Consider the following 288,358-nt stretch of genomic DNA (forward strand, 5'->3'; position numbering starts at 1 on the left):
ACTGCTGCTGCTGCGGTAGCTACAGAGCACACTGCTATTCTGCTGCAGGTAGCTACAGAGCACACTGCTATTCTGCTGCAGGTAGCTACAGAGCCCACTGCTATTCTGCTGCAGGTAGCTACAGAGCACACTGCTATTCTGCTGCAGGTAGCTACAGAGCACACTGCTATTCTGCTGCGGGTAGCTACAGAGCACACTGCTATTCTGCTGCAGGTGCTACAGAGCCCACTGCTATTCTGCTGCAGGTAGCTACAGAGCACACTGCTATTCTGCTGCAGGTAGCTACAGAGCCCACTGCTATTCTGCTGGTGCTACAGAGCACACTGCTATTCTGCTGCAGGTAGCTACAGAGCACACTGCTATTCTGCTACAGAGCCCACTGCTATTCTGCTGCAGGTAGCTACAGAGCACACTGCTATTCTGCTGCAGGTAGCTACAGAGCACACTGCTATTCTGCTGCAGGGCCCACTGCTATTCTGCTGCGGGTGGCTACAGAGCACACTGCTATTCTGCTGCGGGTAGCTACAGAGCACACTGCTATTCTGCTGCGGGTAGCTACAGAGCCCACTGCTATTCTGCTGCAGGTAGCTACAGAGCCCACTGCTATTCTGCTGCAGGGCCCACTGCTATTCTGCTGCAGGTAGCTACAGAGCACACTGCTATTCTGCTGCAGGTAGCTACAGAGCCCACTGCTATTCTGCTACAGAGCCCACTGCTATTCTGCTGCGGGTAGCTAGAGCACCACTGCTATTCTGCTGCAGGTAGCTACAGAGCACACTGCTATTCTGCTGCGGTAGCTACAGAGCACACTGCTATTCTGCTGCAGGTGGCTACAGAGCACACTGCTATTCTGCTGCGGGTGCTACAGAGCACACTGCTATTCTGCTGCGGGTAGCTAACAGAGCCCACTGCTATTCTGCTGCAGGTAGCTACAGAGCACACTGCTATTCTGCTGCGGTAGCTACAGAGCACACTGCTATTCTGCTGCAGGTAGCTACAGAGCACACTGCTATTCTGCTGCAGGTAGCTACAGAGCACACTGCTATTCTGCTACAGAGCCCACTGCTATTCTGCTGCGGGTAGCTACAGAGCACACTGCTATTCTGCTGCAGGTAGCTACAGAGCACACTGCTATTCTGCTGCGGGTGGCTACAGAGCACACTGCTATTCTGCTGCAGGTAGCTACAGAGCACACTGCTATTCTGCTGCAGGTAGCTACAGAGCACACTGCTATTCTTCTGCAGGTAGCTACAGAGCACACTGCTATTCTGCTGCAGGTAGCTACAGAGCCCACTGCTATTCTGCTGCAGGTAGCTACAGAGCACACTGCTATTCTGCTGCAGGTAGCTACAGAGCACACTGCTATTCTGCTGCAGGTAGCTACAGAGCACACTGCTATTCTGCTGCGGGTAGCTACAGAGCCCACTGCTATTCTGCTACAGAGCCCACTGATATTCTGCTGCAGGTAGCTACAGAGCACACTGCTATTCTGCTGCAGGTAGCTACAGAGCACACTGCTATTCTGCTGCAGGTAGCTACAGAGCACACTGCTATTCTGCTGCAGGTAGCTACAGAGCCCACTGCTATTCTGCTGCGGTGGCTACAGAGCCCACTGCTATTCTGCTGCGGGTAGCTACAGAGCACACTGCTATTCTGCTGCAGGTAGCTACAGAGCCCACTGCTATTCTGCTGCGGTAGCACAGAGCCCACTGCTATTCTGCTGCAGGTAGCTACAGAGCACACTGCTATTCTGCTGCAGGTAGCTACAGAGCACACTGCTATTCTGCTACAGAGCACACTGCTATTCTGCTGCAGGTAGCTACAGAGCACACTGCTATTCTGCTACAGAGCCCACTGATATTCTGCTGCAGGTAGCTACAGAGCACACTGCTATTCTGCTGCAGGTAGCTACAGAGCCCACTGCTATTCTGCTGAGGTGCTACAGAGCCCACTGCTATTCTGCTGCAGGTAGCTACAGAGCACACTGCTATTCTGCTGCAGGTAGCTACAGAGCCGCTCGCCGCCACTGCTATTCTGCTGCAGGTAGCTACAGAGCACACTGCTATTCTGCTGCGGTAGGCTACAGAGCCCACTGCTATTCTGCTGCGGTAGCTACAGAGCACACTGCTATTCTGCTGCGGGTAGCTACAGAGCCCACTGCTATTCTGCTGCGGGTAGCTACAGAGCCCACTGCTATTCTGCTACAGAGCCCACTGCTATTCTGCTGCAGGTAGCTACAGAGCACACTGCTATTCTGCTGCAGGTAGCTACAGAGCCCACTGCTATTCTGCGGCTACAGAGCCCACTGCTATTCTGCTGCAGGTAGCTACAGAGCACACTGCTATTCTGCTGCAGGTAGCTACAGAGCACACTGCTATTCTGCTGCAGGTAGCTACAGAGCACACTGCTATTCTGCTGCAGAGCCCACTGCTATTCTGCTGCAGGTAGCTACAGAGCACACTGCTATTCTGCTGCAGGTAGCTACAGAGCACACTGCTATTCTGCTGCAGGTAGCTACAGAGCACACTGCTATTCTGCTGCAGGTAGCTACAGAGCACACTGCTATTCTGCTGCAGGTGCTACAGAGCCCACTGCTATTCTGCTGCGGGTAGCTACAGAGCACCACTGCTATTCTGCTGCAGGTAGCTACAGAGCACACTGCTATTCTGCTGCAGGTAGCTACAGAGCCCACTGCTATTCTGCTGCGGTAGCTACAGAGCACACTGCTATTCTGCTGCAGGTAGCTACAGAGCACACTGCTATTCTGCTGCAGGTAGCTACAGAGCCCACTGCTATTCTGCTGCGGGTAGCTACAGAGCCCACTGCTATTCTGCTGCAGGTAGCTACAGAGCACACTGCTATTCTGCTACAGAGCCCACTGCTATTCTGCTGCAGGTAGCTACAGAGCACACTGCTATTCTGCTGCAGGTAGCTACAGAGCACACTGCTATTCTGCTGCGGGTAGCTACAGAGCACACTGCTATTCTGCTGCGGGTAGCTACAGAGCCCACTGCTATTCTGCTGCGGGTAGCTACAGAGCCCACTGCTATTCTGCTGCGGGTAGCTACAGAGCACACTGCTATTCTGCTGCGGGTAGCTACAGAGCCCACTGCTATTCTGCTGCGGGTGGCTACAGAGCACACTGCTATTCTGCTGCAGGTAGCTACAGAGCCCACTGCTATTCTGCTGCAGGTAGCTACAGAGCACACTGCTATTCTGCTACAGAGCCCACTGCTATTCTGCTGCAGGTAGCTACAGAGCACACTGCTATTCTGCTGCAGGTAGCTACAGAGCCCACTGCTATTCTGCTGCAGGTAGCTACAGAGCGCACTGCTATTCTGCTGCAGGTAGCTACAGAGCCCACTGCTATTCTGCTGCAGGTAGCTACAGAGCCCACTGCTATTCTGCTGCAGGTAGCTACAGAGCACACTGCTATTCTGCTGCGGGTAGCTACAGAGCACACTGCTATTCTGCTGCGGGTAGCTACAGAGCCCACTGCTATTCTGCTGCAGGGTAGCTACAGAGCCCACTGCTATTCTGCTGCAGGTAGCTACAGAGCACACTGCTATTCTGCTGCGTAGCGCGGGCCACTGCTATTCTGCTGCGGGTAGCTACAGAGCACACTGCTATTCTGCTGCAGGTAGCTACAGAGCACACTGCTATTCTGCTGCGGGTAGCTACAGAGCACACTGCTATTCTGCTGCAGGTAGCTACAGAGCCCACTGCTATTCTGCTGCAGGTAGCTACAGAGCCCACTGCTATTCTGCTGCGGGTAGCTACAGAGCCCACTGCTATTCTGCTGCAGAGCCCCTGCTATTCTGCTGCAGGTAGCTGCCCAGCCCACTGCTATTCTGCTGCAGGTAGCTACAGAGCACACTGCTATTCTGCTGCAGGTAGCTACAGAGCACACTGCTATTCTGCTGCGGAGCCCACTGCTATTCTGCTGCAGGTAGCTACAGAGCACACTGCTATTCTGCTGCAGGTAGCTACAGAGCACACTGCTATTCTGCTGCAGGTGGCTACAGAGCACTGCTATTCTGCTGCAGGTAGCTACAGAGCACACTGCTATTCTGCTGCAGGTAGCTACAGAGCCCACTGCTATTCTGCTGCGGGTAGCTACAGAGCACACTGCTATTCTGCTGCAGGTAGCTACAGAGCACACTGCTATTCTGCTGCGGGTGGCTACAGAGCACACTGCTATTCTGCTGCGGGTAGCTACAGAGCACACTGCTATTCTGCTGCAGGTAGCTACAGAGCCCACTGCTATTCTGCTGCGGGTAGCTACAGAGCACACTGCTATTCTGCTGCAGAGCCCACTGCTATTCTGCTGCGGGTAGCTACAGAGCACACTGCTATTCTGCTGCGGGTAGCTACAGAGCCCACTGCTATTCTGCTGCGGTGCTGCAGAGCCCACTGCTATTCTGCTGCGGGTAGCTACAGAGCCCACTGCTATTCTGCTGCGGGTAGCTACAGAGCACACTGCTATTCTGCTGCGGGTAGCTACAGAGCCCACTGCTATTCTGCTGCAGGTAGCTACAGAGCACACTGCTATTCTGCTGCGGGTAGCTACAGAGCCCACTGCTATTCTGCTGCGGGTAGCTACAGAGCCCACTGCTATTCTGCTGCAGGTAGCTACAGAGCACACTGCTATTCTGCTGCAGGTAGCTACAGAGCCCACTGCTATTCTGCTGCAGGGCGCCACTGCTATTCTGCTGCGGGTAGCTACAGAGCACACTGCTATTCTGCTGCGGGTGGCTACAGAGCCCACTGCTATTCTGCTGCGGGTGCTACAGAGCACACTGCTATTCTGCTGCGGTAGCTACAGAGCACACTGCTATTCTGCTGCGGGTAGCTACAGAGCACACTGCTATTCTGCTGCAGGTAGCTACAGAGCACACTGCTATTCTGCTGCAGGTAGCTACAGAGCCCACTGCTATTCTGCTGCGGGTGGCTGCAGAGCCCACTGCTATTCTGCTACAGAGCCCACTGCTATTCTGCTGCAGGTAGCTACAGAGCACACTGCTATTCTGCTGCAGGTAGCTACAGAGCCCACTGCTATTCTGCTGCAGGTAGCTACAGAGCACACTGCTATTCTGCTGCAGGCCCACTGCTATTCTGCTGCAGGTAGCTACAGAGCACACTGCTATTCTGCTGCAGGTAGCTACAGAGCACACTGCTATTCTGCTGCAGGTAGCTACAGAGCACACTGCTATTCTGCTGCAGGTAGCTACAGAGCACACTGCTATTCTGCTGCGGGTAGCTACAGAGCACACTGCTATTCTGCTGCGGCCCACTGCTATTCTGCTGCGGGTAGCTACAGAGCACACTGCTATTCTGCTGCAGGTAGCTACAGAGCCCACTGCTATTCTGCTTAGCCAGAGCACACTGCTATTCTGCTGCGGGTGGCTACAGAGCCCACTGCTATTCTGCTGCGGGTGGCTACAGAGCACACTGCTATTCTGCTGCAGGTAGCTACAGAGCACACTGCTATTCTGCTGCGGGGCCCTGCTATTCTGCTGCGGTAGCTACAGAGCACACTGCTATTCTGCTGCAGGTAGCTACAGAGCCCACTGCTATTCTGCTGCGGGAGCCCACTGCTATTCTGCTGCGGGTAGCTACAGAGCACACTGCTATTCTGCTGCAGGTAGCTACAGAGCACACTGCTATTCTGCTGCGGGGCCCACTGCTATTCTGCTGCGGGTAGCTACAGAGCCCACTGCTATTCTGCTGCAGGCCCACTGCTATTCTGCTGCGGGTAGCTACAGAGCACACTGCTATTCTGCTGCGGGTGGCTACAGAGCACACTGCTATTCTGCTGCGGGTAGCTACAGAGCACACTGCTATTCTGCTGCAGGTAGCTACAGAGCCCACTGCTATTCTGCTGCGGGTAGCTACAGAGCACACTGCTATTCTGCTGCGGGTAGCTACAGAGCACACTGCTATTCTGCTGCAGGTAGCTACAGAGCCCACTGCTATTCTGCTACAGAGCCCACTGCTATTCTGCTGCAGGTAGCTACAGAGCACACTGCTATTCTGCTGCAGGTAGCTACAGAGCCCACTGCTATTCTGCTGCGGAGCCCACTGCTATTCTGCTGCGGGTAGCTACAGAGCCCACTGCTATTCTGCTACGGCCCACGTATTCTGCTGCAGGTAGCTACAGAGCACACTGCTATTCTGCTGCAGGTAGCTACAGAGCACACTGCTATTCTGCTGCAGGTAGCTACAGAGCACACTGCTATTCTGCTGCAGGTGCTACAGAGCACACTGCTATTCTGCTGCAGGTAGCTACAGAGCACACTGCTATTCTGCTGCGGGTAGCACAGAGCACACTGCTATTCTGCTGCAGGTAGCTACAGAGCCCACTGCTATTCTGCTGCGGGTGCTACAGAGCCCACTGCTATTCTGCTGCAGGTAGCTACAGAGCACACTGCTATTCTGCTGCAGGTGGCTACAGAGCACACTGCTATTCTGCTGCGGGTGGCTACGGAGCACACTGCTATTCTGCTGCAGGTAGCTACAGAGCACACTGCTATTCTGCTACAGAGCCCACTGCTATTCTGCTGCGGGTAGCTACAGAGCACACTGCTATTCTGCTGCAGGTAGCTACAGAGCACACTGCTATTCTGCTGCGGGTGGCTACAGAGCACACTGCTATTCTGCTGCGGGTAGCTACAGAGCCCACTGCTATTCTGCTGCGGGTAGCTACAGAGCACACTGCTATTCTGCTGCAGGTAGCTACGGCCCTGCTATTCGCTGCAGAGCCCACTGCTATTCTGCTGCGGGTAGCTACAGAGCACACTGCTATTCTGCTGCGGGTAGCTACAGAGCCCACTGCTATTCTGCTGCAGGTAGCTACAGAGCCCACTGCTATTCTGCTGCGGGTAGCTACAGAGCCCACTGCTATTCTGCTGCGGTAGCTACAGAGCACACTGCTATTCTGCTGCAGGTAGCTACAGAGCACACTGCTATTCTGCTGCAGGTAGCTACAGAGCCCACTGCTATTCTGCTGCAGGTAGCTACAGAGCCCACTGCTATTCTGCTGCAGGCCCCGCTTTCTGCTGCAGTAGCTACAGAGCACACTGCTATTCTGCTGCGGGTAGCTACAGAGCCCACTGCTATTCTGCTGCGGGTAGCTACAGAGCACACTGCTATTCTGCTGCAGGTAGCTACAGGGCCCACTGCTATTCTGCTGCGGGTAGCTACAGAGCACACTGCTATTCTGCTGCAGGTAGCTACAGAGCACACTGCTATTCTGCTGCGGGTAGCTACAGAGCCCACTGCTATTCTGCTGCAGGGCCCACTGCTATTCTGCTGCAGGTAGCTGCAGAGCACACTGCTATTCTGCTACGGAGCCCACTGCTATTCTGCTGCAGGTAGCTACAGAGCACACTGCTATTCTGCTGCGGGTAGCTACAGAGCCCACTGCTATTCTGCTGCGGGGCCCACTGATATTCTGCTGCGGGTAGCTACAGAGCACACTGCTATTCTGCTGCGGGTAGCTACAGAGCACACTGCTATTCTGCTGCGGGTAGCTACAGAGCACACTGCTATTCTGCTGCGAGCCCACTGCTATTCTGCTGCGGGTAGCTACAGAGCACACTGCTATTCTGCTGCAGGTAGCTACAGAGCCCACTGCTATTCTGCTGCAGGTAGCACAGAGCACACTGCTATTCTGCTGCGGGTGGCTACAGAGCCCACTGCTATTCTGCTGCAGAGCCCACTGCTATTCTGCTGCAGGTAGCTACAGAGCACACTGCTATTCTGCTGCAGGTAGCTACAGAGCACACTGCTATTCTGCTGCAGGTAGCTACAGAGCACACTGCTATTCTGCTGCAGGTAGCTACAGAGCACACTGCTATTCTGCTGCGGGTGGCTACGGAGCCCACTGCTATTCTGCTGCGGTAGCTACAGAGCACACTGCTATTCTGCTGCGGGTAGCTACAGAGCACACTGCTATTCTGCTGCAGAGCCACTGATATTCTGCTGCAGGTAGCTACAGAGCACACTGCTATTCTGCTGCGGGTAGCTACAGAGCCCACTGCTATTCTGCTGCGGGTGGCTGCAGAGCCCACTGCTATTCTGCTGCGGGTAGCTACAGAGCACACTGCTATTCTGCTGCGGGTGGCTACAGAGCACACTGATATTCTGCTGCGGGTAGCTACAGAGCACACTGCTATTCTGCTGCGGGTAGCTACAGAGCCCACTGCTATTCTGCTGCGGGTAGCTACAGAGCACACTGCTATTCTGCTGCAGGTAGCTACAGAGCACACTGCTATTCTGCTGCAGGTAGCTACAGGGCCCACTGCTATTCTGCTACAGAGCACACTGCTATTCTGCTGCGGGTAGCTACAGAGCACACTGCTATTCTGCTGCGGGTAGCTACAGAGCACACTGCTATTCTGCTGCGGGCCCACTGCTATTCTGCTGCAGGTAGCTACAGAGCACACTGCTATTCTGCTGCAGGGCCCACTGCTATTCTGCTGCGGGTAGCTACAGAGCCCACTGCTATTCTGCTGCGGGTAGCTACAGAGCACACTGCTATTCTGCTGCAGGTAGCTACAGAGCACACTGCTATTCTGCTGCGGGTAGCTACAGAGCACACTGCTATTCTGCTGCAGAGCCCACTGCTATTCTGCTGCAGGTAGCTACAGAGCACACTGCTATTCTGCTGCAGGTAGCTACAGAGCACACTGCTATTCTGCTGCGGGTAGCTACAGAGCACACTGCTATTCTGCTGCAGGTGGCTACAGAGCACACTGCTATTCTGCTGCGAGCCCACTGCTATTCTGCTGCGGGTAGCTACAGAGCACACTGCTATTCTGCTGCGGGTGGCTACAGAGCACACTGCTATTCTGCTGCGGGTAGCTACAGAGCACACTGCTATTCTGCTGCAGGTAGCTACAGAGCACACTGCTATTCTGCTGCAGGTAGCTACAGAAGCACACTGCTATTCTGCTGCAGAGCCCACTGCTATTCTGCTGCGGGTGGCTACAGAGCCCACTGCTATTCTGCTGCGGGTAGCTACAGAGCACACTGCTATTCTGCTGCGGGTGGCTACAGAGCCCACTGCTATTCTGCTGCGGGTAGCTACAGAGCCCACTGCTATTCTGCTGCAGGTAGCTACAGAGCCCACTGCTATTCTGCTGCGAGCCCACTGCTATTCTGCTGCGGGTAGCTACAGAGCACACTGCTATTCTGCTGCGGGTAGCTACAGAGCACACTGCTATTCTGCTGCGGCCCACTGCTATTCTGCTGCAGGTAGCTACAGAGCACACTGCTATTCTGCTGCGGCCCCTGCTATTCTGCGGGTAGCTACAGAGCACACTGCTATTCTGCTGCGGGTAGCTACAGAGCACACTGCTATTCTGCTGCAGGTAGCTACAGAGCCCACTGCTATTCTGCTGCGGTGGCTACAGAGCACACTGCTATTCTGCTGCGGGTAGCTACAGAGCCCACTGCTATTCTGCTGCGGGTAGCTACAGAGCACACTGCTATTCTGCTGCGGGTGCTACAGAGCACACTGCTATTCTGCTGCGGGTAGCTACAGAGCCCACTGCTATTCTGCTGCGGGTAGCTACAGAGCACACTGCTATTCTGCTGCAGGTAGCTACAGAGCACACTGCTATTCTGCTGCAGGTAGCTACAGAGCACACTGCTATTCTGCTGCGGGGCTACAGAGCCCACTGCTATTCTGCTGCGGGTAGCTACAGAGCCCACTGCTATTCTGCTGCGGGTAGCTACAGAGCACACTGCTATTCTGCTGCGGTGGCTACAGAGCCCACTGCTATTCTGCTGCGGGTAGCTACAGAGCACACTGCTATTCTGCTGCAGGTAGCTACAGAGCACACTGCTATTCTGCTCAGAGCCCACTGCTATTCTGCTGCGGGTGGCTACAGAGCACACTGCTATTCTGCTGCGGGTAGCTACAGAGCACACTGCTATTCTGCTGCAGGTAGCTACAGAGCCCACTGCTATTCTGCTGCGGGTGGCTACAGAGCCCACTGCTATTCTGCTGCGGGTGGCTACAGAGCCCACTGCTATTCTGCTGCAGGTAGCTACAGAGCACACTGCTATTCTGCTGCGGGTAGCTACAGAGCACACTGCTATTCTGCTGCGGGTGGCTACGGAGCACACTGCTATTCTGCTGCAGGTAGCTACGGAGCCCACTGCTATTCTGCTGCAGGTAGCTACAGAGCCCACTGCTATTCTGCTACAGAGCCCACTGCTATTCTGCTGCGGGTAGCTACAGAGCACACTGCTATTCTGCTGCGGGTAGCTACAGAGCACACTGCTATTCTGCTGCGGGTGGCTACAGAGCCCACTGCTATTCTGCTGCGGGTAGCTACAGAGCCCACTGCTATTCTGCTGCGGGGCCCACTGCTATTCTGCTGCGGGTAGCTACAGAGCACACTGCTATTCTGCTGCGGGTAGCTACAGAGCACACTGCTGTTCTGCTGCGGGTGGCTACAGAGCCCACTGCTATTCTGCTGCGGGTAGCTACAGAGCACACTGCTGTTCTGCTGCAGGTAGCTACAGAGCACACTGCTATTCTGCTGCAGGTAGCTACAGAGCCCACTGCTATTCTGCTACAGAGCCCACTGCTATTCTGCTGCGGGTAGCTACAGAGCACACTGCTATTCTGCTGCGGGTAGCTACAGAGCACACTGCTATTCTGCTGCGGGTGGCTACAGAGCACACTGCTATTCTGCTGCGGAGCCCACTGCTATTCTGCTGCGGGTGGCTACAGAGCACACTGCTATTCTTCTGCGGGTAGCTACAGAGCACACTGCTATTCTGCTGCGGGTAGCTACAGGGCCCACTGCTATTCTGCTGCGGTAGCTACAGAGCACACTGCTATTCTGCTGCGGGTAGCTACAGAGCCACTGCTATTCTGCTGCGGGTAGCTACAGAGCACACTGCTATTCTGCTGCGGGTAGCTACAGAGCACACTGCTATTCTGCTGCAGAGCCCACTGCTATTCTGCTGCGGGTGGCTACAGAGCACACTGCTATTCTGCTGCGGGTAGCTACAGAGCACACTGCTATTCTGCTGCGGGTAGCTACAGAGCACACTGCTATTCTGCTGCGGGTAGCTACAGAGCCCACTGCTATTCTGCTACGAGCCCACTGCTATTCTGCTGCGGGTAGCTACAGAGCACACTGCTATTCTGCTGCGGGTGGCTACAGAGCACACTGCTATTCTGCTGCGGCACACTGCTATTCTGCTGCGGGTAGCTACAGAGCACACTGCTATTCTGCTGCAGAGCACACTGCTATTCTGCTGCGGGTAGCTACAGAGCACACTGCTATTCTGCTGCAGGTAGCTACAGAGCCCACTGCTATTCTGCTGCGGGTAGCTGCAGAGCACACTGCTATTCTGCTGCGGGTAGCTACAGAGCCCACTGCTATTCTGCTACAGAGCCCACTGCTATTCTGCTGCAGGTAGCTACAGAGCACACTGCTATTCTGCTGCAGGTAGCTACAGAGCCCACTGCTATTCTGCTGCAGAGCCCACTGCTATTCTGCTGCAGGTAGCTACAGAGCACACTGCTATTCTGCTGCGGGTGGCTACAGAGCACACTGCTATTCTGCTGCGGGTGGCTACAGAGCCCACTGCTATTCTGCTGCAGGTGGCTACAGAGCACACTGCTATTCTGCTGCGGGCCCACTGCATTCTGCTGCAGAGCCCACTGCTATTCTGCTGCGGGTAGCTACAGAGCACACTGCTATTCTGCTGCAGGTAGCTACAGGGCACACTGCTATTCTGCTCGGGTAGCTACAGAGCCCACTGCTATTCTGCTACAGAGCCCACTGATATTCTGCTGCGGGTAGCTACAGAGCACACTGCTATTCTGCTGCAGGTAGCTACAGAGCACACTGCTATTCTGCTGCAGGTAGCTACAGAGCCCACTGCTATTCTGCTGCAGAGCCCACTGCTATTCTGCTGCGGGTAGCTACAGAGCACACTGCTATTCTGCTGCGGGTAGCTACAGAGCACACTGCTATTCTTCTGCGGGTGGCTACAGAGCACACTGCTATTCTGCTGCCGGTGGCTACAGAGCACACTGCTATTCTGCTGCGGGTAGCTACAGAGCCCACTGCTATTCTGCTGCGGGTAGCTACAGAGCCCACTGCTATTCTGCTGCGGTAGCTACAGAGCACACTGCTATTCTGCTGCGGGTAGCTACAGAGCACACTGCTATTCTGCTGCAGGTAGCTACAGAGCACACTGCTATTCTGCTGCGGGTAGCTACAGAGCACACTGCTGTTCTTCTGCGGGTAGCTACAGAGCCCACTGCTATTCTGCTGCGGGTGGCTACGGAGCCCACTGCTATTCTGCTGCGGCGACACTGCTGTTCTGCTGCGGGTGGCTACAGAGCACACTGCTATTCTGCTGCGGGTGGCTACAGAGCACACTGCTATTCTGCTGCGGGTGGCTACAGAGCACACTGCTGTTCTGCTGCAGGTAGCTACGGAGCCCACTGCTATTCTTCTGCGGGTAGCTACAGAGCCCACCGCTGTTCTGCTACAGAGCACACTGCTATTCTGCTGCGGGTAGCTACAGAGCACACTGCTATTCTGCGGCGAGCCCACTGCTATTCTGCTGCGGGTGGCTACAGAGCACACTGCTATTCTGCTGCGGGTAGCTACAGGGCACACTGCTATTCTGCTACAGAGCCCACTGATATTCTTCTGCGGGTGGCTACAGAGCACACTGCTATTCTGCTGCAGGTAGCTACAGAGCACACTGCTATTCTGCTGCGCCCGTATTCTGCCGGGTAGCTACAGAGCACACTGCTATTCTGCTGCGGCCCACTGCTATTCTGCTGCGGGTAGCTACAGAGCACACTGCTATTCTGCTGCGGGTAGCTACAGAGCCCACTGCTATTCTGCTGCAGGTAGCTACAGAGCACACTGCTATTCTGCTGCGGGTGCTACAGAGCACACTGCTATTCTGCTGCAGGTGGCTACAGAGCCCACTGCTATTCTGCTGCAGGTAGCTACAGAGCCCACTGCTATTCTGCTGCAGGTAGCTACAGAGCACACTGCTATTCTGCTACAGAGCCCACTGATATTCTGCTGCAGGTAGCTACAGAGCACACTGCTATTCTGCTGCAGGTAGCTACAGAGCACACTGCTATTCTGCTACAGAGCACACTGCTATTCTGCTGCGGGTAGCTACAGAGCACACTGCTATTCTGCTACGAGCCCACTGCTATTCTGCTGCGGGTAGCTACAGAGCACACTGCTGTTCTGCTGCGGGTGGCTACGGAGCCCACTGCTATTCTGCTGCAGGTAGCTACAGAGCCCACTGCTATTCTGCTGCAGAGCCCACTGCTATTCTGCTGCAGGTAGCTACAGAGCACACTGCTATTCTGCTGCGGAGCCCACTGCTATTCTGCTGCAGGTAGCTACAGAGCACACTGCTATTCTGCTGCGGGTAGCTACAGAGCCCACTGCTATTCTGCTGCGGGTAGCTACAGAGCCCACTGCTATTCTGCTGCGGGTGGCTACAGAGCACACTGCTATTCTGCTGCAGGTAGCTACAGAGCACACTGCTATTCTGCTGCGGGTGGCTACAGAGCCCACTGCTATTCTGCTGCGGGTGGCTACAGAGCACACTGCTATTCTGCTGCGGGTAGCTACAGAGCACACTGCTATTCTGCTACAGGGCCCACTGCTATTCTGCTGCGGGTAGCTACAGAGCACACTGCTATTCTGCTGCGGGTGGCTACAGAGCCCACTGATATTCTGCTGCAGGTAGCTACAGAGCACACTGCTATTCTGCTGCAGGTAGCTACAGAGCACACTGCTATTCTGCTGCGGGTGGCTACAGAGCACACTGCTATTCTGCTGCAGGTAGCTACAGAGCGCACTGCTATTCTGCTGCGGGTAGCTACAGGGCCCACTGCTATTCTGCTGCGGGTAGCTACAGGGCCCACTGCTATTCTGCTACAGAGCCCACTGATATTCTGCTGCAGGTAGCTACAGAGCACACTGCTATTCTGCTGCGGTGGCTACAGAGCACACTGCTATTCTGCTGCGGGTAGCTACAGAGCCCACTGCTATTCTGCTGCGGGTGGCTACAGAGCACACTGCTATTCTGCTGCAGGTAGCTACAGAGCCCACTGCTATTCTGCTGCGGGTGCTACAGAGCACACTGCTATTCTGCTGCGGGTAGCTACAGAGCACACTGCTATTCTGCTGCAGGTAGCTACGGAGCACACTGCTATTCTGCTGCAGGTAGCTACAGAGCCCACTGCTATTCTGCTGCAGGTGGCTGCGGAGCACACTGCTATTCTGCTACAGAGCCCACTGCTATTCTGCTGCGGGTGGCTACAGAGCACACTGCTATTCTGCTGCAGGTAGCTACAGAGCACACTGCTATTCTGCTGCGGGTGGCTACAGAGCACACTGCTATTCTGCTGCGGGTGGCTACAGAGCGCACTGCTATTCTGCTGCGGGTAGCTACAGAGCACACTGCTATTCTGCTGCAGGTAGCTACAGAGCACACTGCTATTCTGCTGCGGGTAGCTACAGAGCCCCTGCATTCTGCTGCGAGCCCACTGCTATTCTGCTGCGGGTAGCTACAGAGCACACTGCTATTCTGCTGCGGGGCCCACTGCTATTCTGCTGCGGGTAGCTACAGAGCACACTGCTATTCTGCTGCGGGTAGCTACAGAGCACACTGCTATTCTGCTGCAGGGCCCACTGCTATTCTGCTGCGCGGTAGCTACAGAGCACACTGCTATTCTGCTGCAGGTAGCTACAGAGCACACTGCTATTCTGCTACAGAGCACACTGCTATTCTGCTGCAGGTAGCTACAGAGCACACTGCTATTCTGCTACAGAGCCCACTGCTATTCTGCTGCAGGTAGCTACAGAGCACACTGCTATTCTGCTGCAGGTAGCTACAGAGCACACTGCTCTTCTGCTGCAGGTAGCTACAGAGCACACTGCTATTCTGCTGCAGGTAGCTACGGACCCCTGCTACGCTGCAGAGCCCACTGCTATTCTGCTGCAGGTAGCTACAGAGCACACTGCTATTCTGCTGCAGGTAGCTACAGAGCACACTGCTATTCTGCTGCAGGTAGCTACAGAGCCCACTGATATTCTGCTGCAGGTAGCTACAGAGCACACTGCTATTCTGCTGCAGGTAGCTACAGAGCACACTGCTATTCTGCTACAGAGCCCACTGCTATTCTGCTGCAGGTAGCTACAGAGCACACTGCTATTCTGCTGCAGGTAGCTACAGAGCACACTGCTATTCTGCTGCGGTAGCTACAGAGCCCACTGCTATTCTGCTGCAGGTAGCTACAGAGCACACTGCTATTCTGCTGCAGGTAGCTACAGAGCACACTGCTATTCTGCTGCAGGTAGCTACAGAGCACACTGCTATTCTGCTGCGGGTAGCTACAGAGCACACTGCTATTCTGCTGCAGGTAGCTACAGAGCACACTGCTATTCTGCTGCAGGTAGCTACAGAGCACACTGCTATTCTGCTGCAGGTAGCTACAGAGCCCACTGCTATTCTGCTACAGAGCCCACTGATATTCTGCTGCAGGTAGCTACAGAGCACACTGCTATTCTGCTGCAGGTAGCTACAGAGCACACTGCTATTCTGCTGCAGAGCCCACTGCTATTCTGCTGCAGGTAGCTACAGAGCACACTGCTATTCTGCTACAGAGCCCACTGATATTCTGCTGCAGGTAGCTACAGAGCACACTGCTATTCTGCTGCAGGTAGCTACAGAGCACACTGCTATTCTGCTGCAGGTAGCTACAGAGCCCACTGCTATTCTGCTGCAGGTAGCTACGGAGCCCACTGCTATTCTGCTGGGCACAGAGCACACTGCTATTCTGCTGCGGGTAGCTACAGAGCACACTGCTATTCTGCTGCAGGTAGCTACAGAGCACACTGCTATTCTGCTGCAGGTAGCTACAGAGCACACTGCTATTCTGCTGCAGGTAGCTACAGAGCACACTGCTATTCTGCTGCAGGTAGCTACAGAGCACACTGCTATTCTGCTACAGAGCCCACTGATATTCTGCTGCAGGTAGCTACAGAGCACACTGCTATTCTGCTGCAGGTAGCTACAGAGCACACTGCTATTCTGCTACAGAGCACACTGCTATTCTGCTGCAGGTAGCTACAGAGCACACTGCTATTCTGCTACAGAGCCCACTGATATTCTGCTGCAGGTAGCTACAGAGCACACTGATATTCTGCTGCAGGTAGCTACAGAGCACACTGCTATTCTGCTGCAGGTAGCTACAGAGCCCACTGCTATTCTGCTGCAGGTAGCTACAGAGCACACTGCTATTCTGCTGCAGGTAGCTACAGAGCCCACTGCTATTCTGCTGCAGGTAGCTACAGAGCACACTGCTATTCTGCTACAGAGCCCACTGCTATTCTGCTGCAGGTAGCTACAGAGCACACTGCTATTCTGCTGCAGGTAGCTACAGAGCACACTGCTATTCTGCTACAGAGCACACTGCTATTCTGCTGCAGGTAGCTACAGAGCACACTGCTATTCTGCTACAGAGCCCACTGATATTCTGCTGCAGGTAGCTACAGAGCACACTGCTATTCTGCTGCAGGTAGCTACAGAGCACACTGCTATTCTGCTGCAGGTAGCTACAGAGCCCACTGCTATTCTGCTGCAGGTAGCTACAGAGCACACTGCTATTCTGCTGCAGGTAGCTACAGAGCACACTGCTATTCTGCTGCAGGTAGCTACAGAGCCCACTGCTATTCTGCTGCAGGTAGCTACAGAGCACACTGCTATTCTGCTACAGAGCCCACTGATATTCTGCTGCAGGTAGCTACAGAGCACACTGCTATTCTGCTGCAGGTAGCTACAGAGCACACTGCTATTCTGCTCGACAGAGCACACTGCTATTCTGCTGCAGGTAGCTACAGAGCACACTGCTATTCTGCTACAGAGCCCACTGCTATTCTGCTGCAGGTAGCTACAGAGCACACTGCTATTCTGCTGCAGGTAGCTACAGAGCCCACTGCTATTCTGCTGCAGGTAGCTACAGAGCCCACTGCTATTCTGCTACAGAGCCCACTGATATTCTGCTGCAGGTAGCTACAGAGCACACTGCTATTCTGCTGCAGGTAGCTACAGAGCACACTGCTATTCTGCTGCAGGTAGCTACAGAGCACACTGCTATTCTGCTGCAGGTAGCTACAGAGCACACTGCTATTCTGCTGCAGGTAGCTACAGAGCCCACTGCTATTCTGCTGCAGGTAGCTACAGAGCCCACTGCTATTCTGCTACAGAGCCCACTGATATTCTGCTGCAGGTAGCTACAGAGCACACTGCTATTCTGCTGCAGGTAGCTACAGAGCACACTGCTATTCTGCTGCAGGTAGCTACAGAGCCCACTGCTATTCTGCTGCAGGTAGCTACAGAGCACACTGCTATTCTGCTGCAGGTAGCTACAGAGCCCACTGCTATTCTGCTGCAGGTAGCTACAGAGCACACTGCTATTCTGCTGCAGGTAGCTACAGAGCACACTGCTATTCTGCTGCAGGTAGCTACAGAGCACACTGCTATTCTGCTGCAGGTAGCTACAGAGCACACTGCTATTCTGCTGCAGGTAGCTACAGAGCACACTGCTATTCTGCTGCAGGTAGCTACAGAGCACACTGCTATTCTGCTGCAGGTAGCTACAGAGCCCACTGCTATTCTGCTACAGAGCCCACTGATATTCTGCTGCAGGTAGCTACAGAGCACACTGCTATTCTGCTGCAGGTAGCTACAGAGCACACTGCTATTCTGCTGCAGGTAGCTACAGAGCCCACTGCTATTCTTCTGCAGGTAGCTACAGAGCACACTGCTATTCTGCTGCAGGTAGCTACAGAGCCCACTGATATTCTGCTGCAGGTAGCTACAGAGCACACTGCTATTCTGCTGCAGGTAGCTACAGAGCACACTGCTATTCTGCTGCAGGTAGCTACGGAGCACACTGCTCTTCTGCTGCAGGTAGCTACGGAGCCCACTGCTATTCTGCTGCAGGTAGCTACGGAGCCCACTGCTATTCTGCTACAGAGCACACTGCTATTCTGCTGCAGGTTTCTACAGAGCACACTGCTATTCTGCTGCAGGTAGCTACAGAGCACACTGCTATTCTGCTGCAGGTAGCTACAGAGCACACTGCTATTCTGCTGCAGGTAGCTACAGAGCGCACTGCTATTCTGCTGCAGGTAGCTACAGAGCACACTGCTATTCCGCTGCAGGTAGCTACAGAGCACACTGCTATTCTGCTGCAGGTAGCTACAGAGCACACTGCTTTTCTGCTGCAGGTAGCTACAGAGCCCACTGCTATTCTGCTACAGAGCACACTGCTATTCTGCTGCAGGTAGCTACAGAGACACTGCTATTCTGCTACAGAGCCCACTGCTATTCTGCTGCAGGTAGCTACAGAGCACACTGCTATTCTGCTGCAGGTAGCTACAGAGCACTCTGCTATTCTGCTACAGAGCCCACTGATATTCTGCTGCAGGTAGCTACAGAGCACACTGCTATTCTGCTGCAGGTAGCTACAGAGCACACTGCTATTCTGCTGCAGAGCACACTGCTATTCTGCTGCAGGTAGCTACAGAGCACACTGCTATTCTGCTGGGTAGCTACAGAGCACACTGCTATTCTTCTGCAGGTAGCTACAGAGCACACTGCTATTCTGCTGCAGGTAGCTACAGAGCCCACTGATATTCTGCTGCAGGTAGCTACAGAGCACACTGCTATTCTGCTGCAGGTAGCTACAGAGCACACTGCTATTCTGCTGCAGGTAGCTACAGAGCACACTGCTATTCTGCTGCAGGTAGCTACGGAGCCCACTGCTATTCTGCTGCAGGTAGCTACGGAGCCCACTGCTATTCTGCTCACAGAGCACACTGCTATTCTGCTGCAGGTAGCTACAGAGCACACTGCTATTCTGCTGCAGGTAGCTACAGAGCACACTGCTATTCTGCTGCAGGTAGCTACAGAGCACACTGCTATTCTGCTGCAGGTAGCTACAGAGCACACTGCTATTCTGCTACAGAGCCCACTGATATTCTTCTGCAGGTAGCTACAGAGCACACTGCTATTCTGCTGCAGGTAGCTACAGAGCCCACTGCTATTCTGCTCACAGAGCCCACTGCTATTCTGCTGCAGGTAGCTACAGAGCACACTGCTATTCTGCTCGCAGGTAGCTACAGAGCACACTGCTATTCTGCTGCAGGTAGCTACAGAGCACACTGCTATTCTGCTACAGAGCACACTGCTATTCTGCTGCAGGTAGCTACAGAGCACACTGCTATTCTGCTGCAGGTAGCTACAGAGCACACTGCTATTCTGCTGCAGGTAGCTACAGAGCCCACTGATATTCTGCTGCAGGTAGCTACAGAGCACACTGCTATTCTGCTGCAGGTAGCTACAGAGCCCACTGCTATTCTGCTGCAGGTAGCTACAGAGCACACTGCTATTCTGCTGCAGGTAGCTACAGAGCACACTGCTATTCTGCTGCAGAGCACACTGCTATTCTGCTGCAGGTAGCTACAGAGCACACTGCTATTCTGCTGCAGGTAGCTACAGAGCCCACTGCTATTCTGCTGCAGGTAGCTACAGAGCACACTGCTATTCTGCTGCAGGTAGCTACAGAGCACACTGCTATTCTGCTTACAGAGCCCACTGCTATTCTGCTGCAGGTAGCTACAGAGCACACTGCTATTCTGCTGCAGGTAGCTACAGAGCACACTGCTATTCTTCTGCAGGTAGCTACAGAGCACACTGCTATTCTGCTGCAGGTAGCTACAGAGCCCACTGCTATTCTGCTGCAGGTAGCTACAGAGCACACTGCTATTCTGCTGCAGGTAGCTACAGAGCACACTGCTATTCTGCTGCAGGTAGCTACAGAGCACACTGCTCTTCTGCTGCAGGTAGCTACAGAGCACACTGCTATTCTGCTGCAGGTAGCTACGGAGCCCACTGCTATTCTGCTACAGAGCACACTGCTATTCTGCTGCAGGTAGCTACAGAGCACACTGCTATTCTGCTGCAGGTAGCTACAGAGCACACTGCTATCCTGCTGCAGGTAGCTACAGAGCACACTGCTATTCTGCTGCAGGTAGCTACAGAGCACACTGCTATTCTGCAACAGAGCCCACTGATATTCTTCTGCAGGTAGCTACAGAGCACACTGCTATTCTGCTGCAGGTAGCTACAGAGCCCACTGCTATTCTGCTACAGAGCCCACTGATATTCTGCTGCAGGTAGCTACAGAGCACACTGATATTCTGCTGCAGGTAGCTACAGAGCACACTGCTATTCTTCTGCAGGTAGCTACAGAGCACACTGCTATTCTGCTACAGAGCACACTGCTATTCTGCTGCAGGTAGCTACAGAGCACACTGCTATTCTTCTGCAGGTAGCTACAGAGCACACTGCTATTCTGCTGCAGGTAGCTACAGAGCCCACTGATATTCTGCTGCACGTAGCTACAGAGCACACTGCTATTCTGCTGCAGGTAGCTACAGAGCCATCTGATATTCTGCTGCAGGTAGCTACAGAGCACACTGCTATTCTGCTGCAGGTAGCTACAGAGCACACTGCTATTCTGCTGCAGAGCACACTGCTATTCTGCTGCAGGTAGCTACAGAGCACAGTGCTATTCTGCTACAGGTAGCTACAGAGCACACTGCTTTTCTGCTGCAGGTAGCTGCAGAGCACACTGCTATTCTGCTGCAGGTAGCTACAGAGCCCACTGATATTCTGCTACAGAGCACACTGCTATTCTGCTGCAAGTAGCTACAGAGCACACTGCTATTCTGCTGCAGTTAGCTACAGAGCACACTGCTATTCTGCTACAGAGCACACTGCTATTCTGCTGCAGGTAGCTACAGAGCACACTGCTATTCTGCTACAGAGCACACTGCTATTCTGCTGCAGGTAGCTACAGAGCACAGTGCTATTCTGCTACAGGTAGCTACAGAGCACACTGCTTTTCTGCTGCAGGTAGCTGCAGAGCACACTGCTATTCTGCTGCAGGTAGCTACAGAGCCCACTGCTATTCTGCTACAGAGCACACTGCTATTCTGCTGCAGGTAGCTACAGAGCACAGTGCTATTCTGCTACAGGTAGCTACAGAGCACACTGCTATTCTGCTGCAGGTAGCTACAGAGCACAGTGCTATTCTGCTGCAGGTAGCTACAGAGCACAATGCTATTCTGCTGCAGGTAGCTACAGAGCCCACTGCTATTCTGCTGCAGGTAGCTACAGAGCACACTGCTATTCTGCTGCAGAGCCCACTGAGATTCTGCTGCAGGTAGCTACAGAGCACACTGATATTCTGCTGCAGGTAGCTACAGAGCACACTGCAATTCTTCTGCAGGTAGCTACAGAGCACACTGCTATTCTGAAACAGGTAGCTACAGAGCCCACTGCTATACTGCTACAGAGCCCAATGATATTCTGCTGCAGGTTGCTACAGAGCACACTGCTCTTCTGCTGCAGGTAGCAACAGAGCACACTGCTATTCTGCTGCAGGTAGCTACAGAGCCCACTGCTATTCTGCTACAGAGCCCACTGATATTCTTCTGCACGTAGCTACAGAGCACACTGCTATTCTGCTGCAGGGAGCTACAGAGCACACTGCTATTCTTCTGCAGGTAGTTACAGAGCACACTGCTATTCTGCTGCAGGTAGCTACAGAGCACACTGCTATTCTGCTGCAGGTAGCTACAGAGCCCACTGCTATTCTGCTGCAGGTAGCTACAGAGCCCACTGCTAATCTGCTGCAGGTAGCTACAGAGCACACTGCTATTCTGCTGCAGGTAGCTACAGAGCACACTGCTATTCTGCTGCAGGTAGCTACAGAGCACACTGCTATTCTGCTGCAGGTAGCTACAGAGCACACTGCTCTTCTTCTGCAGGTAGCTACAGAGCCCACTGCTATTCTGCTGCAGGTAGCTACGGAGCCCAATGCTATTCTGCTACAGAGCACATTGCTATTCTGCTGCAGGTAGCTACAGAGCACACTGCTATTCTGCTGCAGCTAGCTACAGAACACACTGCTATTCTGCTGCAGGTAGCTACAGAGCACACTGCTCTTCTGCTGCAGGTAGCTACGGAGCCCACTGCTATTCTGCTGCAGGTAGCTACAGAGCCCACCGCTATTCTGCTACAGAGCACACTGCTATTCTGCTGCAGGTAGCTACATAGACACTGCTATTCTGCGACAGAGCCCACTGCTATTCTGCTGCAGGTAGCTACAGAGCACACTGCTATTCTGCTGCAGGTAGCTACAGAGCACACTGCTATTCTGCTACAGAGCCCACTGATATTCTGCTGCAGGTAGCTACAGAGCACACTGCTATTCTGCTGCAGGTAGCTACAGAGCCCACTGCTATTCTGCTACAGAGCACACTGCTATTCTGCTGCAGGTAGCTACAGAGCACACTGCTATTCTGCTACAGAGCCCACTGATATTCTGCTGCAGGTAGCTACAGAGCACACTGCTATTCTGCTGCAGGTAGCTACAGAGCCCACTGATATTCTGCTGCAGGTAGCTATAGAGCACTGCTATTCTGCTGCAGGTAGCTACAGAGCACACTGCTATTCTGCTGCAGGTAGCTACAGAGCACACTGCTATTCTGCTGCAGGTAGCTACAGAGCCCACTGCTATTCTGCTGCAGGTAGCTACAGAGCACACTGCTATTCTGCTACAGAGCCCACTGATATTCTGCTGCAGGTAGCTACAGAGCACACTGCTATTCTGCTGCAGTTAGCTACAGAGCACACTGCTATTCTGCTACAGAGCACACTGCTATTCTGCTGCAGGTAGCTACAGTGCACACTGCTATTCTGCTACAGAGCCCACTGATATTCTGCTGCAGGTAGCTACAAAGCACACTGCTCTTCTGCTGCAGGTAGCTACGGAGCCCACTGCTATTCTGCTGCAGGTAGCTACAGAGCCCACTGCTATTCTGCTACAGAGCACACTGCTATTCTGCTGCAGGTAGCTACAGAGCACACTGCTATTTTGCTACAGAGCCCACTGATATTCTGCTGCAGGTAGCTACAGAGCACACTGCTATTCTGCTGCAGTTAGCTACAGAGCCCACTGATATTCTGCTGCAGGTAGCTATAGAGCACTGCTATTCTGCTGCAGGTAGCTACAGAGCACACTGCTATTCTGCTGCAGGTAGCTACAGAGCCCACTGCTATTCTGCTGCAGGTAGCTACAGAGCACGCTGCTATTCTGCTACAGAGCCCACTGATATTCTGCTACAGGTAGCTACAGAGCACACTGCTATTCTGCTGCAGTTAGCTACAGAGCACACTGCTATTCTGCTACAGAGCACACTGCTATTCTGCTGCAGGTAGCTACAGTGCACACTGCTATTCTGCTACAGAGCCCACTGATATTCTGCTGCAGGTAGCTACAAAGCACACTGCTCTTCTGCTGCAGGTAGCTACGGAGCCCACTGCTATTCTGCTGCAGGTAGCTACAGAGCACACTGCTATTCTGCTGCAGGTAGCTACAGAGCACACTGCTATTCTGCTGCAGGTAGCTACAGAGCACACTGCTATTCTGCTGCAGGTAGCTACAGAGCACACTGCTATTCTGCTGCAGGTAGCTACAGAGCCCACTGCTATTCTGTGACAGAGCACACTGATATTCTTCTGCAGGTAGCTACAGAGCACACTGCTATTCTGCTGCAGGTAGCTACAGAGCCCACTGCTATTCTGCTACAGAGCCCACTGATATTCTGCTGCAGGTAGCTACAGAGCACACTGCTATTCTGCTGCAGGTAGCTACAGAGCACACTGCTATTCTGCTGCAGGTAGCTACAGAGCACACTGCTATTCTGCTGCAGGTAGCTACAGAGCCCACTGCTATTCTGTGACAGAGCACACTGATATTCTTCTGCAGGTAGCTACAGAGCACACTGCTATTCTGCTGCAGGTAGCTACAGAGCACACTGCTATTCTGCTGCAGGTAGCTACAGAGCCCACTGCTATTCTGCTACAGAGCCCACTGATATTCTGCTGCAGGTAGCTACAGAGCACACTGCTATTCTGCTGCAGGTAGCTACAGAGCCCACTGATATTCTGCTGCAGGTAGCTACAGAGCACACTGCTATTCTGCTGCAGGTAGCTACAGAGCACACTGCTATTCTGCTGCGGGTGGCTACAGAGCACACTGCTATTCTGCTGCAGGTAGCTACAGAGCACACTGCTATTCTGCTGCGGGTAGCTACAGAGCACACTGCTATTCTGCTGCAGGTAGCTACAGAGCCCACTGCTATTCTGCTGCAGGTAGCTACAGAGCACACTGCTATTCTGCTGCAGGTAGCTACAGAGCACACTGCTATTCTGCTGCAGGTAGCTACAGAGCCCACTGCTATTCTGCTACAGAGCACACTGCTATTCTGCTGCAGGTAGCTACAGAGCACACTGCTATTCTGCTGCAGGTAGCTACAGAGCACACTGCTATTCTGCTGCAGGTAGCTACAGAGCACACTGCTATTCTGCTGCAGGTAGCTACAGAGCACACTGCTATTCTGCTGCAGGTAGCTACAGAGCACACTGCTATTCTGCTGCAGGTAGCTACAGAGCACACTGCTATTCCGCTGCAGGTAGCTACAGAGCACACTGCTATTCTGCTGCAGGTAGCTACAGAGCACACTGCTATTCTTCTGCAGGTAGCTACAGAGCCCACTGCTATTCTGCTACAGAGCACACTGCTATTCTGCTGCAGGTAGCTACAGAGCACACTGCTATTCTGCTACAGAGCCCACTGCTATTCTGCTGCAGGTAGCTACAGAGCACACTGCTATTCTGCTGCAGGTAGCTACAGAGCACACTGCTATTCTGCTACAGAGCCCACTGATATTCTGCTGCAGGTAGCTACAGAGCACACTGCTATTCTGCTGCAGGTAGCTACAGAGCCCACTGCTATTCTGCTACAGAGCACACTGCTATTCTGCTGCAGGTAGCTACAGAGCACACTGCTATTCTGCTACAGAGCCCACTGATATTCTGCTGCAGGTAGCTACAGAGCACACTGCTATTCTGCTGCAGTTAGCTACAGAGCCCACTGATATTCTGCTGCAGGAAGCTATAGAGCACTGCTATTCTGCTGCAGGTAGCTACAGAGCACACTGCTATTCTGCTGCAGGTAGCTACAGAGCACACTGCTATTCTGCTGCAGGTAGCTACAGAGCCCACTGCTATTCTGCTGCAGGTAGCTACAGAGCACACTGCTATTCTGCTACAGAGCCCACTGATATTCTGCTGCAGGTAGCTACAGAGCACACTGCTATTCTGCTGCAGTTAGCTACAGAGCACACTGCTATTCTGCTGCAGTTAGCTACAGAGCACACTGCTATTCTGCTACAGAGCACACTGCTATTCTGCTGCAGGTAGCTACAGAGCACACTGCTATTCTGCTACAGAGCCCACTGATATTCTGCTGCAGGTAGCTACAAAGCACACTGCTCTTCTGCTGCAGGTAGCTACGGAGCCCACTGCTATTCTGCTGCAGGTAGCTACAGAGCCCACTGCTATTCTGCTACAGAGCCCACTGATATTCTGCTGCAGGTAGCTACAGAGCACACTGATATTCTGCTGCAGGTAGCTACAGAGCACACTGCTATTCTTCTGCAGGTAGCTACAGAGCACACTGCTATTCTGCTACAGAGCACACTGCTATTCTGCTGCAGGTAGCTACAGAGCACACTGCTATTCTGCTGCAGGTAGCTACGGAGCCCACTGCTATTCTGCTGCAGGTAGCTACGGAGCCCACTGCTATTCTGCTACAGAGCACACTGCTATTCTGCTGCAGGTAGCTACAGAGCACATTGCTATTCTGCTGCAGGTAGCTACAGAGCACACTGCTATTCTGCTGCAGGTAGCTACAGAGCACACTGCTATTCTGCTGCAGGTAGCTACAGAGCCCACTGCTATTCTGCTACAGAGCACACTGATATTCTTCTGCAGGTAGCTACAGAGCACACTGCTATTCTGCTGCAGGTAGCTACAGAGCACACTGCTATTCTGCTACAGAGCCCACTGATATTCTGCTGCAGGTAGCTACAGAGCACACTGCTATTTTGCTGCAGGTAGCTACAGAGCACACTGCTCTTCTGCTGCAGAGCCCACTGATATTCTGCTGCAGGTAGCTACAGAGCACACTGATATTCTGCTGCAGGTAGCTACAGAGCCCACTGATATTCTGCTGCAGGTAGCTACAGAGCACACTGCTATTCTGCTGCAGGTAGCTACAGAGCACACTGCTATTCTGCTACAGAGCACACTGCTATTCTGCTGCAGAGCACACTGCTATTCTGCTGCAGGTAGCTACAGAGTACACTGCTATTCTGCTGCAGGTAGCTACAGAGCCCACTGCTATTCTGCTACAGAGCCCACTGATATTCTGCTGCAGGTAGCTACAGAGCACACTGCTATTCTGCTGCAGGTAGCTACAGAGCACACTGCTATTCTGCTGCAGGTAGCTACAGAGCACACTGCTATTCTTCTGCAGGTAGCTACAGAGCACACTGCTATTCTGCTGCAGGTAGCTACAGAGCCCACTGATATTCTGCTGCAGGTAGCTACAGAGCACACTGCTATTCTGCTGCAGGTAGCTACAGAGCACACTGCTATTCTGCTGCAGGTAGCTACAGAGCACACTGCTCTTCTGCTGCAGGTGGCTACAGAGCCCACTGCTATTCTGCTGCAGGTAGCTACAGAGCCCACTGCTATTCTGCTTCAGAGCACACTGATATTCTGCTGCAGGTAGCTACAGAGCACACTGCTATTCTGCTGCAGGTAGCTACAGAGCACACTGCTATTCTGCTGCAGGTAGCTACAGAGCACACTGCTATTCTGCTGCAGGTAGCTACAGAGCACACTGCTATTCTGCAACAGAGCCCACTGATATTCTTCTGCAGGTAGCTACAGAGCACACTGCTATTCTGCTGCAGGTAGCTACAGAGCCCACTGCTATTCTGCTACAGAGCCCACTGATATTCTGCTGCAGGTAGCTACAGAGCACACTGATATTCTGCTGCAGGTAGCTACAGAGCACACTGCTATTCTTCTGCAGGTAGCTACAGAGCACACTGCTATTCTGCTACAGAGCACACTGCTATTCTGCTGCAGGTAGCTACAGAGCACACTGCTATTCTTCTGCAGGTAGCTACAGAGCACACTGCTATTCTGCCGCAGGTAGCTACAGAGCCCACTGATATTCTGCTGCAGGTAGCTACAGAGCACACTGCTATTCTGCTGCAGGTAGCTACAGAGCACATCTGATATTCTGCTGCAGGTAGCTACAGAGCACACTGCTATTCTGCTGCAGGTAGCTACAGAGCACACTGCTATTCTGCTGCAGAGCACACTGCTATTCTGCTGCAGGTAGCTACAGAGCACACTGCTATTCTGCTGCAGGTAGCTACAGAGCACACTGCTATTCTGCTGCAGGTAGCTACAGAGCACACTGCTATTCTGCTGCAGGTAGCTACAGAGCCCACTGATATTCTGCTGCCAGAGCACACTGCTATTCTGCTGCAGGTAGCTACAGAGCACACTGCTATTCTGCTGCAGGTAGCTACAGAGCACACTGCTATTCTGCTACAGAGCACACTGCTATTCTGCTGCAGGTAGCTACAGAGCACACTGCTATTCTGCTGCAGGTAGCTACAGAGCACACTGCTATTCTGCTGCAGGTAGCTACAGAGCCCACTGCTATTCTGCTGCGGGTAGCTACAGAGCACACTGCTATTCTGCTACAGGAGCACACTGCTATTCTGCTGCAGAGCCCACTGAGATTCTGCTGCAGGTAGCTACAGAGCACACTGCTATTCTGCTACAGAGCCCACTGATATTCTGCTGCAGGTAGCTACAGAGCACACTGCTATTCTGCTGCAGGTAGCTACAGAGCCCACTGATATTCTGCTGCAGGTAGCTACAGAGCACACTGCTATTCTGCTGCAGGTAGCTACAGAGCACACTGCTATTCTGCTGCAGAGCACACTGCTATTCTGCTGCAGAGCACACTGCTATTCTGCTGCAGGTAGCTACAGAGCACACTGCTATTCTTCTGCAGGTAGCTACAGAGCACAATGCTATTCTGCTGCAGGTAGCTACAGAGCCCACTGATATTCTGCTGCAGGTAGCTACAGAGCACACTGCTATTCTGCTGCAGGTAGCTACAGAGCACACTGCTATTCTGCTGCAGGTAGCTACAGAGCACACTGCTCTTCTGCTGCAGGTAGCTACGGAGCCCACTGCGATTCTGCTGCAGGTAGCTACGGAGCCCACTGCTATTCTGCTACAGAGCACACTGCTATTCTGCTGCAGGTAGCTACAGAGCACATTGCTATTCTGCTGCAGGTAGCTACAGAGCACACTGCTATTCTGCTGCAGGTAGCTACAGAGCACACTGCTATTCTGCTGCAGGTAGCTACAGAGCACACTGCTATTCTGCTGCAGGTAGCTACAGAGCACACTGCTATTCTGCTGCAGGTAGCTACAGAGCACACTGCTATTCCGCTGCAGGTAGCTACAGAGCACACTGCTATTCTGCTGCAGGTAGCTACAGAGCACACTGCTATTCTTCTGCAGGTAGCTACAGAGCCCACTGCTATTCTGCTACAGAGCACACTGCTATTCTGCTGCAGGTAGCTACAGAGCACACTGCTATTCTGCGACAGAGCCCACTGCTATTCTGCTGCGGGTAGCTACAGAGCACACTGCTATTCTGCTGCAGGTAGCTACAGAGCACACTGCTATTCTGCTACAGAGCCCACTGATATTCTGCTGCAGGTAGCTACAGAGCACACTGCTATTCTGCTGCAGGTAGCTACAGAGCCCACTGCTATTCTGCTGCAGGCACAGAGCCCACTGCTATTCTGCTGCAGGTAGCTACAGAGCACACTGCTATTCTTCTGCAGGTAGCTACAGAGCCCACTGCTATTCTGCTGCGACAGAGCACACTGCTATTCTGCTGCAGGTAGCTACAGAGCACACTGCTATTCTGCGGCACAGAGCCCACTGCTATTCTGCTGCAGGTAGCTACAGAGCACACTGCTATTCTGCTGCAGGTAGCTACAGAGCACACTGCTATTCTGCTACAGAGCCCACTGATATTCTGCTGCAGGTAGCTACAAAGCACACTGCTCTTCTGCTGCAGGTAGCTACGGAGCCCACTGCTATTCTGCTGCAGGTAGCTACAGAGCCACTGCTATTCTGCTACAGGAGCTCCACTGATATTCTGCTGCAGGTAGCTACAGAGCACACTGATATTCTGCTGCAGGTAGCTACAGAGCACACTGCTATTCTTCTGCAGGTAGCTACAGAGCACACTGCTATTCTGCTACAGAGCACACTGCTATTCTGCTGCAGGTAGCTACAAAGCACACTGCTCTTCTGCTGCAGGTAGCTACGGAGCCCACTGCTATTCTGCTGCAGGTAGCTACAGAGCCCACTGCTATTCTGCTACAGAGCACACTGATATTCTGCTGCGGGTAGCTACAGAGCACACTGCTATTCTGCTGCGGTAGCTACAGAGCACACTGCTATTCTGCTGCAGGTATACGGCCCACTGCTATTCTGCTGCAGGTAGCTACGGAGCCCACTGTATTCTGTCAGAGCCCACTGTTTCTTCTGCAGGTAGCTACAGGCACACTGCTATTCTGCTGCAGGTAGCTACAGAGCACACTGCTATTTGCTCGCCACTGTATTCTCTACACCTTCTATTCTGCTGGGTGCTCGTCCATCTCTCTGTGTTCCTGCTCCTTTCTGCTGCGCTGCTAGCAGGGCCCCTGCTATTCTGCTCTACTACAGCACACTGTCTTCTGCTGCTACTACAGACACACTGCTATTCTTCTGCAGTAGCTAGTCACTGCTATTCTGCTGCGGATACTACTGGGCTTGCATACTGGACCCTATTCCAACTAAACTACTGAAAGAGCCCATTCCTGTGCTTGGCCCTCCTATGTTGAACACAATAAACGGCTCCCTATCCACCGGATGTGTACCAAACTCACTAGAAGTGGCAGTAATAAAGCCTCAATTGAAAAAGCCAACCTTGAGACAGAAAATATAAAAACTATCGGCTATATCGAATCTCCCATTCCTCTCAAAAACTTTTGAAAAAGCTGTTGTGCAGAAACTCACTGCCTCTCTGAAGACAAACAATCTATACGAAACGCTTCAGTCTGGTTTTAGACCCCACTGAGACTGCACTTGTGAAAGTGGTAAATTACCTTTTAATGGCGTCAGATCGAGGCTCTGCATCTGTCCTCGTGCCCCTAGACCTTAGTGCTGCTTTTGGTACCATCAATCGCCACATTCTTTTGGAGAGATTGGAAGCCCAAATTGGTCTACATGGACACGTTCTGGCCTGGTTTAGATCTTATCTGTCGGAAAGATATCGGTTTGTCTCTGTAGATGGTTTGTCCTCTGACAAATCAACTGTAAATTTCAGTGTTCCTCAAGGCTCTGTTTTAGGACTACTATTGTTTTCACTATATATTTTACCTCTTGGTGATGTCATTCGGAAACATAACATTGGGCATATACCACACCCCCTCGTGCCTAATTGCTTAAATATACCACACCTCCTCGGGCCTTATTGCTTAATTAAGTGCGTGTAACATAGTGTACCCTAGATGGTCTTGTCAGGGGGTGCGAGCATCTAGACTGGTCTCATAGACTAGACGTAACATAGTAAATGTAAATCCGGGGACTCTCAAATTAGTATGATATATTACTTTTGGTACGATTACATAAGTTAGAAGGTTACTAAGTCATAAATGAAAGGAGAGTGGATGGGTGAATGTATAACACAAATGTCTAGCAACCCAAACGTTTCGTGTTCAAATCTGGGTTAGGGTTAGGGTTAACTTAAGGGTTAGGGTTAACTTAAGCATTTTAGCAACTTTGCAACAACTTACTACTTTTTAGCTTCTTTGCAACTATACTGAACACAAATATAAACACAACATGTAAAGTGTTGGTCCCATGTTTCATGAGCTTAAATAAAAGATCCCAGAAATGTTCCTTACGCTCCAAAACCTTATTTCTCTCAAATTTTGGCCACAAATTTGTTTACATCCCTGTTAGTGAGCATTTCTCTTTTGCCATGACAATAAAAGGCCACACAACACAATGTCACAGATGTCTAAAGTTTTGAGGGATCGTGCAATTGGCATGTTGACTGCAGGAATGTCCACCAGAGCTGTTGCCAGAGAATTTAATGTTAATTTCTCTACCATAAACCAACATCGTTTTAGAGAATTTGGCAGTATGTCCAACCTGTCTCACAACCGCAGACCACGAGCCAGCCTGACTGAAGTTCGGCGTCGTAACCGACTTCAGTGGGCAAATGCTCACCTTCAATGGCCACTAGCATGCTGGAGAAGTGTGCTCTTCATGGATGAATCCCGGCAGATGGCAGACCGCGTGTATGGCGTCATGTGGGTGAGTGGTTTGCTGATGTCAACGTTGTGAACAGAGTGCCCCATGGTGGTAGTGGGGTTATGGTATGGGTAGGTTTAAACCACGGACAACAAACACAATTGTATTTTATTGATGGCAATTTGAATGCACAGAGATATCGCGAAGAGATCCTGAGGCCCATTGTCGTGCCATTCATCACCTCATGTTTCAGCATGATAATGCACGGCCCCATGTCGCAAGGATCTGTACACAATTCCTGGAAGCTGAATGTCCCAGTTCTTCCAAGGTCTGCATACTCACCAGACATGTCACCCATTGAGCATGTACTACAGTGTGTTTCAGTTCCCACCAATATCCAGCAACTTCACACAGCCATTGAAGAGGTGTGGGACAGCATTTCACAGGCCACAATCAACAGTCTGATCAACTCTATGCGAAGGAGCTGTGCCGCACTACATGAGGCAAATGGTGGTAACACCAGATACTGACTGGTTTTCTGATCCACACTCCTGCATTTTCTTAGACCAACAGACGCATATCTCTATTCCCAGTCATGTGAAATCCATTGATTAAGGCCTTATTTATTTAAATTGACTGATTTACTTATTTGAAATTGTTGCATGTTGTTTATATTTTGGTTCAGAGTACTTAGTGTGTTAGCTAACCCTATCCCTAATCTTAACCCTTTTAGCTAACCCTAACCTTTACCCTTTTAGCTAACTCCTAACCTTAACCCTAACCATAACCCCTAACCCCTAGAGCTAGCGCTATCCACCTAGCCACCTAGCTAGCGTTGCTAGCGTTGAAATTCTTAACATATAAGTTTAGCAAATTCGTAACACATCATACAAATTGTAATTCGTAATATATCATACGAAATGGACATCCACAAATGAACACACACCATACGAAATGTAACATATCACACTAAACGGAGTGTCTTGGATTTACGTACATAATAATATGAAATGCTCTGAGACCTCATTGGAGCATCAGGAGTCAGATGGAATCATGCTGCTATTTATTTACAGGAGCAGAAGGTCAGCTGGATCCATGGATACTGACAAGATGTTGACGAACACTGGCATACAAACACAGAATTTAAAAAGTACAAACAAAATGGCCAATTCACTGAAGCTACAACTGGCTTCTAAGGCAGAGCGCCTATATCTTTGACAGAGTATCCCTAATTCCTCACACAGTTGAGTTTTAGAGAGAGCCCTGGGACATGTCACTCCAGTCTAAGCTCACATGAAATGAGCAACCTGAACAGGGGTGTACTCATTAGTCGGATTCCGTTGCAAAACGTGTTGTCTGTTGCAAAACGTTTCGCAACACACCCTATGTAAAAAGCCCAACCCCTACCACTGAACTTTAACAGGTAGGCTATTTCTCCAATTGCATTATCTTCTTCTATAATCAGTACTCTCAATACATTATACATTTCAACATGTCAAGACATCATATCACAAACATTTAATGAATAAAAATATTAGGAAAACCCTCAGCGGCTGTGAGAATAGAACATTGAAATTACTGAGCACTTGCACAGTGCTGGATAGAAAGGTGACGTGACCGGAGCCCACTCTCCTCCTCATCAGTCCACAAACAATCTGTGGTGGAGAGTAAGCCGACACAGGATGGCTATACAATGTAACGCAACATGAACAAACATAGGAAACATTAGCTCTGTGTTTGGAGCCAAATGAGGGAAATGTGCATTCCACAATCTAAGTGATATATGTCATTCATTTCCTTGATAAACATTTACATTTACATTTACATTTAAACAACTGTTATGTGAATAACACATCGGCCTACCTGTTCTGTGCGGTTCAGGGGTAGCCATTCAAGAATCATGAGAGTTGATGGCAGAGTAAATCCAGAGATAATCAACCGAATACGATAAACACCATTCTTGTAGACTAAGTGCACAGTTAGGATAAAAGACCTGTCGGGAAATGTGTTGAGTGATACACAGCTAAAATCACTCAGCTGAATAAGACAGAAGTTACAGGACGTGCAGGCATGAACAAGGAAATGCCTTCAGGTACAAGTAAAGTCATTTTCTGGTGAATATGTTATAAAACAGTAGCATTAGCAGGAAATGACAAATAAGAGGGTTTCTATTATCAGATTTGTGATCAGGCTTGTAATTATCAGTCACTAGAGGGCAGCAGTAGCTAAACTTCTTTGCCCTAGTCTAGTGAGTATCCTTTACCCACTATTCTATTTTGGTATAGGTAAGTAGGCCTACAGTAAATTGCAATTGCTTACATTTTCTTTCAACTATTTGAAGGGTTTTGTATATTTACATTTTTATTTGGACCATTTGGAAAGTAGCCAACCAATGCCATTCTGATTGTATATAGTCCAATTATTAAACTATATAGACTGCATAAAAACGCATCCATTAACTAAAATTAAAACATGTAAATGTTGATTACTGTACGTATATTAAACTGCAGTCTAGCCCTACTACTCCTATCTAGAGAATATGCCCTTACTCATCAAAGCCAGGTGGGAATGTGTTATAGGAATGTGTTGGAAAATCCCCTAGCCATAACCCTAAAGGATCTGTGTACATTCTCAACCTCATTCAAAGGCTCAGACTGATCCATCAACAAGTTGCACAGGCTTATGACCAATGTTCCGTCAAACTTTTGGGGCACTGAGGAAATTTGAGGTCCTGTGAGCGTAAACTTGAACTTGTGCAACTTCCAGCACGCGTTTACAGTTAACGCTGAGGCTGTACCCTGACGCTGTAGCCAAAAGGCTACTGTGGCTATTTGAGCATAATATAGGCCTACCAACAAAACCATTGGAGCAAATCCCACAGCATTTTTACATGGAAATAGCTTTTGATTTCTATGAATTAGCCTATATGCAGGCCTACATTGCATGAGACTTTTAAAAACGTTTTTACCTTATGAAGGGCTTGATATTCATTAATTGTTTTTTACTTGGTCTGTAACACCATGGGCCAAATAGGTGACTGTAAATAGCATTGTATTGTGTATGATGCAAGAAACCACTTAACAAAATAAAAAGGGTTATTACCATACAGAGAATTAGACAATGGATTATGTGCATATTCATATCTCAAAATACAAAAATTAAGATGTAAACTTTTTACCGGTCTGGCTTTTCAAAGACAGCTTGAAATGCAGCCTACACTTTTATACACGAACATCAACAAATGTGCACAAGCGTGGCTCGGTGCTCAAGAAGCCCCTGACTGCAGTGTGCAGTTTGGGGCCGGGCTCAATGTGTGGCGGAGTCAAGCGCGTTTAACCCGAACCCTTCAAGGTCAGCCGAGTTGACGTAAACATCGAAGGTATCAACGTCAACGAAAGTGAATCTTCATCGAACCTAACCTACATGGATAAAAAATATAAACCATGGAAGTAAGTGAGACTGTCATTATGCATAATGTACTTTGTAATACTGGCTACGTCCCTTCCGTCTTCAAGAGAGCGAGAGTTGCACCCCTTCTGAAAAAACCTACACTCGATCCCTCCGATGTCAACAACTACAGACCAGTATCCCTTCTTTCTTTTCTCTCCAAAACTCTTGAACGTGCCGTCCTTGGCCAGCTCTCCTGCTATCTCTCTCAGAATGACCTTCTTGATCCTAATCAGTCAGGTTTCAAGACTGGGCATTCAACTGAGACTGCTCTTCTTTGTGTCACGGAGGCTCTCCGCACTGCTAAAGCTAACTCTCTCTCCTCTGCTCTCATCCTTCTAGACCTATCTGCTGCCTTTGATACTGTGAACCATCAGATCCTCCTCTCCACCCTCTCCGAGTTGGGCATCTCCGGCGCGGCCCACGCTTGGATTGCGTCCTACCTGACAGGTCGCTCCTACCAGGTGGCGTGGCGAGAATCTGTCTCCGCACCATGCGCTCTCACCACTGGTGTCCCCCAGGGCTCTGTTCTAGGCCCTCTCCTATTCTCGCTATACACCAAGTCACTTGGCTCTGTCATATCCTCACATGGTCTCTCCTATCATTGCTATGCAGACGACACACAATTCATCTTCTCCTTTCCCCCTTCTGATAACCAGGCGGCGAATCGCATCTCTGCATGTCTGTCAGACATATCAGTGTGGATGACGGATCACCAGCTCAAGCTGAACCTCGGCAAGACGGAGCTGCTCTTCCTCCCGGGGAAGGACTGCCCGTTCCATGATCTCGCCATCACGGTTGACAACTCCCTTGTGTCCTCCTCCCAGAGTGCTAAGAACCTTGGCGTGATCCTGGACAACACCCTGTCGTTCTCCACTAACATCAAGGCGGTGACCCGATCCTGTAGGTTCATGCTCTACAACATTCGCAGAGTACGACCCTGCCTCACACAGGAAGCGGCGCAGGTCCTAATCCAGGCACTTGTCATCTCCCGTCTGGATTACTGCAACTCGCTGTTGGCTGGGCTCCCTGCCTGTGCCATTAAACCCCTACAACTCATCCAGAACGCCGCAGCCCGTCTGGTGTTCAACCTTCCCAAGTTCTCTCACGTCACCCCGCTCCTCCGCTCTCTCCACTGGCTTCCAGTTGAAGCTCGCATCCGCTACAAGACCATGGTGATTGCCTACGGAGCTGTGAAGGGAACGGCACCTCCATACCTTCAGGCTCTGATCAGGCCCTACACCCAAACAAGGGCACTGCGTTCATCCACCTCCGGCCTGCTGGCCCCCCTACCTCTGAGGAAGCACAGTTCCCGCTCAGCCCAGTCAAAACTGTTCGCTGCTCTGGCACCCCAATGGTGGAACAAGCTCCCTCACGACGCCAGGACAGCGGAGTCAATCACCACCTTCCGGAGACACCTGAAACCCCACCTCTTTAAGGAATACCTAGGATAGGATAAAGTAATCCTTCTAACCCCCCCCCCTTAAAAGATTTAGATGCACTATTGTAAAGTGGTTGTTCCACTGGATATCATAAGGTGAATGCACCAATTTGTAAGTCGCTCTGGATAAGAGCGTCTGCTAAATGACTTAAATGTAAATGTAATGTAATGTAATATTCATGTTATTCCAGTGCAGTGGTATATTTTTATATGACCAACTACCTCGCCGATGTTAGCATAGCGTTAATTAGCACACATTTGCACGTGAGCTAGCTAATTGCTCACAATGAGGGAATCTTATTTGGACAAATTTGCCTACTTGAGCAGTAAGCCTAGGTTTACATGTACTGTTATGTAATTTGATTGTTGATTTTCTGTATTTCTTCAATGTATGCCTTGTTGTGTTTTGACTGGCTCTAAATGTGTATTGTTGATGCCATTCCCTTAGTTACACATAGCAAGTCTACACAGTAACGTATACAATAATGAAATCACCTGGTCCCATCATACATGGCAAGTCAAGAAAAGTAATTGTAACTTGCCCACACTGCAAACTGAAGTTAAATAAGAAGAACTTCAACACACATTTACGGAGAAAGCATACACATTGCTTTGAAACAGTGTCCAAGGAAAGATTGGACACTGATGTTCTTCTAAGAGACACCCTAGAGGCAGCAAGGTGGTGCGAACGTCAAACATTTAAAGGCCCCGTTTCCCTCCCTAGTGTAATTGGGATGGACGGGGAAGACCGCATTACAACCCTTAAAGAACTATGGTGGCCTGGATGAAGAGGAAAATATTATCCTCAAGGAACCATTCATGTTCCTGTTACAGAGAGATTATGAGATGTTCTATGTGGAGCCAGTTGACAACAAGAAAATTACTGTCTTTGCCTTTTCTGAGGAGCAGGAGTGAAGCCATTTTTTGAGGAGTGGTCAAACCTTGTTTTTGTCTGTCTTGTTAATTGTTTCAATTATTAATTGTGTTATGTTGTTTAGTAAAGATGACATAGAAGTCACCCGAGTCTGATCTCTTTACTGGAGCTGGTATAATTGAATGTACAAAGCACATTCAGCTTGTCAGTATGTCTTTATGGTATAGTATATGTCTCCATTCTCATGAGGAAAGTAAATAGCATTATAAATCAGAATAGGTAGTGTGTGTGTGTGTGTGTGTGTGTATATATATATATGCTCAATGAAATCATATAATTACAAAGTTATAACATTTGTCAACACAATTTTAACAGTACATGACATACATAGCAAGTTGGTTGTTCACTGCAACAATATCAGTAGCTTGTCTCAAATATAGCATGAAGCAAAAAGTGTTACAACACATCCGCTGGTACTTTATATCATATTTTTTTCTTGCGATCTTCAAAAATGAAATACGTTTGTATTCAACGTGTGCCTTGAGCAAACGTGTGCGTTTGTGTTCAGTGTGTGACTGTCAAACCTTGGGCCCAAAAAAGGTGGGCGGGGTCAAACATGGGTGGAGTCAAACGTTTGACTCCGCCCACATTGACCCCGGGCTGAATTACACACTGCAGTCAGGGGTACTTGCAGCGCTCTGAACTGATCTGAAAACCTCATTCACTCTGCAGGGCTACCCCCAACACAATCTTGCAAAGTTAGATTTGGTTTGGTTTGTTGCATGGAAAAGAGTCTGATATAATGTTGATTCGATCACAGAAAAACGTTGATCTATATAGTGCTAATGGGGCGAACTCATTGAAGTTCCATCCTTTGCATCTCTGCGCTGCATGGAATTTCTTCTGCGCGGCAGTCCTGGAGGAGGCTCACGCGTGCAGTTTACAGGGAACATTGCTTCTGCGTTTTTCAGCATCGTTATCGGAGCTTAAGTCTTAAAGATGAATCTGTGACCAGGGATTGTGTGTTAATTCTTATGTCTTGTGGGTTTCATAACCACTTCTGTATAACAATTCAATAGAGGGCTTGCGGTTTAGGCACAAATCACCTACCAACCACATCAGGGGCCATGTTGGAAGACCAGTTGAAGTCCTCCATTTGTCCACATGGTTGGCTGTGTTTTGCTACCACCAGAAACTTTGAAGATAACCTATCTTTAAGTTTTTCTAAGGACCCAGAAAACGAAGGCAGTGGGAGAACCTATTCAATGAAGTAAATATGATTTGAAAAATTATCATTATAGATAACTATAGGAACTTATAATGTTCAGGCTAACTCAAATGAGCTGCTAATGTAATGTTCGCTAGCTAGCTAACTTAGCGTTATATACTGTATAGCTAGCTTAGTGAATTAAATATCACCAGCTAGGTAACTTCAAATAGATATTTAGCTAGCAATCTCGATGTATCGTTGTAGCTCGAAAATGCATGTGTAGCTAGGTAGTTAGCTAATAGCCATGGAAGAGGGTGGATTAGCTAGCAGTTCCAGCTGTCAAAGAAGGCAGAGAGCTATGAAACTCTGTCTGCAGATTAATATGTCCCAATGAATGTCGCAAGAGAATAAGGGTACGTCCTTGTATACCATGGGTTCTACATAGTGTATACAAAACACATTTTGCTACACTCACATTAACATCTGCTAACCATGTGTATGTGACAAATACATTTGATTTGAAAACATTAAGGACACCTGCTCTTTCCATGACGTAGACTGACCTGGTGAATCCAGGTGATTGCTATGATCCCTTATTGATGTCACTTGTTAAATCCACTTCAATCTGTGTAGATAAAGGGGAGGAAACAGGTTAAAGAAGGATTTGGTAGTAGGTACCAGGCGCACTGGTTTGTGTCAAGCACTGCAGTGCTGCTGTGTTTTTCACGCTCAACAGTTTTCTGTGTTAATCAAGAATGGTCCACAACCCTAGGAACATCCAGCCAACTTGACACAGCTGTGGGAAGCATTGGAGGGGGGTGCAACTCAATATTAGGAAGTTGTACATAATGTTTGGTATACTCAGTGTATGTGTACTTATGTTAGCAAATTGTGTAAGCAAAGCTACAGTAACACGCAATGTGTAAACCTATTATGACTGGAGCAGACCAGCCCTGCTGGCTTCGTGTGCAGGCTTCGGTTCCAGCCCAGCACTAACACACCTTATTCAATTTATCAAACCTAATTAGTTGATCATTTAAGTGTGCTATTGCTGGGCTGGAATATAAGTCTGCTCACCCAGTAGATCAGTGGAGCAAGGTTGGCCACCGTTGGTATGGACTTTTTTTTTCTTCACCTGAAATGATGCTTTAGTAATAATAGCTAACTTGTTACAAAGATTTCTAACCTTTACATATGAGTTAGCTTACTTGTACACTTTGAAATGATATGAAATGGTGTTGATTCTTTGAAGTGAAGGGTTTAAACTTGTTTTAATTTGTTAACTTAACTATCATGAATCAACATTGACACTAGTTCATCTCCCCATTCAACCTGACAGAGCTTGAGAGGATCTGCGGAAAAGAGTGGGAGAAACACAGATGTACCAAGCTTGTAGCATCATACCCAAGAAGACTCGATGTTGTAATCGCTGCCAAAGGTGCTTTAACAAAGTACTGAGGAAAAGGTCTAAATACTTATTTAAACTTGATATTTCAGTTTTACATTTAATAAATTTGCAAAAAAATCTAAACCTGTTTTGCTCTGTCATTATTGGGCATTGTGTGTAGATTGAGGAGGTGAAAAAAACGATTTAATACTTTTTAGAATCAGGCTGTAACGTCACAATGTTTCCGAAGGCACTGTAAAATGCATTTTTTTGTTTGTTGATAAAACCATCAATAGAGTTGAAATTGCAATGGCGCTTGCATTTTTATTTGGTACATGGGAATTTAACTGCAAAACACATTTTTATGTGCACTACATCATCACTCACAGACTTTTATCCACACAATTTGATGGAAAAGCATCTGGTGCGTATATATTGTTTTTATGCAGCAGGTGCCTCAGATTTCAGTAGTGTTTCCTTGGTTTTCATGAATGCTTCCTCACATTGTTCTGTCCATTTCCGTGTTTGGTCCTGACAAAGCAACTGATGCAGCAGCTTCGGGATAAAGCATCCTTAGTAATTCTTGGCTCACGTTCTGAGGTGATGGGGTGTCCTAGATAGCTTTGACCTTGGACGGAGCCTTGTGACGGTCCATATCGTTGATGACGTGTCCACGGTTTTCAACCGATGATGGGAAGAATGCATATTTGTCCTTACAAACTCGCAGTCCATAGTACTTCAATCTCTGTAAGGTTGCATCCATGTTCCCGGAGACGGTCCTCTTTACCAGTAACGAGAATGTCATCCAGGCAGCATTGTACTCCTGGCAATCCACTTAAGATCTGGTCTATCGCCCTCTGGAACAGAGCTGGCGTGCTTGTAATTCGAAACAGTAGACGACAGTACCTGAAGGTCCCCTTATGTGTCACGACCAGCAGCAGCTCCTCTGACATTTCATCCACCCCCAGCTAAGCCCGCAAAAAGTTTGTCGATCTGTGGTACCAGATACTGGTTAGCGGACAACACAGGGTTAACTGTGACTTTAAAGTCTCCACATATTGTGATTCAACCATCCTTAAGGACTAGTACGATAGGTGTTTGCCCATTCACTCACCCTGACCGACTCCAGTACTTTGTTCTTGACTAAAGTGTCCAAGTCAGCCTCAACTTTTAGACTGATAGCATAAGCTACGAGTCATGCTTTCAGAATCTTTGGTTTCTGGCTTAATGCCAAGCTTCAATGTAATGCCTTTCATGCTACCCAGCTCTCTAATAAAGACTTCTCCATGTTTCTTGAAGATGGCGGATAGGCCTGTGTTTCCATGTGTCATTGTACAAACTGATAGCCAGTCCAGTGTGATTTTCTCCAGACACGAACTTTACAGTAGTGATGGATAGACTCCTTTCCTGAAGTAGAGTGGTAGCTTTTTAGTTGTCTGTTTAACTGAACTGTGACATCAGTGATGCCTCTCACGGCGAAATATTCACCTTTAAGTCTTTAACATGTGTGCTGACAAGTGGAAAGTGTTTCTGTCTTTTTTTTCTTTTTTTTCGGGGTGGATCAGCATAATATTGCGGAAAGATTCTTGCTTTCATCAATGTAATTGTCCGCATCATTTCCAATCCCCTATATCTTTTTTTGGTAAATATATATATCCATATACATACACGTACATACCCATACATATACATATGCATACATAAACATTCATACATATACACATATATACATACACATACCTATATACATAAACATACTTTTTTAAGAATATACCTTTATTATTCCCTGCAAACCCTACCACCCTTCCCCCAATTGGAGTAAACTAATAAACAATAACCCTTAGCCTTCTACCTTCAGTTTATACATCTTATACACATTTTACAGACACAATCTATTTTACAATAGTTATATTTTGTTTGTTTTTAGTCCTTCCTCTATTTCTGATGTCCATCCGGTTTGATTTCTATTTGTAACTGTGCTATTTCACAACATTTCTGAACCTACAGTACTTAAGTATCAAATGTAAAAGTAAAAACCATTTCAAATTCCTTATATGAAGCAAACCAGAAATCATAATTTTTTAGTTTTTTTTTATTGATAGCCAGAGGCATGCTCCAACACTCACATAATTTATAAACAAAGCATTTGTGTTTAGTGAGTCCGCTAGATCAGAGGCCGTAGGGATGACCAGGGATTTTCTATGGAGTAAAAAGTACATTATTTTCTTTAGGAATGTAATTAAGTAAAAGTTGGCAAAACTATAAATAGTAAAGTAAAATACAGATACCGCAAAAAACTACTTAAGTACTTTTGCTCTTTTGTATAGCTTCATTCTGTAGCCCACTAGTCTGTCTCTAATGGAGTCATTTAGAACATTGTTAAACTCACAGTGCACTGGTAGTTTGTTTAATGCAGCAGCAAACATTGTCACTGATGTCACTGAACTTTTTAGCAATAACTAGTGTCCATTCAGTATTTCCACAATATCCCCATACATTTTATTACCTGGCCTGTCTGTCTTTAGCATGCTGTGTAGTAAATGAAATGTATTTGGCCATATATACAAAAAAATTTAGCCACAATTTTATCCTCGTCAATGTCATTTGCAAGAACAAAATATTCCAACCATTCTGTATATGAGCTCCGCTGCTCAACACTTTCATCAAACTATCCATTGCTTCCAACAATTTTTCATTTCTCAATAGGCTCCTGATTGTCACTAACTTCAATATTGTCCTCAACCCAGGCAATATTTTCCTCAGTGATGTGATCTTCTTTCACTTCACTCACTGACGTTTCATCCTCAAGTTCGCTCATTTAGCAGTTTTGAATTCCAAAGTTCGTCTTCACAGTTGAATAAATGTCCTTTCCTTTACTCACTCCTCCCTTTTCAATCACGTTGTTTTCCCACTCCGACATCCGTCTCGAATCCTTTTCTGCCATCCATGACAATTCTAACTTTCTCTCTTAGCTAGCTCTACTATGCACTTGCTCCTTCTAGCAATACACTGTGCTAACATTAGCCCAGACCAGGGGTCCCCAATTACATTCAGCCGAGGGCCGATTATTTTTCTTTGACGGATGGTCAGGACTATGGAAAAAAGTTATAAATAATTAGTACACTGTAAATTGACCACAAGAATCCCAAACAGATACTTAGTATTTGACAAAAACAGAAACATTTCAAACCTTGATTATATTGGGAGACGATCACATATGGCTCTCTATTTATGTGCGGGAATACTTGGGAACAGATATCCTAAATTAAAATCACTTTGAGAGGATTTCCTGTAGATTTGTGTAACGCCCTGGCCATAGAGGGGTTTTTGTTCTTTATTTTGGTTAGGCCAGGGTGTTACATTGGGTGGGTGTTCTATGTTAATTTTTCTATGTTTTTGTATTTCTTTGTTTTGGGCCGTGTGTGGCTCCCAATCAGGCACAGCTGTAGTTCGTTGTTGCTGATTGGGAGTCACACATAAGTAGCCTGGTTTTCCTTTGGGTTTTTGTGGGTGATTGTTTTCTGTTTAGTGTGTAACCGGACAGAACTGTTGCTGGTCGTTTTGTTTATTTTGTAGTGTTCATGCGTTCCATTAAATATCTTGAAAGATGAACACATCCTCCACTGCACCTTGGTCTCATTTTAACGACGGCCGTTACAATTTGACAGTATTTTATGTCCAACAACTAAAATGTATCACACATGGGATGAATTTTCAGGAACCCTGGCTTAGACTGTACTACGGAAAATAACAGCTTTAAACATGTAAAAACTGACTTATTCCAGACAGCATAGATACTCTAGGTTCAGACTTACTCGTCGACACACTTTTGTTATGTCTCGTGGGTTTCATAACCACGTCTGTATAACAATTAAATACTGATGAGACGAGAATCAGTTCTACCATTTGTATGTGTTGTAGATGAGCACGTTCATATAAATGGTTGAACTGTTCCCCGTCTCATCAGTATTTAGGCGGCACAACCCCAATACACAGCATTATTTCCTGGCTCTTACAGGTGTTTCTGTACTGTTCACTGACAGTGAGCTAAGGAGTATGTCCCACATGGCACCCTATTCCCTACACAGTACACTATTTTTGACCGGGACCCATAGTGACCTATGTAGGGAAGAGAGTTCTACTTGGGACACAGCAAGAGTTGCCAGACTAGTTTGCATAACAATATGCCAGATTGACTAGTCTGGTCCCAGATCTGTTTGTGCAGTCTTGTTACAGTGTGCGTGGCAATGACCATGCGAGTTGACAAGGCATCACATAAAGATCTGGGACCAGGCTACATATTGACTCCTTCCACCTGGCTGCTATTTGAAACCATGACATAGATGAAAGTGTATTTGGTCTCAGTGCCAACAATGTACCAGTGCGTGAGCACGGAGCATTGTGTCAAATCAAATGCACGCTCCAATCCGGTTCAGACAGACAGACACCTTCATGGGGCTTGTTGTTTTTGATCCAAAATCGTTCATGTAAAAAATACACGTTACAGATGTGTTTTGTTACAGCTAGGAACAGTGATGGGGGCGATCTTCATAGCAGAGTGTTTGGACATGAAATACTGTAAAATCACCAGGAAATAAGCTCAAAGTGATTTCAATTTAGGTCATCTGTTCCCAAGTATTCCCACGCATAATAGAGAGTGATATGTGATCATATCTCAAATCGAATCATTATTTGAAATGATTCTGTTTTTGTCAAATAACACATCTGTTGGGGATTCTTGTGATCAATTTGTGGTCTACAAATTATTAATAACTGTGTTCCGGCCCCCCGACCATCTGCTCAAGGAAAAATCGTCCCACAGCTGAATATAATTGGGGACCTCTGCTCTATGTACTGGTATTTGACAGAACGATTACCTGTGCTGAAAGACATTGCCGTTTGTATATTATTATATTACATTGCATCTCGATTTAACAGTATGATCCAAGCAGTGATTCCTCACCATGTGCCTTAAAATCTATTTTGCTAGAGAAACTGGTATCAAATGATGGTTCCTTGTTTATGGTCTTAGATCAGGTGTTCTTAGATATCAGACCGTTCTGCCAGTTTGTCCAAAGTCAATAAAAAAAAAAAAAGAATCAAAGTATTTTTCAGAAGTAGTTTCATAGCACGGGTGTGTGTGTTTATGCATACGTACTGTGAGTGATTGCGTAACTGTATGCAACGTGCGTAAGTGTGTTGGTAGGTGTGTATGCTAACGCGTGACCTGTGTACACCTTTACCATCTGCATAATCTGGGAATGGGATCCATATAAAATGGATGTGTCACACTGTGGGCTGAGAACAAAGAATGTTGGGATGCATTCTATGAACTGTCAGAAGTAGGAGAGGTGTTGCAGGGGTCTATTCTAGTGAGCCATTTACATGTTTTCAAGACATAAATCTTTCCTTGAAAAATCATTAAATGCTTTTTCCTCTCCCTCTTCGGACACTCCTCTCACTCTCTCTGATTGTCATCACCTTGAAGGTACGTTTGAAACATGAATCAAGTTGTAATGAAGTTATGCAAACATCACTATACTGAGGAATTATCAATTGGAATGAATCAGAAGTTACATTGAGCTGGGTGAATGGAATATGGAATGACAGTCATCCAATATGCTGTAATAGAAATAAGGCCATGCTCATGAAAAAAAAAAGAATGGTCCTCCCACATCTTAAACGGCACCAACCGCCACTGCTCTCTACCTCTGTTAGCCTTCGGCAGGTGGACTGACAGCCTGTGTTTTGATGCAGGGATTAGTGAAGATTGCATATCAGTGCCATTTAATGAGGAAGGATTATTCTTTTTTTTTTTATGAGCATGGCCTTATTTCTATTACAACATATTGGATGACTGTCATTCATATTCCATTCACCCAGTTCAATGTAACATCAATAGGTTTAGGCTACTACATGATACAACAATTTCCCCTGTACCCATCATGAGGTTGCTACAATCTAGTCTATGAATGAAAGTTTACAACGTAGGTGCAATGATCAAGAGAATTGAGTAATCAAGGTGACAGACAGTGACACATTCAATATCGCCTTGCACACTCTTGCCTGCATTTAGTTGATCTAGGGTGCAATAATTAGTCCAACAGTTACAAATGTGAGTTTCTATTGGACAAATTCAGGTATGTTTATCTCTGTTTCGTTGTGTTTGCTTCCGTTTAAGAAACGTTTTTCAACAGAATATTCGGAATGAATACATCCCTGATCACACGCAAACACAATTCACTTTCATAGCAGCCACATAGAAACAGCATGATCACTTTTCTCGTTGTATATAATTCCTTCTCGCAACTATCTATGCGCTCTCCTCCTCTCACCTTTTCCCTTCGCTTGTGGACTTCAGTGCACAACAAATCAGCTGTCTGTGACTTGGCGAAAAAAAAAACGTTCCAAGCCAAACCTTTCCTATCATGACCGCTAATCGCTAACGCACAGCCTACATCGTTGTCATGTCATACCCCCTGTATATAGCCCCACTATTGTTATTTTACTGCTGCTCTTTAATAATTTGTTATTCTTATCTCTTACTTTTTTAACTCCATTGTTGGTTAAGGGCTTGTAAGTAAGCATTTCACTGTAAGGTCTACACCTGTTGTATTCGGCACATGTGACAAATACAATTTGATTTGATAGTCAGCATAGCTACTATAACTAATGCTTTAGTAATCCCCCTACAATCATGCAGTACAGTGAACAATCAGAAAGCAGTTGATCAGAACCCTGGTGGGCCCGGTGGCAGTAAACTAATAAAACCAAAAGCCTTACCTTGACTTGGAAGAGCTCCAGTTTTGGATAGCCATAGCCAGCTAACTAACATAGCATCCCTCTCTGTTTGAGTCAGGCGTTTGAGTAGGCTAAACTAGCTAGCTGCATTCGCTAGCTAAGTGAAAGTCTCTCTCTCGCTCTTGCTTCTCCTTAATTTTGGAAGAAATTAATTTGTTCAAAACTGTTCAACTATTGTCTCTCTCTCTCTTTGAGTCAACTACTCACCCAATTCTGTGCACTGCAATGCTATCTAGCTGTAGCTTATGCTTTCAGTACTAGATTAATTCTCTGATTTTTTTGATTGGGTGGACAACATGTCAGTTCATGCTGCAAGAGCTCTGATAGGTTAGAGGACGTCCTACAGAAGTTGTCATAATTACTGTGTAAGTCTATGGAAGGGGGTGAAAACCATTAGCCTCCTAGGTTTTGTATTGAAGTCAATGTACCCAGAAGAGGATAGAAGCTAGCTGTCCTCCGGCTACACCATGGTGCTACCCTACAGCATGCTGCTGAGACTACTAAAGACCATCATTGCAAAACAGTATGTTTTAATCAATTATTTGGGATGTGAATATATTTCGTTTGGATTTATCTATGCATATTAATGTGAAGGACTGTGACATGGATACCACTGCGGCTGCTCTTATTTACATCAGGGAATCTGTGTTACGCAATTGCTTTTGCTGTGTGCGTGTGTGTGTTTCTTAGTCAGAGCAACTGTCCGAATGTGGTCAACAATGCTGTGACTTATTCTGACCCCTCTGGGCCACACAACCTGATCTCATGACTCCAGAACATGGCACTTCAGAAAGGGCAAAATGTAATCTGAAGCTTTTTACACCCACCGTCTGCCAAACATCCAATGGCAGGTAACAACTTGAAAGTAAAGGAGAGCCGCACACTCTAGGAGCTCAGATGCAATAATTTAATAAACTAATAACCAACGTTTCGACAGTCAAGCTGTCTTCATCAGGGTTTCTTTCGCCTCCAGGTAACAACTTGACATATGACCACTTGACCCCTCTTTAGTGGCCAAGAACCTGGGCTCAAACAGGTTGAAGAGTGAGGGGTGAGGAGTGTAAACTAGCAGCCATATGAAGAGAATGGCATCTCTACTACAGGCCATTCCTCATCTGGAATCCTCTTCTTTTACTAGTTCACTAGCTTACACTGTCATTGACAGGTTAAGCTTGAGCTGGACATGTCACATTAAGACAATGCCGTAGGCTGCATTTTGTGCATTCATGTTTCATTAAACATTCATGCTAAGTTACACTTCTTCGGTTGTCTGTCCCCATAGAAAAGTTATCCTATGAGGACAGCCGAAGAACCTTTAAGGTTCTAGATAGCACCTTTTTTCTAAGAGTGTATGGTGCAGAACTTGTGAATCTCATGTGACATTTTAAGATAAGGAAAAATATCAGATGTATGTATATTTCCATCCAAAGCAATGATATTTCGACAACCCCATTTGTCACTGCATCAGCCATGCACTGAAAGGTTCACCTTGCGATATTACAAACACATGCTGCTTAGTGTTGCAGGAAGGCAAATAAAATAGCGTCATAAAATCTATTTCCTATCAGAGGGAAAAGGTTTTGGCAGAACATACACTTTAGAGAGAGAAAGAGAGAGAGATGGATAGATCATCCTGAGTGTTCTGCCAAAACCTTTTTCCTGCCCAGCCTTCTATTCATGGGCCTTTGACTCTTATCATCAAGGCCACAGCTGCTATCTGGCTTCTATCTGGGCCATAGGAAAGCATGGGAGCAATGTTGCCAGACAGGAGCTCCCACACAATCAAAGCCCTTCATAACAAAGGGAATTATTATCCCATGGTGTAAGTAGGACTATTGCGGCAGTCAAATTCCACGTGACCGTTTAGTCACAGTAACTAGGCTTCTTCAAGCTCTGATGCTGCTGATAATAATTAGAAGCCCACCAAACTTGTTAACTGCCTATACTCAGCACTCTATTGTCACTCTAATCACTCTGACATCAATGAAAATGTAATTGAACAATGTAATCAAACACTTCATGAGAGCCCATGAGCTCATGTTGTGCAACATTTCTGTAGGCTATGCAATTAAGCGAGAAAACAGAGTGATGACCTCGACTAAAAAGAGGAGGATCCCATCAGCTTTCTATAGACTAGGGCTACTATATTTATTTCTCACTTTCCTGGCTAACATGAAAATGAACCACAGGAAAAGAGTCCTCCATTCGCTATTTAAGTGCATAGATTACATTTTTTCCTGCTGCCCCTGTTTCGAGACAGGTGCATGATAATGGTCCATTCTAAATCAAAACAAATTTCACACATATTTAGTATATGTAAAGACAAGCTTAAATCAATAATAGTTTGATGGGTGACAATATTAGATTTATATATTATCATAATAAAGCAATAGGGCCCAAGTGGGTGTGATATATGGCCAAATAAAATTTGATTGGTCACATACACATATTTAGCAGATGTTATTGCGGGTGTAGCGAAATGCTTGTGTTCCTAGCTCCAACAGTGCGGTAATATCTAATAATTCACAACAATACACATAAATCTAAAAGTTAAATATTTCCTTGGTATATTGCCTTGGTATATTGGCCATATACCACAAACCCCTGAGGTGCCTTATTACTATTATAAACTGTTAACCAACCTAATTAGAGCAGTAAAAATACATGTTTTGTCATAGCCATGACATATGGTCTGATATACTACTGTACCATAGCTGTCAGCATTCAGGCTCAAACCACCCTGAATGCTGATTGGCTGACAGCCGTGGTATATCAGACCATATACCACAGGTATGACAAAAAATGTACTTTTACTGCTCTAATTATGTTGGTAACCAGTTTATAATAGCAACAAGGCACCTCAGGGGTTTGTCGTATATTGCCAATACACGGCAAACGGCTGTATCCACTCCGCATTGCGTCTTGCCTAAGAACAGCCTTTAGCCGTGGTATATTGGCCATATACCACACCCCCTTGGGCCTTATTGCTTAAATATATCATCCATATTATGAGTTGGTCATAGAGGCAGAGAATCATCTATAAATATATATTATTTAACAAATTGGCCAATATAGAATTTATAGAATTCTCTATACTTCCTGTTGAACACGGAACGAGCAAGAGCTCGGTTTTATTGTTTTGTTCTTAGTAGCTAGCTAACTTTTAGTTTGGATTCTGTGACGCAGTTGGCATCAGTTACTGAGATTGCTAGTCTCTGTCCAGTGATCCTGCCTACAAAGGACGGGTCTGAGGAGCTATTTGGCATTGCAGCTATTTACGTATCAAGCTAGTGGGGTTTTCTTGAGGGCTTGAATGCAGCCCGCGACGCGGTTACCATTTGTGGCTGTGACCGCAGATTGTCCCGGGTTTGTGGCTGTCCAGATCCCTGCTGTTTGTTGTTGTCAATCTCCCTGTGACCTGCCCTGTCTGGAACTGCGAGGAGTAACCTACTTTGCTTGCTATCATGACAAAGACCAAAGCCGGGGGGAGTACCGTTGAGGACAGTGCTGGTGTCTCTCTATTACACGTGAAGAATCTTTTAAACAAACAAAAACAGTTCTACAAGCAGTTGTTACAACAACAAGAAAATAGATTAAAGTTTTTTGTCCAAATACTGGTGGATTCAACTAATAAAATAATGGACAACCTGGCCAGAGAGGTACAGGACCTGAAGAACAGTTTGCAGTTCTCCCAGGGTCAACTCGATGAGTTGAAACAGGAGAACAGCAAGATGACAGTAATCTGTAAGTCATTGAGAGAGCACATCAGTGCTGTGTGTGAATCCATGAGGGACAATCAAGGTGGAACAACATGGTTGTAGATGGAATTGCACATGAGACCTGTACGGAGTCTGAGGACAAAGTGAGGGAATGATCTCTGAGAAATTGTAGATGGACCACAGGAAGATTGAGGTGGAGCACGCCCACAGGACTAGAAAACACACCGCAGGCCCAGGTGACACGTCCAGGCCGATAGTGGTCAAGTTCCTGAGATTCAAGGACAAGATAGCTGTTCTGGAAAGAGCCCGGATCTTGAGAGGAACGTATATCTTCCTCAATGAGGACTATCCAGAAGCTGTGTGCCAGAAGAGGAAAGATACTGATCCCAGCCATGAAAGCTGTCCTTGTTTGCTCTTTTCAGTATTGTGTCTATATCTGCAGCTACCCAGGAAAGGGCTGAAAATAGCCCATATTAATGTATGTTGCCTTAGAAATAAGGTTCATAAAATCAATAACTTGCTAACATCAGATAACATTATTATATTAGCCATTTCTGAGACTAACTTAAATAATTCATTTGATGATACAGCAGTATCAATACTAGGATATAAAATCTATAGAAGAGATCGAAATGCTTATGGGGGGTGTTGTTTTATATATTCAGAGCCATATCCCTGTAATGCTTAGAGAAGATCGTATGCCAAGTGTTATTGAAGTGTTGTGGTTGCAGGTTCACTTGGCACATCTAAAGCCTTTTCTTTTGGGGTGTTGCTATAGGCCACAAAGTCAGTATTTAAATAAAATGCTTGATAGTGTATGTGATGTAAACAGAGAGGTTTACATTCTTGGGGACCTGAATATTGACTGGTTTTCAACAAGCTGTCCTCTCAAGAGAAAACATCTTACTGTAACCAGTGCCTGTAATCTGGTTCAGGTTATTAATCAACCTACCAGGCTGTTTACAAACACTACAGGAGCAATAACATCCACATGCATCGATCACATTTTTACTAATACTGTAGAACTTTGTTCTAAAACTGTATCAATACCCATTGGATGCAGTGATCACAATATAGTGGCTGTATCCAGGAAAGTCAAAGTTCCAACAGCTGGGCCTAAAATAGTATATAAGAGATCATACTAAAGATTTTGCTGTGACTCTTATGTGGATGATGTAAAAAAAAATTGGTCTGATGTGATTAATGAGGAGGATCCAGATGCTGCACTGATGAATTTATGAAATTGCTTATTCCAGGTATTGATAAACAAGGCTCCATGGATTGATGAGGAACTGAAAAACTGTATGGTTAAAAGAGATGGGTTAAAAGGAGTGGCTAATAAATCTGGCTGCACATCTAACTGTCTGACTTACTGCAAATTGAGAAATTATGTGACTAAACTCAACAAAAATAAGAAACTATATTATGAAGCCAAGATCAATGATATAAAGAATGATGTCCTTTCAATGAAATTATGGGCAGAAAGACAAATTCAACTCCATATTTCATCGAATCAGATGGCTTATTCATCACAAAAGCATTTGATATTGCCAATTATTTTTATGATTACTTCATTGGCAAAGTGGGCAAACTTAGGCAGGAAATGCCAACAACGAACAGTGAGCCATCGTATTCATGCATACAAAATGAATAATAAAAGAAAAGCATTCCAAGTTAGAATTTTGTAAAGTTAGTGTTGGAGAGGTGGATAATGTATTGTTATCGATCAATAATGACAAACCTCCTGGCATTGACAACTTAGATGGAAAGCTACTGAGGATGGTGGCTGACTCTATAGCCACTCCTATCTGTCATATCTGAGCCTAGAGGAAAGTCTTTGTCCTCGGGCCTGGAGGGAAGCCAAAGTAATTCCGCTACCCAAGAGTGGTAAAGCAGTCTTTACTGGTTCTAAAAGCAGACATATAAGCTTACTGCCAGCTCTTAGCAAACGGTTGGAAAAAATTGTGTTTGACTAAATACAATGCTATTTCTCTGTAAACAAATTAACAACAGACTTTCAGCATGCTTATATAAAAGGGCACTCAACATGTACTGCACTGACACAAATGACTGATGATTGGTTGAAAGAGATTGATGATAAAAGATTGTGGGAGCTGTACTGTTAGATTTCAGTGCAGCCTTTGATATTATTGACCATAACCTGTTGTTGAAAAAACATACAGTATACAACCTCTGCCATATCGTGGATTCAGAGTTATCTATCTAATAGATCTCAAAGCGTTTTCTTTAATGGAAGTTTCTCTAATGTCAAACATATAAAGTGTGGTGTACCACAGGGAAGCTCTCTAGGCCCTCTACTCTTTTATATTTTTACCAATGACCTGTCACTGGCATTAAACAAAGCATACAGTGGGGGAAAAAAGTATTTGATCCCCTGCTGATTTTGTACGTTTGCCCACTGATAAAGAAAGGATCAGTCTATAATTTTAATGGTAGGTTTATTTGAACAGTAAGAGACAGAATAACAACAAAAATATTTTAAAAAACGCATGTCAAAAATGTTATCAATTGATTTGCATTTTAATGAGGGAAATAAGTATTTGACCCCCTCTCAATCAGAAAGATTTCTGGCTCCCAGGTGTCTTTTATACAGGTAACGAGCTGAGATTAGGAGCACACTGTTAAAGGGAGTGCTCCTAACCACAGCTTGTTACCTGTAAAAAAGGCACCTGTCCACAGAAGCAATCAATCAATCAGATTCCAAACTCTCCACCATGGCCAAGACCAAAGAGCCCTCCAAGGATGTCAGGGACAAGATTGTAGACCTACACAAGGCTGGAATGGGCTACAAGACCATCGCCAAGCAGCTTGGTGAGAAGGTGACAACATTTGGTGCGATTATTCACAAATGGAAGCAACACAAAAGACCTGTCAATATCCCTCGGCCTGGGGCTCCATGCAAGATCTCACCTCGTGGGGTTGCAATGATCATGAGAATGGTAAGGAATCAGCCCAGAACTACACGGGAGGATCTTGTCAATGATCTCAAGGCAGCTGGGACCATAGTCACCAAGAAAACAATTGGTAACACACTACGCCGTGAAGGACTGAAATCCTGTAGTGCCCGCAAGGCCCCCCTGCTCAAGAATACATATACATGCCCGTCTGAAGTTTGCCAATGAACATCTGAATGATTCAGAGGACAACTGGTGAAAGTGTTGTGGTCAGATGAGACCAAAATGGAGCTCTTTGGCATCAACTCAACTCGCGCTGTTTGGTGGAGGAGGAATGCTGCCTATGACCCCAAGAACACCATCTCCACCGTCAAACATGGAGGTGGAAACATTATGCTTTGGGGGTGTTTTTCTGCTAAGGGGACAGGACAACTTCACCGCATCAAAGGGACGATGGACGGGGCCATGTACCATCAAATCTTGGGTGAGAACATCCTTCCCTCAGCCAGGGCATTGAAAATGGGTCTTGGATGGGTATTCCATCATGACAATGACCCAAAACACACGGCCAAGGCAACAAAGGAGTGGCTCAAGAAGAAGCACATTATGGTCCTGGAGTGGCCTAGCCAGTCTCCAGACCTTAATCACATAGAAAATCTGTGGAGGGAGCTGAAGGTTCGAGTTGCCAAACGTCAGCCTCGAAACCTTAATGACTTGGAGAAGATCTGCAAAGAGGAGTGGGACAAAATCCCTCCTGAGATGTGTGCAAACCTGGTGGCTAACTACAAGAAACATCTGAACTCTGTGATTGCCAACAAGGGTTTTGCCACCAAGTACTAAGTCATGTTTTGCAGAGGGGTCAAATACTTATTTCCCTCATTAAAATGCAAATCATTTTATAACATTTTTGACATGCGTTTTTCTGGATTTTTTTGTTGTTATTCTGTCTCTCACTGTTCAAGTAAACCTACTATTAAAATTATAGACTGATCATTTCTTGTAAGTGGGCAAACGTACAAAATCAGCAGGGGATCAAATACTTTTTTCCCCCACAGTATGTGTCCATGTATGCTGATGATTTAACTATATATGCATCAGCAACCACAGCTAATGAAGTCACTGAAACCCTTAACAAAGAGTTGCAGTCTGTTTTGGAATGGGTGGCCTTTCCAAAACATTCTGAACATCTCTAAAACTAAGGGCATTGTATTTGGTGCAAATCATTCCCTAAGTTCTAGACCTCAGCTGAATTTGGTAATGAATGGTGTGGCTGTTGAACAAGTTGAGGCGTTACCTTATATTGTAAACTGTCATGGTCAAAACATATAGATTCAATGGTTGTAAAGATAGGGAGAGGTCTGTCTGTAATAAATAGATGCTCTGCTTTTTTGACACCACACTCCAAAAAGAAAGTTCTGCAGTCTCTAGTTTTGTCCAATCTTGATTATTGTCCAGTCGTGTGGTCCAGTGCTGCAAGGAAAGACCTAGTTAAGCTGCAGCTGGCCCAGAACAGAGTGTCACGTCTTGCTCTTCATTGAGAATCAGAGAGCTGATATAAATACTATGCATGCCAGTCTCTCTTGGCTAAGAGTTGAGGAGAGACTGACTGCATCACTTCTTCTTTTTATAAGAAACATTAATGTGTTGAAAATCCCAAATTGTTTGCATAGTCAACTTACACACAGCTCTGACACACACACACACACTTAGACAACCAGACATGCCACTAGGGGTCTTTTCACAGTCCCCAAATCCCCAAATCCAGAACAAATTCAAGAAAGTGTACAGTATTTTATAAAGCCATTATTACATGGAACTTCCATCTCATATTGCTCAAATAAACAGCAAGCCTGGTTTCAAAAAACAGATAAAGCAACACCTCACAGCACAACTCTCCCCTATTTGACCTAGACAGTTTGTGTGTATGCATTGATATGTAGGCTACGTGTGCCTTTAAAACACTTTTTGTATGTAGTTCTGTCCTTGAGCTGTTCTTGTCTATTAATGTTCTGTATTATGTCATGTTTCAGGTTTTGTGTGGACCCCAGGAAGAGTAGCTGCTGCTTTTGCAACAGCTAATGGGGATCCTAATAAAATACCAAATACTCTAGAGAAGTCATTATTTTTGCAATATATAAATGTTTTTAAATAATCGGCTATTTCAACAATACCGTTATCTGTAATTAATGTGTTGTTGGTTCTCCATGTAAAAAAAAGTATGATTGTCTTTTCTACATGATATCATATTCTTGCAGGACCCTTGCAAAGACCAACACCAAAAGATTGGTATTGTAGATGATGAACGATACAACATTGAAATCAAAGTGGGGAAAAACAATATAGAGGTATGCTATGTTATAGTATTCCTTATGTTCACATCACCCAACCACAAACCTGTCCACAATCCTGACAAACCCTACATCATCTATTTTACAGTCATTTTTTATGGTAACATTCCTAGCTCCAGGGCTTTCAGGAAATATTCAGACCCCTTGACTTTTTCCACATTTTGTTATGCTACAGCCTTATTCTAAAATGGATTAAAAAAATATATATATATATACTCAGCAATCAACACACAAATATCCCATAGTGACAAAGCGAAAAAAGAGTTTTAGACATTTTTGCAAATGTCTTCTCCATTTTAGGACATCCCTATGACAAAACTCCATACTCTGTACAAAGTTCTAAAGGTTTAGGTATGATACTGGTCCAGAGAAAGGGTTTAGAGGTGATTGTAGCAATAAATGCTACATGTCAACTTGCCACCAACGGGTGGAGTCAGAACCATGAGACAGACTGACAGTGTACCGCCCCAAACGTCCAAGTCCATAAAAGTATTTTATTACAGCACTTACCTGCCTGAATAACATTTAGATGCTATGTGCAACAGTAAACGTCAATGTCAGTGGAAGAGTGACTCGGACAGAGAGCAGTCTATTTTAGTGAGCCATTCACACAGGGGTTATAAACTATAAATCTGAATGATTTTTCCCCTGTCCGCTCTCAGCTACTCTCCCATCCTAAACTCCCTCACTCTCTCCCTCAGCCTTTTCTACACCTTAAAGGTAGGGTATGTCTCAATGGCTACTTTGGCTTAATATTAATAAACGTACGTTTTTAAAATGTAATCTTCTGTGTGGATGAAATGTATTACATTTTAGTTTTGAAATGAATGCAGTGTGAGTTTTGCTGGTTGAGGAGAGCGGTGGAAAACAGTTTGGGAATGTGTAACTTTTCAGCATAGGTCAATTGTATTTATTTCTGGAGGGCTGCTTGAATTCAGAATGGAAATGTATGGTATAAGACGAAGACACATTGGATTAACATTTTGCTGAAGACTGACAGTGAATAGTTAGCGTTAATTAGTTCACATGCCTTCGAATAAGTGGGTTATGGAGTCTTATTGACACCTATGCAGAGACTCTGGTCAGTTATAGAGATGAATGTTAACACCACACATTGTAAAGCTTAGATATTCAACAAGTGTTCCAATGTTTAAATTTCACAATAATTATTTAAATATAACATTTTGGCAAACCTTTGTTTGTTCTCAAATAAACCAGAGCTGCATTTGAAATTGTTAATAACATGTAAATGTGTTGTTTATTTTGTGTGTTAAAAAAACCTCTTAATAAGGATCTGACCTTTTTTTCAATTTTCGTCTAAAATGGCATACCCAAATATAACTGCCTGTAGCTCAGGACCTGAAGCAAGGATATGCATATTCTCGAGACCATTTTTATTTATTATTATTTATTTTTTTAACCTTTATTTAACCATGTAGGCTAGTTGAGAACAAGTTCTCATTTACAACTGCGACCTGGCCAAGATAAAGCAAAGCAGTTCGACGCATACAACAACACAGAGTTACACATGGAATAAACAAACATACAGTCAATAATACAGTAGAAAATGTACAGTGTGTGCAAATGAGGTAGGATAAGGGAGGTAAGGCAATAAATAGGCCAGAGTGACAAAGTAATTACAATATAGCAATTAAACACTGGAATGGTAGATGTGCAGAAGATGACTGTGCAAGTAGAGATACTGGAGTGCAAAGGAGCAAGATAAATAAATAAATACACTATGGGGATGGGGTAATTGGATGGGCTATTTACAGATGGGCTATGTACAGGTGCAGTGATCTGTGAGCTGCTCTGACAGCTGGTGCTTAAAGCTAGTGAGGGAGATATGAGTCTCCCGCTTCAGTGATTTTTGCAGTTCGTTCTAGTCATTGGCAGCAGAGAACTGGAAGGAAAGGCGGCCAAAGGAAGAATTGGCTTTGGGGGTGACCAGTGAGATATACCTGCTGGAGCGCGTTCTACGGGTGGGTGCTGCTATGGTGACCAGTGAGCTGAGATAAGGCGGGGCTTTACCTAGCAGAGACTTGTAGATGGAGCCCGTGGGTTTGGCGACAAGTATGAAGCAAGGGCCAGCCAACGAGAGCATACAGGTCGCAGTGGTGGGTAGTATATGGGGCTTTGGTGACAAAACGGATGGCACTGTGATAGACTGCATTCAATTTGTTGAGTAGCGTGTTGGAGGCTATTTTGTAAATTACATCGCCGAAGTCGAGGATGGGTAGGATGGTCAGTTTTACGAGGGTATGTTTGGCAGCATGAGTGAAGGATGTTTTGTTGCGAAATAGGAAGCCAATTCTAGATTTAATTTTGGATTGGAGATGCTTAATGTGAGTCTGGAAGGAGAGTTTACAGTCTAACCAGACACCTAGGTATTTGTAGTTGTCCACATATTCTAAGTCAGAACCGTCCAGAGTAGTGATGCTGGACGGGCGGGCAGGTGCGGGCAGCAATCGGTTGAAGAGCATGCATTTAGTTTTTCTTGCATTTAAGAGCAGTTGGAGGCCACGGAAGGAGAGTTGCATGGCATTGAAGCTCGTCTGGAGGTTAGTTAACACAGTGTCCAAAGAAGGGCCAGAGGTATACAGAATGGTGTCGTCTGCGTAGAGGTGGATCAGAGAATCACCAGCAGCAAGAGCAACATCATTGATGTATACAGAGAAGAGATTCGGGCCGAGAATTGTAACCCTGTGGCACCCCCATAGAGACTGCCAGAGGTCCGGACAACAGGCCTTCCGATTTGACACACTGAACTCTATTAGAGAAGTAGTTGTTGAACCAGGCGAGGCAATAATTTGAGAAACCAAGGCTGTTGACTCTGCCAATAAGAATGTGGTGATTGACAGAGTCAAAAGCCTTGGCCAGGTCAATGAATACGGCTGCACAGTAATGTCTCTTATCGATGGCGGTTATGATATTGTTTAGGACCTTGAGCGTGGCTGAGGTGCACCCATGACCAGCTTCTTTTTTTTGTTGTTGAAAGGAAACACTTTGACATTTGTGGAATTGTGAAATTAATGTAGAAGAATATAAAACATTAGATCTGGTAAAAGATAATATAAAGAAAAAACGTGTTTAAATAAAATAAAATAAAAATCCATCTTTGAAATGCAAGAGAAAGACCATTATCTGACTTTGGACACTAGGCGCAATTTAGATTTTGGTCAGATGGCTGCAGTGTATGTGCAAAGTTTTAGACTGATCCGTTGAACTATTATATTTCTGTTCAAAATGTTGCATCAAGTCTGCCCAAATGTGCTTAATTGGTCAATATATACATTTTCAAGTACATAACTGTGCACTCTCCTCAAACAATAGCATGGTATGTTTTTACTGTAATAGCTACTGTAAATTGGGCAGTGCAGTTAGATTAACAATAATTTCTAAGCTTTCTGCCCATATAAGATATGTCTATCTCCTGGGAAATGTTCTTGTTACTTACAACATCATGCTAATCACATTATCGCACATTAGCTCAACTGTCCCGAGGGTGGGACATCAATCTGTAGAGATTAAAGTGCATACCCTCACATTTTCCCCAAAATATGTGTATGTGACACAGTTTAATCGGAAAGTATTCAGACCCCTTGACTTTTTCCACATTGTTTGCGTTACAGCCTTAATCTAAAATGGTTAAATAAAAAAAGGCCTCATCAATCAACACACAATACCCCATAATGAAAGCGAAAACAGGTTTAGATATTTTTGCAAATGTATACATAAAAGAAATGAAATACCTCGAAATTGAGCTCAGATGTACCCTGTTTCCATTGATCATTCTTGAGATGGGCCTTGGTCAGGCAGGTGACCAAGAACCTGTTGGTCACATTGAGAGAGCTGGGAGAACCTTCCAGAAGGACAACCATCTCTGTAGCACTCCACTAATCAGGCCTTTATGGCAGAGTGGCCAGACGGAAGCCACAACTCAGTAAAAGGCACATGATAGCCCGCTTGGAGTTTGTCAAAAGGCACCTAAAGGACTCTCAGACCATGAGAAACAAGATTCTCTGGTCTGATGAATCCAAGATTGAACTCTTTGGCCTGAAAACCAAGCATCACATGTAGAGGAAACCTGGCACCATCCCTACGGTGAAGCATGGTGGTGGCAGCATCATGCTGTGGGGATGTTTTTCAGCGCCAGGGACTAGGAGACTAGTCAGGATCAAGGGAAAGATGAACGGAGCAAAGAGATGCAGGACAACAGGACAATGACCCTAAGTACACAGCCAAGGCAACGCAGGAGTGGCTTCTGGATAAGTCTCTGAATGTCCTTGAGTGGCCACGCTAGAGCCCAGACTTGAACCCAATCGAACATCTCTGGAGAGACCTGAAAATAGCTATACAGCGACGCTCCCCACCAACCTAACAGAGCTTGAGAGGATCTGCAGAGAAGAATGGGAGAAACTCCCCAAGTACAGGAGGTGTGCCAGAGGTGCATCAACAAAGTACTGAGTAAAGTGTCTGGATACTTATGTAAATGTGATATTTTATTTTGTTATTTTTAATACATTTAGTATTTTTTTAAATAAACTGTTTTTGCTTTGTCATTATGGGGTATTGTGTATACATTGATGAGGGGAAAAACAATTGAATCAATTTTAGAATAAGTCTGTAACGTAACAAAATTTGGAAAAAGTCAAGGGGTCTGAATACTTTCCGAATGCTCTGTAAATACAGTGCATTTGGCAGGGGTTTGGTCGGGGTAGGCCGTCAATGTAAATAAGAATTTGTTCTTAACTGACTTGCCTAGTTGAATAAAGGTTAAATATACAGTATATATAGGAATGACTTCCTAATATTGAGTCCCCCCCCCTTTTGCCCTCAGAACAGCCTCAATTCTCAGAACAGCACCAATCACCTGCCACATATGTTTGTTGTTGAACGCTGTCGAACGCCAAAATTGAAAGCTGTTGAATGCTGAAACCTGAACTAAAGACCTAGTTTTTAAAGCTGACATTGTTTTTATATACTTTTATTTTATTTTGAATCCTGCCGCTCTGTTGGGCTAAATTGCTGTGAGAGCTGCTATCTGTCCCGGGATCCTGCCAGATTCCGTAGGGGGAGAGACGCAAAAGCCCAGCTAGCCTAGCTGCCTTGGCTGTAACGGCTGTCGTAGGAGAGAGGCGGGTAAAGGCGGGTTGCATGTTCATCATATTATTTATTGTGAACACGAGAAAAACAAGAAAACAGAGAACGACAAACCAACAGTTTCACAGGCTAAATAATAACAGCAGTGCGAAATACAACTACCCACAAATCCCCAGGTGAAAACAAGCATCTAATATATGACTCCCAATCAGGAACAACGATGTACAGCTGTTCCTGATTGGGAGCCACACAAACCACACAGAAATAGACAGACTAGAAAACCATAGAGAACCAACACTAGAACAATTACTCAAACCCCAGACTACATAAACCAAACACCCCTTAAATAACACACACAACCCGAACCATATGAAACAAATACCCCTCTGCCACGTCCTGACCAAATATAATACAATTACTCCCTCTGCTGGTCAGGACGTGACATTGGCGGTCTCAAATGAAGGCCGCTATTGAACGCTTCCAACATTGCAGGAGTTGCGCTTACTTTGCTTTGTTCCGGGACAATGTGGACCGCGTTGACTTTCAATGTAGTAACTGCTTGCTTGTGGAGGACTACAGGAGCGAAGTAGCAACTCTTAGCAAGCAAGTAGCAAACCTACATAAGCTACTGGGGAAGCCACGCCCACCTACTTTTTATTTTTCTTCCACCCAAGTACCGGGACGCCGCTCTGGTCTGGCGGATGTTTCGCCGCCGTGTCGGCTCTCCACAGCCGACTGGCCAGTGCTAGGCAGGGTTGCATCCCCGAAGGGGTCTCGCCCTTCCCTGGAGAACGGAGCTGATCTCGACCCAATCAACCAGCCATGGAGATACGTCACTCGCCGTGGAAGTTGAAGAAGGCGTCCTCTGGCAACGGGGGTCTCCATGGAGATGTTGAGCCCGGAACTGACACAGACCAGAAACAGCTTTGCCGCCCTGGATCCAGAGGTTCCGGCGCCTTCGTCCGTGGTGGCTTCCCAATCAAGATCGGATCCGGAGGTACCTGCGTCTTCGTCTTCGTCCTCGGCTCTGTCTCCCTCTCCGGTGGCTTCTACATCGGGTTCAGATCCTCGGAGCTATGGTGAGAAACATCTCGGTCCCCAAGGCAAAAACCCTGTGCTACCAAGGAGCACGAGTACAGGACATCACAATGCTGCTTCCGACTGTTCTACCACAGATGCCGGGAGCTGACACTGTCGTAGTCCATGTGGGGTCAAACAACATCAGGAGGGCTAGCTCAGAACATTTGAAAATTGATTTTAAAGAACTGATTTTAGCATTAAAAGACTCCAAAAAACAGCCAATAATTTCAGGTCCAGAACCATCGTTGGGCCGTGGGTGTGAAAGATTCAGCAGACTGCTGTCATTACTCATCTGACTAAAAGACTACTGTAGCTCTGCTTGAATCACTTTTATTGATAACTTGAATCCATCCAAATTGTTTTGGCTCCTGGACTCCGTTCACGCATTTCAAGCCTGTGATGAAACAATGACTGGTGAATGATCCCAGACCAGCTCAGTTAATCCCTACCATTGTGACAATGAGTTGTCATAATGCTGCATCAAATGTACATGATCTTAGCGGCATTGGCAAACACAATGTAAGTAATTTAATTTATGTACCCCTAATTGCACCGAATACATCTGTTTATCCTACAGCTATTGTAAGCAGTAATCATGAGACTATAAACCAGAGTTACACACTGAGGCTGTGTGCAATAGTAGGAAGACCACTTTATGCAGCTCACCCTGCACTATCAGCTCTAATGTAAATAACATGAGTAAGTCTACCTCTGATAAGCTTCCCAGTAAAGCATTAAAAACAATCAAGCAACCCAGAAAAGTGCTACGAAACAAGGTCCACGAAGTCAATAACTTGCTTGTAACGGATGACATTCATATTCTGACTCTGAAACTCAATGAAATAATACCTTTGATGATACTGTGGTAGCAATACATGGTTATAACATCTACCGAAAAGACAGAAATGCTGTGGTCTATAATCAGAAGCACATTCCTGTAAAGCTTAGAGATAATCTAATGTTACATACTGTTGAAGTAAAATGGCTACAGGTTCATCTGCCTCACATAAAGCCCATTCTTGTGGGAAGCTGCTAACAGTCAGAATCTGGATAATATGTGTGAAATGCTTGATAATGTATGTGATATCAACAAAGAAGTATATTTTCTGGTTGATTTAAATATTGACTGGCTATCATCAAGCTGCCCACTCAGGAAAAAACATCAAACTGTAACCAGTGCCTGCAACCTGAATCTGTCATGACTTCTGCCGAAGTCGGTTCCTCTCCTTGTTCGGGCGGTCTTCTAGCCATCGCCAATCCATTTTTCATGTTCCATTTGTTTTGTCTTGTTTTCACACTCACCTGGTTTCAATTCCCTAATTACATGTTGTATTTGTTCCCTATGTTTCCCCTATGTCCTTGTCGGGAATTGTTTATTGTAAGTACGTGTGCATTGTGTGACTGGTGCGATACGGGTTTTGTGTCCATGTGTTTGTTGTTTTTTGTATACCGGTAGTTATGTTTATTAAACGGCTCCGGCTATTTACCAAGTTCTGCTCTCCTGCGTTTGACTTCATTGCCACCAGTTACGCATCCCTTACAGAATCAGTTTGTCAGTCAACCTACCAGGGTAGTTACAAACAGCACAGGAATTAAATTATTAACATGTATTGATCACATTTTTACTAACGCTGCAAATATTTGCTTTAAAGCAGTATCCAAATCCATAGGATGTAGTGATCACAATATAATAGCCATATCTAGGAAAACCAAAGTTCCAAAGGCTGGGCCTAATATAGTGTATAAGAGGTCATACAATAAGTTTTGTAGTGATTCATATGTTGATGATGTAAATAATATTTGCTGGTCTGTGGTGTGTAATGAGGAGCAACCAGACGCTGTACTTGATGCATTTATGAAACTACTTATTCCAGTTACTAATAAGCACTCACCCATTAAGAAAATGACTAAAAACTGTTAAATCCCCTTGGATTGATGAGGAATTGAAAAATGTTATGGTTGAGAGGAATGAGGCAAAAGGTATGGAAATTATGTCTGGCAGCCCAACTGATTGGCAAACGTATTGCAAATTAAGAAATCATGTGATTAAACTAAATAAAAATAAACTACACTATGAAACAAAGATAAATTATATAAAGAATGATAGTAAAACTGCTCTCATCCTTCTAGACCTATCTGCTGCCTTTGATACTGTGAACCATCAGATCCTCCTCTCCACCCTCTCCGAGTTGGGCATCTCCGGCGCGGCCCACGCTTGGATTGCGTCCTACCTGACAGGTCGCTCCTACCAGGTGGCGTGGCGAGAATCTGTCTCCGCACCATGCGCTCTCACCACTGGTGTCCCCCAGGGCTCTGTTCTAGGCCCTCTCCTATTTTCGCTATACACCAAGTCACTTGGCTCTGTCATATCCTCACATGGTCTCTCCTATCATTGCTATGCAGACGACACACAGTTCATCTTCTCCTTTCCCCCTTCTGATAACCAGGCGGCGAATCGCATCTCTGCATGTCTGTCAGACATATCAGTGTGGATGACGGATCACCAGCTCAAGCTGAACCTCGGCAAGACGGAGCTGCTCTTCCTCCCGGGGAAGGACTGCCCGTTCCATGATCTCGCCATCACGGTTGACAACTCCCTTGTGTCCTCCTCCCAGAGTGCTAAGAACCTTGGCGTGATCCTGGACAACACCCTGTCGTTCTCCACTAACATCAAGGCGGTGACCCGATCCTGTAGGTTCATGCTCTACAACATTCGCAGAGTACGACCCTGCCTCACACAGGAAGCGGCGCAGGTCCTAATCCAGGCACTTGTCATCTCCCGTCTGGATTACTGCAACTCGCTGTTGGCTGGGCTCCCTGCCTGTGCCATTAAACCCCTACAACTCATCCAGAACGCCGCAGCCCGTCTGGTGTTCAACCTTCCCAAGTTCTCTCACGTCACCCCGCTCCTCCGCTCTCTCCACTGGCTTCCAGTTGAAGCTCGCATCCGCTACAAGACCATGGTGATTGCCTACGGAGCTGTGAAGGGAACGGCACCTCCATACCTTCAGGCTCTGATCAGGCCCTACACCCAAACAAGGGCACTGCGTTCATCCACCTCTGGCCTGCTGGCCCCCCTACCTCTGAGGAAGCACAGTTCCCGCTCAGCCCAGTCAAAACTGTTCGCTGCTCTGGCACCCCAATGGTGGAACAAGCTCCCCTCACGACGCCAGGACAGCGGAGTCAATCACCACCTTCCGGAGACACCTGAAACCCCACCTCTTTAAGGAATACCTAGGATAGGATAAAGTAATCCTTCTAACCCCCCCCTTAAAAGATTTAGATGCACTATTGTAAAGTGGTTGTTCCACTGGATATCATAAGGTGAATGCACCAATTTGTAAGTCGCTCTGGATAAGAGCATCTGCTAAATGACTTAAATGTAAATGTAAATGTAATGTAAAATGGTTTGGGGCACCTTAAATGAAATTTTCTGAAAAAACCCCCCAACTCTGCTCCTTCACTTATTGAATCAGATGGCTCATTCATCACAAAGCCCGCGGATATTGCAATCTACTTTAATTACTTTTTCATTGGCAATATAAGCAAACTTAGGGATGACATGCCAGCAGCAAACGCTGACACTACACATCCAAGTATATCGGACCAAATTATGAAAGCCAAGAATTGTACTTTTGAATTCCGTAAAGTCAGTGTGGAAGACGTGAAAAGATTATTGTTGTCTATCATCAATGACAAGCCACCAGGGTCTGACAATCTAGATGGAAAATTACTGAGGATAATAGCAGATGATATTGCCACTCCTATTTCCCACATTTTCAATTTAAGCCTACTAGAGAGCATGTTAGACTTCATTGCAGCTTTTGACATTATTGATCATAGCCTGCTGCTGGAAAAACATATGTTATGGATTTACACCCCCTGCTATAATGTGGATAAAGAGTTATTTGTCTAACAGAACACAAAGGGTGTTCTTTAATGGAAGCCTATCAAATATAATCCAGTTAGAATCAGGAATTCCCCAGGGTAGCTGTTTAGGCCCCTTTTACTAACGACATGCCACTGACTTTGAGTAAAGCCAGAGTTTCTATGTATGTGGAAGACTCAACAATATACACATCAGCTACTACAGCGACTGAAATGACTGCAACAATCAACAAAGAGCAGTTAGTTTCAGAGTGGGTGGCAAGGAATAGGTTAGCCCTAAATATTCTAAAACTAAAAGTATTGTATTTGGAACAAAACACTCACTAAACCCTAAACCTCAACTAAATCTTGTAATAAATAATGTGGAAATTGAGCAATTCGAGATGACTAAACTGCTTGGAGTAACACTAGATTGTAACCTGTCATGGTCAAAACATATTGATGCAGTAGTAGCTAAGATGGGGAGAAGTCTGTCTATAGTAAAGCATACACATGGATTTAGTACTGTAGATATGTGGTAGTGGTGGAGTAGGGGCCTGAGGGTACACAGTGTGTTGTGAAATCTGTGAATATATTGTAATGTTTTAAAATTTTATAAACTTCCTTAATTTTGCTGGACCCCAGGAAGAGTAGCTGCTGCTTTGGCAGCAGCTAATGGGGATCCATAATAAATACAAATACAAATTCGTCGGGGCATGGACTCTACAAGGTGTCGAAAGTGCTCCACAGGGATGCTGGCCCGTGTTGACTCCAATGCTTTCCACAGTTGTGTCAAGTTGGCTGGATGTCTTTTGGGTGGTGGACTATTCTTGATTCAGACGGGAAACTGTTGAGCCTGAAAAACCCAGTAGCGTTGCAGTTCTTGACACAAACCACTGCACCTGGCACCTACTGTACTACCGTACCCCTTTCAAAGGCACTTACATTTTTTGTCTTACTCATTCACCCTCACATCTGGTGAGCTTCAAATAACAAGAGCCCTCTTCGGCCTTACATACTGAACACATTTCAAATACTTTACAATAAATACCTCCCTTCCTCAAGTATGGACACAGGCCTCTATTGGACTTGGACACAGGCTTAACCAGCAGTGCACATTAAATTATCTAAAAGAGGTTCAATGACGCAACATGTGCACTGGGTGTGTGACATAGCTGATGCAAATGAGGGTTTGAACCAAATACATAAAAAAAATAAGATTATTACAAAATGTATATATATTTTTTAGCACCAATTGATAAAAAGGCCAACTTGGATGCTCATGAACGGTATATAAGCCTGAATGTTCTGTTAAGTTCTTTTGTTTGTGTGGAGGGTGAAAATGCTAACTTCTTCTACCTCCAAATTTCAGGTCTAAGACAATAAGGGAAACATGGCGGACGCGTAAGTATTGATGTTTACGTGTGCATTGGATAGGTTAACCACATCATATAACAGAACAGCACATCTCTATGTTCTCTATTTCTCCCCCTCTGTCATTTAATGCTGACACAGACCCAAACCAAAAGAAAAGTCCAAGATCTCCTCAGCCCGACGATTGGGGTTGAAGGTGAGCGTTGGCATCCATGGTCAACACAAGAAAAAAACATGTAGTCTTACAATGTCGGAGCTAGAAGCACAAGCATTTCGCTACACACGCAATAACATCTGCTAATCACGTGTATGTGACCAATAAGATTTGATTTGACTTGAGATATGAACAGTATATAAACCAGTGGAGACTGCTGAGGGGTGACCGACTCATAATAATGGCTGGAATGGAGTAAATGGAATGGCATCAACCATATGGAAACCACATGTTTAATGTGTTTGATACCATTCCATTGACTCCATTCCAGCCATTATTATGAGCCGTCATCCCCTCAGCAGTCTCCACTGATATAAAGAGAACGCATGTCATAACGCGTAGCTCATGAACCCTGACCTCTTGTGACCTTTTGAACCTACGTTTACATTCCTTTGGATGTTTGTGCTCCTATAGATCAGATTGCTGACTGCAGCTTTATGCTTCCTATAGATCAGATTGCTGACTGTAGCTTTATGCTTCCTATAGATCAGATTGCTGACTGTAGCTTTATGCTTCCTATAGATCAGATTGCTGACTGTAGCTTTATGCTTCCTATAGATTAGATTGCTGACTGTAGCTTTATGCTTCCTATAGATCAGATTGCTGACTGTAGCTGTATACTTCCTACAGATTGATCACTGCAGTTTTCAGTGGAAACTGCTGAGGGGAGGACAGATCATAATAAATGGCTGGAATGAGCGAATGGAATCGCATCAAACACGTTTGATACAATTCCACTCATTCCGCTCCAGCCATTATCACGAGCCGTCCTCTCCAATTAAGGTGCCACCAACCTCATGTGGTAGCTTTATGCTTCCTTCCTATAGATCAGATTGCTGACTGCAGCTTTATGTTTCCTTCCTATAGATCAGATTGCTGACTGCAGCTTTATGTTTCCTTCCTATAGATCAGATTGCTGACTGCAGCTTTATGTTTCCTTCCTATAGATCAGATTGCTGACTGCAGCTTTATGTTTCCTTCCTATAGATCAGATTGCTCACAGTAGCTGGCCAGATGCTAGAGGTTGAGACGGAGGAGAAGAAGAGAGAAAGAGAAGAAGCTCTGGCTGAGAGAGTCCCTCCTCTCAAGCTTTCTGGCTTGTCTGTGGATGAGCTCATGGTATTATTTATTTAAACTTCAGTCTGCCAGCAGCATACCACCCTGCATCCCACTACTGGCTTTCCTCTGAATTTAAGCAGGGTTGGTCCTGGTCTGTCCCTGGATGGGAGACCAGATACTGCTAAATGTGGTCTTGGAGGGCCAGTAGGAGGCACTTTTCTCTGGTCTAAAAAAAATATCTGCCCTATGTAGGGTGCTGCCTTTCAGTTGGGATGTTAAAATAGGTATCCTGTGGTCATTAAAGATCCCATGGCACTTATTGTAAGAGTAGGGGTGTTAACCCTGGTGTCCTGGCTAAATTCCCAATATGATCACCCCCAGCTTCCAATTAGCTCATTCCTGTAACTATTGCTGTAGATGAAAACATTTTCTCAGTAAAATAAGGGATGAAAATATATGAAGTTTGTTTAACTAGGTGGGTTTCGTTGAGATAAAAATCTATTTTTCGAGAGAGACTTGGATATAGACCTAGGTATACACACTGATACTCACATTGACATTGTATACAATACTGTTATGAGTGCATTTATGTCACCATGTGCTGGTGTGCATAATGCATTATAATACACGACAGTTGAAATTATTTACAGAAAGTGTAACAAAAGAAAATAGGATAAACTAGCTGTCTTTTGTTCTCTTGCCAGGATTTGTGCAAAGATCTGCACCGTAAGATTGACGTGGTAGATGAGGAGCGATACGACGTGGGACTGAAAGTTACCAAAAATGACAAGGAGGTAGGATACTCAAAAATAATTTGGAGAAAACAAATAATTGCAGAGGGAAATAACAAAAGATTAGGGGTGTAAAGTATTAAGTAAAAATAATTTTAAGTACTACATTGTTGTTTTTTGGGGTTTCTTTTATTTTTACTTCACTACATTCCTAAAGAAAATGTACTTTTTACTCCATACATTTTCCCTGTCACCCAAAAGTATTTGTTACATTTTGAATACTTAGTAGGACAAGAAATTGGTACAATTCACACACTTATCAAGATAACATCCCTGGTCATCCCTACTGCCTCTGATCTGGCGGACTGACTAAACAAAAATGCTTCATTTGTAAATGATGTCTGAGTGTTGGAGAGTGCCCCTGGCTATCTGTAGATAAAGAAAACGTAATGTAAGCAATTTGAAATGATTTATACTTTTACTTTAACTTTTGATACTTAAGTATATTTTGGAAGTTACATTTACTTTTGACACTTAAAAATATTTAAAACCAAATACTTAATTATTTTTTGTAAAAAAAAGAAAAACATTTTAAAAAGGCCGGGGTTTGGGGTTTGAGAAGTCAATGAGAAGTGAAAAATTCTTCCTCAGTTCTTAATTTTCTCGAAATCTAAAGGCACAACATAGATTCAAGCCAATGTCTTACGTAGCTGAACATGTCATTACTCCAACCTCATGAAAGTGACAAACAGCTTCATATCAAAGGAGTGCCTTTGATTTGACGGCCTGCACATGTGCAGTTCAGCGAGAGTTGACCGTTAGACCCGATGACGTGTTTCTGTGTATGAACTTAGCTATTCAACATCGCCATGACATCGCTACAAGCGTGATCAGGGATTTCTATTTCCGTCTTCATTCTGTACAGTCTTTGATATTACAAAACACTGCCTCTCAGCGGCTATGAGTTCACGACATGAATTAAGAGGGAACGTCAGCCACACTACATACTAGTTGCTGTACAACTGGGAGGACTACGCAGCTGTCCCAAATAGCACTCCATTCCCTATATAATGCACTACTTTTAACCAAAGCCCTATAGGGCCTGGTCAAAATTAGTGCACTATAAAGGGAATAGGGTGCCATTTGGGACATTGACAATTGTCACAGTAAATGTGAAAGCCTGTATTGTGACTGAAAGTTATTATGTCCTCTGTGCTCTGCCAGTGCCATGAGTTGGGGCTGAAGATCATTGAGCTGCAGAGCAAGTTCAAGAAGCCAAGCCTGAAGAGGGTGAAGATCTCAGCGGAGATGATGCTCAGTGTTCTGCTGGGCTCCAAGCACAAAGAGACAATCGACTTCAAGTCCAACCTCAAGACAGTCAAGAAAGCAGAGGAGAAGGTAAGACTGGTCCATGCTCAGTCCGTTGTACTTTGTCAAGATGTCTACTTGCTTTTACTTATTATATTGAGGTATTATCACAGACAGTAGAAATCTAAGAAGCTCTTCATCTCAAATCCAAATTATGAACTTGTTGTTTATTCTCACGCTAGTTTGTTTGTCAATGACTGATTGAGTGTCAATGATACATTTCTGGTCCCCACAGAAAGAGGAGGTTACCGACTGGCGTCAAAATGTGGATGCCATGTCAGGCATGGAGGGCAGAAAGAAGATGTTTGATGCTTGATAAGGTACACAAAGCATCGCATGTACTGAGAAGATCAATTCCTGTAGTCAACATATTGCTACACCACAGAACTATAATTACATCTGTTTACTTTGGTATATGAAATGTTTTGCAGATTAGTGATGATTATCAAGGAAGGCTTTTCTGATTGGAGATAAAAGAAGATGCAAAAGAAAAGGAGAGGACAACTGAAGGTATCAATAATAACTGTAAGAGATAACTGAGTGAACACATGGAGAAGAAAGAAAAAGTTATTACATATATTTGTTATTTTTTGTACATGAAGTCAAATTTTTTATTTAAATGACTATATGAGACTGAAGCAAATATAAATAGTTAAAATACGTTTTTATTAAGTATTAATACAATATGTATTGTATTTGAGCAAATGCATTTCTTTATTTGCAACACCTGTATGCAGAAGTTACAAGACAATAAAAAAATGGTTTGAGTATTTCAAGTGCAGTTTCTTGTTTAATGTACAATCCTCCACTACCGCCTGATATCGGTGTTACATTTAGGTCAGAGAAAATTGTCTTGGTTCTCTTGGCTAGGTTGGATGGGGAGCGTCTCTGCACTGCTATTTTCAGGTCACTCCAGAGATGTTCGATTGGGTTCAAGTCTGGGGTCTGGCTGGGCCACTCAATGACATTCAGAGACTTGTCCCAAAGCCACTCCTGCGTTGTTTTGGCTGTGTAGGGTCATTGTCCTGCTGGAAGGTAAACCTTCGCCCTAGTCTGAGGTCCTGAGTGCTCTGGATCAGGTTTTCATCAAGGATCTCTCTGTACTTTGCTCTATTCATCTTTCCCTCTATCCTGACTAGTCTCCCAGTCCCTGCCGCATGCCACCACCATGCTTCACCGTAGGGATGGTGCCAGGTTTCCTCCAGATGTGACGCTTGGTATTCAGGCCAAAGAGTTCAATCTTGGTTTCATCAGACCAGGGAATCTTGTTTCTCAAGGTCTGAGAGTCTTTAGGTGACTTTTGGCAAACTCCAAGCAGGCTGTCATGTTCCTTTTATTGAGGAGTGGCCTCCGTCTGGCCACTCTACCATAAAGGCCTGATTGGAGGAGTTCTGCAGATATGGCTGGAAGGTTCTCCCATCTCGACAGAGGAACTCTCGAGTTCTTGGTCCCCTCCCTGACCAAGGCCCTTCTCTCCCGATTGCTCAGTTTGTCCAGTCAGCCAGCTCTAGGAAGAGTTTTGGTAGTTCCAAACTTCTTCCATTTAAGAATGATGGAGGTCACTGTGTTCTTGGGGACCTTCAATGCTGCATAAATGTTTTGGTACCCTTCCCCAGATCTGTGCCTCGACACAATCCTCTCTCGGAGCTCTACGGACAATTCCTTGGACCTCATGGTTTGGTTTTTGCTCTGACATGCACTGTCAACTGTGGGACCTTATATAGACAGGTGTGTGCCTTTTCAAATCATGTCCAATCATTTAAATTTACCACAGGTGGACTCCAATCAAGTTGTAGAAACATCTCAAGGATGATCAATGGAAACAGGATGCACCTGAGCTCAATTCCGAGTCGCTTAGCTATGGGTCTGAATACTTATGTAAATAAGGTATTTCTATTTTTTATTTTGTCTAAATTTGCAAAAAATATTTTTTACCCTGTTTTCACTTTGTCGTTATGGGGTACTGTGTGTAGATTGATGAGGGGAAAAAGTATCTAATCCACTTTGGAATAAGGCTGTAATGTAACAAAATGTAGAAAAAGTCAAGGGGTCTGAATACTTTACGAATGCACTGCATACTAATGTAATTCTGCATCTGCATATCCCCCATCAAGAGTTGCAAGTGTTTCAACATGTACAGTATGACCTATTAATTAATAAATCAATACACTTTTGAACTCAAGTGCAAATTTAACTGCTTGTTCAAATGATTATGGGGGCCTTATGGATTGCTGTGGTCGAGATTCAAGAAATGTTCATTTTGTGGACAACAGAATAATACTTTTAATACACTCAATATACAGGATAGAAATACGTCCAGAATCCCTTACTTACTAAAACATGTTCAAACATTTTTTTTCTAATTTGTACAATTTAGAATATTGTTGACAGAGGTACACATGACTTATTTTAGTGCCAGTCACTGCCAGGTATACAAAACAAAAAATTAAAGTCCTTGGGAACATTCAACTATTATAATACAGATAAGGTTAACTACAATCTGTGTGGTCATTATTATTTTTCAAATTACATGGCTTTGTACAGTTATGTGACATAGACCAAATTCTCTGAAATGCTCTTAGTTGTGTACACCACATATAATGTATCACTTAAATAAACTTTATTACACTCTCACATGTACTACAACCACTTAAACTGAAATCAAGTCGCTTCATCAAGTTTGTCCCCCTTCGGTCACTGTGTATGAACAGACAACCAGACAGGCGAAAAAAAACACACAAAATTAACATCCACAGACCAGAGATTGGGATCTGCAGCATTTTACAGCAAGAATGGTGAGGACAGTGAGTCTATTTTAATGAACACCTCACATGTGTTCGAGAATCTATATATCTACTCGCTTTCCATCCCTCCAGTCTCACATAGACAACTAGTAACGTTACAGTAGGTTTTCTTCAAATGAAAGGTACGTTTCCAGTATTAATGTTTTGAAAGTGGCTTGCTGTCAGTATGAGTAGTCACCCCAACAAAGAGAGGTCAAGTTGAAGTAGTTAATAGGAAGTTTGTCCACTTGATTTACTTGAGGATTGTTTTAGTTTGCCAACTATTTCTATTGCAATCAGTTTTTTTTTTACAATTGGATATTTTATGAATTATCGAAATACCAGAAAATGGTTATGTTATTTGTGTTACCTATCCTATTTTTGTGAGATGTTACAAAAGATAGCTAACCAATTAAGCTATTTCTAAGTACAATTTATGCAATCTAAAGTCTACAATAATTAAAAGGAGATGTCTTGGGAGAATACCTTCATAAACGAAATGATAAACCTACATAAAAGCATTATTTAATCAATGCCCCAAATACTAAATTCTAGTGAGATATGTTTCTAAATACTAATAATATTGAATAAAAACTACATTAAATAAAGACTAAATACTAGGCAGACAGATTCATTGTGTTAACAGTACTGACTTTAATTTATTATTTAATGGTTCCTAGATCATCTCATTTTCTGTAGTTGTATCATATGTTTTATAACAGTCAATTGTTGTAGTTCTGAACGGCAGGTAGCCTAGTGGTTAGAGTGTTGGGCCCTTAACCAAAAGGTTGCAAGATCAAATACCTGAGCTGACAAGGTAAAAATCTGTCATTCTGCTCCTGAACAAGGCAGTTAACCCACTGTTCCTAGGCTGTCATTGTAAATACAAATGTGTTCTTAACTGACTTGCCTAGTTAAATAAAGATTAAAAAAACAAGCCAAAATGTAAATTGATAACCAGGCAGAATTAATAATCTAATCTAATCTTTTTAGAAAGATGAAATACATTTTTGCATGCTCATCACTTGTATTGTCCATAATATAGTGACATAGTTGAGAAAAACAACATTTTAGTCCATTTTAGTCTTTTTCATTGACAGGGGACACAGAACCGCAGCCATGTCTGAAGCGTAAGAATCCATGTCTTACCACATTTTCTTACATTGCTGTCAACATAGTAGCTATAATAACAATATAAATATGATCATCTTCCTCTTTGTCTATTTTTCATCTTTATCTCAAATGTACTGTCTGTCCAGGCCGGTATGTTCATTTTCATATTCAAACCAGAACAAATGAACTCTGCTCCTGTAGTTGACTATTGTGACAGGTCTAATGTCACTCACGATCATTTATGCCTCATTGCCCTAGGCTAGAAGTAGCTGGTGGAACAGAACACAAATCATGTCATGTCAGGATCTTATGCTGTGGATTTGTTTGGGACTATACAGACAACTAATTTGAGGCAGCGATAAAAAATGTAATGTATACTGTCCTGAAAACATAATTAATACTTAAATGAGAACATATTGATCATTTATATTATTGTTTATTCCATGTTCAACAATGTGCTCAAGACACCTTTTCTGCCCTGATTTCAGCCAAAACCAAAGTCAAAGATCTCTCTGCATATCACAGACTCTTGTTGAAGGTAGCTTTTGTGTGTTATTTAACTGGCAGCTGTACAAGAAGCTTATCCATAATGTGTGTGTGTTGTAATTTGTGGTTAATATGTTGTACCGGTACATGGATATACTGTATATAAAACATAATGCAAGTTATGCTACTATTATACTCAGGGTTGGACAGATTACTTGAAAAATGTAATCAGTTATTGTAGTTAGTAAGGCAATCAATTGGTTTACTCGAAATTACATTACATTACTAATTACTTTTGGATTCCTTCCTTGGTTACCCAGCATCTGCCTCGTCAGTTTATGCTGCAGACCGATCAGTTCCCTTTTTTACTGTACCCACCCAACCCCCAGAATCCTTGGTCAAGTGATGGCTCAACTTCCTGCTGCGTCTCTGGATGAAATGACCTCACTGGTCAGCTTCACTGTCAAGTTTCAGGGAAAGCTTTCCCAACCCTCGTTTTTTAATTGTGAAATTATAGGCCTATAGACAAATCAAATCAAAGTGTATTGGTTGCGTACACAGTTTAGCAGACGTTATAGTGGGTGTTACTAGCCCCAAACAATGCAGTAAAATGTCAAACAAGCACACACAAAAAAAAATATACAACAAGAAATCAAGAAATGTTGGAACGAATCCAATTAACAACTCAAATAGCACTGCAACAGTAATCCAAATGCAATCTATAGGTACAGTGCATTTGGAAATTATTCAGACCCCTTCACTTTTTCCACATTGTTACGTTACAGCCTTGTTCTAAAATGTATTATTAAAAAAAAATCTTCATCAATCTATACACAATACCCCATAATAACAAAACAGCAATACCTTTAAAAATAAAAAACAGCAATACCTGATTTACATAAGTATTCAGACCCTTCGCTATGCGACTCGAAATTGAGCTCAGGTGCATCCCGCCCCCATTCTCATCGACAGGGCTGTAGTGGAGCAGGTTGAGAGCTTCAAGTTCCTCGGTGTCCACATCAACAACAAACTAGAATGGTCCAAACACACCAAGACAGTCGTGAAGAGGGCACGACAAAGCCTATTTCCCCTCAGGAAACTAAAAAGATTTGGCATCGGTCCTGAGATCCTCAAAAGGTTCTACAGCTGCAACATCGAGAGCATACTGACTGGTTGCATCACTGCCTGGTACGGCAATTGCTCGGCCTCTGACCGCAAGGCACTACAGAGGGTAGTGTGTACGGCCCAGTACATCACTGGGGCTAAGCTTCCTGCCATCCAGGACCTCTACACCTGGCGGTGTCAGAGGAAGGCCCTAAAAATTGTCAAAGACCCCAGCCACCCCAGTCATAGACTGTTCTCTCTACTACTGCATGGCAAGCGGTACCGTAGTGCCAAGTCTAGGACAAAAAAAGCTTCTCAACAGTTTTTACCCCCAAGCCATAAGACTCCTGAACAGGTAATCAAATGGCTACCCCGACTATTTGCATTGTGTGCCCCCCCCCCCAAGCACCCCCAAACCCTCTTTTTAAGCTGCTGCTACTCTCTGTTTATCATATATGCATAGTCACTTTAACTATACATTAATGTACATACTACCTCAATTGGGCCGATGTCACGAGAATCTTTATTAAAGAATACAATGCCCTAGTTATAATTCTAACCAAGCTACACACATCATCAGATTATATTCTTATGATTCTAACACATTTCACACAGTTATACAGTTTCAGGGTGGAATACTTTAGTCATTATCTTAAACATACAAATTATTCTATCAGCCAACCAACCAGTGCTCCCGCACATTGGCTAACCGGGCTATCTGCATTGTGTCCCGCCACCCACCACCCGCCAACCCCTCTTTTACGCTACTGCTACTCTCTGTTCATCATATATGCATAGCCACTTTAACCATATCTACATGTACATACTACCTCAATCAGCCTGACTAACCGGTGTCTGTATGTAGCCTCACTACTTTTATAGCTTGTCTTTTTACTGTTGTTTTATTTCTTTACTTACCTATTGTTCACCTAACACATTTTTTTTGCACTATTGGTAAGAGCCTGTAAGTAAGCATTTCACTGTAAGGTCTACACCTGTTGTATTCGGCGCACGTGACAAATAAACTTTGATTTGATCATCCTTGAGATGTTTCTACAACTTGGAGTCCACCTGTGGTAAATTCAATTGATTGGCCATTATTTGGAAAGGCACACACCTGTCTATATAAGGTCCCACAGTTGACAGTGTATGTCAGAGCAAAAACCAAGCCATGCAGTCCAAGGAATTGTCCGTAGAGCTCCGAGACAGGATTGTGTCGAGGCACAGAACTGGGCAAGAGTACCAAAACATTTCTGCAGCATTGAAGGTCCCCAAGAACAAAGTGTCCTCCATTGCTGTTAAATGGAAGAAGTTTGGAACCACCAAGACTCTTCCTAGAGCTGGCCGCCTGGCCAAACTGAGCAATTGGGTGAGAAGGGCCTTGGTCAGGGAGGTGACCAAGAACCCGATGGTCACTCTGACAGAGCTCCAGAGTTCATCTGTGGAGATGGGAGAACCTTCCAGAAGATTAAAAAAAACATGAGCTGGTGCACACCCAGAATAATAGCTTGTGTGGAGGTGCTGATTAACGGTGAATAAACTATAAACTATCAAAACAAAGAAAGTCGCACACTCCATGTATAATCTCGCAGAAATGTAATGGGTATTTACCAACGTTTCGGCATCACTGTGCCTTCTTCAGGATGCTGCACAGTGATGCCAAAACGTTGGTGAATAGGTAAATTAAATTGCTGGGAGATTACACATGGAGTGTGCGACTTTCTTTATTTTGATAGTTTATAGAACCTTCCAGAAGGACAACATCTCTGCAGCACTCCACCAATCAGGGCTTTATGGTAGAGTGGCCAGACGGAAGCTATTCCTCAGTAAAGGCACATGACAGCCCGCTTGGAGATTGCTAAAAGGCACCTAAAGGACTCTCAGACCATGAGAAACAAGATTATCTGGTCTGATGAAACCAATATTGAACTCTTTGGCCTGAATGCCAAGCATCACGTCTGGAGGAAACCTGGCACCATCCTTACGGTGAAGCATGGTGGTGGCAGCATCGTGCTGTGGGGATGTTTTTCAGCTGCAGGGACTGGGAGACTAGTCAGGACCGCAGGAAAGATGAACGGAGCAAAGTATAGAGAGATCCTTGATGAAAACCTGCTCCAAAGCGCTCAGGACCTGAGACTGGGGTGAAGGTTCACCTTCCAACAGGACAAGGACCCTAAGCACACAGCTGTCACGTCCTGGCCAGTATAAGGTTAATTGTTTTTGTAGTTTGGTCAGGACGTGGCAGAGGACATTTGTTTTATGTGGTTCGGGGTGGTGTGTTTGTGTAAAGGGTGTTTGATTTAGTATTTCCGGGTTTTTGGTTGATGGTCTATGTGTTTGTATTCTATGGTTAGTCTGGTGTGTGTGTTTCTATGTTTGGTTAATTTCAGTTGGGACTCTCAGTTGAAGGCAGGTGTTGTCTATCTGCCTTTGATTGAGAGTCCCATATATTAGGGTGTGTTTGTGTGATTTGTGGGTGATTGTTCTGTGTGTAGCCTTGGGCCTTACCAGACTGTTTTTGTCGATCATAATTATGTTTGTTATTTTGGGTGTTCATTTTGATAGTTAATAAAAGTCAAGATGAGCCTGCACATACCTGCTGCGTTTTGGTCCTCATTCACCGACGACAACTGTGATAGAATCACCCACCACTCAAGGACCAAGCAGCAGAAGAAGGAGCAGAGGGAATTCGAGTTGGACTGGCGGGAGAAGTGGACCTGGGAGGAAGTTCTGGACGGGGCCGGACCTTGGCAACAGGCTGAGGATTATCGCCGCCCGCAGTGGGAAATTGAGGCAGCCAAGGCAGAGAGGCGGAGGTACGAGGCCAAGTACGCGCTGAGGGAGAAGCACGAGAGGCACCCCCAATATTTTTTTTTGGGGGGGCACACGGGTAGGTTGGCTAGGCGTAAGAAGAGCCGGAAGCCAGCTACTCGTGGTTATATGGAGGAGCGTATGGGGTGGAGAGCGCTATGTTTCGCTGAGGAGCGCACTATTTCACCCATACGCACGCACAGTCCGGTGCGCGTTATTCCAGCCCCTCGCAGGTGCCGTGCTAGAGCGGGCATCCAGCCTGGTAGGAGGATGCCTGCGCAGCGCATCTGGTCGCCGGTACGCCTCCGAGGACCAGGCTACCCAACTCCCGCTCTACGCACGGCTACCATCAGGCCCCTGCACAGCCCAGTCTGCCCTGTACGAGCACCCCGCTCGTACAGGGCTACTAGTTCCATCCAGCCAAGACGGGTTGTGCAGGAGGTAAGATCGAGACCGACTGTGCGCCTCCATAGCCCTGGGTTTCCAGCTCCTGTCTCTCGTGCGGACCCGGAAGTGCGTCAACCCAGTCCGACTCGTCCTGTTCCCGCTCCCCGCACTAGCCTGGAGGTGCGTGTACATAATCTGGTAAGCCCAGTACCAGCACCACGCACCAGGCTACAAGTGCGTCAACCCAGCCACGCCAGTCAACAGTCACCAGAGCTGCCCGCCAGTCAACAGTCGTCCCCAGAGCTGCCCGCCAGTCAACAGTCGTCACCAGAGCTGCCCGCCAGTCAACAGTCGTCACCAGAGCTGCCCGCCAGTCAACAGTCGTCACCAGAGCTGCCCGCCAGTCAACAGTCGTCACCAGAGCTGCCCGCCAGTCAACAGTCGTCACCAGAGCTGCCCGCCAGTCAACAGTCGTCAGAGCTGCCCGCCAGTCAACAGTCGCCAGAGAGGTCAGACTGCGCTGAACTGCCGGAGTGGCCAGACTGCGCTGAACTGCCGGAGTGGCCAGACTGCCCAGACTGTCCCGAGTTGCCAGACTGTCCCGAGTTGCCAGACTGCCCAGACTGTCCCGAGTTGCCAGACTGCCCAGACTGTCCCGAGTTGCCAGACTGCCCAGACTGCCCCGAGTTGCCAGACTGCCCCGAGTTGCCAGACTGCCCAGACTGCCCCGAGCTGCCAGACTGCCCAGACTGTCCCGAGCTGCCAGACTGCCCCGACAGCCTGGAACGGCCTGAGCCGGAGCCACCTCCAGAAATGGGTGGGTTGGGGAGGGGGGGTGTAGCACAGTGCCGTCGTTGACGGCAGCCACCCTCCCTTCCCTCCCTTTAGAAAAGGGGATTTTTTTTGGTGTTGCTTGGGGTTATTTTTTTGTTAAGGTGCTTCTGGGGTAGCACCTTTATAGGGGGTACTGTCACGTCCTGGCCAGTATAAGGTTAATTGTTTTTGTAGTTTGGTCAGGACGTGGCAGAGGGTATTTGTTTTATGTGGTTCGGGGTGGTGTGTTTGTGTAAAGGGTGTTTGATTTAGTATTTCCGGGTTTTTGGTTGATGGTCTATGTGTTTGTATTCTATGGTTAGTCTGGTGTGTGTGTTTCTATGTTTGGTTAATTGGGGTTCGGACTCTCAGTTGAAGGCAGGTGTTATCTATCTGCCTTTGATTGAGAGTCCCATATATTAGGGTGTGTTTGTGTGATTTGTGTGTGATTGTTCTGTGTGTAGCCTTGGGCCTTACCAGACTGTTTTTGTCGATCATAATTATGTTTGTTATTTTGGGTGTTCATTTTGATAGTTAATAAAAGTCAAGATGAGCCTGCACATACCTGCTGCGTTTTGGTCCTCCATTTCCAACGACAAGCGTGACAACAGCCAAGACAACGCAGGAGTGGCTTTGGGGTAAGTCTCTGAATGTCCTTGAGTGGGCCGGCCAGAACCCGGACTTGAACCCGATCGAACATCTCTGGAGAGACCTGAAAATAGCTGTGCAGTGACGCTCCCTGTCCAACCTGATAGAGCTTGAGAGGATCTGCAGAGAAGAATGGGAGAAACTCCCCAAATACAGGTATGCCCAGCTTGCCAAAGGTGCTACAACAAAGTACTGAGTAAAGGGCCTGAATATTTACAGTATGTAAATGTGATATTTCAGCTGTTGTTTTTTTATACATTTGCTACAATATCTAAAAAACAGTTTTTTCTTTCTCATTATGAGGTATTGTGTGTAGATTGGTGAGGGGTAAAAACAATTTAATCAATTTTATAATAAGGCTGTAATGTAGCAAAATGTGGACAAAGTCAAGGGGTCTGAATACTTTCCAAACTCACTGTACATACACTGGATGAAAGATATACTATGAATGACATGTACAGTAGTACATATATTACAGTGAGCTATATCAAGAATCCAGTATATAAATAAATATATGGTGTGTATAAATAGTGTAACTAAAATGCAATGTACAATAGTAGAAACATTAGAATGAGCTATTGTCACGTCCTGACCAGTAATAGGGGTTATTTGTTATTGCAGTTTGGTCAGGACGTGGCAGGGGGTATTTGTTTTATGTGGTTCGGGGGTTATGTGTATGTAGAGGGGTGTTTTATTTATGTGTTTTGGTGTATGTTCTTGTTTTGGTATTCTAGGTTTTTCTAGTTTGTATATTTCTTTGTTGGTCTGTGTGGCTCTCGATCAGGAACAGCTGTACATCGTTGTTCCTGATTGAGAGTCATATATAGGGAGCTTGTTTTCACCTGGTTGATTGTGGGTAGTTGTATTTTGCCCTGCTGTTATTATTAGCCTGTGAAACTGTCGGTCTGGCGTTCTTTGTTTATTGTTTTCGTGTTCACTTTAATTCAATAAATTAAAGTATGAGTATTCACGTACCCGCTGCGCCTTGGTCCCCTTCTCTCTTCAACGACGACCGTTACAGCTATGTTGAGAATATATTTAAATACACAGTACATGGCAAAATGGATAGAATTGCAGGAACTTAGCTTCAAGACCAAAGTTTGGAATATAAATATATATGCAGGTTAATGGTGTTTATAGACAGTATGCTAATAGAAAAGGTGTGTTTAGCTGTAGTTATATAGGATGAGCCATGACTAGAATACAGTATGTACATATAAAGTCTGTAAAACAGTATAGAAACATTATTAAAGTGACCAGTGTTCAATGACTATGTACATGGGGCAGCAGTCTCAAAGGTAGAGCACAGAGTGGTAGCTTGCTAGAGACAGTGTCTACAGATTCTGGCCAGTAGAAGAGGAAATGGTCATTTGAATGTCTGACTCAACTTTAACATAACAGTCAGGTATAATGAACTTTTTAATAGACAGATGTAACAGATCCAAGTGAAATAAGATCATTTCCTGAGTTGGATGATTAATTGTGCAAATACTCTGAATGTAGATCGGTTTTCAAAGACAGACAGGTAGATTTTAGTGTACTCGTTTGCACTTAAATTAAAGATTTAGCTGACTAAGCAGCTGATTTGTCATGTGTGTCATCCCGGTGCGTGAACAGGATGGGGATGTGTTGACTAATTAAAAATGTCCTTTTGACACAGGGATCCTGATTAAATGTGGGATGATTTAGTTCTCAGTAAGTGGGGGTCTGACTTTTTTGGTTAAAAAAGTTTCTGTGGAAAGCAACCAAGGAGAGGAAATTCTGAAGTTTTTGAGATTTTAAATAGATTACAACAGAAGGAAAATCCTAAATCCCCACTGAAAGGTGACTTCCGAGCTGTGTGGCTCAGCACATCTTTCAAAAATGTTTTAAAGTAATCTGGTCTGATTACATTTACTTAATTTTACGAATCTTGTTACATGTCTTCTGTTACTACCCAACCCTGATTATACTACTAATACATAATAATAGTATTATACTACTAAGTAATTAATAATAGTAGTATAATAGTATTCTAATTGTAGTGTATGTTGTATCTATAATATTGTATCCCAGGCCAAACTGGTGAAGAAGGCCACATCTCTGCTGGTGGCTGAAAAAGAGCAGAAGGTGGTTGACAGAGATACCACACTGAGTGAATGAGTCCCATCACTCAAACTCTCTGGGCTGTCTGTACAGGACCTGCAGGTACTATAAGTATGAGTATATTCAGACATATTACGATGCATTCAGGAACAGTACTATGAGTATGAGTATATTCAGGTATATTTAGGTACTTTGATTACGAGTACGGTATATTCAGGTATGAATTTGCTTTCTCTTCACAGAATATTTGTAAAGTACTGCAAATTGAGGTCGTTGTTGAAGAGCGGTACAATGTCGCAAATTCAAGTTTCCAAAAGTGACATAGAGGAACCAGACCAACAGATTCTCAAATTAAAATATTACAAACCGTTAACTTCACAGTATGATCTTTCAATGCACACTCTATCCAAGTATGGGATATATTATTATGCGAATGTATAGCTACAAGCTCTCTGAAGATAATAAACCTTTGTTCTGGTCGATATTCTAAAAAAGAATGTGCTACCATAAAAGCAACACAGATTTTTTTTGACAATAACATTTGAATCAAATCAATGTTCAGACAGTACATATTCGTGTTGGTATATGAGACTTTATTTTGAAACCTTGCTATGTGGCAATATAGATTGGAAATCTGACCATGAAGATCATTGAGCTGAAAGGCAAAAAGTGACCTCAGTTGAAGAGGGTAAGAGTATCAGCTGAAGCAATGTTGGGGGCTCTGCTGGGAGCCAAGGTCAAAGTCTGTTGACTTCAAGGCCAACCTCAAGACTGTCAAAAAGGAGGAGAAGGTAAGGGAAGTAGTAGTTTTACATAGTAAGAGTCTCTTGCATTGTTATATGTTTTCTATGGATGAAAATCAAATTTACGTCATACGATAGATAATTCTAGTCATTCAATAGAAAATGATGTCTTATTTTTAATGGAAAGTAATGTATTATTTTCATGTAATTTATTATGAAATGTTATTTATATGACGTAGTATGTACACAAACAATGTTGGATAGTTAGAAGTTATTCATAAAATTGTGTTACTGTCAATAAAGCACTTATTAACATTGCATTATCATTGTCACTTGTATGGTCAACAGTCAGCTGCACAGTTCATCCCACAAAGTTAATACTGCGTTTGCGTGTGTGAGTGCGCGCGTGTGTGAGCGCGTGCGAGCTTGCGCATGTTCTTTGCATTGTGTATCAATCATAGTATATACTGTCGTTTTTTTAACAAAAAAACTACAGTATTTCCCACCTTGCAGGCAAAACATTGACATAGCAGATACTTAATAATGTCCACATTCAGTGACTTTTAAAATGTAGCCGTCTAAATATGTCATGCCACGCCTTCTTCCTCCATGACGACGGCTCCAGACAGCGCGAGCCGTTCCTTTCATCCGTCCATATATGGGCAGCACACGTTACACAAATCCCGCCCAAATGTGAGACTCACTGCTTCGATTGGACCACAAGCTGTCAGTCGTGGACTTCTTTTGAACGCTCTCGATGGCGTTACAAAATATCTGTCATCAGTCACGACTGCACGACAATTGGTCTAAACTTGTAACTCACGCAGGGTAAGGTGGTATCCATGCTATTATTGTAATACATTTTCAGTTTTAATTGTTATTGACCCGCATTTTGTTGCTTGCCGTCTTACACTCGTAAAAACGCATGCACGTTATCTGGATTCTGGACAGAGTAGGCTACCAATGTATGAGATGACAAGTGCAAGGCATCCCAGCTAACGTTAGCTGCTTTTATTGTCTGTTGATATGATGTAATAATATGGTATTCCGTATTCATTACGACACAGGGAATGTGTCATAGCCACATTTCGTTGTTTAGATTCAGCGTTACCCTGTTCAATTATGTTTAACTCGGGTTAACATAACCGTGTGTTGGTTTGTAGTATGCCACTTGAAATTATTGACCTACCAGACCCACCCCTTAAACCTCTCAGCCATGTTGATGATGGCTACTGCTTCTGCTTCTGATATGACTCTCATTAACAATAGAGTTGCATAGTAACACAAGTAACATATTAGGCATTAGCAAGCGGAGTTGTGTACATGTAACTAATAACAGTGCTTAATTAATTGTGTGTGCCGTGACAAAACGTCTGCGCGGGTGGAGGGTGACCTCAGTGGATCTGGAAGGGGAAAAAACACCTTTTATAATAAAGCATTGCATGCATATCATCGCAATTGCTAGTGCCCTAGAGCAGTAGAGTAGAAGCACTTACAGAAGTTGCAAACATGGGGAACATTTTTAGTAGTTTATGGTCCGGGAGAAATGGGGCCTTTTATGAACGCATTTCATGCATTTCTAAAATGACTGGAGATGGCAGATGCCACACAAATGATCGAAATGACAGTTTACTTTGACACAGACAAACTGAGAATCTGAGATCAATAAAAACAACCTTGTCTTGAATCCATCAATGGCCTAGGCCTCAACCTGGTCTCAGAGCATTTTGTATTATTCTGTACGTGTATCTGATATGCTCCATTTAGTGTGATAAGTTATGTTTGGTATGGTTACGTAAGACCGATGGTTACTTAAGTGGGGTGTTTGATTGGGGTGGATGGGTGGGTGTATAACCCAAAGGTTGCGAGTTCAAATATCATCACAGACAATTCTAGACTCAGCAAAAAAAGAAACTTCCTCTCACTATCAACTGCGTTTATTTTGAGCAAACTTAACATGTGTAAATATTTGTATGAACATAAGATTCAACAACTGAAACATAAACTGAACAAGTTCCACAGACATGTGACTAACAGAAATTGAATAATGTGTCCCTGAAAAAGGTATGTCAAAATCAAAGGTAACAGTCAGTATCTGGTGTGGCCACTAGCTGCATTAAGTACTGCAGTGCATCTCTTCATGGACTGCACCAGATTGGCAGTTCTTGCTGTGAGATGTTACCCTGCTCTTCCACCAAAGCACCTGCAAGTTCCTGGGCATTTCTGGGGGGAATGGCCCTAGCCCTCCATCCCCGATCCAACAGGTCCCAGACGTGCTCAATGGGATTGAGATCTGGGCTCTTCGCTAGCCATGGCAGAACACTGACATTCCTGTCTTGCAGGAAATCACGCACAGAACGAGCAGTATGGTTGGTGGCATTGTCATGCTGGAGGGTCATGTCAGGATGAGCCTGCAGGAAGGGTACCACATGAGGGTGGAAGATGTCTTCCCTGTAACGTACAGCATTGAGATTGCCTGCAATGACAACAAGCTCAGTCCGATGATGCTGTGACACACCACCCCAGACCATGACGGACCCTCCACCTCCAAATCGATCCCGCTCCAGAGTACAGGCCTCGGTGTAACGCTCATTCCTTCAACGATAAACATGAATCCGACCATCACCCCTGGTGAGACAAAACTGCGACTCGTCAGTGAAGAGCGCTTTTTGCCAGTCCTGTCTGGTCCAGCGACAGTGGGTTTGTGCCCATAGGCGAAGTTGTTGCCGGTGAGGTCCTGCCTTACAACAGCACAACAAGCGCTCAGTCCAGCCTCTCTCAGCCTATTGCGGACAGTCTGAGCACTGATGGAGAGATTGTGCGTTCCTGGTGTAACTCGGGCAGTTGTTGCCATCCTGTACCTGTCCCGCTGGTGTGATGTTCGGATGTACCGATCCTGTGCAGGTGTTGTTACATGTGGTTTGCCACTGCGAGGATGATCAGCTGTCAGTCCTGTCTCCCTGTAGCACTGTCTTAGGCGTGTCACAGTACGAACATTGCAATTTATTGCCCTGGCCACATCTGTAGTCCTCATGCCTCCTTGCAGCATGCCTAAGGCATGTTCAAGCAGATGAGCAGGGACCCTGCTCAAATGTCTAGCAACCCAAGGTTGCAAGTTCGAATCTCATCACAGACCTTAGCATTTTAGCTAATTATCAACTTTTCAACTACTTACTACTTTTTAGTTGCTTTGCAATTACTAAGCCTAACCTTTTTAGCTAACCCTTCCCATAACCTTTACCCTTTTAGCTAACCCTAACCTTAAACCTTTAATCTAACTTCTAAACTTAACCCTAACCTATATCCCTTAGCCTAGCTAACGTTAGCAAGCTAGAATTTGTAACATTTGTTTTGCAAATTTGTAACATATTGTACGTTTTGCAAATTCATAACATATAAGACATTTTTGCGAATTCGTAACATAATGTACGTTTTGCAAATTTGTGACCTATAATCAGAATTGTAATTTTTAACATATCATACGAAATGGGTGATGGACATCCACAAATGAATACATACTATACGAAACGTAACATATCATACTGAATTCATTGTTCACATATTTACGTACAGAATAATACGAAATGCTCTTGAGGCCAGGTTGTAGGCCTAGGTGTGTGGAGACACATTGTAGGCTACAATATGAGGAAATTATAGTCCGAAAAATGCTTTCCAATTTCACTGAATCACCCAATGATGCGCAGCTCAGACGTTGCTCATGGCCAACTCGTTTCTGCCAAAAGCCTATCTCTCTCTTGTTTAACTTCCCAATATTGTTTTACAAAGTAAATCAAGTATTTTTTTGTTGTTGCCTAAAGCAGACAGCTTTGAGTCTTCTCTTTTCATCAGGAGCCATTTGCTTTCTAACCTGTGTTTTCCCGCGACAGCAGAACTTCTATAACTTTGGCAAATCTATTTCAATTGGCATGGCTATGATTCTGTAAGGAAATACATGATGGTGCAACACTGGAGAGATGAGAGTTTTCATGTCTATCAGAGTAGCGGGAGAGAGATCATGTCAAGTTGATCTCATTCTAGTTCTGTGGGAGATATAGGCGTGCTTCTCATACAGCCATGGCCACGCGTTGGTTTCAAACAGAGGTTACTATGTTTGGCAAACCGTAAGCCCAGGCCGGCACAACTCGAATCATAAGCCCGGGCTGGCCCAACCTGCGGGGGTTGAACTTTCACCGCTTTTATTATAATTTTTACATTGCAAAAGGTGAAAATAATTTTTCATGCCACGAAAGGTACCGGATTCAATCAAATAGGTTCTGGAACAAAGCAGTCCAAAACTGAGAGGTTCCGGCTCAAATTAAGCACTGGTAATAATACAAAGCACCTGCTGCTGTACATTTAGGTTGTTGAAACTCATCAAGTAGCCTATTTGAGACTTGTTGAATAATTCTTATTTAAGTTGTGTGCTAAGTGACTGATGATGTTAGCTGGCCACAGTAACAGTCCAGTGCATTATGTAACTGAACCTGCACCCTTAGCTTCTATAATTCCACATTGTTTGTTTGTGTACAGTACAGGCTCCTGCTGCCAGCCAGTCTTTCCGGATGTCCAAGTACAAAGTCTTTGTGATGAGGCATGGAGAAGGGGCCTGGACCAAAGAGAACCGCTTCTGCAGCTGGGTGGACCAGAGGCTGAGTGAGGATGGGGTCAAGGAGGCTCTAGCGTGCGGTCACCTCCTAAGAGAGGCAGGCTACCACCTGGATGTGGTCTTCACATCCCTGCTCAGTCGCTCCATCCACACAGCCTGGCTGCTGCTAGAGGCCATGGGGCAGGAGTGGGTCCCAGTGGTGAAATCGTGGCGGCTGAATGAGCGCCACTATGGTGCTCTGATCGGGCTCAACCGCGCCGAGATGGCCCTAAACCACGGCGAGGAGCAGGTGAAACAGTGGAGGAGGAGTTACGACCTCACGCCACCGCCTATCGACAAATCACACCCTTACTTTCTGGAGATCTACAACGACCGGCGGTATTCTACTTGCGATGTTTCTAAAGAGGATCTCCCTAAGTCGGAGAGCCTGAAGGATGTCTTAGAGAGGCTCCAGCCATACTGGGATGGCACCATTGTGCCGGAGATCAAACAGGGGAAGTCGGTGCTCATCTCTGGCCATGGGAATAGCTGCAGGGCACTGCTGAAACACTTACAAGGTATAACTGGTGTGTGTGTGTGTGTGTGTGTGTGTGTGTGTGTGTGTGTGTGTGTGTGTGTGTGTGCAACCCCACTACGCTCGACTGCATCAGCTCCACCATTATTACCATTGACATTTGCTGCACTGCTATTGTCCTTTTTAGTTCTCTTTTGTTATTGCAGATTTGAGTAAGAGCTGCATGGCCACTTTCTCTTTCACTTCCGTTTGAATCTACAAAGGGAGTTCGCTAGGCCCTCTATGCTTTAGGCCTAGTTCGTAACTATCATTCACTCCCATTTGGTTTCTAGCAATATATATGAGTTCCAGAAATGGCACATGGTTGAACTTGTACAAAAAGGGCACTAGGTTTATGTTACATCAGGCTACTGCCATGAGATCCACATTGACCTTTTAGCTCCTCCACTGGTCACCCTGTAACTTTATAGACAGTTATGTAATGGGGATATTATAAATCATCTATGCTATATAGCAGGAATTTTTGTCTTGCTCATTTGTTGTTAAAGATGACCTACGTTATAGTCCTACAGTAAAGTCTGTTGCACATAAGAAAGTTTATTCCCTTATCTGTTTGTTTTGATTTGGTTTTAATTGGTTATTGAGCACTCGGATAAAGCTTACTTCAGATAGCCCGTGTACAGAAATCAGAAAAGTTGGTAGCGCTTTACATAACAATATGGGATAAAGCTGTACTAACATAATGATTATATTATCTTCATGGTGATAGTATAATAGTATGCCACGGGTTGTTGGTTTACTGTGGTTCACAGCAGCACAACACTACAAATCAAACATTATCTCTATTATTTCAACAGGTATCTCAGATGCTGATATCGTCAACGTGACGTTACCCACAGGAACGCCCATTCTGATTGAGCTGGATGAAAACTTCCGGCCCACCAAACCCATGCAGCTCCTAGGAGACCAGGAAGCAATCCAGGCAGCCATCAGGAAGGTGGAGGATCAGGGGAAGGTCAAACAAACAGCCTGATTGGCCTGAATCTAGTCAACTGAAAACTAGTCATTCTAGATTCAAAAATCTTGTCAACTGAATTATATTCATTGTAGATACTAGTGATTGTAGAATCTAATCAACTGTATTCTAGTCATTCTGGAGTGGATTCTAGAATCTAGTCAACTAAGACTAATATATGAATTTGCCCAGGCCTGGGCTAGCACTTATTTGGTTGCCTGTTATGCACCATTAATCAGATTCACTCAAAGCTGAATTCTTGATTTAATTAAATCAATATTAAGTACATGCTATTGTAGTCAGTAAGTCTCACAGTGAATTGACTATACATAATCGTGGTATGGACTTAACCCAGACTACCCTATTGGGTGCAACAAGGAAACAAAATAATATTGTTTGTACAGAAATAAGTTGTGTGCTGAAGGGAGTTACATTAACAGGCATATTTATCGTTAACAAGCATATTTGGTAATAGGCTGACTAAGCGTGTATTGAGGCATTAAAGGAATAGCAGAAAGTGAAACCATCAAATGTTCCTTTAAAAAAAAAAAAACATTTTCAAACCTCTGTCACTGCCATTATTCTCAATTTCTGTAGGACTTTGCGATGCAATTTTGTTAGTTCTTACAAGTGAATTATGACTGACAGAATCTAGCAGTAGAATATGAGCCAGCACTAACATGTACAAATTATGTTATTTATCAAGAAACTTTAAAAGCACTTCATAACAAGTATTACCTCATTGAGACTGACAGCCAGGCTATTCATTCCAAGACAGGTCGGTGATTGTGTGATCAAAGCTTCTTTTAGTACAGTAATGCTGTAAATGTGTTGTTGAAAAAGATAGGTCAAACTTGATAAGAACATGTCCGCTCATATGCTACATGCTAGTTTAAGAGAAGTTCATATGAAATAACTGTAGTGCTCATGCGGTTAATCATAAAATACCTACGTTGACATGCTGATTTATGACTTGCGGTATAATTTGACACAAAAGCTTCTCTTGTTTCAATTTGTGACCCGCCACCAGGATTCGGTCCTATGTAGCAAAATTTGAAATTGTATTTTTTACATTGGATGAAAGTAGAGACTCAGAGCTAGAAAATGGTAATTGATACACTGCAGCTGAGGAACAATGGAAAATTAATTCTGCTTTGAATGTTGATAAACTTGTAACCCCATTTTTGAGAAAGTTGCTATTAATGTTTTGGTACACCTACTGGAGAGCTCTTCTTTGTCTACACCCATTCAAGATTGTTCACACCCTCTTAAGCCTCACCCATCTCTTTAAGGATTCATATGTGAGCCCATGTGCTAAACAGAGGGAGTAGTGTAGTAAACATCTAAAGATTTCTAGGCTAAAAGGGGTAAAAGTGGTAGCCTACAATAAGGGAAAAACTCTAGGTAAAAATATACTTTATCTAGTCCTATATCCTAATCTGACTTTGGTGCAGGTCATGTTGTTCAACACATTACTAGCTCTGGTAAACACACACTATATCAAATCAAATCTATGTTTATTTAAGGTGTAAACGGTACAGTGAAATGGTTACTTGCGTAGTAGTAATATAAAAACAGAAAGAGTCCAGATAAAAATTTTGTATAGTTATTAGATGACGCTTACCCTGACAAACCTGTCTAAATTGATGGGTCATGTGTAACCACCCCACGGCCACATCTAGCTAAGTGGATGGGTCACTATTGTCTAGACATGTACACTTGTTCATGAAATACAATAGATGTCTGTAATCAACCCGTCACACCTGGCGAACTCGATGTAATCATCTGGCGAAGTTCAGTCTTTTGTTTAGACCTGCAGCTAGCTAAACAATGAACCGGCATAATCCCAACTCAATCTACAACCAATAGAAACATTTTCATAGCTGTAGTATGTAGCTGTGGTGGTAAAGCTAACCAACTAGGTTCAACGTTAGCTAGGTAACATTAGGCTATAACTAGCATGGCAAATGGATTTCTGATTTCAATACATTTTATTTTTTAATTGCAACAATAGTAACAATATTACACATCAATACAGGGACATTCCTGTGAATACAATAAAAACAATGAAATAATAAAACACCAGGCAACCCCCCCCCCCCCAAATAGAATAATTCAGGACATTATTAATGTGACAAGGCAATGAGACATTAACAGCCATTCAGAGACATGACTTTTTCAGAGACATGAATTTTTCCAACTTTTTAAGTTTCACAAGTTTGACAGATTTATAAAATTGTAACAGTTCAATGAAAAAAAAAAAAATACAAAATAAGACATTTTTCCACCCCATTTACATTTGTGAATATAATATTTGGCCAAGAGAATAATAATGTTAATAAAATAGTTATGATCGGAATTACAAGGACAAGCAAAATGTAATTTAACTTCATCAAAGGTAAACATAGGTAATTCTGGAGATTTTATACACAACCATTCATGAATTTCAATCCATAGTTTACTAGAATGGCGGCATGAAAAAAATAAATGCTCTATAGATTCTGAATCAGAGGAACAAAAAACACAAGGCATTTTGTCAAAATTGAATCTTTTGTACAAGAAATCATTAACAGGGATGACTAGACAAGTAAGGTAAAAGGTAGTCGCTTTTGACCATAGCATGGGTTGGTCACTTCCATAGCAATATATCGAATTATAATCACCAAAAATTACTTCATTAACAGCCAATCGTATCCACTTATTGTTGCATTTTTTTATCCAAAAGATTCACGTCATTAATTTGCAAACTTGGAAAAGAGGGAACAACCTCATAATATAACAAACTGTTCTTAATAAGTCAAAGTAAAGGAAGTGAAATTGCTTTGCAAATCTTCATATGTTCTCTCTGAGTAATATTAACCTGAAATTTACCAATGAACTCATCAAATGGCAAAAACTCCCCAGTGTTGTCTACCAAATCGCATACAAAATGAATACCCTTGTCAAACCAAAGGCCTTTGAAAATGGAATTCCTATTAATTTTAATAACTCTATTATTCCAAATCAATGTTTTGTGTGTGTGTGGGGGGGGGGGGATTGTGTTTGAATATCATTTTCCAGAAAAATAACATTTGCTGGTGAAACTTAGACAATTTCACAGGTACTTTTGGAGGGTCAAAATCACATTTCATTAGGAATTCAAGTCCACCAAGTTTATTAAACAGACTGTTAGGGATGTGATACCACATAGAGGTAAGATTAGACAGACACAATTTCAACCATTTAATTCTAAAAGCACCCATTAGACTCAAAATCAATAGCCTGTAAACCTCCACGATCATAGTCTCACTAATTGTGATTTCTGAATTTGTGTTTTATTCCTCCAAACAAATCTAAATATAACAGAATTTAAAAAAATGTATGTTATTAGAAGAAAGAAAAAGGGACTGATTTGGTTTATCTAGAATCATTTACCCATCTGTCTTGGACAAAAGAATATGACCCAAAATTGAGATATATCACATTGCAGCCACTGACTTTATTAAACTCTCATGGAATTAATCCTATTATCGATGTTTAAAGATTCTCGATCTGAAACATTTTTTGTGATAACAATTCCTAAATATTTAACTTCCTTTTTAACAGGTATGGAGGCAATGTTGATAGTCACAGCAAAGAATTGGCATGAGATCACATTTGTTAAGGATGAGAGTCAACCCAGAGGCCATAGAACATTTCTTGATTCTCTCAATAGCCAAGGGAATAGACACTCTATCCTTTAGGAAAAGGGCAGTATCATCTGCAAATTGACTGATATTTATATCTTTACCAAAAAAACAGGTCCATTTTAAATTCTCAGATTTGTTAAGAAATATGGCTAGTAAATCTGTGGCTAAAATAAATAAGAGGGGAGATGGGACAACCCTGTATAATTCCTCTAGCAATAGAGAAACGAGGGGATGTACCATTACTAATAGCCACCGAACTGCTAATATTATACAGTACATTATCCTTATCACTTAACAGAAATCCTACCAAAACCCAAAAGTAGAGTTCTAAATTAAAAGTTGTTCAGGCATCCCTGTAGCTCAGTTGCTATAGCATGGTGTTTGCAACGCCAGGGTTGTGGGTTCGATTCCCACGGGGGGCCAGCACAGAAAAAATAAAAATGTATGAAATGTATGCATTCACTACTGTAAGTCGCTCTGGATAAGAGCGTCTGCTAAATGACTAAAATGTAAATGTAAAATGTCTAAAGTGTCAAAAGCCTTAAAAAAAATAATCTAAAACCAATATAAATTCATCATCTTCTATGAACACTGTAATCTAAAATATCTAAAACCAATCGTTTATGGTTATGGATACTCCTTCCTTTAATGAAGGCTGATTGAGTTTCACTGATTATATCATTAAAGCCTTTTTTTCAGCCTATTGGCATAGACATGGCTAGTAACTTATAGTCAGTTGCCAACAATCTGATTGGTCTCCAATTGTCCAGGTAAATAGAGTCTTTATTTGGTTTGGGTATAAGAACCAATACCCTCTTTGTAGACCGAAAGCAATAACTCTCTAATATCAGGCCAAAAATGTTGATAGAATTCAGGAGTCATGCCATCCGGTCCAGGAGATTTACCTATAGGCATTTGTTTAATGGCTTAGTCCAACTAAGTAATATCTATATCAGAATCACAGAGTTTCTTAAACGTTTCTTCTATAGGGTTAACAGAGTTATTAACTGAATCAAAAAAGGAATTCAAGTCACATTCTGAAAGATGAGATTGATATAGTGAACTGTAGAAAGAGTATTTTCTTATTAATCACTTCAAGATCATCAGATATAGTGTCATTTACATAGATGGATGTAATACTATTCCTAGTCTGCCTACTCTTCTCCAAATGAAAGAATTAAGATGTGTTTTTTTCTCACCTTTTTCCATCCATTTGGCCTTTCAACGGATGAAGGCACCCTGTTCCTTTTTCATCTTCATTTAAATCAAGTTTATTGCTCAGCCTGTTAATATCAACTTGGAGGATCTTTTCTGAGCTAGCATTTTACCAGTAGTGATGGCAAGACATTGAATTCTGAATTTAATAATTTCCCATTTGTTATTAGAAGAAAGAGCAGGATCGAGACGGGTCTCTTTGATAAGAGCTTTAGACTGAGTCATTTTGTTTACATTCTTTAAAAGAAAAGAGTTACATTTCCAGTATGCTTTAGAAAATCTCTTGTCATTATCAAAAGGAAAGAATAATGGAACAATGGTCTGTCAGAGGAGCTGAGGAAATACTACATTCACTGACAAGATTGATAAGATTGGATGATACCAACCAATTATCAATTCTAGATTTTAATTGTCTGTCGCTAGTTGTAGAGTTGAACCAAGAAAATTGTTTTAAAGTTGGATTCTGTGAACGCCAAATGTCGGAAAGTTGAAAGTTGGAGCAGAAATGTAGAATGAAGTTATTAAAACAATGGGCTGAATGCCTGATGGGATACCTATCCATCCAGTAATCAGGAGCAACATTATAATCACCTCCAGCAATAATGTTATCTGTAGAATATTTGTTTTTCAATTAAGACTTCACTAATAGATGTTAGAAGAATATTGTTTTTTGACTGTATGTTATAACCATAAATATTTACCAATATGTAACATGACCCTTTATATTCGAAAACAATAGTTATCAAGTGACCCTCAGCATCACACCTGCTTTCTAAAACTGTACCTGGAAACCGTCTGAAAAGTATTCCCACACCAGCAGAATGAGATGAGCCATGGCTAAAAATGATCTTGTCACCCCATTGTGAAGTCCAAAATTTGAAGTCAGCATCTGAGGAACGTGTCTCTTAAAATAAAAAAACAATTGCACTTTAATGAATCTTTACAAAAACTAAAAATTGCCTTGCGTTTTAAATTGTTACGTAAACCCCTGGTGTTCAGGGATAAAAAGCAAAGAGAAATGTTGAAGAGAAGAGTATCCGAGATAGAGTTGTCTAGAATAAACAGGGACCCTGAATATAAAGGTAGCATACGCTCTTCAAAAATGTACTTGACGAACAGTAACGACCGTAGGCGAACAGTAACGACCGTAAAAGGAAAATAAATGGAAAGCCCGTGTAATAACACATATTATATTAATAGTTTAGATCTTCAATTGAACTCTCAAACTTAAAATAAAAACATCTCTGACAGCTAATCAAGCCATATGAAAGATAAATGGAGATTTACTTACATAATATCAATCTTGAAATGAAATGAATAAAAGCTAACTGATATCTTAGTATGCCATCAAATGAGAATCAAAAATCAGTGTGCTTACGTTGGTTAATGTTCACATTCAAAACTCGCCACTACAGACAGTATGGCCCTATGCAATATCACCTATATGTGGTGTTCAGATAAACGATTGCATGAATAAACTCACCAGTTGAAACGGTATATGGCTTCATTAGCCTACTACTGTATAAGCAGGCCAACTCATGAAGCATAAATCAGTCAGTCATGTGGCTCCACCCTGCGGCCATCAGTGACAGCAAACCCCTCGCGAAAGGAGGCTTTTTTTCTCCCTGCGTCTTGCCTCATCGACTTGTGGCCACAGCTTCGCATGGGCATCCCTGTCGCGCTTGCTCAAATCTTCTGCAAAGCAAATGCCTTTCTCCCTGTAGATCGGCGCAAGTTTGGCAGCTCTCCACACCTCGTCTCTCACGTTCCTCAACGCAAACATCATGATGACCTGTCTGTGTCTGTTCATCTCCTTTCTCTTATCTCTGAGACAGTGTACAACATTTACAGCGATGTTCATAGCAGGGGGATATGGAACAACCTTCCCAATAATGTCAATCACAATCCCTCTGATATTCTCACCATCAGTGGATGGGCTGGACGTTCAGTCTCAGCCCCCATCGGCGCTTGTATCGGTCCTGTTCATCACTGGCTGTGCGCAGCTTGTTTTCTTTTGTCAGGGCATCAACTTTATTTTTCAACAGTTTCACATCAGTGGTAATATCCTTAATGCCTGCTGCATTAAACTCTGTAGTTTTGTGGGGTTTCCAAGGTGTCATTTGGACACCTGTACCGAAGACTAATTCCTCCGACCTCGGTACCGTTACTTCTGGGAGAGTGTCAAAATCTTCCATATAGTTGACAGTATCTACCTCGGTTACGACAGTTACCTCTACATTTTTGCTAGCTTCCATCTCAGCTAATGTTACTAGCTAGCTAGTCTTGGCTGAACTTGCTTGAAGTATAACAAAGTGGAAAAGTGTTGTTCATTAAACCAAAAAAAGACTACAAAAATTCAGAGCATCAATGTTGTTGAGAAATGTAGCAAAACGTTTGTAGTTCTCGATTGATAATGTTGTCTTACACTGCGGTAGAAAGGACTATCAAGACATAGTGAGCAGCTCACGTTATAGACAGAAGCATGCTACATGGCAGACCAATCCAAACTCATCTCCCGGCATGTCCAGCCCATCCATTATCTCAGACAATGTTACCTTAAAAGTATTCTTAACATAGTTTAGGTTATGTGAACACCACTGCATTTTCAATTGAATACAATGCTACTAAAGATGTTTTAGATTTGTACATTATTGGGGTACTAGTATTCAGGGCTGGTCCTGGCCGTTCTGCCGCCCTAAGCGAAACAAAAAATGGCCGCCACTACAAGAATAATCCCAGTAAGCAAAATTAAGTTGAAAAAACGTCTAGAATAAGTATTTTTCCAGACGTTGAGGTTGGGTTCAATTTAAGCTCTAAATGAAAGTTTAAAATAGGTATTTTCTTGTCGTTGAAAATAGGTATTTTATGGATGTTTAAATCAGGTACATTTTTGGTTCTGAATGAAAGTTGAAAATATATGTCCAGACCGGAAAAAATCGAAGAAAAAAAAAAGTCGACTTTGACATTATGCGGCATTGTGTGTAGGCCAGTGACAGAAAAATCTAAATTCAATACATTTCAAATTCAGGCTGTAACTCAACAAAATGTGGAAAAATTCAAGGGGTATGAATACTTTCTGAAGGCACATTGTTTGTGGGGCATTACTGTGATGTTTTTATTTTTTTTTATTTTATTTTTTTTATTTGTTTTTACACAGGGAAGATACATGTATGTTTGTGTGTCTCATTTTGTATTGTACGCCTGTCTGTCGGTCTAATATTATTTTTTGCGCTCTGTCCATCTGTGTCATAATAACCATTATATTTGGTGTTGTGGTCTTCAGGTCATTAGGGAAATGATGACTAATATTATTACTTAATCCCTAAAACCGTAAATGTGTAAATATATTGCTACTACAAAATACTGTAGTCATGTCCTGTAATATTTTCTGTAATGTGTTATCCCCCCGGTTATACTAAATGTTCAGTGATGACATTAAGTATTAAACTTAGTTTGAAAACTTGACTTTTCCATTTGATGGTTTGCATGGTGGAAATACAATTAAAGGGAAATGGCTCACTCTGTAACTGTAACGAATGCGCTGAGAGTACAGGGAGTGAGTGTTTTAATAAAGAAACAATACAATAAACTCAAACAACACACCGACATGAAAACAGAGTCAATAACACCTGAGGAAAGAACCAAGGGGAGTGACAGATATAAGGAAGATAATCAAGGAGGTGATGGAGTCCAGGTGAGTGTCATGAAGGGCAGGTGCGCAAGACGATGGTGACAGGTGTGCGGGATAATCAGCAGCCTGATGACCTATAGGCTGGAGAGCGGAGTATAAGTGACAGTAATGATATGACTGTCTCAGAAGTTTTCTTTGGGGTAAAAATGCCAAAGATGTTTCAAGGATGTAAAAGTATGTCAGTGTAGTTGCTAGTGTATTATGATGAAAATGTTCCTTGAAGAAAATGTCTGTGCCTACCAGTTGAAGCTGCAGTTTTCCTGAATCATGATACAGTCAGGTGAACTGCAATGAGCAAAGCCCATAGATAATGAACCTTTTCGTCAGGGTGACCACAGGCAGATACAGGGGGGAGTGGCTGTTTTAGTTATTTGGCATGAAGGAGAAGACTGGGACTGTGCCAAAAACCATCAGTTCTGGGATCAGGCTAACAAGAATGAGGAGTATGGTGTACAATATGATTCTTATTCCCCCTTCTGCTTAAATTGAGCTTGCATGTTGCAAAGGAACCAATAGAAAATTCAAAAAAAGTGTAAACCTCACCCACCTTACTTGGGTAGTTGGTCCTTCCTTTGCTGCTATAACAACCTTCACTCTTCTGGGAAGGCTTTCCACTAGATGTTGGAACATTGCTGCGGGGACTTGCTTCCATTCAGCCACAAGAGCATTTGTGATTAGGCCTGGCTTGCAGTTAGCGTTCCAATTCATCCCAAAGTGTTTGATGGGGTTGAGGTCAGGGCTCTGCTGGCCAGCCAAATTCTTCCCCACTGATCTTGACAAAGCATTTCTGTATGGACCTCACTTTGTGCACGGGGGCATTATAATGCTGAAACAGGAAAGGGCCTTCCCCAAACTGTTGCAACAAAGTTGGAAGCACAGAATCGTCTACAATGTCATTGTATGCTGTAGCGTTAAGATATCCCTTCACTGGACCAAACCATGAAAAACAGTCCCAGACCATTATTCCTCCTCCACCAAACTTTACAGCTGGCACTATGCAGTCGAGCAGCTAGCGTTCTCCTGACATCCGCCAAACCCAGATTCGTCCGTCGGACTGCCAAATGGTGAAGCGCGATTCATCACTCCAGAGAACGCATTACCACTGCTCCAGAGTCCAATGGCGGTGAGCTTTACACCACTCCAGCCGACGCTTGGCATTACGCATAGTGATCTTAAGCTTGTGGGTGGCTGCTCGGCCATGGTAACAGATTTCATGAAGCTCCCGACAAACAGTGGAACTCAGTAGTGAGTGTTACAACCGAGGACAGCACTCTGCGGTCCCTTTCTGTGAGCTTGTGTGGCCTACCACTTCGCAGCTGAGCCGTTGTTGCTCCAAGACGTTTCTACTTCACAATAACAGCACTTACAGTTGACTCGGGCAGCTCTAGCAGGGCAGAAATTTGACGAACTGACTTGTTGGAAAGGTGGCATCCTATGACTTTGCAACGTTGAAAGTCACTGAGCTCTTCAGTAAGGCCATTCTACTGCCAATGTTTTTTTTATGGAGATTGCATGGCTGTGAGCTCAACTTTATACACCTGTCAGCAACGGCTGTGGCTGAAATAGCTGAATCCACTCATTTGAACAGGTTCCACATATTATTGTACATATACTGTATCCTTTGAATATGATTGCTCTTTTATTTAGGTGGACAGAGGAGTTTCAATTAGCTGCTGACTGGAGTAGTAACATATCCTTGTTTGGTGGGAGGCTACTGCAGCTCTTGTGTTCTGGCAGGAGAGAGAGATGTCAGCTGTTGGAAAGGACTTTTATAGTCTCTTTTATTTACTTATACATTTCAGCGTGGTTCAGATTCTTTTTAGATTACTGCATTGACTTCCCATCTCACTTAATATAACTCAATTTAAACTGAATATATTGCCAGTTTGCAAGCACAGTATAAGTAAGCTACACTGTATATTTATTTGTTGGTACATTTTCTGCCAAGCACATTAGTTATTGGTCTCGCAGCACTCGCCACTCTACTTAGTTTGTATATTCTGACCTGAAATAGCTGCATCCAATAGCTGCCAGTATGGTTAGTAATTAACTATGTAATTATTAGCCTACAGCTTTATTGAAAGCAGTAATGGTTTCCCCAATACCCTTTGAATTAGGTATTAGCCCTTAAGGATGGTCTCCCACCTATAGTCTGCCTATCCGTTTCTAAAGTATGAATCAGACAACATTCCCACCTGGACCATGTCATGGTGCCCCTCCCTTGTTCTCTTTGCCCTGCCACATTTTTGTACATTTCACATCTGTCACATACCAAAGCTGCTATATGGCCAGCTATAGCATAGTGCAGAGTTTCATCACATTATTTGGAAGTATTTGTTGAGAGAACAGCCAAAGTCTTTCAATATTGTTTTCTATTTATTTCTTCAAAAACATGATGTCATTTTTTTTGGTGAAGTTTAATTGTGGAGATAAGGTGGCAGGTAGCCTACCGGTTAAGAGCGTTAGAACAGTAACAGAAAGCAATATGTGGATGTTCCCTTAAGCAAGGCAGTTAACCCACTGTTCCCCGGCCGTCATTGTAAATAAGAATTTATTCTTAACTGACTTGCCTAGTTAAATAACGGTTAAATAAAAAATATATATTAATTGCTCTGGATAAAAGCACCTGCTAAATGACTGAAACATATATAAGGATGCTTCATCATATTAGAAAGCAATACTTACTTTTTATTTGTTGAAGAAAAATACATTACAACTCTTTAGTATTGCTTTTATCGTGATTATTTATTATTACGGAAAGCCAACCGTCTCCGATACACATAGACGACTACAAGTACAGAGAGAAATAGCCAATGTAGCCTAAACATTTTAGAAATGTGAGCGAGACAGGAGGAGCCACAACTGCACCATAGCCAATGGATAAAAGCTCAATTGTTTCAACTCTCTCCGAAGCTTCTGACATCGAACATAAAGAAACAACTGAACTTGGCTTTCTGCAGGACAGGTACGTTTGAATTAAATATAAACTTTACATGTATTAATTTCACACGCGAGAATATGTGCCACAACTCACCGCGGAGCATCGTTGCCATGATTTTGTGCGCATCCCATTTTCCAAAGGAAATCGAGGCTTATTGCAGGCTAGGCTGCGGGTATAGTTCAAAAATAGTACGTTATTCCTCATAGTATGAAATGAAACGATTTCACATAAAATGTTTCCCATGTTTGCTGTACGTTCTTTAAATTGATAATTGCAACACAGTTCACTAGTTTATTGACTCAGTAGGGTAACGTTGGATAACTAGTACCCCTTAAGAACAATTTCCAATTGCTGCGACAAAAAGCAAGATTTGGTAAGAAAAGACATAATAAAAAAAGTAGATATCAAACAAACTATGAAGAAAAATAAGAGGGCCCCAACACACTCACCTTACATTTGACTGTTTTTATTAAAAACGGATTACATTTTATATCTCTAAGCAAGTGGATTATTTATCTTTCGGCTCCCCTAATTGTATACAGGGCCTTCAGAAAGTATTCATACCCGTTGACTTATTCCACATTTTGTTCCACAGCCTGAATTCAAAATGGATTAAATATATTTTTGTTGTTGATATTTTTGCAAATTTATTGAAAATGGAATACATAAATATCTAATTTACATTAGTATTCACAACCCATGTTAAAATCACCTTTTTGCAGCGATAACAGTCTGGATGGTACAATATTTGCACATTATTACTTTTTAATTCTTCAAGCTCTGTCAAGTGGTTATTGATCATAGCTAGAAAGCCATTTTCGAGTCTTGCAATAGATGTTCAAGCCAATTTAACTCAAAACTGTAACTAGGCCACTCAGGAACATTCAGTATCGTCTTGATAAGCAACTCCAGTGTATATTTGTTTAAGTTATTGTCCTGATGTCTCCCAGTGTCTGTTGGAAAGCAGACTGAACCAGGTTTTCCTTTAGGATTTTGCCTCTGCTTAGTTCTATTCTTAGTAATAATGGACTGTTTCTTTTTATCCTAAAAAACTCCCTAGTCCTTGCCAATGACAAGCATACCCACAACATGATGCAGCCACCACCATGCCTGAAAGTATGAAGAGTGGTACTCAGTTACGTTTTGCCCCAAACATAACACTTTGTAATGGGGACATAAAGTTAATTTCTTTGCCACATTTTTGGCAGTTGTACTTTAGTGCCTTATTGCAAACAGTATGCATGTTTGGAATATTTTGATTCTGTTCATGCTTCCTTCTTTTCACTCTGTCATCTAGGTTAGTATTGTGGAGTAACTACAATGTTGTTGATCCATCCTCAGTTTTCTCCTATATGGTGGATCACTTTCACTCTCCGGATCAGAGTTCACCCTCTCCATTCACCAGCGCATGTTGAGAATAGTGTCAATATCTTTAGTTCATAACAGCAATCAAAACAATCAATCCCCAATACATGAATTGCTTCACTCATATAGTTATTAACATACTAAACTCAAATCAATCCTTCGTTTTAAAAAGTCATTCAGTTTCCAAATCATAATCAAAAACTCAATTAATTATCCAATCAAAATTTAGAATGACGTTGCTCAGTGATTCAAATTGGTCCTATCACTCAAAGTAAAAAAAAACTCAATTTAACACACATCAACATTGGCAGAATGTACATTTATATTAACATCCAGTATAATTATCCCATAATTCTACTATTAACTTTTTTTTATCACGATTATAATACAGAAATTAACCACCACACCTATCACAGCCATTAACCTCTGGGACTGTTTTAAAGTTACCATTGGCCTCAGGTGAAATCCTGAGCAGTTTCCTTCCTCTCTGGCAACTGAGTTAGGAAGGACGCCTGTATCCTTGTACTAACCGGGTGTATACACCACCCCAAGAGTAAGAAATAACTTCACCATGCTCAAAGGGATATTCAAGTTTTTACCTATCCACCAATAGGTGCCCTTCTTTGCGAGGCATTGGAAAACCTCCCTGGTCTTTGTGGTTGAATCTGTGTTTGAAATTCACTGCTCGGCTGAGAGACCTTACAGATAATTGTATGTGTGGGCTAGTCATTCAAAAATCATATTAAACACATGCAACTTGTTATGTGACTTGTTAAGCAAATTTTTTGCAATTTTAAATTCGGGCTGTAACAACAAAAAGTGGAATAAGTCAAGGGGTGTCAATACTTTCTGAAGGCACTGTAATATACAACATTTCAAGATCTGACATAATTAGATATACCTTTTTATAAAATACTAAATATTAAACCAACTTTCTTCAGAATCGTTTTATTAGATGAGACAGAATTTTATTAGCAAGTGTAGTGGCAGCCAGGGAAGGTTTGACACCGCTATATTGATTGTTATTACTAAACAATGCTTAATAATGATATGATGCAAGGGAAATTATATAAATAGGGGAGGAGAGTTTTTGGTAGCAAGTTAAGAAACAATGAAGAAACGTTTATTTTCATAATCTTTAGATTCTCAAGATTTATTTGTCCCTTATTCAATCTGAATATAATTAGAGAAAGAATAAATGTACATCTTTTACAACATCCATTTACCAAAGATGTGAACTGCATTCTGCATTCCCTTCGAAGGGAAGAAAGACTTAGGGCTGGATTCAAATAGTAGTGCCGAAGATCTGCATTGTAGCGCGGTTGAAATTTAAGTCGTTTTCAATTGAGCCGACATATGCAGCGTTTCCTGTGAATGCAGTCTCAGCGAACGCGGAAACATTTCCTTTAAATTTAAATCACGCTATAACGCTGATCTTCAGCGCTACTGATTGATTCCAGGCCTTAGGCTATTTTAGCCTTGTAACAGCGCCATGGTCTCAACTGCTAAACTAGAACACATGCCTCAGACACCTTGTGAATCATCAGAGACTCTTTGTTTTTGAAGCTTGGTTAGTAAGAACTCTTATTCCAGACATGATGATGAGCATGAAGCCAGTCTGGTGATATGAAAGCAGCCACAGACAGTCTCAACTTGTTTGAAGTATTTTCTTGGGCTTTAAAGGCGTGTCATTGAAGGCCACTCTGCATTCATCACCCCAGTTATAGTCACATGCACGTGCACACAGGCACACATTCGCTCGCACCCACACACACACACACACACACAACCATGTGGAGCCCATTGGAAATATGTGACCTGCAGAACAAAACGGGATGGTGAAAAGAAAGAAATGGTAAATTGAGCATTCCTCAATCATGAAGTAAGAGTAAGCTGAAACCCATGGATTTTGTTGATTTAAGTAGCCTAGCTTGCAGATGTTTCGCCAGCCAGTAACATAAAATAAAAAATTCCTAGGAATTACACCACACAGTACCAGTCAAAAGTTTGGATACACCTACTCATTCAAGGGTTTTTCTTTATTTGTACTATTTTCTACATTGTACAATAATAGTGGACATCAACACTATGAAATACCACATATGGAATCATGTAGTAACCCCCCAAAAATGTCATTCTTCAAAGTAGCCACCCTCTGCCTTGATGACAACTTTGCACACTCTTGGCATTTTCTCAACCAGCTTCACCTGGAATGCTTTTCCAACAGTCTTGAAGGAGTTCCCACATATGCTGAGCACTTGTTGGCTGCTTTTCCTTCACTCTGCGGTCCAACTCATCCCAAACCATCTCAATTGGGTTGAGGTCGGGGGATTGTTGAGGCCAGGTCATCTGATGCAGCACTCCATCACTCTCCTTCTTGGTCAAATAGCCCTAACACAGCCTGGAGGTGTTTTGGGTCATTGTCCTGTTGAAAAATAAATGATAGTCCCACTAAGCGCAAACCAGATGGGATGGCGTGTCGCTGCAAAATGCCGTGGTAGCCATGCTGGTTAAGTGTGCCTTGAATTCTATATAAATCACAGACAGTGTCACCAGCAAAGCACCCCCACACCATCACACCTCCTCTTCCGGAGATCATCCGTTCACATACTCTGCGTCTCACTAAGACACGGCGGTTGAAACCAAAAATCTAAAATTTGGCCACATCAGACCAAAGGACAGATTTCCACCGGTCTAATGCCTATTGCTCATGTTTCTTGGCCCAAGCAAGTCTCTTCTTATTATTGGTGTCCTTTAGTAGTGGTTTCTTTGCAGCAATTCGACCATGAAGGCCTGATTCACACAGTCTCATCTGAACAGTTGATGTTGAGATGTGTCTGTTACTTGAACTCTGTGAAGCATTTATTTGGGCTGCAATTTCTGAGGCTGTTAACTCTAATGAACTTGTCCTCTGCAGCAGAGGTAACTCTGGGTCTTCCTTTCCTGTGGCGGTTCTCATTAGAGCCAGTTTCATCATAGCACTTGATGTTTTTTGCGACTGCAGTTGAAGAAACGTTCAAAGTTCTTGAAATGTTCCATATTGACTGACCTTCATGTCTTAAAGTAATAATGGACTGTCGTTTATCTTTGCTTATTTGAACTGTTCTTGCCATAATACAGTATGGACTTGGTATTTTACCAAATAGGGCTATCTTCTGTATACCACGCCTCCATGATTGGCTCAAACACATTAAGAAGGGAAGAAATTCCACCAATTAACTTTTAACAAGGCACGCATGTTAATTGAAATGCTTTCCAGGTGACTACTTCATGAAGCTGGTTGAGAGAATGTCAAGAGTGTGGATTAGACGTTCTCACATCTGCTTTACCCAGGCCAGTGTGTGTGTGTGTGTGTGTGTGTGTGTGTGCGCACTCTCTCTACCCTGACCCAGGCAGTGAATACTATAATTTGACTTAACACTCTGTTTGTCATACATTAAGCAGACGTCCTGCAGTGGAAAAGCTGTGTGCCGCAGAGTACATGCCAAGTCAGGCTCCTATTCCTTAGATGGTAGTGGTTATGGAGACCAAAGCCAGAGCCTCATTGTGTATGTGTGTGAGCCATTGAGCCACCGTCTCCTGATGAGCAATGAGCTTGTCTCCTGGGGACCAGGAATGGTTTCTGGCTGCAACTATCTCTCTCTCCTATAGAAGATCATCCACTTTTCTAGTTAGCCAGTGACTGTGAGAATGGGATTTGTGAATCTCATTGGAGAAAAAAGAGCACAAGGCTGTCTCTTTCTGATACACGTGTGTCTAGGTCTGTGTTTTTGTGTCTTAGTATTCAAACCTGTGTCAATGTTAAAACGCTTGTCTCCTGTGTGCCATGACTGTGTAAAACCACTGAGCTTAAGCCAAGGCAGTTGCTCCAGGAGCTAAACCAAGACTTCAGGTCTCAGTTAAGGTTATCATGCGAGTGTGTTTCACCTCTGTGAAACTCTGAAGCTTCTCTCCTCAGAGTGCACCAGTATTGGGAAAGGGGGATACCTAGTAAGTTGCAGAACTGAATGCATTAAACCAAAATGAGTCTTCCGTGTTTAACCCAATCACTCTGAATAACAGAGGTGCGGGAGGCTGCCTTAATCGACATCATCGGTGCCCAGGGGGCAGTTGTTGTTGGGGGTTAAATGCCTTGCTCAAGAGCAGAACAGCAGAGTTTTACAACCTTGCGGCTCGGAGATTTGAATCTGCGACCTTAACCTCTAGGTTACCTGCTACCCGCTGTCTCATTGTCTCACTGCCATAAAGGCAGCTTAGAAATGTGAATTGAATGACATGTTTAGTTAAGGATGAGATGCTGGCACCCTTCTTCCGTACGGAAAGCTGTACACATTATGTTGATTGAAACAGTTGCGTCTGCTTATTACTGTTTCTTGTCACCAGAGAAATGAAGATCCATCCCGTTGTTTTATGGGAAAAAGTGCATTTAAGTTAAGCGTTAAGTCAAGTAAAATCAAGTTGAGCATGCATACAAACACAGCTGAAGTCTAACTAGACTGTGTCATTCAATTAAAACTCCAAACTTGAGTCATGTATAGAGAGCAACATTGTATATTGCCAGTAGTATCCTGTTTCCTTGGTCAAAATCTGTAAATCCCTTTTGCACCAAAAAGTTTATGATATTCTAGCAACTGGCGCCCCTGAAGTCTATGGTAACTGATAACATGCTAGTAGATACCATAGACATTTTAACATTTCAGTCATTTAGCAGACGCTCTTATCCAGAGCGACTTACAGTAGTGAATGCATACATTTAATTTCACGCATTTCTTCTATTTTTTTTTATTTTTTGTACTGGCCCCCCGTGGGAATCGAACCCACAACCCTGGCGTTGCAAACACCATGCTCTACCAACTGAGCCACAGGGAAGGACTAACAGTCATCGCTAGTTAGCATGGGTTCACGAAACTACCTCTAACTTCCTTCATACACAAAAAATGGTATCGAAGAGTTCATCTGGGGAAGTAGATAAATGGCATCATTGCCAAAATCCTTTAACCCACTTGTTGGGAATTGTAACGTGTCTCATATAGCGAGCGTCACTACACTGCCCTCTCCGAGCGGGAAGGCACGACCCCGTGCTTCGACTACTCAGCCCCCTCACATGTTTGGGCCATGTGTTCCGAGGGCCTAATAGCCGCCATCCCACTTCTGACACCAATGTAGCAAACAGCAAAGCAGGGAAGTGAACCCAGGTCGCGGAATGAAAGGCAAACACCCTACACATCGCACCAATAGGGTTAACCCACTTGGTGGGAATTGTAACATCCCACTTCGCTACAATAACATCGCTACAATATTATCATCTTTAGAAATGTAATAAGGATGCTGTCCTATAATACACAATGTACAGTATGCTAAATACATTGGGCTCCCGAGTGGCGCAGCGGTCTAAGGCACTGCATCTCAGTGCTAGAGGTGTCATTACAGATGCTGGTTCAATTCCAGGCTGTATCACACCCAGCTGTGATTGGGAGTCCCATCGGGTGGTGCACAATTGGCCCAGCGTCGTCCTGGTTAGGGTTTGGCCGGGGTAGGGCGTCATTGAAAATAAGAATTTGTTCTTAACTGACTTGCCTAGTTAAATAAAGGATATATAAATAAAAAAACATTGGTGACCCTTTACTATTTAAAGCATGAATGAAAATATAATGAAAAAATTTAGCCACATAGTCAGCTATTGACGACTATATAAAGACAACATCTATAAACAGTAATGTGCTGTCTGATCATGTCTGGTGCATGAACCTGTCAGAGAACAGTGGTGGGCTGTCAGTAGAATAGAAAGTTGTCTATAATTCTATTAAGCAATGGCATAGGTGTGACATTGAATGGGAAAGGAAATCGTTATCCACAGGGGAAAGGGGGGGGTAGTCTAATCTGAGGGACGTTAGAGTGAGTCGCATTTACATTTTATTTCACCTTTATTTAACCAGGTAGGCCAGTTGAGAACAAGTTCTCATTTACAACTGCGACCTGGCCGAGATAAAGCAAAGCAGTGCGACACAAACAACACAGTTACACATCGGATAAACAAACGCACGGGCAATAACACAATAGATAAATCTATATACAGTGTGTGCAAATGTAGTTAGATTAGGGAGACAAGGCAATAAATAGGCCATAGTGGCGAAATAATTACAATTTAGCATTAACACTGGAGTGATAGATGTGCAGAAGATGATTGTGCAAGTAGAGATACTGGGGTGCAAAGGAGCAAAAAAATAAATAACAATATGGGGAGGAGGTAGTTGGGTGGGCTATTTACAGATGGGCTGTGTACAGGTGCAATGATCGGTAAGCTGCTCTGACAGCTGATGCTTAAAGTTAGTGAGGGAGATATAAGACTCCAGCTTCAGTGATTTTTGCAATTCATTCCAGTCATTGGCAGCAGAGAACTGGAAGGAAAGGCAGCCAAAAGAGGAGTTGGCTTTGGGGATGACCAGTGAAATATACCTGCTGGAGCGCGTGCTACGGGTGGGTGCTGCTATGATGAACAGTGAGCTGAGATAAGGCGGGGCTTTACCTCGCAAAGACTTATAGATGACCTGGAGCCAGTGGGTTTGGCGACGAATATGAAGCGAGGGCCAGCCAACGAGACAATACAGGTAGCAGTGGTGGGTAGTATATGGGGCTTTGGTGACAAAATGGATGGCACTGTGATAGACTACATTCAGTTTGCTGAGTAGAGTGTTGGAGGCTATTTTGTAAATGACATCGCCGAAGTCAAGGATGGGTAGGATAGTCAGTTTTACGAGGGTATGTTTGGCAGCATGAGTGAAGGATGCTTTGTTGCAAAATAAGAAGTTGATTCTAGATTTTGGATTGGAGATGCTTAATGTGAGTCTGGAAGGAGAGTTTACAGTCTAACTAGACACCTAGGTATTTGTAGTTGTCCACATATTCTAAGTCAGAATCGCCCAGAGTAGTGATGCTAGACGGGCGGGTGGGTGCGGGCAGCGATTGGTTGAAGAGCACGCATTTAGTTTTACTTGCATTTAAGAGCACTTGGAGGCCATGGAAGGAGTGTTGTATGGCATTGAAGCTCGTCTGGAGGTTTGTTAACACAGTGTCCAAAGAAGGGCCAGAAGTATACAGAATGGTGTCGTCTGCGTAGAGGTGGATCAGAGAATCACCAGCAGCAAGATCGAAAGCCTTGGCCAGGTCAATGAAGACGGCTGCACAGTATTGTCTTTTATCGATGGCGGTTATGATATCGTTTAGGACCTTGAGCGTAGCTGAGGTGCACTCATGACCAGCTCGGAAACCAGATTGCATAGCGGAGAAGGTAAGGTGTGATTCGAAATGGTCGGGGATCTGTTTGTTAACTTGGCTTTCGAAGACCTTAGGAAGGCAGGGTAGGATAGATATAGGTCTGTAACAGTTTGGGTCTAGAGTGTCTCCCACTTTGAAGAGCGGGATGATCGCGGCAGCTTTCCAATCTTTAGGGATCTCAGACGATACGAAAGAGAGGTTGAATAGGCTAGTAATAGGGGCTGCAACAATTGCAGCGGATTATTTTAGAAAGAGAGCGTCCAGATTGTCTAGCCCAGCTGATTTGTAGGGGTCCAGATTGTTGACCGGGGTAGGGGTAGCCAGGTGGAAGCATGCCAGCCGTAGAAAAATGTTTATTGAAATTCTCGAATATCGTAGATTTATCGATGGTGACATTGTTTCCTAGCCTCAGTGCAGTAGGAAGCTGGGAGGAGGTGCTCTTATTCTCCATGGACTTTACAATGTCCCAGAACTTTTTGGAGTTTGTGCTACAGGATGCAAATGTATGTTTTAAAAAGCTAGCCTTTTCTTTCCTAACTGCCTGTGTATATTGTTTCCTAACTTCCCTGAAAAGTTGCATATCGCGGGGGCTATTCGATGCTAATGCAGTACGCCACAGGATGTTTTTGTGCTGCTCAAGGGCAGTCAAGTCTGGAGTGAACCAAGGGCTATATCTGTTCTTAGTTCTACATTTTTTGAATGGGGTATGCTTATTTAAGATGGTGAGGAAAGCACTTTTAAAGAATAACCAGGCATCCTCTACTGACAGAATGAGGTCAATATCCTTCCAGGATACCCGTGCTAGGTCGATTAGAAAGACCTGCTCGCTGAAAGGTTTTAGGGAGTATTTGACAGTGATGAGAGATGGTTGTTTGACCGCGGACGCATTGCGGACAGAGGCAATGAGGCAGTGATCGCTGAGATCCTGGTTGAAGACAGCAGAGGTGTATTTAGAGGGCAGGTTGGTCAGGATGATATCCATGAGGGTGCCCGTGTTTATGGATTTAGGGTTGTACCTGGTAGGTTCATTGATAATTTGTGTGAAATTGAGGGCATCTTGCTTAGATTGTAGGACGGCCGGGGTGTTAAGCATATCCCAGTTTAGGTCACCTAACAGTACAAACTCTGAAGATAAATGGGGGGCAATTAATTCACATATGGTGTCCAGGGCACAGCTGGGGGCTGAGGGGGGTCTATAACAAGCAGCAACAGTGAGAGACTTATTTCTGGAAAGGTGGATTTTTAAAAGTAGAAGCTCAAATTATTTGGGTATAGACCTGGATAGTATGACAGAACTCTGCAGGCAATCTCTGCAGTAGATTGCAACTCCACCCCCTTTGGCAGTTCTATCTTGGCGGAAAATGTTGTTGTTGGGGATGGAAATTTCAGAATTTTTGGTGGCCTTCTTAAGCCAGGATTCGGCACGGCTAGGACATCAGGGTTGGTGGAGTGTGCTAAAGCAGTGAATGAAACAAAATTAGGGAGGAGGCTTCTGATGTTAACGTGCAGGAAACCAAGGCTTTTACGGTTACAGAAGTCAACAAATGATAGCGCCTGGGGAATAGGAGTGGAACTGGGGGCTGCAGGGCCTGGATTCCCCTCTACATCGCCAGAGGAACAGAAGAGGAGTAGGATAAGGGTCTGAGGGCTCTACAGTGAAATAAAATAAAAGAACTAGCCAAGACAGCAGTAGACAAAGCATATTGACATTAGAGAGAGGCATAAAGCAATCACAGGTGTTGATCAGAAGAGCTAAGACAACAACGGGTAAATGGTGATGAATGGGCAGAGCGGGTCAGTTAGGTACATACAGGACCTGAGTTCAAGACAGGTAAACGAAATGAGGTACCGTGTTATTGAAACAGTCCAGGGGGCATCAGCTGTGTAGCCGAGTGATCATAGGGTCAAAAGAGCAGCAATAGGTGAGTCAGGGTGCCGTTCGGTAGTCACTACTACGCTAGGCGAGCAGGGGACACAGCGTTCAGAAAAGCTAGCGGGCCGGGGCTAGTATATTGTTCTTCACGACATTGTTACAGAATAGCCTGTTGAGACCACATCGGGCGATCACGTGGGCAGTCCAGTCGTGATGGATCGGCGGGGCTCCGTGTCGACAATAAAGGGTCCAGGCCAGTTGGCAAAGGAGGAATTGTAGCCCTAGAATTAACTGGTATATGGGATTAGCTGGAAAATGGTGTCATTCATCAGCCATAATTTTACCATCAGTGCACTTATACCACATATAAATAGAATAACTGTCTTCTAGTTATATTATGTTAGAGACATAGAAAGGCCACCATGTCCCAGACAGATGTCTATTAGTAGACATTACTAAATCACTAGGATACTAGAATCAACTGAATGTCCTGGCATGAAAAGAAGCTCTGCATTCTATGATTTCTCTCTTCCCCCTTGGGTGACATCACAGTAAGACTCAGAACAGATTATGTGATGGATAGGGATACAGAAATAGATACAGGAGCCCCTAAGGTGCCTTTGGAGCAGAAGAGGACGTCGTAGATACTGTAGATGTTTCATTTGCACAGTCAGATATGTCATCCATTACTTATTACCTAATTAGGCCTACTTTCATTTATTTACTCTACCTTCTTTCCTCTCCTTCAGCTTGCAGACACACAATGGCTATTAGCATTATGGAAAACTGATTCTTTAATCATCACGGAAATAAAAGTTGTTCCTGGATCCCATCTTGTCTCTGGGTAGCTGGGCTAGTGTCCCAAATGTCACCCTATTCCCTACATAGTGCATTCGTTTTGACCAGAGGTCAATGGGAATAGAGTGCCATTCGGGACACACAGCCCTTGTCTCTGGATAGCAGCAGCAAGCAGGTATTTGTTAGGGTAAACCATGGTTTCTGTATTCCGTTCCTGTTCATTCCCAGCTACGCTAGCTGCTACGACACAACTACCGTCAACTAACATCGCCTCCTGTGTCTGTGTGCTTCCTTAAAAGGAGGAATAGTACCGACGCCTTCTCAGTTGACGGGATGTGGTCAGAACAGGGAGTGCACACTTAGCTTCATCTATTTTTATTAGTTTAGACTTGATGGTGACGCTAAGGGAAACTCCAAGGAAAGTATTTGAATGGAGCCTCAGCCTGCTATCTGGACACCAATGTCACAAGACTCATTAGGAGTGGGAGGGAGAGCTCCGTTTTGTGTTCCGTTCCAGCAAATGTGTGTGTGTGTGTGTGTGTGTGTGTGTGTGTGTGTGTGTGTGTGTGTGTGTGTGTGTGTGTGTGTTTGAGTGTGTGCCAGTTGTAAAGGTCAATCATAGCAACCCGACATCATCGTCACAGACAACACAGGCTAATGGCTGATATACAAACTATTTCACCAGCTCAGCTGCAGCTGGTCTTTAAGGGTAGACTTTTTTTGTTGAGAGGAATATTTGTCCGTTTTGAGTGAGTGATCACTGATTACTTCAAGAGATCTCAACAAAGATGGACAGAGTTCCCTTCAGAGCATTGTCCGATGAGGGTCTGTTTAGACCGAAACAACAAACTATGTTTAATCTTAATGTCAATTGAATTGTTTGTATAATGGAGAGGGCCACACCTTACCTTCTTATGCAGTTCCCTGCATGGAACCATTCCCACTCCAGGGCACATGGACCTTTAAAGTTGGCTGTATCACAAGATTTTTATCAACTACTGTACTGTACACAAACCCGCTCAAACTGAGTCCCTGAAGGTCATCCCTACACTACACTGCATCTCAACCTTTTTGGAGTTTGTGTCCTGGATAAAGGACAGTACCATATTTGGTCACGTGGGACAACACTTGTAAGCAGCTGCGCTTTCTTGATCGATTGCACACGCCTCTTTGACATGTTTATCTGGTATCTATTGAAGTCTCTAGCCTCTTCTTTATTAATAAGGGTTTGAATGATCGAAATGAGTTCAATGTAAATTGTTATTCTTTATCGTTTAACTAAGGGGGGGGGCTCTGCTCTCTGATTCTGTGATAGTGAAGGGAACTCCTCTTGTCTGAACGTTCTAAGGAGTTCTTTTTGAAGGCAATGTTGTAGTTTACTGTGTAGGAGAGACAACCCACTCGCAGTGTCGCTGAACGTCTGCCAACAGCATCCAGCTGCCTCCTCTGTCTCTACAGCCTCTACTTCTTCCCCTGGATATTTCCTGATGTGATTTGTGAGTTTCGTCCTTTAATTGCCACCGCTAATGCAAACTATGCATTTAAAAAGGAAAAAGGCACATCATGTTTTACTGTCTCTCTTTGATGTCGCTGATTAATAAAGTTGTAGACATGCCTGTAGTCATGCTGTGGACCAGCGATTATTTTATCTAGTTGAGTCATTACATGTCCAGACAGTATCTAAATAGCACATGGGGCATACATCAAAAAGGAATGTATGAAGACAGACATAAGGAAGTGCTATGTGTTGATCTAATTATGCATCTTGTAATGGGACATCCAGACTGCCTTCAACGTCTAAGAAGCTAGTCTATAGCTATGATTGTGACCTACAAACGTAATCTAGAAACTTAATTTTCACTTGTTGGCTTTTGTAATGTACAGAGTATTAACTAACTATGTGATTTAATTCTGTCTCTTTATTTATTGATTTTGCTCCCCAACTTCGTGATATCCAATTGGTAGTTACAGTCTTGTCCCATTGCGGCAACTCCCGTACGGACTTGGGAGAGGCGAAGGTCGAGAGCCACGCGTCTATTACGTCTCTTTGTAATATAACGAGACTTTGAAATCAGATGAGGACCTTTGGGTCAAAATGTTGCACTCAATAAAACTGTGGGAGCATTCCAGTGTGCTGGTATCTATCTTTCTTTTGAGACTTTTGAAACAGAGCATTGCCCATCAATCGCACTAAGCCCAGGTAACATCATTCAGGATTTGATTATGACTCAGCAAGCTATGCCAGGAATATGCACCATTGTCTGGGAATGCAGAATTCTTCCTTTTCATCTTCTTTGACATAAACACAATAAACACATAATATATCCAGTAACTCATTCTTAAATTGCTCAGAAACCTGCATGCAATTGGTTCACAGATGGACCTGATAAACTCCAGGAGTATTTTTCTATTCCTTTGTTGCAGTGGCTTGTATTACTGGTTGTGTTATTGTTGTTGAATGTTTTCCCAGTGCGATGTTGATGTAAGGTAACTAAATATTTCTCGAACAATTCATTTAGATGACGAGCAGGTAAACTGTCAGTGGGTTGAGACGGGGCAGATGTTTTTTTTTTTTTATCGACTCAAGCTCCGATAGCACACGATTCATGACACTTCTGTATACACATACCTAACAGGTCAACACACCAACTCAAAACCAGAAGCATTTCCAACGTTTTGTCTTGGATTTATTTGTTGTCATCTGTTCTTACTCAGCAACAAACTGACTTGCACCCCGTTTTCCCTGTCACTTTGTATTTTATTTTATAGAAGATTTAAAAACATACACATACAAACATCAACTACATCACACCGGCCCAGACCCACTAGCCATCACCTCTGTTTTTCTACTTTTGACAGCATCGTGAGGTGTATTTATATTAATTGCATTTCAATATTCATGAATGCTGCATGGTCAGTGTCATGGCTGTGAATGTTTGACGGATAGCCAGTGACATGAGAGCAGCCAGAGCGAGCCCATGAAGGTCAGAGAGAGAGAGAGAGAGAGAGAGATGGAGAGAGAAATAGAGAGGAAGATGTTGTCGATACAGTTAAAAGAAAGAGAGAGAGAGAGAGAGAGAGAGAGAGAGAGAGCGAGAGAGAGAGAGCGAGAGAGTGAGATTCAGCGAGAGAGAGTCCAGCTCCAACTCTCGTCCAGGTCCAGTTTTCTTTTTCATGACTTGCAGCAGGCCACAGAAAGAAGGGAGAGAGTGATGAAGAGAGGGATAGAGAGTCTAAGGAGAGAGAGAGAGAGAGAGAGAGAGAGAGAGAGAGACTCATGCCCGCAAACTGAACGCGCTCCAGATGTGTAAATTTCAATGTGTCCCCAGCCCCCATCATGTGGAAGTGATTTGTGGATTTGATTCAAGTGGTACGAAGGACTGGACATAACATGGGAAATCTATTAGATGATGTTCCCAGTCCCACGCATAAATGAAGAGATTATTATGGGACTCAATAACAGGTGTATATGAACTTTTTTTGGAGGTTCCTAGGAGACGGAAAGGTGGACAATGTGTAAAGACATCTGTCTGTACTGTATGTGATTGAGAACAGATGATTAACATAGCTCTGTTTCCATAGCATTGGGTTTTGCATGATGTGCCAGTACTGTATATGAATGCCTTGTTAGAGAGAAACTACCAGTTTAACTGTGAATCAGAGTGAGTTCCATTCTCACTTCAGAGTGTGCCAAGAGGCAGACCGACACTCCTGACCGCCAAAGCAGGAGTTGAGAGTCTTCGACTCTTCATATGTAGAGTAGCCTCTCCCCTTCCATCACTCCATCCATCCTAGCCTGGTATTTAAACCCTTGCTGGAGCCAGGCCAACCCAAACAGGCCTGCAGCTCCAGTAAAAGTAGCAGTGGTGTCAGGCTCCCTGACATGTATGAGTGCTGGTTACCCCGACATATATGAGTTACCCTGCCGGTGGGTCAGTGTGTGGTCGCATCCCAAATGGAACCCTGTTCTTATATGGTCATTTCCATGTAAAAGGACCCAGGTTTCTTTAGGAGCATATCACATTTGGTGTCAAATGAAAGATAAGTCTATATTTTTGAAGGCATAAATATGTTTTTAAACCATTTTCCATCGTAAGAATTAGGAAAAAGCAAAGGCTTTAATTTCTGGTCACACAAATGGGGAAGGGTTCTTAAAAAACATCTACTAGAAAAAGTCTTAAAAGGTATTAGAAATATATCAAAACACAATAATGTTGAAGGGCCCCTGTCAATTAATATCAACATTTCTATTTAGTTTTGCAGAAATGATTTGCCTTCTGTAAGTTTAAAAAATATTGCGTAGAGTCTTGGCATTCTGTTACCAAAACCCCACATACAGTATCTTTAAGATATTTACTAATGCCTCTCCCTCATGAAGGATGATGAAAGTTCACAGAAGTAACAAGGTAGACCTACCAATTAGTTGTAGTGTTTTTACTGATAACAATTTGGTTTAGGAATTATGAAGTGATTAAAACATGTCACTCTGTTACCAAAAAAATCTGTAACAAAATGACTGCAATTGAATTGGCCACAATGGGAAGTCATAGTAGTCACAAACCACAGTTGGAGTAGAGCACAGTACAGTACAGTAGAGAACAGCACAGTACAGTAGAGAACAGAAAAATGGAGTATAGTTCAGTAGAGTACATTAGAGCACATACGAGTAAAGTACAATATAATGTAATATATTCTACTCTACTGTGTCACGGTTGTCGTAGGGTAGAGTGGACCAAAACGCAGCAGGAATATGTGCACTCATCTTCTTTTTATTAAGGACAAAGAAGGTAAACCAAAACAAACACAAAAAAACACGACGACTCATAACAGGCCGGTAAGGCACAAAGCTATACACAGCACAATCTCTCACCAAAAAAAACTCATGAAAACAAACTCCTAATTATAGGACCTTCAATCAGAAGCAACGATAACCAGCTGCTTCCAGTTGAAGGTCCAACCCCAATAAACTAAACATAGAAATAGACTAGACTAGACAGAACATAGAAATACACTAACATAGAACAGTGCCCAGAAACCCCGGAATTCATCAATCAAACACCCCTCTACATAGACACACACCCCGAACCACATAAACCAAATACCCCCTGCCACGTTATGACAAAACTACAATAACAATTAACCCCTATACTGGTCAGGACGTGACATACTGGAGTGTTCTGTACTGAACTATACTCTATTTTGCTTTACTGTACTCTACTGTGTGCTACTGTACTGTACTGTACTCTACTGAACACTCTACTTTTCTTTACTGTGCTGTACTGTGATGTCAAAACTTGTGAAACATAGACGTCTATGATTGATATAGATTTGATCCGGTCCGGACCAACCAAATTTGGTCTTGTTTGGGTGCAGAGCTCATTAGAATAATACCCAAACATGCAAAAGAGGATATTACATTTTTCTACCTTTGTGTACCTATTCAGGATACATCACCATGAAGAGAATAACATTCATAATTATGCATTTCTGCATAGTACAGATCAAGGTCCCATGATGTCATTCTGTTACCGTCATTATGTTACCGGGTGTTGACCCACTTCGCTTACTGTAGTTCAATAACCAAAAGAGATCTTTTCAAGCTCAAGGTGTCATGTCATAGCTGACACCCCATTCTTTCTGCAGACATCTTTGAATTTTAAGTAGAATTAGAGTAGAGATTTAACAGTTTTGCTAAAACCTTTGGAAAATGTGGTCACATACATTTTTTTTTTAAATTATGATAAATTGCATCTGCCCTGTTCCTCAAGTAAATGTATATTAGTAAAAATGTCAGTGGCAATTGTTAAAAGTTAACTTCTGCATATACTGTAGGTGTATGATTTGTTAAACTTTGCAATCAATGGTATTTGCTTGGCATACATTTTAACCGGTCTTCTCCCCTTCATCTACACTGATTGAAGTGGATTTAACAGGTTACACCAATAGGGGATCATGGCTTTCACCTGGATTCACCTGGTCATTCTATGTCATGGAAAGAGCAGGTGTTCCTAATGTTTGTATACTCAGTGTATATGGTGCATTCTGAAAATATTCAGACCCCTTGACTTTTTTCACATTGTTACGTTACAGCCTTATTCTGAAATAGATGATTTTTCCCCCCTCATCAATCTACACATAATACCCCAAAATAAGAAAGCTAAGAGATTTTTAGAAGTTTTTGCAAATGTACAGTGTACATAACAAAAAATATATGAAATATCACATTTACATAAGTATTCAGACCATTTACTCAGTACTTTGTTGAAGCACCTTTGGCAGTGATTACAGCCTCGAGTCTCCTTGGGTATGATGCTACAAGCTTGGCAAACCTGTATTTGGGGAGTTTCTCCCATTCTTCTCTGCAGAAGAGATGTTTGATTGGGTTCAAGTCCGGGCTCTGGCTGGGCCAATCAAGGACATTCAGAGACTTGTCCCGAAGCCATTCCTGCATTTTCTTGGCTGTGTGCTTAGGCTCGTTGTCCTGTGCTCTAGAGCAGGTTTTCATCAAGGATCTCTCTGTACTTTGCTCCTTTCATCTTTCCATTGATCCTGACTAGTCTCCCATTCCCTGCCGCTGAAAAACATCCCCACAGCAAGATGCTGCCACCACCATGCTTCACCGTATGGATGGTGCCAGGTTTCCTCCAGACGTGACGCTTGGCATTCAGGCCAAAGAGTTCAATCTTGGTTTCATCAGACTAAAGAATGTTGTTTCTCATGGTCTGAGAGTCCTTTAGGTCCCTTTTGGCAAACTCCAAACGGGCTGTCATGTGCCTTTTACCGAGGAATGGCTTCCATCTGGCCACTCTACCATAAAGGCCTGATTGGTGGAGTGCTGCAGAGATGGGAGAACCTTCCAGAAGGACAACCATCTCCACAGAGGAACTCTGGAGCTGTCAGAGTGAGCATCGGGTTCTTGGTTACCTCCCTGACCAAGGCACTTCTCCCCCGATTGCTCAGTTTGGCCGGGTGGCCAGCTCTAGGAAGAGTCTTGGTGGTTCCAAACTTCTTCCATTTAAGAATGATGGAGGCCACTGTGTTCTTGGGAACCTTCAATGCTGCATATATTTTGTTGGTACCCTTCCCCAGATCTGTGCCTCGACACAATCCTGTCTCAGAGCTCTACGGACAATTCCTTTGACCTCATGTCTTGGTTTTTGCTCTGACATGCATTGTCAACTGTAGGACCTTTATATAGACAGGTGTGTGCCTTTCCAAATCATGTGCAATCAATTGAATTAACCACAGGTGGACTCCAATCAAGTTGTAGAAACATCTAAAGGATGATCAATGGAAACAGGATGCACCTGAGCTCAATTTCAGGTCTCACAGCAAAGGGTCTGAATACTTATGTAAATGTGATATTTCAGTTTTTTATGTTTCATGCATTTGCTAAAATTTCTAAAAACCTGTTTTCACTTTGTCGTTATGGGGTATTGTGTGTAGATTGATGAGCTTTTTGATTTATTTAATCCATTTTAGAACAAGGCTGTAATGTAACAAAATGTGGTAAAAGTCCAGGGGTCTGAATACTTTCTCGAATGCACTGTATATATCACAAGCGACCCATTATAAGACTATACAATTAGCCTATTAAAATGTTATCTGGCTCGATAAAGATAATTCAAGTATGCAAGCTAGCATTAGGCATTGAGTTGACATTGACCACCCAACATATTAGGCAATGAGTTGACATTGACTACCCGACCAGCTTACCCGACACCCTAGACCCACTGCAATTTGCATACCAATTTGCAATAGATCCACAGATGATGCAATCACACTGCACACTACCCTATCCCATCTGGACAAGAGGAATGCCTATGTAAGAATGACATAGACTACAGCTCATCCTTCAACACCATTGTACCCTCCAAGCTCATCGTTAAGCTTGGGGCCCTGGGTCTGTTCCCTGCCCTGTACACCTGGGTCCTGGACTTCCTGACCTGACGCTGCCAGGTGGTGAAGGTAGGCAGCAACACCTCCACTACGCTGATCCTTAAGACAGGGGCCCTACAAGGGTGCGTGCTCAGCCCCCTCCTGTACTCTCTGTTTACCCATGACTGCGTGGCCACGCACGTCTCCAACTCAATCATCAAGTTTGCAGACGACACAGGGGGAGGTGAGGGCCCTCTCCCTCAGCATCAACAAAACAAAGGAGCTGATCGTGGACTCAGGAGACAGCAGAGGGAGAACGCCCCCGTCCGCATCGACGGAGCCACAGTGGAGAAGTTCAAAAACTTCAAGTTCCTCGGTGTACACATCACTGATAATCTGAAATGGTCCACCCACACAGAGAGTGTCATGAAGAAGTTGCAACAGCCCCTCTTCAACCTCAGCAGGCTGAAAAAATTCAGCGTGGCCCCTAAGACCCTCAAACTTTTACAAATGCACCATTGAGAGCATCCAGTCAGGCTGTATCACTGCCTGGTACGGCAACAGCACCATCCTCAACCACAGGGCATCACCGGGGGCACACTGCCTGCCCTCCAGGACATCTACAGCACCCAATGTCACAGGAAGGCCAAAAAGATAATCAAGGACCCGAGCCACGGCCTGTTCACCCCGCTACCATCCAGAAGGTGAGGTCAGTACAGGTGCATCAAAGCTGAGACCAACAGACTGAAAAACAGCTTATATCTCAAGGCTATCAGAATGTTACATTTACATTTACATTTAAGTCATTTAGCAGACGCTCTTATCCAGAGCGACTTACAAATTGGTGCATTCACCTTATGATATCCAGTGGAACAGCCACTTTATGTTAAATAGTCACCACTAGCCGGCCTCCTCCCAGTACCCTGCCATGAACTTTAGTCACTGTCACTAGCCAACTTCCACCTGGTTACTCAACCCCGCACCTTAGAGGCTGCTGCCTATGTACATAGACATGTAACACTGGTCTTTTTTAATAATGTTTACATACTGTTTTACCCACTTCATATGTATATACTGGATTCTAGTCAGGGCCTATCCTATTTAACTACTGCTGTACATACTGTATACTTTTCTATCCTACGTATTCTTCAGATATACAGTCTTCCCTGTGGCTCAGTTGGTAGAGCATGGTGTTTGCAACACCAGGGTTGTGGGTTCAATTCCCACGGGGGGCCAGTACAAAAGAAAATGCATGCAATGTATGCATGCACTACTGTAAGTTGCTCTGGATAAGAGCGTCTGCTAAATGACGTAAATGTCTATGCATCATAATACACTACTGTTCAAAAGTTTGGGGTCACTTAGAAATGTCCTTGTTTTTGAAAGAAAAGCATATTTTATGTCCATTAAAATAACATCAAATTGATTAGAAATACAGTGTAGACATTGTTAATGTTGTAAATGACTATTGTAGCTGAAATGGAATATCTACATAAGTACACAGAGGCCCATTATCAGCAACCATCACTCCTGTGTTCTGATGGCACGTTGTGTTAGCTAATCCAAGTTTATCATTTTAAAAGGCTAATTGATCATTAGAAAACCCTTTTTCAATTATGTTAGCACAGCTGAAAACTGTTTTTCTGATTAAAGAAGCAATAAAACTGGCCATCTTTAGACTAGTTGAGTATCTGGAGCGTCAGCATTTGTGGGTTCAATTACAGGCTCAAAATGGACAGAAACAAAGAACTTTCTTCTGAAACTCGTCAATCTATTTTCGTACAATGCTGTGTACTACTCCCTTCACAGAACAGCGCAAACAGTCTCTAACCAGAATAGAAAGAGGAGTGGGAGGCCCCGGTGCACAACTGAGCAAGAGGACAAGTACATTAGTGTCTAGTTTGAGAAACAGACGTCTCACAAGTCCTCAACTGGCAGCTTCATTAAATAGTACCCGCAAAACACCAGTCTCAACGTCAACAGTGAAGAGGCGATTCCGGGATGCTGGCCTTCTAGGCAGAGTTGCAAAGAAAAAGCCATATCTCCGACTGGCCAATAAAAAGAAAATATTAAGATGGGCAAAAGAACACATACACTGGACAGAGGAAGATTGGAAAAAGTGTTATGGACAGACAAATCTAAGTTTGAGGTGTTCAGATCACAAAGAAGAACATTCGTGAGATGCAGATAAAATGAAAAGATGCTGGAGGAGTGTTTGACGCCATCTGTAAAGCATGTTGGAGGCAATGTGATGGTTTGGGGGTGCTTTGGTGGTGGTAAAGTGGGAGATTTGTACAGGGTAAAAGGGGTCTTGAAGAAGGAAGGCTATCACTCCATTTTGCAACGCCATGCTATACCCTGTGGACGGAGCTTAATTGGAGCCAATTTCCTCCTACAACAGGACAATGACCCAAAGCACAGTTCCAAACTATGCAATAATTATTTAGGGAAGAAGCAGTCAGCTGGTATTCTGTCTATAATAGAGTGGCCTGCACAGTTACCGGATCTCAACCCTATTGAACTGTTCTGGGAGCAGCTTGACCATATGGTACGTAAGAAGTGCCCATCAAGCCAATCCAACTTGTGGGAGGTGCTTCAGGAAGCATGGGGTGAAATCCCTTCAGATTACTTCAACAAATTGACAACTAGAATGCCAAAGGTCTTTAAGGCTGTAATTGCTGCAAATGGAGGATTCTTTGACGAAAGCAAAGTTTGAAGGACACAATTATTATTTAGATTAAAAATCATTATTTATAACCTTGTCAATGTCTTGACTATATTTCCTATTCATTTTGCAACTCATTTCATGTATGTTTTCATGGAAAACAAGGACATTTCTAAGTGGCCCCAAACCTTTGAACGGTAGTGTATATTATTACTCCGGACTCTGACATTGCTCGTCCTAATATTTCTATATTTTTTAATTCCATTCTTTTACTTTTTTAGATTTGTTGATATTGTTGTCTATTATTAGATATTACTGCACTGTTGGAGCTAGGAACACAAACATTTCGCTACACCCGCAATACCATCTTCTAAATACTGTATGTGTATGAGACCAATAAAAATGTATTTGATTTTAATTATTTGATTTTGACTAGGAAGAATTGGTCTGAGTGGAATACTAAAAGCAGATATTTTATGACATTGTAAAATGAATTAAATCACATACAAGGCATGAAGCTTAAGTTACAAAGCATTAACAAGCATTACCAGCCATTATTCTAGGCAAATAGACCAGAAGGTTAACTTATAAGACAAATCATGAATAAAGAGATGCCTAGAAGCATAGGAAATGAGAATTGATCACACCACCTTCCTCCAATGACAGGATACAGGATATGAGATAGAACAAAGGGATTTAATTCCATTTATAACATCTGAAGGTGTAACTTTTTCCAACCAAAACCAACCACCATTGACCAATAGCAAGTTTAAAGTCACCTGATCACCCAAGCCCAATCTCCATAGGATGTCATAGCATCTAAAGCAGCGTTTCCCAAACTCGGTCCTGGGGACTCAAGGGGTACACATTTTGGTTTTTGCCCTAGCACTACACAGCTGATACAAATCATCAACGCTTGATGATGAGTTGATTATTTGAATCAGCTGTGTAGTGCTAGGGCAAAAAAACAAATTGTGTACCCCTTGAGGTCCCCAGGACTGAGTTTGTTAAACTCTGATCTAAAGGCTTGTGTGGGGGATGAGACCAATATAAATAAGAAATAATTACTGAGGAGACAATAAAATCTCTCTGCATAGAGTAATTCAGAGTTCACCCTGTACAGATACATGTAGCCACAGAGGTCATACATCCATATACAGTGCTTCAGAAAGTATTGACGCCCCTTGACTTATTCCACATTTTGTTGTGTTACAGCCTGAATTTGATTAAATATATTTTTTCTCACCCATCTACACACAATACCCCATAATGACAAAGTGAAAACAGTGACTCAACATCTCAATTTAATATATTTTAAATTCAGGCTGTAACACAACAAAATGTGTAAAAAGTCCAAATGTGTGTATAGTTTCTGAAGGCATTGTAGATGGCATAACATTTCTTCTCAGAGGACAGGTTTTAGATGGACACCAGACATGGCTGCTGTAGGGTTATTCTATCACACAGTAATCAGTCCTCTGGATACTGTAGAGAGAGAGAGAGAGATACATTTTGGCCACTCCGAGGAGGGAAGGGCTTCTCTCTGAGCCGTTTGCCATGCGGCCGGAGGTTACAGAGGGCACATAAATTGGGGGCGAGCCTACAGATTCAACGTCATCACATCGATTTTTTTGGGGGGTTGAAATGACTTGGAAACAACGTGGAATTTGAACATTTTTTGCCCAGTGGGAGATGAAAAAAGATCCAGAGACAATTCAGGGGTTAGACATGCAGTTGATAAAGAAAAGCTCAGAGCAATACATACAGTATCATGAAGACACTCCTGGGGAAATGTTGTATTTTTCTTTATCCTCAAAAATATAGTATGGCATCTCTATACTTGGAATAGGACAGTGATCACTGATGTCATTAGCAAAGACACCACTCACTAAGAACTTTGACCTCATTTTGACAAATAGCCCCATCAGTAAGGAGTTTGGTGCGTTTCTTACATTATTCCGTGTAGGTTTGGAGATGAATTGAGTCAGGTTAAAGACAAGACAAATATTCTTCAAATGATCAGAAGCCGGGGTAAATCAATCCAGGTTAAAATCTCCTAAAACAACTCATTCAGATGACATAAAAGATTTCAAACATTCAGAAATAGTATCAACAGCATCAACCAGTGCAGCAGGGGGGCGGTGAATCCCAGCTACAAACAAATGCATAATTTGGCATGAGCCCACATCTATAACCAAACACTCAAACTTTTTGTGGATAGTGACACTTAGAGAACATGATGCCACAAGAGTCGATTTTCCATATATAGACTGAACAAGGGGATGAGGTGGCTATCACACTTGAAAATGTAAAAAAAATGTTGTAGTCAGCAATTTCAATGTCCTTATGCATGATTGAACCCTTGAGCCAGGTCTCCGTGAGAACCAGAATATCAGGCCTCGTATCATGCCCCCAGACATCAAGAAGGTCCATCTTTGACATCAAGCTTTGCACGTTTACGTGTATTGAAAATGAAATACAGAAATATCTCATTTACTTAAGTATTCATATTTTTGAGTCAATACATGTTCAAATCATCTTTAGCAGTGATTACAGCTGTGAGTCTTTCTGGGTAAGTCTCTAAGAGCATTGCACACCTGCTGTTAGGGCACCCTGCTGTTAGGGTGAACCCCTTCTCTTTTATAAAGCGCTGGTTGCTCCCATAGCAAATCAAATTTGTCACAAAAGGAAACAATCTTTTTATTGCAAAGTTCCTTGAGGTACTCGTTTAGGGCATCGTGGGGGCTGAAATGTTCCAAACCCCTTCGATAGCGTGGGAGATGCACAGAGATAATTATTCTCTTCCCTGTGCTAACAAGGGTTTTTAAAAGAGTCGTGTAATCCTCCCTCAGTTCCAAGTATCGCCTAAAGTGAATGTCGTTAAACCCAACGTGAGTGACGATGGTGCCAATATTAGAGTAATTGGCCAGAACTGTTGGCAGGAGGGAGTTGATGTCTCAGACACGGGCGTCTGGGTGACAGTGAACCTTAGCCGGTCCACAGACTGTAGGCAGGCCAAAATCTTACACCATCGAGCTGCCCACAGTGAAATTGGTCATGATGGAATCCAATGGGAAGGAAGGGGGGAATGGGACTGACTAAGGCAGGTAGGGAGTGGGCTTCGAGCCAGGCTAGCCTGACACCCCACGCCAGTAGCACTGGATGGCGTCGGGAGGTGCGGTAGGCTGGTGGTATGGACAGGGGTTACAGCCCTACGCCTGGGTAGTGACCAGTCTCCCAGGGGCAGCGGAGTTGAGCTTACCATCTGTGCAGTGGACCAACTATGTCCAGGGTTTGACTAATAATTTGCTGTGCTTCTGTGAGGTGAGGCGGCGCAACCCTGCAGACACAACTTGAATCCCAAATGACACCCTATTCCCTATGTAGTTCACTACTTTTGACCAGGGTCTTTTGACCAATTCCACAGTAACAGAGTGACTCACTTTTTCACTTTAAAGAAGGATTGTGTTTGTGTGCCATTGAGGTTTAATGGTAAAACAAAATATTTAAGTGCCTTTGAATGGGGTATGGTAGTAGGTGCCAGGCGCACCAGTTTAAGTGTGTCAAGAACTGTAACGCTGCTGGGGTTTTCACACTCAACACTTTCCTGTTTCTATCAAGAGTGGTCCACCACCCGAAGGACATCCAGCCAACTAAACTGTGGGAAACATTGGAGTCAACATGGGCCAGCATCACTGTGGAACGCTTGACGCCTTGTAGAGTCCATGTCCCGATGAATTTAGGCTGTTTTGATGGCAAAATGGGGTGCAACTCAATATTAGGAAGGTGTAATATTACACATCTCCCAGCCTCCAGTTGACTCAATGGAAGATCAGTTAACTTCTAGTGAATCTTTGTTTTCATTTCAACAACTTTCAACATGATGTGTTGGATGCCTTGCTTAAGATTGATGTAAGTCAGATTTGAGTCAGTAGCCATGTTTCCATTCAATTGGCAACAGATTTTCTGCATAAAAACATTTTCCCATTAGAGAAGTATTTCCATCAAATTGAGGCTGTGCATGCTGACGTAGTGCACATAAAAATTACTTTTGGCGTTAAATTGCCATGTGCCAAGTAAAAAATACAAGTCATCCCACTGGTTTAGACATTGGCAATACTCTCAAACATTGGATTTATATTCAGTTATTGTTATTTTGAGAGATAATGTATCGACAGACTGAGCACTAAGTATATCTTCGATGTTGCTTTCTGTAGGGGAGTCAAAAACACTGTCAGAACTATCACCTTGTTAAACTAACATTTGGTTTAAAAAGGTTACGCTCTGGCAAATATACACTTGAGTTTGATATGTTGAAGTGGTTACAGGCCTCTTCCGGACTGCTCTGGTTTTAAGCCTCTGTTACTGTATATGGTGTTGGTCATTGTGAAATCTAAACCAGAATACACTAGTGCCCTGCTGTAATGCATTGTGCTGTCCTTGCAGCCCCCTCTTTAGATCAGATATCATAGATAAAACATGTAATGGGACTGCAGCACTGAAGTAGACCACCTATAACTGGGTAGACATCCTACATTACCATATAAGGCTAAGTTTAAAGGCCCACTCCTTCAAAAACAACAAAATGGCAGTGCCACTGCTTGGTTTGCGATAAGGCTGATCGCTATGGATGCTGAGATTGGTTTGATTTCATAAACCTTCGCTGTTCAGTCCTGTCACTCCTCTCTGAACACATATTTCACCACTGGAATTCAAAGTTGTTGCTTGTCAACGTGAGTAGGGACAGCAAACAAGGGGGCGGAATGGGCGGTCATATGAAGAGCGATGATAAGTCACATGACCCACACATGACCCAGAACTCACACAGGGGTGATTTTAGTATGTAAATCTTGAGGGGCAAACAAAACAAACAAAAATGCAGACGAATGCCAGCAAAGCCACTACACAACACAACACTACACATTTCAATGAAATGACATTGAACCAATGTGGAATAGACGTTGAATTGAAGTCTGTGCCCAGTGGGTTCTCTGATTCTGCTGCGACTGTCTCTGTCTCCAGTACTAGAATCTTACAGATCTCTTGGGTACATTAAACATTCATGTGGATCTATTTGTTTATAAATTGCTCTCAGATATACTCAAACTGCAGCACTTGATTCACTGATATGCTTAAATTGTCTGGAAAGAAATCCCAGCGTGATATCTTCCAGAGCTTTGTGTTCTAATTGAACAGATGCGAGTAGCACCTCCCCATTTGACTCTGTTTCAAAAACTATTCTTCATACTAAACACTACCCAGGCCACACTAGCGGGACAGCCGGGAAAGGAAGTGCCCCCCAGTGAAACAGTGAAAGAAGGCTTGCTCGCTCTGTTGGCTTTGCTTTTGTCACACCCTGATCTGTTTCACCTGTTTTTGTGATTGTCTCCACCCCCCCCTCCAGGTGTCACCCATCTTCCCCATTATCCCCTGTGTATTTATACCTGTGTTGTCTGTCTGTCTGTGACAGTTTGTCTTGTATGTTCAAGTCAACTGAGCGGGTTGTGTCTCAGCGCCCACTTTTTCCAGTCTCTCTTTTCTCGCACCCTCCTGGTTTTGACCCTTGCCTGTTCTGACTCTGAGCCCGCCTGCCTCCCGACTGGTACCTCTGCCCCCTCTGGATTACCAATCTCTACCAGAGCCTGCCTGCCATCTGGTACCGATGCCCCACCTCTGGTTTTCTGACCCCTGGATGCCTTGACCTGTCTATTGCCTGCCACTGTTTGGAACATTAAACTATTGTTTATTCGACGTGGTCTGCATCTGGGTCTTCCCTTTACACCTGATAGCTTTGCCATGTAACAAGCTGTAACTGCAGTAACTGTACTATTGTGATGTAAGTTGAGTATGTACTATGCTTATTGGTCATAGTATGAATGGTTAGTATGCCTAAAGATCCTGGATGTCGTACTAAATTCCCCAAAATACGAAGTATACAAGCAGTGGACACTATTTCTGTGCTTTTAAGGCCCATAATGGCATTTTCAGAAAATGGGCGTGGCTTTGCCAAGTTTTCAGATTTGAAGAAAATGGCAGAAAATATGCAGCCGAAGTCCGACGAGTGCGGATACAAATTCATTGCTTTAACTAATTCTAACAAATGTTAATGTTATGCAGTGTAATAAAGTAATGGGTTTCAAATAAAAAATTATTTGTCACACATACACATGGTTAGCAGATGTTAATGTGAGTGTAGCGAAATGCTTGTGCTTCTAGTTCCAACTGTGCATAAATATCTAACAAGTAATCTAACAATTTCACAACAACTACCTTATACACACAAGTGTAAAGGAATGAATAAGAATATGTACATAAAAATAAATGAATGGGTGATGGCTGAACAGCATAGGCAAGATGCAGTAGATGGTATAGAGTACAGTATATACATATGATATGAGTAATGTAGGGTATGTAAACATTATATAAAGTGGCATTGTTTAAGTGGCTAGTGATACATTTATTACATACATTTTTCATTATTAAAGTGGCTAGAGATGAGTCAGTATGTTGGCAGCAGCCACTCAAAGTTAGTGATGGCTGTTTAACAGTCTGATGGCCTTGAGATAGAAGCTGTTTTTCAGTCTCTCGGTCTCCGCTTTGATGCACCTGTACTGACCTCGCCTTCTGGATGATAGCGGGGTGAATAGGCAGTGGCTCGGGTGGTTGTTGTCCTTGATGATCGTTTTGGCCTTCCTGTGACATCGGGTGGTGTAGGTGTCCTGGAGGGCAGGTAGTTTGCCCCCTTAATCCACACATAAAACGGTCAACGGAATCATTTCTAGTCATCTCTTCTCCTTCTAGGCTTTTTCTTCTCTTGACTTTATATTGTGATTGGCAACTTTCATAAATTAGGTGCATTACCACCACCAACCTTGTTCGTCTTTCAGTCACCCACGTGGGTATAACCAATGAAGAGATGGCACATGGCTACCTGCTTCTATAAACCAATGAGGAGATGGGAGAGGCAGGACTTGCAGCGTGATCTGCGTCAGAAATAGAATTGACTTCTATTTTAGCCCTTGGCGCAATAATTGAATAATATAGATTTCTACATTTATTTTGCGACGTGAGCGGTGTAGTCAGCATGTTACGAACCGCATATCATTACAGCAGTGTGTACCGCCGGTATGTTAGTTGGCTACTAATACATTGAATTTGCCAGTATATTAACTATATGCTATCTAACTAATTACCCAATGTTTGACTTGATTATTCATGTCATTCTTATTTTAGCTAATCTGTATAGTCGTTGTGCATTCTCAATGGATATTGTTAAATCTGGCTATCTACTCCGATTTCAGAGCACTCTCGTCTGAGTGTGCCAGAGCACATATATAACTGATGCTTTTTTGAATGCTCAACACTCATTGAGTGTCAGTAAATGTTGGCAAAAAGGCGTAATTAAATTGTTGCCTGTAGCACACATAAAAACAACCTAACAAGCTCTGCTAGAGATTAACATGGTCGGAGTGAGGTGTTCTTTCATTTGTCTGGAAGTAGCTAGCAAGTTAGCCAGTTAGCTTGGGTGCTTGACTGCCGTTGTGTGGTCAGAATGCTCGGATCAACCCTACTCCTCGGCCAGAGAGTCCAGCGTGCGCTCTGAGGGCGAAACGCTCTGAATTTACAATCTGACAATATGACAACGCTCTTAATATACGAACGCCCAGTGCACATTCTGGCACTCCAGAATGAATTTACGAACACACACAACTTCCAGTAGACAGGTGAAGTGCTAGTACGCTCAACTGAAAGGATACCATTCGTTTACAGTATACTAAAGTTAACTAATAGTATGTAGTATACAGTATGGGTATTCGAACACAGCTACAGTCTCTGCAAGGGAGAAAAGGCACAAAGCAGTGAAATATACAGGTAATGGCCAAAATAATGGAAGCACTTGAGTAATGCAGGCTGTATCACAACCGGCTGTGATTGGTAGTCCCATAGGGCGGCGCACAATTGGCCCAGTGTCGCTCGGGTTTGGCCTGTGTAGGCCATCATTGTAAATACGAATTTGTTCTTAAGTGACTTGCCTAGTGAAATAAACATAAAATAAAATACTCAATTATAATGCTCCCATCCAATGTTCCTGCTAAACTGCTCGCGTGCACGAAAGCGCACCTCCATGTCACAACTTCGGTGGAAGTCGGTTCCTCTCCTTGTTCCGGCGGCGTTCGGCGGTCGATGTCACCGATCCACCTTTCATTTTCCATTTGTTTTGTCTTGTTTTCCCACACACCTGGTTTACATTTCCATCATTACTTGTCGTGTATTTAACCCTCTGTTCCCCCCATGTCGGTGTGTGAAATTGTTTGTTGTAAGTGCTTGTGCACATTTTGACTGGTGCGCGACCCATATTTTGTATGCCGATGGTTTTGATAATTAAACTGCTCCGGTTATTACCCAGTTCTGCTCTCCTGCGTCTGACTTCCCTGCCACCAGTTACGCACCCATTACACTCCAAGACTGTGGTGCAGAAGAAATTTCACGCTACGCAGAGATGCAAGAGATTGAACTTCACTGAATTCGCCCGATTAGTTTGCACTATATAGATCGTTTTTCCTGTGATCGAATCAAAATATCAGCCCCTTATCAATGCAACAAACCAAAACAAATATAATATTGCGTCTGTGGTTTTGTTGTAGGCAGAGCTAGATCGCAACGGAGCAGAATTATATTGGCGGGTGTTGTCCACGAGAAGTCTTTCAATCACCCTCGAGTTTATGCGCTTTTCACATCAGTTCAAGATCAGAACGTGGAGCCGCGCGTGTGCACATTTGTTGATATTCTTTTCTAGTTAGGGAGTTATTAGCCCAGTTATAGATAAGTATATGTCAGCAATGAGTTACTGCTTCCTACAAGGGCATGAAAGGTGTAGGCTATATTTGAAGCTGTCTTTGAAAAAGCCAGTCAGGTAAAAAGCTTAGGTCTTAATTAAAGGGGCAGTGTTGTATTTTGAGACAGGTTTGAATATGCAAATAAGCCAATCGGCAGAGGGGTAGCCCACATTGTCTCATTCTCTGTATGGTAATAATAATTAAAAGTCTCATGCAATCTAGGCCTGCGTTGAACACTTCATGTGGACTACTGAAGGCTATATCATAGAAATCAAAAGCTATTTCCATGTGAAAATGTAATGGAATTTGCTCCATTGGGTTGGTTGGCAGGCCTACATTATGCTCAAATAGCTACAAAAGCCTATTGGTTACTGTCTAAGTCTGTAAGGGTACAGCCTCAGTCTTCATTGTAAACACGCGTCGGAAGTTGCACAAAATTCTCACAGCATTCAAGATTCCGCTCCCAAGACCTAAACTTTGCTCAGTGCCCCCAAAAATTTGAGGAAACATTTCCCCCATCCACAGGACACGAGTGGTCACTGAATGGTTTCTTGACCATGAAATTGGCACATGAGAACACCATCAACAAAACACCAAATGATGGAATTTATTATGGAACAATGGTGTGGCATCCCTCCCATAGAGTTCCACACACCTGTAGAATCTATGCCAAGGTGCATTGAAGCTGTTCTGGCTCGTGGTGCCCCAACGCCCTATTAAAACACTATATGTTGATGTTTATTTCATTTAGGCAATTAGCCTACTTGTACACACTCCACTATTCCAACTTATTGAGTTTTGATGTATCCTTCCAGAAATATCAATTGGTATTACTGTATTATCATTATTATTTTATGTACTAGGGTTTGTCATACATCTAAGAACTAATTGAAATTGATCGCAGCCTCTCCCTTCTTAAACGCATATATTCTAGGATGTAAAAAAAATCCACAGGGTACTGAAGCCGCAAACAAAAATGTGCAGTTTTTATTTATTTTTATTAGCTGTTCTATGCCAACATTTCTGGAAGTGAATTGCTTGCTTCGTGACTGCTCTTTTCTCCCACACCCTTACTCTGTTCTTCTCACAGTACACATTATTGGCAGTGAGCAGAGCGACTGTCAAACTTAATGTGAATTTACAGTAGAGGGAGCTGTCAATAACATGCCAAGTCAGTATCAGGGTTATGTCAAAATAGAATTCAAGTAGTTATGAACATACACAGGTACTTTACAAAACCATAACAGGTTGTGATTACCTTATTTGTCTATGCTATTAAAACTCTTTGAAGGTAACGGATGGAATTTGATAAATTAGCTACTACTACGGACAACACAGCTTTGAAGATACAATACCACTAAGGAATAAGTGTCCATTTATTTCCAGTGTTGTGGTTCTGGCATTACCAAAGCATGGCTGCTCTATTCATGTCAGAAGTACACACGTACTCCAGCTGATTAATTCAATGAAAGGCTGAAGGCCCTAGCCTATAAATCATTTCTTTCAGCATCTGTTTATTCCTCGTCGACTACTCTATTATTGTATCTGCCAATCAAGTCTCTTCACAGTGGAAGCAGACTCTCTCTGAACATCACAACCTCCAATGAACAGCCTAAGTCAGTCAGTCACTTATGAACGTAGAATCATCAAATTTGTACGTCAAATCATGTTCAGCTATTATTGTGATGTATAATTTAAGAAATGGGGCTGCTCTGACAGATCTCAGTTGAAATCAAATCAAGTCAAACTGTATTAGTCACTTGCGCCGAATACAACAGGTGTAGACCGTACAGTGAAAAGCTTACTTACATAAACAACAATGCAGTTATAAAAAATATGGAGAAGAAGAAGAAAGAAAAAAAGTAACATGTTATTAAAGAGCAGCAGTAAAATAACAATAGCGAGACTATATACAGGGGGTACCGGTACAGAGTCAATGTGCGGAGGCACCGGTTAGTTGAGGTAATATGTACATGTAGGTAGAGTTAAAGTGACTATGCATAGATGATAACAACACAGAGTAGCAGCGGTGTAAAAAGGGGGTGGGGGGCAATGCAAATATTCTGAGTAGCCATTTGATTAGGTGTTCAGGAGTCTTATGCCTTGGGGGTAGAAGGTGTTTAGAAGCCTCTTGGACCTAGACTTGGCGCTCCGGTACCGCTTGCCATGCGGTAGCAGAGAGAACAGTCTATGACTAGGGTGGCTGGAGTCTTTGACAATTTTTAGGGCCTTCCTCTGACACCGCCTGGTATAGAGGTCCTGGATGGCAGGAAGCTTGGCCCCAGTGATGTACTGGGCCGTTCGCATTACCCTCTGTAGTGCCTTGCAGTCGGAGGCCGAGCAGTTGCCATACCAGGCAATGATGCAACCAGTCAGGATGCTCGAGATGGTGCAGCTATACAACCTTTTGAGGATCTGAGGACCCATGCAAAATCTTTTCAGTCTCCTGAGGGGGAATAGGTTTTGTCGTGCCCTCTTCACGACTGTCTTGGTGTGCTTGGACCATGTTAGTTTGTTGGTGATGTGGACACCAAGGAACTTGGATCTCTCAACCTGCTCCACTGCAGCCCTGTCGATGAGAACGGGGGCGTGCTCGGACCTCTTTTTCCTGTATTCCACAATCATCTCCTTTGTCTTGATCACGTTGAGGGAGAGGTTGTTGCCCTGGCACCACACGGCAAGGTCTCTGACCTCCCTATAGGCTGTCTCGTCGTTGTCGGTGATCAGGCCTACCACTGTTGTGTCATCTGCAAACTTAATGATGGTGTTGGAGTCGTGCCTGGAGCTCTATCAGCCAGCCAGTAAGAGTTTTGTCATTTGTAAGTTGTAAGGTTTTTACAGGCTTACAGTGTTACATAATAGACTGCACTTCACTAAATGACCCCTGGCCTGCCTGGCTATACCATCCTAAATACAGATTTATTATCACGAACTAACACAGTGTTTTATAGATATTTAGTAAATGTGTTTTGGCAGAGATACCCACTGTAATATTATCTCTTTAATATCGTTTGTTATTTACTTTTACGATATGTAATGCATTTTCAGATGTTCTTTTTTTCCCCCTTTCTGGCAAGATAAGTGTGTTCATGATGAGAAAAATAGATACCCACACACTTTTGAAAAGTTGAAAAAGTCCGAAACCAAGGCTGTAAATGCTAAAATATTTCAGTTTGTTTTTCTTTCTCAAAGTGACATTATGGCATTATGTGAATGCCATAGACAATGGCTTCTGCAGCACAGAGGGAGAGGGAGAGGGAGAGGGAAGGAAGTGGATCGAGGGAATACCATCTGCAACACTGCATAGTACTGTCCTGGGGCCGTACAGTATCTTCTTGGCATGTTTGTGTCTTTCCTGTCTCTGCCCCTACCCTGGTCCACTCTGTGGGCTGGAAAATAAGTTGCCGGGTAGTTTTGGCCACTCAGAGGAAGTGAAGGCCTCTGGTTTAATGCAAGAAACAATCTAGGAGACTGCCTGCCTGCTTGCCTGCCTGCTTGCCTGCTTGGCTGCCTGCCTGCCTGCTTGGCTGCTTGGCTGCCTGCTTGCCTGCTGCCTGCCTGCCCCTGCCTGCCTGCCTGCCTGCCTGCCTGCCTGCCTGCCTGCCTGCCTGCTTGGCTGCCTGCCTGCTTGCCTGCTGCCTCCCTGCCTGCCTGCTTGCCTGCTGCCTGCCTGCCTGCCTGCTTGGCTGCCTGCTTGCCTGCTGCCTGCCTGCCTGCCTGCCTGCTTGGCTGCCTGCTTGCCTGCCTGCCTGTCTGCCTGCCTGCCTGCCTGCCTGCCTGCCTGCCTGCCTGCCTGCCTGCCTGCCTGCCTGCCTGCCTGCCTGCCTGCCTGCTGCCTGCCTGCCTTTAACACCATATTCCAACCAGCGCTGCTGAGTTTAGCTAACCAGTGACAGCTCTGTAAACACAAGCGGGCTAAAAAGAAAATGTAGATACTGTAGGAGGGAGGTAGAGAATGGTGAGAGAGGGAGAGAAGGAGAGAGAGAGAGAAAGGTGGAGGGAAAGAGGGGTTGAGAGAGGCAGAGATGGAAACAAAAAACAGAAAAAAGAGGGGGATAGACAGAGCTAGAGGGAGAGAGGGCAAGAGACATCAGGAGCGTGTGAAAAGAAGGAGAAGGCAAAACAAGAGAAAATAGTTTGAGGAAGATAGTCTGCGCAAGAAGGAGAGAGGAGGAGAGAGTGAGAAAGAGAGAGAGGGAGGGAGCAATCAAGAGAGTAAGGAGGGAGGGAGGCTGAGCAAGAGGGAGAGAGGGAAGAGACAGGCTTTGCCTTTTCTGGTAGTTATAGTTGCTGAAAGAGCAAGCAGGAATTCTTTGTGCTGTAGCAGAGAGAGCTGAGATATAAACCAGACTGTAGAGTTGATATACTGAGAGAGGAGGGAGTGCTGCCCATGGACTAAACCTAAGCGTCGCTACTCACTACAGCTAAGGTATTGTATAGCTATGGGTTTTTTCCTACTATTCAGTAGCCCATAGAGAGCCAGGGAATGTCATAACGCTGAGTGTTGAATGTTTCTTGGGTGGTCCTACTTCGAGTCATGTCCAGTGAATGTTAGTGTGTTTCTGTGTTGACTGGGGAGCTTATCTTGTGTTTTTTTTCTTTACTTTGTGCTTGTTTTGTTTGGTAGAGTTTCCATCCCAGTTAGCCTAGTTCGTCCCAGAGAATTGTGATTGGAATGATGATGATGATAATGATTATGATATTTCATCGTATTTATATTATTTATTGATATTTTATTGATTTATATTTATATATCTTTATTTCTGATATTTCTTGTGGCTTTAGGGGTGACAACTAAGAGGTCTGATTTAAGAAAAGCAGGGGTTGGTTATGCCGCAGCAGTTTTAAGTACCCAAATGTTTGTGCAGGTCTTTACGGTGTCATGCTACTTAATGTGAATGAGTTACAAGCACTTAATCACCAATGATGTCACTGTCAGGGTTCTTCTGATGTAAGGTCAAAGGTTATGTCATTTGACTTCAAAAGAAATACAAGAGTTAAACATACTGAAAGTGTTGAGGCTAGATTTGGCATACACACACTACAGACAGGGCATTTTCCCTCACGGCCTCAATGAAAACCTTTTTGCACGTCCTCATTTCAGCATACTGAACAGAGTCTTACGGCATAGAAGTTGTGTAAGTTGTGTAATGATGGTAAACTCACCGGTCTATGTTGGTTTCTTTCAGTCTGAACACAGAAGAAACGCTCCCAGGCCACCATGGATGACGACTTTGACCAGCGCATGGAGTTGAGGAGGCAGAGGCGTGAGCAAATGCGTCTAGAGGCAGAGAAGTGAGTGACCTGTCTGTCTAACGCGCACACACACACACACACACACACACACACACACACACACACACACACACACACACACACACACACACACACACACACACACACACACACACACACACACACACACCTGCTTAGTTCAGTGAGGCCATGATCATTCTGTACATTCTACAGATGTGTGTGTGATCATATTAAGGTAGGATGGATGTATGCATACTTGTTACTATGCCATATGTTCAGTCAATCATTATTCAATCAATCAAGTGCTTTACAGTAACCCGACCTAAAACCCCACAAAGCAATGACATCAGAATAAATGTGTTCGGGCCTCCCGAGTGGTGCAGTGGTCTAAGGCACTGCATCGCAGTGTTAGCTGTACCACTAGAGATCCTGGTTTCAAGTCCAGGCTCTGTCACAGCCGATCGTGACCGGGAGACCCATGGGGCGGTGCACAACTGGCACCGGCATCGTCCGGGTTAGGGGAGGGTTTGGCCGGCAGGGATGTCCTTGTTCCATCGTGCTCTAGCGACTCCTGTGGCGGGCCGGGCGCAGTGCACGCTGACATGGTCGCCAGGTGTACGGTGTTTCCTCCGACACATTGGTGCGGCTGGCTTCCGGGTTAAGTGGGCATTGTGTCAAGAAGCAGTGCGGCTTGGTTGGGTTGTGTTTCGGAGGACATACGGCTCTTGACCTTCGCCATCCGTACGGCAGTTGCAGCAATGAGACAAGACTGTAACTACCAATTGGATACCACGAAATTGGGGAAATAAAGGGGTAAAAAAGGAAAAAAGAATAGATGTGTTCCTGTGGATAGAACTCGGATGATCTGACATGGATTTTCGGTACTGATACCCCGTGTATATAGCAAATGTATTATGTATTTATTCCTTGTGTTATTATTTCTCTTTTTTTCTCTCTGCATGGTCGGGAAGGGCCCATAAGTAAGCATTTCACTGATGGTCTACACCTGTTGTTTACGAAGTATTTGACAAATAAAATGTGATTTGATCTAATATGGTGGAGGAGTGGATGAGCTTTAAGCCCAAATGTGTGCTCTCCTCCAGTTAAGCCCATTGCCTCATCTGAACCCAGTAAGAGTTCTCTGATCTCTTTGCCAAATTCATCCTTCTCACTGGGCATTTTTACCTGTAAACCTCAGTCAGTATTTATTGTATCTTTTGTCATGCAGGTACACTTGTATGCACACACAGGATAACATGAGAAGTCATTCCAGACAGCCTATCCCCTGACATCAAACTGATTGGTTATTTTCAGTGGTGTCCAATTCTAATCGAAACCTGACTGTTTGACTGACTGACTTACTGCACACAAACAAACAAACTCTATAAATGTTCTATTTTGGCAGTGGATTTGTTTTTGGCTCCTAGATGCTTCCATTCTTCAGATTTTAGGGTTGCTCATCTCTCCTTGCTTGCTATAGGGTACTGTTGTTTGTTTTTTGTATGGGCAACCATCACTCTACATCAGCTTCTAAGTCATTCTAACTTGAACAGATGCAGGCTTGCCTAGATGTCCATTTTGTTCTGTGTCGCCATTGGCAGGCAATTAATCGATTCTGCTTATGATTAAACCTTACGTATTCCGTTACACTTTCCGTTGTTTAGGAAATCTGGTTTTACTGTGAATATTTACGTTTGCTATAATCTAACATTCAGAAACATGAGTGGTTTTGTCATGCTCATGAATGCAGTATTATGGATGTTTTATAGAGAATATATTAACAGCATTAGAGGTTTGTTTGAATGAGACTGTCGAGGCCGTGGTATGCAGAGTGTTTACATTGTGCGGAGTCATGAGGCACTTTCCCTTCCTCCTGTACCTCCCATAGTCCAGCAGCCATATATGGGCTTGTAGACAGATAATGACCAGTTGCGCTTGTACAATTTGAGTGTGTGTGTGTGTGTGTGTGTGTTTCTTCGGCTGACCCCATAGGAGAACCCTTTGAAGAACCCCTTTTGGTTCCAGGTAGAACCCATTTGAGTTCCATGTAGAACCCTTTACACAGAGGGTTCTACATGGAACCCAAAATAGTTCTATCTGGAACAAAAAGGGTTCTAAACTGGAACCAAAAAGGGTTCTCCTATGGAGACAGCCAAAGAATCCTTTCTGGAACCATTGTTTCGAAAAATGGATCCAAGCATGTGTGTGAGTGTATGTGTGAAAGCACAGTATATGTACTGTAATTGTGTCTGTCTTTGTCTGAGCATATCCATGTGTTGGCTCAGCAGGCCCTGTGTAGTAGACAGACACAGACAGAAGACTTGGATGTAGCGGCAGGCTGAAGTGATGACTGCTTAATGAGCTCTATTGCTTTGCTCATTCATTAGTGAACAGATTGGCTGGGCTGTTTGGAGAGCTCAGGCCTCCGTCTGTGTGTGTGTGTGTGTGTGTGTGTGTGTGTGTGTGTGTGTGTGTGTGTGTGTGTGTGTGTGTGTGTGTGTGTGTGTGTGTGTGTGTGTGTGCGTCTCCAGTCTGCAGTTTAGCTCTGCCCCCTGTCAGAGCTCACTCCTGTGGGTCTGGGATGCAGCCGCCCAGCTCCTCTCCTGCTGACTGTACAGGACAATGCTGACAGAGACCAGATGATACCCAGCTCACCTCGGGGGCGGCAGGTATCCTAGTGGTTAGAGCGTTGGGCCAATAACTGAAAGGTTGCTGGATCGAATCTCCGAGCTGACAAGGTAGAAATCAGTCGACAGTTCCCCGGTAGGCCACCATTGTAAGTAAGAATTTGTTCTTAACTGACTTGCCTCGTTAAATAAAGTAAAAAAATTATTTAAAAAAACTTTTCTTATATTGAAACTGATTGTAATGTCCTATGTACAACAGTGCATGTTGGCGTAGTCTGCTGGATTGTTAGCTTCTTTCCTGTATAGTCGTGCCCAGGACATCAAACTGATTGGTTAACTTAAGGCTCTAGAGTCAGATATTAGGCCTCTCTGGCAAATGCTACTATGTTTGTTGTTCAGTTAGTTCATGATGATGACCACATGTAGAGTAGATTCTTTGGCCCAAATGCATTTTAAATACTACAAAATGCACCATCTCTTTAGCTCTGTTGCCCCTATTACCCGTGGACGAAGTTCAACAGACAGAAAGGGGATGGTGGAAAAATCTGGCACTCAGGCCAAAGTATGCTGTAGAAAAAGGGGTATGAGTTAGAGATCTAGGGGATAAGTTTACTGTTAGCAGACATTGCCCAGGCACCACAGCCAGCAACTAGCCTGTGTGTGTGTGTGTGTGTGTGTGTGTGGAATTGAAGGGTGAGTGCAATCGTTCCCAGACAAAGTCACGAATTACTGCAATGCATCATCTAAGCTGCCACTGTGACCACGCCTAAATGTCAGTTTGGATCTAGAGGCTTTCGTCCAGCGAAGAGGAATGGTTCTATTGCTCAGCAGGAAGCACCGCCAGTGTGTGTGTGAGAGAGAGAGGGAGAGAGAAAGAATAGAACGGGTGCAAAGAAAGAGAGAAAGAGAGCGATTCAGTAGTTTAGCTGTGAGTTTGGCCACCATAATGCAGTGGTGTTCTGCAATCGCAGTGTGTGAAAACGTCTGTAGTGCTGCGCGTGTGCTGGACTGATCAAACGGAAAAGTTCATTGGAGTTGATGTCTTCAAAATCCCAGCGTCTCTGCAGAATAAAGAACAGATTTGTCACATTTCAGTCTGTCTTTATACTGTAGACTTGGCATAAAACATGTCCAGAAGAGACCAAGTATTCCCAATTGGAGCGTGAGTATCAATCTAAAAGTGTCACATCTCCCTCAACAGTCGAATAGAATAAATAGGCTGTAAATGACAGCATCTGTATTGTTGGGTACAGGAGACTGTGAGAAGGGATCACTTTATAGGGCACTCTCTGTTCTATGAAGAAGATAACGATCAGCGCATTGTTTGTTTGCTCATGGATGAAACTACAGCCCATTAGATGTGCTGTATCTTCAGTATTAACTGAAGTCCCATCAGCCCCTGCTCTGACTGTGGTCTGAAGGGCGGGCCTGCAGTTCTCTCACAATCTGGCTCCTGCCCTGCATTTCCTGTGCAGCCTCACACACACAGAGCCTCGCTGCAGCACGGCCTGGGCCCGAGGACACGTTGTAGACGCTGGAATGTTTTGACTGCTGTTTTTATTTCAGAGCTGACAACTTGAGTCTCTCTCTCTTTCTCTCTCCCCCCCAATTGTTATAATCTGTAACATATCAACATGAGTATGTACAGTATGATTGTGTTCTTGAAGAGAAATACTGATGGTTCTCTCATCTCTGAGCAACCTTTGTCATTCGGAAAACCTGCGCACTTCCTCTCCTCCCCAGCATCTGTAAATCATTGAGTGTGTGTGTATACACACAACATGACCAAAGGTATGTGGACACCTGCTCGTCGAACATCTCATTCCAAAATCGTGGGCGTTAATGTGGAGTTTCACTCATGCTGCCAAACATACCCTCGTAAAACTGACTATTCTACCCATCCTTGACTTCGGCGATGTCATTTACAAAATAGCCTGCAACACTCTACTCAGCAAACTGGATGTAGTCTATCACAGTGCCATTCATTTTGTCACCAAAGCCCCGTATACTACCCACCACTGCGACCTGTATGCTCTCGTTGGCTGGCCCTCACTACATATTCATCGCCAAACCCACTGGCTCCAGGTCATCTATAAGTCTTTGCGAGGTAAAGCCCCGCCTTATCTCAGCTCACTCAGGTCACCATAGCAACACCCACCCATAGCACACACTCCAGCAGGTATATTTCACTGGTCATCCCCAAAGCCAACACTTTCTTTGGCCGCCTTTCCTTCCAGTTCTTTGCTGCCAATGACTGGAACGAATTGCAAAAATCACTGAAGATGGAGGCTTATATCTCCCTCTCTAACTTTAAGCATCAGCTGTCAGAGCAGCTTACCGATAACTATCTGTACACAGCCAATCTGTAAATAGCACACCCAACTACCTCATCCCCATATTATTACTTACCCTCTTGCTCTTTTGCACCCCAGTATCTCTACTTGCACTTCATCATCTGCACATCTATCACTCCAGTGTTAATGCTAAATTGTAATTATTTAGCCTCCATGGCCTATTTATTGCCTTACCTCTTTACTCTTCTACATTTGCACACACTGTACATAGATATTTCTATTGTGTTATTGACTGTACGTTTGTTTATGTGTAACTCTGTGTTGTTGTTTTTGTCTCACTGCTTTGCTTTATCTCGGCCAGGTCGCAGTTGTAAATGAGAACTTGTTCTCAACTGGCCTACCTGGTTAAATAAAGGTGAAATAAAATTTTTAAAATAAAATTGGTCCCCCCTTTGCTGCTATAACAGCCTCCGCTCTTCTGGGAAGACTTTCCACTAGATATTGAAACATTGCTGCAGGGACTTCCTTCCATTCAGCCAAAAGAGCATTAGTGAGGTCGGGCACGGATGTTGGGTGATTAGGCCTGGCTCACAGTCGGCGTTCCAATTCATCCCAAAAGTGTTCGATGTGGTTGAGGTCAGGGCTCTGTGCAGACCAGTCAAGTTCTTCCACAACGATCTTGACAAAACATTTCTGTATGGATCTCGCTTTGTGCATGGGGTCATTGTCATGCTCAAAGAAGAAAGGGCCATCCCTAAACTGTTGCCACAAAGTTGGAAGCACAGAATCATCTAGAATGTCATTGTGTGCTCAAGTGTTAACATTTCCCTTCACTGGAACTAAGGGGCCTAGCCCGAACCATGAAAAACAGCCCCAGACCATTATTCCTCCTCTACCAAAATGTATAGTTGGCACTATGCATTGGGGCAGGTAGCGTACTCCTGGCATCCGCCAAACCCTGATGCTTCCGTTGGACTGCCAGATAGTGAAGCGTGCTTCATCACTCCAGAGAACGCGTTTCCACTGCTCCAGAGTCCAATGGCAGCTCTACATCACTCCAGCCGACGCTTGGCATTGCGCATGGTGATTTTAGGCTTGTGTGAGGCTGCTCGGCCATGGTCACCCATTTCATGAAGCTCCCGACGAACAGTTCTTGTGCTGAAGTTGCTTCCAGAGGCAGTTTGGAATTCGGTAGTGAGGAAAGACGATTTTTCGCAGCTGAGCCGTTGTTGCTCCTAGACATTTCCACTTCAAAATAACAGCGCTTACTGTTGACCGGGGCAGCTCTAGCATGGCAGAAATTTGACAAACTGACATTTTGGAAAGGTGGCATGCTATGTCGGTGCCACGTTGAAAGTCACTGAGCTCTTCAGTAAGGCCATTCTACTGCTGATGCTTGTCTATGGAGATTGCATGGCTGTGTGCTCGATTTTATACACCTGTTAGCAACGGGTGTGGCTGAAATAGCCAAATCCACTCATTTGAAGAGGTGTCCACATACTTTCGGTGATGTAGTGTACAGTATATATACACTGAGTGTACAAAACATGCTCTTTCCATGACATAGACTGACCAGGTAAATCCAGGTGAAAGCTGTTAAATCCACTTTAATCGGTGTATAGGAAGGGGAGGAGACAGGTTAAAGAAAGATTTTTAAGCCTTGAGACAATTGAGACAAAGATTGTGTATGTGTGCTATTCAGAGGGTGAATGGGTAATACAAAAGATTTCAGAGCCTTTGAACGGTGTATGGTAGTAGGTGCCAGGTGCACCATTTTGAGTTTTCTGAGGGCAACTCAAGATTAGGAAGGTGTTCCTAATGTTTTTTCCACTCAGTGTATATACAGTGCATTCGGAAAGTATTCAGACCCATTGACTTTTTCCACATTTTGTTACGTTACAGCCTTATTCTAAAATGTATTAAATTTAAAAAAATCCTCATCAATCTACACACAATACAGCATAATGACAAAGTGAAAACATGTTTTTAGAAATTTTTCCTAATTTATTACAAATAAAAACAGAAATAACTTTCTAAAACTTGATTGCAGTCCACCTGTGGTAAATTTAATTGATTGGACATGATTTGGAAAGGCACACACCTGTCTATATAAGGTCCCACAGTTGACAGTGCATGTCAGAGCAAAAACAAAGCCATGAGGTTGAAGGAATTGTCTGTAGAGCTCAGAGACAGGATTGTGTCAAGGCACAGATCTGGGGAAGGGTACCAAAATATTTCTACAGTATTGAAGGTCCCCAAGAACAGTGTGGCCTCCATCATTCTTAAATGGAATAAGTTTGGGACCACCGAGACTCTTCCTAGAGCTGGCCGCCCGTTCAAACTGAGCAATCGGTGGAGAAGGACTATAGTCAGGAAGGTGACCAAGAACCCGATGGTGACTCCAGAGTTCATCTGTGGACATGGGAGAACCTTCCAGAAGGACAACCATCTCTGCAACACTCCACCAATCAGGCCTTTATGGTAGAGTGGCCAGATGGAAGCCATTCCTCAGTAAAAGGCACATGACAGCCCGCTTGGAGTTTGCCAAAAGGCACCTAAAGGACTCTCAGACCATGAGAAACAAGATTCTCTAGTCGGATGAAACTGAGATTGAACTCGTTGGTCTGAATGCCAAGCGTCATGTCTGGAGGAAACCTGGCACCATCCCTACGGTGAAGCATGGGGGTGGTAGCATCATGCTGTGGGGATGTTTTTCAGTGGCAGGGACTGAGAGACTAGTCAGGATTGAGGGAAAGATGAATGGAGCAATGTACAGAGAAATCCTTGATGAAACTGCTCCAGAGCACTCAGGACCTCAGACTGGGGCAAAGGTTCACCTTCCAACAGGACGATGACCCTAAGCACACAGCCAAGACAACACAGGAGTGGCTTCGGGACAAGATTCCTTGAGTGTCCCAGCCAGACCCCGGACTTGAACCCAATCGAACATCAATCAAATGTATTTAGAAAGCCCTTTTTACATCAGCCGATGTCACAAAGTTCTATACAGAAACCCAGCCTAAAACCCCAAACAGCAAGCAATGCAGATGTAGAAGCACGGTGGCTTGGACAAACTCCCTAGAAAGGCAGGAACCTAGGAAGAAACCTAGAGAGGAACCAGGCTATGAGGGGTGTCCAGTCCTCTTCTGGCTGTGCCTTTTTGAGATTATAACAGTACATGGCCAAGATGTTCAAATGTTCAGAGATGACCAGCAGGGTCAAATAATAATAATAATCACAGTGGTTGTAGAGGGTGTAAAAAAAATAACAATAATAATAAAAATTAATCTAAAAACCTGTTTTTACTTTGTCATTATGTGTGTGTGGCCTTACTTCAGCCTTCCCAGTGTGTTTTTGTTTGTGTGAGAGAGAGCAGGGGGAAATAATACCCATTCTCTATCAATGGGCCATTTCAAGCTCTCTGCTCACCTCATAAACAAGGCAAGGGATGGCATGGCATGCTCTGCAGCCACGGATCCTCTCACACACACACACACACACACACACACACACACACACACACACACACACACACACACACACACACACACACACACACACACACACACACACACACACACACACACACACACACATGATGAATACGGAAGGAGAGAAGGGAATTGATTTCTCAATTTCTTGCTCCTCCTATCTCCGTATTCCACTTTCTAGAGCTGGGACGATAAACCAAAAGTTATCGACTCCGAACAAACCAACCAGTTATCGTGGATATTTTCTTGATATGGTTGGTTACGATAAATAATCTATAACCCTACCATAGAAATGTGAAGTTTGAAATGAAACAAGTTTGCTAATATGGGTGATTGTTAATTGACCAATTGATAGCTACAACATTCAAAGTTGTAGTAGTAGTTTTAAGGTTAATATAATTTTTTTAAATAAATGTGTTATTCATTGTATCGCTATCATGATAATTCAGTCAAGTTATCGCGATATGGATTTTGGTTTCTCTTTATCTTGGCTGGGAGACCAGTTGATGAGCATTGTGTTCCCTCTGGGGCTCTCCCTATTCTCTCTCTCTTTCACCTCAGTGACGTTTTGATTCGCAACACATACATACCTGTGTGTGTTATCAGCCTGACCTTCCTCCACCACGACATCATGCATCCATCCATCCGCCGTATCTGTAATTGCTCTGGAGGTCAGCTCACTGGGAGACAACATGGTGGATCAGTACAGGGTCAAGTGTTTGACTGACAAGACCTGATAATTCATCTTTGAATAGTTTGTGAGACCGTCTGCACTATTGTGCAGTGTAAGGTCTATGGCTGGATCATCATCTCTCAAAGCAGTACGAGACTGTTGGTTAGACGGATGAGCAGTCTGAACTTTAGCGTTTTCGTGTTAGCCTGAACCTGTGTGTAACTCCATTTAGCATGTTCTTTGTGAACGCTTGCATAGGGTCTGTAGTGTAAACCCATCCACAAATGAATCAGTTTAAGACAGCTCTTTTAAAAGTTGTGGCTGTATATACAGTAAGGTGTCTTAAAGACTTTATGTACTGTATATAATCACACTTTGGGACATAAGGATTAGGCCATGACTACATGGCAGATTTAGTGTTGTATAAAGAACGGAGATGGAATTAAACTTTTCTCAGTCCAACATACTGTATGTTTGTATCTGCCTATATACACACAATTTACATTCACCTCCCATGTAGCTAACTGTAACAGAGACCTAGTCCAGTACACAACGTCTCTCTGCTTCCCTAACTCCACGTTTGGTTAAAGACCAAGATTGCATCCCAAATGGGACCCTATTCCCTATAGAGTGCACCACTTTTGACCAGGGCCCATAGGGCTCTGGTCAAAAGTAGTGTAATTAGTAGGGAATAGGGTGCCATTTGGGACACAATGTAAGAAACTCCTCGGGGTGGAAAGAAATGAAGCTTAGGCCCCAATAAATGTCCCTCTGTAAAACACTTGATGAAACAAGAACTTGATTTCTTACAATTGTTATGTAAACCACTATAGGTGAAAATAATTGTAGTGATGGTTTGGTATGTATGGGAATCATAATGATATGCAATAGGCATTGGGATAATATCAGTCATTTGTATGGCAGTAATAATTGTACACAAAAGGCTAACATCTCCCATTCATTTATGTGTATGTCTTGGCTTGTTTCAGGGGCTTCAGCACCACTGATGATGATGAGGAGGTGGCTCGCGAGCGTAGGAGGAACGCTCGTGAGGAACGAATGAAAAAGGCGGAGATGGAGGAGTCTAGCAGCGGCACCGTGACAACAGAGGTCAACAACACTCACAGGTAGAGAACACACAGAGCGTGAACAAATCCTTGAAAACCAAAATGTCTTCTACAAATTTAGATAGAACCACCCCATTCTCCCTACTGAACAAGACCTAGATCTATAGAAAGATCCCATCTGGTAACAATAATATAAGTTCCAGTGTTAACCAATAGCTTGTCTACAACTAATTCATTCTGTTTTCCCCTCCCCTCCACTCCACAGTGTGACAGAGACAGAGTCCTACTCCACCGGTGCAGAGGTGAGCTCCTCAGCAGGTGATGGGGATGACGTGGTACTCCTGGACCGCCTGGCCAAGCGGGAGGAACGCAGACAGAAGAGGTTGAAAGAGGCACTGGATAGACAGAAGGAGTTCGACCCTACCATCACCGATGGTAATGAGAACAGCCAAGAGGAGACCTTCTCTAGCGGCCGCCACCGGGGCACAGAGGAGGAGAAGGAGGAGAAACCAGCCCAGGAGGAAGTAACCACCAACTCCTGGAGTAGAGAGGAGGAGAAGGAGGTGAAAGAAGAGGAGGCGACGCCAAAGGAGGAAGAGCCTGAATGCGTCACAGAGCCTGAGAAAGCTGAGGAGGTGGAGGAAGAGAAGAAAGAGGTAAAGTATGACTTCCTAGATTAATGTTAAAGGGCATAAATGTTGGATGGGAGGTATTGTATTTACAGGAAGTTATATTGACACAAAATGTACTTTATCTCATAGGAAGAGGTTGAAGAAACACAAATAGTACCAGAAAAATTTATTGAATTTGTTGTACCCGCTGCACCACTACAAGAGTGCGGGTTTGAAATATCCTTTACGCCCAAGATGGCAGTAGAGGAGAAATCTGTTGAAGAGATATCTAAGAAAGAAGAGGAAGAAAAACAGAAAAAAGAGTTGGAAGAAAAAGAGGCTGCAGCAAAACTCAAGAAAGAGGCTGAGGAAAAGTCTGAAAAAGAAAGGAAAGAAGCAGAAGAAAAAGCTGCAAAACTTAAAAAAGAAGAGGAAGAAAAAGCTGCAAAACTTAAAAAGAAGAAGAAGAAAAAGCTGCAAAACTTAAAAAAGAAGAAGAAGAAAAAGTTGCAAAATTGAAGAAAGAAGAAGAAAAAAATGCACAACTCAAGAAAGAGGCTGAAGAAAAAGAAAAAGCTGCAAAACTCAACAAAGAAAAAGAAGAAAAAGCTGCAAAACTCAAGAAAGAAGCTGAAGAGAAAGCTAAAAAATCTAAGCAAGCAGAGGAAAAAAAGAAAGCTGAGGTATCAGTGTGACTTTTAGGGTGATTGCCTCCATTCAAATCCTGGATAACTCCAATGTTCCTCATATAGCTACTGTAACATAATGCAGTATGCTCAATAATACATTTATATTCAAGATATTTTAAATTACACATAGAGGATATATTTGGGTTATCCAGGTTTACATCTTCGCTGTTTGGGCCACTTCCATATCCACATTCTCCCATGCTTTAAGGTGTGGTCACAGATCACAGAGTGGTCACAATGTGTTGCTTTGCATCATTGAGAACTTGGGCAGTTGTGTCCTAGTCTGGCCCCAGATCTGTTTGTTCTGTCCCGCCAATTCCTATGATCATTGTCATGCCAAACTGAGCCATAGAAGTTGGCACAAACAGATCAGCAATCAGGCTAGTTATGTCACAGTGTTGTCACAGTGTGTGTATGTGTGTTTGAGTGTGTGTGGTCAGCATCAACGTACATCTGCATTGCTCTCACCTTGCAGGCTGCAGTCGAACACCGTTGTATGGCAATTTGCCTGGCTTCTACAGTTCGCATATGTAGATAGATGCCACAGTTATCTGACTTCTCTTGTTGTATTTCCCTTTGTTCCTGCCCACCAAGGAGGAAAAGTCAAAAAAGCGGGTGAGATCAAGTTGAAATGTCGATTCACATAGAAATAATATGTCAATCATAGATTGTAAATCATAGATTGTATCTAAATCATAGATTGTAAAAATGTCCATATTATGCTGGATACCATTTGTTTATATTCTATAACTTTGTTTTTGTTTCAACATTGTTGGACTTTGATGCAGGAGGCTGAGAAGGTGGAGTTGGAGAAACCGAAGTTAAGATCAGTGAAGAAAGACGAGGTGAGTATCATTTTCTGTCCACCCGACAAACAGTTGCCTTGTTATACTACCACTGTTTGTTGCATTCATTAACTATTCTATCTATCTCTGCTTTTTATTGGTGTATAACTCATCCACTGGTCCATCGCTCATCAATTGGTTTCCACTGGTGAATTGATAGAAATAGATGAAGCATGTTGGATGGGGTATTGTAATCTCATTCCAATGATATGGGTCTATCACTAATCCATTGGTCTATCTATCTGTGCTCTCTATTGAACAGAAGGAGTCCTCCCTCTCCAAGCAGCAGAATGGAGGTGTGGCGCGCTCCACCGAGGCCGAGGACCAGGAGCGCCTGGAGGCGGAGCGTAAGCTGGAGGAGCTGAAGCGGCGTCGTGACGAGGCGGACAGTGAGGAGTTTGAGAAGATGAAGCAGAAACAGCAGGAGTCTGAGGCCGAGCTGGAGGAGCTGAAGAAGAAGAGGGAGGGGAGGAAGAAGATAATTGAGGAGGAAGAGAAGCAGAAGAAGGCAGAGATGGCAGAAAAGAAGGCCAAGGAGCAGGTGGGTGGGGACGTAGAGACAGACAGACAGGTGGGGGCTAAGATTTTTTTTTTTTTATGGACAGACAGACAGGTGGGAACTGGGGACGGACAAACAGACAGACGTGGAATGGCGCTGCAGTGGATAGCAGCTGTTGTACGGGCTCCTGACCAATTCTGCTATGTTGTGTGTTTTTTTTTTTTTACGCTGATCTTAAAACTTCTTATGGCCAGGTGGGACGGTAGCGTCCTACTTGGCCAACATCCGGTGAAATTGCAGAGCACTAAATTCAAACTACAGAATTATAAATATTTAACTTTCAGAAAACCACAAGTGTAATACATCAAAATAAAGCTTAACTTCTTGTTAATCCAGACGCAGTGTCAGATTTCAAAAAGGCTTTACGGTGAAAGCACACCATGCGATTATCTGAGGACAGCGCCCCGCATACAAAAGCATGAAAAACATACTTCAACCAGGCAGGGTGCGCCACAAAAGTCAGAAATAGCGATATAATAAATGCCTTATCTTTGATGATCTTCTTCTGTTGGCACCCCAAAAGGTCACAGATACATCACAAATGGTCCTTTTGTTCGATAATGTCCTTCTTTATATCCATAAAAACTAAGTTTAGCTGGCGCGCTTCAGTCAATAATCCACCCAGTTTCCCTCCATCAAAATGCATACAAAATGAATCCCAAATAATACTAATAAACCTTTCCAAACAAGTCAAACAACGTTTATAATCAAACCTTAGGTACCCTAATACGTAAATAAATGATAAAATTTAAGACGGAGAATCGTTATTGTCTTTACCGAAGAAAAATACCAAAGAACGCGCTCTCTTCCACGTGCTTGGAAACACTACAGCCAAAATAGGAGCCACCTAGAAAAACTACAATTTCTGGCTCATTTTTCCAAAGACCAGCATGAAACTCTTTCTAAAGACTGTTGACATCTAGTGGAAGCCCTAGGAACTGCAATCTGGGAGGATTTCGCCTTATTATAAAAGTGACAGCCATTGAAAACAGTGATAGGGTGAAATTGTTTTTTTTTTGATGGTTTGATCTCGGGGTTTTGCCTGCCATATTAGTGCTGTTATATTCACAGACATAATGTTAACCTCTCTAGGGTCGGCGGGACGAAATCGTCCCACCTACGTAACAGCCAGTGGAATCCTGTGGCGCGTTATTCAAATACCTTAGAAATGCTATAACTTCAATTTCTCAAACATATGACTATTTTACACCATTTTAAAGACAAGACTCTCGTTAATCTAACCACACTGTCCGATTTCCAAAAGGCTTTACAACGAAAGCAAAACATTAGATTATGTCAGCAGAGTACCCAGCCAGAAATAATCAGACACCCATTTTTCAAGCTAGCATATAATGTCACATAAACCCAAACCACAGCTAAATGCAGCACTAACCTTTGATGATCTTCATCAGATGACACACCTAGGACATTATGTTATACAATACATGCATGTTTTGTTCAATCAAGTTCATATTTATATCAAAAACCAGCTTTTTACATTAGCATGTGACATTCAGAACTAGCATACCCCCCGCAAACTTCCGGTGAATTTACTAAACATTTACTAAATTACTCACGATAAACGTTCACAAAAAGCATAACAATTATTTTAAGAATTATAGATACAGAACTCCTCTATGCACTCGATATGTCCGATTTTAAAATAGCGTTTCGGTGAAAGCACATTTTGCAATATTCTAAGTAGATAGCCCGGCATCACAGGGCTAGCTATTTAGACACCCAGTAAGTTTAGCACTCACCAAAGTTTAAAATCAATTTTTATGCCATTTTTAATAATATTCCGACCGGGAATCTGTGTTTAGGTTCAAAGACGATAGAAAATAAAAACATGGGGTCGACTCGTGCACGCGCCTCAGCCCATTGTCCTCTGATAGAGCACTTGCCAAAAGCGCTAATGTGTTTCAGCCTGGGGCTGGAATTACATCATTCAGCTTTTTCCCGCCTTCTGAGAGCCTATGGGAGCTGTAGGAAGTGTCACGTTACAGCAAAGATCCTCAGTCTTCAATAAACAGAGTCAAGAAGCTCAAGGAATGGTCAAACAGGCCACTTCCTGTAAGGAATCTTCTCAGGTTTTTGCCTGCCATATGAGTTCTGTTATACTCACAGACACCATTCAAACAGTTTTAGAAACTTTAGGGTGTTTTCTATCCAAAGCCAATAATTATATGCATATTCTAGTTACTGGGCAGGAGTAGTAACCAGATTAAATCGGGTACGTTTTTTATCCAGCCGTGCAAATACTGCCCCCTATCCCCAACAGGTTAACAGTTTAAGAAACATTATAGTGTTTTCTATCCAAATCTACCAATTATATGCATATCCTAGCTTCTGGGCCTGAGTAACAGGCAGTTTACTTTGGGCACGCTTTTCATCCGGACGTGAAAATACTGCCCCCTACCCAAGAGAGGTTTACTTCTTTTGTACATAATGTCTCAGAAAAAAGCTTCTGGAGATCAGAACAGCTATCACTAATCTCGATTTGGATGACAATTTCTACTTCAACTAGTCTACAGCTCTGGATGTTCTGTTTACTGGATCAGGCCCTAATTCCCCGGAAAAGTGGCAGACGAGCCAGCATCCTTACGAGACTACGTTGGCGACCAAATAAACTGCCTTTACCCTCCATTCTGTTTGGGAACGTACAGTCCCCAGAGACCAAACTGTACAAGCTCCATTTGAGACTATCCTATCAACGGGACCTGGAGAACTGTAATATTCTATGATTCTTAGAGACGTGGCTGAACAAGGACATGGATAATATACATCTAGCTGGCTTTTCTATGCATCGTCAAGACCAGTCTGCAGCCTTGAGGAAGATGAGGGGGAGGTGTGTGTCTCTTTGTTAACAACAGCTGGTGTGCAATGAGACCATACTGTTTACTAAGAGAGTTTTTATCTACATTTTTCATAGCTGTTTATTTACCACGACAAACCGATGTTAGCACTAAGACCGCACTCAACAAGCTGCATAGGGCCATAAGCAAACAAGAAAATGCACACCCAGAGGCAACGCTTCCTGTGGCCGGTGATTTTAATGCAGTGAAACTGAAATCCCTTTTACCTCATTTTTATCAGCATGTCACCTGTAGAGGCGACAAGTAGAGGCGACAAAATTCTAGATCACCTTTACTCGACACAGAAAAGTATTAGAAGGCTTCCCGAGTGGTGCAGTGGTCTAAGGCACTGCATCACAGTGCTAGCTGTGCCACTAGAGATTCTGGGTTCGAGTTCAGGCTCTGTTGCGACCGGGAGACCCATGGGGCAGCGCACAATTGGCCCAGCGTCTTCCGGGTTAGGGGAAAATTTGACCGGCAGGGATGTCCTTGTCCTATTGTGCACTAGCAACTGTGGCGGGCCGGGCGCAGTGCACACTGACACGGTCGCCAGGTGTACGGTGTTTCCTCCGAGACATTGGTGCGGCTGGCTTCTGAGTTATGTGTCAAGAAGCAGTGCGGCTTGGTTGGGTTGTGTTTCGGAGGACGCACAGCTCTCGTACTTCGCCTCTCCCGAGTCCGTACGGGAATTGCAGCGATGAGACAAGACTGTAACTACCAATTGGACACCACGAAAAAGGGGTACAAAAATGTATTAGAGTTTCTCTCTCGCCCTCCCTTTTTTGCAAATCTGGCTATAACTCTCTCCTCCTGTTCCTGCTTACAAGTAAAAACTCAAACAGAAAGTACTAGTGATGTGCTCGATATGGAAGTGGTCCAGAGAGATGGATGCTAAGCTACAGGACTGTTTCGCTAGCACAGACTGGAATATGTTCCGGGATTCATCCGATAACATTGAGGAGTTTACCACATCAGTCACCGTATGTACAGTACATATCCCAACCAGAAGCCATGGATTACAGGCAACATCCGCAGTGAGCTAAAGGCTAGAGTTGCCACTTTCAAGGAGCGGGACATTAATCCGGACACTTATAAGAAATCCCGCTACGACTATGAAGTGGTGAGGGTAGGCAACAACACATCTGCCATGCTGACCCTCAACATGGGGGCCCATCAGGGGTGTGTGCTTAGTCCCCTCCTGTACTCCCTGTTCATCCACGACTGCGTGGTCGCACACGACTCCAACACCATCATTAAGTTTGCTGACAACACAACGTTGGTAGGCCTGATCACCAACAACCATGAGACAGCCTATAGGGAGGAGATCAGCGACCTGGCAGTGTGGTGCCAGGACAGCAACCTCTCCCTCAGCAAGACAAAGGAGCTGATTCTGGACTGCAGGAAACGGAGGGCCGAGCACGCCCCCATCCACATCGACATGGCTGTAGTGGAGGGGATTGAGAGCTTCAAATTCCTCAGTGTCCGCATAACTAAAGAATTAACATGGTCAATACACACCAACACATTCAGGAAGAAGGCACAACAATGAGTCTTCCCACTAAGGAGGCTGAAAAGATTTGGTATGGGCCCTCAGATCCTCAAAAAGGCATCTGACCGCAAGGCGCTGCAGAGGGTAGTGCGAACGGCCCAGTCCATCACTGGGGCCAAGCTCCCTATCATCCAGGACCTCTATACCAGGCGATATCAGAGGAAGGCCCTAAAAATTGTCAAAGACTCTAGCCTCCCAAGTCATAGACTGTTCTCTCTGCTACCGCATAGCAAGCGGTACCGATGCATCAACAGGACCCAACAGGACCCTGAACAGCTTCTACCACCAAGCCACAAGATTGCTAAATAGTTAACCAAACAGCTACCCGGACTACCTGCATGGACTCTTTTTGCACTAACTCTTTTGAATCACATACGTTGCCCCTACTGTTTATTATCTATCCTGTTCTCTAGTGCCTTTACCCCTAACTATACGTACTTATCTACCTCAATTACCCTGCACATCGACTTCAGCACTGTTACCCTGTGTATAAGTTATAGTAAATCATTGTGTATTTATTCCATGTGTTATTATCTTTCTATTATTTTTCTATTTTTCTCTCTGCATTGTTGAGAAAGTTCCATAAGTAAGCATTTCACTGTTAGCCTACACCTGTTGTTTACAAAGCATGTGACAAAAAAAACATTTGACAGACAGGTGGAGACTGGGGACAGACAGACAGACAGACAGACAGACAGACAGACAGACAGACAGACAGACAGACAGACAGACAGACAGACAGACAGACAGACAGACAGACAGACAGACAGACAGACAGACAGACAGACAGACAGACAGACAGACAGACAGACAGACAGACAGACAGACAGACAGGTGGGGACTGATAGGGATCCAGTTGAAACAGAAGCGAAAAGCTTTATTGAACAGCTAAATTATTTTAAAAAAAACATGTTTCACCCCATTTCAGACCTAGTGAAAAACCCTAACCCTAGCTTCATGTCTTCATCCCGGTTTAACCTTAACCCTAACGATAACAATGATGGTTAAATGGGCCATTGCTCTGGTTCTAACAGGAGGAGAGGAAGAGGTTGAAGGAAGAGATAGAGCAAAGAAGAAAAGACGCTGCAGAGAAGAAGAAACAGATGATCGAGGAATCGGGTGACGGAGACAAGAAACCCTTCACATTGGGTGTCACGCCCAAGGGCAAGGTGAGGCCCTATAGGCTTCAACTACAGATGATATCATTACAGGAACTCAGAAAGATCTGTTGCCGATTAACAAAAGCTATCGCCTATAGATATTGTGTCCATATTGATGTGCAATGTCTTCCCATAAAGCAATACAATGCAACACCTTGAGTAAAGATCCATAGAATTATTCTCATACAAACATGGCAAACTGTTATGTGTTTCCAAGTTTGAAACATGCTGCTGTCTCTTTAATTGTTAAGTCTGTTTCTATTTCCTCTGAATGATAGACAGCTTTTCATAAAAACAGAAATTCTCTATGGCGAGTGCAAAACAGTGATTTTGCTGCTGGTATCACAACTGTGCTCAAATATGGGTGTTTAGAGGAGGTCTAGGACTGAGAGGAATTTATTGTGACACGTATTTTAGGAGCATCCACAGCTAGCAGTATGACGAGTGTGTGTGTGAATGCTTTTGTGTGTTTGTGTACGTGTGTACCTGCCTGAGTGTATGGCTTGCATGCGTTTGTGTGCGCACACTCGTTATGGACTTGTCATTTATCGTAAACAGCAGTCCTGGGTTCCCAGCCAGCTCAGGAGCTGACAGGACCCTGCTTATACTGGCTCTGTGACAGACTGTCTCCTCAACACAACACTGAGTCATCACCATTGAGTTCAACTTTGTTCAGATCACACAGAACTAACTGCCCAAGAATGGTAAGAATTGTAGTCTAAAGGGAGAAAGGAAGAAATGGAAAGAGAGGGACAGAGGAGGAGAGAGAGAGAGCAGCAGACATTTGCATCAGCTGTGTGTTGCATGTCAATAATGTGTTTACAAGTGTAATCAAGTCAGTCTATTCTCTGTGTTTTTAGATTGGGGAGAGAGCGGAATTCTTGAACCAGAGAGCCCAGAAAGGGTGAGCATTCCTTGCTTTTTACCTCTACTGTGGTATTCATGTAAACCTTCAGTCTAGAATGTAATGCATTGTACTCACGGTTTGTGTGTTCTTGCTCCTACAGCTGTAAGACATCACATGCTCCTATTGTCTCCAAGATAGGCAACAGACTGGAACTATACACTGCTGCAGTTCAGGTAAGGCACAGACACATCCTGCATAGTGTTCCAGGGCATCTTGAGGCATACTCATCATGTCATAAGATGACAGAATGAGTACAAAAATTCAATAAAAAGCTAGGAGGCAGAAATTAGGTGATTGTATCTTGTTGAGGACCTTTTTGTCCATTTGTAGTCATCATTGTAAATGAGAATTGGTTCTCAACTGACTTTTATGGTTAATTAAAGGTTAAATAACTACATAAATGGAATACAAATACAATCACTTGCCTCCCAGTTTCTCTATTTATTTATTTTTAAGTGACATTATCTTGATGTCTGACTGTAAGTCGCTCTGGATAAGCGTGTCTGCTAAATTACCAAAATGTAAAAATGAAACGTCTCCTTTCCCTCTCCATAGACCAACCGGGACGTGAGGTCTCCTAAGTCTCCAGTCTCAGACCTGCCAGAGACACCAAGCATCCGCAACATCAAGAGCATGTGGGAGAAAGGGAACGTTGGGGGGGCCACTGAGAGCCCCAAGCCTATGAATAAGGTGAGGGAGGAGAGGGAGTCAGGAGAGGGACAGGGAGAGATGGATGAAGGAGAGAGAGAGTGTGGGAGAGAGAGAGAGAGAGAGGGGAGGGAGAGGGAAGGATGTAGCCTAGCGGTTAAGAGAGTTGGGCCAGTAAGTGGAATGTCGCTCATTTGAATCCCCGAGCTGACTAGGTGAAAAACCTGTTGATGTGCCCTTGAGCGCTTAACCCTAATTGCTCCTGTAAGGTTCTCTGGATGAGAGCATCTGCTAAATGACTAAAAATGTTAAAATAAGAAGAGATTGGGAGACAGGAGGAGACAGAAGGAGAGAGCGAGAGAGCAATCGCTGACTGTAAGTCATTAATGACAGCCTACTTCTCCATCTTCTTCCCAGGATGCTGCTGATATTAAAGTGGGTGTGGCTGGACTGACTAAAGGCTGGGGCAAGAGCCCAGCAGACACTGGCAAGGCAGCTGCAGCCGCAGCTGAGAAGGCTGACGTAAGGACAAACACACACGGTTGAGCTCTTTAACTTGAAAATATGGCTAGCTGTAGTCTAATGACCCCAAATGGCCGACCTGGTGAGTGCACATCTATATGATCATCCATTCGTCTTGACCTACGCTAGTGGAAACACGCTGAAATAGGATTTTTACAAATGGTCTGGGAGCACTGCAAACGTGCAGCCTGGTTGGAGGTGTGATTGCAGGGCACAGCGAAAATCATTGGCTCCTAGCTCCAACATGCAGGACTAAGTGAAATAAAACAAATAGTATTATATGCATAATAACAACTGTGGCAGTGATGAATAAATACACATCTATTGGGGTGGAGGCAGAGTTAAGACTGTTGGGGAGGTGGGGGGCAGGTAGCTGACTAATGGTGGCTATTCAGCAGCATGATAGTCTTTGGTTAGAAACTATTGGCCAGTTTTCCAGTTTTTCGCCATGATGCTCCTGTACTGCCCGTGTCTGAGTGATGGAAGCGGGTAGAACAGGGCATGGATGGGTGGCTGGGGTCCCTGATGATCTTCTTGGCCTTCCTGCGACACCTGGTGCTGTACGTATCCTGGAGGGCAGGCAGTGGGCACCCAATGGTGCGTTCGGCTGTGCGTATCACCCTCTGAAGTACCTTGCGGTATGCGGCGGTGGAGTTGCCGTACCAGGCTGTGATGCAGCCCGACAGTATGCTCTCGATGGTTCACCTGTAGAACACCGAGAGGCCTCGAGGACAGGCCGAATTTCTTCAGCATCCTGAGGTTGAAGAGTTGCTGTCGGGCATTTTTCACCACGGTGTCCATGTGGTTTTACCATTTCAGCTTCTCTGAGATGTGTACAGCAAGGAATTTGAAGTTATCGACCGTCTCCACAGCGGCTGCGTTGATGAGGATGGGGGTAGTCATTCAGTTCAGTTACCTTTCCTTTCTTGGGCACTGGGATGATGTTTGGTATCTTGAGTGGCCACCTTAACTACAGAGAGATTGAAAATGTCAGAGAACACAACAGCCAGCTGGTCTGCACATTGCCTTGCGAGGGTTAACACGTTTGAATGACTTACATACGTCCTCATTGAATACCATGAGTATGTAGCCCATGTCATCAGGGTCTCTCCTTAGGAGCTCAGGGTCATTATGCTCGAATCGTGAGAAAAAGGTGTTTAGCTTGTCCGGTAGGGTGGTGTTGGTGACCGCGATGCGGCTGGCTTTCTTTTCGTAATCCGTGATCGTTAGGAGCCACTGCCACATACGCTTTGTGTCTGACCCGCTGAATTTTGACCGATCTGCGTAGGTTGTATTTGTACTGATTACCAAACTATTGTTTCCAGTCACCTGTTTATAAGCAGCATCTCTCTCTTTCAATTTCAGGCGAGAAAAAGACCAAACAAACAACAGAAGTACGATAGTTGTGTGCAAGGTGGCAGGATGCCAACATACACTACATGACCAAAAGTATGTGGACACTTGCTTGTCGTACATCTGATTCAAAAATCATGGGCATTAATATGGAGTTGGTCCCCTTTTTTCTGCTGTAACAGCCTCCATTCTTATGGGAAGGCTTTCCACTAGATGTTGGAACATTGCTGTGGGGATTTGCTTCCATTCAGCCACAAGAGCATTAGTGAGGTCAGACACTGATGTTGGGCGATTAGGCCTGGCTCGCAGTCGGCATTCCAATTAATCCCAAAGGTGTTTGATGGGGTTGAGGTCAGGGCTCTGTGCAGGACAATCAAGTTCTTCCACACAGATCTCAACAAACCACTTCTGTATGGACCTTGCCTTGTGCACAGAGTCATTGTTATGCTGAAACAGGAAACTGTTGCCACAAAATTGGAAGCACAGAATTGTCTAGAATGTCATTGTATGCTGTAGCGTTAAGATTTCCCTTCACTGGAACTAAGGGACCTAGCCCGAACCATGAAAAACATCCCCAGACCATTATTCCTCCCCCACCAAACTTTACAGTTGCCACTATGTATTGGGGAAGGTAGAGTTCTCCTGCCATCCACCAAACCCAGATTCATCCGTCGGACTGCCAGATGGTGAAGTGTGATTCATCACTCCAGAGAACACTTTTCCACTGCTCCAGAGTCCAATGGCGGCGAGCTTTACACCACTCCAGCCGACACTTGGCATTGCGCATGGTGATCTTAGGCTTGAGTGTGGCTGCTCGGCCATGGAAACCCATTTCATGAAGCTCCCAACGAACAGTTACTGTGCTGACATTGTTTGCAGAGGCAGTTTAGAGCTTGGTAGTGAGTGTTGCAACCAAGGACACACAATTTTTACGCACTTTAGCACTTGGCGGTCCCGTTCTGTGAGCTTGTGTGGCCTACCACTTCGCAGCTGAGATGTTTTTGCTCCTAGATGTTTCCACTTCACAATAACAGCACTTACATTTGACCGGGCCAGCTATAGCAGGGTAGAAATTTGACGAACTGACTTGTTGGAAAGGTGGCATCCTATGACGGTGCCACGTTAAATGTCATTGCAATAAGTACATTCTACTGTCAATGTTTGTCTATGGAGATTGCATGGCTGTGTGCTGTCAGCAACAGGTGTGGCTGAAATAGCCAAATCCACTAATTTGAAGGGGTGTCCACATACATTTGTATATATAGTGTATCTCCCTGGTTATGCCCTCCGCATCAGCCACTGTCAGAGGCAATATTTCATCTTGCTTGGGCTGGATAGTTACTTTAACGTTATCTTACTGCTGACAGAGTACGATAAGAGTACATTCAAGTTTGCGTACACCACGCCATGGCATATGAGTGTGTTGCTTATGGAAGTGTGTAAACAGTGTCTTGAGGGGACGTTTTAGATCTTGGTGACAATGTGACTGTCTGTATATGACCAATCAAAAAAGGTAAAGTCTCTCAAATGTTTTCAGTTGATGACCAGTTTCATAAAAAACGACTTTTGCTTTCTCGTAACAGTTGATTTGTTTTCATTTCTAATTTAGTTTAAAACTAGAGCGTTAAACTAGGTCATTTCTGTGTTTAACCGATGTGTAGGATACAGGTATCCTAAATTGGATGTATATCTAAAATAAATGCCATATCCAGGGTGATGGTGAGACCATTTGAGATAGTCAGCGCATCCTATTCTTTATAGCTTGCTAGCAGGCTAATCTGACCAGTTCTATTAGAGACAGGCAGAACAGTATGTGAGACAGTATGTGAGTATGTACTGTTGATTGGCAAGCCACTTTGTTCGAACCTGACATTTATGAGGGGATATCTTTAGTCCCATTCCTTCTGGCCACAAGTACTTGTAAGAGCCAAGTTGCTTTTACAGGAACGCTACAAGGTTTCCCTCTCATGGAGAGAAGTTGTAAAGGACTCCTATGTTATATGAAATGTTTAGGTTAGGCTATTTGTCTTGAGAAAATGTCTGTCTATCAATTACTGTTGTTTAACAACTTTTCCTCTCTTCTACTTGACTAGCTCTGCAGTTTCCTTCCTCCGGAACTTTCCTTCCTTCTGTACTTTTCTGTTCTGTCTTCTGCTTGATTTTAACTGTGGGAAAGGTACTGTATGATCCAGTTTGTCATGTTAGCAATATGCATCTGATATCTTTAAAAAGTACTTTCTTGAATGCGCCATTTGATGGAAACATATACATTTTAGTTAATCAATAAATGATTAGCAATTTAGTCGTGATCATTCACCAACCATTGACGCACTTCTTAGCATCCAGCGTAGTTCCATCCGTGCTTTTGTTCCGATGAAATGCACTCTAGCCTCACTATGGCTTCTTCCCCACCTTACGCTCTGCTCTGTGTTCTCTTGCAGGACCTGAAACCTGTTGATGTGGGCAACAAGCGCAGCCTATGGGAAACAAAGGGCTCCTCCCCTGCTAAGGTGAGCTAGTAGATCAGATGATGGCCCTGTCCCGAAACAACCTCTAGCCCCTACCCCCCAGACACGTGGAGAACGGAGAGGATTTGATGGGTGTAAACAGTATCTTGATAGTTCCACCTTGCCCTCTTATAGGCTAGGTGGATTTTGTGCCATATTGCGAACACCTGTCCAATCTCTCAGATCTCCACAAGTGTTGGGTTTAGGGTCTAGGGATACATGTGTGATTAGACAACAGTACTGGAGTATCTACAGTGTGCCAAAGATGAAACCTTTCTTAGGATGTACAGTAACACAGGATTGTGTGATTCTACTCTTCCCCATTTGAAGCAGTCAACTTAATTGATTGCACCTTTAAACCTCGATGAGCAGAAGAGGTAATGGTACACCACCAGGCACTTAGTCTTTAGCCTGATCCCAGATCTGTTTGTCACACCAAACAATGACCATGGGAGATGGCAAAACAGCAGGCTACTGAGTTATCTTAACCTGCTGTGATTATCTACCTATGTATTCTATGTCACCAACACCATGACACATTATGGGTCAGCTGCACCTTTACAGGAAACCCAGCTAGCACATAACGTTCTGAGAACCATTTGTTTCTTAGAGCTTGGTGAGAGCGTGGTTGTCCTATGATTGTTTTGCATACAACCTTCCCACAACTTCCTTCAAATGGTGCAGGATAGTTTCTTGGCTTTGGAGCAGCGTCAACACATTTAAGGAACTTGACCGAAAAACTTTAACAGAATGTTTCCTAAAAGTTCAAACATGGTTACATTTCATTTCAATTTTGGTAATGTTCCAGGAATGTTCTCCAACTGGTTTGACATTGGGAATGTTCTCAAATAGTTCCAAGAATGTTTAGAAAGGATGTTCTTCTGTGGGCATTTCAGTACTTTAGCATAACGTTTCCTAGTCATGTTCAATTCTGGTTTGCTGATACATAGTTGTCACCCTTTCTTCACTCCTTGTGAGTCAGTTTAGCATATTAAAATGCATGACCCTGAACTATATGAAATCTGAATAAGTAATAATGATTGCCCCTTGGTAAGACATGATTCACCAAGAAATACAGTCATTTCACTGGTAAAGATTAGATGGCTTAGTAACTTTGTTAACTTCTGTTAACAGGTGACAGTTGGAGGCAAGAACAAATCTGTCACAAATGGTAAGTGAGTTTTCTCACTATGATGTGCCAAAGATGTGTGCGTGCGTGCTTTTCCGAACCTGTTGTGAGTGACATCGTTACAGAACGAAAAAAGCTGAGGCTAAGGACATTTTTTCTCTTCTGAAGGACACACACCCACACGTGCCTTGAATTGATTTACAACCCCCAATGGCGCCGTGTCCATAACTCCTACGTCTGTCCTCCACTCTGTGCCCGAGTTCGCTGGCCACCGTAAATCAAATCCTTTGGACGGACATATTGGGCATGTTCCATTGCCTCATTGCATTATTGTTCTATATATAAAGGGCCCGTTCCCACTGACCTTATTTCTCTGTGCAAGGAACCTGTCATGTCCTGTGTCCCAAATGGTCTAGGTGGCGTGGGGTTAAACAACGCAGGGCAGTGGAGCCATCCCAAATGGCATCCTATTCCCTATATAGTGGGATGCCTCCGCTGTCCTGCGTAGGTCACCCCACGCCACCTGGACCTGACGAATACTGTGCAGACCGTCGGCATGATGCCACGCATGCCACAGTGCAGCTGCTATTGTCACATTACTGTTGCATTATGCCCGTAGGGCTGTGGAGGAATCCCAGCCGTTTAAGTAGCAAAGTAGCCTCACTAGGCTTTTACATTCAACCGTAATATTGTCAAGGCTTATGCTCTTACTGGGTCAATTGTAGTTGCTTACTGTATAATCTCAGTGGCTGTTGAGTGAGACTAGTAACAGTAGATACTGACAGGTGAAAGAGATATGATTCCTATGGGTATCAAGTTATGTTGATTATACAGTACACATTTCTGCCCAAGTACCTATCTCACTACAGTGCTACTTTTATAATTCCCCAATTCGGTATATACTGTATCATTAGTAGCACCCTCAGCTCAGTCTATCCCAAACTGGGATATCCCTCACACCCACTGTCTGAGTCAGACCCTGGGGGAAGGAAAAGCTGTCGCACTTGCTTGGGTGTCACCCTATCACCCTTGCAACCTTCCCAGTTCTTCAGCTGAACTAGACCCCTGGGAATGAACTGAAGGGCAAATTACATTGTTAGAGCTATCAATCACTCAAACTAGTGTCACTGCAGGGGCCTCAGAATATGTGTCAACAAAAGGTAGTGCTTACTGGGTCTGATATACACAGCTGCACACACAGCTGCACACACACAGCTGCACACACACAGCTGCACACACACACAGCTGCACACACACACACACACACACACACACACACACACACACACACACACACACACACACACACACACACACAACACACACGCACACTAACTCACTTGCACGCACATACACACACACATGCTTGTACACAAACACACACACACACACACACACACACACACACACACACACACACACACACACACACACACACACACACACACACACACACACACACACACACACACACACTAACTCACTTGCACGCACATACACACACACGCATGCTTGTACACAAACACACACACACTTCACTGTACTTGAACACACTCATGCAGGCATGTTTGTACGTGCATGCGCGCGCACACACACACACACACACACACATACATTTTTTTGATGAACAGCTCTAAAATTAGATGACTTATTAATCAGTCAGTGTCTCCATTAACACCTAATAACGTTTGATAAGCTACGCCATATTCTGAACGAGCGGATACATATTTCTCTCTGGGAGTTAGAATTGAATAACTATGACTCACTTAGAAGTAGAATTATACTTGACTACTTTATTTTAAAGTGATTCTTACTTTTTTAAGAGTTTGGCTGTACTGGTTGTTCTCTGTTTCCTTGCACCGTTTTGCCACTTTTTGAGACTTTTTGTTTGTGACTTTTTGCAACTTTTCCTCAGGACTAATGATCTTTTCCTCCCTATCTCTCTCAGCAGGTGTGGGACGCTAATGATCCAAAGTAAAAACCCCGAGGAAGAAGCCCAAACTGATGAAATACAAGATTCTACTATGTGTATTCATAAGCAAAAATATCTCCATAACAGCCTTGCAGGGGTTGGAACCCAACTTATTTTCCAATCATTTAGTTCTGAACAGAAACATCATTTCTTTTTGCTCCGTTCCACTGTTCTGACCAGCAAAATAAAGTTCTGAACCTGTTCGAAACCCCCAAAAAGAAATATAGCGTATCTTTCTGTTCCTTCTTAAACCACTGAAATCAATTTTTCTACATGACTTCACCAATCATTGCAGATAGAGCAGCATGCTATGGAGTGGGCAAGCTATAGTTGTTGACATGCATTGGACAGACAAGTGTAGGTCGCGAGATGCGACTAACATTTTGCGGGTGGGGAGAGAGCGAGAGAGGGCGGAGGAGGAGGCTTGGCTTGAAGTGCTGGGCATCTTGTTATGACATGCATTTTTTTAATTAGACCCACAGAATTATAGCTACGGAGGAGCGGCTTCTATGAAGGAAGTTTGAATGTCTTTGAACTTCCGAAAGTTGGCTTAACGTTGGACCAGAACTATTTAGCTAGATAACAAGCTTGTGTGTGCTATAGTATCCTTAACTAGCAATAAAAAATCTCTCTCCTTAATGTCTGAATCACGCTTGTAACATCAGTAGGCTACACTAGCCTATGCTTCAGAGGGGGAGGGGCATGTAGCCTACACACGCATAAACACTGGCGAAGATTTTCAGCTGGCAGGCACACACTGGAATACGTTTTTTGAGTGTGGGCTTTGCATAGGTGCTTTGTTGCGTTTTTTGTGGGACTGGGAAAAAAATCGCCAGAATGTAAAATAACGTTATTAAACAGTTCCCATGCTTTTACAATGATGGTTCTGTTCCAGAACAGTATACTGTAGATCACTTTAATTCCTGGTTCTGATTCTGTTCATCAAAAGATGTCATTATTTTCGCGTCTGTTCTCTGAAACGGTTCCAACCCCTTCAGCCTTCGCACAATCCCTTGTACATCCTCATAGAATTTATGCTGTGAAAATGAAATTTGGAAATAATTTATGTTAGTGTAATGAAAAATATTGTATCCCCCCCACCCTTTTGGGCTCGACTTAATTTCTTTGATAAACAAAAGAAATTCAAAGAATAGATAAGAAACCTTAAAAAATGTTTTCAAAGTTATCCAAAATGTAATGCATCTTCTGAAGAGATACACTAAGAATTTAATAAGGTATCTATCCAAATAGCCATACTGAACTGAATGTTGTTGTACTTTTATTTTTTCTATTTTTCAAGAAAAGCTTCCAGTTGCAGAAGGTTGACATTAGCTGGCAGTCTGATCATATACATGTACTACCAATATGTCAGGATAGATGTTTGTCACATTCATCGCTTCGATATCTTTGCTCACAGTGTAATGGTGATGTGATGGTGTCATTGCAGTGCATATTCACATTATTCAGTCGTACAGTATGTATGGGGTATTTTAGTTTTTAGTTATGAATTAGCAGTATACACTATCACAGCTTTTTTGAGATGTGTTCACATTTTGTATTCCATTTGTGGAAATGTCAAAATGAGTATTATTGCATCACAGCTGTTTTTTCCTCCCAAATATACTTTTCGTTGACTGATACTTTGGTCCCGCTTAGCTGGGTTTGGGCTGGTAAGCCTCTAAATACTTGACTTATTTTATGTTTACGGATGTCAATATTCGGACTGCCACATGGTCACGAGGAGGCTGTCCTAATATGGACACCGTACACATGTATATTGAATGGCTCTGCTCTCCGGGTGACATAAACCATGAACTATAACTTATTTCCCAATAAGCACTGGTTGCTAAACTAACCCCCTCAAAATCATTGGATAAATAATGCCCAGGACGATTATCAGAGGGTTAATCACTCCTTGGTTGGGTTTAAAGGTCTCAATGTATACTAAGGCTATTGGAATTAAGAACTATCCAGGAAAGGTGTGACCGTTTGACTAAAGTTAATAATCATCCAAAGAGACAGGAGTCATATCACATTGTTCCATGAAGATTTTCACAACTAAACCAAAGAGACTAGGTTTTTTAGACCAAAGTTTTAAACAATGAGGAGGCATAGATGCAGTAAAGAGGTCAATGGAACATAGACCATGGGGGATAGAAGGAGGACACCGGATTGGCGCACGTTCAACAAATCTCAAATCAAATTGGACTGGTCACGTACACGTGTTTAGCAGATGTTATTGCAGGAGTAGCGAAATGCTTGCAAGAGCTAGAAGCGAGGCAGCCCTCTCTGTCGGCGCCATTCCTCCCCTATCTGATCTAACAAAGTCAAATCTGTCATGATTTATGTATTGTAACAGGTCCACAATGTCGTTACTAAAGTTCGATTTGGATATATTTGGCTGTTTACACTGCATAACATTTAGAAGTAGTCCATTTTCAGGTTTAGAAGAAGTGACTGCTAAATGCTAACCCCCGTTCGTAAAAGCTGGTAGCATAGCTAGCATAGAAAAATCGGTGGTGATAGTCAAAGTCGTTTTTAACTGTAATGCAGTTGATTGATGATGATGACATAAACATGTATTGGGGTTGACATCAATACAAGCATTATACTCTGATTTCTTACCTCAACATAGTTTCAAAGACACATAAACAATAGCCTAAATGTAGGCACATTTTGCTGGGGGCAATAAGGAGATTCGGGATCTTTCCTCCATGGCATCTTTCCCCCATGCGTTTCCATGGCATTTCCATTGTTTTGGTCGACCTCTATTGACCTCGTTACCGCATCTATCATTTCAAAACCAAATATGTAAAATGTTCTGGGGATTCTTAAGAATGTCCTCTTTTGTTTACACATTTTCAAATAATTCGTTGTATTTTATTTTTAAAGGATTCTTTGCATCATTTTGAAACACCATGGGAAATGTTCCCACAGAGTAACATTAGCTGAGATTTGCACCGTATTGCAAGTTAAGGGAAAAAGTAAAGACCCATCTGTCTATATACAGTTGACTTTACTGATGTATACCAAAATACAATACTGTACTAGGCGTCTAATTAAAATACAGTTCTTTACTCACTGATGTTTCACTTTGGCATTCTGAGTATGAGGTGGCATCGAACTCTGTGAATGCTCCTTTTTGTTTGAAACTTGAGGTAAAGGAGAGTATTGTAAGTAAAGTAAGTCCTAATGTTTATTGTAATGAACTGCCTTGTTCAAAGGTTTTTGATTCAAGATTTTCTTTGTCCCTGCTACATCAATAAAACAAATATAAAAAGCTAAGAATGTGTCATAGTTTTGTTTTTAGATGATGTGTTTTTATTCAATAGCTTGTGAATGTTTTAATGGATGAATGATGTTCTCAAAAGGCGAATGGTGGACAAAGAGATCTGCAACGTTTTTCATGTAAAGGAATGTGGTCAATGAAACCCTGTGTGTCTGTACGTGCACGTATGCGTGTGCATGCCTTCAGATATGTTGGGTTTCCATTGTCTAAGGTTCTAACAATATCTGAACAGCCATAGGGCAGTGCAGTCACATGAGTAGGAAGGGCCACACTACATAGCCTTTTTTGGCCAAACAAACCTGTTAGGATTCTGAACCACCAAGGAATTGCAGCCTCTGTATCTGTCTCTCCCTCTCTGCCTTGGGCTCAGGTAAGGGCTATTACTTCATACTGACATGTCTTTACATCCAGACATACCTTTACGTTGCCTTGGAATTCATCATAAATCAATGTGACACAGCTAGAGCAGATATCAATTTGGATGGTTCTTAGCTTGCTCATTATCTTGACCATTTAGTCTCTCTGGGATTGAGAGGAGGCAGTGGGGGAGTGGAGCGCCCTCATACATTTCAGTAACACTTTATTTGAAGGTTACCTACATAAGGAGTGTATAACAAATTCACAATGATATGCTAATGTACTGCTTGTGAATGATTTAGCCACCCTAGTCATAGACTGTTCTCTCTGCTACCGGGACAGCAAGCAGTACCAGAGCATCAAGTCTAGGTTCAAAGAGGCTTCTAAACAGCTTCTACCCGAAAGCCATAACACTCCTGAACACCTAATCAAATGGATACTCAGACTATTTGCACCCCCACCCCCCACCCCTTCTACGCTGCTGCTACTCTCTGTTATCATTTATGCATAGTCACTTTAATAACTCTACCTACATGTATAACTCTGTACCGGTACCCCTCCTGTGTATAGTCTCGCTATTGTTATTTTGCTGCTGCTCTTTAATTATTAGCTTTTTTTTTTAATTATCTGTATTTTTTTTTAAACTGCATTGTTGGTTAAGGGCTCGTAAGTAATCATTTCACTGTAAGGTCTACACCTGTTGTATTCGGCGCGTGTGACTAATACAATTTGATTTGATTTGATTTGATTCGTGTATGGGTTATGGATGTTATATGCGTCATATATAGTTGTTATGTGCTGTAGGTACCCTGATGCAGGTGCCTTTCAAATAAAGCATTACTCACATTTCTAAAGCCACTGACAGGGCTCTGGCAGGCAGTTGGACATCACCATAGGATAGGCATGACATGAGGTTCAATTTCATGAGTGGTAAAGGGTCTGCGACTCCCCACCTGTCCTGAAGTACGTAACTGACAGTCCTGTTTAGCGCCCAAAGCAGACAGTGTACTTGGCCGCTATCCCAGTTTACACTCAGTATAAGGTTTATTTCCTTTTCTACTGGTCACACGAGACCATGACCTGTGTACTCCTTGTATCTATAGAAGGGAGTATGGATGAGTGCAATGTTGTGTGGATCAAGCCCTCATTAAATACAATTTAGTTATATACAGTACCAGTCGAAAGTTTGGACACACCTACTTATTCAAGGGTTTTTCTTTATTTTCACTATTTTCTACGTTGTAGAATAATAGTGAAGACATCAAAACGATGAGATAACACATATGGAATCATCTAGTAACTAAAAAAGTGTTAAATAAATCTAAATATATTTTATACTTTAGATTCTTCAAAGTAGCCACCCTTTGCCTTGATGACAGTTTTGCACAATCTTGGCATTCTCTCAACCAGCTTCAAGAGGTAGTCACCTGGAATGCATTTCCAACCGTCTTGAAGGAGTTCCCACATATGCTGAGCACTTGTTGGCTGTTTTTCCTTCACTCTACGGTCCAACTTATCCCAAACCATCTCAATTGGGTTGAGGTCAGGTGATTGTGTAGGCCACGTCATCTGATGCTATCCTTCTTGATCAAATAGCCCTTACACAGCCTGGAGGTCATTGTCCTGTTGAAAAACAAAGGATAGTCCCACTAAGCGCAAACCAGGTGGGATGGCGTATCGCTGCAGAATGCTGTGGTAGCCATGCTGGTTAAGTGTGCCTTGAATTCTAAATAAATCACAGACAGTGTCACCAGCAAAGCACCCCCACACCATCACACATCCTCCTCCATGCTTCACGGTGGGAACCACACATGCGGAGATCATCCGTTCACCTACTCTGCGTCTCACTAAGACACGGCGGTTGGAATAAAAAATCTCAAATTTGGACTCATCAGACCAAAGGACCGATTTCCACCGGTCTAATGCCTATTGCTCATGTTTCTTGGCCCAAGCAAGTCTCTTCTTCTTATTGGTGTCCTTTAGTAGTAGTTTCTTTGCAGCAATTCAACCATAAAGGCCTGATTCACACAGTCTCCTCTGAACAGTTGATGTTGAAATGTGTGTGTTCCTTGAAGTCTGTGAAGCATTTATTTGGGCTGCAATTTCTGAGGCTGGTAACTCTAATGAACTTATCCTCTGGAGCAGAGGTAACTCTGGGTCTTTCTTTTCCTGTGGCGGTTCTCATTAGAGCCAGTTTCATCATAGCACTTGATGGTTTTTGCGACTGCACTTGAAGAAACTTTAAAAGTTCTTGACATTGTCCAGACTGACTGACCTTCATGTGTTAAAGTAATGGACTGACGTTTCTCTTTCCTTATTTGAGCTGTTCTTGCATTAAAATGGACTTGGTCTTTTACCAAATAGGGCTATCTTCTGTATACCAACCCTAACATGTCACAACACAACTGATTGGCTCAAACGCATTAAGAAGGAAAGAAATTCCACAAATGAACTTTTAAGGCACACCTGTTCATTGAAATGCATTTCAGGTGACAACCTCGTGAGGTTGGTTCAGAGAATGCCAAGAGCGTGCAAAGCTGTCATCAAGGCAAAGGGTGACAACTTTGATGAATCTCAAATATGAAACATATTTTGATTTGTTTAACACTATTTTGGTTACTACATGATTCCATGTGTCATTTCATAGTTTTGATGTCTTCACTATTATTCTTGTAATGAGTGTGCTGAGAGTCGGAAAGCAAGTACAGGAAGTGAGTGTTTTAATAAATAAACAAAACAATTAACACGAAACACAAACAACGCACCGACATGAAAACAGACTCAATAACACTTGAGGAAAGAACCAAGGGGAGTGACATATCTAGGGAAGATGATCAAGGAGGTGATGGAGTCCAGGTGAGTGTCAGGTGGTGACAGGTGTGCGGGATAATCAGCAGCCTGATGACCTAGAGGCCTGAGAGGGAGTATACGTGACAATTCTGCAATGTATAAAATTGTAAAAATAAATAAAAAGAGTAAGTGTGCCCAAAATGTTGACTGGTAGTGTTCTTCTAAGAGCAGCTAAGTAATTGATCAGACTGACAATGTCCTCTGAGCAAGTGAACAAGCCAGAGCAAATACTTCCTATGTCGAGAGGAAGATTGAGTGCTGTGGTAGTGGGAGGTGATGATGGTAGCTTAGACTATAATAGCTTGTTATTCCATGTGTTTGAATCTGGTATGGGTTACTCTCAGGGATGGAATTTAAGGGTTTTAGGCACTGGCCAGCCGGGCTAGTAGACCAACATTTGTGACACGAGATATTTGAAAAGACAAAATCTCACTAGCCGGCAGCCTAGTTTGGCACATTTTCTACTAGCCACGTCTGAAAAGTACATCCCTGATTACTCTTAGAGCCATATTACGTACTCAAGTGAAGGTGTATTTTGTATTTTAGGGTTCTAATAAAACAAATGTCAGACACAGAAGAAGTGGAGGAAGTGCAGTGAGTATCATATGTTTTTTTTTTTATTATTTAAAAAAAATGATCTTCTGCTATATCAAACTAATGAAATGTTTATTTTGTTTTCATGCCAATACTTTTCTGAAGGGAGGAAGAAGGTAAGATTTATTTTGGCTTTGTCTGAAAGTCTGTCGATAAATTTAGGTTTTCCTAAAATTATTGTAATGAATTAGACTAGTACAAAAATGTTTTTTTTTTTTTAAGACTGACTGCTGGTGTATACACTGAGTGTTCAAAACATTAAGGACACATGCTTTTTCCATTACATAGCTTTCACCTGGTCAGTCTATGATCTCTTATTGATGTCACTTATTAAATCCACTTCAATCAGTGTAAAGGAAGGGGAGGAGACAAGTTAAATAAGTATTTTTAAGGCTTAAGACAACTGAGACATGGATTGTGTACTGTATGTGTGCCATTCAGATGGTGAATGGGCAAGAGAAAAGATTGAAGTGCCTTTGAACAGGGTATGGTAGTAGGTGCCAGGCGCACCGGATTTGTGTCAAGAACTGCAACACAGCTGGGTTTTTCACACTCAATAGGTTCCCTTGTGTCAAGCATGGTCTACCACCCTAAGGACATCCAGCCAACTTGACACAACTGTGGGAAGTATTGCCGTCAACACGGTCCAGCATGCCTGTGGAACGCTTTCGACACCTTGTACAGTCCATCATGCCCCCAACGAATTGAGACTGTTCCGAGGGCACTCAGGGTATGTTGCCCTTATCATGACTTAAATTGCATTGCATTGGGTCATTCCACATACTGTTTAATTTTCCGGGGGAAAATGCACCGACGCTGCCCAAATGCTCTTTCTAAACGTTAATACACCTCGCTTGCAATACGGTTTCGGAAATATTTGGAACTTAACCTTCATATATATTTTAATAAAATACAAAATATACACTTACTGTACGCATTTTAGCGAAGTTGCACCTGGGTGTGTTTTGAGTAACACCTGCTTCAGGGCAGAAATGTGGAATAGAATGGTCCAATGGAAATGCAAGCGCAAGGTGAGAGGACATGTTGTAGCCTGCTTCGGCTGGATGGTGTGAGAAAACACAGCCATGTGCAACTTTGCAAAACTGAGTACAGGAAGTGTATTTTAGTATTTGAAAGATTATTTATTGCGGATATGAACGTTACAAAGGTTTGCATAACTGTATAGCAAGCAAGCATTATTAACATTTCTAAACGTTAGAACAGCGGGTCGTGGATTGTAGTTCACATGTAGCCAGCTGTGCTTCATACCTTCAGTTGATAACCCTAGGGCTGGGTAGGCTCCCCTTGGCTTCTTGAGAGCTAGTGTATATGCAAATGCGACTCTATATAATGGATATTTTATTACTTAATTATACTTTTATGACCCCATGCAGTAAAACTAAAGGACTTTTCTATCCCAGTTAACATTGTCACGTCCTGACCAGTATAGGGGTTATTTGTATTTGTAGGTTGGTCAGGACGTGGCAGAGGGTATTTGTTTTATGTGGTTCGGGGGTTATGAGTATTGTAGAGGGGTGTTTTATTTATGTATTACGAGGTTTTGGTGTATGTTCTGGGTTTTGTATTCTAGGTTTTCTAGTTTGTTTATTTCTGTGGTCTGTGTGGCTCCCGATCAGGAACAGCTGTAAGTCGTTGTTCCTGATTGGGAGTCATATATTTGTTGCGTGTTTTCACCTGGGGATTTGTGGGTAGTTGATTTTGCACTGTTTGTTATTATAGCCTGTAAAACGGTTCCTGTCGTTTCTTTGTTTATTGTTTTGCCGTGTTCACATTTTAATAAATAATAATAATAATAATGATGAGCACGCAACCCGCTGCGCCTTGGCCCTCTCTACATAACGACATCTGTGACAAACATACAAAATGTTCTAAGCATTATTATAATTTTTTATGATATCATCAAGCTAAGAGTCACTGAGAGTCAAGCTAAGAGAGTCCAGATGGATCTAAGCCTAAACCAAAGTAAGTTTTTAATTTACCACAAAATCATGAGATTCGATTTGACATATTATGACTTACTTGATTAAAGTCTTAAGACCTTGGCTCCTATAAGGAGCATAGGTTGTTGAAGGTCCTCCATCTCACTCTGTTCAGGGCAAGTTTTTCCAGGTCACACCAGTTGAGGTCATGCTTCGTCATTTCTTCCCGAACATCTGTTTCTTGGTTGCCCACTCTTTTCCCCTAACAGATGACAAATTATATGTGATTAAGGATCACATTTGAAGTTTACTGAAATGTGCATATTGAGATTATATTCCATATATTTTTCATTTCTATAGGTTCATGCAAAACCTCTCTGCACCAAAGATGGCTGATGGTGACAACGTGGATTTTGATGTGAGTTGAACCATCCAACACACACACACACACACACACCATGGTAAGAAAACTCACAGTTTTGTGACAGATTTGCTCTTGCCTCCAGCTGTCATCTCTCATATATAGTAAGAGGTACCGAAAGTCAATAAAAATACTTTATTGTTTTTGGCTTCTGTCTATCTAGTGATATGGTGTAATATATCATGTCTTACCAAAGCAATTCTTATTACGAAATCTGGTTCTTCTTTCTGGTGGTCAGGACATCCACAGGAAGCGTCAGGAGACCTGTCTGAGCTCCAGTCTCTGAGTCTCACTTCATCCCGGAGGAAGAAGGAGTAAGAGGAGCTCATCTCCCTCGTAAACAGGATTGTGAGTCGGCTGTTTTCGCACGTGACTGTGCTTTCCATAGAAATATAATTAAATAATAATATTTATATTTCTACAGTGTTAAAAAAAACATTACAACTAACAAGCAAACACCTAACTACTGTGTGTGTTTGTGTACATAGGTGTAGGAGAAACGCTTTGCGGAGAGGGCAGAGCAGCGGCGGGTTCGTGCGGAGAGGGAGAAGGAATGGCAGCTCAGGGTTGCTGTAAGTTCCTTCTCTCTTCTATCAAACATTTTAGGGGGTCAAACATATTGTGGATGTAGTTTCTTTGAAAGATCTCTTGATTGGTCTTTATTCCCTAGTGCTCTGCAGGAGGAGAAAGAGAGGAAGGAGGCAGAGCAATGTAGGAAGAACGATGATGACGCTAAAAAAAAGGCTCTCACTAACATGACCCACCAGTATGGAGGCATTCAGCAGAAGTCAGTCAGTTTGATATTGTACAAAAACTTCTAAAATATACTGTGTATCCTTTACTATAAATATATGGATAATAGTTTAACAGAGGCCTCCCAAGTAATGTGGGGCAATTAAGAATTGCCTCCCCAAAAAATTCTCAAAATGTTCTTAATTTCTTTGAGAGTAATCGTATTTCTGATCTTTCAATGCCCAGAATGAAAACCGTAAAGGAGCCAAAAATCAGAGGGAGAAGATTCTTGCTGACCGCAGGAAATCTCTCAGCATCGACAATCTGAATGAGGACACACTCAAGTATGATGCCGTTTGTTTTTTCGATAGATGACTGAACATGACTATCTGAATGGTTCGAGTGATATGGATTCTTCAATGAGACAACAACAGTTCTTTAGAGCAAGACAGCAAGTGTTCTGATTGGCCTTCTCCCTGCAGGGCAACAGCCAATGAGATGTGACAGTGGATGATGGAGCTGGAGGCTGAGAAGTTTGACCTCAGTGAGAAACTCAAGTACGATGTAAGTCACCTTTACCTAGCACACACACAATATTCACAAAAATGTTCTCATAACAAAAAACTGTCCAGTCATGCTGATGATTATACAATGTTTGTATAAAACATTCACCTAATGTTACAAGAATGTTCCCAGACCACATTTGGTCTGTTCTGTCAAGAAATGTGTTAGGAACTTTTAAAGAACATAACACATTTGTTCTGGGAACAGTCTGGTGGGAACATTGTTGGGAAAAGATATGTTCCCAAAACACAAACACTGTCTGGTTGTACGGATGATTATACAATGTTTCTTTTAGGGTGCAAAAAACATTAACCTGATGTTACAGGAACGTTCCCAGAAAACATTTTTTTTTGTTCTTTAAAAGTTTCTAACACGTCTTTAGGTTGTGGTAACATTGTGGGGATATGACAAGAGGTAGCTTCCCAAAACTCTCCAGTAGTGCTGACATTCAGATCATGTTTGTATTCGGCTGAATAAAGCATTTGTTTGATGTTGCAAGAACATTGAGTTCTTTAAAGGTTCCCATTCAATTAAGTTGTGGGATACATCACACAACAGATGCTCATTTATTTATTTAACGAGGTAAGTCAGTTAAGAACAAATTCTTATTTTCAATGACAGCCTAGTAACAGTGGGTTAACTGCCTTGTTGAGGGGCAGAACAACAGATTTTTACCTTGTCAGCTCAGGGATTTGATCTTACAACCTTTACGGTTACTAGTCCAACGCTCTAACCACTAAGCTACCTGGGGCCCCAGTTGTGTTGACATTCAGACAATGTTGAAGTTAGATTACACAGGACATTCCCTTAATGTGCAAGAATATTGTAGTGATATTCACAAAAGTTGCACAGAACATTCCTACATTGCACAATATTCCACAATTTCCAAATAAGTATTTTTATCATCATATTGGTTTTATATAGGTTTAACAAAATATTCCAATGATGTTCACGCAATATACATTTGACCTTGTCTTGGAGGTCCTCACAACATTTCAAGAACATTTAGAAAATTTGTATATTTAAGTTTAACCTAATTACATTTACATTTAAGTCATTTAGCAGACGCTCTTATCCAGAGCGACTTACAAAATGGTGCATTCACCTTATGATATCCAGTGGAACAACCACTTTACAATAATGCATCTAAATCTTTTAAGGGGGGGGGTTAGAAGGATTACTTTATCCTATCCTAGGTATTCCTTAAAGAGGTGGGGTTTCAGGTGTCTCCGGAAGGTGGTGATTGACTCCGCTGTCCTGGCGTTGTGAGGGAGCTTGTTCCACCATTGGGGTGCCAGAGCAGCGAACAGTTTTGACTGGGCTGAGCGGGAACTGTGCTTCCTCAGAGGTAGGGGGGCCAGCAGGCCAGAGGTGGATGAACGCAGTGCCCTTGTTTGGGTGTAGGGCCTGATCAGAGCCTGAAGGTATGGAGGTGCCGTTCCCTTCACAGCTCCGTAGGCAATCACCATGGTCTTGTAGCGGATGCGAGCTTCAACTGGAAGCCAGTGGAGAGAGCGGAGGAGCGGGGTGACGTGAGAGAACTTGGGAAGGTTGAACACCAGACGGGCTGCGGCGTTCTGGATGAGTTGTAGGGGTTTAATGGCACAGGCAGGGAGCCCAGCCAACAGCGAGTTGCAGTAATCCAGACGGGAGATGACAAGTGCCTGGATTAGGACCTGCGCCGCTTCCTGTGTGAGGCAGGGTCGTACTCTGCGAATGTTGTAGAGCATGAACCTACAGGATCGGGTCACCGCCTTGATGTTAGTGGAGAACGACAGGGTGTTGTCCAGGATCACGCCAAGGTTCTTAGCACTCTGGGAGGAGGACACGAGGGAGTTGTCAACCGTGATGGCGAGATCATGGAACGGGCAGTCCTTCCCCGGGAGGAAGAGCAGCTCCGTCTTGCCGAGGTTCAGCTTGAGCTGGTGATCCGTCATCCACACTGATGTGTCTGACAGACATGCAGAGATGCGATTCGCCGCCTGGTTATCAGAAGGGGGAAAGGAGAAGATGAATTGTGTGTCGTCTGCATAGCAATGATAGGAGAGACCATGTGAGGATATGACAGAGCCAAGTGACTTGGTGTATAGCGAGAATAGGAGAGGGCCTAGAACAGAGCCCTGGGGGACACCAGTGGTGAGAGCGCATGGTGCGGAGACAGATTCTCGCCACGCCACCTGGTAGGAGCGACCTGTCAGGTAGGACGCAATCCAAGCGTGGGCCGCGCCGGGAGATGCCCAACTCGGAGAGGGTGGAGAGGAGGATCTGATGGTTCACAGTATCAAAGGCAGCAGATAGGTCTAGAAGGATGAGAGCAGAGGAGAGAGAGTTAGCTTTAGCAGTGCGGAGAGCCTCCGTGACACAGAGAAGAGCAGTCTCAGTTGAATGCCCAGTCTTGAAACCTGACTGATTAGGATCAAGAAGGTCATTCTGAGAGAGATAGCAGGAGAGCTGGCCAAGGACGGCACGTTCAAGAGTTTTGGAGAGAAAAGAAAGAAGGGATACTGGTCTGTAGTTGTTGACATCGGAGGGATCGAGTGTAGGTTTTTTTCAGAAGGGGTGCAACTCTCGCTCTCTTGAAGACGGAAGGGACGTAGCCAGCGGTCAAGGATGAGTTGATGAGCGAGGTGAGGAAGGGGAGAAGGTCTCCGGAAATGGTCTGGAGAAGAGAGGAGGGGATAGGGTCAAGTGGGCAGGTTGTTGGGCGGCCGGCCGTCACAAGACGCGAGATTTCATCTGGAGAGAGAGGGGAGAAAGAGGTCAAAGCACAGGGTAGGGCAGTGTGAGCAGGACCAGCGGTGTCGTTTGACTTAGCAAACGAGGATCGGATATCGTCAACCTTCTTTTCAAAATGGTTGACGAAGTCAACCGCAGAGAGGGAGGGGGGGGGGGGAGGGGGAGGAGGATTCAGGAGGGAGGAGAAGATAGCAAAGAGCTTCCTAGGGTGAGAGGCAGATGCTTGGAATTTAGAGTGGTAGAAAGTGGCTTTAGCAGCAGAGACAGAAGAGGAGAATGTAGAGAGGAGTGAGTGAAAGGATGCCAGGTCCGCAGGGAGGCGAGTTTTCCTCCATTTCCGCTCGGCTGCCCGGAGCCTTGTTCTGTGAGCTCGTAGTGAGTCGTCGAGCCACGGAGCAGGAGGGGAGGACCGAGCCGGCCTGGAGGATAGGGGACAGAGAAAATCAAAGGATGCAGAAAGGGAGGAGAGGAGGGTTGAGGAGGCAGAATCAGGAGATAGGTTGGAGAAGGTTTGAGCAGAGGGAAGAGATGATAGGATGGAAGAGGAGAGAGTAGCGGGAGAGAGAGAGCGAAGGTTGGGACGGCGCAATACCATCCGAGTAGGGGCAGAGTGAGAAGTGTTGGATGAGAGCAAGAGGGAAAAGGATACAAGGTAGTGGTCGGAGATTTGGAGGGGAGTTGCAATGAGATTAGTGGAAGAACAGCATCTAGTAAAGATGAGGTCAAGCGTATTGCCTGCCTTGTGAGTAGGGGGGGAAGGTGAGAGGGTGAGGTCAAAAGAGGAGAGGAGTGGAAAGAAGGAGGCAGAGAGGAATGAGTCAAAGGTAGACGTGGGGAGGTTAAAGTCACCCAGAACTGTGAGAGGTGAGCCATCCTCAGGAAAGGAACTTATCAAGGCGTCAAGCTCATTGATGAACTCTCCAAGGGAACCTGGAGGGCGATAAATGATAAGGATGTTAAGCTTGAAAGGGCTGGTAACTGTGACAGCATGGAATTCAAATGAGGAGATAGACAGATGGGTCAGGGGAGAAAGAGAGAATGTCCACTTGGGAGAGATGAGGATTCCAGTGCCACCACCCCGCTGGCTCGATGCTCTAGGGGTATGCGAGAACACGTGGGCAGACGAAGAGAGAGCAGTAGGAGTAGCAGTGTTATCTGTGGTAATCCATGTTTCCGTCAGCGCCAGGAAGTCTAGGGACTGGAGGGTAGCATAGGCTGAGATGAACTCAGCCTTGTTGGCTGCAGACCGGCAGTTCCAGAGGCTGCCGGAGACCTGGAACTCCACGTGGGTCGTGCGCGCTGGGACCACCAGGTTAGCGTGGCAGCGGCCACGCGGTGTGAAGCGTTTGTATGGCCTGTGCAGAGAGGAGAGAACAGGGATAGACAGACACATAGTTGACAAGCTACAGAAGTGTTGTTTCTTGTATTATTGTCTCCTGTGTCTTTAGAGAACTGTTTCACTTTGATATCCTTTTTCTTCTGTCCTGATTTTCTCTTTCTTTTCTTCTGTTAACTAGATATTCTTTGTTGTTCTTCGTTAGCTAGCTAGCTTCTTCCAAAAGAGTCCCTAGCAACTAATATTACAACAACATGCAAATGTGTAGTTCCTTACAGCATAAGAAAACAAACGTAAGATTTTTTTGTTACACTTTATATGTTGACAATCTGCACATAGAGGGTTTAAAACTGCAATGTTTGGTTCCCAAGCCAAGACTTTTAACCTCAGCGCCACCGGGAAAGGTCTATTACAGCTTATTGTTTCAGTAGATAGCCGTGGCAGTATTTTTGCTTTCTTAGACATAACTAACCTATGGATATACTGGGAACTGGGTTTTCACCATCACTTCGCCCCTCTTTATATGGTGCATACTTCTGGGTCGATATTTACAAGGTATCCAAGACTATGAGTGCTGATCCAGGATTACTTTTGATTTTCAGATCATGAAAAATAAGACGGGGGGCACCAGACCAAGCATCTCTAAGTAGAAATTTGGACTGTCAATTTTTACACAATGTGAGAGGTCCCAGGCAGTGGGTACATCAGAGGTGACCTACAGTACTACTGAACAGGTGAACAACAGGTGAATTCTTCTATAGTATCACCAGGTTCCTGGGTTCTTCTCCATCTCTCCGATGGACTCCACTTGTACAGGTTTCCTTTACAGTAACTAAAAGTTGTTTTAAATGCTTATAGCCAGACTTACAGTATGTGTGTCCTTACAGATTAACCAGCTTCTCACTCGGGTCCAGGATCACCAAAGGTAAGTAACACTGAGGTTCGGGATTTTGGACTTTGAGAGACATAATAATTCATGTTTATTAGGGTACAAAACGGAAAACAAGCAGGAAACAAGAGACAAACATTTCTTATTTCAGAACAGTTTCTTCAACTTCGTGCCCAATGAACAAGACCTATAATTGTGGTTTTCATCTTAATAAGGCAGTCACTGGTTCCTATTCCATTAACAACTATTTTTCTCATCATTCCTTCCAAACCCTCAACCAGGAATGGTCATGGTCATAATCAGTCCTTTAACAGTGGAACAATCATTTATTTGAACAGGTCTTTCATTATCCATTGATACCCAATTATACAATAATGCAGAAAACCTGCCTGAAACAGCACTGAAAATAATGACATTTTTAGAGGAACAGAATCAGAACTATGAACGAAAGTAATTTATCCTGTTCCGGAACAGAACTGTTATTTTAAAAGCATTACAAAAAGGTAAGACGTGTTTTTATTTTAATTCTGGTGCTGCTCTCCACACGCAAGCTTGTTAGCTAGCTAACATTTGCTCTGGTCCAATGTTAAGCCAACTCTTGGAAGCCGCTACTCCATAGGTATAATTCTGCGGGCTTAATTCAGATAACGCATTTCATAGCAAGATGCCCAGTGCTTCAAGCCAAGCCTCCTCCTCCATCTCTCCCCACCCACAAAATTTCAGTTGCATCTCCCGCCCTACACTTCTCTGTCCGAAGCATGTAGCTAAACAACAATAGCTTCCCAACCCCTGATAATTTCACCATTCATATCCATTGTTTACACAGCATCTGTGTCCAGATCTGTGTATCTGCACTGTATGTAGCATCTATGCACTAGCTCCGATTCATTTTAAAAGGAGAAAACCTGACATGGTGTGGTCTGAAATTGCAGAATGAAACCATTCCCCATTATTACAACAACAAAAACAAGCCTAAAAACCCTATATTACACCGGATTGATTGCACTGAACTTGACATCTGACTGAAACCATTCAACTCATTCACACTTGAGTTGTAAGTGGACCACATCTGCACTCAAACACTCCACCTCACAGAGTCAAAAGGAATGGACTGGCCATGATTGCACCAATCCAATGATTTTACATGAGGGAGGGAGAGTGAACAAATGTACACTTGAGTGAAGAGTAGATAATTAGAATGAACAAAACCGCTGTAATTGAAAGACATCCACTGGCAACACAGGGCTGGCTTACTACCTGGCGAGCATGGCAGGTTTGAGATAAAGCTTAACTCTTTCCTGCCCCTTTCAGCATCAAAGGTCGCGGCAAGAAGATGGGCCGGGTGAGGTAAAGGAGCAATCGCTACAGTCGGGCGAACGACCACGACGCCAGGGATCGGCCCATGATGTGTGTTCATCTGTGTATCAACGTGTCAATAAATGAGTCCAACACTGGCACCCCTTTTTGAACATACTGTATAAAGCAGTCACTGCAATTTAAGTGGTCACACAATTTAGCTCTGTTCTGACATTTAGTTTTAAAGACATGCTCCTGTACTTTGAAAGTATTTTTTTAAACCTCCAGCATTGGGCTGGATGTGTCAATGTGCAGTTCATACATGCATAATATATGAGCAGAATTACTGTCTTACCTTAATTAGCCACGAAATCCCTGGCACAGCTTTTCTTAACGCTGTGCCACGCCATTTCCCCCCCACGTGGGCCGAACCTATAGCAATTCAAGTTCTAACCAATGAGCTTCAGCTCCTCACATGAATGACAGCTAGCAATAGGCCAGCCTAGTGTTATCTAATGAGGTTGCAGGTTGGGCCCAACAGCTCAGTGGACACGAGCGAGAGCGAACTGATATGGTGACGTATGAAGTATATTGCTAATGTGTTATTGTTAATGGGACAATTGATTGCGACAACAAACTAGTAGTAATTTAAGGGATACACTTTTTTATTTTTTATAAACTTGTGTTAAAGGATTTTTAAGCCTTGAGACAGATTGTGTTTCATTCAGAGGGTGAATGGGCAAGACAAAATATTTAAGTGCCTTTGAACCGAGTATGGTAGGTGCCAGGCGTACACCGGTTTGAGTGTTAAGAACTGCAACGTTGCTGGGTTTTTCGCGCTTAAGTTTCCCCGTGTGTATCAGCCATGGTCCACCACCCTAAGGACATCCAGCCAACTGTGGGAAGCGTTGGAGTCAACATGGGCCGGCATACCTGTGGAAGGAACGCTTTCGACACCTTGTAGAGTCCATGCCCTGACAAATTGAGGCTGTTCTGAGGGCAAGAGGGGAGTAACTCCATATTAGGACGGTGTCCCTGTTTTGTGCACTCAGTGCATATTGACATTGTGGGTGTTTCCTAAATTCACATACTACTATCCAAATTTTCATTCGCCAGTGAGATACACCAATATATATATAGTTGTAAACACTGTTTAGGCATGGTCAGGAGTAAACTAAACATATGAGACTGGGTGTAGCATGGTTAGGTGTATGATACATTTACATGTTAGGTGAAAAACAAATCAAATCACACACAAAAAAATGACTCAAAAACAATTATATGTGAAAGAGTGGTATTTCTCTCTCTGGGAAAATCAACGCAAATGAGAGATAGTTACCATGTAATGACATGGTCAACAGCAGCATAGACAGCGACACTACATGTAGATAGGCAACCATAATCAAAACACAGCATCCAGTCAGAGACTACAGTAAACATCTATAAGGTTTGCCATCTAGCTTTATTTTAACTCTACATTTAGGGACAAACATTCTTCATTAGGTATGCCTCACACCTTACATGGTATTTACTGTACTCACATATGAAAGATAATTTGGACAGGAGCGCTCCTGTGTGTGTGTTTGTGGTACAGGCAAAGATATGTACTGCCCTTCGTGTAGCTCAAGACTACATAATACATCATAAAACTATATTCAAAACATACCTCCCGATTCTCCACTCATCTCCAGAAGTGTGCACTTCTACACTCCCTGTCATGGAATTAACAATGGAGGAAGATCCCTCCTGCCAATGCTTACACTAATTGAACGCTTTAAATCCAAGACAGGGAGTGTGCAAGTGCACACTTCAGGAGAAGGATGGAGAATTGAGACGCTTTAAACAAATTGACACCAGTGCATTTTCCAAGTTGGCCATCTCTGCAGTCCAGGTAGGTTTGAGAGAACAGGGCTTAGGGGAAGAGCATAGGGCATAGTGTCCATGTGGGAGGGAGAGCGTATGGAGGTAGAGGCCATCACCACAGGTGTGTTTCTCTGATCTCAGCAATCACCTGACTGGCTTTCTGCAAGGCCTGTGGACATAGGATGGAGACGGGGTCAAAACTTTCATATAAACTCAGCAAGAAAAGAAACGTCCTCTCACTGTAAACTGTGTTTATTTACAGCAAACTTAACATGTGTAAATATTTGTATGAACATAAGATTCAACAACTGAGACATAAGCTGAACAAGTTCCACAGACGTGACTAACAGAAATTGAATAATGCGTCCCTGAACAAAGGGGGGGGGGGTCAAAATCAAAAGTAACAGTCAGTATCTGGTGTGGCCACCAGCTGCATTAAGTACTGCAGTGCATCTCCTGCTCATGGACTGCACCAGATTTGTCAGTTCTTGCTGTGAGATGTTACCCCACTCTTCCACCAAGGCACCTGCAAGTTCCCGGACATTTCTGGGGGGAATGGCCCTAGCCCTCACCCTCTGATCCAACAGGTCCCAGACGTGCTCAATGGGATTGAGATCCGGGCTCTTGCAGGAAACCACGCACAGAACGAGCAGTGTGGCTGGTGGCATTGTCATGCTGGAGGGTCATGTCAGGATGAGCCTGCAGGAAGGGTACCACATGAGGGAGGAGGATGTCTTCCCTGTAACGTACAGCGTTGAGATTGCCTGCTGTGACACACCGCCCCAGACCATGACGGACCGTCCACCTCCAAATCGATCCCGCTCCAGAGTACAGGCCTCGGTGTGACGCTCATTCCTTCAACGATAAACGCGAATCCGACCATCACCCCTGGTGAGACAAAACCGTGACTCGTCAGTGAAGACCACTTTTTGCCAGTCCTGTCTGGTCCAGCGACATGGGGTTTGTGCCCATAGGCGACGTTGTTGCCGGTGATGTCTGGTGAGGTCCTGCCTTACAACAGGCCTACAAGCCCTCAGTCCAGCCTCTCTCAGCCTATTGTGAACAGTCTGAGCACTGATGGAGGGATTGTGCATTCCTGGTGTAACTCGGGCAGTTGTTGCCATCCTGTACCTGTCCCGCTGGTGTGATGTTCGGATGTACCGCTCCTGTACAGGTGTTGTTACACGTGGTCTGCCACTGAGAGGACGATCAGCTGTCTGTTCTGTCTCCCTGTAGCGCTGTCTTAGGTGTCTCATAGTACGTACATTGCAATTTATTGCCCTGGCCACATCTGCAGTCCTCATACCTCCTTGCAGCATGCCTAAGGCACGTTCACACAGATGAGCAGGGACCCTGGGCATCTTTCTTTTGGCGTCAGTAGAAAGGCCTCTTTAGTGTGCTAAGTTTTCATAACTGTGACCTTAATTGCCTACCATCTGTAAGCTGTTAGTATCTGAACGACCGTTCCACAGGTACATGTTCATTAATTGTTTACAGTTCATTGAACAAGCATGGGAAACAGTGTTTAAACCCTTTACAATGAAGATCTGTGAAGTTACTTGGATTTTTACGAATTATCTTTGAAAGACAGGGTCCTGAAAAAGGGACGTTTCTTTTTTTGTTGAGTTTAGATACAAATAGTATGCGCACACACACACTACCTTGAGCATGTCTGCAGCCTCATTGCGTCTCTGGGCCATGTCTTCAGACTCAGTGAGCAGGTCATCTAACAGACCTGCCTTATACAGCTGACCCACCAGCTCACTCTGCAGGCTGTCTTTCACATGGTTCACTAAGAAGTGCATCACCGCCTTGGGCACGCTGCAGGGAGGAGCGCAAAGGGAGAGAGAAGTATAGAAAGGGTGGATGAGAGAAAAAGTGTGAGATTGAGGGGGAAAACAATTTGACTCTTAAGTACAGGAAACAACAGATCTTTAAGCAATCGAGATGGCGCCAAGTAGAAAAGAGAATGAAAAACTATTTCAACATCGAACAGAAACTGCAGGAGAGGGAGTCTAACAGCAAGTAAAGCAGAGCAGCACCATACCTGTCCTGGATGTTTTTCCTGACGATGAGGAAGTAGGACTTGATGAGTCTCTCGATGACCTCACAGTCCCTCTGCTCTCGAGAAGACAGCTTCCTGGAAACGGGAACAGGCTGGGGGATATACAGAGTCAAACAGGCCAATCACTGACGTGCTACTTCTCAGAGGTCATTAACATTGTGGTGCTATGAAACGTGTTTGGACTTCGAGCAGTAGCTAGTCCCATTCCATTCGTACCCTTCCTTGGCCCTAACCCTTCAATGTCTGCAGATCTGAAGGCGCTGGATAGGCATAAGCAGAGTAGTGAGAAGTTTCCACCATATTAATGGCTTACACTTCAAAGTTCTGCTCATCTCTTGTGGACAGATCTACATCAACATAACCGGTACTCTAGAATCTGTCAGGGAGGAATGGGGTAATGAGCAGCAGTAGTTTCAGTGTTTTTTGTCACTGGTTATTTGTAGAAGTTAAGATTTCGCAGGTTGTCATCTTTTGATTTTCGGACGGGGAGGAGACATTCGGCCCATAACTTGCAGAGAGGGTGGAGCGCCTCGCCTCGTCTACCATCTCTTATCACGTGTTGGACCCAGAACTTAACCTGTTAGGGCTAGGGGGCAGCATTTGCACGTCTGGATAAAAAAAATGTACCCGATTTAATCTGGTTACTAATCCTACCCAGTAACTAGAATATGCATATACTTATTATATATGGATAGAAAACACTCTAAAGTTTCTAAAACTGTTTGAATGGTGTCTGTGAGTATAACAGAACTCATTTGGCAGGCAAAACCCTGAGACATTTTCTGACAGGAAGTGGATACCTGATGTGTTGTATTACCTTTAAACCTATCCCATTGAAAAACACAGGGGCTGAGGAATATTTTGGCACTTCCTATTGCTTCCACTAGATGTCACCAGCCTTTACAAAGTGTTTTGAGTCTTCTGGAGGGAGATCTGACCGAACAAGAGCCATGGAACGATGATGTCCCATTAGACACCTGGCGCGCGAGTTCATGTTGGGTACCCTCGTTCCAATACGTTATAAAAGAGTATGCATTCGTCCACCTTGAATATTATTCATGTTCTGGTTAAAAAAGGCCCTAATGATTTATGCTATACAACGTTTGACATGTTTGAACGAACGGAAATATATTTTTTCCCCTCGTTCATGACGAGAAGTCCGGCTGGCTTAGATCATGTGCTAACAAGACGGAGATTTTTGGACATAAATGAGCTTTTTTGAACAAAACTACATTCGTTATGGACCTGTGATACCTGGAAGTGACATCTGATGAAGAGAATCAAAGGTAATGGATTATTTACATAGTATTTTCGATTTTAGATCTCCCCAACATGACGTCTAGTCTGTATCGCAACGCGTATTTTTCTGGGCGCAGTGCTCAGATTATTGCAAAGTGTGATTTCCCAGTAAGGTTATTTTTAAATCTGGCAAGTTGATTGCGTTCAAGAGATGTAAATCTATAATTCTTTAAATGACAATATAATATTTTACCAATGTTTTCAAATTTTAATTATTTAATTTGTGACGCTGACTTGACTGCCGGTTATTGGAGGGAAACGATTTCCTCAACATCAATGCCATAGTAAAACGCTGTTTTTGGATATAAATATGAACTTGATAGAACTAAAAATGCATGCATTGTCTAACATAATGTCCTAGGAGTGTCATCTGATGGAGATTGTAAAAGGTTAGTGCATCATTTTAGCTGGTTTTATGGTTTTGGTGACCCTGTCTTTGACTTGACAAAACATTACACACAACTCTTGTAAATGTACTGTCCTAACATACTCTAAATTTATGCTTTCGCCGTAAAACCTTTTTGAAATCGTAAAACGTGGTTAGATTAAGGAGATGTTTATCTTTCAAAGGGTGTAAAATAGTTGTATGTTTGAAAAATTTGAATTTTGACATTTATTTGGATTCAAATTTGCCGCTCTTGAAATGCACCTGCTGTTGATGGAGTGCACCACGGGTGGCACGCTAGCGTCCCACCTAGCCCATAGAGGTTAATCGAGCAGCTGACTAATTACGTGAGACTTTAGTTTTGGGTTAACCAAGATCACAGTTCTGCAAACATCAAAAGGTATAGTGATAGAATTGGGACTATCTGAGTATCCAACTAGAAGAGATTACCCACCACATCCAGCAGGTTGACAGCGTGGCCCCTCTGAGGGCTGGCAGGGTTGGAGGTCTGGAGCATGGATCTATCTCCACCCATCCCCTCATCTCCCTTCTTCAGCATGCCCCTCCAGTTCCCTGTCCCTCCATCCTGGTCCCCCTGGGGACCCCCACCTGCAGCCTAGAGACAAGGTTATAGACAGACAGACTGGTTAGAGATCTTGTCAAGTGGTTTATTCACTGTTATTGATTCATCCTTTACTTACACAGTTGTCTCCTTGAGATTAAAAATCTATTTTACAAGAGAGAACTGTTCCAAGACAGCAACAATCATTATGCTCGTTAGAATTTATTCCCAAAGATGCTTCTGTCAGGGCTATTACATCACCTAGGCTTGTATGATGTAACATCTACAGACTACACAGTCATGTTTGTAGATACATACACTGACTTTTTGGATTAAAAACGGCATTCTGACAGTGGCACGGCCATATTGTACAAAGAGATCACTCCAGGACCCTTCCTCCGTATAGAAGCACACATGCCGGAAAGAGGTGTAAGATGGGGTATGTAATGACAGAATCAAAGTTCAAGGGGTGGAGTTAGTTAGGGTGGGGGCTCATCAATTTATTAAAACATATCTGTGGGACATTGAAGGGGAACAGATAAGGGGAATTCAGAATTGTGCCCTACACAAAGTAGGATCGTCTACAGGGTTGCAGAGGGGAGTATGAGGGTGGGTCAGTGGAAAGTCCATTGCAAGTCAGTCAATTCAGGAAATTAACTGACATTTTAAGGAACTAATGAAAACCGGATTTTCAGTTAACTTCCTGAAATGAAATGGAATTGGCCCCAATCTTGGTTGAGGTAGGATGCAGGCAGGGCCATGCAGGCATTGGGTGGGTGAGTGGCACACAGTGACACACCTTGGGTCCCTCTCCCTCGGGCGGAGGAAGCTCAGTGGGGGAGAGAGACTGACCACCTGGGCCCTTAAAGGACTAGAGAGAGGGAGAGAGAGAGAGGAGGAAGAGCGGACAGAGAAATAGGACCTAAAAAGCCAGCAACGGAAGAAAAACCTTTACTGAATGAGCTGCGATAGTCTGGTGTGGGAAAAAAAAAACAGCATATGGCTTATATCTCTGCTGTAAAATGTAGAAATCTTCACTTGGCGCAGTAAAGAAACAATTTAACAAATCAAAAGCACAATGAAAGAGGGAGAGTCTTGAGTGTGTTCTGTTACCTTTTCCCTGGGAACTGAGGACGGAAGCTCTCTCATTCTGTTGCGTCTCTGTTCCTAGGAGACAACAATTACTACTAATTAACAACACAACTACAACACTTCTTGTACTTTATAAAAAAAGGTAGAAAACACAGAATAAAGCCATTTCTAAAGCTGTGAATGTTTCTTACCTCGATGTTGTTGTTCATGAGGCCACAGGCATCAGCAAAGTCAGGGTGCTTGGTGTTAATATAGGCCAACTCTATGGCCACCAGGTTGTGAACCTGAGGAGGAGTTGGAATTAGTACACTAAATATAAGCAAACACACTACAAGTGGAGCAGATAACATTCAAGAATAATCCATTTGAAATGCAGTGTAACCGAAAAATGGCTCACCATCTCATTGGTGACCGGTAACCGTTTCCTGAGGAGGGACGTGACCACTTCTACTATGGCATCGTGGAGCTTTGGAAACCTCAACAGCTCCTGGAGAGAGAGAGAGAGATACAACACTCATCAGTGACTTTGGCCAGATGTCAAGAGTCAAAGCAAGTGTTGTTGATGTGAATGTGTGTATGAACAGGCTACCTGGGTGCTGCAGTTGCTGTGTGTGTGTGTGTGTGTGTGTGTGTGTGTGTGTGTGTGTGTGTGTGTCTCTCTAGTCTACCTGTGTGCTGTAGTTGGAGCAGTGCTGGATGATCCTCTGCATCTCCTCGTGGACAAGCTCTACACAGCGCAGACTGGGATCCTCCAGTCTCTTTACCTGTCTCTTCACAAGCAGCTCAAACGACACCTCAGGCACAAACAGGGCAGGCCGCGGGCCCTACACACACACACACAGACAGAGACTACATTACCCAACAGCCTCTCTGGCTAACAACACGCAACTGATCTCAACGCACAATAAATCACAGAGCCGATAAAGTTATCCTTATCCAATCTCAAAGAAACGAAAACACCTATTAAACTGATTATCAAAACACTCAACATTCCATCATTCTACTCTGCAAACGAACATTTTTATTTATTTAACTAGGCAAGTGAGTTAAGAACAAATTCTTACTTACAATGACAGCCTAGGAACAGTATGTTAACTGCCTCGTTCAGGGGCAGAACGACAGATTTTTACCTTGTCAGCTCGGGGATTCGATCTAGCAACCTTTCGGTTACTGGCCATACGCCCTAACCACTAAGCTACCTGCCATCCCATACAGCTAAATATGAGAGTCTGTATAGATCAACATACTGAACAAAAATATAAAACACAACAAGTAACAATTTCAATGATTTTACTGAGTTACAGTTCATAAAAAGGAAATAAATACGTGTTAGGCTCTAATCTATGGATTCACGACTGGGCAGGGGCGCAGCCATGGGTGGGCCAGACCCACCCACTGGGGAACCAGGCACAGGCGATAAGAATTTGTTTTTCCCCCACAAAAGGGATTTATTACAGACAGAAAAACTCCTCGGTTTCATCAGCTGTCCGGGTGTCTGGTCTCAGACAATCCCGCAGGTGAAGAAGCCAGATGTGGCAGTCCTGGACAAGCGTGGTTACACGTGGTCTGTGGTTGTGAGGCCAATTCTCTAAAATTACGTTGGAGGCGGCTTATGGTCGAGAAATTAACATGAAATTATCTGGCAACAGCTCTGGTGGACATTCTAGCAGTCAGCATGCCAATTACCTACTCCCTCAAAACGTAAGGCATCTGTGGCATTGTGTTGTGTGACAAAACTGCACATTTTAGAGTGGCTTTTTATTGTCCCCAGCACAAGGTGCACCTGTGTAATGATCATGCTGTTTAATCAGCTTCTTGATACGCCACACCTGTCAGTTGGATGGATTATTTTGGCAGAGGAGAAATGCTCACTAACAGGGATTTGTGTGGATAGAACATTTCTGGGATGTTTTATTTCGGCTCATGAAACATGGGACCAACACTTTACATGTTGCGTTTATATTTTTGTTCAGTTTAGTAGCGCACAATACAGTATATAGCATTGCACACTCACCGTAGCATTCCTAATAGCTGTTAGCACGTCTATGGTGGTCAGACCTCCTAGTGGGTCCACAGACTCCAGCGTCCGACCAAAGGTCTCATGGAAAATATAACAGATTCGCGCTCCACCACACCTGAAAGAGAATGGTCCACTGTTACATATACATGCAACAAAATGTTGAACATTTGTGATCAATGTATTAGCCTAGTTAATTTAGCCCATGTAATCAACCCACTACATTGGACTGCAAAAGCTTCAAATTGGTTGACTTGTGATGCTATACTTGTATGCCCCCTTCTGGTAACTAGAGGTACAAGGATGTTTGAAAAAGGTTCTCCATATCTTCAAATAAATGAAGAAAAAAATGTTTGTATATATATATATATATATATGAAATTACGACTTTTAGTGTAAGAGCTGTTTGACAAGACCGTCTGAAATGTCAGCTTGTTCGGTGGGATGGAGTTCAGGTCTTCCATGGTGACATCGCCAGGTGGTAAATTAGTTAATAGACCAATAAGACAGAATTCCATACCCCTCTGCCAATATCAGCCAATTTTCCCCTTCCTACTCAGACCACTCCCAGACAGTCCTAGCAAAATTCTTGCTTGAGAAATTGCCCTCTGCTACGAAGCTATTTTTGACCATTTTAATTGAAAACAATAACTGAAAGGTACATAATTGTTAGCCAGAAATGATTTGATAGAGAAAAACAGCTGCATTGGACCTTCAAGAGAAAAAATAAGTTACTCACAGCTCGGTTGTCTCTATGTACTTGGCGGTGCCCTCGATGGTGTGGCAGTACTCTGCAGCAAACTTGGTGATGAGCTGGAGCAGTGTGGAGCTCTGGTCCTCTACAGGTTCACCATAGCTGCTCAGCAGGGACTGGTACTGGGCCGCCAGCACGTTGATACGAGTCTTTAGCTCCGGGAGACAGTCTCTGATGTGGTGCATCAACAATCTGGCAACAAGGAGAAGAATGAGAAAGTAGAAAAGGCAACAGACAACATGATAGTTGTTAGTTTCTAGTGACATTACACTCTAAAATCATAGTTGGCCAGATGTTTTCAAACCTCAAAAGTACTCTTCTGTTGAGGCCTTGTATGCCTAATATATTATTTCTTTCTCATTCCCAATGTTCCTTTCAGTTATTGTAGCCCCAAGACTGCCGCACAGAGATTTTTTATTATTATTATTATTTTTTTAAATCAGCCCACGGAGAAAAGCACGAGATTGAACTTAACTCTAGAAAGTTTTCCCCTGTTAGTTAACACCATCAACATTTCCCTGTACTGTGGCAATTGTGATCAAATCAATGCAAAATTAGCCACTTTCAATGCAACATACCGAAACAAAACCAACTATGCAGAAGATTTTGCTGTAGGCAGAACACTTCGAAGTAGGATTCAATTGCAGCACGACTCGTACTCTACACAGACCGGTGCGGCATAACCAATCAGAGCTGCAGTAGGTCTATATGCAAATAGACCATTGCCATATCTGGATCTGTGCCATTTACTTTGAACTGGACTGTGTTTACAGGATGAGCGGTCGTGAGCAGATGTGCTTGTTTTGAGATCAAAGTGAGAGCTGCATGTAGCCACGTGTGCACATTTTGTTAATTTCCTTTGCTAGTTGGTGAGTTATTAGCCCAGTTATAGAACATTTGTAGTCAGCAATATGGGCGTGATTGCTTCCTACAAGAGCACAAAACATGTACATTTCTGGACATCTTTGAAAAGCGAGTCAGGTAAAGGCCTTTATTGTCTTAAAGGAGCATTGTATTTTGAGACAGGCTTGAATAAGCTAAGTAGCATAATTTGTCTGATTCTCTGTAATAATGGTATGGGAATAATAATGCATTTTATTTTGTTAAGTGGTTTCTTGCGTCAAAAAACATGTTCAGTCACCTCCTTGTCTGAAGGACAAGTGGAGAAACAGATTAATGTCAAGCCCTGCATGTGTTTTTGAAAGGTTTCATGGAATGTAGGCTGACATTGAACCCCACACATTGGCTGCTACTGTAGGCTGATTGATAGAACAGCTATTTCTATGTTAAAATGTTATGGGATGCATTTTCTCCATTGTTTGTGATGGTAGGTCACTTTGATAGGCCTACATTATGATCAAATAGCTACAGTAGCCTACTTGGCCACTTAAAACTAACTTAATGCAGGTACAGACTCAGAGTTGACAGTAAACGATCACTGGAAGTCACACAGAATATTCACAAAATTCCAGTTTGTGCTAAGCAGACCTGAAATTTGCTAAGTGCCCAATTTTTCAGGGAGGGAACATTGCTCATACCTGTTCAATGTTCTAGCCAGGTATTTGGTTCCGTTTCTGTTGGCGAGGGAGGGATACTTCTTCTGTAGGAAGGCATATTCATCACGGATGGCGTCGGCCACTGTCTTCTTATTGTTGATGTCGAGCTGACTCCTGAAGAAAGTCATGAAGGATAGGACTGCGAGTTATTTTACTACCAGCTCCTCAATCAGTCAGCCTATTGAGTCCACTGGTCGGTCTCTCTCTGTCTCTCTCTGTGTCTCACTCTCTGTGTGTGTGTGCGTCTCTCTCTCTGTGTGTGTGTGTGTGTGTCTCTCTCTCTCTGTCTGTGTGTGTGTGTGTGTCTCTCTCTGTGTGTGTGTTTCTCTCTCTGTGTGTGTGTGTGTGTCTCACTCTGTGTGTGTGTGTGTGTGTGTGTCTCTCTCTGTGTGTGTGCCTCTCTCTCTGTGTGTGTGTGTGTCTCTCTCTCTGTGTGTGTGTGCGTGTGTGTGTCTCTCTGTGTGTGTGTGTGTCTCTCTCTCTCTCTCTCTCTCTCTCTCTCTCTCTCTCTCTCTCTCTCTCTCTCTCTCTCTCTCTCTCTCTCTCTCTCTCTCTCTCTCTCTCTCTCTCTCTCTCTCTCTCTCTCTCTCTCTCTCTCTCTCTCTCTCTCTCTCTCTCTCTCTCTCTCTCTCTCTCTCTCTCTCTCTCTCTCTCTCTCTCTCTCTCTCTCTCTCTCTCTCTCTCTCTCTCTCTCTCTCTGTGTGTGTGTGTCTCTCTCTGTGTGTGTGTGTGTGTGTGTGTCTCTCTCTGTGTGTGTGTGTCTCTCTGTGTGTGTGTGTGTGTCTCTCTCTGTGTGTGTCTCTCTCTGTGTGTGTGTGTGTGTGTCTCTCTCTGTGTGTGTGTGTCTCTCTCTGTGTGTGTGTGTCTCTCTCTCTGTGTGTGTGTCTCTCTCTCTGTGTGTGTGTGTCTCTCTCTCTGTGTGTGTGTGTGTGTCTCTCTCTCTCTGTGTGTGTGTGTGTGTGTGTGTGTCTCTCTGTGTGTGTGTGTCTCTCTCTGTGTGTGTGTGTGTGTCTCTCTCTGTGTGTGTGTCTCTCTCTCTGTGTGTGTGTGTGTGTGTGTGTCTCTCTCTCTCTGTGTGTGTGTGTGTCTCTGTGTCTCTCTGTGTCTGTGTGTGTCTGGCTCTGTGTGTCTCTGTGTCTGTCTGGCTCTGTGTGTGTGTGTGTGTGTGTGTGTGTGTGTGTGTGTCACTCTCTGTGTGTGTCATTCTCTGTGTGTGTGTCACTCTCACTCTCTGTGTGTGTGTCACTCTCACTCTCTGTGTGTGTGTGTGTGTCACTCTCACTCTCTGTGTGTGTGTCACTCTCACTCTGCGACTAGTGATGACCAGCCACTCGGCAAGCTGCCCGCTCAACGCCATCCCTGCCTCCCTTCTCCAGACCATCTTTCCCATTCCTCATCCCTGACCACCGGTTTTCACTGGCAACTCATCCTCCTCGGACTTCAAAATGGCCAGAGTTGCTCCCTTCCTCAAGAAACCAACATTTTTTTTTTTTATAAATACAGACCGGTATCCCTTATTTTCTTTCCAAAAAAGCTTAAGCATGCCATCTCTCCAACTCCCTCGCAGAACGAGCTTCTTGACCCTAACCACTCAGGCTTCAAGACGGGTCCCTCAACCGAGACTGTTCTTCTCCGTGTCATGGAGACTCTCTGCACTGCCAAAGCTGACTTTCGCTCCTTTGTTCTCATCCTCCTAAAATCTATTCACTGCCTTCGACACAGTGAACCATCAGATCCTCCTCTCCACCCTCTCAGGGCTGGGTGTCTCAGGCACTGCACACTCTTGGATTGCATCCTACCTGGCAAGCCGCTCCTACCAGATGACGTGGATAGGATCTTTGTCTGCACCACATGCTCCCACTACTGGTCTCCCCCAAGGCTCGGTTCTCCATATAGACACTCTACTCCGTCATATCCTCACATGGTCTCTCCCATCACTGCTATGCAGATGACACTCAACAACTTCTCCCCCCCTTCTGACACCCAGGTGGCGACACGCATCTCTGCGTGCCTGGCAGAGATGCGTGTCTAGCTCAACCTCGACAAGATGGAGCTACTTTTCCTCTCGTGGAAGACCTGGCCGCTCCAAGTCTTTTCCATCACGGCGATTGCAAATAACTTTGCCGTGAGCACGGACAACACCATGTCGTTCTCTGCCAACATCAAAGCAGTGACTCTCTCCTGCATGTTTATCCTCTACAACATCCGTAGACTACTACCCTACCTCACACAGGACGTGGCGCAGGTCCTAATCCAGGCACTTGCCATCTCCCATCTGGACTACTGCAACTCACTGTTGGCTCGGCTCTCCGCTAGTGCCATCAAACCCCTGCAACTTATCCAGAACTTTGAGGAAAAATGTACTTACTATGACAGATAATTATGTGGTTGTCCCACATAGCCATCTTAAGATGAATGCACTAAGTCGCTCTGGATAAGAGTCTGCTAAGTGACTCAAAAGTAAATGTACATAGTACGGTAAAAGAAACTCCTAACAAAACTTAAGGAATGCTGGCCCTTTTCCCATTTTGATCCTAAGTGACTGTTGGCTTCTAACACCCTTTTACATACTGGACCCTTGCTATATTCAACATGTTAGAGACTGAATATTATTGTGTCATGGTGCAGACCTGTTGACCACGCCAATGAGGCCAAGTTTAACAGGGATGACCCGGCCCATCAGAACGTCCATGGCATCTGTCCCAGCATCCATCAGGTCCAGTTTGGTCACCACTGCTAACGTCCTCCTGCCTACACAGTGACACAAACCCCAGAACCCACAGTCAAAAAGCATATCAGAGTAGGAGTGTTAATCTAGGATCAGGTCCCCCCCCCCCGTCCATAAAATCTTATTCATTATGATCTGAAAGGCAGATCCTAGGTCGTCTACCTTACTCTGAGATGCTTTATGAATACGGGACCAGATCCACAGCCATGATAACTAAACCTTTCCACAGTTACCTCCAAATAGGGCCAGGAGTTTAGCCTATAACTAGAGGCTAGAGTTTTCCTGGTCAAGTGAGATAGTCAGGAAAAACTCCTGGGCCTACATCCAGGTAATCAAGAGTTTTTGTAAGGCGGTGTACGACATGGCGTGTCTGATAAGGATTAGAGGAACCAGTAGGTGACAGACTAAGGTTAACAGAGAGAGCAAGAGTGGTGGAGAGAGGAGAGAGATGCAGAGACCGGCAGAGAGAGAGACAGACACACAAAAAGAAGAGGCATAGACAAACAAAAAAAGAGAAAGAGACTGAGTGAAGAAGCGATTGAGGTGTTTACCGTCGGGGTCGACCTCGCGGGCAACTTTGAGGGCCTCTGAGGTGGCCATGTCTGTGTTGGCCGCAGTCACAGCCAGGATGATAGAGTTGGGGTTAGAGATGTGCTTCACGATCAAGTCTTTGATCTGCACCTCTATGTCTTTGGGCTGGTCTCCCACTGGGACCTGGGTAGAACATGCACAATTCATTCCTGCCCATATCATTAGTTCAAACCATAGTTGGAGTTCTATCTCCCTCAATAAACTTGGAAAGAGAGGTGGTTCAGTGCATGAAAGATAGGATCCCAGGCACTGAGATCACCTAAGACTTGCGTTAGCTCCCAGAGCTAATGCCAAGGTGTTAGCGCAGACAGCTAAATAAGTATTGTGGCGGGTTCAAACCAACTCGATCACACTTGAGCAACTCAATTTGCTTTTATATTTGAAATAAAAACACCTTGCTTTGTGTGTACCTTTGTGATACCTGGCAGATCCACTAGTGTGAGGTTGACTACGTGAGGGGAGAAGATCTTCAGGTGAATGGGCTCATCAGTGATTCCCTGGAAGAAAACAAAGAAATGTCAATTCAGCAGTTGGCAATGATAACATCTGTTTGACATTGCTTAGGACTACCTTTGCATCAACTCATTTTTTATTGTTGACATACCTTGTTATTGCCAGAAACTCTTTCTGTTTCAGCTTCGATCTCGAGCCTGATTTCATCGAAGTCTGTGTAGATCTAAAAACAAATACATGTTTATGGGTACTGCGCAGCGTAAGAAATTATTAAATTATGGTTTATATAGCTGCATATGACAAATGTAAATGTGATTTACTATGATCTGGACCCAACAGCAAAAGATCACTACAGAAATCTAAATATAATCAAATCTTACAAATGTAAACATAAAGAAAAAAGCATCCTCCATCACCCACTGCATCAATGCCGTTTACAGTATAGCACATCACAAGGGTTTCTCTGTTCACGCATGAAGGACCTAAAGCACCAGAGCAAATGACTGTGTTTGCACACATCTCGACCGCGCGTTCTGCCCCATTCCCTCAGCACGACCGCGCGTTCTGCCCTATTCCCTCAGCACGACCGCGCGTTCTGCCCTATTCCCTCAGCACGACCGCGCGTTCTGCCCTATTCCCTCAGCACGACCGCGCGTTCTGCCCTATTCCCTCAGCACGACCGCGCGTTCTGCCCCATTCCCTCAGCACGACCGCGCGTTCTGCCCTATTCCCTCAGCACGACCGCGCGTTCTGCCCCATTCCCTCAGCACGACCGCGCGTTCTGCCCCATTCCCTCAGCACGACCGCGCGTTCTGCCCTATTCCCTCAGCACGACCGCGCGTTCTGCCCTATTCCCTCAGCACGACCGCGCGTTCTGCCCTATTCCCTCAGCACGACCGCGCGTTCTGCCCCATTCCCTCAGCACGACCGCGCGTTCTGCCCTATTCCCTCAGCACGACCGCGCGTTCTGCCCTATTCCCTCAGCTCGACCGCGCGTTCTGCCCTATTCCCTCAGCTCGACCGCGCGTTCTGCCCCATTCCCTCAGCTCGACCGCGCGTTCTGCCCTATTCCCTCAGCTCGACCGCGCGTTCTGCCCCATTCCCTCAGCTCGACCGCGCGTTCTGCCCCATTCCCTCATCTTGACTGTATATCACGCCCTATTCCCTCATCTTGACTGTATATCACGCCCTATTCCCTCATCTTGACTATATATCACGCCCTATTCCCTCATCTTGACTGTATATCACGCCCTATTCCCTCATCTTGACTGTAGATCACGCCCTATTCCCTCATCTCTACTTTATTCTCTGGGCCATTCCCTCTAGAAGACAGTACTACTGTACATCCTCCTGTGTCTTCTTTGCCTGCGACTGTGAAAGGGTGTGCGCCTGAGGTGATTAAAATAGGATTCCTGTCAAACAAACTCTCCAGACAAAGCTACAAAACTCATATAGCATTTCCAGTGATCTTCAGTCAGTAAACCAATACAATGCTTTGCACGCATGCCTATATCAGGTCAATCAAGTATTTCAGCTGCATGTCTATTTGTAGCAGTGAAAGGGCAGGGAACTCCACTGAGATGAACAGATAGTTGGAGGAGGTGCTTCGCTTTGTCAGCAACCTGCAGGCTTTGAACCAACACAGAAACTAGCTCTGAGGAATGGTTATGGAGATATACCTTGCTTTTGGTGTGTAGAAACTTGCCCCATTCCTCTCCATCGACACCTACGGGAACATAAACACAAGACAGTGTCATTCCCATTCCCCAGCCTGTCTGGCAGATGTCATTTGGAGTAGTACTTTAATGACCAGTGTTGTGATTATAGAGCAGGTCCCAATTCACTCCCTTTCCCTTGGCCCTAACCCATGTTTGCATATCTGAAGGGTCTGGATAGACATACAAAGTGCAGTGGTGGAGCATCCACCAGATCAAGCACATCTTACAGAGCTGTAAAGAAAGGTTAGGGCCAGGGGAGTGAATTGGGACCGGCTGATACTGTCATTGGGTTGGGTTGAGTTGTTCAGCTGGGATGGGAATACATCCTGCAGGCCAATAACCCAGAGGCTTGAACAAACAATACAGTGAGAAATGTTGTTTGTCAGAAAAAAATGCCTGTGAGACAAGCCAAAGCATGGTTGGTGCGCTATGGGGAGCACAGCATACGCTACTACCTAGCTACCAAACACTTTTGATAAACAACAAAGTTATTCTTTCAACTAATAAATCAATGTATTAGTTGGATTATTTAAACAAAGAATTACCTACCAAACTAAGAAAGCAAAATCAGCTGTTTGAGGACATTTTAAATGAACATGAATTGGAACAGAACATTTAAATTTGCCCTTAAAAGGCCATACTTACCATGATTTCTGACAAAGTTGACACCGGTCATGCACTCCGGAATAGTTTTTATTTTATACAGGATGTCCTTATACAGACAATCAAGTGTTTTGTCTGAAACACGAGACTGACCTTGTTGGGCTTGATTCGCTGAATCAAGCTAAGCCAAAGTCTGGCAGCTTAAATCAAGGCTACAAAAACAATAGGCAGGATGGAAGGGGGGCAAAATGAAAGGGATAGGCCTAGAGTAAGAAGCTGATGATCGAACACTAACAAAAGGCAAGGAGAAACAATGAAAAGGAGACCTTTGTAATAGCGCCCGTTTTTCCAGGCATTGGGGTCTGTGGTTCAGGAGAGATCAGATGACAGGTGAAAATGGTTAGCCATTAGCCTAGCTGCAGCTCCTGCACCATGGCCATCTGCAGCAATGCAGTACTTTTTGACATGATCCACCCGGTGTGTGACTATTCCCAACAGCAGGGCACAGGCTTGGTTTTGTGTTCAAATGTCTTGGGATGACATTGAGGATTGAGTAGCATGACATTGCACGCTGTTGTGACTTAATGGCTCAGTAATAATATTCAGGAGCCTCTAAATATAACGTGAGTAGAATCTGAGGGAAATACTATTTTTTTGTCAATACCTTGCCATATTTACTGCAGTATATTAGCTAGCTTTTATGGACACTAGCTGGATATTAGCTAGTACTCAGACGGAGTGCTACAGACTTGAATATATGCCGAGTTATCAACACACAGTGACAAAAAGAAAACAACAGACAGTCACAAAAGGACAGTCTGAACTAGAGGAATTTAAACAGTCATCTAATGACTGTAGACATGAGGGACAGGACGGGGAAGGGGGGGGTCAACAACAACATGTGCCCTGCAGAGACACCGTGCAGCACAGCTCCCTGGGACTGACATGGAGAAGAAATGTCAGCCCACAGAGAAACACAAGGTTGAACTTCACTCAACTTCTAGAGTTTTCCCTGTTAACACTATCAACGTTTCCTTTTACTGTGGCGAATCAATGCAATAGCCACTTTCAATGCAACATACCCAAACAAAATTAACTATACACGACTTAGTATGCAAAACTAACTATGCAAAACTAACTATGCAAGAGATTTTGTTGTAGGCAGAACGCATCGGAGTAGGATTCTATTGTATCGACACGCACGACTCAGCCCGTACTCTACACAGACCGGTGCGGCATAACCAAGCACAGCTGCAGTAGGTCTATATGCAAATTGACCATTGCCATATCTGGATCTGTGCCATTTACTTTGAACAGGACTGTGTTTACAGCATGAGTGGTCGTGAGCTGATGTGCTTGTTTTGAGATCAAAGCAAGAGCTGCATGTAGCCATGTGTGCACATTTTGTTCGTATCCTTTGCAATTCAATGAATTATTAGCCCAGTTAGAGATCATTTGTAGTCAGCAATGGGGGCGTGATTGCTTCCTACAAGAGCACAAAGTGTACATTTCTGGACATCTTTGAAAAGCGAGTCTGGTAAAGAGCTTTTTTTTGTCTTAAATGGGCAGTGTTGTATTTTGAGACAGACTTGAATAAGCTACGTAGCCAATAGGCAGAGGGTAGAAAAATGTGTCTGATTCTCTGTAATAATGGTATGGGAATAATAATGCATTTTATTTTGTAAAGTGGTTTCTTGCATCAAACACCACAAAAACATTTTCAGTTACGTGGATAAACAGGTTAATGTTAAGCCCTGCATGTGTTTTTCAAAAGTTTCATGGAATCTAGACCTACAATGAACACCAGACATTGGTTGCTACTGTAGGCTGATTGATAGCTGTTCTACTTCTATGTTAAAATGTTATGGGATGGATTTTCTCAATTGCCTACATTATGATCAAACAGCTACAGTAGCCTACATGGACACTGTTAAAACTAACTTAAAGTGGGTACAGCTTCAGTGTTCACAGTAAACGCACGCTGGAAGTTGCACAGAATTTTCCCAACGTTCAAGTTTGCGCTCAGCAGAGGTACAGAGGAATCTTTTTCAAAAACCTTGGTTGGAGGATTCCCTTGCAGAATTAGAAGGGAATAGCTTAAGCAGAGGAGGGCTCCTCCAACCAGGGTTTCTGAAAACCTGGGAACTTTGGGGAAATTCACAGAATTTTACAACCCTAAAGCAGTGATAGTGTTGTGTTCACAGTACCATTCTCCTCGCTGGTCTTCCTGCGGTCCTCTGGGTCCACGTGGACCAGCTGGAGGATGAGGGGCCGACGGGTGACAACACCAGTACCACGGGGCAGAAGGTCTCTGCCCACCAGAGCCTCTAGCACCGAACTCTTCCCACTGCTCTGGAGACAGAAACACATAACATGCTCACCTACAGAGTGAAAGTAGAAGTGAGCAAGTAGTAAACATCGCCTACAAAATTAAAGTCCAACTGAGGCTACGACAGCCATTACTCATCACAAGTCAAATCTTTCCACAACATTTGAACCTACCTGATGTCACCTCAGCTGCACCTGGATGCAGTTGACCTAATTTAGCTTGGGCTCGATTCATGTGTGGCAATTATAGAACTGACAGGGTCAAGGATTTTTCAAAAGATCCCCTCTGTGTGCATCTGTCCTTTTGAAAAGCACTAATGAATAACGAGACAAGAGCAGACATACACTTGGAGCATCCAAGGGGTTGCCTTCTTGTCGCCATGGCACCTTCAGTTCAGACGGTTGCCAAAGGGCTGAGACAGTGACAAAGAAGGTGACAGACCAGTGAAGGTGTCAGAGAGGATGCCATGCTACTGTAAACCTATTAGGTAACACCTAGGCCAACAAGAGCTGTGTGTGGAGAGAAGAGTACAGGTGTAGCCTATATGATGATAATAATTCATTGGATTTATATAGAGCTTTCTACCAACTGAGGAACTCAAAGCACTTTAGACAGTAGGGGGAACCTTCACTGCACTGGGGCATTGGGATCTCTATCCTTAGACCAGGTGGAAGCGTGCCGTGAAGATAATTTGGCACCAGACAACGTGATGGGCAACATTTAAAATGACCAGACATCCCCTTGCATTGGGTGTGTAACACATTACACGGAACCCATTACACGCATCGTGTGCTATCGTGTATACATTTATTTTGTCCCCCTACACCAAACGCGATCACGACACGCAGGTTAAAAAATCAAAACAAACTCTGAACCAATGACATTAATTTGGGGACAGGTCAAAAAGCATTAAACATGTATGGCAATTTAGCTAGTTAGCTTGCACTTGCTAGCTAATTTGTCCTATTTAGCTAGCTAATTTGTCCTGGGATATAAACATTGAGTTATTTTACCTGAAATGCACAAGGTCCTCTACTCTGACAATTAATCCACAAATAAAACGGCCAACCGAATCATTTCTAGTCCTCTCCTCCTTCCAGGCTTTTTCATCTTTGAACTTATATGGTGATCGGCATCTAAACTTTCATAGTATTACCACGACGACCGGCAAAACAGTTCGTCTTTCCATCACCCACGTGGGTATAACCAATGAGGAGATGGCACGTGGGTACCTGCTTCTATAAACCAATGAGGAGATGGGAGAGGCAGGACTTTCAGCGCGATCTGCGTCAGAAATAGAAAGGAGTTCTATTTTAGCCCTTGGCATCGCAGACGCTCGTTGACGAGTGCGAGCAGCATGGGTGCAATAATCGAATAACATGGATTTCTACATTTATTTTGCGATGCTCGCGCACGCGACGTGTCCGGTCTGGTCAGCATGTTAGGACATCCACCAAAGGTAATCAAAACTCACATTTAGATTATTGTAATTCATTTTAACAGAACAGAAATATGCCTGTAACGTAGCAATAATAAATAAAGTATAACAATGTTCTTATACCAACATGACAGGTATAAAAAAAAAATTAAATAAACATTGCACATTGTGTTTTAATCCCTGGTATAAATCATAAATTAATATATAATTTAAGAAAAGACATTTAGCCTAGAAGACCAAGACCCCTACACAGTAATACAACTTCAAAATATAATATTAGTATAATATAATTTGCGAACAACCTGTCCTATAGAAAATTTGTATGAAATGTTTTATTAATAAATAACAGCCGTTTTCAAATACAATCTAGGCCTCTAGAATTTAAAATGTAGCACAGCCATGAACATTTTAAATTAGGTGTAATAACTAAACACGGCTGTCTACGAACACCAGGGCCAGAATGGATCCAGCTTGTCAAATTAACGTTAGATTTGACTTTTCTTAGCAGGTCAGGAGAATTAACGTTTGGAAAAAGGGTTAGCTAAAATGCCCCCCCGCCCCCCCCAAAAACAAAGAAATTGACGAATTTCCCTTCTATCCATGACTGGGCCAGCCCGCCCCACTCCCACTGCAATCCAGCAGTGGAAAGAGGACACTCTAGGCAGCCACAAAATTAAGAAATTATAAAACAGACCCCAGCGCAACAGGGCTGTCAACTGAATGGGGACTAGAGAAAGAAACATTTGATTAAAAACCCACATTGTTCCAAGAAATATAATTCAATCTGTAAATAAACTACATTTGTTAAGGCTGGTTCATTGAGAGAAAGCTTATTTTACAACGCTCCTGTGAAACGAGGCCTGCGCCATGCATTCATGAAACCACTTGTTTCCAAAACTCAAATTAAGGAGGCTATAATTTGCCTCTAATTTACTTCGGTTTGCGGCAGACCTTGGCCTGCTCAAAGTGAGCCGCTGATGTTGGGAAGTAAAAACTGTCCAACTACTTGGAGCAGCTTGCGATGCGCTCCTTGGAGCCTCGTTACTTTGCCCTCAAGAAGGTACGATCTTGAGGCAATCTTTACTCTGTTGGCGGGCACACTGGAAACGGGGTACACTTGGCTGAAGTCCCTTACATGCTGAGCAGACCGCTCGTCCTCCTGCGCATGTTGATTTTGTCCACCCACATGTGATCAGGACACGCAGGTTGAAATATAAAAACGAACTCTGAACGAACTATATTAATTGGGGGACGGGTTGTAAAAGCATTAAACATTGAAAGATGAATCACCCACGTGGGTATATGCTCCTAAAAACCAATGAGATGGGAGAGGCGGGACTTGCAGCGCATCAAGCGTCACAAATAGAACCAAGTCCTATTTTAGCACTGCAGGCACTTGTTGATACGCATGAACAGTGTTTGTGCAATGATTGAATAACATGTGTAAATTTATTTTGCAACGCTTGCTCAGGCAGTGTGGTCAGCATGGTACATTCAATCATAGCACCCACACTGCTAGTGAGTCTGTGTAGCCAGTTGGTAAAATATAACTTGGTTTTATTGGCATGATGCGCTGCAAATCTCCTCATTGGTTTTTAGTTGCATATACCCACGTGGGTGAATGAAAGATAAACTGAGGTCCACACTCCTGTCCAGTTGGTAGTGGTAATGCACCAGTTGGTTGCCAACTGACATATAATGAATGATAATTCAAGCAATAAGAAAAGGTAGCGATGTCTTGGAAGAATTAATTGATGTTTTCATTCATCAAAACCACAAGTCTTCAAAGGCTAGAGGGGGATACCAGTGTAAACAAGTCAGTAAATGTGTAATACGTACATTTAGAGACACGTGATGACATTTACATTTCAATGGCGCCTTCTGCTGAGCACAGCTGTTTTAACATTACACAGGGCTAACGTTAACCAGGTTCCACTGCCTGTCAAATTCGCTATAACCAACTAGTTAGCAGCTCATGATTCATAGCCACTAGCCAGCTAACTATCTAGCTAGCTAGCTAACTAAGTTGCTACAGCTAAGGTAACTATAGTAACGTTAGCTAACCTTTCCTCGAAAACACAGTACACGTAAATGTTCAGGTACTATGAAATATCTCGAAGTGGAACTGCGCGATACAGACAACAGTACTATAGCTAACGTTAAGGGAATGCAACTAGCTGAGGGGATGCTAGTTAGCTGGACAGCGATTCTTACCTGCGTTCCAACAACAGCAATCTGCGGCAGCTGGATAATGTCGGCGCCAACTGTATTAAACACATCTTGTAATTTATTTATGACAGGGATAAGGGCCTCCATGGCTCTGAAAATGTAGTACCTGTCAAATAAACGACCTAACTAGCCTGCTAAACACAGGCACAAAGTCATCCAACGTCCCTCACACTGCCACCTTTTACCCGGCCCAGAAAACTGCGCACAAAATAATTCAGCGTTGCATTATGGGACTTGGAGTTTTTATATATATATTTTACTTTAATTTAACTAGGCAGGTCAGTTAAGAACAAATTCTTATTTACAATGACGGCCTACCAAAGGGAAAAAAGGCCTCCTGCGAGGACGGGGGCTGGGATAAAAAAAATATATATATATATATTAAAATAGGACAGAACACACATCACGACAAGAGATACAACACTACATAAAGAGAGACCTAAGACAACAACATAGAGTAATGACCTGCCTAGATCATAAAGGAACATTGTCCAGACAGAGGATTGAGTTAACGAATTGACGGTTTATTAACCCAACTTAACACAGGCTACTGTTTGGCCGAAGCCCACGCCAAATAAATGAAAGGTACCCTACAAAACAACCGTGACCTTCTCTTGTGAAGGCCAGACGTAAGAGGGAGAATAATGGCTAAACCTGGTCTTAACCTCCAATGCTCCATCCCCACTGCCCAACCCCCCTCCACGCCACACCGCCAACCACCAGGATGCCCGGCATCAGAACATTCCCGTGATTGGCAGATAGCAGGTTGATTGGCATGTCGGCCCCCGCGAACACCGGGTACTGGTAAGTACAACACCACCAACTAATAGTCTAACACATAACACACAGCTGTCTGTGCGGGTCACTACAATAGCATGGTAGTGACACAACAACAACATGGTAGCAGCACAAAACATGGTACAAACATTATTGGGCACAGACTACAGCACAAGGGGCTGAAGGTAGAGGCAACAATACATCGCACAAATCAGCCACAACTGTCAGTAAGAGTGTCCATGATTGAGTCTTTGAATTAAGAGATTGAGATAAAACTGTCCACCTTGAGTGTTTGTTGCAGTTTGTTCCAGTTGCTAGCTGCAGCGAACTGAAAAGACGCACGACCCTGGGATGGGTGTGCTTTCGGGACCTTTAACAGAATGTGACTGGTAGAACGGGTGTTGTATATGGAGGATGAGGGCTGCAGTAGATATCTCAGATTGGGGGGAGTGAGGCCTAAGAGGGTTTTATAAATAAGTATCAATCAGTGGGTCTTGCGACAGGTATACAGAGATGACCAGTTTACAGAAGAGTATAGAGTGCAGTGATGTGTCCTGTAAGGAGCATTGGTGGAAAATCTGATGGCCGAATGGTAAAGAACATCTAGCCGCTCGAGAGCACCCTTACCTGCCGATATATACATTATGTCTCCGTAATCTAGCATGGGTAGGATGACCATCCTACCGATCCTCGACTTCAGTGATGTCATCTATAAAATAGCCTCCAACACTCTACTCAACAAACTGGATGCAGTCTATCACGGTGTCATCCGTTTTGTCACCAAAGCCCCATACACTACCCACCATTGCGACCTGTACGCTCTCATTGGTTGGCCCTCGCTTCATATTCGTCGCCAAACCCACTGGCTACAAGTCATCTACAAGTCTCTGCTAGGTAAAGCCCCGCCTTATCTCAGCTCACTGGTCACCATAGCAGCACCCACTCGTAGCAAGCGCTCCAGCAGGTATATCTCACTGGTCACCCCCAAAGCCAATTCTTCCTTTGGTCGTCTTTCCATCCAGTTCTCTGCTGCCAATGACTGGAACGAACTGCACAAATCACTGAAGCTGGAGACTCATATCTCCCTCACTAGCTTTAAGCACCAGCTGTCAGAGCAGCTCACAGATCACTGCACCTGTACATAGCCCATCTGTAAACAGCCCATCTATCTACCTACCTCATCCCCATACCGCATTTATTTATTTATCTTGCTCCTTTGCACCCCAGTATCTCTACTTGCACATTCATCTTCTGCACATCTACCATTCCAGTGTTTAATTGCTATATTGTAATTACTTCGCCACCATGGCCTATTTATTGCCGGATGTGGAGGTCCTGGGCTGGCATGGTCTGCGGTTGTGAGGCCGGATGGACGTACTGCTAAATTCTCTAAAATAACATTGGAGGTGGCTTATGGTAGAGAAATTAATATTAAATTATCTGGCAACAGCTCTGGTGGACATTAGCAGTCAGCATGCCAATTGCACGATCCCTCAACTTGAGACATCTGTGGCATTGTGTGACAAAACGGCACATTTTAGAGTGGCCTTTTATTGTCCTCAGCACAAGGTGCACCTGTGTAATGACCATGTTGTTTAATCAGCTTCATGATATGCCACGTCTGTCAGATAGATGGATTATCTTGGCAGAGGAGAAATGCTCACTAACAGGGATGTAAACAAATTTGTGCACAACATTTTGGAGAAATAAGCTTTTGGTGCGTATGGAAATATTATTTTAGCTCATGTAACATTGGACCAACAATTTACATGTTACTTTTATATTTTTATTCAGTATACATTTACCAGCGTTGACATGATTCATGCTGCACCAATGTAGAGCAAAATGTATTTTCCAAGACAACAGTCATTTAACAAAATATTTAGGCACTGATTCATGTATTGAGAAAATCAGGGTTGGGAATTTCCTTGGCATTACCAAAAACAAAATGTCTACTAGGAGGTTGCATACATACCTGCCAAAATTCAGCACAATGCCAAAAGAAAGCAAATAAAGTTTCTTTTCTGATATTTTATTTCCTGAACACTTATTTACAGGGACAATACACCATTTTTCTGTCAAAGTAACACATTTTATCCAAAGGATTCAAATAATGAAAGTGCTTATATGGGTCAAGGTATGACAACGATAAAGCCAGCAAACAGTGGCAAAAAAAGACGAAAAAAGGAGTGCTGGCTTTACACATGACATAACAAAACTGGATAACATACATTTCTAGTCTACAGTCTAGGGAAACAGGTTACGGATGTTTATGAGGTGTTGGATGAACAACACTGGATTGTATTTACACCAACGTGAGCTTATGAATTCAAGTGGTCCATGCAGACAGGAAGAAAGATGTTGACAAAGAAGCAATGGCAAGCACACAGCAGCAACAAAAACAGCTGGCTACGTGAACTGCAAGTAGTTTCCAATGTGATCCCTTGGCCATACGAGTCCTTGTAGAGCTGAATAGTTTGACCTAATTTCAACTACAAGTGGTGAGCATCCCTTTACAAAACAGTACATCAAAATGCTGCATTATAGTTTCACTAAATGTTCAAACCGAGGGGATATATTTCTGACATTTTTCTCCATTTATCAACAAAAAGTAAACCTGTCCCAGCGTCATTGTCCACACCGTTTTGTTCCAACTAAAGGTTGCTGGATTCACACAATGGAGTCGTGTAGGCTATACAAACTACTAAATGCACACAGAAAATGTCTAGGTCTGGGAGTGGTAGTAGTTACTAAACACTTTTGGCTAACGAGTAAGAGCCTTTGTAAATATTCAAGAGGGGTACTAAATATACTGTACATAGAATGATAGTCTAATGCAGGGTTTCCCAAACTTGGTCCTCGGGACCCCAAGGGGTGCATGGTTTGGTTTTTGCCCTACCACTACACAGCTGATTCAAATGATCAACTAATCATCAAGCTTTGATCATTTGAATTAGCTGTGAAGTGTTAGGGCAAAAACCAAAACGTGCACCGAGTTTGTGAAACGTTGGTCAAATGGATATATAAAACAATTTCTTAACACTATTCCCAAAAATATTCTCCTCTACCACGTTCAAATTCTTAGCTATACTTGATGTAAACTGTGTGCAATATGCTTCAAAAGCTGTTCAGTGCATGAATTATTATTATTATTGATTGTTTTACAAACAGTGTCTGCTCAAAAGTGTTTTCATTAGCTACTTACTTTAACTCAACAGAGTAGCATTGACCAGCACTTAGGTCACAGCATCAACAAAAACACCTAGCTCCCACCACAGGTGCCTACCCAGTTGCAAGCTGTTGCAGGGTAATGTTCATTAGGGCACACCATAGAGAAACATTTCAAAATGTTGTGCAACAGAAAACAAAAACGACCTTTTCTTATTGGACAAGTTCAGATCAGTGGAGGCTGGTGGGGGGAGCTATAGGAGGACGGGCTGATTGTAATGGCTCCCGAGTGGTACAGCGATCTAAAGCACTGCATCTCAGTGCTAGAGGCGTCACTGCTGACCCTGGTTCGATCCCGGGCTGTATCACAACCGGCCGTAATCGGGAGTACCATAGGGCGGCGCACAATTGTCCCAGCGTCTTCTGGGTAAAGGGAGGCCAGGGTAGGCAGTCATTGTAAATAAGAATTTATTCTTAACAGACTTGCCTAGTTAAATAATAGGTTAAATAAATAAAAATATATATTTTTTTTTAAATGGCTGGAATGGAATGAAGGAACGGAGTCAAACGTGGTTTCCATGTGTTTGATACCATTCCATTAATTCCATTCCAGCCATTACAATGAGCCAATCCTCCAATAGCTCCTCCCATCAGCCACAACTGGTTCAGATAGTACCTCCCCATTTCAAATCGCTTTCTTCCATTTCATGCCTGATGAACACAACCCAAGGGATGTGGATACGGACTTTGCCCGTCCTCAGGAGCCAGTGCAGTCAGTGTACGTGTTGACCATGTTCCCCCTGCGTTGTGTCACTGTTCTGCAGTGTTGCTTCGCTGTAGTACTCTGAAACCTGCTCTCAGTCTGCTTAGTAGTGTCCCTGTGAAAAGTAAACTTCTTCATGTCGTTAAACATGCCGTCAAAGCCACCACCACCTGCTGCTCCAAAAGCCCCTTGGGAGTGTCTCTTGTGTCTGCTGTGATGGGCCTCCTGGTGGGCCCGGAAGTGATCCTCGAAGTGCCTCTTGTGACGGGCGTGCCAGTTCTGGCTGTAAATATCAAAGTCCTTGAACATGTCGCCAAAGTTGAAGGGCGGGTGGACATTTGGACTGTTTCTGCCTTTGGTTCCATCATTATGGAATGTTCCATGTCCAAACTGGTCATACTCTTGTCTCCTCTTCTCATCTGACAATGTTTCATATGCTGTAGATGAGAGAGTTGCAAAAAAGCGTTTCAGATCATACCAATGATTCTATTAGCAGTAGTGTAAAAAAACAACAGTGATGTAATTTGGCTATAACACAATAATAAGAAAGAAAGCGCTGGAACGTGAGTAGACATTTTTACATAAATAAAGACACTACAGTAAAGTATCAACCTGTAATAGGAATATTTAAGATGACTAAACTTCATATTTAATTTAGCATGATCAACACAATTATTTAGCATATTTTGAGTTTCTGTAATACAAATCCTTTGCAGAGTTACACTCAAGGTGTGGGTTGATGGTTGCTAGACTGGAAGCCAAATGTTATGGATTCTCATATCTGTTGATAGCGATTGACTCCAGACTGGAGATACAAGGACACACTGTTTATTCACGGTTGTATTGTATTGATGACATTCTGTGAACAATGTGCGATTCTGTAGCAGCTGACAAAGTCACTGCCTTTTCGTTTTGACTTCCTACAGAACATTTGCCGCTTTTTGATTAGGATATAGAGGCCTGCTCAGATAAGGCCAGTTAGATATTTTCTCTGCTTGTGCTGGACTTGCAACTTATAATAAACCAGATTTGACTCTTGATTTACTTTATCTGGGACTGCTCTTCTCCTTTGTTCACCTGGAAATTCCTATTACACTTACCCTCAGCAATGTCTCTAAACTCTGTCTCAGCATCTGGGCTCTTGTTCTTGTCTGGGTGATACTTCATAGCCAGCTTGTGAAAAGCCTTCTTTATCTGACGCTCGTTGGCATCTTTCGGAACTCCCAATATGTCATAGTAGTTCTTTTTGGCCAGTATTAACTCTATTATCAGGATACAAACTGCAAATGCGAAGGCTGACTGTGAAGTTCCCATGGTGCTGGTGGCTTCTGTAAAGTAAATACGGGAGGAGTAGAAGAAAAGTTGCGCTACACTACAGCATACACATGTAAAAAAAAAAAAAAAAACGTACAATGCATCAACTGAGACCACAGTACCCTGTATTATTTATGCAAAGGAGTGAGCAGAAAAGGTATACTACCCGTATTGATATAATCTCCAACCTAAATATCCCACATCATGTAGTAGAGTAGTTTTAGCTAATCGTGTGACATATTTCACTATCAACAGTTTCTTGAGTTGAGAAAAGTGATATCACACTTACTCTGATCAGCTGCATCTTGACGAAACTATTTACAGTATTGATGGAGACAGGCAGGCAGATTGAGCCTGGTTGAGCTAGCTAACGTTAGCTATTTTGCAGTCTATTAACTGCATATTAGCTCGCTAAGAAAACCCAGTTAATCTGAACTGACACGACATTAGCGATATTTTGTATGTTTTTTTTTTTCATTCATCCAAAGATACCGGCACAACAAACTACACATTGCTGGTGATGATGTTGTCAATCTTATATAACGTTAGCTAACGTTAGCTAACTAATGTTAGCTGATGGTTAGTTCACAATTTAACGCTAGCAAGCTTGATTGCCCAGTAAAGCCAAAAAAACAATGATTGAATGTCCCTAATCATGGTGAGAGTCATAACTGCAACAATACAGTTTCACTTACATTTTTGCTGAATTGCGAAGGATAACTTCAGTTAATAAGTCGCTTTATCGCGCACCTTCTTCTTCCTTGGTGGTGTTTAGGGTGGACTACACCGGAAAAGGTTTATTGCTGCCAACTACTGGATGCAAATGGGAAAAGGAGGGAAAATAGAAAACGGAAAGGGAAATAAACTGAAACCAAAGACAGTAGCTACAGTATGAAGAACACTAGATGCATCCTAATTAAGAAAAAAACATGATTTTACAATGAGTGGATGGAGAAAGGTATCTAGTCTTTTCTGGGGAAAGGGCTCTACATGGAACCCAATAGGGTTTTACCTGGAACCAAAAAGGGTTCTTCAAAGTGTTCTCCCATGGGGACAACCAAATAACCCTTTTAGGTTCTAGATAGCGCCTTTCTTTGTAAGTGCAGTCATCCAAGAAATAACACCATATATATACTCTAGTGCTACATCAAAACATCTGAAGCTGGAAACTCTTACCTCCCTCACTAGTTTTAAGCACCAGCTGTCAGAGCAGCTCACAGATCATTGCACCTGTACATAGCTTATCTGTAAATAGCCCATCCAATCTACCTCATCTCCATACTGTATTTATTTATTTATCTTGCTCCTTTGCACCCCAGTATCTCTACTTGCACATTCATCTTCTACACATCCTACCATTCAAGTGTTTAATTGCTTTATTGTAATTACTTCGCCACCATGGCCTATTTATTGCCTTACCTCTCTTATCCTACCTCATTTGCGCACACTGTATATAGACTTTTGCTACTGTATTGACTGTATGTTTGTTTATTCCATGTGTAACTCTGTGTTGTTGTATGTGTCGAACTGCTTTGCTTTATCTTGGCCAGGTCGCAGTTGCAAATGAGAACTTGTTCTCAACTAGCCTACCTGGTTAAATAAAGGTGAAATAAAATTTAAAAAATAAAACAAAATCAATAGGGTCTGTAAAATATTTTGTTTTTTACATTAATTTAAATACTGAACAAAAATATAAACACAACATGGAACAATTTCAATGATTTTACTGAGTTACAGTCCATATAAGGAAATCAGTCAATTGAAATAAATTCATTAGGCCCTAATCTATGGATTTCACATGACAGGGTAAGGGCACAGCCATGGGAGGGCATAGGCCCGCCCACTTGGGAGCCAGTCCCCCCCACTGGGGAGTCAGGCCCAGCTAATCAGAATACGTTTTTCCCCACAAAAGAGCTTTATTACAAACAGAAATACTTGTCAGTTTCATCAGCTGTCCAGATCTCAGACAGTCCCACAAGTGAAGAAGCCGGATGTGGAGGTCCTGGGCTGGCGTGGTTACACGTGGTCTGCGGTTGTGAGGCCAGTTGGACGTACTGCCAAATTCTCTAAAACGACGTTGGAGGTGGCTTATGGTAGAGAAATGAACATTCAATTATCTGGCAACAGCTCTGGTGGACATTCATGCAGCCAGCATGCCAATTGCACGCTCCCTCAAAACTTGAGACATCTGTGGCATTGTGCTGTTTAATCAGCTTCTTGATATGCCACACCTGGCAGGAGGACGGACTGTGGAACATTTCTGGGATCTTTTATTTCAGCTCATGAAACCTGGGACCAACACTTTACATGTTGCGTTTATATTTTTGTTCAGTGTACTTAAGCTAGAAGCATTTATCAACATGCTCCACCTTATAATATGATTTATCTTGTGTAAAGTAATAATTCTCTTTAGTTTCCATTTTTTGTAACATTATTTTAACATTATGCAAAGCTGCAAAAATTCTTGATTTCGTATCATACACATAGCGTCTTAACGCATTTTATTTTGAACACTAAATCAGAAAACTGGAAGTCTTAATGTTGCTGCCATGATGCTAATGAAAGTAGGCCTAACCCGAAGTGGAATTGTGATGTTTGTTTGTGTTTCTTCCACCCAGAGGGAGCGGGTGCTCTGAGCCACGCATTCTCGGGTCAAGATCTATTTATTGCTTTGCTCTTAGGAACAGGGCACCATTGAAAGGAGGGATTTCTGGGTTAGCGTTAAGGGTGGAGATGGAGCAATTGAAATGGAAGATTCCTGGTGTTTGTGACGCCCGTCATTTGGTGCAACGCAGACCCGGTGCGGAGCGTGGTGAAACAGAGGTGTCAGAGTCTGTCCTTTTGAGTTGCGAATTAGAGTCTTTACCGACAAAGTCATGTTAGGACATATCAGTTACAGAGGAGGCTGGTGGGAGGAGCTATAGGAGGACGAGCTATTTGTAATGGTTGGAATGGAATGATTGGAATGGAGTCAAACATGTGGTTTCCATATGTTTGATGCGTTTGAAAATGTTCCATTTAATCCATTCCAGCCATTTCAATGAGCCCATCCTTCTATAGCTCCTCCCACCAGCCTCCACTGATCAGTTATCCTGTTAGAGCTTTTGTGCCGAATCCACAACAGTGTTTCATGCAGTGTGTCCAATCTGTCCATCCTGATCATGTCCTCTAGCCCTAAATCCTTCATTTTGACACCACCTCACATCAGAGCAGTATGCAGTACAGCATTGTTTTTTGCCTTCATAATCATGTTGTATCTGGTGAGATTCTGGGGCAGCTGATTTGCTTGTGTTGTTTTTCTATGCTGAGTCTAGAATGGCACCCTACACCCTATAGTGCACTACTTTTGAACAGGGCCGAGTGCCCATTGGGCTCTGGTCAAAAGTAGTGCACTATTTAATAGGGTGCCATTTGGGACACAACCTTAAGCTCTCTGATGCCTTCCTAAATGTCAAGTTTTGCTATGGCAACAGCATAGCCTACATAATGTTATATAAGATAAGTCAGTCAATGAGAGAACTGTCTTACTATGTAGTAGGGATGCCAAACGTTCAGCCTGCTGCACAGACCTTATGGATGCTCTAGTCTAGAGTGCCTGGTTAAACTGTGCATTTTTACTCTCATGATTAAATTAGGAAGAAAAAAAATGTAATTGTTGTAAAAATGTGTCTGTGCTTTATTTACTATCATCATATATAAAAATATTGAATTACTTTGACATATTTAATTATGTTATATTACTCACATTTCCTTATGGGTGAGAAAACGTGTTACTACATTACAGAAGCTTGCTTTTTTACCACATTACATATCCTTTTTGCTTCAGATTGGTGATCTTTAGTTTACAGTCATCACAAATACATTAAAATCAATTGCTTTAAACAGATTCATATATTTGGTTTGGTACTGTTGATTTTGTTATACTCGCCTGTCCGTCGCAGGACTTAATGTGGTTATTGATTTGGACATGCTAAAACTGTGTTTTGACATTGGGCTATTTATCAAAATGTCTTGTCAACAGGAAGTAGAGACAGAATCATTATCAACTGTCACGACTTCCGCCGAAGTCGGTCCCTCTCCTTGTTCGGGCGGCGTACAGCGGTCGACGTCACCGGCCTTCTAGCCATCGCCGATCCACTTTTCATTTTCCATTTGTTTTGTCTTTGTATTACGCACCTGTTTTCAATCCCCCAATTACTTGTTCATTATTTAACCCTCTGTTCCCCCATGTTTGTTTGTGAGTAATTGTTTATTGTATTGCGCGCCGTATTTGTGGCCTGGTAATTTTACTACGTGTATTGTTATACTGTTAAGTAAAATTGCTTTCATTACTCGTATCTGCTGTTCTGCACCTGACTCATCTCACCAGCTACACACAGACGCATTACATCAACTTAAGTTTTAGGGATATAAACATAACATTAATTTCCAATGATATAGTTCTTAATCAGGTAAAAACTGCAGAATGAGTACAAAAACGTGATGTGATTTATTTTGATGATTTACCAGAAATCACCAAAACGAGTTTGCACTGCCCTGTTTGTTCCCTTATCATATAGGCTATTTATATTACAGATAGCCTTATCTGTCGGGACTTTCCGATTGGACACTCAACCCATTTTAACCCAGGGCCTTTGTTTCTGGCCTTGCATAAAAACTAGCACTGTAGAACTGAATAAATTAGTGTATGTTCACCATGTAGTATTACCGTGTCTACTTTGTCTCTGACAGGCTGAGAACCCGTCTCTGAAAGCAGAGGTCAGGGAGGCCCTCACTCTGGTGGGTTACAACAACGGCCTGGGCATCAGGGTTCGACGGAGGGCGAACCAGGTACAGTAATATGTGTCTGTGTGATTGTTTTTTTGTGTCTGTGGTTTGTCAAACGGTCACTGCGTTTCAGTTTATCCAATGTTCTCCATTGACTGTGTGTGTGGCACTGGCGGATGTGTGTGTGGCACTGGCGGATGTTATTACCAGTCTCTGTGCCAGACTGTGCCAGACTGACTGACTCCGCTACCTAATATGGGATTTATGGCTGGTGGTGACATGGTGAGAGCTCCACCTTACCCTCTGAAAGGCTTGGTGGAATGTCTTGCTTACACCTGTCCAATCCTCTCAGATCTCCATAAGTGTCTATGAATAGCGGCTAGGGGTGGCTTCTGGGCAGGACCCCACAACCCTCCGGGTGTGTGGTGGACCTACTACTGTACAGCACGACTTGAGGCATTGGTTGGTTGTTTCATTCCATTGCTATACACACATGGATTTGCACAGGTGTAAGCTGGACACACCCACGGCATTTACATGTCTACTATTCACACCCTTGATTCATTCCAGCTAGTTAGATGTGCAACCACTGACTAAATATAGCCAGGGCATATCTCTAGTCTAGCAATAGATACTGTTGTTTCGGCTGTATGGCATCATTGAATAAGATTGCCAATGGTTAGTTAGGTAACTAAAATATATGAGTCAGCTAACTATTTACAGTAACAGTAGTTCATTAAGAAGTCAATACACACTAAATCTTATGCAGATGTTTAGAAATCTTACTTTATCTTGGCACAGTGGCATGGTATGGGCAGCTATTAATTGATGAATGAATAGATAAAAGATTTATATAATGGCATTAGAAGGGTGAACTACTTTGTAAGTACAGGAAGTGTTGGCTGTGCACTTAACCAATGACAGGCATTCCACATTTAACCCCACCCGCATGTGAAAATCGAAATATCAATCTGTGTGTTTTGATTTAATATGCAGTTATATTTAAAAAAGGAATAAACAAACAGTTCCCGATTGCTCCATTTTAAGTCGGAAAATAAATGATCAAAACGTATACGGACCGTAATCTTACCTCAGGAATATGTTGTCCAAGACATAGGTTAATTATCTTCACCGACTTAACAACATAGACACCAAAATGTCGGTCAATTCTCCAGATCAACATTAATTACCACACTTTGGCTGTTGTTCAATCACGTGCATTATCACACCAGCTCTTTATCACTTGTCTGTCATTCAGGAAAACCTTTCCTGTCAGACGATTGCTAGGAGTGGTGGTAGGAGTCAGGCGCAGAGAGCAGAGGTACGGAACTGTGTGTTTATTTAAATCCAAAACACAACACGAACAACGCCAACACAAACGGCGTGGAAAAAATGCCAAGTGCCCAAAACAGGTGCACAGCCAGCCTACAATATCACAGTCGTAAATCGCCAGCACATCCAATGAAAAAAACACAACCTGACGCTAAAATAATCCCGCACAACACTGGGCGGGCTAACCAGGCTTAAATAACCAAAATCAAAAGACAAATGAGGAACAGGTGCAAACAATAAGACAAACCAAACGAAAAGGAAAAAAGGATCAGCGGCGGCTAGTAGGTCGGTGACGACGACCGCCAAGCGCCGCCCGAGCAGGCAGGGGAGCCACCTTCGGTGGGATTCGTGACAGTACCCCCCTCCTGACGCGCGGCTCCCGCAGCGCACCGCCACCGACCTCGAGGGCGACCCGGAGGACGAGGCGCAGGGCGATCCCCATGAAGGCGGTGGAACTCCCTCAGTAGTGGGGGGTCCAAAATGTCCCTCCTGGGTACCCAGCACCTCTCCTCCGCGCCGTGCACCCTCCCAGTCGACGAGGTACTGTAGGCCCCCCCCCCGAAGTCTGGAGTCCAGAATGGCGCGGGGAATACGCCGGGGACCCCCCAATGTCCAGCGGCACCTCACCTTCCTGCATGGGACCAGCCACCACCGGCCTGAGGAGAGACACATGAAACGAGGGGTTAATACGGTAGTAAGATGGAAGTTGTAACCGGTAACACACCTCGTTTATCCTCCTCAGGACTTTAAACGGCCCTACACACTGCGGGCCCAGCTTCCGGCAGGGCAAGCGGAGGGGCAGGTTTCTAGCCGAGAGCCAGACTCGATCCCCTGGTGCAAACACAGGGGTCTCACTGCGGTGCTGGTCAGCGCTCTTCTTCTGCCGTCCACTCGCCTTTGTAAGTGCGTCTTGGACGGCTCTCCAGGTGTCCTTCGAGCGCTGCACCCAATCCTCCACCGCAAGAGCCTCGGTCTGGCTCTGGTGCCATGGAGCCAGGACCGGCTGGTAGCCCAACACGCACTGGAACGGTGACATGTTGGTTGATGAGTGTCGTAGAGAATTTTGGGCTATTTCTGCCCATGGCACGTATCTCGCCCATTCTCTGGGCCTGTCCTGGCAATACGTCCTTAGAAACCTACCCACCTCTTGGTTCACCCTCTCCACCTGCCCATTACTCTCGGGGTGGAAACCCGAGGTCAGGCTGACCGAGACCCCCAAACGTTCCATGAACGCCCTCCAAACTCTGGACGTGAACTGGGGACCCCGATCAGAAACGATGTCCTCGGGCACCCCATAGTGCCGGAAGACATGGGTAAACAGGGCCTCCGCAGTCTGCAGAGCCGTAGGGAGACCGGGCAACGGGATGAGACGACAGGACTTCGAGAACCGATCCACAACGACCAGGATAGTGGTGTTCCCCTGCGATACGGGAAGGTCAGTGAGGAAGTCCACTGACAAGTCTGACCACGGCCGCTGTGGAACGGGAAGGGGGTGTAATTTCCCTCTAGGCAGGTGTCGAGGAGCCTTGCTCTGAGCGCACACCGAGCAGGAGGAAACATAAAACCGCACGTCCTTACCCAAGGTGGGCCACCAGTACTTCCCCCTCAGGTTCCGCACTGTCCTCTCGATCCCAGGGTGACCCGAAGAGGGGAGATTATGGGCCCATCGAATCAATCGATCACGGAGACCAAGCCGTATGTACTGAACACCTCCCGGACACTGCGATGGTGCAGGTTCCGACCGTAACGCCCGCTCGATCTCCGCGTCCAACTCCCATACCACCGGAGCTACCAAACACGACGCCGGAAGAATGGGAGCCGGATCGATGGCCCTCTCCTCGGTGTCATATAGGCGGGACAGTGCGTCGGCCTTCGTGTTCAGTGAACCTGGCCGATAAGAGATCGTGAACCGGAAACGGGTAAAGAACATGGCCCACCTGGCCTGACGCGGATTCAGTCTCCTAGCTGCCTCCATGTACTCGAGATTACGGTGGTCAGTCCAGATGAGGAAAGGGTGCTTTGCCCCCTCAAGCCAATGTCTCCACACCTTCAGAGCCTTGACCACAGCTAACAACTCCCTGTCCCCCACATCATAGTTCTGCTCCGCCGGCCCTAGCTTCCTAGAGAAGAAAGCGCACAGGCGGAGTTTGGGTGGCGTGCCCGAGTGCTGTGATAGCACGGCCCCCACCCCAGTCTCGGACGCGTCCACCTCCACTACGAATGCCAAAGAGGGATCCGGATGAGCCAGCAGTGGAGCGACGGTAAACAGCTCCTTCAGGCGACTGAACGCTCTGTTCGCCTCTGCTGACCAGCGCAAGCGCGCCGGACCCCCCTTCAGCAGTGAGGTAATGGGAGCAGCAACTTGACCAAAGCCCCGGATAAACCTCCGGTAGTAATTGGCAAACCCTAAAAACCGCTGCACCTCCTTTACCGTGGTCGGAGTCGGCCAATTACGCAAGGCTTTAACGCGGTCATCCTCCATCACCACCCCCGAGGTGGAAATGCGATACCCCAGGAAGGAAACGGCTCGTTTGAAAAACTCACATTTCTCAGCCTTGACGTACAGGTCATTCTCCAGCAGTCGCCCAAGCACCTTGCGCACCAGGGAGACATGCGCGGCGCGGGTGGCGGAATAAATCAGGATGTCGTCAATATACACCACCACCCCCTGTCCGTGCAGGTCCCTGAGAATCTCGTCAACAAAGGATTGAAAGACGGCTGGAGCATTCTTTAACCCGTACGGCATGACGAGGTACTCATAGTGGCCCGATGTGGTACTGAATGCGGTTTTCCACTCGTCTCCTCCCCGGATACGCACCAGATTGTACGCGCTCCTGAGGTCCAGTTTCGTGAAAAAACGCGCGCCGTGAAATGATTCCACCGCCGTAGCGATGAGAGGTAGTGGGTAACTGAACCCTACTGTGATGGAATTTAGACCTCGATAATCAATGCACGGACGCAACCCTCCATCCTTTTTCTTCACGAAAAAGAAACTCGAGGAGACGGGTGACATGGAGGGCCGAATATACCCCTGTCTCAGAGATTCCGTGACATATGTCTCCATAGCCAACGTCTCCTCCTGTGACAATGGGTACACGTGACTCCTGGGAAGTGCAGCGTTTACCTGGAGATTTATCACGCAATCCCCTCGTCGATGAGGTGGTAATCGGGTCGCCCTCTTTTTACAGAAGGCGATAGCCAAATCGGCATATTCTGAGGGAATGCGCACAGTGGAAACCTGGTCTGGACTCTCCACCGTCGTCGCACCGATGGAAACTCCCTTACACCTGCCTGAGCACTCCTCTGACCACCCTCTGAGAGCCCCCTGTCTCCACGAAATATTGGGATTGTGACTGGCCAGCCAGGGAATCCCCAGCACCACCGGAAACGCAGGAGAATCAATGAGGAAGAGACTAATCCGTTCCCCATGATCCCCCCTGCGTTACCATGTCCAGTGGCACCGTGGCCTCCCTGACCAGTCCTGACCCTAATGGTCTGCTATCTAAGGAGTGCACGGGGAAAGGTTGGTCCAACGACACCAGGGGAATCCCTAGCCTTAATGCGAGCCCACGATCCATAAAGTTTCCAGCTGCGCCTGAATCGACTAGCGCCTTATGCTGGAAAGAGGGAGAAAACAAGGGGAAAGTTACTAAAACGAACATGTGACCAACAGGGAGCTCTGGGTGAGGTTGGTGCTTACTCACCTGAGATGGACGAGGAGTGCTCCGCCTGCCATCCCGATTCCCAGAGGAGCTCCCCCAGCACCGGTCGGTAGTGTGTCCTCTCCGACCACACTGGATACAAGGGGAGCCTCCTCCTCCGGTTCCCCTGGACGCGGCCCCCCTAGCTCCATAGGTATGGGAGCTGGAGGACCTGGAGGTGGAACCAACAGGGCCCCGTCTGGACGCCCGCGCGCAGCCAGCAGATTGTCAAGACGAATGGACATGTCGATTAGTTCGTCTAGCGACAGGGTAGTGTCCCGACAGGCTAGCTCACGGCGGACGTCCTCCCGGAGGCTACACCGATAGTGGTCCATCAGGGCCCTGTCGTTCCACCCCGCTCCAGCAGCCAAGGTCCGGAACTCCAGAGCAAAGTCCTGTGCGCTCCTCGTCTCCTGACGCAGGTGGAACAGCCGTTCACCCGCCGCCCGGCCTTCTGCTGGGTGGTCGAACACGGCCTGGAACCGGCGGGTGAACTCAGGGTAGTGATCCCTTGCCGAGTCTGGGCCGTACCACACTGCGTTGGCCCACTCCAGGGCACGTCCCGTTAAGCAGGAGACGAGGACGCTTACGCTCTCCTCTCCCGAGGGAGCTGGATGAACGGTAGCCAGGTACAAATCCAACTGTAGCAGGAACCCCTGGCACCCAGCCGCCGCTCCATCGTACTCCCTGGGGAGAGCCAGGCGTAGGGCTCCGGGTCCGGACGTCGGTGGAGGGGTAGATGGTGGAAGGGGAGTTGGTGCTGGGGATGCGGTAGGGAGGCCACTCCTCTCCCATCGGTCCATCCTCTCCATCATCTGCTCCATCGCTGAGCCGATTCGGTGGAGGATGGTGGTATGGTGAAGGACCCGTTCCTCCATCGATGGGAGAGGAGGGGAGGCTGCTCCTGCTGACTCCATAGCTGGTGCGGGATTCTGTCAGACGATTGCTAGGAGTGGTGGTAGGAGTCAGGCGCAGAGAGCAGAGGTACGGAACTGTGTGTTTATTTAAATCCAAAACACAACACGAACAACGCCAACACAAACGGCGTGGAAAAAATGCCAAGTGCCCAAAACAGGTGCACAGCCAGCCTACAATATCACAGTCGTATATCGCCAGCACATCCAATGAAAAAAACACAACCTGACGCTAAGATAATCCCGCACAACACTGGGCGGGCTAACCAGGCTTAAATAACCAAAATCAAAAGACAAATGAGGAACAGGTGCAAACAATAAGACAAACCAAACGAAAAGGAAAAAAGGATCAGCGGCGGCTAGTAGGTCGGTGACGACGACCGCCGAGCGCCGCCCGAGCAGGCAAGGGAGCCACCTTCGGTGGGATTCGTGACATTTCCTGAATCAGCTGATGTTGCACTATAATTTCCCCACATAACTAAACAGCTAAACATCAAATGCGCATTAATCAACTGTTATGCATAATTATTGAAGAACTCCATTAATGACTGTATCGATTTTTGGTTTGATTTCATCTTGTTAAAGTTACTCTTTCTGTTAACATTCCATTTTGCAATCCATACATTATTTTGGATATGTGTGCCCATGAAAACTGTTTTCACAATATAACATAGGGAGATACCAAATATTATGAGGTTACAGTGCACTTCCGAGATCTCCATACAATGTGTAATTCAATTGTTAAATGCTTAGTATATGATATAATGACAAACAGCAGTATCATTTACATTGACAATTTAGTCATTTAGCAGATGCTCTTATCCAGAGCGACTTACATAAATGTATGGAAAGAAAGGTAGTGTTATGTCACATGATTTTTGCCAAATCTGTGAAGACTCCAAGCCTGAGAAAGTGTCACGTCTTGACCAGTTAAGGGGTTATTTGTTATTATAGTTTGGTCAGGACGTGGCAGGGGGTATTTGTTTTATATGGTTCGGGGTGTGTGTGTATGTAGAGGGGTGTTTGGTTTATGTATTCCGGGGTTTTTGTCATTGTTCTATTTTAGTGTATTTCTATGTTCTGTCTAGTCATTGCTATTTCTATGTTTAGGTAATTGGGGTTGGGGCCTTCAATTGGAGACAGCTGTCTATCGTTGCCTCTGATTGAAGGTCCTATAAATAGGAATGTGTTTGTCATGGGATTTGTGGGAGGTTGTTCTTTGCATAGCTGTGTGTTGCCTGCAAGACTGGTGTTCGGCGGTCTTGTTTTGTTGATAAGTGGTCTAATAAAGTTAATATGAGCACTCAACCCGCTGCACCTTGGTCCATCCACTACGACAACCGTTACAGAAAGGGTTTAAACACAGGCTTTGATTCAACTCATGAATTATATTGAATGTATCTGTTTTGTATAGCTTAATGTTTTCACATGAAAAAAAGGCAAATTATTATTAATGACTTTTGTAACAGCTTCAAACAGTTGTTCATTACAATAAATGCTCACGGGTACCCTAGTTTATAGAAAGACCCATGTACACACACACACACACAGGACAGAGGACCCTGCAGCCCACTTACTGTAGTGTGGAGCAGCAACAGTTGAGACGGTGCAAAAATAGGTGTAATTTATTTAACAGTACAAATCAAATCAAAGGTATTTATAAAGCCTTTTTTACATCAGCATATGTCACAAAGTGCTATACTGAAACCCAGCCTAAAACCCCAAACAGCAAGTAATGCAGATGTAGAAGCACGATGGCTAGGAAAAACTCCCTAGAAAGGCAGTAACCTAGGAAGAATCCTAGAGAGGAACCAGGCTCTGAGGGGTGGCCAGTCCTCTTCTGGCTGTGCCAGGTGGAGATTATAAGAGTACGTGGCCGTTAAGGCCAGATTGTTCTTCAAGATGTTCAAACGTTCGTAGATGACCAGCAGGGTCAAATAATAATCAGTGGTTGTAGAGGTTGCAACAGGTCAGCACCTCAGGAGTAAATGTCAGTTGACAAAGTAGCACGTCCGGTGAACAGGTCAGGGTTCCATAGCTGCAGGCAGAACAGTTGAAACTGATCAGGTGGACTGGGGACAGCCAGGAGTCATCAGGCCAGGTAGTACTGAGGCATGGTCCTAGGGCTCAGGTCCTCCTGGACGGGAGGGAGAGCGGGAAGGGATGAGAAGACTGTGATCAGAGAAGACTGGATCCAGAGGTTGTATTTACAAAATATACAAGCAATGAAAAATTATAAAAAATAATTGTCAAATATATTTCAAAACTACAAACATTAAATGGTCTTTAGCAGAACAACCTCCACACGAGGGCAAAATGCCTCAAAGGGCAAAATGTCCATAAACTCACACATCTGAGATGAATATGGCAGAGTTATAGAAACAGCATGTTGTCTGACAAGCAGCCCTCCATGAATGAGGAGAACGAGGATCCTAAATGGACCTGCCCTAACCTGGCATAAACCATTCTCACCTTTAAACAGATTAATTCTCAATGACAGCGGCTGATCGTTAACTCATTAATGAAAACAAAGACATTATATGCACAAACGTTCATGTTTTAGCTTAACAATTAAAACACCCCTTAAACGGGATAAACCAAGTACAAATAGTGGTGAGTAGAACAAGTTGGCGATAGAACAGAAGAATTACAAATGCTAAATATTTCTAAATAAATGACATTATTACCAGACATTGGCATTTGTGTTCTTTACATGATACAATGCACCGTTTGAGGCAATTAGCGAAATCATAGTCTATTTAGCAAGCAAATGTTTGTACCATACGATCAGTCCGTTTGTGTAGGGAGAAATGGAGGGAAATTTCCAGACTTGGCAATGGCTCAAAGGCATATCGTCACACACACTCTATTACCCAGATATAAAGTAGGACCTGACCCCACAGATGTAATCAAACAGTTGGTAGATGGGTTTGCCTGTCAGGGCTTCCAGATTCTGCAGAGTCTGAAGAGCAATCAGTCCCCTGGAGAGTAGAAAACACACACACACACACACACACACACACACACACACACACACACACACACACACACACACACACGGGTCGTAGGGCCAGGACAATATCAGTATTGTGATATTTTTTCCTTGGCAAAAATCAAAACACGAAGCAAGACCAAACTCTTTGGTCCTTTAACACTAGAACCGCCATAGACCAATTGCCACTGAAGTTTGATTTTGTAAATAAATAAAAATCAGCCCGAAACAAGTATGTCCTGCTCCTTCCCGGACTTTTTAAATGTTTATATTTTACACTGCTCATTTGTCAGAATTTTGAAATCAGACACTGAAAAGTCTTTTTTTCACATCTACAGTATTCCCAACTTAACCACCAAGCAGTGTGCTGTAAAACGTTGGTACCCAGTGTCACGTCCTGACCAGTAAAGGGGTCATTTTGTTATTGTAGTTGGTCAGGACGTGGCAGGGGTGTGTTTGTTTTGTGTGTTTCGGGGTTTTGGTTTATGTTCTATGTTTTCTATTTCTATGTGGGTTTTCTAGTTGCTTTATTTCTATGTTCAGGGTTTTGGTTTGGCCTTCAATTGGAGGCAGCTGTTCTTCGTTGCTTCTAATTGGAGGCCATATTTAAGTAGGGGTTTGTCTTCATGGGTTTTGTGGGTAGTTGTTTTTTTGTATAGTCCTTGTGTCCTTACGGAACTGTTGGTTGACGGCGATTTATTTTGTTTAAGCGTTCACTTATATATAAATAAAAGCAGATGAGCACGATACCCGCTGCGCCTTGGTCCACTTTCTACGACGCACCTGACACCCAGCCAGGCGCTAATGCATCTCTCTCTCCTCACTGAATTAATGACAAATGGATGAATGGGCGATAGTTGTGCACTGTACTTCACAATGTAATTTAAATGAGGCCTAACTGAATGATAAGGAGGTTGAAGAGGTTGATTTAATTTAGAAAGACAATAGTGTAATAAAGAGTTTGTGTTATGCCTATTTATCAGTAGCAAATAATTTGACCCTGCTTTTGGGCTTGATACCATTCTCTTTTATGTTTAACTTTGTAAAAAGAAGATGTTATGGGACTGTGTTATTTACTGTAACTACTACTAATCACATGTATTGTGCAAAACATATCCTTGACTCTATCCAGCGAAGCAAATGATGCCAGCCCACTGAATGAATGACAAATGGATGGAATGGACAGTAATTATGCACCTTACTTCACAATCAAATTTAAATTAGGCCTAACTGAATGATGAGGGTGATGAGGTTGATTTAGTTTAGAACAACAATAGTGTAATAATGAGGTTGTGTTATGCCTATTATTAGCGTTGGTGCTCATGTTAATAATTTGACCACGCGCCTTGCAGATTGATAGCATTCTCTTTTACGTTTTACTTTGTCAAAAGAAGCTGCAACAGGACTGTTTTATTTACTGTAACTACTACTAATCACATGTATTGTAAGGGAAATGAAAACATGCTATGTGTTGCAGTAGGCCTTCAGAATGATGCAAAACATATCCTTGACTATATCCAAGTTGATGAGCGGGAAACAAACGATGCCAGTCAGCCTACACAGCCAGCCTATCGAAACTAGACCTAAACTATACCCACATATTTTTGTTACACATAATAAGAGTTAGCCTATAGACAAGATTAAATGAACAATAATCTGATGAGTGACAATATTGGGCCTATCAGTTGGGTGCGTCTTGTAATTTACAGATTCAGGGAAAGGAGCATCACTTTATCAAATCCTCCTTCAGAGTCACAAGCAGGTGAGACATTTGGATTACACTTACCTTTGTCAAATAACTCTCGTAATTCAAGAGGTGCAGCTCTATTTCCAAATATTCCAAGAATATCCATGCTGTCCATGCATTCAGCACATGGCCACTTGTGCGGCAGCATTGCTCTGGCTACTAAGCAAAAACTAGTAACATAATAAACATATAATTAAAATATACTATCAATAGAAACCAGATAGAAACTGATAATGGTGCATGTGACTTCAGTGACATGAATGATGGGGAGGGTGAAGAGGGTGATTGAATTTGATTGATCTGAATAATGAGGGCGAAGAGAATGATTGAATTTAGAACAATAGTGTAATTTCGATGAAGAATTGTGGGTATTGTGGGCAGTCAAATTATTTTATTATGAAAGGCTGGAAATTGTAAATATTGCATATCATTTCCCCTTGGAGCCTCTCCGCAAAACCCCCCAGAACAGAGCCAACTGAGATGGTGATCCCAACTGCCACGGTGAGAGAGGAGTCTGGGAAGGATGACACGGTTTGGATAGAAAAGAGTGATGAGTTTATGTGATATGCCGATGTTGCAGCACACCAGAGATTAGACTGTTGCTCATGCGCACAGAAAATGAAACAGTTATTGCACTCTTGTATGTCTGTGGGACATTCGGCAGAAAGAGCATGGATGTGGAGTCATTTTGGTTTGATAGGTATGGGGTGGCCTTTTTCTGAGAGACCATGCCACGCAACCGCTTCAGGGAGATTACACGACACCTGCGACAGGTGCACACGGAATAAGGCGCATGAAAACTTTCTGCAGTGCAACCGATTTGTTTGTAGGGCTTGCTCACTCAAAGCCCCGAAGCTGAGTGCTGACTGTGGACCCAAAGCATAAAGAGAAGACAAGATTGATTAATGCAGTGCAGTGTCCGATACAATCAACAAATGACTGTGTTTATATCTTGTCATGAATATACTGTATCAGCCAATCAGAGCTGTGTATTTAAATATATTCAGATTTGTTTCCTAACACCCACACAATCGGACTGAGCATTTCAAGGCTCAGGGAAATAAAGGATAACATTTCTATTTTGGAGTTATTTTAACACACACAGTGATTTATCAAAAATACAGAGATTATTTAAATACAATTACCAAAACTGCATTGGGGCTTTAATAGTTGTCAAATACTTGCTTCCTCTGTGCTTGGGAGAATCTCAATTTAATTTCCTTGATTTGTCACATCCTCTCTCCTCGTCTCCTTCTCAAAACCCATTGGATGAGAAGGTCATAGGTCCTTCCTTTTCATGGATTTTTGTCTCCATTATTTCAATCTGGCTATGAACACATTGAACAATAGTGCAATATTGCATACAGCATTTTTAAGGAGACATACAAAACAGGTCTGCTGAAACTCTTGAGGCCTACTTAGATATACCTGGGCACCCTATTCTGCACTTGGGTATTTTCTGAGCAGACAATTGCCCACTGCTGCTTTCATCCTTCCACTTGACATTTTGCCTTGGATGTTTTTGGGCTACTGTCAAACTTGAACTCCACTTGGATGTACTCTGCGGCCCGGGGTTAGAAGGATTACTTAATCCTATCCCAGGTATTCAGGTTTCAGGTGTCTCCGGAAGGTGGTGATTGACTCCGCTGTCCTGGCGTCGTGAGGGAGCTTGTTCCACCATTGGGGTGCCAGAGCAGCGAACAGTTTTGACTGGGCTGAGCGGGAACTGTGCTTCCGCAGAGGTAGGGAGGCGAGCGGGCCAGAGGTGGATGAACGCAGTGCCCTTCTTTGGGTGTAGGGACTGATCAGAGCCTGAAGGTACGGAGGTGCCGTTCCCCTCACAGCTCCGTAGGCAAGCACCATGGTCTTGTAGCAGATGCGAGCTTCAACTGGAAGCCAGTGGAGAGAGCGGAGGAGCGGGGTGACGTGAGAGAACTTGGGAAGGTTGAACACCAGACGGGCTGTGGCGTTCTGGATGAGTTGTAGGGGTTTGATGGCACAGGCAGGGAGCCCCGCCAACAGCGAGTTGCAGTAATCCAGACGGGAGATGACAAGTGCCTGGATTAGGACCTGCGCCGCTTCTTGATTATGTTCTTGATTATGGTGATTGTACTAATCAAAGTGCAACTGCTGCTACTTGTAAACCTTTGAATGCCATCTACCATAGTCACCTTCGTGTTGTTACTGGTGACAGCTTTGATACTCATCACTGTATCCTGTATCAAAAGGTTGGCTGGACTTCGCTAAAGACCCGTAGAGCTCTACAGTACTCCCATTTTTGTTTACAAGACCCTACTTCATAAACTTCCATGTTCTCTAACTTTGCTATTGAATTATAAACACCTAAGTCTTAAGGTTCCTAGGGTCTCCACCGAGTTAGGTAAATCTGGTTTTAGTTTTAATGCACCGTATTGATGGAACAAAATTAATCTTGATGTTCTGGTACCGTTCGGGCAAAGTGCAGACTTTCAGCTTTAATTTGAGGGTATTTACATCCAAATCGGGTAAACAGTGTAGGAATTACAGCACTTTTTTATATGTGGTCCCCCCAATTTTAGGGTCTCAAAAGTAATTGGACAAACTAACATAATCATAAATTAAATTGTGAGTTGTAATACTTGGTTGCAAATCCTTTGCAGTCAATGACTGGAACCCATAGACATCACCAGATGCTGGGTTTCTTTCATGGTGATGCTCTGCCAGGCCTTTACTGCAGCTGTCTTCAGTTCCTGCTTGTTCTTGTGGCGTTTTGCCTAGAGTTTTGCCTTCAGCAAGTGAAATGCATGCTCAATTGGATTCAGGTCAGATGATTGACAAGGCCATTGCAGAACATTCCACTTCTTTGCCAAAAAAAAGTATTGGGTTGCTTTCGCAGTATGCTTCGGGTCATTGTCCATCTGCGCTGTGAAGCACCGTCCAATGAGTTTTGAAGCATTTGGCTGAATCTGAGCAGATAATATAGCCCTAAACACTTCAAGATTCATCCTGCTGCTTTTGTCAGCAGTCACATCATCAATAAATACAAGGGAACCAGTTCCATTGGCAGCCATACATGCCCACGCCATAACAGCAACTCCACCATGATTCACAGATGAGGTGGTATGCTTCGGATCATGAGCAGCTCCTCCCCTTCTCCATACTCTTCTCTTCCCCTCATTCTGGTACAAGTTGATCTTTGTCTCATCTGTCAATAGGATGTTGTACCAGAACTGTACAGGCTTTTTTAGATGTTATTTGGCTAACTAATCTGGTCTTCCTGTTTATGAGGCTTACCAATAGTTAACATCTTGTGGTAAACCGTCAGTATTTACTCTGGTGAAGTCTTCTCTTGAATGTTGACTTTCACACAGATACGCCTACCTCCTAGAGGATGTTCTTGATCTGGCCAACTGTTGTGAAGGGGTTTTTCTTCACCAGGGAAAGAATTCTTCTGTCATCCACCACAGTTGTTTTCCGTGGTCTTCCGTGCCTTTTGGTGTTCCTGAGCTCACCAGTGTGTTCTTTCTTTTTAAGAATGTACCAAATAGTTGATTTGGCCACACCTAATGTTTTTGCTATCGCTCTGATGGGTTTGATTTGATTTTTCAGCCTAATGATGGTTTGCTTCACTGGCAGTGACAGCTCTTTGGACTTCATATTGAGAGTTAACAGTAACAGATTCCAAATGCAAATGCCACACTTGACATCAACTCTACACCTTTTATCTGCTTACCTGTAAATGAACTAATGAGGGAATAACACACACCTGGCCATGGAACAGCTGAGCAGCCAATTGTCCAATTACTTTTGGTCCCTTAAAAAGGGGGGGACCACAAATAATAAGTGCTGTAATTCCTACACCGTTCACCCGATGTGGATGTAAATACCCTCAAATTAAAGCTGAAAGTTCTTTCAGCTCATATTCATTCATTAATTTCCACAATATGCTGTGGTAGATGGCTAAAAACAATAATAACTTGGTCAATGTCCAAATATTTATTGACCTGACAGTACCAGTCAAAAGTTTGGACACACCACCTACTCATTCAAGGGTTTTTCTTTATTTGGACTATTTTCTACATTGCATAATAATAGTGAAGACATCAACACTATGAAATAACACATGTAGAATCATGTATTAACCAAAAAAGTGTTATATATTTTATATGAGATTCTTCAAAGTAGCCACCCTTTGCCTTGATGAAGCTTTGCACACTCTTGGCATTCTCTCAACCAGCTTAATAAGGTAGTCATCTGGAATGCATTTCAATTAACAGGTGTGCCTTGTTAAAAGTTAATTTGTTGAATTTCTTTCCTTCTTAATGCGTTTGAGCCAATCAGTTGTGTAGTGACAAGGTAGGAGTGGTATACAGAAGATAGCCCTAAGTCCATATTATGGCAAGAACAGCTCAAATAAGCAAAGAGAAACGACAGTCCATCATTACTTTAAGACATGAAGGTCAGTCAGTTATTATTATTGTTATTATTGTCTATTATTTGGTTGTCAGAAATCATTGTATTCTATTATTGTGTTATATTATATTATTATATGAACTATTAAAATTTATAGAAATGCTGTTGCTTATCTTTTTCATTCTTTAGGAACGTTTAGCATGGCTGTAAATGATAGAGAAGGACAAAAAGACCTGGCAACTAGCCATGACAAAGAAACATGCAGTGTCTATGCTTCTCGTGACATTTTCAATAACATGTGCACTAGATGTTTTGTTGTTGCTAGGTGGAGTTATATTCTCGTTGTGCTTACCTATACTTTTATTCCTGTAACTACACGTGTTAATCTGCAAGAAAATCAAATTTAAATGTGTATCAAACCCTTTTGAAAATGTGACCCTTATGTCACACATTGGCCTCTCTATTTATAGAAAGACCTACATGCCTGTTTGTGTGAGGGCAGCTTGGCCTGCAGTAAGGGAGGGTGGATTAACCTATACAGAGCAGAGTGTTCACCGCTCCTCTCAGTCAGTACAGTACTTGACTGAACCCATTTCACACCCATGGGTGACCCAGTTCCTGGCAGTGATGTAAAGTACTTAAGTAAAAATACTTTAAAGTACTAGTTAAGTCGGCTTATATTTATATATTTATATTTTTGACAAGTTTTACTTCGCTACATTCCTAAAGAAAATAATGTACTTTTTACTGCATACATTATCCCTTACACCTAAAAGTACTCGTTACATTTTGAATGCTTAGAAGGACAGGAAAATGGTTGAATTCTGTCACGGATCCCTCCAGAACTTTCATTATGCACACCTGTCCCCTATTCCCACTGCTTAGTACTTGTATAAGTGTTCCCTTTGGTTTCCATTGGGCTGTTGATTATTGTTACAATGTCCGTTGTTGCGTGTGAGTACCTGTGCTGTGTGTTTTGGCTTTCGTGCCCTTGTGGATTGCGCAGATGATTACAGGTCTCGTCCCGTGTGTTAATCATTGTGCGCTTGTATTATTTATTCTAGGTACTCCTTGCTCTTTTGTTTGGGTTTCTACCCTGTGTTTTGTTACGTGTTTGTTTGGTCTTCGTCCCTGTGCCTTTACACGGCACACCGTAATTTAGGCTTAATAAAAAAATAACTATTACGCATTCCTGCGCCTGTCTCCCGAATCGTTCATGCCAATGTTACAAATTCAAGCACTTATCAAGAGAACATCCCTGGTCATCCATAATGCTTCTGATCTGGCGGACTCACTAAACACACGCTTCATTTGTAAATTATGTCTGAGTGTGCCCCTGGCTATCCATAAACAAAAACATCTAGAAAATGGTGCCATCTGGTTTGCTTAATATAAGGAATTTGCAATGATTTTGACTTTTGATACTTAAGTATAAGTTGTATTTGACTGGGTGACTCACTTTTACTTGAGTCATTTTCTATTAAGGAATCGTTACTTTTAATAACAATTGGGTACTTTTTCTACCACTGGTTCCTGCGCTGGCCTCGGCCCTTAACCCGGCTCTCTAATCTGTACCCTGCATTGCACGCCAGGCCACAGGTTATAATGGAACATTATGGAGCCTGTAGGGCAAATGGATGTCAAATCTTTGGTCTATTTATCCTTTCCTTTTGTACTGTTTTGGGCATGTTCTCAATTCAACACATCTCTTTTCTTATTTGAGACTTGATTACGATCGTCTCCAGTTTATACTAGAGTTTTCAAGTAAAAGCCAGAGATTCCAGAGAAAAGGAAATCCCTATAAAGCCAACTACATGCAGACTCTAGGCTATCATGTCGTGTTTTGTCTGTCGGTATTTTGTATAATATTCTAGGATCTTAGGCTAAACCACCACATTGTGGTGCTGTTTACCATAACTCCCTGCCTCTCTTCTCTCCTCAATATCCTGGCCATGTCTCTTATCACAGTCGAAAGAAAACAAATGCTTTCCCCACCAGCGACTCGCAAAGAAGCTGCCGCCGTACTTCCACATCTGCCCCAGCCATGCTCTCTCTCTGTCTGTCTGCCCCTCTCCCCCTATTCCCCTCTTTCGTATCCATTTCCCTTAAACCTCTCCTGTGTGTGTGTGTGTGTGTGTGTGTGTGTGTGTGTGTGTGTGTGTGTGTGTGTGTGTGTGTGTGTGTGTGTGTGTGTGTGTGTGTGTGTGTGTGTGTGTGTGTCTGAGACAGCTGGCAAGTGTGTGTTACAGTCAATGGACAGGGTAATCCCCTTCCACCAGATAGGCTAAGTGAAGTGCACACATTAACATTAAGGACAGACACATCTGGACCACCACATCTGGTGTCGGCTGCCCACTTTGGCCACGCTGGTCTGGGTACACCCTGCCATGCCAGCTTCGGGACAAGGGTCTCTCTTCTGGGATGGTGGCTGGCAGCAGCTGCCCCAACCCAGGGGGAGGTGAGAGGAGACATCCTCTCTCCTCTCCCAAAGAAGGGATTGGTCCCCAGAGGGAGTGGACCAGGAAGGCAGGAACAGATTTGGGGAATTCCAGCTGGTTTTAGAATTGGGTTGTGTGTTGGATTAGGAAGGAGCTGCTTGGAGTAGATAGGTTGGTATTTTAGAGAAGTTAGTAATAGGGGTCTGACAACTGGTGAGAAATGGAGGAAATGCTACTGGAGAATCAGAGTAACATTTTGTCTCAGGGCAAGATGATGCAGACGTGTCATATACGGTACCTTCAGAAAGTATTCATACCCCTTGACGTATTTCACATTTTATTGTGTTACAGTTCAAAATGGATACACCAAAAATGTATCTCATCTATCTACACACAATAACCCATAATAACAAAGTGAGAATATGTTGATAGACATTTTTGCAAATGTATTGAACATTAAATACAGTAATATCTAATTTACATAAGTATTCACCCCCTGAGTCAATACATGTTAGAATCACCTTTGGCAGCGATTACAGCCGGGTCTTTCTGGGTCTTTATGAGCTTTGCACACCTGGATTGTACAATATTTGCACATTATTCTTTTTAAAATTCTGCAAGTTCTGTCAAGTTGTTGTTGATCATTGCTAGACAGCCATTTTCAAGTCTTGCCATAGATTTTCAAGACAATTTAAGTCAAAACTGTAACTAGGCCACTCGGGAACATTCAATATCATCTTGGTAAGCAACTCCAGTTTAGATTTACCTTGTTTTTTAGGTTATTGTCCTGCTGAAAGGTGCATTTGTCTCCCAGTGTCTGTTGGAAAGCCGACTGAACCAGGTTTTCGCCTGTGCTTAGCTCAATTCCATTTATGTTTTTATCCTGAAAAACTTCCCAGTCCTTAACAATTACAAGGACACCCATACAAATGATGCAGCCACCACTATGCTTGAAAATATAGAGAGTGGTACTCAGTAATGTGTTGTATTGGATTTGCCCTAAACATGACACTTTGTATACAGGAGAAAATGAATACACCATCTAAGGTGTAATTAATAACTTCACCATGCTGAAAGGGATATTCAATGTCTGCTATCTACCAACAGGTGCCCTTCTTTGTGAGGCATTAGAAAACCTCCCAGGTCTTTGTGGTTGAATCTGTGTTTGAAATTCACTGCTCAACTGACGGACCTTACAAATAATTGTTTGTGTGAGGTACAGAGATGAGGTAGTCATTCATGAATCATGTTAAACACTATTATTGCATACAGAGTGAGTCCATACAACTTTTTCTGTGACTTGTTATGCACATTTTTAGTCCTGAACTTATTTAGGCTTGCCATAACAAAGAGGTTGAATGCTTATTGACTCAAGACATTTCAGCTTTTCATTTGTAATTCATTTGTAAACATTTCTAAATGTTGTGTGTAGGCCTTGAGACAAAATTCAGGCTGTAACACAACAAAACGTGGAAAAAGTTAAGGGTTGTGAATACTTTCTCAATGCACTGTATATTCCATGTGGTCAGGTGATGCTGGTGCTGGAGAAAGCTAGCAGTGATCTGTGCCTCTCACTGTGGTTGATTCATTAGTGGCCATTTTAATCCCAGTCAATGGCTGTGGATGGATCATCCCTGAGTAATGATGCCCATAACGGATTATCCTGCCGGCAATTAGTCTCCCATCCAGCCGCTCGCTTCTCTAAGCCTCAGACCTGGGTTCACTTCAAAGACTATTTGAAATCGTTCACTTAATTTATTTTGAGCATTTGCTCTAGGCTGCCTGGAGTGACAGATATGCAGGGTTATCCATTTTGGGACTATTCTATTGGACAATTAAGCCAGGCAAGCTCAATTAATTACAGATCAAGTATTTTCAATGATTTCAAATAGTATTTGAACCCAGGTCTGGTAAGCCCCAGACCCAAGCTGGTCCATGGGGGACTCGAAGAATGAGATTTACATTGTGGTTCCATTATTAGATAGCATCTTGGATTCCTTGTGGAGAGAGTGTCAAGGAAGGCTGTAGCGCTTATAGTGTATTTTTACAAGGGTGTGTGTTTATATATGTTTCTCCTCTAAAAATCTGTTGGTCTTAATAGCCTAACAAAGACGCATTTGTTAAATATACTTCCTTCGTCCTCCACGTGTGGCTGAATATCTTTCTCCTCTTCTCCTCCTTCTCAGGTGCCATCCTGGGCTTCATGCTGGGTGTGCTCCAGATCGCTCTAAATGATTGTGAGGAGCTTTACAGGAGCTGGGTTCTGACATCTTCAAGAAGAACGTCATCGTTGGCACCATCAAGATGGGCTGGAGCCATTTCTTCTACGACTCGCAGACCTTGGAGCAAATCCTCAAGTGAGTATGGAATAGAACAGGATAGCTTCATAAATTCAGAACAGCACAGCACGTTAATTTGGAGGAGATTGGAGGAGATTATCAAAGGTCCCTTCCTCGGTATGGATGAAACAAGGACAGAGGAAGCAAGGATTTGAAGACTAAGTAACATTATCAGACACAGCCTCCTAGTAACAAAACTCATTTTTCCTTCTCTCCCACAGAGAGAAAATGGGCTCTGATCTGATGGTGGAAACATCGAGAAACCCCAAATGCCCAAAGTTAAGCTTTGTCACATGGCATGACTCATTACACTGTCTGGAGTGTGGAGCTGGTGATCACACACACACACACACACACACACACACACACACACACACACACCCCACACACCCTCTCATGGATGGCAAGGTGGACAGTGAGAAAGAAGGCCCTCACGATCTCTTAAAGGTCCTAGTAGTTGTTTTTATTTCAACATCAAATCATTTCCGGGTAACAATTGAGTACCTTACTGTGATTGTTTTCAATTATAGTCAAAGGGAAATTTCACCAGCAAGAATTTTGCTAGGACTGTCTGGGAGTGGGCTGAGCGGGGAGGGGAAAACTGAAAATTAGCTTTTATTGGCAGAGAGATTTGGAACTCCCTTTCTTAGAGTGTTTTCACACGTAGTCCCTTTCAGCAAATGTTTGTGAACTCAGTGCAGTTTGCAGAATTTTTTGTGCAGTGTGAACACCCCAAAGGAACTCAAACTAACTGAACTGAGAGCCATCTCGAGAGGTGGTCTGAGTTTGGTTTTGGTTCGAGAGGTGGTCTGAGTTTGGGTTCCCTTTAATAGGGCAATGTGGACATAAAGCTCCCCAGGTTCCCTTGTCATTATTCCCGCTCCACACCTAGATTACCGCAACGTCGTTCCCCCTGGCATAAGCCCTCACATTGGTGCCACAAGAGAGAGAAAATGATGATGTGCAGGTTCAAGCAAAAAACATGTGCTGTTTTTGGATATTGATTAGCGATTGTCAAGGATGCTCAGAAATTCCAAAATATGTGTGGTTTTTAGTTCAAATGATTTGTTTTCAATATGTGATCTGTAGGCTAAGAGAGCTTCATAAGCTGTTTAGTCGATTGTGGGGTTTGAATAGTGTAAGAAGACAACAACATATTTGGTGAGAATCACAACATAAGGTACAAAATCTATTTTAGCTCTTAAAGGGGCAGTAGCCTACATTGTGTGTGCAAGTATAACATTATTTAATCTGCAGTTATTCTTCTCCTATTTATTCTGTTACCAATAATATTTGCATGTTAACAGTATCCTCGGATTACAATTATTGTCTTATCTTTTAACTAAATGCTATCTATTAGCTTCCAAAATATAAATAGGTGTATCTAGCTGTCTGATAACACATTCTGATGGAATGGCTTGTCCAGCACAATGTAAAAACCCAGAGTGCATTGAGTGAAAAAATATTGTTTCCTTTCTAAACATATCAATGTGAATTCAAAGAGGACTCGGATCACAAAATAGGTGAAGTGAACTGACAAAAGAGTTGAGTCCTCATTCAAGGGAAGGGTGCATTGAGAATACAAAGGTACAGTACCTGAGTTATTTAGCTATTTTTTTTTACTCCAGAGTTCACTTTAAAAGAGGCCTGAGATCAGTTCTTTTAAAGAGGATTATATGTGAAAACACCCTTGGTTTAACTTATTTTCCGCATGGTGATAACACCACGGAAGGCCTAAACTCCATCCTACCAAAACAGCCTGAAATTTCAAGCAGTCTTTTCAAACAGCTCTTACGCATAAAGGGCATTGTCAATCAAATCAAATCAAATGAAATTGTACTTGTCACATGCGCCGAATACAATAGGTGGAGACCTTACAGTGAAATGACTACTTACAAGCCCTTAATTAACCAACAATGCAGTTTTACATACACAGCTCTAAATGGCTGGTGGTCTATTATAATCAGATCACATTGTGACATCATGATGTGGTTCACCTGAACAGGTCTTCCACAAAAAGGGCATTGTCATAATTGTACAATTTCAGACCGTTATTCCACCTCATAGTGTGGAAATATCATAATGAAAACAGGAAAATCACGTATTTAACTGCATTGCCCCTTTAATAATGAGATCACTCAAAAAGCTTCTGGCCGGTGGCTAGCTGGCTGGCACGCACGCACACACACGTTTCGTTCTTCTATCCTCGTGGGGACCTAAAATTGATTTCCATTCAAAATCCTATTTTCCCTAACCCATATCCCTAACCTTGACACCTAAACCTAACTCCTAAGTTCCAATGGCGGTTGTAGCTTGTATGGCTCCCTGGGCGACCCCCCCCCCCCAAAAAAAGCACCATTCGGCACTAACTGTAATTTGGAACAACACAAATTAAAAATCATAACATTTAAAACTCTATAAATATAAAAAATATATACAAAATAAGAGTCATAAATATCAAAAAGAAGTAACAAAGACAAATAGAAACAAATGTGTGTTGATTTGGCACTCAAGCATCAATACATTACCCATCCCCCAACACTGTCAACCAAGGGTTAAGACTAAACCAATTCACCTTTGTGGTGTACAGACTAGTTTTATATTATTCTGAACGATTTTGCACAAACCAGCAAAAAAATGCAACAATATGTCTGTGAAACTATATATTCACAGTATTATGAATGAATTGTGGTTTATTTGGTAGCATTTCGTAGTGTGACTGATTATAAATAATTGCATTAGTACTGTACAAAGTTAGAGGTGCACTTTTTTATAGATTCCACCGCTCCCCCTACCTCGGGCTTCCAGTGGGGAGACCTGAGGTCAACCTACCCCACCCCCTCACCATCTCGTACTTCTGAGTGGGAGACCTTCCCAGGCAGTAGCCTGCCTAGCTCACAAGTGAGGACTTTGATCGATTTTAGATCCCCACAAGGGGACTTGTCATTGTCATATTATTGCTAAATCATGCATATGCCGTCCCTCCTATATCTGCTATGTGGATGGCGTGGATATAGCAACACATTCTATTAATATCACTCTTATTCAATACATGGTTATGTACATTTACATAACCAACATCACCAGCAGCTTATTGAATGGGGCCAAATGGAAAAACAACAAATATCATGTCATACCCTACTCCTACCTCCAGGTAGCATCATTGAGCACTCCTCTGAAGGCCTATGTGTTCAGGGAACCTCCAGCCAACCGAGCCAGGGGTGCACTCCCACTACCTCGGGTGCTATGAACACAAAATGTGGCAGGCAGTCAGAGCCTCCACCGCTGCCATGGGACCCGACCTCCATCAGGTAAGACCAGGACCGGGTTGGCTCACCAGAGAGCATTGGGGTCAACTGGGCTCTGATTTCTTGTAATTATTATTTTGTAAGGGTGAGGACCCTCTCTCATGCACTCTGTTTTTTTTCCTCACCCGTTCTCGTGCTCTCTGTTTTTTTCCTCATCCAGTCCCTGTACCCACTTTTCTATAATGAGCAGGGTGGGAACAGGCATTATAATTTATAGTAGAATACTTGAGGTTTAATCCTACTTCACTCAGCAGCAGCCTGTATTTAAAGGACTGAGTGACATTTATGGCCTCCCTCCAGTGTGTAGCCTAGTTCATATAATCCTGCAAAATCCCACTTCCCCTTCCCCATCCCTGTAATACACTTCCAGAGTTTTGGATTCATGTGAAAACCATCAGCGTAATGGTCTGGGTGTAGCTGGTGCTAAGCAGACAGGCGCAGGACAGCAGAGATGAGTAATAAAAGTAACTTTACTCAAAAATCACCAAATACATGTAGATATACCAAGCCCACACAAACGGACCGAAATACAAGAAACAACACGCACAAAACCATGGGGAAAACAGAGGGTTAAATAAATAACATGTAATAGGGGAATTGAAACCAGGTGTGTAAAACAAAGACAAAACAAATGGAAAATGAAAAGTGGATTGGCGATAGCTAGAAGGCCGGTGACGTCGACCGCCGAAGGCCGCCCGAACAAGGAGAGGGACCGACTTCGGCGGAAGTCGTGACAATCAGCATTTGTGCCTACAGTGCCTTCAGAAAGTATTCATACCTCTTGACTTATTCCACATTTTATTGTGTTAAAGCCTGAATTCAAAATAGGTTAAATATTTTTTCTCACCCATCTACACACAATACCCCATAATGACAAAGTGTAAACATGTTTTTAGAATTTTTTGCTAATTTATTGAGAAAAAAAACTTTCTATAAGGACCTTTGGTAGCGATTACAGCTGTGAGTCTTTCTGGGTAAGTCTCTAAGAGCTTTCCTCACCTGGATTGTGCAATATTTGTCCATTATTGTTTTCAAAATTCTTCAGTCTCTGTCAAATTGGTTGTTGATCATTGCTAGACAACCATTTTCAGGTCTTGCCATAGATTTTCAAATAGATTTAAGTAAAAACTGTAACTCTGACGGCTCTCACTCCAGTGTGGATTTGGCCTTGTGTTTTAGGTTATTGTCCTGCTGAAATGTGAATTCATCTCCCAGTGTCTGGTGGAAAGCAAACTGAACCAGGTTTTTCACTGCTCGACTGAGGAAACTTACAGATATGTGTGGGGTACAGAGATGAGGTAGTCATTAATAAATCATGTAAAACACTATTATTGCACACAGAGTAAGTCCATGACACTTATAATATCATCATTTTTATTCCTGAACTTATTTAGGCTTGCCATAACAAAGGGGTTGAATACGTATTGACTCAAGAAATTTCAGCTTTTCATTTTTTATTAATTTGTACAAATTTAGAGAAAAAAAGAATAATTCCACTTTGACATTATGGGGAATTGTGTGTAGGCCAGTGACAAAACATCTAAATTTAACCTATTTTAAATTCAGGCTGTAACACAAGAAAATTTGGAAAAAGTCAAGGGTTGTGAATACTTTCTGTACATCCTGAATCCTCTCCACTCAGCTATTTTACTCATCAATAATATAAACCCTTCTTCTGCCCCTGAATACCTTCCTAATTGAGTTGCACCCCCCCCCTTTGCCCTAGGATCAGCCTCAATTTGTCAGAGCATGGACTCTGCAAGGTGTCGAAAGCGTTCCACAGGGATGCATGCCCATGTTGACTCCAATGCTTCCCAGAGTTGTGTCAAGTTGGCTGGATGTCCTTTGGGTGGTGGACCATTCTTGACACTCACGGGAAATTGTGTTAAAAACCCAGCAGTGTTACAGTTCTTGTAACAAACCAATGTGCCTGGCACCTATTACCATACCCCATTCAAAGGCACTAAATATGTTGTCTTGCCCATTCACTCTATGAATGGCACACATACATAATCTTGTCTCCTCCTCTTCATCTACACCGATTGAAGCGGTTTTAACAAGTTATAGTGCATTCGGAAAGTATTCAGACCCTTGACAATTAAATCGTTTTTTCCCCCCTCATCAATCTACACACAATACCCCATAATGATGAAGCAAAAACAGGTTATTAGACATATTTGAAAATGTATTAAAAATTCAAAAATTCAAAAGTCTTCAGACCCTTTACTCGGTACTTTGTTGAAGCACCTTTGGCAGCGGTTACAGCCTCGAGTCTTCTTGGGTATGACACTACAAGCTTGGCACACCTGTATTTGTGGAGTTTCTCACATTCTTCTCTGCAGATCCTCTCAAGCTCTGTCAGGTTGGATGGGGAGCGTCGCTGCACAGCTATTTTCAGGTCTCTCAAGACATGTTCGATCGGGTTCAAGTCAGGGCTCTGGCTGGGCCACTCAAGGACATTCAGAGACTTGTCCCGAAGCCACTCCCACATTGTCTTGGCTGTGTCCTTAGGATTGTTGACCTGTTGGAAAGTGAATCTACTCTCCATTCTGAGGTCCTGACCACTCTGGAGCAGGTTTTCATCAAGGATCTCTCTGTACTTTGCTCAGTTCATCTTTCACTCGATCCTGACTAGTCTCCCAGTCCCTGCCGCTGAAAAACATCTTCTTGGTTACTTCCCTGACCAAGGCACTTCTCCCCCAATTGCTCAGTTTGGCCGGGCAGACAGTTCTAGGAAGAGTCTTGGTAGTTCCAAACTTCTTCCATTTAAGAATGATGGAGGCCACTGTGTTCTTGGGGACCTTCAATGCTGCATAAATGTTTTGGTGCCCTACCCCAGATCTGTGCCTCGACACAATCCTGTCTCGGAACTCTACGGACAATTCCTTTGACCTTGTGGTTTGGTTTTTGCTCTGACATGCACTCTCAACTGTGGGATCTTTATAAACAGGTGTGTGCCTTTCCAAATCCTGTCCAATCATTTTAATTTACCACAGGTGGACTCCAATCAAGATGTAGAAACATTTCAAGTATGATCAATGGAAACAGGATGCACTTGAGCTCAATTTCGAGTCTCATAGCAAAGGGTCTGAATACTTATTTAAACAAGGTATTTCTGTTTCTTATTTGTTATACTGTAAATGTGCATGCATTTCTAAAAACCTGTTTATGGGGTGGTGTGTGTAGAGTTATGAGGAAAACATTTACTTTAATCCATTTTAGAATAAGGCTGTAACGTAACAAAATGTGGAAAAAGTCAAGGGTCTGAATACTTTCAAAATGCACTGTATATCGACAAGGTCAGTCTATGTCATGGAAAGAGCATTCAAAATCCTATTTTCCTTAAACCCTAACCCTAAAAGGTACCCTAAACCTAACCACTAAACCTTTAACATAACCCTAATTCCACTTTTAATTGTAACCCAATGCTAAACCTAACCCCCAAGCTTAAAATAGCCTTTGTCCTCATGGGGACGTAGGAAATATCCCCATGAGGAAGAATTGTCCTTGTTTTACTATCCTTGTGGGACTGGGGGATTTTTAGGTCCCCACAAGGATAGAAGAACCCCCCCCCTCCACAAAGACCCTCCTCCACAAACATACACACACACCTTTTGAAATCTACATCCGTCTCGTTAAAACAGAGAAGCATGTGCTTGTTAAATCTCTCTTATCCCACTAAGTGCTAGCTAACTAGCACTACCTCTCACTGGGAAGGTGTGACACCTTAGGTAGTTAAACATATTTAAAATGACAACAGAGGTATACAATGTTCTTGTCATTGAGGGAGGAATTTTTGATTTTTTTTAATATTGTATAGTTGAGAAGGAAAAAGGAAAATAATGAAAGACAAGCATAGTAATTTTGAATTCTGTAAAGTAAGTGTGGAAGAGGTGAAAAAAAGTATTGCTGTTTATCATTAATGCCAAACCACCTGGTACTGACAATTTGGATGGAAAATTACTGAGGATGGTAACGAACTATACTACCGGTCAGAAGTTTTAGAACACCTACTCATTCAAGGGTTTTTCTATATTTTTACTATTTTCTACATTGTAGAATAATAGTGAAGACATCAAAACTATGAAATAACACATATGGAATAATGCAGAATAATGCAGAAAGCAAAAAAGTGTTAAATCAAAAAATGTTATTCAAATAGCCACCTTTTGCCTTGATGACAGCTTTGCACACTCTTAGCATTTGTTTAACACTTTTTGGATTCCATATGTGTTATTTCATAGTTTTGATGTTTCACTATTATTATTATACAGTGTAGAAAATAGTAGAAATAAAGAAGAATACTTGAATGAGTAGATGTTCTAAAACTTTTGACTGTTAGTGTATATTGCCACTGTTATTTGCCATAATTTCTATCTAAGCCTAGAGGAAAGTGTTTCCCCTCAGACCTGGAGGGAAGCAAAAGTAATTCCGCTATCCAAGAGTGTCAAATCACCCTTTCCAGCCAACCAATCAGCCTGCTACTGGCCCTTAGTAAACCTTTGGAAAAAATTGTGTTTGACCAGATACAATGTTATTTCACTGTAAACAGATTAACAACATACTTTAATCATGCTTATAGGGAAGGGCAATTAACATTTACTGCACTGACATGAATGACTGATGATTGGCTGAAATAAATTGATAATAAGAAGGTTGTGGAAGCTGTATTGTTAGACTTCAGTGCAGATTTTTACATTGTTGATCATAATCTATTGCTGAAAAAACATGTGTTATGGCTTTACATCCTATGCCATATTGTGGATTGAGAGCTACCTATCTAATAGAACACAGAGGGATTTCTTTAATGGAAGCCTCTAATGTAAACCAGGTATAGTGTGGTATACCTCAAGGCAGCTGTCTTGGCCCTCTACTGTTCTCTATTTTTACTAATGACCTACCACTAGCCTTGAATAAAGCCTGTGTGTCTATGTACACTGATGATTCAATATTATACACGTCAGCTACCACAGCAAGTGAAATGACAGCAACCCTTAACAAAGAGCTATAGTCAGTTTTAGAATGGGTGGCTAGCAATAAGTTAGTCCTAAATATATAAAAAACTAAAAGCATTGTATTTGGGACAAATCATTCACTAAACCCTAAACCTCATCTAAATCTAGTAATGAATAATGTGGCGATTGAGCAAGTTGAGGAGACAACTGCTTGGTTTAAGCCTAGATTGTAAGCTGACATGGTCAAGACATATTGATTCAATGGTTGCTAAAATGGGGCGAGATCTGTCCGTGATAAAGCTTTGCTCTGCTTTCTTGACATCCCAATCGACCAAACAAGTCCTATAGGGCCCTAGTTTTATCATACCTGGACTACTGCCCAGTTATATGGTCAAGTGCTGCAAAGAAGGACATATAGGCAAATTACTGTTGGCCTAGAACAGAGAAGACGGTCTGACCCTTAAATGTACACGGATGGCTAATATCAATAACATACACATCAATCTCTCCTGGTTCAAAGTAGAGGAGAGATTGACTGCATCTCTACTGGTCTTTGTGAGAGGTAATGACATGTTAAAAGTACCAAACTGTCTGTTCAATCGGTTAACACACAGCTCAGACACTCATACATACCCCACAATACATGCCACGGCCACCAGATGTCTCTATACAGTCCCCAAGTCCAGGACAGAGGCTACGAAATACTATATAGAGCAGGGCAGATTGACTCCCCCTCTTCACAGTACTGCACGCATTGTTAGCAGAAAACAGGGTCCCCCTTATAGAGAATTGCAAAAATGGCAATCTTCATGGTCAATCTTTGTGTAAATAAAACATTTTTTAGAAGACAATCATGGTACCAATAATTGCTTCTAATGCACCAAATACTTTTCCTTGAACTGATTATTTTGAAATCGCACACAGAAGACGTTATAAGGATAATTTAGTTGCTAATGACAGCCTGCAGTACTCCGGTCGACCTTCAACTTGGGTTACTCAATGAGAGGGGTCAGCACTGAGCTAGCCTGCAACGTCACTTCCTGGAGTAGCTCAAACTGCGCATGTTATTTCTCCATGAGACACCATCTTAACTGACTTCATTTGACTTCAATGCGCTATTGAGTCTTCACATAGTAATGAATGGTGTCACATGATCGATGGCTTTGTCATTGATATAGAGCCATGACTACATGGAACTCTTTTCCACCTCAGATAAGTCAAGCTAGCAGTGAAATCTGATTTAAAACATCACCTCACAACGCAGACTGTGAAGAGACAAACACACAGTGGTGATTTTAGCATGTAAATCTTGGTGGGAAAACAACATTTGTTGGGGGGCGATGCATGCCAGCAAAGCCACTACATAACACAACACTAAACAATACATTAATTGCACTATAACGGTGACAAACAGTGCCCACAAACTGTTAGGGCCTAAAAAAAGCTGTCACAACAGCAGGGTCCCAACAGCAGTCCCAACACCTTTCCACTGCTACACCTGGCTACCAGCAGAGCCTTGTCCCGCAGTGAAACAGTTCATTCAGCCTCATTACCTGCCTTTTAAAAAAACATAGCTGATATGGCTGACTTGTTTAAACAAATTTGGTTTCTACTAACAATTGAGATGTACAAACTATGGCATAAGGGGACAACAAGCGGATAAGAGGCAATCCATCATTTCGATTAAGACGTTAATGAGCGAGTTAGGACGGACGTAGTCAATATAAGTATTTGTTCAGCACTTTTGAAATGTACAGCAACAGGATTCAGAACATGGGCTGTTCTTACAGTATTCTCCCTGTATACCAAATCGGAACCTTTGGGAAAGTAAAGGGGGCATATAAGCAGACGATGAAATTACAATATTATATGATTACATTTCTCTAAAACAGGTTATAGGCTACATGTGCATCACCAAGTCAGAACAATAGGCAAAATTAAGAGGTGACAATAGACCAAATTCTTAGGGTGAGGCACATGGACTACTAACAGCTTACTACACAACATACGCTTCGTATTACTTTCTTAGCTACAGTATACATATCTCCTTGGCATATTACATAATTTATGCAGCAGCATGCAAGACATTTTTGGACTCACCTTGTTGTGCTCTGCTCACTTGAACAGGAAGGCAGTCCTTTGTGGGCAAATTTACTCATCAGACTTTGACATCAAATTCTGGCATTCTCTGGATTTATGGTGCTTTCAAGACAACTGGGAACTCTGAAAAAAACAAGGTCAAATCATGATATCGTCAGTGATCTTCAGGTCGTAGCTCTAGAATGAGACCTGAGCTCCCAACTTACAATTCCGAGTTGGATGATCGTTCAAAAGGTATTTTCCCAGTCGGAGCAATTTTTTTCCCGTGTTCCCAATTGTCTTGAACTCACTGAAATCAGATTTCCCAGTTCCGAGTTTCCAGTTGTTTTGAGCGTGGCAGAATTCATGCTGGATTGACAGCAAGGCCAATGTTAAAAGTTTATCATTTTAAGCTTGTAAAAGAGACCCTTAAACCCAGACTTGGGACCACACACCCACTCCACTGAATAGCAGGCTAGTGATTCCTTTGCAATGCTTGCAGTTAGCCACTGATTCTTCCAAACCACTCATTGTTGAATTTGCAATTTCCAACTTGTTGTGTAATGTTTATGTCCAATGGCCGATGAACACCAATATGTTTTATCTGTAAATGCTCTTCATATGACAAGAGTTAAAAAGCATTTGCCAGTAGATTGTTGACTTGATTCATGATGATGACTGCTAGCAAAGATTTTTAAAGTATGATATTGACGTGATCAGTCCAATCAAAGCCTCTGTAGATATAACGTGATTTGACCACATTTTATCTGTGGCCAATGACCTTGAGCCTTCTTGGATGGGCACATCTAACGTAACTTTATGGCAGCACCCAAGGGGCTTGAATTTTTGAGCTCTACCCATAGACTTGGAGGTGACGTAGTGTCCCCATGAGTGACAGAACACTGAGCCAATCACGGCGCAACTAGAGAACATTACCAACCCCTACGCTCTGTATTTTCTGCTGGCTGCCCCACCACCACAGAAAGCACTGAGCTAGGTTGAAACACCTGCATTTTGGAGCAAAAGAGAAGCAAGAAAGCAAAAATATATTATTTAAGCTAAAAGGTGGGGCTCGAAACACACGCTCTAAAACAGCCACATATTATTCTTAGTAATGCAATGTAGTATTGCTACATTGTAACGTAATAATGGAATAATGTACATTTGTAAAATACACAATGTTTTGTTTGATGTAATGTTTTATCTCTGTTTGGACCCCTGGGAGAGTATCTGCTGCCTTGGTAACAGCTAATGGGGATCCTAATAAAATGGTACATACTAAATTGTCATCCACTACTGCTGTCAAAAAAAGATCTAAGATAAGTGAAACTGAAATGTTACGTACATTTAAATTCAAGCTGTGAATATATGAACTTTCCATCGTATGTAGGATGTTTTTCAGTAAGGGTAATATACAGTTGAAGTCGGAAGTTACATACACTTAGGTTAGAGTCACTGAAACTCGTTTTTGAACCACTCCACAAATTTCTTGTTAACAAACTATAGTTTTAGCAAGTCGGTTAGGACATCTACTTTGTGCATGACACAAGTCATTTTTCCAACAATTGTTTACAGACAGATTATTTCACTTATAATTCACTGCATCACAATTCCAGTGGGTCCGAAATGTACATACACTAAGTTGACTGTGCCTTTAAACAGCTTAGAAAATTCCAGAAAATTATGTCATGGCTTTAGAAGCTTTCTTATAGGCTATTTGACATAATTTGTGGATGTATTTCAAGGCCTACCTTCAAACTCAGTGCCTGTTTGCTTGACATCATGGGAAAATTAAAAGAAATCAGCCAAGGCCTCAAAAAAATTTTGTAGACCTCCACAAGTCTGGTTCATCCTTGGGAGCAATTTCCAAACGCCTGAAGGTACCACGTTCATCTGTACAAACAATAGTACGCAGGTATAAATACCATGGGACCACGCAGCCATCATTCCGCTCAGGAAGGAGACACGTTCTGTTTCCAAGAGATGAACATACTTTGGTACGAAAAGTGCAAATCAATCCCAGAACAACAGCAAAGGACCTTGTGAAGACGCTGGAGGAAAGAGGTACAAATGTATCTATATCCATAGCAAAACGAGTCCTATATCAACATAACCTGAAAGGCCGCTCAGCAAGGAAGAAGCCACTGCTCCAAAACCGCCATAAAAAAGCCAAACTACGGTTTGCAACTGCACATGGGGACAAAGATCGTACTTTTTGGAGAAATGTCCTTTGGTCTGATGAAACAAAATAGAACTGTTTGGCCATAATGACCATCGTTATATTTGGAGGAAATAGGGGGAGGCTTGCAAGCCGAAGAACACCATCCCAACCGTGAAGCACGGGGGTGGCAGCATCATGTTGTGTTCACAAAATAGATGGCATCATAAGAAGAAAAATGATGTGGATATATTGAAGCAACATCTCAAGATATCAGTCAGGAAGTTAAAGCTTGGTCACAAATGGGTCTTCCAAATGGACAATGACCCCATGCATACTTCCAAAGTTGTGGCAAAATGGCTTAAGGATAACAAAGTCAAGGTATTGGAGTGGCCATCAGAAAGCCCTGACCTCAATCCTATAGGAAATGTTTGGGCAGAACTGAAAAAGCGTGTGCGAGAAAGGAGGCCTACAAACCTGACTCAGTTACACCAGCCCTGTCAGGAGGAATGGGCCAAAATTCACCCAACTTATTGTGGAAAGCTTGTGGAAGGCTACCCGAAATGTTTGACCCCAGTTAAACAATTTAAAGGCAATGCTACCAAATACTAATTGAGTGTATGTAAACTTCTGACCCACTGGAAATGTGATGAAAGAAATAAAAGCTGAAATACATCATTCTCTCTACTATTATTCTGACATTTCACATTCTTAAAATAAAGTGGTGATCCTAACTGACCTAAAACAGGGTATTTTTACTAGGATTAAATGTCAGGAATTGTGAAAAACTGAGTTTAAATGTATTTGGCTAAGGTGTATGTAAACTTACGACTTCAACTGTATGTATTTCCCAGGAGGTTGGTGGCACCTTAATTGGGGAGGATGGGCTCGTGGTAATGGCAAGAGCGGAGTGAGTGGAAAGGCATTAAATACATCAAACACACATGGTTTCCATGTGTTTGATGCCATTCCATTTGCTCCGTTATGAGCCGTCCTCCCCTCACCAACCTCCACTGATGTATTTAAGTAGTTAGGCTAGATTGGAGTTAGCATGGAGCAATAAAATCATGACAAATTTCGCATTTCCATAAAGTCTTTCACAATTTCATCATTTCTCAAGTCCATTAAGCAATATTTAAAAGCCCCACCAGCTGTCAACACCCTTCTTTTGGTTGAGTGGGTGTTTTTCTGAAAGGGGCACTGGTCCAAATAAAGCGTCAGTGGAGCATAAGGTGGCGTCTTTGTGTGTGATCTCAGGATTCCCCAGGGAGGGAGTCATCTCGCCCTTTTCCATAAGTCGCCCTACCCACAGAGTATTCCATTGACTCCCAACTCCGCAACAATCACCTTTCTGTTTCGGAAGTGCCAGAACACGGTCATGTCCGTGTGCTGAACGAACGCTGGAATTGTGGAATTATCAAGCAGCTGTTTGAAGAATGTTTTGATTGTCCCTTATTATGTATTTCCAGTTTCTGATTCAAATGGCCTGGAATGGCGGAAATTGTAAACTCTAATTGTAAACTGGGGCAGAATTCTGATTCTAGAATTGTGGTAAACAACATAGGAGAAATACTGTGACTGGGAGCAATACCTTTGAAGCAGAGTAGCTATAACTCTATCACAGCACACCACTTGTCACCACAACCATGGAGAAAATGCCTCTGAGACAGAGAAAGAAAGAAAGAAAGAAAGAAAGAAAGAAAGAAAGAAAGAAAGAAAGAAAGAAAGAAAGAAAGAAAGAAAGAAAGAAAGAAAGAAAGAAAGAAAGGAGAGAAAGAAAGGAGAGAAGAGGAGAAGGAGTGAGGAGCCTTTTCCACATTAAATCCTGTGTTATCTCTGCTCTGAAGACCACATAAAAATAAGTCTTCAGAAGTTGACAAAGGATGCCAGGGATGCCAGCCAGGGAATGCCATGCATGGAGAAGGCCCTATGATTCTCCTTGCGTTGGTTGCCATGGCGTCTCCCTTGGCGGTGGGCAGGAATGGGGCATGTTTGTGTGTGCCCATCTCCTCCCTCAGTCTTTGACAGATGCCTCAGAACCCTGGGATCACAGCACACACACACAGCCACATGTTTGTGCCCACCTCCTCCAGTCTTTGACAGAGAAAGACCTCAGAGCCCAGGGATCAAAGCAAGGGGCTGAGAGCCTCCCACATGGCGCCATCCCAAACAGAAAGATCCCTCACAGGAATGGAGGCTGTCACCTCTGTACTTCGAGTACACACCATCACTGTCACTCACATGGATAGGGGAGGAGAGACTTGTTCCTATACAGAGAACTCATAACTCAGAGAGAGAGGGTTTGTTGGTGTGAGTAATCAAAATCTTCCATAAAATTCCGTTAAACAAGATATTTGAGCTATGTGTTTTCACCTCTCTTCAAGTACCAGTGTACTAACCAAATATCGAAAATGTGGGCTATTGTCAAGTATTGCTAGTAAACTTGGTGGAGTTGTCTTCTTCACCTTTCCGTGATGTTCTCATTGGAAAGAAAGGGTGCTGTTATTGGTGCTTTCAGCTCAGTCTGCCTCATCTCCTCTCCTCCTCAGGGCCAGCTCTCCTCCTGTGTTAAAGGCCCGGTGCAGTCCAAAATATGATTTTCTTGTGTTTTATATATATTTCCACACTATGAGGTTGGAATAATACTGTGAAATTGTGAAAATAATTTTAGTGTAAGAGCTGTTTGAAAAGACCACCTGAAATTTCAGCCTGTTTTGGTGGGATGGAGTTTTGGCCATCCACGGTGACATCACCATGCAGTAAATTAGTTAATATACTGATAAGAGAATTATCTAATAAAGGTAAATGAATCAATAATCCATTATGAATTAGTAGTTATGTAGCATGGATAATGAATAATCAATGTACTAAACGTTAGTCCCATAAAGTCTCGAGAAATGTGTGTGAGATACCGGGAGTAGCCTTCAAGGTTCTCCTAATCTATGGGGAAAGGAACAGGCGGTGCTGGAACAGTGCTGGAACAGAGGTGGGAGGTCAAGGAAGAGATACTGTTCACCTACTGTTTGTGCGTATGTGTGTGCATAGGTTATCTACGGTTGGCGTGGAGGTGTGTGTGTAAGCGGAGAGAGAGGATTAAATGAACATCTTTTTGCATGTTGGGCAGAACGTTCTCTGAATAAAGCCGTATGAACCTTTTGCAGAAAGCTGAGTCCTTGCCTAACTATTAACCCAGTGTCTTACAAACCCTGGGGATTAGTCAAGGCTTATTGATTGTTAATTATTATCATTAGGATATCATTTTATTTTTACATATACCAATAAGAAAGATAGTTCCAAACCTCTCTCTGTTTTCTCCTCCCCACTCAGACCACTCCCAGACAGTCCTAGCAAAATTCTTGCTTTAGAAATTCCCCTTTGCTAAGAACATAAGATTTTTTGTTTTTGACCATTTTAATTGAAAACAATCACAGTAAGGTACTTAATTGTTACCCCGAAATCAAATAAAATACAATTGTATTGGTCACATACACATGGTTAGCAGATGTTAATGCGAGTGTAGCGAAATGCTTTTGCTTCTCATTCCGACAATGCAGTAATATCTAACAAGTAATCAAACAAATTCACAACAACTACCTCATACACACAATGTAAAGGGATGAATAAGAATATGTACATATGGGTGAGCGATGACAGAGCGGCGTAGGCGAGATGCAGTAGATGGTATAGAATACAGTATATACATATGAGATGAGAAATATAATATGTAAACATTATTAAAGTGGCATTATTTAAAGTGACTAGTGATACCTTTATTAAGGTCCCATCTGTAAATAGCCCACCCAACTACCTCATCCCCATATTGTTATTTATTTTCCTATTTTGCACCCCAGTATCTCTACTTGCACATCATCATCTGCACATCTATCACTCCAGTGTTAATGCTAAATTGTAATTATTTCGCCACTATGGCCTATTTATTGCCTACCTCCCTAATGTTACTACATTTGCACACACTGTACACAGAGTTTTCTATTGTGTTATTGACTGTATGTTTGTTTATTCCATGTGTAACTCTGTGTTGTTGTGTTTGTCGCACTGCTTTGCTTTATCTTGGCCAGGTTGCAATTGTAAATGAGAACTTCTTCTCAACTGGCCTACCTGGTTAAATAATGGGGAAATAAAAAATAATTATATCTAAATAAAATAAAGTCAATTTTATTAAAGTGGCCAGAGATTTGAGTCTGTATGTTGGCAGCAGCCTCTCTATGTTAGTGATGGCTGTTTTACAGTCTGATGGCCTTGAGATAGAAGCTGTTTTTCAGTCTCTCAGTCCCAGCTTTGATGCACCTGTGCTGACCTCTCCTTCTGGATGATAGCGGGGTGAACAGGCAGTGGCTCGGGTGGTTGTTGTCCTTGATCTTTTTTGGCCTTCCTGTGACATCGGGTGATGTAGGTGTCCTGGAGGGCAGGTAGTTTGCCCCCGGTGATGCGTTGTGCAGACCTCACTACCCTCTGGAGAGACTTGCAGTTGAGGGCGGTGCAGTTGCCATACCAGGTGGGATACAGCCCGACAGAGTGATTGTGCATGTGTAAAAGTTTGTGAGTGTTTTAGGTGACAAGCCAAATTTCTTCAGCCTCCTGAGCCTTCTTCACCACACTGTCTGTGTGGGTGGACCATTTCAGTTTGTCCATGATGTGTACGCCGAGGAACTTAAAACTTTCCACCTTCTCCACTACTGTCCCGTCGATGTTGATGGGGTGGGTGCTCCCTCTGCTGTTTCCTGAAGTCCACGATCATCTCCTTTGTTTTGTTGACGTATGCTGAGCTGTAGTCAATAAACAGCATTCTTACATAGGTATTCCTCTTGTCCAGACGGAATCGGGCAGTGTGCAGTATGATGGCGATTGCATCGTCAGTGGACCTATTGTGGCGGAAAGCAAATTGGATTGGGTCTAGGGTATCAAGTCGGGTGGAGGTGATATGATCTTTGACTAGTCTCTCAAAGCACTTCATGATGACAGAAGTGATTGCTACGGGGCAATAGTCATTTAGTTCAGTTACTTTAGCTTTCTTGGGTACAGGAACAATTGTGGCCATCTTGAAGCATGTGGGAACAGCAGACTGGGATAGGGATTGATTGAATACGTCCGTAAACACACCAGCCAGCTGGTCTGCGCATGCAATGAGGACGCGCCTAGGGATGCCGTCTGGGCCGGCAGCCTTGCGAGGGTTAACACATTTAAATGTTTTACCCACATTGGCCACGGAGAAGGAGAGCCCACAGGCTTTGGTAGCGGGCCGTGTCAGTGGCACTGTATTGTCCTCAAAGCAAGCAAAGAAGTTGTTAATTTGTCTGGGAGCAAGACATTGATGTCCGCGAAGGGGCTGGTTCTCTTTTTGTAATCTGTGATTGACTGTAGACTGTAGATATGATATTGAGATAAAAACGGCTGCATTGGACCTTTAAGCATTTAGTGCTGCGCCTGGAGGAAGAGGGAACTTTTCAAGCTGGCTACTATCCATCTACTGTATCCTCTTGTTCTCATATAGACGGTGTTGCGCTGTCCCCTGGTACACACATTCACTTGGTTATTGTCCACATTCACACACACATTTTCTCCCTCTTTCTTTCTCCTCTCGTATACACACACACACACACACACACACACACACACACACACACACACACACACACGCACACGCACACACACTTCTTGATTGCGCTGACACACTTCTTTAGGGATTAGGCCAGTCCACTGATTACATTGACTGACTGACTACTGTGTGAAAGACTGCCTCCCTCAATCCCTCTCTTTATCCCTCCATCCCTCCTTCCCTATCCCCCTTACCCCTCACAGTACTGCCTCTGCACCTAACAGCACTCTCTCTGTGGTGGCTCAAATGAGATTTCCTCAAAGAAATCTCTGCATTAAGTCTGCTGTTTTAAAGACGGGCCATCAATCTTACGCTTGTATTAATGCATTCATATGCGCACGCACGTTCAGCCACTTAAGCCCATACTTCCATTGGTCTCACCTGGGAAATTATCGATATATTGCTCTGGTAAATCTATTCACTTTTCTTATTATGATAGACGGTGAAAATCTACCATTGGAATATGAGGTAGCCAATTGACCTATTCATGACATGGTGGGTAGAGACCAATCAGATATTATAGGGAGAAGCCACGCCCATTTAGAATTTCAACTGCTGCCACACGCTCCAATCTCAGGGGTCTCAGCAGGAGTGCTTTAATATTCAGTGTGCGTGTGAGAGAGAAAAAGAGAAAGAGGAAGAGGGAATCAAGGCATGTGTGAGAGAGAAGGGGGGAAGGTGGCTCTCAATGGCAATAGCTCTCAATTGCTTTTCCTGGCCTGAGGGCATAGTTGGCTCTCTCTATCTTTCTCTCCCATACAGAGTCCCTGATCCCTCTCCATTTGCCGCCTGGGATGACAACTTGAACCTCATTCGTACCCCTCTGTCCTCTTGGGTCAAAGGTCAAAGAGAAAAACCGGGCTGTGCAATTACATAATGTGGCATGGAGACCTCTATCCTGACCTGGGCACTCCGAGACCGTGACAGTCATCGTGACAGTCATCACACTAACACCATTGTCTGTCTATCTCATCCTTATTGGTGACAGGGACTATATAGATGATATGTTATCCGGACAATTAATTCATTGAACGGAAAGATTTATTCACTTGATCGGATGGATGGACATTATTTACTAAGGAAGGTTGTATATCTTCTTGAACAAACACCCTTGATTGGCAAACCTTGTTCGATATACATGTGATTACGTAGCTGAGATACAATTTTATCTGGACAATTGATGAGTTGAACAGACAGATGAATTCACCTGATTGCATAGTGAACGTGATTTATATCTGTTGGAGCATAACAACCTGGGTTGAAGGGGAAGACTCACGCTAAACCTCATTCAATATACACGTGACAGCGTCGCTGAATATGACAACGGAGGCTGAATGATCAGCTCATTATAACAGAGCTGCTGTTGTGACACACTGGGTAGCATCCATCAGATAGTCCACGACTTATGTAACCTTTCCCCAATTAAACCTTATTCAGAGGGAAATAATCCTCACTGCCAAAGGCTCCAGCTCGGCCAAAAGCCCCTTTAGCCCCTTGGCTGGCCAAGCCCTGTCTGAGATGGACGCTCTGATAGGAACTTCTAATGACCAGAGCTGCCTCCCAAATGGCAACCTATTACCTATGTAGCGCTACTTTGACCTGGGCCCAGAGTGCTTGAGTCAAAAGTAGTGCACTATATCAGGAATAGGGTGCCCTTTGGGATATAGACAAGAGCAGCTGACCTGGAGCTGAAGCTGAGAAGGAGAGTGAATGCCCTGTTGAACACATGTACTGGACCAGGCTCTTTGGACCAGAGTGTCCCCTGCGTGCCCCTCTGTTGGGACCGCTCAACTTGGCCCTCACACAAGGCTACTATTGGAGCATAGCCGAGAGAAAGGGAAAGAAAGATGAAGAGAGAGAGACGGGGATAACTCAGAGGCACACATTTAGATTGAGGAGGAAGTTGCTAATAGGAGCTAACAAACACTGATGCGTGAAATGACTTTTGCTGATCACAACGATAGATAGCATAACACCCCTTTCCCATTTAAAGCCCCCTCTAAAAATGGCTTAGTGGAACAATGAAGATAAGCCAATAACACTTGGCAGTGACGGTAGCAGAATGAATTGTACTGTATGTAGGAACTAACCATCCTTTAAATTGTACCTTCTTGTTTTAATTCTATCCTTTCATCATCTTACTGGTACTGGAACTTATATTCCGCAACTTGTTTACACATACATAAATCATTCAGTTTAAATTCCTGGGGTTTTTAGCAGTGAAACATGCTCCCCGGGGTGCAGTGTAGAGCCCAATTAGCTAGTAGGAATCTCATTTTAGTCAGGCCATAGCAAAAGGAAAGAAGCAGATTTGTGAATCAGCCATTAATGCCTGAAGGAGAGAGCACAACACCCAAGGAGGGATTAGCCCCAGGAGGTATATGAGTATGAAGGCACTCGTTTAGCAGCAGACCAAAGTATACACTGAGTCAGTGGAGGCTCTTTAGAGGAGGACGGGGAGGACCATCTTTCTCAGTGAATTTCATACAAATAAAAATGGTAAAACATTAAAAAAGGATATCTCTTTTAGATAAAATTATACTAAATATACTCACCAGATAATTTATTAAAACACACTGTTTTGCAGTAGCCTCAACAGCACTCTGTAGGGTAGCGCCATGGAGTAGCCGGAGGACAGCTATCTTCCGCCCTCCTCTGTATACATTGACTTCAATAAAAAACCTAGTAGGCTCATAGTGCTCACCCCCTTCCATTGACATACAGTGTAATTATGACAACTCCCAGAGGACGTCCTCCAACCTATCAGAGTTGCAGCATGAACTGACATGTTGTCCACCCAATCAAAGTATCAGATAATTCATCTAGAACTGAAAGCTACAGCTAGATAGCATTGCAGTGCATAAAATGTGGTGAGTTGTTGACTCAAAGAGGGAGAAAGACAATAGTTAACCAGTTTTTACTTTCAGTTTCACTTACTTAGCTAGCAGATGCAGCTAGCTAGTTTAGCCTACTCAAACAACCTGCTTAAACAGAGGGCTGCTATGTTAGCAAGCTGGCTAGGACTATCCAACACCACACTGGAACTCTTCCAAGTCAAGGTAAGCTATTGGTTTTACACATTGAAGTCCACAAGCAAAGGGAAAAGGTGAGAGAAGGAGAGAGCATAGATGCCAGAAATAATACAACATGGCTGCTATAAAAGTGAACCGTGTTTACGTGTGATCAGGGATGTGTTCATTCCGCCAATTCTGTTAAAAATGTTTCTTAAACGGAAGCACATGGGAAACTGTTGAGTGTAAAAAAAACAGCAGCTTTGTAGTTCTTCACACACTCAAACCGGTGCCCCTGGCACTTAAATATTTTGTCTTGCCCATTGTCATAGCGTTTGCTGTCATTAAATGTGAAGACTGTTATATTATCAAACCAATTCTCAATGTGTAGTTATTCCTTACGCGATTAAACTAATCATGCAACTTTAATTAACTAGGAAGTTGGGGCACCAAGGGAAAATGTTTATAGTCTCTATTTCCCGAATTAACTTGTAAGATATTTTCATATCTTATCGACCTTCTATTAATGTATTATTACCTCATCAATCTCATTCCTGAATGTCGCAAACCCTTGGATATCTGCCTGAACTCTAGCATCATAAATCATGAATCAGCGATATACAAATTGTCTTAATTATTTATTTACTAATCAATAACAGAATTACATAAATACACACACAATAGTTATACATTGGTTACTGACATAATACACTGAAAAGTCCCTAGTGGGCTAAGCCAAAATGACGGCTTGGTAGACAAAGGAAAGGGGTGAAGCCAGCTCAAGAGCGGGAAACTCAGAGTGGACCCCCGTACATACACTACACTCATAAAAATGCTTATACTTTGAACACGAACACCCGCTCATTCCAAAAGAAATGGCAATTTACATTTTTACGAGTGTATGGCTTTGTTGTCCCTCTCTGCGATCGCCGGTCCGTCTGCTGGATACATTGTCGATGGAAAGTATCTGGTTTGTCCACCAGAGATCAAAGTCTTTCGGAGTTGTAGCATACGTCAGAATAACATTCGGTCGTTCGTCCGGTTGTGTTTACCAGATTAAAGTATTTAAACAGCCGCAGCCTGAATAATTGTTCTTTAGTTTGTAGATTTCTTAACCATTTCAACGTGGGAATGATCTCCATGTTCTCTGGTCTTGTCCTTTGGTAGAGTTGCCAACCATTTCAACATGTAGCAACAGCTTCCATGTTCTCTGGTCTTGTCCTTTGGTAGAGTTGCCAACCATTTCAACATGTAGCGACAGCTTCCATGTTCTCTGGTCTTGTCCTTTGGTAGAGTTGCCAACCATTTCAACATGTAGCGACAGCTTCCATGTTCTCTGGTCTAATGTAAATTCCGTCAGAAGTGGTTTTTATACTGGAGTAGAAAAGGGGGCGTTCCTTGACACTGATGTAAATGTCTGTGTTCACGGGGTGTGGTCACTGACTAGTTATACGAAAAACCATTCTCTCATTGAGAAGGCTAACATCACATTTAATCTTCTCACAAATAGTTTCATATTTGATCATATACGTTTCACAACATGTAGATGTAAATCTGGTAACTGGGAAATATACACATTCAGAGAAACATTTATGTAGTTCTACTGTGGTAGTTACCTTACAAATAAGTAAGGAATTCGACTTGATTGTTCTTTAAGTACCCACGGACAATTTCAACTGGTTGGAATACAGAAATATTGTTACATTATTCAACCTTTTGAGGTTACCGTACTGCAAAGTCTTTCTTTGTGGTAACAAAGGGATTCTCAACTTTCATTATGGCAGAGTGGGGAAAGGAGTTTTGATATTTACGACCATCATAAACCTGTGGTGGGAGAGAGAGAGAGAGAGCGAGAGAGAGAGAGAGAAAGAGAGAGAGAAAGAGGGGTCTATGATCCTCACCCAAAAGGGGCACGTCATGACACCATTCACCCTCTGAATGGCACACACACAATCCATGTCTCAATTGCCTCAAGGCTTAAAAATCCTTCTTTAACCTGTCTCCTCCCCTTCAGCTACACTTATTGAAATGGATTTAACAGGTGACATCAATAAGGGATCACAGTGTCTTTTTGTTATACACTCAGTGCACATAATACGTATGTTTAGGCTTGCAGTAGTGCTCTCACCCACTACTGCCAATACTGAGGAAATATTTTTGACTTGATTTTAAAAAGGTAGTTCTACATCAGTGGCAGTCAGGGCCATTTAAGATGAGGGAGGACACTTATTTTTTTTAATTACCATGGCCTTATTTCTATGACAGCATATTGGATGACTATCATTCATATTCCATTCACCCAGTTCAATGTAACATCAATGGGTTTAGGCTACTACATGATACTCACATTTTCCCTATACCCATCATGAGGTTGCTACAACCTAGCCTATGAAAACACCGTTTTCAACGTAGGTGCACACAGGTCGAGATAAAAAATTTGCGGTGACTAAGCTGTATTTTACGCATTCAGTACTAGATTCATTCTCTGATCATTTGATTGGGTGGACAACATGTCAGTTCATGCTGCAAGAGCTCTGATAGGTTGGAGGACATCCTCCTGAAGTTGTCATAATTACTGTGTAAGTCTATGGAAGGGGGTGAGAACCATGAGCCTCGTAGGTTTTGAAGTCAATGTACACAGAGGAGGACCGGAGCTATCTGTCCTCTGGCAACACCATGGTGCTGCCCTACAGAATGCTGCTGAGGCTACTGTAGACATTCATTGCCTTTGGCTCTGGGGGTTATAATTTGCAGGGGTGCTAAGTTGCCGTCCTGAATCTTTCTTCAATACTTCAATTACAGTTTTGCCTTTGGCTCTGGGTTTAAACTCTGTCAAGTCACCTCAATAAAGAGGGTTTGTACCTTTTCATTCAAAGGAGGACATTTTAACTTGTGGTAAGAGCACTTTCTATACAGGCATTGGCCATGGGATAGAGGCATTAGAGTGAGAGTAGCATTAGCTCTAAATCCCTATGAAGGGAAGCAAACCCTGACCTGTGTCATGCTGAGTTTGACAGGCAGCTTGTGTGGCAGGTTTCTGTGTGCCCAGCTCATTTGCCACAGTTTGGCCCCTAAATAGATCATTGTTTCTAACTTTAACCTTCCTGTCCAAATGGCTCTAGCGGCCTGAAGAGATGCTTTCTGTGAGAACATGGCAATGGTCCAAGTATATACTGTAAGCTTTCCAAGTATGGATCTCAGATGAAAGTGCCCCCAAAGACCTTAAGCAGCGCTTCGGTGTGGCAATGGCATCAGCTGGGAAAGAAAAGTGGACTGAGAGTGTTTGTGTGTGCATGTGTGTGTGTGTGTGTGTGCTTGTATGTGCGCCCCAAAAGACCGCAAGCAGCGCTGCAGAGCCTACGATCGCAGTTGGTGTCAGAAGTCTGCCAACTGGTTTCTATTGGTGTGGGGCCCGGCTCCATCTCCCTCATGGAGGCTTATTTGTCTCTGACAGCTGTAGATAGATAGAGAGATGACGGATCTATGCAAATGAGATTCTGAATTATGTATTATGCCAAAAGTTCCACAGTGAACAAAACCAGTCTTTGGAACCCAGTCTTCCGTCCAAATCCAATAGCACCATGGAGCCTCTTCATAGTCGTCAGACTGTGGATGCATCCCAAATGGCACCCTATCCATTTTTCAAATGTTTTACCATATGTTTTTATCCAGATCGACTTACAGTAGTGAGCGCATACATTTTCTTACCGGTCCGCAGTGGGAATCAAACCAACATCCATGGCATTGTAAGCACCATGCTCTACCAACTGATCTTCACAGGACACTGGACAGTTCCTTTCATAGTGAACTACTCATAGCGCTCTGGTCAAAAGTAGTGCACTATGTATGGAATAGGGTGTCCCTTGTCACAGAATGCGCTCCAAGGCGTCGCCTCTCTTCTCCATTGACTATTAAATCCCCCTAACAGGTGCAGAGTCATTGAGACAAGTTGTATCATTCTACTCCCGGTTTGGTGGGAGAATGTGCTTGCTTGCTTGCCACACTGGTTATGAGTGGAAGGCTTTGTGCTCATTGAGAACTGACAACAGGCCCCTAGCTATCAAGTTAAAGAAGCGCCACAGCTACTAGCTCCGGACCGTAAAATGGAGTCACTCCCAGTGGTGTAAGTGGTAAGAAGTTACAGAGCTGTTTTGTTCCAGCTGGGGTCGGCCAAACGTTATCTATTGCTGCTGGCTGCAGCATTATCTCCTCCCACTAATTATCCGTTTACAGGAAATCAAGCACACACACGCACATCAAACATACGCGCACACACACACACACACACACACACACACACACACACTTCTTCTGTGATTCATTTCAGGAACTGCCAGACCAGACGACGGCCCCTCTGGCGCTGAATGACGTGGCCTTGCCAACTCAGCACTCAGCACTTTTTTGTGGAAGGGGACAGTGAGATGGCGATGGTTTTTTGTTCTTTCTGTGTGACACTTTGGTCTTGGATGCTGACTAGACCGGGCGCAAGCGTGCGTCCGCGTGCATCTTCGCGCGCATGTTGATTTTGTCCACCCACACCAGACCCGATCAGGACACGCAGGTTGAAATATCAAAACGAATTCTGAACCAACTATATTAATTTGAGGATAGGTCGAAATGCATTAAACATTCATGGAAATTTAGCTAGCTTGCTGTTGCTAGCTAATTTGTCCTGGGATATAAACAAGGTCCTCTAGTAATCTCTCCTCCTTCAGTCTTCTTCTTTGGACTTTATATGGCGGTTAGCAACCAACTTTAAGATGCTTTACCACCACCAACTGGACTGGAGTGTGGACCTCAGTTCATCTTTCAATCACCCACGTGGGTATATAGAACAGGGCTCCGGGCAGCCGAGCGGAAATGGAGGAAAACTCGCCTCCCTGCGGACCTGGCATCCTTTCACTCCCTCCTCTCTACATTCTCCTCTTCTGTCTCTGCTGCTAAAGCCACTTTCTACCACTCTAAATTCCAAGCATCTGCCTCTAACCCTAGGAAGCTCTTTGCTACCTTCTCCTCCCTCCTGAATCCTCCTCCCCCTCCCCCCCTCCTCCCTCTCTGCGGATGACTTCGTCAACCATTTTGAAAAGAAGGTTGACGATATCCGATCCTCGTTTGCTAAGTCAAACGACACCGCTGGTCCTGCTCACACTGCCCTACCCTGTGCTTTGACCTCTTTCTCCCCTCTCTCTCCAGATGAAATCTCGCGTCTTGTGACGGCCGGCCGCCCAACAACCTGCCCACTTGACCCTATCCCCTCCTCTCTTCTCCAGACCATTTCCGGAGACCTTCTCCCCTTCCTCACCTCGCTCATCAACTCATCCTTGACCGCTGGCTACGTCCCTTCCGTCTTCAAGAGAGCGAGAGTTGCACCCCTTCTGAAAAAAACCTACACTCGATCCCTCCGATGTCAACAACTACAGACCAGTATCCCTTCTTTCTTTTCTCTCCAAAACTCTTGAACGTGCCGTCCTTGGCCAGCTCTCCTGCTATCTCTCTCAGAATGACCTTCTTGATCCTAATCAGTCAGGTTTCAAGACTGGGCATTCAACTGAGGCTGCTCTTCTCTGTGTCACGGAGGCTCTCCGCACTGCTAAAGCTAACTCTCTCTCCTCTGCTCTCATCCTTCTAGACCTATCTGCTGCCTTTGATACTGTGAACCATCAGATCCTCCTCTCCACCCTCTCCAAGTTGGGCATCTCCGGCGCGGCCCACGCTTGGATTGCGTCCTACCTGACAGGTCGCTCCTACCAGGTGGCGTGGCGAGAATCTGTCTCCGCACCATGCGCTCTCACCACTGGTGTCCCCCAGGGCTCTGTTCTAGGCCCTCTCCTATTCTCGCTATACACCAAGTCACTTGGCTCTGTCATATCCTCACATGGTCTCTCCTATCATTGCTATGCAGACGACACACAATTAATCTTCTCCTTTCCCCCTTCTGATAACCAGGCGGCGAATCGCATCTCTGCATGTCTGTCAGACATATCAGTGTGGATGACGGATCACCAGCTCAAGCTGAACCTCGGCAAGACGGAGCTGCTCTTCCTCCCGGGGAAGGACTGCCCGTTCCATGATCTCGCCATCACGGTTGACAACTCCCTTGTGTCCTCCTCCCAGAGTGCTAAGAACCTTGGCGTGATCCTGGACAACACCCTGTCGTTCTCCACTAACATCAAGGCGGTGACCCGATCCTGTAGGTTCATGCTCTACAACATTCGCAGAGTACGACCCTGCCTCACACAGGAAGCGGCGCAGGTCCTAATCCAGGCACTTGTCATCTCCCGTCTGGATTACTGCAACTCGCTGTTAGCTGCGCTCCCTGCCTGTGCCATTAAACCCCTACAACTCATCCAGAACGCCGCAGCCCGTCTGGTGTTCAACCTTCCCAAGTTCTCTCACGTCACCCCGCTCCTCCGCTCTCTCCACTGGCTTCCAGTTGAAGCTCGCATCCGCTACAAGACCATGGTGATTGCCTACGGAGCTGTGAAGGGAACGGCACCTCCATACCTTCAGGCTCTGATCAGGCCCTACACCCAAACAAGGGCACTGCGTTCATCCACCTCTGGCCTGCTGGCCCCCCTACCTCTGAGGAAGCACAGTTCCCGCTCAGCCCAGTCAAAACTGTTCGCTGCTCTGGCACCCCAATGGTGGAACAAGCTCCCTCACGACGCCAGGACAGCGGAGTCAATCACCACCTTCCGGAGACACCTGAAACCCCACCTCTTTAAGGAATACCTAGGATAGGATAAAGTAATCCTTCTAACCCCCCCCCCCCTTAAAAGATTTAGATGCACTATTGTAAAGTGGTTGTTCCACTGGATATCATAAGGTGAATGCACCAATTTGTAAGTCGCTCTGGATAAGAGCGTCTGCTAAATGACTTAAATGTAAATGTAAATGTAATGTATATGCTCCTAAAAACCGATGGGGAAATGGGAGAGGTGGAACATGCAGCGCGTCACGCGTCAAAAATAGAAGCAAGTTCGATCTTAGCACCTGGCTACGCAGACGCTCATTGACGCACGCGAGCAGTTTGGATTAAATGATTTAATAAAATGTATGTGTACATTTATTTTGCAATGCTCGCGCATGTAACCCAAGCGGTTTAGTCAGCATGTAAGTCACCAAGATGAGATGAGAGCTCGCTATTTGTATTGCAGACCTGGGTTCAAATACTGTTTGAAATCACTTCAAATACTTTAAATTTGCTTTATTGAGCTTGCATGTCGCAATGAACCAATAGAAATGTCCCAAAACTGTCATGAATCCCGCTTCCTGAGTCTGTTTTCTGCCTGAGTTGCCTGTTTTCTGTCTTGGAGTCTGTTTCCTGAGGTTCCTGAATGCACCCTGTCTGGTTGCCGGGCGACGAAGCTAGGCGGGAGATCTCTCGATTACCCGCACCTGCATCTCATCAGCTATCTGCACACCTGGTCCTGATCATCACCTCTTCTCTTCATAAGCTCTGACCTGACATCCATTCCCTGCCGGATCGTTAGCAATGAACAGTATGTTGTGTCAGCCTCAAGTTTACTAGAGTTAGTTTTGTTGTTCTGTACTTTTTGCTTGCCGTGTACTCACCTCCGTTTACTCTGTCTACAATCATTCTCCCGGAACATTCACCCCACCCCAGCCTGGTCGTCGGTGGCTTCTGTGACATTGGATCTGCCTATTCACTCTCACCAACTCACCTCCGCTGCCCGCTCCGTCTCCTGGATTATTCTGCTTTCACATTTGAGTCTGTAAATAAATACTCATCTTCGTTCAACTCACCTTGTCCTGGTCTGCTTCTGGGTTCTGCTTTAGAGAATCGTGACAAAAACGGCAAACCCCGTCGACCTGGCACTCCAGCCTGGGGGAAAAGAATGCTCAAAGTAGGCCGTAGGCCACGTGACATTTTTTAAATAGTATTTGAAACCAGGTCTGGGTCTACCAAGTTTTTATTTTACTTTTATTTAACTAGGCAAGACAGTTAAGAACAAATTCTAATTTACAATGACTGACTACCCCAGCCAACCCCTATGGGACTCCCAATCACAGCCAGTTGTGATACAGCTTGGAATCAAACCAGTGTCTGTAGTGACACCTCAAGAATTGAGATGCTGTGCCTTAGACTGCTGCGCCACTCGGGAGTACATGATTCCATATGTGTTATTTCATAGTTTTGATATCATCACTATTATTCTACAATGTAGAAAATAGTAAAAATAAAGAAAAGCCCTTGAATGAGTAGGTGTGTCCAAACTTTTGACTGGTACTGCATGTGGACACCTCTTCAAGTTAGTGGATTAGTCTTTTTCAGCCACACCCGTTGCTGACAGGTGTATAAAATTGAGCACACAGCCATGCCATCTCAATAGACAAACATTAGCAGTAGAATGGCCCTTACTGAAGAGCTCAGTGACTTTCAACATGCTTTCCAACAAGTCAGTTTGTCACATTTTTACCCTGCTAGAGCTGCCCCGGTCAACTGTAAGCGCTTTTATTGTGACATAGAAACGTTTAGGAGCAACAATGGCTCAGCCGCGAAGTGGTAGGCCACACAAGCTTACAGAACGGGACCGGCGAGTGCTGAAGTGTGTAAAAATCGTCTGTCCTCGGTTGCAACACTCACTACCGAGTTCCAAACTGCCTCTGGAAGCAACGTCAGCACAAGAACTGTTCAGCGGGAGCTTCATGAAATGGCTTTCCATGGCCGAGCAGCTGCACACAAGCCAAAGATCACCATGCGCAATGCCAAGCATTGGCTAGAGTGGTATAAAGCTCGCCGCTATTGGACTCTTGAGCAGTGGAAATGCGTTCTCTGGAGTGATGAATCACGTTTCACTATCTGGCAGTCTGACGGACAAATCTGGGTTTGGTGGATGCCAGGAGACCAATGCATAGTGCCAACTGTAAAGTTTGGTGGAGGAGGAATAATGGTTTGGGGCTGTTTTTCATGGTTTGGGCTAGATTCAAACTGGAAACCCTACAGTTGCTGGGTCGCCTCTCTAACCACTAGGCTACGTGCCAACCCATGAGAGATTGTCTTCTCTCCAACCTCGAGAATAGCTCTTTATGAGACGACATGAACTAACATGACCCCGAAACGTCACCTTTGTCAAAATCGAAGACCATTTTTTTATTCAAAGTTCTACTGTTTTCCATTTTGAACCAGTAACCCATGCAACCATATTAGCTAATGCTACATATTTTTCCCTTGGTAGTTAAGCTTTTTTCACCTGTCTTGCAAGTCCTCCAAACCCTCAATGTCATTTACACTTTACTTTCCATTTGAGAGGGCTGTGATATTAAGAGCCAAAGATCACACTTGGTGTCCGCACTGTCGATGTGCCTCTAATAATTCCATCCACAGGGCTCTTCTATCTCTCTTTCGCTCAGCCGCCAGGGTCCCAATCATGATCCCACATCCAATTCCCTCTTTCTTTCTTTTCTTCGTACTTTCTTTGGGGGAAACCTTGAGGCAATGATACAATTCCTCAGTTCAGCTCCCTGGATGATTAACAGACCTGGCTTGGTGGTTGGTAGGCTAGGATGCAGCCCTCCCTGATATTCCCCATCATGGCAGGCTCTCTGACATTGTTACATTAAACAGGGACCCTCTTTCTCATTATCCTATATGGGTACTTGAGTGGTATGGAGAGATATAGGTCTAAGGATTGGCAATGGGGACAGAGCGGGAGAAGGCCCCTCTACCCCTGACTTTCCCTCCCACACTCACACACATAATTGCATACATACACGCACACTGCACACCCAAGTGTATCACACATATACACACAGAGAAATGCATGCTCACCCACAGGTGTCTCTCTCACACACACACACAGCGAAACATATACCTACATTTACAGACACGCAAAGAGACACACACACACCACCCACTCCCCCGAGAGTCCCTAGACACCCCTGGCCCTAGAACTCCCACCCCCCAGCCTGGCTGCCCTAATGAGGACTGGCCCTCAGTGTTTGATCCTGTAGCCAGCAACCCCTCCAGTCCCCCTCGGGCCCCCCAGGCTCATGCCTATTCAACACCCACCTCCCCTCCTTCAGCCTTCTTCCCTACTTACTCCCCATTGCCCTGGGTAGTCTATGGATCTTCACCAAATTGCTCCTGGGTGGCTTCTTGATATCAAAGCCAGTCAGACACAATGAATAGGCAAGGGGGAAAAGCAACTACAGTGTAGCTGGAGCTGGAGCTGTATCCTACAAGCTGTACAACAACTACAGTAGTGATCTGTTCCATTTTGTTCATTTTGGCAGATGTTCTTGAACCTTTTTAAGTTTTGATCTTTTGCCTTTCTTACTTTCCAAACTATTTTTTGGGGTTGACATTTAATTACATCAATTTCGAATAAATGCTAAATGCCGCTGGTCGCTGCAACATAACTGTAGCCATAACATCTCTCTGACTCCACCACTCTCTCTCTCAATTCAATTCAAGGGCTTTATTGGCATGGAACAAACATATGTTTACACTGCCAAAGCAAGTGAAGTAGATAATAAGCAAAAGTGAAATAAACAATAACAATTAACAGTAAACATTACACTCACAGAAGTTCCAAACGAATAAAGACATTTCAAATGTCATATTATGTGTATATACAGTGTTGTAACGATGTGCAAATAGTGAATGTACAAAAGGGAAAATAAATAAACATACATATGGGTTGTATTTACAATGGTGTTTGTTCTTCACTGGTTGCCCTTTTCTGCTGTGATGGCACACTGTGGTATTCCACCCAGTAGATATGGGAGTTTATCAAAATTGGGATTGTTTTCGAATCCTTTGTGGATCTGTGTAATCTGAGGGAAATATGTGTCTCTGATATTGTCATACATTCGGCAGGAGGTTAGAAAGTGCAGCTCAGTTTCCGCCTCATTTTGTGGGCAGTGTGCACATAGCCTGTCTTCTCTTGAGAGCCAGGTCTGCCTACGGCAGCCTTTTTCAATAGCAAGGCTATGCTCACTGAGTCTGTACATAGGCAAAGCTTTCCTTAAATTTGGGTAAGTCACAGCGGTCAGGTATTCTGCCACTGTGTAGTCTCTGTTTAGGGCCAAGTAGCATTCTAGTTTGCTCTGTTTTTTTGTAAATTAACTTTTTGTTTTGTCCTGATTTGTTTGGGTCTAATTGTGTTGCTGTCGTGGGGCTCTGTGGGGTCTGTTTGTGTTTGTGAACAGAGCCCCAGGACCAGCTTGCTTAGGGGACTCTTCTCCAGGTTCATCTCTCTGTAGGTGATGGCTTTGTTATGGAAAGTTTGGGAATCGCTTCCTTTTAGGTGGTTGTAGAATTTAACCACTCTTTTCTGGATTTGGATAATTAGTGGGTATCGGCCTAATTCTGCTCTGCATGCATTATTTGGTGTTTTACGTTGTACACAGAAGATATTTTTGCAGAATTCTGCAATTTGGTATTTATCACATTTTGTGAATTCTTGGTTGGTGAGCAGACCACAGACCTCATAACCATAAAGGGCAATGGATTCTATAACTATTTCAAGTATTTTTTAGCCAGATCCTAATTGGTATGTCGAATTTGATGTTCTCTCTCTCTCTCTCTCTCTCTCTCTCTCTCTCTCTCTCTCTCTCTCTCTCTCTCTCGCTCTCTCTTCCCTCCCCTTGTTTCTTCCTCCTCATCAACAACCCCACAGCTTTAGCTATCCATGAATGTAAGTGCCTGTGGCCCAACACGCCTGTGCAGTGTGTGGTATCCCTGGGTACGGGTCGCGTGGAGACGGCCGACAAGAACAGCACCACCTACACCAGCCTCAAGACCAAGCTCCCCAATGTCATCACCTCTGCCACAGACACAGAGGGTAACTTGTGTCTGGGCCGTTGAACTTTTTGGTCCAGTTTCCTAGACACAGATTAAGCCTAGTCCTGAACTAAAAAGCATGTTAGATTTCTGAGAGCATCCTATGTTTGGATGCGTCACGTGAAAATTAGACTGTTTCTCAAACGTCAAATTTCAAAGTTGTTCCAAATGACACATTTCAAAGTGTTTAAGGTTAAGTTTAGGCATTAACTCGGCATTTTAAGGTTAGGGGTGAAGTTTAGGCATTATCTACAAATTCCTAAGGTTAGGCATTAACTCAGAATAGTTAAGGCAAGGGTTAAGGATAGGCTTAAAACATCTGGATTCAAACATGCAACCTTTCCAACCAGATGTTTACGCCCATCCGCCATCACCGTCCACAACGCCATAGCAAAACCGAAACCTACTTGAAGGTAAAAAGGCTCGTTGTTGCCCCTAGTGGCCGGTTTCCACGTCATCTCCCGACGTCCTCAGACGTGGATGGACGTCGAATACTGACATTTCGACATCACCTCAGCAATACACCCCCAGTGTAAGTATGGTCTAATGATCACTTTGATTCGCACCACATTTGCTCCAGGATGGAATGAAGTCGGCGATTAGAGTGAAACATGCATACACACAGCCCCTTGGATGTCTTCAGATCTACTTGGCAGTCGTTGTAAACCAACCGGCTGCACGACACAGTAAACAAACACTCGAAACCTTCCTTGTCTGCGTGCACATCAACACAGACCGAAAGCTACACCATCTGACATGCTGAGAGCGGATGAGGAGGTCGCAGCGAGTGCTGTGGTGGCAGCAGCGTTTTTGAGAAGGAAAATAGGAAATCTGGGTTTTAAGCATGTTAATCTGGTGGGTATAAATAACCTGTCTGATTAGAGAGGGACGGGAGGAGGGGAGAAGAGATGAATCCAAACTACAGGAGCATCATGCAGAGAGCAGCAGCGGTAGCACTGCAGCAGCACAGCAGACCTAATCTCAAATGTAAATGTCTAATAATAAATGTTGTTTGCAGTGCAGTAGGAGCACGCCATAATGTGCATGCTGGAATTGATCACGTATCGCTAGGGTGGAGTGTGTATTGTAATGAGGTCACTGAAAAACGAAATACCTAAAAAAACACTCCCTCTTCCGTCATCTTAGCAAGCTTGTGGTGATAATTATATTATACCGAGCAGCTAACCACTAGGCAGGTAGACGAGTGGTTAGAGTCTTGGGCCAGTAACCAAAAGGTTGCTGGTTCGAATCCCCGAGCTGACAAGTTAAGAATCTGTTGTTCTACCCCTGAGCAAGGCACTTAACCCACTGTTTCCTGGGCGCTGAAGATGTGGATGTTGATTAAGGCAGCCCCCCCGCACCTCTCTGCAGAAGACACATTTCATTTCAAGGCATTCAGTTGTACAACTTACTAGGTATCCCCCTTTCCCATTGGTTGAACCCTGAATACACAGCATCTAGATGTGTTATCTTAAAAGTGTGTGGAACAGAGTCAAACTCAATCATGCAGTTATAACATACTATAACGGAACATGTTTCAGCTCCTGATCGAAGACTCACCTCATTCACTTCTCTGTGGTAACTTAAAGGTGACACAAACAGCTGTTGAAGTATTTACTGGGCTGTTGCCCTCCGTCAGGCTTGTTTAAACTGCAACCACTCACTTCATCTGTTCACATCTTAGTGAGAACTAATGTGACCGTTAGATATAGTGATAATAGCAGCCTCCAGACGTGTAGTTTGAGAATCGTGTGGTAGCTATAATGGAACCCGTGTCTTAGCTCCTGAACTAAGATTCACCTCAACCTCTCTCACATTTCTCTGGGACATTGACACAAACAGCTGCTGTTACTTATTGGACCAGCTCCTTCAGGCACATCTAGCCTATTATTACGGTGTGTGTGTGTGTGTGTGTGTGTCGTGCTGTTTCTACCGCTACAGACACGCCATTTCAACACATCCATGACTGAATATACTCTGAGAAACAACCCTCCCCTAACACGCAGACACACACGCATGTACACACGCACACACACACACACACACACACACACACACACACACACACGCACACACACACACACACACCATTGAGAAACAACACTCTCCCAGACGTCTGCACCCTGAATAACCCTGCTTCTGACACTGTTAGAGCTCACAGGTCCTTGCCGCTAAATGTTAGCCCATCTGAAATCACGCAATCCTGTCAATGTTGCTGACAGAATGGGTTTGAACAGCTTGATCTCTTGACTCTCTCAAGCTCTTTTGACTTCAGACTGTTTACACGTGACTATTAGGCTTATTTGCTATGTGGGGTTGAATGTTTATACTGTATGTCAACCAATGTCCAATGTGGTGTGTTTGTATGTGCGTCCATGTGTGTGTTCGTGTGCCTGTAAATACACATCCACATACATACGCGTGCCCTCACTCTCACCCCCCCTTCCCCTCCCCTTCTATGTCTCCAGTAGTCCACCATGACGTCTTCTCCCACAACTCATTTTTCCACTTACAATAATTAATACTTAACTAGATGCACCAATAACTTGATTATACTTCCCCTCACTCCTTCGCTCCCTCCCAGAGGTCTACGTCATAACACTTCCTTCACCTAAAACTGGACTCACCTATACACTGAAGCACGCACCCCTATAAGGCTACGACAGCCAGTATATCCTCACGCTATATTTATTTATATTTTCATTGAAAAATAACTGGGATGTTTTTCGAATTGAAATTGGTTTATCTTTCTACTTGAACCCAATCTACCACCAATCAATAACTCAATTTCAACAGGCGCGTAAACAAACATTGTAAATAACAAGAATGTAATGTAAACAAATGTTGAAAATTACTAGCTTGTCATGTCCAATGGTTGGTATCAAGGTTTTACTTGAACGAACGGCTCAGAGAAAGAATCCAATTGACTCAAAAATCAATTGAGTTATTATAATGGCGGGTCACTTGACATTTCTGTATCTTGCACGTTTTAACACCAATGCAGCTAGTGATCCTTGATTTGATCGTTTCATCGTTGGCGGTGATATTGGTACATACAGTTGAAGTCGGAAGTTTACATACACCTTAGCCAAATACATTTAATCTCAGTTTTCGCAATTCCTGACATTTAATCCTAGTAAAAATTACCTGTTTTAGGTCAGTTGGGATCACCACTTTATTTTAAGAATGTGAAATGTCAGAATAATAGTAGAGGGAATTATGTATTTCAGCTTTTATTTCTTTCATCACATTCCCAGTGGGTCAGAGGTTTACATACACTCAATTAGTATTTGGTAGCATTGCCTTTAAATTGTTTAACTTGGGTCAAACGTTTTGGGTAGCCTTCCACAAGCTTCCCACAGAAGTTGGGTGAATTTGGCTCATTCTTCCTGACAGAGCTGGTGTAACTGAGTCAGGTTTGTAGGCCTCCTTGCTCGCACACGCTTTTTCAGTTCTGCCCACACATTTTCTATAGGACTGAGGTCAGGGCTTTGTGATGGTCACTCCAATACCTTGACTTTGTTCTCCTTAAGCCATTTTGCCACAACTTTGGAAGTATGCAAGAGGTCATTGACCAAACTGTAACTTCCTGACTGATATCTTGAGATGTTGCTTCAATATATCCACATAATTTTCCTTCTCATGATGCCATCTATTTTGTGAAGTGAACCAGTCCCTCCTGCAGCAAAGCATCCCCACAACATGATGCTGCCACCCCCATGCTTCACGGTTGGGATGGTGTTCTTCGACTTGCAAGCCTTCCCCTTTTTCCTCCAAACATAACAATGGTCATTATGGCCAAACAGTTCTATTTTTGTTTCATCAGACCAGAGGACATTTCTCCAAAAAGTACGATCTTTGTCTCAATGTGCAGTTGCAAACTGTAGTCTGGCTTTTTTTATGGCGGTTTTGGAGCAGTGGCTTCTTCCTTGCTGAGCGGCCTTTCAGGTTATGTCGATATAGGACTCGTTTTACTGTGGGTATAGATACTTTTGTACCTGTTTCTTCCAGCATCTTCACAAGGTCCTTTGCTGTTGTTCTGGGATTGATTTGCACTTTTCGCTCCAAAGTACATTCATCTCTAGGAGACAGAACGCGTCACCTTCCTGAGCGGTATGACGGCTGCGTGGTCCCATGGTGTTTATACCTGCGTACTATTGTTTGTACAGATGAACGTGGTACCTTCAGGCGTTTGGAAATTGCTCCCAAGGATGAACCAAACTTGTGGAGGTCTACAATTTTTTTTTCTGAGATCTTGGCTGATTTCTTTTGATTTTCCCATGATGTCAAGCAAAGAGGCACTGAATTTGAAGGTATGCTTTGAAATACATTCACAGGTACACCTCCAATTAACTCAAATGATGTCAATTAGCCTATCAGAAGCTTCTAAAGCCATGACATCATGTTCTTGACATTTCTGAGCTGTTATTAAGCACAGTCAACTTAGTGTATGTAAACTTCTGACCCACTGTAATTGTGATACTGTGAATTATAATTGAAAAAATCTGACTGTAAACAATTGTTGGAAAAATGACTTGTGTCATGCACACAGTAGATGTCCTAACCGACTTGCCAAAACTATAGTTTGATAACAACAAATTTGTGGAGTGGTTGAAAAACGAGATTTAATGACTAAGTGTATGTAAACTTCCGACTTCAACTGTACATCAGGGTGTAATTTTGGACATATACTGTAGAAATAATTTATATTTTGAGAAACATTTTTGTCACAGACCTGGCTAGCTTGTACAAACTGCTGCTTTAAAGCCCAGAAGTCTAATCAGGATGGATAGCTTATGCATTGTATATGGAGGTATAAGCTGCAAAATGTTCACTCCTCTGTGTGATTTTAAGAATGCCTCATTAGAATAATGACTTGACTATGTGTATTACTATTTTAAAATTTTAATTATACACTGAAAAATCTATATAAACGCATCATGCAACAATGTCAAATAGTTACAGTTCATATAAGGAAATAAATCAATTGAAACAAATTAATTAGGTCCTAATCTATGGATTTCACATGACTGGGAATATAGATATGCATCTGTTGGTCACAGATATCTTTAAAAGAAAAGTAGGTATGTGGATCAGATAACCAGTCATTGTCTGGTGTGACCACCATTTGCCTCATGCTCCTTTGCATAGAGTTGTTCAGGCTGTTAATTGTGGCCTGTGGAATGTTGTCCCACTCCTCTTCAATGGCTGTGCGTAGTTGCTGGATATTAGCGGGAACTGGAACACGCTGTCATAGACGTCAATCCAGAGCATCCCAAACATGGTCAATGGATGACATGTCTGGTGAGTATGCAGGACAACTGGGACATTTTCAACTTCCAGGAATTACAGATCCAGGAATTACAGTACAGATACTTGTGACATGGTGCCATTCATTGTCATGCTGAAACATAAGGTGATGGAGGCAGATGAATGGCACAACAATGGGCCTCAGTATCTCATCACGTTATCTTTGTGCATTCAAACTAGATTGCTCTACACACCAACAGCTCTGCTACAGTTGCTGTAGTCATTACTTTTCCTCTAGGACCGTAATTGGGTTTAGAAATAATTACTCACGAAGATAACAGCTACAGACATGTCAGACAGGAACGGCAGGTGGTGCTTTCATTGAAATGGAATTACTGTATCATATCAATGGTACTCGCCATTTTTCTATTGGTTTTGAGAACACATTTTGCTCTGTATTTAGATTTGGATTTTGACAGACGCGGTGTTCTCACTCCTTTCCATCTGAACACTTATGTAATGTTGTTTTTACGCTTGGGGTGTCACTGGCACTCAATTATCCCTGGGATTCAGCCGAAGTAAATATCCTTGCTCATTAGCTCTTAATTGGTTTTGAAGTGAATAGTGGATCGGGGGGATGAGTGGTTAAGATAGAGGATGGCGCTTATACAAGCATTTCGCTACACCCGCAATAAAATCTGCTAAAATGCAATTGTGTTTGTTGTCCTTAGCTTATGCTTGCCTCCCGAGTGGCACAGCGGTCTAAGACACTGCATCTCAGTGCAAGAGGTGTCACTACAGTCCCTGGTTCGAATCTGGGCTGTATCACATCTGACCGTGATTGGGAGTCCCATAGGGCGGCAGACAATTGTCCGGGTTTGGCCGGGGTGGACTGTCATTGTATATAAGAATTTGTTCATAACTGACTCGCCTAATTAAATAACAGACAGTTTGTGCAGAATTTCTTCTGCAAACCTACAGTTTCATTAGCTGTCCGGGTGGCTGGTCTCAGATGATCCCGCAGATGAAGATGCCGGATGTGGAAGTCCTGGGTTGGTGTGGTTACACGTGGTTTGCGGTTGTGAGGACGTACTAATAAATTCTCTAAAACAATGTTGGAGGCGGCTTAAGGTAGAGAAATTAACATTCATTTCTCTGGCAATAGCTCTGGTTGACATTCCTGCAGTCAGCATGCCGATTGCATGCTCCCTCAAAACTTGAGACATCTGTGGTGTTGTGTAAAATAAATGTGTATTGTCCCCAGCACAAGGTGCACCTATGGAAGGATCATGCTGTTTAATCAGTTTCTTGATATGCCACACCTGTCAGATGGATGAATTATCTTGGCAAAAGAGAAATACTCACTAACAGGGATGTAAAACTATTTGTGCACAACATCTGAACGCTAATATGCTTTTTTTGCATGTAGAAGATTTCTGGGAACTTTTATTTCAGCTCATAAAACATGGAACCAACACTTTACATGTTGCGTTTATATTTTTGTTGGGTATAGTTTGAAAATGCATTAAGATTGAAAATGCATGAATGAAGTCTTTCAATTCTGTATTATTTTACCTTTAGAGGAGATTTTAATCCATGCTGTTTTTGTTTTTATTTTTTTTATTTTTTTTGCTCAGAGTAATTTAGATTCTTTCATCCTTTATCTGCATGAGCAATGTTTTAGATGTTATAGATGTTATAGAGCCACTAATAACAGGTTATCATGAGCACTTTCCCATCTGCAATGTGCCATTTTCCAACTGACCTGGGTTCAAACACTACCGCATACTTTAGCTGTGCTTGATTGAGCTCGCCTGATGCAATGGAACCAAAAGAATAGTTCGACAAACACCGCCCAACTGGCACTCCAGGCAAGCTAAAGCAAACGCTTAAAGTATTTGAATGATTTCAGGTCTGGAGTGTGTGTGTGTGTGTGTGTGTGTGTTGTGTAATTAAAATGCGTCACTGAAACACTGTCACTTCTTGCCTCGTTATTATGATCGTTATCTTTTGAGTGCTGCTGTTTTTTCAATTCACAGACAACTTGTTCATCAAGAAGGAAGGGTATGTCCTGGTTGTGTTTCTGTTAGTGTTTCTTTAACAATGTTTTCACATGGGTGACACGGCACGTGCACACACGCACATTCACAGCCACTTGTAAATTCCACTGCAATGTAAATACACTGTAAATGCAGATGCCTAAGCTTTCACCCTGGGTCTTCAATTTACTGGGATTCTACTGAGCTTATGGAGGATTCATATTTATATATTCATACTTATATAACTATCGACACACATGAGAAGCCGCCAGCTGTTGCCTGTGTGTGTGTGTGTGTGTGTGTGTGCGTGCGTATGTGTGTGAAGGTGTTTTCCTGAGCCAGCTGTGTCAAGCATGCAACCAAAAGTTGAAGGTGAGATGAGATGACTATGCAAGTCTCTGTTCAGACGCTCAAGACACCTGGATAACCAAGACAGAGGTACCTGCTACCCTGTGATGGATCACATTCCCCCCATCCCTAGAGCATAAACACTGGGCGGCCACAGCTCTCCTCTCCAGCACCTGCTTACACGCATGGAGGCACAGCAAAGTCCGTATTTGTGTCAGAACACACACCCTCACCCCATAATGTATTAACATGAATCATTACATATGATGAGAAATCTCATATCTAGGCTCCTAAAAGATACAACTAGATTGCTCTATGTACCAACAGCTCTGCTAATGTTGCTGTAGTCATTACCTTTCCTCTAGGACCGTACGATAATTGGGTTTAGAAATAATCAGTCACGAAGATAACAGCTACAGACATGCCAGACAGGAACGGCAGGTGGTGCTTTCATTGAAATGGAATTACTGTATCATATCAATGGTACTCGCCATATTTCTATTGGTTTTGAGAACACGTCTTCGATGTGTATTTAGATTTGGATTTTGACAGACGCGGTGTTCTCACTCCCTTCCATCTGAACACTTATGTAATGTTGTTTTTACGCTTGGGGTGTCACTGGCGCTCAATTATCCCTGGGATTCAGCCGAAGTGAATATCCTTGCTCATTAGCTCTTAATTGGTTTTGAAGTGAATAGTGGATCGGCGGGATGAGTGGTTTAGGTAGAGGATGTCGCTTATACAGTAGGCTATTTCAGCCTTCTCTCTCAGCCTAGTCCCATACATAGACATTGACATTTATATACTCCATCATTGGCCCCACAGGAATCTGTATACTGTATATTGTACGGCTTGACAATGACGGAACAATTGGCAACACTAAGTATGTGGGACTATAGGCCCTTCTATACCTTGTCAGAAGCCTAAAGAAGGGACTTATCTGACTACAGTTTCAACATTAAGCAGTAGGGTGGCGTATCCACCCGCCTTCCTGTCGAGGTCAATGTCAAAACTCTAAAGTTAACACCGGTGAGTATACAGTATAATGTCAGCGCACCGACATTAGAGACTGACGTTATACTTGTGTTTTGATGTGTGTTTGGCCTTCAGTTCAGCCCTGTGATCTGTGGTTTTGATGTAGTTATATAATCATCCTTTCAGATAGGATCACGTTCATTAGAATCCCAGCCAGGTTATTTCATGGTCGGCTTCCTTGGCAACGATGGTTCTGTGTGTGTGCGTCTCGCTTCTCTGTGCTCATCTCTCCCTAGCTTGTTGTTGTGATAAGGCAGGTAAACACTGACTCATCCAGAAAACAGACCTGGCTCCTGGCCTGTGATGAAGCCTGCACTCTCTTCAGCTCGCATGCACCAGGTTCATGATACATGTTGAATTTAGCCGTCATCAAACAAATGATGAGTAAGGTACCTGTCTGTTTTCGGGGCTTTTCTGAGTCTGTGTTATAGATGGTGCTTGAATATGACGTGTTGTTCTTCAGAGGGTCCTCTGGTTGGAGCCCAGGGCCAGACATTAACAGGACCAACATTGTTACACCTGTCTTTATATCTCAACAATGAGGTCAGGTAGGCTCATGCTAGAGGGCCATTCATCCCTATAGCTACCCATACTCTATACATGAACTCCCACAGTAATAGTCCTTTGAGTGTTTTCCAGATAACTTGCATCCAGGAGGAAATGAACTGAATATTTTACTCGGACTGAGATGATCCACAGACGAATCTGCAGGCAGTCTGAGAGGAGAGGAGGGGAGGATAATTACAGTACTTTCTAATGTGGTACTGGGCAGAGTCCCTTACAACTGATAATGAGCGGGGCTGTCGGGTATAGGAGCAGTACTGAAGACAGAAATAGAATTACTAGAATGGGCATCCCCATTTAAGTCAATAGAAATATAATGATAGTAATTGTGGTAATTACATTTCTATGGAAAACATAGTATGGATACCATGGTCCATTACAACTGATAATAAGTAGGGCTGCAGATGTAGGACTGAAGAAATAGAAAAATAATTACTACAATGGGCATCCCCATTCAAGTCAATAGAAATTATATTTTTATGAGACGCATACAGTAGCAGGAGTCCCCAGGTCTCTTACTACTCATTAAGAGCATAAGGGCTGCAGTGTATAGGAGGATATAGGAGGACAGGACTGAAGACATAGAAATATAATTACTAGATCGACCATCCCATTCTAGTCCATAGAAAGAATATGACTTAATTCGGTAATAACAAAAGGCCTTTATTATAGGCCAGTAATTTCCCTGGTCCCTTACAACTGAACAGGACTGCAGGGTACCGGAGAGGAGGACTGGATACACTGACTGCTACACTTTATGAGTAGTATATGGTATGTATTCATTCTGAAATTCCGGTTATTGTGCTTTTTATTGATTATCTGTGTTTTTGTATTTTTTTTTCATACAATAGCAAATCAGATTGCCCTATGTTGGGCCCATAATGCTTTTCTGTATCCAAATCTGAATAGCAGTGGGAAGGTTCGAAGAGAAGTGGCGCATAGAGATCATTTCCCATGTATTCTGACATTAATCCGGCCCTATTTCTCAAATGTTGGATCACTTTCTTCTGTTCCTTTTCCAAATGATAATATCTGTTCAATTGAAAGTCTGACTCAGAGCCAATGACTTGGAGATCGAGAAAGTGGAAATGGCACTATTGTTCTAATTTCGTCATCCTTATTTTATTATTACATGCTCCAGTTCTCTAAATTACAGCAAGACAGCTTGTATGTGGTGGATGCAACCCAAAATTAAAGGGAAGTGTTGTCTTTTTGCCACTTTTTGTTATAAGTAATTATTTCTTTATTATTACATGCTCCAGTTCTCAACATAACCAAAAATCTAAATTTGGCTAACTCACAGTAAGGCAGCTTGCGGGTTTGCCCAGTGTGTGATAGTTAGAAGCAAAATTAAGGGTGTTGTCTTTTTGCAAAATCAGGCTTATTTAAGCCTCTTAAGGATCAGACCGTTCTTTACAATTTCTGCCTAAATTGACATACCCAAATCTAACTGCCTGTAGCTTAGGACCTGAAGCAAGGATATGCATATTTTTGATATTATTTGAAAGGAAACACTTTGAAGTTGTCTAAATGTGAAATGAATGTAGGATAACATAACACAATAGATCTGGTAAAAGATAAAACAAATAAAAAAACACATTATCTATTTTTATTTTTGTTGCATCAACTTTGACATGAAAAATAAAAGCCATACATTCAGATAGGATGCTGGAGGTAATTTAGATTGTGTCCACAAGAGGGCAACAGTGTATGTGCAAAGTTTCAGACTGACAACTTCAAGAATGAGCGAGCTACATGACATTTGGTATGAAGTTACCCAGATGTCCCTCACGAGTTGCCCAAATGTACCCAAGTGGCCTCCAAGTGGCCGAATTGGTAAATTGATACATTTTCAAGAACGTAACTATAGAGAACATACAAAAATGCTAATAAAAATACAAGTTTACACACTCCCAGGAATGTCATACATGATGGATCATTAGCTTCCCTACATGAAAGGTACTAACAGAAGACCCGACAAGAATGCTGATCCAATGTCTCCAAACACAGAAGTGAAATATTTAATCTCTCCCAAACAGTGACCATTTCCAGTAGAGTGCCTGTCTAGCATGATGTGGTTGGTTCCATCCAAAGAATTAGAATGAATCCTTCTAATTCTTTGGTTCCGCCATGGCAGGCTGCCAATGGCTTCTTGTGCTAAACCAGAGATAATGCATGTGTTGGAACATCAACATGCACTGAGAGGCTGTGCCTCTCAGTGATTTACTGACTTGCTCAGGATTGAATTGAGAGGAAATGTCCTTCTTTCAAGAGTCACATGACCAGATCATCAGAGCCGCCTTAGATGTGAAAGGGATCATCCATAGGATACTGCTTCATCATGATTATTGGTGCAATCACTGGTGTCACACCCTGATCTGTTTCATCTGTCTTTGTGCTCGTCTCCACCCCCCTCCAGGTGTCACCCATCTTCCTCATTATCCCCAGTGAATTTATACCTGTGTTCTCTGTTTGTCTTTTACCTTTGACCTGTCTTTTACCTGCCCCCTGTTTGGGTCAATAAACATCTGTGACTGTAGCTGTCTGCATCTGGGTCTTATCCTGAGTTCTGAAAACTGGAGTACCGGGCAGCCCCCGCAGTAACCCTCCAAAAAGTCATTCATCATTTTTTTCTCTCCATGTACTAGGAAGCTAAGTGTTTGTTTCTTGGGCTTCATGAATCTGACTGAAAGACCTTGAAAAATAAAAAATGCAACTGATTGAAAGTATAAGGGGTTATCGGTGAACAAATGCTATGGTCAAGGCAATGACGGTGCCAGTGCAATGAGTGGAGCTTACTCAGCACATTTTAGACCGAGAGCCTAATGCTCCTAGTTCCTTATGAGTTTTAGTTCAGAAAACGACCTCTCCGCAGAAGCGACAGTTACAGGGATGCTAAAAACAGCTTGATCACTGTCGAAATCAGGGAAACTGGGCAGAATGGAGTGGTGCTTCAAATACAGCTGTTCTGCAATATCTTTAATTGAGCCTCTCATTCTCCTTAGTTGCCGGCCTCAACACGTTAAGGAAACAGATGAACCGTATGGAAATCTCTAGGGACAGGTCATCTGGATATTGGACAGATAATATGGCAGATGCAAACAGATTATTTTCATCTTTAGCGGACAACAGTTCTTGAGGGCTTGAACAAAAAAAAGTGGTTTGTGATTTTGGTCATACTGGTGAACCGGCATTCAAGATTGTTATTTTTTTAACTAGGCAAGTCAGTTAAGAACAAATCCTTATTTACAATGACGGCCTACTCCGGCCAAAATCAGACGACGCTGGGCCAATTGTGCGCCACCCTATTGGACTCCCAATCACGGCCGGTTGTGATACAGCCTGGAATCGAACCAGGGTGTCTGTAGGGACACCTCTGGCACTGAGATGCAGTACCTCAGACTGCTGCATCACTCGGGAGCCCGATGTATGGTTGCAATATGAACAGCCTTTTATCTCTGGTATATCCCCAGTAACATGCGGTGAACAGCTGCGGTGATTGCTTTCTATCCAATAGCATAGACAGTGAGACAGACCTGCCCAGCAGTTCCGACTTTGTTTTACTTAAGACAACATGTTGTGTATTTTTTAAATTGAGAAATACTGCAAATAGAGGCACTAATGTATAGTCCTACTGTTTATGCCTGAAGGGTGACGGATAATAGGCAAACATTGCATACTGTAAATATGTTGTTTTTGTTTATGCACCTCCATTATAATTCATCATTACACATACAAAAAAGTAATTGCTTTGTTGGATTATAAATTGTTTATAAATGGTTAAAATTGTAAATAACCTTTCACTCACCCCTCTCATTTCAAGAAGATGAGTTTGTATTTATTTTTTTTTTAAATTAGGGGTGGAACAGCTTAATATTGAGGAAAGAATATTGCTTCCATCAATGTAATTGTCTGCATCATTTCCAATCCCCCATATATTTTTGGGGTAAATATATATATCCATACACGCATGCATACATATACACATATATACATACACATACCTATATAGACATACATACTTTTTTAAAGAATATACCTTTATTATTTTTCCCTGCAAACCCTACCACCGATCGCCCAATTGGAGTAAACTAATAAACACTTCGGCTTTTACCTTCAATTTATTCATCTTATACACATTTTACAGACACAGTGTATTTTACAATAGTTCTTTTTTGTTTGTTTTTAGTCCTTCCTCTTTTTCTGATGTCCATCCAGTTTGATTTCTATTTGTAAGTGTGCTATTTCACAAAAGTTCTGAACCTATATACATTTTACAGACCCCCTATGTTTTACATTGTTTATCTTGTTATTAGTCCCACCCTTCAGCTCCATTCAACCCCTCCCATCTGTCTCTCAACATCATCCAACATCATCCATTTCGGATTTCTATTTGCCATATATTTTCAACTGTGCTGTGATGCTTCACAAAACAATTGAACCTTTCTATTCTCATAGCTTCTACAGATTGTAAATTAAAAATAAACATTTTTGCTAAAATAATTATTATATTATTGATTGATTGACTATGGCTTTTCAAATCACCCAGTATTGCTATCTGCAGCGTTAGTTCTAGGCAAATGTTGCAATTCTTCAGCCATTCCTGGACCTGTGACCAAAAACGAGCTACATATGGACAATACCAAAATAAATGATCTAATGACTCTGCCTCCTCACAGCAGAATCTGCAGAGCTGGGAAGATTGTATCCCCCATATATATAACATGCTATTAGTTGCAAGAATTCTGTATAGTAATTTAAATTGAAAAATTAGAAGTTTTGAATCCGGCGTTGTTTTGCGTATCAATTCATAAACCATGTGCCATGGAATTGGTACATCGAAAATCTCTTCCCAACTATTTTGCAATTTATATGGCAAAAAATATTCTATCAGTTTTTTGGTCCTTAAATGAAATTGGTATATGTTTTTATTTATCACACTTTTCTTTAACCATTTATGTTCTTTAATACAGGGCCGACATACAAGTTCCTTACTTTTTTCCCCTTCTACTTGCTTCTTCCATTTTTGCGGTAATGCTGCATTTAATTGGTTGTAATTTTGGGTAGAGTGTTAGCTGCATGTGTGACATCACTCCACCAGTCCTATTTATAATATCATTCAATTTTTCCGTGGTATTTCACGAAGACGTTTATTGTTAAACATAATGTGACTGTTTTGCGCGTTTTGCACTTTTGCCTCAATAAAGTGTGTGTCTGTTCACAAATCTCTGCTCTCCTGCACCTGACTTCGCTAACAGTACGCACACACATGACAGAATCTTTCACCAACCATGGAGTCAGCAGGAGCAGGTACCGAGGAGTCGAGGAGCGCGTCCAGGAACACGCTTCCAGGAGAGAGTGTCCGCCCTCGTCTCATGCCTCTCAGGGAGAGCTCTGGAGTTGACAAACGTCTCGGGGGAGGAAGGACCACTTCGAGCAGTTCACCTGCCTTTTCCGGGCCTTCTTTGACCATCCGCCCGAAGGTAGAGCGGCGGGGCAACGACTCTTCCATTTGAGGCAGGGGACGAGGAGCGCACAGGATTTCGCGCTGGAGTTCCGGACCTTGGCTGCCGGAGCAGGATGGAACGACAGGGCCCTCATCGACCACTATCGATGCAGCCTGCGTGAGGACGTCTGACGGGAGTTGGCCTGCAGGGATGCCACCATCACCTTTGACCAACTGGTGGATCTGTCCATCCGGTTGGATAACCTGCTGGTCATCCATGGACGTCCTGAGGGGGCTCTGTTGGTTCCATCTCCCAGCACTCCCGCTCCGGTGCCCATGGAGTTGGGATGGGCTGCGCATAGGGAGGCTGCGTGCCCTCCCGCAGAGGGCACACTGCCGGTCGGTGCCGGGTTGGTCCCTCTGGGAGTCGAGGCAGCAGGCAAGGCACTCTGGCGTCACCCCAGGTGAGTCTGCACCACTCTCATCCAGTCCTCTGTTGTCCACCTGTTTGTACCTGTGTGTTTCCCTGAGTTCTCCCCGCATTCCCAACATAAGGCGCTCGTCGATTCAGGCGCATCTGGGAATTTTATCGACAGAGCGTTAGCTATTAGTTTAGGGATCCCCATTATTCCTGTAGATAGACCTTTCCCTGTTCACTCTCTGGATAGTCAACCATTAGGGTTCGGGCTAATCAGGAAGTCACCATCTCCCTGGCCATGGAGACACAGGGGGGTTACGAGAAGAGAATCAGTCTCTTTCTCATTGACTCTTCTGCGTTTCCCGTGGTACTAGGCCTTCCCTGGTTGGCTTGTCATGTCCCCACCATCTCCTGGCAACAGAGGGCTCTCACGGGGTGGTCGCGAGAGTGCTCGGGGAGGTGTGTAGGGGTTTCCGTTGGTGCTACCACGGTGGAAAGTCCAGACCATGTCTCCACCATGCGCATTCCCCCCAGAATATGCCGATTTGGCTCTCGCCTTCTGTAAAAAGAAGGCGACTTAATGACCACCCCATCGACGGGGGGATTGTGCAATAAATCTCCTGGTAGAAGCTGCACTTCCCAGGAGTCACGTGTATCCTCTGTCGCAAGCGGAGACAGTGGCTATGGAGACATATGTCTCCGAATCCCTGCATCAAGGGTACATTTGGTCCTCCACTTCACCCGCCTCCTCGAGTTTCTTTTTTGTGAAGAAGAAGGATGGAGGTCTGCGCCCGTGCATTGACTATAGAGGTCTCAATCAAATCACGGTGAGGTACAGTTACCCACTACGTCTTATCGCCACGGCGATTGAGTCAATGCACGGGGCGCGCTTCTTCACTAAACTGGATCTCAGGAGTGCGTACAATCTGGTGCGCATCCGGGAGGGAGACAAGTGGAAGACGGCGTTTAGTACCACCTCAGGGCATTATGAGTACCTCGTCATGCCGTACAGGTTGATGAATGCTCCATCAGTCTTCCAATCCTTCGTAAATGAGATTTTCAGGGACCTGCACGGGCAGGGTGTAGTGGTGTATATCATTCTGACATTCTGATATACTCCGCTACATGCGCCGAGCATGTGCCCTTGGTGCGCAAGGTACTTGGATGACTGTTGGCGCATGACCTGTACGTCAAGGCTGAGAAATGCCTGTTCTTTCAACAGACCGTCTCCATCCTAGGGTATCGCATTTCCACATCAGGGGTGGAGATGGAGAGTGACCACATAGCAGCCGTGTGTAATTGGCCGACTGCCACCACAGTAAAGGAGGTGCAGCGATTTTTAGGGTTTGCCAATTACTACCGGAGATTTATCCGGGGTTTTGGCCAGGTGGCTGCTCCCATTACCTCACTGCTGAAGGGGGGTCCTGTACGTCTGCAGTGGTCGGTTGAGGCGGACAGGGCTTTTGGGCACCTAAGAGCTCTGTTTACCTCGGCTCCAGTGCTGGCTCATCCGGATCCCTCTTTGGCGTTGATAGTGGAGGTGGACGCGTCCGAGGCTGGGATAGGAGCTGTGCTCTCGCAGCGCTCGGGCACGCCACCGAAGCTCCACCCCTGTGCTTTTTTCTCGAAGAAGCTCAACCCGGCGGAGCGAAACTATAATGTGGGGGACTGGGAGCTGTTGGCTGTGGTTAAGGCTTTGAAGGCATGTAGACATTGGCTTGAGGGGGCTAAACACCCTTTCCTCATCTGGACTGACCACCGCAACCTGGAGTACATCCGGACTGCTAGGAGACTGAATCCTCGTCAGGCAAGGTGGGCCATGTTCTTTACCCGTTTTGTGTTTACCCTGTCTTACAGACCAGGTTCCCAGAATGTGAAGGCAGACGCACTGTCCCGGCTGTATGACACAGAGGAGCGGCCCATGGATCAGACTCCCATTCTCCCGGCCTCCTGTCTGGTAGCGCCGGTCGTGTGGGAGCTGGACGCGGACATTGAGCAGGCGTTGCGTACAGAGTCCAGTGTCCCATCGGGCCTCGGTACGTTCCGTCTGCTGTCCATGACCAGTTGATCTAGTGGGCCCACACATCACCCTCCTCTGGTCATCCGGGGATCGGTCGGACGGTGCACTGTCTGACTGGGAAGTACTGGTGGCCCACCTTGGCTCGGGATGTGAGGGTTTATGTTTCCTCCTGCCCGGTGTGAGCCCAGTGTAAGGCTCCTAGACACCTGCCCAGAGGTAAGCTACATCCCTTACCCGTTCCACAACGGCCTTGGTCACACCTATCGGTGGATTTTCTAACGGATCTTCCTCCCTCACAGGGAAACACCACGATCCTGGTCGTTGTAGATCATTTCTCTAAGTCCTGTCGTCTCCTCCCTCTGCCCGGTCTCCCTACGGCCCTTCAAACTGAGGAGGCCCTGTTTACACACGTCTTCCGGCACTATGGGGTGCCTGAGGATATAATGTCTGATCGAGGTCCCCAGTTCACTTCGAGAGTCTGGAGGGCATTCATGGAACGTTTGGGGGTCTCGATCAGCCTCACCTTGGGTTTCCAACCCGAGAGTAATGGGCACGTGGAGAGAGTGAACCAGGATGTGGGCAGGTTTCTGCGATCCTTTTGCCAGGAGGGGGCGGCGTTCGTGCCCTGGGCAGAGATGGCGCAGAACTCGCTCCGCCACTCCTCCACTAACCTCTACCCATTTCACAGCATGTACAATTATTTTAGCCTGCATGATTGTCACGACTTCCGCCGATGTCGGCTCCTCTCCTTGTTCAGGTGGCTTTCAGCGGTTGACGTCCCCTGCTTTCTAGCAATCGCCGCTCCATTTTTCATGTATCCATTTGTTTTGTCTTGTTCCCTGCACACCTGGTTTTCATTCCCCAATCAATCTACATGTATTTATTCCTCTGTTCCCCATCATGTCTTTGTGAAAGATTGTTTGTGTTACGTATTATTTGTTGATGCGCCAGACTGGTTTGTTTTTTCCGTGTTATTTCACGAATCCTTCCCTGTGGCTCAGTTGGTAGAGCATGGTGTGTGCAACGCCAGGGTTGTGGGTTCGATTCCCACGGGGGGCCAGTACAAAAAAATGCATGAAATGAAATGTATGTGTTCATTACTCTAAATCGCTCTCGATTAGAGTGTCGACTAAAATGTAAGAAGTTAATCGTAATTCTTGTGACTGTTTTGCACTTTTGCCTCAATAAAGTGTGCGCCTGTGACAATGATCATTTACCCCTTACAGCTGTTCTCCATCTGTGATGTTGAAAGAAACTGGGGACAGATTTGGAATTTGGAAACCTATTTTGTCAAATTGGTCCAGCGCTCGAGGCCACCCCCCTTCCGTAGCGGCGCTGCAGTGTGCGCGCTTGAAGAGTACCGCGGCTCGCGCGCTATCTTGTGAACCGGTGAGAGAGAGAGCGAGAGGAGGAGAGGACCAGTCAAGCAGCAGAGGCAAGTGGAAGCTCAAAGGACGGACGCGGTTCCAACTAAAAATACGCACCAGGGGAAAATAGCACTCTACTGCAAGAACCTGGAAGAGAGATCGCGCGCATACATTGTATTGCGCACCATACACTGCAGGTTAGTTAATTAAATAATGTTTTTATGCCATAACATCACAAAGGCAGAATGAGAGTCGTATGACGCTGTCGTCCATTCAGTAGTTTATGCGTGCGAACGTTGGATAGATGTTGTCTTTAGACTATCAAAAAACAAATCATTGTGTTCATTAAATTGCCGGAGCCAATTAAATTGCATGTTGTATAGCCTACATATGGAACCAGTACCAGTATTTAGGTTACTTCTTATGTGATACAGAAATGTGGTATATTACTCAGAACAGGTGTAGCCCATAGCTAGCTTTGGGACACAACATCGGGAGTGTGTGTATTGGTCCTACAGCCCTGTACATCAGTCTGTGCATCAGTGTGGTTGGTCAGGTGGACAGTTGTCAACAATGCTAGACTTGCGATGGCATCAATTGTTCATTTGTAGGTTATGGCTGTTTATCAAATGATAGTCAACCCAAGGCGCACTCTACAGCACCCCAAATGTTTGTGCCGCTATGCGCGTGACAATCATTTTGTTTTTTAACTTAACTGAAGGATTTCCACAAATTCTTGTATTCGTTGTAACGGGAGAGAGAGAGAGAGAGAGAGAGAGAGAGAGAGAGAGAGAGAGAGAGAGAGAGAGAGAGAGAGAGAGAGAGAGAGAGAGAGAGAGAGAGAGAGAGAGAGAGAGGGAGCTGAGCAGAGCAGAGCGTTAGACAATATGTAATGCAGTTGTGTAAAGAGCCTACGCACATAACTCAAGTTTGGTATTCGAGTAGATTTGGTCAGTTGATCGAAATCAAATAATGTGTTTGCTGTTATTTCACATGAGAAATGTCACGCTTGATACGATTTCTCGTTAGGGTGCAAATCAAATTTGTATTTCGTTTAATGTGTTGACACCAATATCTAGCATACTCCATTTTCTCTAAATTATAATTATTATAATTATAATATTCCCTGGAGATTTTCTTGTTGCATCTGTCATGTATTTGAGACGTTAATAATCAAGCCAAACAATTGCATTACTGCAAAAACATTCCCACCCATGTC

General features: G+C 43.8%; 6 protein-coding genes, 1 long non-coding RNA gene and 1 pseudogene across 15 annotated transcripts in view; 6 read left to right on the forward strand and 2 right to left on the reverse strand.

Moving 5' to 3' along the window:
* Window positions 1-56,083: 56,083 nt before the first annotated feature.
* On the forward strand, window positions 56,084-71,129 carry LOC106573150 (troponin I, slow skeletal muscle-like). Of its 2 annotated transcripts, XM_014147863.2 has the most exons (8): window positions 56,084-56,281; window positions 66,984-67,015; window positions 67,127-67,181; window positions 68,187-68,318; window positions 68,963-69,052; window positions 70,214-70,387; window positions 70,593-70,677; window positions 70,789-71,129. In XM_014147863.2, exons 2-7 carry the CDS (start codon window positions 67,005-67,007, stop codon window positions 70,671-70,673), a joined length of 543 nt encoding a protein of 180 aa, XP_014003338.1. In that variant the 5' UTR covers window positions 56,084-56,281; window positions 66,984-67,004; the 3' UTR covers window positions 70,674-70,677; window positions 70,789-71,129. The 2 variants fall into 2 exon arrangements, with proteins under 2 accessions (XP_014003338.1, XP_014003339.1); XM_014147864.2 differs by lacking the exon at window positions 67,127-67,181 and having other exon boundaries at window positions 56,090-56,281.
* A 12,924-nt stretch (window positions 71,130-84,053) lies between these two features.
* Window positions 84,054-97,813, forward strand: pmge (Bisphosphoglycerate mutase). 2 transcript variants are annotated; one of them, XM_014147618.2, is made up of 3 exons: window positions 84,054-84,158; window positions 87,866-88,493; window positions 89,308-97,813. In XM_014147618.2, exons 2-3 carry the CDS (start codon window positions 87,893-87,895, stop codon window positions 89,481-89,483), a joined length of 777 nt encoding a protein of 258 aa, XP_014003093.1. In that variant the 5' UTR covers window positions 84,054-84,158; window positions 87,866-87,892; the 3' UTR covers window positions 89,484-97,813.
* A 3,050-nt stretch (window positions 97,814-100,863) lies between these two features.
* On the forward strand, window positions 100,864-167,670 carry LOC106573078 (non-muscle caldesmon). Of its 4 annotated transcripts, none has more exons than XM_014147751.2 (15): window positions 100,864-101,004; window positions 136,861-136,966; window positions 147,002-147,139; window positions 147,345-147,735; window positions 148,974-148,994; window positions 149,168-149,224; window positions 149,487-149,765; window positions 155,222-155,356; window positions 156,208-156,251; window positions 156,355-156,427; window positions 156,810-156,944; window positions 157,320-157,424; window positions 161,219-161,287; window positions 162,419-162,455; window positions 164,362-167,670. In XM_014147751.2, the coding sequence occupies exons 2-15, from the start codon at window positions 136,893-136,895 to the stop codon at window positions 164,376-164,378; spliced, it is 1,575 nt and encodes a 524-aa protein (XP_014003226.1). In that variant the 5' UTR covers window positions 100,864-101,004; window positions 136,861-136,892; the 3' UTR covers window positions 164,379-167,670. The 4 variants fall into 4 exon arrangements, with proteins under 4 accessions (XP_014003226.1, XP_014003228.1, XP_014003225.1 ...); XM_014147753.2 differs by lacking the exon at window positions 100,864-101,004 and adding an exon at window positions 135,823-136,100 and having other exon boundaries at window positions 149,490-149,765; XM_014147750.2 differs by lacking the exon at window positions 100,864-101,004 and adding an exon at window positions 135,824-136,100.
* A 316-nt stretch (window positions 167,671-167,986) lies between these two features.
* Window positions 167,987-181,550, forward strand: LOC106573079 (uncharacterized). Of its 2 annotated transcripts, none has more exons than XR_001321259.2 (10): window positions 167,987-168,044; window positions 173,776-173,833; window positions 174,075-174,184; window positions 174,325-174,408; window positions 174,507-174,623; window positions 174,815-174,912; window positions 175,051-175,132; window positions 179,807-179,949; window positions 180,092-180,129; window positions 181,405-181,550. It is a non-coding gene; the product is annotated as an uncharacterized lncRNA (long non-coding RNA). The 2 variants fall into 2 exon arrangements; XR_001321260.2 differs by having other exon boundaries at window positions 179,807-179,938.
* Window positions 181,551-182,832: 1,282 nt separating this feature from the next.
* Window positions 182,833-205,274, reverse strand: LOC106573080 (dynamin-1-like protein). Of its 2 annotated transcripts, XM_014147754.2 has the most exons (19): window positions 205,057-205,274; window positions 201,283-201,427; window positions 198,434-198,480; window positions 196,906-196,977; window positions 196,712-196,798; window positions 196,262-196,424; window positions 195,613-195,733; window positions 192,965-193,096; window positions 191,412-191,618; window positions 190,670-190,790; window positions 189,324-189,479; window positions 189,053-189,142; window positions 188,847-188,939; window positions 188,677-188,730; window positions 188,363-188,434; window positions 187,456-187,617; window positions 185,300-185,409; window positions 184,914-185,073; window positions 182,833-183,421 (listed from the first exon to the last, which is right to left on the reverse strand). In XM_014147754.2, the coding sequence occupies exons 1-19, from the start codon at window positions 205,156-205,158 to the stop codon at window positions 183,365-183,367; spliced, it is 2,151 nt and encodes a 716-aa protein (XP_014003229.1). In that variant the 5' UTR covers window positions 205,159-205,274; the 3' UTR covers window positions 182,833-183,364. The 2 variants fall into 2 exon arrangements, with proteins under 2 accessions (XP_014003229.1, XP_014003230.1); XM_014147755.2 differs by lacking the exon at window positions 188,363-188,434.
* A 2,338-nt stretch (window positions 205,275-207,612) lies between these two features.
* LOC106573082 (dnaJ homolog subfamily B member 9) lies at window positions 207,613-211,917 on the reverse strand. Its single transcript, XM_014147756.2, has 3 exons — window positions 211,789-211,917; window positions 210,880-211,107; window positions 207,613-210,216 (listed from the first exon to the last, which is right to left on the reverse strand). Exons 2-3 carry the CDS (start codon window positions 211,091-211,093, stop codon window positions 209,774-209,776), a joined length of 657 nt encoding a protein of 218 aa, XP_014003231.1. The 5' UTR covers window positions 211,094-211,107; window positions 211,789-211,917; the 3' UTR covers window positions 207,613-209,773.
* Window positions 211,918-235,346: 23,429 nt separating this feature from the next.
* Window positions 235,347-268,676, forward strand: LOC106573137 (calcium-independent phospholipase A2-gamma-like; annotated as a pseudogene).
* Window positions 268,677-287,137: 18,461 nt separating this feature from the next.
* Window positions 287,138-288,358, forward strand: part of LOC106573083 (neuronal cell adhesion molecule) — a 122,191-nt gene continuing 120,970 nt past the window's right edge. For both annotated transcript variants that reach the window (XM_014147757.2, XM_014147760.2), the window contains exon 1: window positions 287,138-287,336. The gene's annotated coding sequence lies outside the window, so the exon portion shown is untranslated. The remainder of the gene's footprint in view (window positions 287,337-288,358) is intronic.

The sequence above is a fragment of the Salmo salar genome, chromosome ssa16 (assembly GCF_905237065.1).
Source record: "Salmo salar chromosome ssa16, Ssal_v3.1, whole genome shotgun sequence".
Lineage (NCBI taxonomy): Eukaryota > Metazoa > Chordata > Actinopteri > Salmoniformes > Salmonidae > Salmo > Salmo salar.

Bases quoted from the DNA above. Each gene is read 5' to 3' on its own strand.
- LOC106573082 (XM_014147756.2), bottom strand. From the start codon at position 211,093: ATGGGAACTTCACAGTCAGCCTTCGCATTTGCAGTTTGTATCCTGATA. The intron at 210,217-210,879 runs GTAAGTGTAATA...TCTCATCTACAG, and splicing joins GTTTAGAGACATTGCTGAGG to CATATGAAACATTGTCAGAT.
- LOC106573150 (XM_014147863.2), top strand. The intron at 68,319-68,962 runs GTATTATTTATT...TTCTCTTGCCAG, and splicing joins TGTCTGTGGATGAGCTCATG to GATTTGTGCAAAGATCTGCA. The intron at 69,053-70,213 runs GTAGGATACTCA...GTGCTCTGCCAG, and splicing joins TTACCAAAAATGACAAGGAG to TGCCATGAGTTGGGGCTGAA.
- LOC106573078 (XM_014147751.2), top strand. From the start codon at position 136,893: ATGGATGACGACTTTGACCAGCGCATGGAGTTGAGGAGGCAGAGGCGT. The intron at 148,995-149,167 runs GTGAGATCAAGT...ACTTTGATGCAG, and splicing joins AGGAAAAGTCAAAAAAGCGG to GAGGCTGAGAAGGTGGAGTT. The intron at 156,252-156,354 runs GTGAGCATTCCT...TTGCTCCTACAG, and splicing joins AACCAGAGAGCCCAGAAAGG to CTGTAAGACATCACATGCTC.
- LOC106573080 (XM_014147754.2), bottom strand. From the start codon at position 205,158: ATGGAGGCCCTTATCCCTGTCATAAATAAATTACAAGATGTGTTTAAT. The intron at 195,734-196,261 runs GTAAACACCTCA...GTCACTGTGTAG, and splicing joins CCGCGAGGTCGACCCCGACG to GCAGGAGGACGTTAGCAGTG. The intron at 183,422-184,913 runs GTAGTGTGTGTG...CTATGTCCACAG, and splicing joins AGGCTGCAGACATGCTCAAG to GCCTTGCAGAAAGCCAGTCA.
- pmge (XM_014147618.2), top strand. From the start codon at position 87,893: ATGTCCAAGTACAAAGTCTTTGTGATGAGGCATGGAGAAGGGGCCTGG. The intron at 88,494-89,307 runs GTATAACTGGTG...TTATTTCAACAG, and splicing joins ACTGCTGAAACACTTACAAG to GTATCTCAGATGCTGATATC.